This window comes from Micrasema longulum, unplaced genomic scaffold (genome assembly GCF_059751315.1).
Source record: "Micrasema longulum isolate JH-2025_06_02 unplaced genomic scaffold, ASM5975131v1 h1tg000534l, whole genome shotgun sequence".
Taxonomy (NCBI): domain Eukaryota; kingdom Metazoa; phylum Arthropoda; class Insecta; order Trichoptera; family Brachycentridae; genus Micrasema; species Micrasema longulum.
In genome coordinates, this window is record NW_028277730.1 from 479,822 (window position 1) to 749,261 (window position 269,440).

Consider the following 269,440-nt stretch of genomic DNA (forward strand, 5'->3'; position numbering starts at 1 on the left):
ACGGCCTTCCAGGAAGGCCTGTGGGAGCTTGCGAAAAAGAGGCAACTCGGGTTCGAGACTCTCCTGAGACTATTTAAATTTATTTCAACAGAGAGAAAAAACATTTTTAAGAAGGGAATATGGAAGTCTAGGCATTTACAGGGCTTATGACCTGTCATTGACTGGTTTAAGTGGCCACTTTACACACTGTGTAACATTCACCATTCTGCCCATGTTTGAACATCCCTATTTCCTCAACTCTTCCATCTGTTGACTTTTGTGAAGTAAAAGTGCTGAAACCTTAATCACGTGGGTAAGATTTATCCGTTTGAATCAAATCACCTACAAGGCAACGCCTGAAAACTATTTTCCAATTTTTATACTTCTTTTACCAGGTAGTAATTCAACAATGTTTGATTATGTCCAAATGCATACAGACTGGCTGGAAGCATTTGAACATAATCAAACATTGTTCTCTCCTGAGACGTTCGCAGCACGTTTTCAAGCCAGGTCAACCACCGAACCCTCAAAACGCTCGTTACTTATAATATAAAGGCTGCTGCGTCCGTTATCGGACTTTCGTTTTATTAATCGGTGGTTATTGAAGGATTGGTAGAGGATGGGAAAAGGGGAAGCTGAAAGTCTATTAGAATATTTTCAACGCCTTTTTTAAATATTTGAATCGATACTAATAACAATATAATGTAAACTCGAATAATTAAACATTTAACAAACTTTGTTCCTATGCCTGTAATTACTGCTGGTATAATTAAAAAGCAAAATATTTTGCTCATATGCTGGAAATTATCATTGGAGTCATTCCACCCCTATTTATAATTTCAGAAAGTTTCGTGTTCACCCTTAAACTTTAATTATTTACCCCTTTCCGACAATATTCCAAATCTCATAATTAAGTACTTATACGTTTAGACGATTTTGAACAAGACTTCAACAAAATAAATATCGTAATTCATCTTCGCACCTCTATCCGTACCCGGCGGTGCATAGAGCACTGTATTGGTTCACCAAATGCAATGGATCTTGATCATCTGCTACATAAAGGTAAGATAATCAATCTCGGGTTATTTTTATTCATATAAAATGCTAGTCGTCAAGTTTTTTGTTATATTTTCACTTTATGTTTGTTTATATACATAAGGTCGATTTAACAATTCTAACAATGTCCTTATCTCACAATTTAATAATGTTTACAAATACTTTTACTTTTACAATGCACACATATGCACACACCCTATCATTCCGTATTTGTTTATGTTTACTGTATATTGGTGGATATCTGTTTTTACTATTTTCATTTGCTGTATCACTGTTGATATTCGAAATAAATAAAACAAAAATCAAACAAATATTTGCAATCTACTATGGTGAAGGTGTGTGGTGGTATTTGCATGTTGGTGTAGTGTTGTTGTCCTGACGAAGAGACGGGTTACGTCTCAAAACCGGTAGACAGATAAGTCGGTGAGTGGTTTTATACAAATTTTATTAACATAATATTAAAATGTTGGACCACAAAGTTAATGCTTTGAATATTATTAACAAATATTTTTTTTTTTAATATTAACCATAAGGTGCGAGGTGCGATAATAAAATGATAATACATCACAAAATCGATACCTTGCAGTCTAAAAGAACCATCACTAATACCCTCTTCATTTACTAAATAGATAATAACAACAAAGATTACCCAAAACTTTTTTTTTATTTATTTAGTTCTATGATAAACATAGTCTTATATATATTTACAACACAATATTTACAACCATACTTCTTCTAACATTATTTATCACTATTGTACATTTACAATTACAATCCTAATTTATGATATCCTGGGTATACTGGCAAAAAGCTTTAACTCTCAAATCCCTGTTTTGAGAAATCAAGCATTTAAGTTTTGTTCCAATTTTACTCTTTTTATCTTATTTAAATGTTAAGTGCTCATTTAAGAACATGTTTTCAATTTTTCCGCTTCTTAGTTTTATATTAAGTAAATATTAAGTTATTTTAAGCTTTTATCCTGAATAAAATACCGGGTATACGACTTAACCTTAATAAAAATATAATTTCACATTTTTATAGTTTTCAAATTTCAATTATCATATTTTTACTAAAACTAAAATCCCACCAAGCCAATTTCTGTCATTTAATTTTATTTTATTTTATTTGGGAAACTTACAGTTCTACATACATATTTATAGTAAATTAACATACATAGTGTACTTAGAACCAATAACAAATTTCCACAAAGTATAGAAAGTTAGTAAAGAAAATATATTACATATTAAATGAGTACATATGAGTTTTTACAAATAAAACTGATATTTTAATGTACTCGTAAATATTTTTCAATAATCAAAGTTTTTTTTTTTTTTTCAACAGTAAGTTTTAAATTTATTTGTAGTTTTTATTTATTTTTAAAACAACAGATATATGAATTTTAATATGGCTTAGTTTATTTTACCAGTTTGTATAGCGTTAAAAACTTTACAAAACTGCATCATTAAGTCAAATCCGCATATTTTCGAGTAATCGTTTTTTGCCAGTATACCCGCGACATCAAAACTGTTTAATATTTACACTTAAATTAACATTTTACAACAGAGATGAAGAACATTTAAGAGCAGGTAATATAGAAGTCTTGGCATCTACAGGGCTTATGACCTGTCAATAGCTGGTTTAAGTGGCCACTTTACACACTGTGTAACATAAATTACCTGGTCCATGAAGAAGTATAGAAATTGAAAAGATAATATTTTCAGGCGTTGCCTAGTATGTAGGTGAAATAATTCAATTAGATGAATCTCACCCGCATAAATAAAGGTTTCAGCTCTTCAATTTCACAAACATCAACAGATGAAAGAATTGAAGGAATATAGATGTTAAAATATAGGCAGAATGGTGAGTGTTACACAGTGTGTAAAGTGGCCACTTAAACCAGCCATTGACAGGTCATAAGCCCTGTAGATGCCTAGACTTCTATATTACCATCTCTTAAATGTTCTTCATCTCTGTTGTAAAATGTTAATATGAACAGCTCCCCAGGGAGTTGAATCCAGTCATTGTCTACAAAAATTTGGACAAACTCAAAATATTGTTGATTTACACTTATATTAACCTATGTATATTCACTATTTATAACCTAGTTTTTTTTTTACATATTTACTAATTACATTTAATTTTTAATTTATTTACATTTTTCATGCTTTCTGGCATTTCCTCAAATAACAGTATTCCCTTGTACATAAGGCTGTTCTGGGACATTGCTTTTGATTTCATTTCTTGTCCTATATTTTTAGATCCTATTGTTGCATAGTTATGAAAGAACTCATTATTCTTTTAGTTTGTTGCGAAAATTTCTTGAAACTATTCTGTTAGTTTCATTAGCAACATTTAATTTGATTTTTTTATTAATTGTCGTAATATCTAGAGGTTGAATTATTTTCTAACTTATGTGCGTCTCCCACATCTTAATATTATCCTCATCGCTTTGTTTCGTATTATTTGGAGGTTCTTTAGATCTCTCTCATTACTTGAATATAAAATACTGTAGCAATAGTCAATGTGGGGAACGATAATACTTTTAAATATCAGCAAAGACGTTTTAAGGTCTAGTTTATTCCTTATCCTTCCTAATAGGGATACCTGATTTGCGATTTTCTTACTCGTGTAGTCTGCATTTTTTGTAAAAGATAAGTTAAAGGTAATCCAAACTCCTAGATATTTTATGCTTTCAACATTCTCAAGAATCTCGCCATCTAATTCGTGATCCAGCTGCTTAAGAAAATTAAAATTCGTATCTCTCAACGTACAACTTGGCTGCAACAATTGTTTCATGTTGGTATTTCAAGCACTTATAACAATAAGAATGTATCTTTTCCCAGAATTATAAATAATAAAACAAATATTTTTTCTGAAATCGATAGATTACACCTTAAGGACGAAAACGACTCAACTAAAAAATCAACTTTTTGTGAAATTGCAAAAGAAGAATGTAAATTGTGACACCATCGTATTCTTTCGTATTTTTCTAAGTAAACATCAAATTTTGAAAAAAAATATATACCGATATCTTTCATCTATGAAAAAAAGCGTAGTAAAAATAAATTAATATAAGTTTGAACAAGAAATTTATTTAATGATTCATTATTAGATTGAAAAAAAAAACAAATAAAAGCACTTTGGTAAATAAGATGGCATATTTTTTATTATGTCAGATCAGGTCACCGAACACATGATTTTATTTATTATTCACGAAATGACGTAACGTAAATAAGTCACTAAGATTGGATAATGTTCATTGAAGTCGTTTTATGATCTTAACTCATTTTAACTTTTTTTTAGTTGAATCGTATTCGTCTTAAAGGTGCGAAAAATTTCCTCACTCTATGCCACTATAAATAAAATGCTAGAACCTTAATTGCAAATATTAATTATAATTTAATTTAACTGTACTTAATTTTTTTGTATACCTATACTTTCAAATTATATTATGTTTATTTTCTCTTGTTTGCTAGAAGAAAGGAAGGAAGGCTAATCTGGGGTTACTCCGTGTGCATCCGCTGACGAAACGATTTTTTAAGACAAGAGTCAACAAAAAAAATATATAGTCGTATTTTTTTTTAGAAAAATAAATATTGGCGTTCTTATAATTTACCCAAATATTTCAATTTTAGTGACCATTTTCAACGAGTTGTAAATAACTCACTTAGAAAATGGAAATCAAGTTAGGGTAGAGTGGGCTTTGTACTTCGGACCTCTGATCCGTGAGTGCGCAACACTAGCCACGGAATCACAACCCGATTTTATTTTTTTTACAAACGAAATTATACTGAGTGGCATTTCACAGGTAGTTTTTTTCTTCTTTTTTTGCATTGTATTTACTTATATATATAAAACTATTATTGGCCTATAATTTTGGTTTATTTAAAAATATTGTTTTTTTGTTGCAATGGCTGTTGTTTTATCTTAATAAATAAAATAAAAATAAAACTAGGAATAATAACCTTTATAACCAGAAATTTTCCTTTTTTTAAATGGGTACACAAATAAATAGATAACTTGAATATTTGGCGTTTCACCCCTTTTCAAAATAAAAAGATATTTTTATTACACAAACAAAATAATTTCAACAATTTTGTTTTGTTTTGTTCCGCCTATTTGACCCAACAACATGACGCTTTCAACAAAAACAATTCCGTATTTATATTTAAACCTCAGGCATTTTGAATATCTGTTACGGTCCTTTCTTTTTAAAAAATTGAGCCTGTGATATTTTGCTTTGTTCCATTTTAAAACGTTTATATTCTGAAAACAAATTGATATCACGGCGGCCATTTTCTGTTAAAAGACCACACACGAGTGAATAGTTTCGAAACACACTGATGTTACCTTTCTGAAATTTGATTTAAGTCAAAGAAGATTATCAAGTTACAATACGATTGGTGTATTGATGCAGTGCCCTACACACACTATTAGATGCGGATGATGAATTGATGATAATGAAACAATTTGCAATTAAGTTTTTTGCCATAAAAGATACCGATCGGTTGTGAATTTTGTTTAGTGTTTCTACCTAAATACTTTCACTCGAAGATTAATATCTCATTAAAGATCTACTTTTAAGAAGGCATTTACATAGCTCATGGCCTCACTGGTTTAAATAATACTTTATACTCTATGCAAAATTTATCATTCAGCCTTTGTAGTATCAAGTCATAGCGATTTGTTCTCTGAAGTCCGAGAACAGGTCAACAAATATTCAACTGCGTCGAGGAATCTGAGTAACGTAATATGGTGAAATAAGGATATGCGTATTGATGAAGATGAGATGAAGAACATTTGAGAGAAGGGAATATAGAAGTCTAGGCATCCTAAGGGCTTATTACCTGTCATTGGCCGGTTTAAGTGGCCACTTTGCACACTGAGTAAATTTACCATTCTGCCTATATTTAACATTCACATTTCCTCAACTCTTCCATCAACTGACAGGTAAAAGAAGTATGAAAATTGGAAAATAGTTTTCAAGCGGTGAATTGGTTCCGCCGGATAAATTCCCACAGCAACAATAAATGTTTCAGCTCTTTAACTTTGCAAACGTCAACAGATGGAAGAATCGGAGGAATATATATGATATGAACTCATTTTTTATATGATTTATTTTGTTGCCCTTTAATTAATTATCATCTTTAATAATAAGGAATATTTTTGTGTTTTATTAAATATTTTTTATTTCTTTTTTTAATTACTATATAAAAAAAAATACCATATTATATTTTACAGAATATTCTATTTTTTCTTTCTTATGTTTTACAAAAATATTATAACTATCCATTATTTATTATAGGAGCGAAAATTAATTAACATTTTCTTGTATACCCACGAACAGGCCATGCCTTTGTGGGATTTTTTGTTTACTATTTTTCTATTAATATGTATTTCGTTGATATGTAATTATGCTTTATTTTTTTAAAACTCTGTTTTATTATTATGTTTATTGTAAAAAAACAAAATAAATAAAAATTTTAAAAAAATTAAAAATATATAGATGTTCAAATATAGGCAGAATGGTAAACGTTACACAGTTTGTTAAGTGGCCACTTTAACCAGCCAACATTAGGTCATAAGCCTTGTAAATGCCTTGACTTCAATTTTCTCTTCGCAAAAATGTTTTCCCTCTGTTGCAACAAATTTAGATCTGAATAACTTCCGAGGGAGGAAATCCACCCACTCTACAAACATTAACAAACAGAAGAGTTTATTAACAAATAAAAATAATAAAAAGACACTTAACTTCCTCGTGGAAACAAGGAACTAGAATCCCAATCGCCTATGTGCTCTATAGCCACAAGACGAGTTGGGATTTTTATTTATTTTAAAGCGCCCTTGAGGTGATTTTCATAAAAATGCCACTTTATACGAGTACATTATCCAACTATAAAAATAATAATAATAGTGAGTAAAGAAATTGATAATTTTAACATAATGAAAATCCCCACGGACACTAACGGCCTGTTGCAAATGTAATTATCACTCCTTTCTACATAGTAGAATAATAATTCTAAGTGGGTGGGTAAAGATAGGTTTAAAAGTGCGTGATTTTTAATTAATCTTCCACCTTCTACAGTCTAGGTCAATGTTTTTCAACCTGTGGGTCGTGACCCGCGGGAGGGTCGCAAAGCCTCACTTGGCGGGTCGCGGTCGCAAGTAAGGATAAAAAATAGAGCAAGGGTTTAGGTCCTACATTAAAAAAAATACAATTATTTAGTGAGAAAGCTGTGCGTGTTTATTTTTTAACAATTTGTTGTGTCGTGGCTCTATCTTTGAGATGCAAATAACCAACTATAGTTAACACAGATAGGATGTGGCGATTAACAGCTTGCCCACCACGTACCGCACACCGCATCTGAGGACATAAGTCTCCTTGGCGGTGCCCACATACACGGAAAATTTGCTCGTTGTCAAACGAGAAAAACTGCCTTAGCATCTTTGGGAAAGAAAGTAATACAGAAGTACATAATATGTACTTCATTGGATTGAGAAAAGAGGGTAGTGAATTCATTACTGACTGGGATTAAATTGATTGGACATGATCGATTCGCCGAAATGATTACAAAACTTTTTAAAAGCCTTGAAATTCTTTTTGGAAGCCACCAGATCTGTTTATCTGACAGGACCTATAATAGTGGCAAATAACACTAATATTTTATTTTATTTTATTCATACAAATACACACATATTACTTTTTTTTAAATAATAACGTATTCTAAACTCCATGAAGCCAAGGGCCCTTTGTTGAGTTGGGATACAACATAATGGAAAGTGGAAGCATTTACATAATTAAATAAAAGCAAAAATAAAAATAAAATATTAATGCATAAACTTACATACATTTCAAAGGGTATCTGGTCGACACGCTTAATAGTATATAAATCTATGCAATACCTCTCACCAGTCTCCTGCAATGGTCTCTTCCCTTAGACAACATCCAGACTTGTACACTCCTTCTGAAAATGGCTTTCGTTTTGGAGAACTTAATATATTTATCCAGGACATTGAACATTTTTGGAGCCACAAAAGAGAAGTTCCTCTGAGCAAACGTCGTACTTGTTTTTGGAATGAAATAATTCAAATTACAGGAACACCTCGTACGAGCATTCTGCTGGGATCTACTCTTGTAGCCACATGACCAGAAATATGTCAATAACTCTTTTTGAAAAAATGTTTTAAGTCCAGTACAATGTCTCAGATGGAAAAGTGGGAAAACATATCTTTGTACATTTATTAGGGGGTTCGTGATAGACGCAGTGCAACCTCCCCAGCCCACTATACCATAGATGGCACAGACTGAAAAAGGGCAAAATACACAGTTATAAAAGTTCCAATGTCCAAGAAGTTCCTAAATAAGCAGAATACATGATACAGCTTTCTTAATCTGGAAACCAGTTATTGATTTGATTTGATTGATTTTAAATTTAATTTAATTTTAAAACTACTTTTATTTATGTTTTTTACCTTAAAATATTATTGTAATATAAATAATTAACAATATTTTGAGTTTGTCCAAATTTTTGTAAACGCGCACTGAATTCAACTTCTTAAGGGGCTGTTAACATTAACATTTGAGATGAAGAACATTTTTAAGAAGGTAATATGTAGACTCTGTTGTTATATGTTAATGTTAACAACTCCCCAGGGAGTTGAAGCCAGTCCTTGTTTATAAAAATTTGGACAAACTCAAAATATTGTTAATTAATCCACCTAGTCCATGAAAAAGTATAGAAATTGAAAAAATATAATTTTCAGGCGTTGCCTAGTATGTAGGTGAAATAATTCAATTGGATGAATCCCACCCGCATAACTAAAGTTTTTAGCTCTTTAACTTCACAAACATCAACAGATGAACGAATTGAAGGAATATTGATGTTCAAATATGGGCAGAATGGTGAATGTTACACAGTGTGTAAAGTGGCCAATTTCTATACTTTTTCATGGACTAGGTAGATTTATCAACAATATTTTGAGTTTGTCCAAATTTTTGTAGACAAGGACTGGATTCAACTCCCTGGGGAGATTTTTATATTAACTTATTACAACAGAGATGAAGAACATTTAAGAGAATGGAGGAGTTGAATCCAGTCCTTGTCTACAAAAATTTGGACAAACTCAAATTGTTGTTGATAGACAAGAGTGGACTAAAGGAAATATTTTTTTTCTAATTATGATTTGTTTATTTCTGAGATTTCCAAGTTGTCTAATCCAGATTTATTATATTCAGGGACTTTAAACCATCAAACATTAAACTCGCATTCTACACAACTAATAATATATGAACACTGTTAAAAAATCACAAAGATAAAGAGAGATTTAATGTTTATGCACTGATATAAACGAAGATACTTGAGTTTGGAGCAAAAGGATGATGCGTGGTCATATTTATTAAGATTGAAAATAAAGCGGATGCTTTGGTTCTGCAAATACACCAGATAAATGAGTTCACTATTAGCGTCAAGATAACAAATATAAGCATATCACGGAGAAGGCAATATAACAATTATAATGAAGCGAGAGTACATTTTGAAATAAAGTCTTTGGATAATAGACGACAGATTGCTGGCTTAATGTTTCTATTTAAGCTTTTAAATGGCATTACTGACTGCCGCAATTTACTTAGTTTAATTAATTTTTATGTACCAATTAATTTTACCCGTCACATCAAATTATTTTACTGCACTGATGTAAAAACTAATGCATCAACAAATTAATGTATACATAGAATTTGCAACTTGTATAATAATATTATTGGACCCAATGCGAGTGATATATTAAACTTAAATAATAACAAATTCAAAAGGGAAATCAGCGACAGCATACAGGCATTGTCATCGTGGGTGAGTAGTGATTAGTAAATACCATATTGTTTTTTCATTTTATTTTAAATTTACAAATATGTTCGAACGTTTCATTTATGGTTCTCCAAATTTTATTCTTGTGTAATATAACATTATTTATGAGACATTGTGTCGACCTCGTGGTGTAATTGTCAGCTCGTTTTGCCCGCCATTCAAGAGGTCTCGGGTTCGATTCCCGACATGGTTGAAATGAAATATTTATTTAAAAAGGGTATTTTCATACAATAATATTTCATAGTCCTTGGACTGGTACCCGAAGCGTAAGACTGATCACCTTACCTTCATGTAACAAAATATATCAAGATATGCTGCGATTGGTGTACCAATTCAGTGCCCTATGCACCAAGAGAATAGTTATCAATATGATATGACACATCATTTATTTATTTATTTATTTAACACTTTATATACATATACAATATATATACATATAAGGGCGGGCACATTGCCTTAAGGCAATTTCTTCCTACCTACCCAAACCGATTAGTTTGAGAAAATTACAAATACATGGATATATTGAATCTTACAATTTTATACAAAAATTCAAAACAAAGATTAACAAAATAAAAATATGTAAAAATTTACTAATTTACTATACTACGAATAATAAAAATTAACACTTTACTATGAAGGGAGGAGAGGGGATGGGGTGGGAAGGAAAAAAGAAGGATAAACGAACAATTTTAATATTTAGATAGTGACATTTCAATCTTGACTTTAATGTAAATAAAGAAGGGGCGTCTCTAACATTAGTGGGTAGATTACGATTATTATTAGATTACGTATAAATATTGTTTATTATATGTTTGAAAACGTTTTTAGTCTAGTATAAGGTATCTTTTATGTAATTATAACCGTATCATTGTATATATGACTGTAGATTTCAATAAATAAATAAAATGACAGATTCGGAGAGATTTTTTTTTTTGCCATGGTTGGATAAAAATTCTAAAGTCTTTGTATTAGGTCTGAATATAAAGAAAATTGAATACGCTGTCGTCAAAATCTCCGGCATTCGAGTACTATAAAAAAAAAAGGTCCTGGCGACTCGCCAATTTTTTTCACTCGTAAAGGGGTCGCCTATTCAAAAAGGTTGAAAAACACTGATCTAGGTTATTACAATCACTCATAAGCATCATCCTATTAATCGTGCCTTAGAAAACATTAAAAAATTCCTCCCTCATTGAAAATTTAATAAAATGCGGAATTCAAGCGCGTGGAAGGAACCTCAACCTTCGCAACCTATAGGGGCGTAAATCACGCGACAAAGTTGGCGCGACTCCATGGGCGTAGTGGGCACTTAAATCGATAGCCCCAACCCATAAGGGGCCTTACTAATTGGTCGGGGAGGGTGTGACTAATGAACTCTGTCGCCACACGAACGCCACTGGATAATTTGTCAGGGAATCGAAGTTTGCCCCATTTTTTAGGGAACCTAGATGGAAAGGTTCCTGTTTGCTATTTGTCTTTTTTTACTGCTAAAAAAACGAAAGACTTAATTAAAGACCGCGCTATTTTGGCCGATTTATCTCTATAAAGAAAAAACCGCTAAATAATTAAAGGTGAAGTTAGTTTTTTATCTCTTTTCTAATGGTGTTTAAATCAATGGAAAGGAGTACTAAAGCTTTTTACAAAATAGTGAAGTTTTTATGCTTATTTACGTTAAATATAAACATTTATTAGCCGACGCGGATAGCGTCACCCAAATAGGGTATTTTCACAAATATAAAATAACATTCTTTTATGTTAATATATGTATTTGATTAATGTAAACAATTGAATTTAGTTGTAATATTGTATTTTTATTTGTTATTAATTTTAAAAAAATAAAAAGGATTTTTTTTTTATTAAAAAGTTGTCTTAACTTAATAAAGTTTTTAAAAAAATCATTCATTCTAGATTACGCTGATGTTTCCATGACTGATTTAAGCTGTGAGCAACTCGACAAACTTGAACGATTTCAGAATACATGCATATACATGAATACATCCCACTTAGGACGTTTATTATTTTTCATTCACATAAATGACATTGGCAAATTTATTAAATATTCTAATTTTCTCATGTTTGCTGACGATATTAAATTATTTTTAAAATTAAAGTTAGAAAATAATTGTTGGGAATTACAAAACGACCTAAATAAACTAGCGGATTACTGTTACCATAACCTGCTATTCTTACACACTGATAAATGTTTCGTTATTTCGTTCACTAGAAACATAAATAAAATTATCTTCAATTGTCTTGTCCGGAAAAACGAGCTGAGAGATTTAGGTGTGATTATGGATGAAAAACTCTTATTTGATTCTCATATTCAGACGTCTATAAATAGGGCTTACAGAAATCTGAGCTTTATTAAACGCACCACTCAACCATTCAAAACAACCGCATCCCTCAAAATCTTATTTAATGCATATGTTCGCAGCCATCTTAAGTTTGCATCTGTTGTTTGGAATCCTCCATATACAATTTATATATCACAACTATATAAAATACAGAATAGATTCCTTAAACTTCTGGATCGTAAATCTCTTACATATTTTGACTCTTCTTCCTTTCATAGTTTAACTTCCCTTACTAAACGTAGAAGCATTTCTGATCCGTCTTTCCTCTTCAAAATTTTCAACAATTTTATCGATAGTCCATATCTCTTGGAGCGTATTTCAATCAATTGTCCCGTAAAGTCGACACGACAAGTTTACTTTTTTTATAATTTATTGCCCAAAAAAAATTATGTTCAAAACTCGTTTATTTATCGTAGCTGCTCCAAATTTAGTTTACTTTGTCCCCATTTAGATATTTTTAATACAAAATTTTGTGACTTCGAAAAAAAACTTTTTGAAACACTGTAAAATAAAACATTTGTCAGTGTGTAATAAGTTTATGTTCCTTTAATTATGTTTATTTTATTATAATATCAAAATTTTGAATTGGTCAACTATATTATGAAAATCCCTCTCCTCCACTCCTCCACTCTATTTTCTCATCCCTTAACCTTCTTAAGAGCTCTTGTTTTTTCTCATGTCTTATATAATATATTATTTTTCTCTTTATTATGTAACATGTTCTCTCATTATATTTGTGAAAAACTTTAACTGGATGTATGTACTATTTTTTTATATTGTGTATTCTTATATAACAACTGTTTTTTTTCCTTAATAAATAAAAAATAATTAAAATAAAATAAATTAAATAAGGTACAATTTTGGTCTTAGGAAATATGACCACATTTCTGATAATCGTAGGCAATTGAAATGGCTCAAAATTTGACAGCGGAGAGACAATCACTCCCTCTCACTTTTGTTTAATGTACTTCATAGTCCTAACGCTCCTATATACCTGCGTGAAAAATTTCAACACTTATCAGTTCATGGTTTACCTCTTCATTCTAATTCTCAAGGTACTCTCTAATACCCATCCCCAATTCCTCCTTCTTCTCTAACTCATATAGTGTCCATGCGGCTCGACTGTGGAATCATCTCCCATCCACCATCAAATATGTTACTACATTATCTCTGTTTAAAACACGTCTAAAGAAACATCTCCTTTCTCTTCCTTAATCTCTCCTCCTTTCTTCTTTCCTCTTTTTTCCTTTTTCCCTTTGAGTAATAGTTTTGATTTAAAGTCATTTATAAACAAATACGTTTATTTATATTTTTATATACCTTTAGCTTTTTAATCTTTATTTTCCATTGAATATGTTCTGTAACTTGAATTATAAAAATATAACTATTATTTTATTGGTTGGTTGGACGAAATTGCCATTTGGCAATAAGCCCGCCCATGTACAAATAACTTCACTGGTCCATTAGAATTAAGTCTAATTGTGTAAAATATTAAACTTTGTAACTGTACTGTATGTTTCCTGAATAAAAGAAAATAAAAATAAAAAAATAATAATAATGTACAAAAAGTTAAATAAATAAAAAGATTGCAAAAGCATCAAAATTTTGGAACGGATTTTTTTATTCTAATTATATAACTATCAAATCATGAAAAACATGTTTTCATTTATAATTTCCAGGTTAAAAAACAAGCACATAAAAAAACGGCTTTCAGTTGGCGTAACGTCACTTTTACCTCACACATCGTGCTCCCCGAGTGTGCTTCTAACAAACATTGCTTACAAGTATGGCGCGATAACATAATACGCGCCATTTGTCCCAAATGACGCAAAACGTCTCGTTTTAATTTAATTAAAAAATATCGTATTCTAAACCATTGTAGAAAATTTGTCCGACGTCCCACGGATAAAATAATAATACTGTAACCATTGTAATTTTTGGTTAATAATAATCATGGTTTATTAGCAAAAATAACAATTACTTTATCTACTACATACACAGTTAGGTAATAGATTTCTCTGGATCATGTCTAGTCTGCCTAACTAGGTACAACCGGTTTTAAGGCAGACATTTTTATGCAAAATAAACAATAACATTACTACCTACAGGTTAATTAACTGTGTTTAAGAATGTTTTTGAGTAAATTTTCCAATTTTTCTCGACCCAGTAACCAATTTTTTTACAAATTTATTAAATTGAATCCGGGTCATGGTTCTGCAATGTTAAAGTTAACATGTTGAATATTTTGGGGCCCAGAAACCTGAAATTTCTTAGCCCGAATTCAAAGTTTGTGTTTGACCATGATCCATCCTCTAGTTTATCTTCTGGTAGTGTGGGAGTGTTCCTTTTGGAATTTGATAGAATAATTTGCTTTCACAAACATTATTATTCTAAAAATATATAATTGCCTTACATCTAAAATCTCAGATTTTTCCAATAACTTGACGCTGGGGTACCTGAAGGGCTTTTTAAAAATTATTTTAACCATTAATTTTTGAGCAGATTCGAGAAGTTTTAATATCGATTAAAAATTATAATGAAATAACGTGAAGACCCTACCCTATTTACAATACAGTTTTTTGCAAACATTAAATAAACAACTCCCTCGTAGGTGTTTTGATAGGGCACTATTTTTATGTTTATTTATTGACTTGGTGTTTATTTTGTAAAACTGCATATTATAATACTTTGGTAACATACCAGTATAACTGCATTTTGGTTCATTTTACGATTAAATGAGAAAATGTTTCTTGTGTATGCCTGCTTCAATGCTATTAACAATACACTTAAATAACTACTGAAGACATAAATAAACAGCTTATTTAATCAAAAGTCAATAAAATAAAATAAGTATGCGCATGTGTATTACATTTTCAGTGGCACAAATAGTACAATATTGTCTAAGTCTCTAAGTAATATAAGTAGACTCATTTCTAACATTCTTTGAGTGGTACAAATATATAGTATGAGTTAATATTACTATTTGACTCATTTCTGTTCCATCTTTAATGGTTCAAGTAGTACATCTGGAATATTTATGTTATTTTTACAAATTACACAGATAAAAAGATCTATAAATAACAAACCATTTCGAAAAATATGAGTTCTGTATCTTAATAATTGTGTTTATAATAACGTCTTTTCCTCTCCTGAAAAGTTACGCGTTTGCAATTATAATCTTATGTCAAAGAATTTAAATATTTAAATCAAACACTGGTTTGAATCTACTAATTTATCTTACTTTATTTTTTTATAAACAAATACAAAAATTAACGAATTTCAACAGGGATGGAGAACATTTGAGAGAAGGGAATATGGAAGTCTAGGAATATACAGAGCTTATGACATATTTTTTAATAACATTTTTTCCCTTTCTTGGTTCCTCTTCCTGTCTCCTTCCAAACTCATTACCTGCCCCCACATTCCTTATCCTAATGTGTACATTATTTATTTCTTTATTGACAGACTTATGCAGTTTTTATAATGAATACAAATACTAATCAAATAAAATACATCTAAATCATTTTAAAGCTAGGACAAAAAAAATGCTACCTCAAGACGAGATCCGATCTATCTTAGTAATTTTTTAAAGGTATAAAGACTTACACCAAAAAAGTCCAGATCTTGTCTCGAGTTTACAATACGACACAATCGGGACATTGGTGCGCGCACGCCATAGTTTGTGCTGTGATAATTTCATTGAGTTTATATGTGCCAGCTTTATCTTCCTATTAAAAAACAGCTGTTATTTTTAATTAAATAGGTTTATTCATGTAACGTATTATTTATCTTTTGATATTAATATTTTTAGTGCAAAATTTTGACCAACTCTCCTTTTGACGATTTTGTTTTTTAACTGGCTGGAAGATATTGCTTTTAGAAATAAGTCCACCAAAGTACTTATTCAATGCACTTAAAGATTTATTTAAAAAGATACAAATTACAAACGACGACAGTGTTGCTCCTAAATCAGCGCGTTGGGTTATGTTCCACCAAAACATCTATCAACGATTGCAGCTCCGGATAGCAACTAATTTCATCCATAACTTTGCCGCCAAATCTTAATTTTCATCGCAAGGGTGGAGATGCAGTTTTACCCGAGAGGTTAGCATCTTGAATTATGGGCTACCCGCTATGTACAGGGTCGCTAAACTGCACACAAATTCAATTCAGATATTCAAGCGAAACTGATATTAATTTTATTCAAACTTTACAAAATGCTAAATCTGTAACCTTTAGTTTTTCATTATTATATTGTTGTGATTAATTTATAGTTAATTACTTTAAGTTCCTTTAACGTACACTGAAGAACTGTTACTTATAAGCTGTGTACGCATAACATGACAACAAACCAAATAGCGCTAAAAATAAGCTAATTTACTCATTAAATGTATGCTTTTTTTTAAACTTTATAAATTATTTAACAATTATTTTAATGAACTCGTAAGGTTTAACAATTAAAACGTTTAATTTTGGTCGTTTTTAAGGTGTTTTTCAACTTATTTTACTCTCAAAAGACAGTGGTAAATAATCCCTTTGCGCGCGGTGATGTAACATCGTGGTACCAATAGTAAAAGATGGAATATTCTAGTTCGGAAGTTTGAAAAAAAAAACATGGAGAAATATTGTTTAATAATTCATGCAAATAAACATATCATTCAGCCGCATTATAGCAAAATAAATTGAAAATCATAAATACGCCGCTCATATTACGCGCGAGCATCCCCCATCACTGTCATCAACCGACTAAAGACTGAACCTGTTTTACACAAAACCCACCACAAAACAGCGTTTCTGTCTTCCTTGTTATGAGTTATATCTTCGTGCTCTCTTTTATACAATTGTGTTGCTGAATAGAATTAACTATGGTTTTGATTCTCCTATGCCCAGAATTCTTAGGTCTGCCAACAAACATACCAGTCTTGATTTCTTTGATAACAAGTTGTCTTCTTTCAAACGATCACTGAATCAAATTCAATTATAAACACCTCTCCCCCGCTTCCACTCCCTCAAAGTCTACTATATACCATTGAGTCTTTCTAATTTTTTGATAAAACTTCCTATGTATAAATATGTCCTCAAAAATGCCCGTTGGGCGTTTATATAAATAAATAAATTTAAAAATGTCAATATATTTCATATTAGTTGCCCTCGCATAATTGACTTAGATTCCATATTTCCATTTTTGTTTAAATATCTTTCAAATTGTGTTATTTATTTTATTAAATTTTGCAACATCTTGTATCAAGTACCCGCAACACAGAAGACGAGAGGAGGTGGGCAGCGTTACCATTTAGTCTGCAGCGCCTTACAAACATCCCTGTAACTGGTACAATCTACCGCCTACATTAGGAGCAGTTTGCCGCCCATATTAGTAGTATTAGGGGTACTTTACTGGGGCGAGACATCGTACGGGGAGGTTTACTAGTTTCCTGCATAGTCTGAAGACCTAATGTTAAATGCCACTCGGGCTAACTACAGCGCAGAACTTTAGTCTGTTATTCTGGACAAAATGCCATCAAATTAATTGAATATGTATGGTTTTTAATTGCGTTTTTAAAAGTGCTGGTATTTTCAATATTATTATGAAGTTTAGTATCCGTTAGGGTGTTTTGAGACATAAACGATTTTCATTTTTTTTGAATATTTATTTGGTCTTAATTGCATACATAAAATGTATTATTAATTGTAGCCTGATAAAAAAATGACGAAACCGATTGATTTCGCCATTTTGAAACGCGCCGGTCTTTCAAAATTACATCAAGTAAATATACATTAGAAAATAAGAATAACTTTTCAAAGTGTTTCTGATAAAATGTACCTATACTTAAATAAATTTTTTTTTTTCGACCGGCAGATTACGCCTCTTGAAATTTAAACAAAACTTAGGTACATTAGTAGATATTAATAAAAAGACAAAGTATTTATGTATGTAAAATTTGTTTTAGTGATTTAAAGACAGTGAATAAAGATATTTAGCCCTACGGGAATTGATTAAAAAAAATTCTTAAGCGCCGTGAAAATCAGAGCATTAAATTGTACGGCGAAATATCTTGAGAATCCATGAAAAAAGTTATGTAAATGATTTAAATGAAAACGAACAATTTTGAAAGACGTCACTTGTTCTTCCCAATCAACCAATGATAAGAAAATTGTGATATATTTCCGGTTTAAGATGAGTCAACCGACCAATCAGCAAAACTCACCGAGAAGAGGGGGAAAAGAACTTGAGACGTTACACGCGGAGGAATTTCAAAAATACAACACTTTATAAAATCATGGCGCTGATGATACGATAGACAATTTTTTTTTAATGGCTTAGTTTAATAGTATATTAACAAATAAAAAATAATAAATGACCCTTTACTTCTTTATTGAACCGGATAGTTATAAAATGATAAACCCGAATGTATTTTAAAAAGAAATAAATAATATAAACATTTTAGAATATGCTAATTTTGTGATAGGGATTTTTCATAAACTCTGGGATATTCAAAAATTATACTTCAATTGAAAATAAGAGCAAATAATAATTTGCAATACGATGATATTTGTGTATAATATTATTGATTTAAAAAAAAAACACATATTATTGGGAAAAAAAATTATCAAAGCCAACATGAACATGATCACAATTCCAGAGAAAAGATAAAAATCAGACTCCCATTTAGAAAAAGGCGATATCACAAATTTCAATTCGAGTAAAAAAATAAAAACATTTATTATCATTCCCTTTTCATTAACATTCCATTTAACATTCCCTTTCCAGTCTTCCTAAAGGTAGAATTTTTGTTTGCTGTAGTTTGTTTGGTCGAATGCTGTTCATTTCCGCATTTTCTATCTCCGCGCAACGCATCTTTTATTTCCCCGAAAAAATTATCACAGCGTTGATCTGTCTGATTCAGTCAAATAATATCCACAAAAAAAAAATAATATATTTTACCTCATATAATTTACCTAATATATTTTACCTCAAAGGTTCTAACCTTTTTTATGGACAATGTTTTGAGTTTGTCCAAATTTTTTAGACAAGGACTGGATTCAACCCCCTAAAAAGTTGTTAATATTAACATATTACAACAGAGATGATGATCTTTTTAAAGAAAGGAATATAGAAGTCTAGACATCCACAGGGCTTATGACCTGTCATTGGCTGGTTTAAGTGGCCACTTTACACCCTTGTAACATTCGCTATTCTGCCTGTATTTGAACATCTATATTCCTTCGATTCTTCCATCTGTTGACGTTTGAGAAGTTAACAATCGAAGGAGTATAGATGTTCAAATATAGGCAGAATAGTGAATGTCACACAGTGTGTAAATTGCCCACTCAAACCAGCCAATGACAGGTCATAAGCCCTGTGGATACCTAGACTTCTATATTCCCTTCTCTAAAAAGTTATTCATCTCTGTTGTAATATGTAATGTTTTTTAATGGAATTATAGAATAAAATTTTGTTTGTAATTATTGCTTGTTTTTTTACAGTGTGTTTTTAGATTTTTTTTAATTGCGTATCGGTTATTCGACCGCATTAAACTATCGCTGAAAACATGCTGAAAAAATTAATGATATTTACAACCAAAACATTCTTCTTAAAAATTACGAAAAACGTTATTCCTTAAATATTTACAACCAAAATAATTTTCTTAAACAGAAGAATAAAAACAAAATTCCAAATAAAAAGGCGTTTTTTAAACCTAAAATCGATTTCACTAAAATTACAAAGCTCCAAGCATTGAGACCAAATTCATGGCGTCTAGAAACAAGAAAGAAAGCATTATTCGCCCATGAAAGACTCGTTGAGCGAACTATAATCGAAATGTCTCGCTTTTGACTGATCTGAAACCATCGACGTTTTTCCCTGAAATAAAAAAAGATGTATTTAATAACTGCGTGATATAAACAAATAAGTAAAAATATTTTGAGTGGATTTTATATTATGCAAATCAACACCACCTGATCGAGGTATGGAAGTGAACTACCCCCTAAAGTTGTGCCACTTGGAGTATGCAGATGATGTAGTTCTTTTTTAAAAGTCTGTTGGTGATTTTCAGGAAATTGTTGACACACTGCAGGAAAACTCAACTCGTCTGGGTTTTAAATTGATACAAAAAAGACTCAGATTATGTGCATCAAATCATGTCCTGAACCTGAAAAACCTCTCAATAATAATGGGCAGAGGATTGAGAAAGTTGACAGCTTTAAATACTTTTGAGTTCACATAACTGAGGATGGAAGCATGCACAAAAAGCTCACAATCCGCCTAGAAATTGCTGGAGCAACTTTTAACATGGTGCGTGTTGTCTGGAACTCAAGTCTATACTCGGTCAAAACTAAATGCCGATTATTTAACTCTCGTATAATGCCGGTTCTCCTATATGGGTGCGAATCTTGTCACCTTACCAAAGCTCAAAACACCAAACTTCTGAGTTTTGAGAGTAAGTGCTTGAGATGAATATTAGGTATAAGATTGGTTGGTAGGAAGAAATGACCATTTGGCAATAAGCCTGCCAATGTACAAATAACATTATGTACAAAAAGTTAAATAAATAATTAAAATAAATAGATAACTTGTACCGTGAGATTCTAGACCCGTCGGTATAAACCGATGTATTTACCTCAAAACTTGATGGTGGGTGGGTTGTGTATTTTCGAAATCGCTCGGGATTATTTATCTCCAACTTTGACGTGAAATATGTGAACCGCGGCGTACTCTTCCTCTTTTTACATATCAATCTACCTACCCAAAACTTGAAGGGGGGAGGTCGGTAGTGTATCTTCAAAATTGCTTGTAAGAATTTATCTTCAGCTCTACCGTCATGGTGAAGGTATGACATCCTTAGCTTTCTATTATAATCGTAGCCCCGGTGCGGTGTTAAAAACACTCGTTGAGGATTTTGGTTCATTTCACACACAAAATTGTCCTCCGTACAGTAAATAGGAACTCGCTATAAAAAATATTTTTCAAGCTTGTCATCTCGCTGATGATTTATTCATATTTAATATACAAACAAAATATTTTGTTCAGCTGCTGTTTTAAAATACTTTTTGCATCAAATACGAGATTTCTTGCATCTATTAATTAACAATTTTTTGTCGATGTTTTCTAACGTGTTTTAGCTTGAATAAATAATATTGCCAGTAAATTTGCAGACTTACAACAAATATAACGTACGCAAATATGTATTATTTACCTACATTCAAAGTCACGTTCACATACCATAGTTACAGACTATATTTTGAATACCGCATTTTTTAAATCGTATTTTTGCATGTATTTAATTTTAGTGCTGCCCAGCATTGAAATTTCAAATTTATTTTTTAGTTATAATTCAAACAAATGACACTTAATTTTTTTTAAATTTATATACAAAAATTAGCGAAATCTAGATCACTCCAAATTATTAATAAATAAAAATTTATCTTTACGTTTCTAGTACAAATAAAAATAACAAAAAAATATTATGAAAATCAAATAAACGCTAAAATTAAACTTAAAGTACTCAAAATGTATAAATAATGTGAATTTGAAAATAGCAGAAATAAAGTTTAACGCATTTTTACACTTTAGAGTTTTAATTATTGACGAGAAAGCCGTTTAACTGTGTGCGTCTTTGCTTGAGATTCGTAAAATTTTTCAGTTCGGCAAGAAGCTTGTCAAATAGTATTGGTAAAATAAATTCTGTTGTTTTGCTTCCATAAAAGTTTTGTGGTTTATACTCTATCAGTTTTATATCTGAAATCGACTTTGTTCCATATTGGTGACTGAGTATATTTTTTCCCTTATCGAAATATGTACTTCATTACCAACTTATAGTGGTATAGTTGCTTTATTGGAAGAATCCCACAATGCTTAAATACGATTGTGTTATCTTCTTTGCTAATCTTTTGATTTCATAATTTACAATAATTATCATGAGGAGTCTTTTCTGATGAGTTGAGACAGCTTATTATTGATTATGTATATGTACCGACATAAGTTTAAAACATAATTCCGACTCGTCCTACACTAAAATATTATTATTGTATTTCGATAAAATATGTTTATATTTCAATTTACATAAACGTCCAAGGGTGCTTTACAAAAATACCTTAGATTAAAACATTTACAAACATAGTAGAGTTAAGTACTTTTTTAAAAGATGTATAGAAACCGAAAAAGGCAAGATGCATAAAACAAAAAATAAAACTTAGTATTATGAAATTAAAATAAACAAATTATTATTTGGATACAAAACATAATTTATTTATTCGACATATTTTTTTATTAAACAACAGTGTACTATGTAAAACGAAAAAAATATGGATTGAATTGCAATTTAAAAATTAAATTGTAAATAAAAATAGTACATTTATATAATTTACGTTTCATATTTTTTCAAAGTAATTTTTACTGTTTTTTGTTTCATTCTAACGTATGTTATTGAGTTTATTATGTATTACACTTTTTTATTCTTTCCTATATTTCTTATTTTTTTAAAATTGGACAAGAGGGGATTGACGCTCGAAAGCTCGATATATTACAACTCGCCCCGCAAATTGCTAAAAGTAGACAAGAAACCGTGTTAAACAACCATATAAAGAAACAGAGTGAACATAGTCGTAAATTAGTTTGACTTTGTCAAAGTCAGCTAACTTCATATTAGTCTTCTAAAATATATTGAGGAAATATATGATTTTGCAAAATATGTGGAATTTTATGCATATTTTCGTACAAATGTTTATATTCTACGTGTCATACGATGTGCATTGTATATAGTATTTCCCTATGCTAGTATCGATATTGTTGACAGTCCTATCCAGTGATGTAAAGGCTTAATTTTTATCATTGTTCTGTGTTTGACAACCCGACAAAATGACGGAGCCGACGCCAAAATCGGAAGAGACCCTAGCTCCAACTTCTAAAATTAATTCATCTCCACTCAAAAATAATAAAGAACAAGATGACCTGTTCACAAAATGGAAATATAATATGAAATGTGAGAATGAAGCCGCTAGCAGTGAAGCACCCCAAGGTTGTGTCATTTGCAACGCGAAGACAAATCGTTCATATTTTAATATATACACAACATACACAGGAAGCTCTCATTGTTTACTTTCAGACTTCATTACGAAAACTAGTAATATTATGTTTGAAAGGGACAAAGTGTGGTCGAATAACTTGTGTAATGTGTGTTTGAATCTTGTAAATACTTTAGACAGTGCCCAGGAGAAGTTTTTGACTTTAAAAAACGAATTTTTGGTTATTTTAAACAAAAACAATAATTTAACAGCTTTGTGCAAACGCTTGGCAGTGTGTGAGACTCAGACGGAAGATTTATTACCCAGCAAAATAGAGTTTTGCTGCACAAATGTTAAGCACGAGTTTCTCGATGTGTCGAGAGGTCCTTCGCCATTGCCTGTCTCAGATTCTGACGACGAACCGTTGGCGAAAAACAAGGAAAAAACAACAGAAAAAGTTCATGTTCCATTCCAAATTTTTCCACAAATTAAATCTGAGTTAGATGTTCCAGAAGTGGAAGTGTAAGTTCCTTTGTTTTATAAATACATCAAAACTCCTTTTTAGTGCTTTTGTTCACTGACATACGGTAAATAGACACGTTATAATAACTGAATATCATAATTACTAAATATATTGTTGTCCTCGTCAATTCGAAAAAAAGAACACGATACTCATCGTCGGTGGTACTGCAATACCGCGTAACTATAAATATATTTTTTGGCAGGGGAACCTGAAAAGCATTCTGTTAATATACTACTTTTGGTTTTAATGAACCAAATACAGCTGAGTATCGGAAAAACTCTCATTATATATAGTGAAAATAGCAATAATTTTAATCTAACAACTCTTAGTCCCTGTAATGAATTAACGCCTATATCTCGTGTACTGCTTTTTGTCTTAGTTCTTCTTCCTTTAAAAAAAAGCATCCAAATGGTTTTTTGAACTGATTGACCGAAATGGAATAGACAAATAGACTTAGGAATTTATTCCAGTCTGAAACTACCCTGCTGGAAAGGAAGTTTTTTTTGGGATTGAAGTGGAATTGGGGATGATAGAGCTTCCAGTTATGAACCCGTAAATTTGTGTTGGGATTTAATTGCTAGATATCATGCAGGGGTCAGTCATAGTAATTATTGATTATCTTATATTTGGACTATCAAAAATAACAAAAAATTTATGCGTAAGAAAATTTTTTAATTTGCACCAAACCTTGAAATGTGTACTATGAAGCATGATTTTTAAACATCTCACTCTCCTCCAAATAGTCGTTTTCGAATTTCGATGACTCCTTATCTTCCAAATTTATCTGCATCTAAGTTTGTCTAGATCGTTTCAGTTTTATAAAAATTGGTTGATGAAATTAGGTGATCACAACTGCTAGATACCGACACCGCTCCCTTTAATTTGACATCTCTGGCCACTGTTCAGACGACCATCTTGTTACGCCCGCTGTATCACGACACATGATGACCACTAGATAACCCCACCGCTTTCTTAGGAAACTTAAACTAATATTTGCTGTACGCCGCCATTAGTTGCACTGTGTTCAAACTAATTTTCCAGGTGAACGCACCAATCAATACACCCGAGGCCGCTTTTTTCCTATTGGATTCCCTTTTTCAGGATTTTTATACGAGGGTAGCCGTTGAGTTCAAAATACTGATTTGTTTTACATTTTTTCTTCATCCACCCGGACCCAGGAAAGAATCAATTCAATATCATCATCATTCTTTTTCATTAGGGCACTGCATTGGTACACCAATCGCAGCAAATCTTTATAAATTTTTTTGTTACACAAAGGTAAAATAATCAGTCTTACGCTTCAGGTACCAGTCCAGATTATGAAATATTCTGGTGTGAAAACACCCTTTTAAATAAATAAATCTTAACCATGTCAGGAATCTAACCCGAGACCTCTTGCATGGTAAGCAAACGCGCTGACCATTACACCACGAAGCCAACAATATATACTTAAACAACTATTTTCTTTGATTGTTTTCAGTAAAAGTGAATCGTTTATGTGTCGGTTGTGCAAATTGGAGTTCAAGACTAAAGCCTTAGGAGCCGTTCACGCTTTTACCGTACACAGAATAGACATCGCTAAAGACCCAGACATTCTACAATCAGTAGTTGTACCCGAAGCCACTAAGAGTACTAAGGAATCGAAGAAACGAAAATCAAAAAAAAAATCCAAAAGAAAATCTTACGCGTAAGTTAAAATTTTTTCTTCGTTATTCATAAAACAATTTTGGTAAGACTAAAAAACTTGTTCAATTTTTGGAAAATTGAACAATATTTACCTAGTTTATTTTTACACCTTGACAGGTACAATTATTAACTGAAACGACTAAGCATATTAAGTTTACTTTAGTGATCAATTAACACACTGTTTAACCTTCACTATTATTACAATATTTTATGTGTGTCCAAATGTTTGTAGACAAAAGTCGAAATACTGTAATATAACCAAATGTAGCTTTATCACAAATAGCTATCAACGTGCTAATAAGCGACGTGATAACAATTTCTCACCATGGTTGTTTATCGTATTCGCAATCAAAATAGAACATCCGTGAACACCTAATATTGAATGTCAAGTTTCGCGACGTATAATCCTGCTGCGCAATCACATATCGTATTTGAATTTCACCGGTGTAAACATGGAAAATATTCCAAAATTGATATTTTTTTTAATTTATTATTTATCATGCTATTTTTTGCATTTAGCCGGCGGTTGGCAAGCCAAATATCAAGAAAAGCAGTCGCCATAGTAATTGTAATGTAATTTTAACTTTTTTGTATAAGTTACTCCTTACTATTTTGCAAATGAAATATATTTTACTATTTTTTACAGTAAACGCCGATTTTTCGCCAATGAACTGTATTTATTTACGAGGAAAACAAAAAACAAATCGACACGAGCGTTGACTTAGAGATTACACACGCGTTGACTTATGACTGCGATAACTTAAGCATGTTCATTATTGTTCATTGAGATCGCTCTAACGCTTCTCATGTTTTTAAGCACGCCGAAAGTTATTTATGATTGGGCTACTGGTCCAAGAAGAAGTTTTAAAATTCATTCAAATTAATTTTTAGAATGAATAAAGTTTAAAAAAACAAATGGTTGCTAACTTCTGCAGGAGAGAAACGAGGAGGGGGGAGTCTGACACACCGGCCGCGCCCCCCTCGCGTCTCCCCTGCAGAAGTTAGCAACCATTTGTTCTTTTTAATATTTTATTTTTACAAATTTTCTTAATTCTAAATACTTTAAAAAATATGTCTTCTTGCCCATACTGATCATCGTGGTTTCGGGTGTGACAGGGAACACCCTGTATAGTTATAAACTAACTTGATTTATAAGCCAAAATATTTATTTTTATTATATTTAGATTAGTTTATTTTTACACCTTCCTTATTTTCATAAGGTACAGTGTTGTTCCGAAACCAGCTGGCATAGTATCTTTAATTGACCAATTTTACTTTACTGTGGATCACACATTTATCAAAATGTTCAGGAGTGTCAAATAACCTTGCGATTATATTTTTAAAAAATGATAAAAAATAAATTTAAATGCAGTTTTTTTTGTGTTGTTGATTTATATTATAAAAATTATTTTTATTATCGTATGCGTCTACACGAAGTCAATTGTATCAGTTACATATTATTACATTCACAGTATTGTCTTTACACAAATTGCGTATGTTTCATTTTTAATTTATTTTCTTTATTTATTTATTTAATCCATATAATACAAATACATAGTTTACAAAAGAAAATGTTTATACAATAGGTACATTCAATATAATTTCCTTTTTATTTATGGGTGTAGCCACTTCACTGGCCCACAGGCACATTTCGGAGTGTCAGTGTATTATTTATTTTATACGTAATACTGCATATTTTCTTATCAATTGTTGTGTAAAAATTCAAAAGAAATATGAAAAAAGATTCTTAAACACACCTACGTTAATAAAATGAGAAAGGGCTTTCAAGAAATTAAAATTGTATTCAGGTATATGAATCATATTCCTCAGCTACCTGTCTTTTTAGCAATCCATTTATGGACTAGAGTTTTGAAAACATTGTTTTTAATTTTGCTTACCGGTATGTCCATTTTTAAAAAGTTGTATAGCTTAGGGGCCAGAAAATTATAGTGCCTTTGTCCGTTATATGTTTTTTTCTTTGGGAGCAGAAGTATGGTTTTTTGTCTTTGCCTAGTGTCGTAAATTGGTTGCCCGTCATTATGTCTCTCTTCATCCGCTGATATTTTAAATTGCTCAAATATATTTTTTTTTCATATGTATTTTTGTTTTTAGTGAGCTCGATGTGTCTGATATTGAAATGGAAGGCGATGACAAAGACTGGACGATCGAAGCGGAAATTAAACCCCGAACTAGGGGTCGTCCCGCTGGTAAAGTTTTAAAAAAACCCATTCATATCAAATCTACCGAAGAAGAAGATGTCAAACCAACGAGCGAAGAATTACAAAAGAAACTTTCTTCACCCAGTCTGACAATAAAAAAAGTTGGGACTCATTTAATTAAGCCAATCAAAGTAAAGCATTTGGATGGCGGGAAGAAAAACAAAGATTCGGTATCAAATAGGTTCCGCTCAGTTAATATTAAGATAAAATCTGGTATCGATACGGAATTCAAAAGATTATCAAAGAAAAGTAAAGAGATGCTGCCTTGTACAGAGTGCAAAGCTACCTTCAGTACTAAAGGTAATTTTACTATCTGAATAAACAAATTAAATTTTCTGTATATTATTTACTCTAAAAACGCTAATTGATTAATGCTCCACAAAGATAATTTGCAGGAGAGTATTACCTCTCCTGCAATTTAATTATAAAGATTTTAAAATAAAAAACAAATCTAAAGGATGATTCGTTCATTCAATGGGTGTGAAGGTTTTCACGGTCACTATTTATTTATTTATTTACACATCAACGGTTCAAAGAACCTTTTACAAAAAAATAATAATTGACAGAAATAATCATAGCAGTGCACAATAATCATGTAGTTCATAGTATGAAATAATAGAACAATTGAAACTAAAAAATTAGTGAACATATATTACAAAAAACAAAAAAGTAAAAGAGAAACATAACATCTCTAAATAAAAAATAACAATCACCATGATAAAATCATATGTTCTAAATATAAATAAAACACAGTAAAGTTGAGAATAACTAGATATTAATAATATTTTTTTATAATCTTACTTTTTATATTTATATTTCTAATACCAGTGTTAATGCTGTATCTATCTAAGTATGATGTTTTGTACTAACTATCACCCAGAAACAAAACAGATGGTTTTTTTGCTCTGAAGTTAGTCACCAAAACGCCAAATGCCAAAAGGCATTTTGAAATTTCGGCGTTTTCAATTTGTGGCCCTTAACAAATTAGCCAATTAACGCTATCTTAACTGATACTCTGAAAACGATCACAGAGATAGAGACTGCTTTGTTAGCGCATAATTAGTACCCAAATTATCATACCAGCCCAGAAAACTTAATTTTTAAGCATTATCAGCTTATGGATTTGCTGTTAAGTCTTTTCTTTTTAATAAATTTTGATTTACTATGATTGTTTTTTATATTTTTTCAGCCCGTTTGGACTATCATATGTTAAAACATGCTGGATCTAATTCTCCCTTCATCTGTGAGATCTGTGGAGCCTCGTACAAACACAAGAAAGCTTGTGACATACATGTTGGCATGCACAAAGGTAAATATTGACTCCAATTATTAGGAAGACAAGTTTAAACAAACATTTATGCTAGGTATTTTATATAAAAATCAAAGAGGAGTGATACTTAAACCCATAAATTTGAAATAACCACTGACTGGTTTCTTCGCCTTCACGACATCTTCGAGACTGGTATCTTCATTATAAAATTAAATGTATTTATACAAAAACAGTAAAGATAAAGAATTCAAAATTTTACAATAGTAATTGAATTGAAAAGAAAAATAACAAAATCATAACATAAACTATACATTTGTGGAGCAGTTGATTCAATATTGGTTTGGACGAACAATATTCGATCACTGTTTTGCACACCTTTCCGTCAGCCATAGTCAGCAGAAGTTCATGTTCAGCAGTAATTTTAGAATCATCAAGGCTACAAAAAAGCATTAGATTTTGTCAATTCATCTGTTTTTTTAACAAAAAATATTTTGATTAGGCGGCGATGATTTTACAGCTCTATTTGGCGGAACTTAGGGACATTGGATTGACGTCTAAGGGGGGGGGATAGATAGCTAGCGATTGGGTCTGCTGTGCCTCAATTATGAACACTATCTATATATTGAGACGGTATACAAGCCAATGGAATGACCGGAAACAATTAGTCCGCGTTCCTTACGTCATTAACATTTAAAATAGTTCTCATTTTTATTTTAAATAGGCTCCGTAATAAAAAGTGCTCACTTCAAAGCGATTATAAACTCCAATAAATCCCAATTCAAGCAAAAAATGCTCGCTTAACCATGAATTTTGCATGACTTTTGGAAATCACCTAGATGGTACGCTAAACGATCGTCTGTATGTATCTACCGATCGACTACAAAGCCAGCTCCTATAACGTCTCGATACATACACTCGGAAAGATAGTAAAACAGATGGAATAAATATAATAACTAAATTATATTTTTAGAGTGGTAACTTTCTGACGCATATAATCTGTGTCTGACGCCTAAATACTCTTATTTGTTAATAGGAGAGAACCTAGCAACATTATTTTCACATCTAGGCGTTCGTTTTATTAAAGTAACAGTTATGTCGGAATTTAATTCGACTTCAAAACTTAATTATTTCTCTCTCATATTTTTAATAGGCTTTTAAGAAAAAAAGTGCCAACCTCAAAACAATTAAAATTTTAATAAATCATAATTAAAGGAAAAATTGCTCGGTGGAACAAAATTTTTGACACTTTTAGTGCGTAGATAAAAGTATCGAGGGGTTCTAGACCCGTCGGTATAAAATTATGTACTTACGTCAAAACTTGATGGTAGGGGTATCGGTACTTTACCTTTGTAGTCTGTCGGGAGACTTTTATTTTCAACTATGACGTCATACTGGAGATATGTCATTTTAGAGCGTAGATATGTGTACCGTGATGTATGCTTCCCCTTGATTCATATCGATGTACCTACCCAAAGCTTGAAGGTGGGGGGTCGGTAGTATATCTTTATAATCGCTAGAGAGAATTTATCTTCAGCTATATCGTCAAGGTGAAGGTATGACGTCTTTATCTTCCCATCATAATCGAGGCCCTGGTAGTGTCCGGTGATGTCTGAGAAGTTATAATTTTTGTTTTCAGCATATGTTTTTTAAACATTATATATATGTAAATGATAATAATATTTGTTTATAGGCATAAGTCCTTGGAAGTGTTCTGTGTGTGGAAAAATTTTCCCTTCCAAAGGAGCACTCTCACGACATGAAGCAATACACACTGGAACTCCTAACTACCAGGTAATGATTAGCAGTACAACATTAATATTTCTTCTGAGAGCCAAATTTCTTTTCATTCATTTTAAAATGTTTCCTCTCGATAGCCAACGAACCTTAGTATGCAGCTAAGGTATATGTATTTCAAGGTAAAAGTCTTTGAATTGGCGATGATAAAAAACTTCACCAAATCCATAACACGGAATATTTCTCCCAGAAATGTTTTCGCTCAAAGCGCTTCCTGGTGAACGATGCAATGATAAACATGTATCTCTAGTCAACAATGTTTCGAGTAAGTGCAAATTTTTGAAGACCGGCTGGATTACCTCCCTAGGGAGTTATTTAAATCTAAATTTGTTGCAACAGAGAGGGAAAACATTTTTGAGAAGGGATATGGAAGTCTAGGCATTTACAGGGCTTGTGACATAAAGCGTTGGCCCCTCCCTATTTTTTTATATTTTTTTATTGGGGATATCAACAGTAATACATGTAACAAAAATACAACAAATAAAATATGCAGAGAATAAAACCAATGACAGATATCCACAGAAATACATTAAATACACGTACAATACATACTAGTGTGTTTTTGTGAGTGTAAGTGAGTGAGAGGGTGGGTGTTATATTGGAATGAGGGTGGACATGTGTGTATCAATCCCGGCCGGTGGACATGTGTGTGCCAATCCCGGCCGATGCCCCTCCCACTAAGTGTATATGCACTTAGTAGGAGGGGCATCGGCCGGGATTGGCGGTGGTTTATGCCTTCCCCCCACTCCCGAACAGCCAAGCGCCCGGTTCAGATGCAGGTGGCGAGAGCCCGTTACGCGTCCTCTAAAACGTGTATATTTTTAAATAATAAATCAGTTCGCCTCGAGCCTCCACCCAAGTCAGATCGTTTTATTTCTTCACAACCGCCTCGACCTACCTCTCTACTACTGCAATACCCCCTTTGGACTTGACTATCGCTTCGCCCCAGGAATACAGACCAGTACCTTCTACGGACCTACGCAGTGACACCGGACTTTGAGATTCATAGGCATCCCCTCTTTATACTCTCTTCCTGCATCCCTGTCCTTATCCCGCTCTATTGACTACAAGCATATTTCTATTCATTTTTAAAAATTATTTTGTTGTATTCTTTTCTTTTATGTTAAAATTTTTAGATGCATAAAATCCATATGTATCTAAGAGTAATAATACCCCACTGGCTAATAGAGTTGCCAGTACGGACAAATGCCATTCTATAATTATCTACCACGAAGTCAGCTACAGTTTACAGCAATACAATGGGCCGTATGTGCTCAGATCAAAACCGTCCGTTACACGTTTGCTGTTAACCAAAAACCAAACCAAAAATTTGGAACGCTTTTGTTCTGGGCAATTGAGCTAAAGGGCTTCTCTAACAAATTATTACTCTGAGATATGTATTATATTTCTTTACTAACTTTTCACAATTTGTAGAAACCTGTTATTGTTTCTGAGTTTATGCAATATAATATCTGTTGTATACTATAAATATGTACATATGTTGAACGGTTGGTTTTCCAAATAAAATAAATAAAGAGAAAAGAAAGCAATGAAGGATACAATAAGTTATTTAATTTGATGGATTAATAAACGCGTGATATAGAAAGTTAATATTATTCTTGAACTTTGAAAAATTCCACAACCTCGTCTCTAGTGATGTCCGGCAGCAAGTGAGGCTGCCTCCGTGGTGTAGTGGTCAAGACGCTCGACTCACGCGCGGAAAGTTCCGGGTTCGATTCCCGGTGAGAACACAAAAATTTCAATTTGGTTTTTCTCAAGCCTGGGTGTTCTCTAATGTAATTCACCACTCTAATTAGGCCTCCCGACCTGTTGTGGTGCAAAAAAAAAAGAGTTATGCCAAAGTAATTCATTTGTAAGTTCGTTTGTGTTCATATTCACGTGTTTTTCATTCCCAGTGCGACCTTTGCGGCAAGTCCTTCATCCACACGTCCTCGTTCAAGATGCACAAGCTCAGCCACAGCGGGCTGAAGCCGCACTCGTGTGGCAAGTGCGGTCTGGCTCTCATGACGCGGTCTCACCTCAAGCGACACCAGCGCGTACACAGCGGGGAGAAGCGACACGAGTGCTCCACGTGCGGGAAGAAATTCTCCGAAAGGTATCTTGCGCATTACCAAATATAATTAATTAACCACCGGCAGATTGAGATACTGATAGATATTGTGAGATGGCGGAAATCGTTCCTCTAATAAAGTCTTTCAACATCGCCACTCCTTTCCACTCCCACTTAATACTCCGATCGTGTGGTATCTTGATCATTATTGTTACATGACGGTAATGTTGATTTTAAATAACCTTTAAAATCAACGTTTCACTTCCACCCTGCTAGGAGTCGAACCCGGAACCCGAAGAATAATTTATTTATTTATTTTAGAAATATTTGCGTTCTTATGATTTACCCAAATATTTAATTTTGAGGGCCATTTTCAACGAGTTGTAAATAACTCACTATTAGAAAATGGAATCAAGTTGGGGTAGAGTGGGATTCGAACCACGGACCTTTGGTTTGTGAGTCCGAGACACTAGCCACGGGACCACAACCCGATTTAAATCAAGATGATAAGGCAAATCCGTCAACCACTAGATAAAGCGGCGGACTTATCTCCACTCGATTTCCTTATTCAGGATTTTTACCTGGGAGCAGCCATCGAGTCGAAAACACTCTTCCAGGATTCTAGTTATATTGCACACACAGAACTGTATTCTTCAGTTGCCTGGATACTGCAATGAATTACTGATACAGGGTCTTCGCCGAATAGGTTTACTACTTTATTTTATGGGAAATTAATGAAAAATGGTTTAATGCTGATAAATGTTTTATTTAATTAGATAGCGGAGAGACTATCACTCCCTCTCACTTCTGTTCAATGCACCTTATTGTCCTAACGCTCCTATATACCTGCGTGAAAAATTTCAACGCTTATCAGTTCATGGTTTACATCTTCGTTCTAATTCTCAAGGCACTCTCTTAATACCCATCCACAATTCCTCTTTCTTCTCTAACTCATATAGTGTCCATGCGGCTCGACTGTGGAATCATCTCCCATCCACCATCAAAGATGTTACTACATTATCTCTGTTTAAATCGCGTCTGAAGAAACATCTCCTTTCTCTTCCTTAATCTCTCCTCCTTTCCTCTTTTTTCCTTTTTCCCATTGAGTAATAGTTTTGATTTAAGGTAATTTATAAACAAATATGTTTATAATAAAATAAATAAAACAACTTTGTTTTTAACCACTAATTTGTATTTTTCACAGACCGGTTTCAAAGCAAACAAGCTTCTTTGTCAAGGTTTACGTAACTTACGTAAACCTTGACAAAGAAGCTTGTTTGCTTTGAAACCGGTCGGTGAAAAATACAAATTAGTGGTTAAAAACAAAGTTGTTTTATTTATTTTATTATAATGAATAACCACAAAGTTAGTGCTTCAAATATAAACTTTATATTATAAATATGTTTATTTCTATTTTTATACATCTTTAGCTTTTTAATCTTTATTTTCTATTGAATATGTTCTGTAACTTGAATTATAAAAATATAACTATTATTTTATTGGTTGGTTGGAAGAAATTGCCATTTGGCAATAAACCTGCCAATGTACAAATAACATTATGTACAAAAAGTTAAATAAATTATGTCTGAACGACGATGTCAGCTAAATGTCCGCCTCTGTTAGCCTGACAAATGGTGGCTCTTTTTATAACATTTTTCATCACATTTTCATAAATTTCAACTAGTATTTCATTCACTTTGTAGTGTTTCTGGTTTGGTGACATAAATCCCGCTCTTAAGATATCTGCACTAGACCATACCTGTTAAAGCTGACGACCGTGGAGGCCAATCGACATCATGCTCAGTAATTCCATTGAAACATTGGATGTATGTGAATTTGCACAGACTTGTTGGAACCACCTGTTAATCCAGCCCAAAGCATTCAATTCTGGTGTCAAAAGAAAACTAGTAGATCTGGTATCGCCGTCTGTTACCTGATAGTTTAATAAATATTGGCAAGAACAAATATTGTTCCAGTTATTTTTGTGATTCACACGCGTTACTCTCGATGACCTTTCCAGATACAACCTGTACGCTCACCAGAAGTCCCACGATCCCTCCGGAAGCGCCGTGCCGCGCCAGATGAAGAACCACGACTGCACCTTGTGCGAGGCGACATTCAACCGGCGCTACATCCTGGACAAGCACATGGAGACGGCGCACCAGCGCATCGCCGACTCCGGGCCCAAGAGGCCGCGCAACACCATGACCAAGCTGCTGAAGCAGCAGGCCATGCAGCAGCCAACCAACTCCAGCCAGGATTCACAGAGTAAATTTTATTATTTTTTACTATCGGTGCACCTAACCGATTAATCGATTTATCCAAATAACATAACTTGTAGAGTTTCTCCCCTGACATATTTTTACATTTATTAACTCGGAAAAAATATACCTTAAAAGTATGTAGTTTGTTTTATTATTAAATTGATCAAAAAATATATTGCATCGTAGTTGAAACAAATTGACAGTGGACAAAATGGCGTTATTTGATTGTCTTTATCGATTATGTGCATAACTAAATATTAACACTGTCATATTGGGCAAACTATATTATTGGGCAAAAAAATAAGAAACTGCATCACAATTTTTACCATGTTCTTTGTATGTGTTGTTTTTAATTTGTACTAATTTTTTTTTTTTAATTTTTCAGCTAGCGTCATTGATATGATCGATGTGAAGATCATCGTCCCTCCCCCCGTCACTCCCCCCCTTGCTCACAATACTGACAGCACTTCAAGTACTCTAATAGGTATTGATGTTTTTTGTAGATATTTCTTGATAAAACTCCATGGTTAATAACTTTGATAAAATTATAAATAAAGTTATCAATAAAACATATTGGTTTAGTTTAACCTTTATTTCATTAGACCAAAGAGCGCTTTCGCCTAAGAAGGCATCTTCAGGACTGGTAAATTGTTTACAGCGTGTTTAGAAAGAATAAAGTCTTTACATCAATAAATTACGTTGCAGAAAGTTTAAAAATTTGGCAATAGAAATGTTATTTTATGTTATAAACATAATGTGAAAAGAAGATAGTTTAAATAGTTGAAATTCTGTGGTACCATACTAGAAAAAGTGAAACCATATAAATAAAATTTCCCAATATTTAGGGAAAAAAATGTTGCATGCATTTTATGCAAATTCATACTTTTACTTTTGTGTTTTTAAAGTTAAGTACCTAGATAAAATTATTAATGCATGTTTTTTTTTTAATTCAATAAAAAATAACACATTGCAGTTTTGTTTGAAAAAATAAAAAATGTTTTAGATTATATCATTGGTAAATATGAATAATAATCAATCGAATTGTCTCTTTTCAGGGGAATCGTCCTTCCAGCCCACCGGGGGTCCCAGCACCCCCGCCATGCCGCAGCCCCTGGTGACTAAGGAGGAAGCGGCGGACCCCCCGCCCCCATCCCTGGCCTGGCAGGGGCTGTACCAGCTCGCCAACGACTACCCCCTTCGCATGCACGGGGTGGACTACATGGGCTATCTCGGCAGACAATAAGGGAAGAGGGAAGATAATCCCCTAATCATGCACCGGATTCTGTTCTCACACTGTAAATACATTGCATAGAATGTTTAAAAAGCCCTTCAACAATTTAAACTCTGTTTTTGGTTTTATTTAGCAATAATAATATTGATGAATTATTTATTTACTAATTTATATTTTACCATTTTCAACAATCATTTGACTTTTCATAATAATGAACTATGTATGATCAAAATAGCAACATATTACGCATGTTGTAACAGAACTTCTGTATTACTTTTAAAAAGTAATATAAATGTGTGCGTAGATTTTCAGTCACTGTTATCAATATGTATCATGTTTTTTGGGTGATACCGTTTAAGTTAGATTCGTTTCGGCTACCGTTGCAGAAGCCATCTTCAGGGTAAACTATGTGTTTATATACTAGTAATAAGTAGCGTGTCGCAGTCAGCAATATGAACATTCAGTGTCTTTTTGTCATGTGTAGTGCCATGATTTGAAATACACAGACACCCAAAAACAAAGATGGTGGGCTTAAATTAAACCCAACTCATAAATTTTTCTACAAAACACATAGTTTACCCTGAAGGTAGCGGCTCCTGCAAAAGTAGCCGAAACATCGGAACATCGTTCCGAAAAAAGACAGTAAATATTAATATAGTAAAACCTCATTTTTACGTTCCTCAATTCTCAATCAAATATTCCCCCAATTAACGTTTTTTACGTTTATCATAACCTTTTACATTTTTTTAAAAATCGAAACTCATTCGATCTGTGAAAAGGTGCCAAGCCGCGTGCCGCCGCATTTGCCCAAAATGGTGAAGGTTAATAAATTGCTGTCTTAAACTAAATTCAAAGTAGGTGCAGTGTAATTGACCATTTTGTTTAAGTGTCTATTTTGACATTTTACTCGATGCAGTTGACGCATGTTTAGGGAGAATAGTCTTTACATCAATAAATTACGATGCAGAAAGTTAAAAAATTTGGCAATAGAAATATTTGAAGTTATAAACATAATATGGAAAGAAGATAGTTTAAACAGCTATCATAAAATTGTAAAACAGTTTTGCCGCGACCTTAATGACAGTTGAAATTCTGTGGTGCCATACTAAAAAAGTGATACCATATAAATAAAATTTCCCAATATTTTGGGAAAAAATTGTTTTATGCATTTTATGCAAATTCAAATGTTTTTTTTCATGTTTTTAAAATTAAGTACCTACATAAAATGATTTAAACATGTTTTGTTTAATTCAATGAAAAACACACATTATTGTATTGATTGAAAAAATACAAAATATTTTTTATAAAATCATAGGTAAATATTAAAAATCCTCGATTATGACAGCTTTTACAATTTTTATGCAGTATATTTAGTAACGTCTAGTACAATAATTATTTGTTTGTATAATTTCTTTTTTTCCATGCATTTTTCTTTTACTCACTTCAGCGTTTTGCTCAGCTATACACTTTTTTTGTTGCTCCCTAGAAAAACGTAAAACAGGGGTTTTACTGTATATATATTTTAAAAGTTATGCATGAAAACATTTCTCCACAATATGCATATTGATTTTGAAAATACAATTTAATTTTCTAAATCCATTTCACATATTTTTATCGGTATTCGTAGTATGTGATATTTCTTTTCTTCCAAATCTATTACATAGGCGAGAGCTTTTTTCATCATATTTTTATTTTATTAATGAACTTTTTTATCTGAATTGTATCTGGTAATTGTACGTTTTTATATTTTTTAATGTTTAAACATAGATGAAATATCTTAAAACCATAAAAAAATTCAATCAGAGTACTTTACGCAGGGCACGTCCGTATGAATTCATTTTATATACAATATAACCTGCTTCTGTATTTTTATTGCTTTTAAAATATAACATAATCTCTTACTGTCTTTCAATTTCTTCCATTCCAGCTACATAATTTTATTTGATGACAATAAATGAAAATTTATAGATTTGTCCAGTAATATGTACATATAATTATTTAATCCTTTCATGTTCCGCTAACTCTATCTCAAAATATAAATATCTTGACTTTTGACAAATAAATTAGTGGGTATATAATTAAGTTATGACTAAAAATATGACTGAATTTCTTATTAAACTGGCAAAAATTCATTTGACTATCGTAAATTTTCTTCTTTTTAAGTCTAATATAACAATATTGAGTAAAATATTACGTAATATTGTCAAGAGATGTAGCGTCCATTTTGTAAACAATGGCTAGAAGAGGCACTATACTGCGTGTTCATGCTAATATTTTCACCAAAAATATTTCATATATGTGTCTAAATCTTTTTAGAAAAGTGCTCGATGTGTATTCTACAGGGGAATTTATCAAAATTCATTAAGATAGAGAACTTATTTAAGAAAAAAATATGGACATTTAAGTTTTTAAACGTCATTTTTTTTATTGTACAGTAAAACTCCACTTATCCGGATTAATGATAGCCAGTTGTTATCCGGATATGCAGAAATCCGGATAATTGGTTTAAAATGAAGGCAATGTTTTGAAAGAAGGAGCAAAATTTACGCTAAGATCACTTGATTTTGAAACAATACAGCAAAATGGAATCTCATCAAAAACTTATAAACAAACGTGTTGAATGCCAGTGCCCTTTTTTATTTTTTATTATAACATCTTTATTTTTTATTTCCTGATAACTGATATTTGGCAAACCGGGTGACTGGAGTTTCGAATAAACGGAGTTCTGCTGTATAATAAAAGTATGTATTTTAATATTGGGGGCTGATCTCAGCGATTTGTAAATAAAATTTACTATTAAAAATGGGAATCAAGTTGTGGTAGAGTAGGGTCGCAACCTCAGATCTAACCGTGGAACCACAACCTGTAGCTCAATCACAAATAACTATCGACGTAATAAAAAATTCTCACCATGGTTGTTTATCGTATTCGCGACCACAATCGAACATTCGTGAACACCTAATATTAAATGTCAAAATATTTACGTTTTGCGACATTTCACCGGTGTCAATATGGAAAATATTCCAAAACTGCTATTTTTATTTATTTATTTATTATGCTATTTATTGCATTTAGCCGGCTCTTGGCAAGGCAAATGGTCAAGAAAAGCAGTCGCCATAGTAATTGTAATTTAATTTGAACTTTTTTGTATAGATACTCCTTACTATTTTGCAAATGCAAAATATTATTATTTTTTTATAGTAAACGCTCATATTTTGCCAGTGAACTGTATTTATTTACGAGGAAAACAAAAAACAAACCGACACGAGCGTTGACTTAGAGATTTGCGATAACTTAAGCATGTTCATTATTGTTAATTGTGACCGCTCAAATGCTTAGCATGTTTTTAATCACGTCGATAGTTATTTGTGATTGAGCTACTGGTTTAATTTATCACATTATACTGTGTGTAACCATCGCCAGACAGAATGGTGTATGTTATATAATGTGTTATTTTATTCACTTTATATCACTTTAACCCCTGTTAATGCCTAAACATCTGTATTATCTTCTCAAATGGGCTCTCCATCTCTGTTGAAATATCTATAAAATATTTTTACTTTATTTACTGTTGACATTATTTTTTTTTCTCTTGTGACATTTTGTGAAAAATACATTATTTTAGTAATATTTTTAAGTATTAATTAAATGTTTATGTGCAATATATATGGAATTAGTATTTATATTCTTTCTGTTTAATTTTAAGTTATGAAACAATGTATGTTTCACCTGTCATGCTTGTACATTATTTTTAAGTCCATTATTTTGTCTTGAAAATGGGTTGGTTACAAGCTGATGTAAATACTAAATTATTTAATGATAAATAATATCACATTTACCTTTCAACTCATTTTGACTAATTTCACTATTATGTATTGTCATTGCGCCAGCAATATCTGTTAAGTAACATCATAACAAAAAATTTAAGGATAATTCTTTATTAATGATAAAAGCGCGATCTATGAAACCAATTATTCATAGATGGTGCTTTTATAATTTTTTATTGAAAAATACAATTTTTACATTTATTTTCAATGGAAATTTTACAAAACTTGGTTTGCGAAAACTTTACACTATATTGATACAAATACCATAGCTAATGGAGGTCCTTTTCACAAAATGGTGTACAAAACAAAAAATAAGATAAGTTATGTGTAAAGTTTCCGCAAACCAAGTTTTGTAAAATGTCCATTGAAAATAAACGTTACAATGACATTTTTCAATAAAAAATGATAAAAACACCATTTATGAATAATTAGATTCATATTTTCGTTTAGAAACCCTTAAACAATGTACCTTTAGATGATTTTTTTTTACATATTTTTTTATTGATAACAAAAATGAAAAATATTTACTTTTATTTTAAAGTACATATATTTAGTTGAAACAAAATTATGTAATTTTGGTTAGATAGAAAGAAGTCGCCTTATAGAAGGCAATATCCGCCCGTATGCATATGTATATAAAGTGTTTAAACAAATAAACAATCTTAATGAGAAATTAAAAATACTTTTAAAAACAAAAATTCAATTAACAAATATTGCTGGCACAACAATGATACGTATACATATTTATTTTAATATTATTACTCTTTCACACCTAATGGTGCATAAGGCACTGCATTGGTACACCAACCGCAGCGTATTGTGTTCATTTTTGTAACATGAAGATAAGATGATCAGTCTTACGCCTTAGGTGCCAATCCAGGGACTATGAAATATTCTGATGTTTTTTAAATAAATATTTCATGTCAGAGATTTAACCCGAGACCTTCTGCATGGTAGAGGCAAACGCATTGACCATTTGACCACGAGGCGGATATATACATATTTAGACAATCAAAACAAACAAACCATCACTCTGTTTCGCCGTATGGGTAGGCAGAGAGTATGGTAAGCCATATCAATTTGTCTTTGCATATAGACCTCGCTTCCTCCACATTCATACATCTTCTCCTGTATGTTTTCAATTTGTTATATTGTAGTGGTTAAGAGGCTCGATTTAAAGAACCCAAAAAACACAAAAAAATCTGATTTTTTGACTGCCCGATCACACATTTTTGCGTGATGAGGGGATAGTGTGTGGGTATCGTACTGTACCGTATAGTGTACCGATCACACATTTACGAATGATAAAAGTTTGTTATTTCTGTTTCTCGATAATTGGTTTTAAAGAAAAAATATGTGCCTTATGATTTACCCAAATATTTCAACTTTTGGACTATTTTCTTTAGGTCGTAAATAACCGTGCTAGAAACTGGGAAACAAATTGTGTTTGAACCTCGGACCTCCCGATCTAAAACCTGCAAAACTAGCCACTTACCACAACCCGTGTCCGCCGGCAACCTTCATGGCGAGTTATGTATTGGCACTGCGCTTAAATATTATATCTGTTACAAAGTCGTGGTTATTGGTTTCACTTTGAAAAATAACTAATGAAATATGTTGTTTCCGATATTTCTTAATTCAACTGCATTTTAATTATAATAATAAAAATACTGTATTTAGTTTTATTACTCGTTTGACAACCCCTGCGTTCACTTGTATATAACATAAGAATTGGTTTAGTCTTCCACCAGTCTGACGATGTCGGCCATGGTGAAACCCGGTCTGGGTATTGACAAGGGGGCCCTCAAGACCTAAGAGGATAAAAATAACCTCAAATTATTTCCTCCTGATTAAAAATTCAGCAATATAAAAAAAAAATAAACATCATAAATATGGTCAATCTGTATGAATATGTTGACTGAACCAGATGGTCTCATACTAAAGTTTGGTGTACCTATACATACACAGGCAGTACAAACATTACGAACTTTTTAAATAAACAATATTTTGTTTTTGTATTTCTTTAGATATTCGTGTGTATTTTCAAATTTTATCACTATACTATAATAAACATTTTAATACAAAATAAATCATTGCGTATAGTGCGTTATTGGCACTGGGAATGAAACTCATCACTCAAGTAGAAATGCGTATTTTTTATTCTTCGTTTTCTGACGTATTTAAATATTTTAATCATACATTTTACTAAAAGCATAAACAAACGTCATAGAAGCAATTTTGCAGGGAAAAAAATCGGCGTTCCCCACTCGTCACTCTTGGAAGAGCGGCAATCAACCTGTTGATATTTGGGAGGTCAAGAAAAAACAACCAAATAATGTTTTTAAAAAAATTGACAGAAACTAAAAAATTATGTATTGGCACATTTGAACACTTTTCTTATAGGATTCACTCATATGAATGCATATCATAACTTTATCTTTTGGAAGATTTCATTTCCAATTGGACCGTAGTTAGTGGTTCGAAGTCAATACTATTGGACTATAATACTGGGACACTTATGTTGTCGACTGTTTTTTGTAGGGACCCAATATCTCTTCCTACAATATTATAATTACTTCATATGGCCGTCTTTTCACTACCAATGTCGTTTGGATTAAGGGCTATTGTAGTCATTTCCCAAATGAGAGTCATGATTTTGATGGCTATAATCGGGATAACCGCAAACGTGGTGATAATAGTTTCTTTTTCATCAGAGATGAATCTGTTAAGAATATTGAAGTCTCAGCATTTACAGAGCTTATGATCACTTTACACACTGTGTTGCATTCACCATTCTACCCATTGATAGTTGACTTCCTATTTACATATGACATTTTTCTATTCTCTATATATATTATAAATTGTTTTTAGTAAATTATATTTTGTTTATTTTAAAGTTTTGTCGAGCATTTCTTACTTTATTGTTTTTGTATTTTTGTAAATAAAGTAAATTATTACATCTAAAATTACTTGCTGTAAATAATAAATAATCACTAAAACTAATATAATAAATAATTAATATTATCCCTCATACCAACATACATTCATAGATGATTTACTAATGTGTAGGTAGAATTTTGAATTCCTTTTGAATCAAAAGTATTTTTGTAGTGATCAATCTTAATACTAAGTATGTATGTATGCATTTTTAATTGGTAAGTGTAATCTGTTTATTTTTAATAAATGTTTCCAAAAACATTTTTTAAATAAATTCAAAACTATTCTTCCTTTGTATAGTAAATATTTTGTAGTAATGACATAAAATATTATTCATCTAATAACTATGTTATCATTTGTTAATTTAAAAAATATTATTTTGACCTGAAATAATAAGAATTTTCTAAAACTAGTGTGTTTTTCTTTTATTTTTGTGTATACATTATTTAAAATATATTTATTAGTAAATGTCATGTAAATGTATTTAGGATCAGTGGATCGCTTTTTTTTCACACAAAGAAAAAGTTTGTAAGTCGTTTCCAGTTTTGTGGATTACCAAAAGCAGGTCCAAGGAAAAGCATCAAGAAATAAAGCAATATTAATACATGTATTAATATGCCAATGTATGTAAGTAACCATAAATAAATAAACATAAGTTTATTCATTTCCTTTTGTGTTCTATGAGGCAGGTAATTTAAAAAAAAAGGAAAACAATATTTTGTAAAAATTGAAGAAAAAAACACAAAGAAATATAAAAGTCCTTTGAAATCTTTCGAAGACGATGAATATTATTTTTTCTCGACTACATTACAGGAATCTGCTTTAAAATCAATTATTACTTTTAGTGATGGGAATAATCGAAATACTTAGATAATCGAAATACAAGCATTCGAGACATGCAAATAATCGAATGCAAAGATCGAATTAATCGATTATTTTTTTTAAGCGTGAAATGTCAGAAAACGGCCAAAAAAAAAAAAAAAAAAAAAAAAAAAAAAAAAAAAAAAAAAAAAACCTGCTGACATTTATTTGAAGCATTGAGAGGAGGAGGGATAAACATGTACACTTGTAATAACAAAGTATATCAAAATAATAATGAGAATTTCAGCCCTACAAGAAATTAAGTATAAAACATGTTTAGGAGCAATAAACTGTGCATTCAAATTTCATGAGAATATATTAAAAAATTGTTTTAATAAAAACGAATATTTAATTTTATTATTATTAATTATAGCGCTTTATAAAACTATTTATTTTTTTCAATTAAAAAGACTGAACTTCCTTATTAATTTGGTACGTTTTTACTTTGGTACGTATTTAATTTGGTACAGTTTTGTCATTTTTAAATTTCATTACTCCGCGTTATATTTCATCAAAATCTTTTTTTTTTCATACATTTGCAAGAAACTTCGCCTAACCTTACCGCGCATGGTAAAACTTTTTTTAATTCAATTTCCCGTAGCACCGTACTTCCTCATTATACAATACACAATATATTTTTATTTTAAACATTCCTCAATATAATAGCTAGGTAGCTAATGGAAACAAAATCCCCCACTTTAGACAGCTGACATCGGGGATTCCCAAAGCAATGGGAATTCCATAATACGTTACATTTTATCTGTACAATTTTACTTCTATTGTTAATTGTTATAATTCGTCTATTTGGTCTAGCTCATTCGAGTGGTTCAAGTCGGCTCGCAAAATATTTTTCCTAAATCAAAATGATGAGGTCAGGGAAAAAAAGGTCGGTCGTGTGGGAGTTTTTTAAGTTTTCTGATGATAAAAAACATTGTGTGTGTAATTTGTGTAAAACGTACATAAAGTATTTTGGTAATACAACTAATTTAAATGTGCACATAAAATGTAAACATCCTATTCAATTGAATAGGGCATTAGCAATAACGATTGAGCCGGAAAATATCAACGTCGAGGTTCAAGCCTCCACATCTCGAGCACAAGGGAATATAGATGTTCCATCTACGTCAGGAGCATCAGCATCAACGTGTGCTTCATCCGCGCCTTCACAGCCAAAACGCGTTCGACAAGTTAGGCTTATGGCACAGTACGAGTCAACGGAGTTACCACAATCGGAAATGGATGCAATAGACAAAGCCGTTGTCCAAATGATAGTAACGGACTACCAACCATTATCTATCGTTGAAGATGTTGGTTTTCGCAATCTTCTCAAAAAGCTAAATCCACGGTATACACTTCCGAGTAGGAAAATACTTTCAACAAAAATGTTGCCTGAAATGTACGATAACATTAAACAAATATTAAAAACTATGCTGAAAGACGTTGAACATATAGCAATAACTACAGATATGTGGACATCCGACAGTACCAAGGCATATATAACGGTTACATGTCATTTTATTTATCAAGACAAATTATTTGCTCCAGCCATTGCCACGAAAGAAGTGCGGGATCAGCACAGTGGAGAAAATATTGCGTCCATTATTTCTTGCATTTTGAAAGAATGGGACATATTTAATAAAGTTTTTGTTGTCGTTTCGGATAATGCAGCAAATATGAAAAATGCTGTAACAGTTCACTTAAAAAAAAGACATCATCCCTGCGTAGCTCACACCTTAAATTTAAGTGTAAAGGAAGCAATAGAGTCAGTGGTTCAAGTAACAGCTACTTTAAAAAAATGCAGGTCACTCGTTGGGTATTTTAAACATAGTGTGTTAGCATCAGAAAAATTGAGGGAAATTCAGGAGCAGATGAATTTACCTCAATTAAAAATAAAGCAAGACGTGTCCACGCGGTGGAATTCTACCTTATTTATGTTAGAGCGGCTTCTTCAGGTGAAACTTCCTCTTTCAGCAGCATTGTCTTCTCTTCCACAATCATCTAATTTAGATGCCGATGATTGGTTATTAATTTCTGATATAACGCCAATATTAAAGCCACTAGACAGCATCACGTCACAATTGTCAGGAGAAAAATATCCCACGATGTCGATGATTATACCACTAATTCGAGGACTTCAACTCACACTTAGAAATAGAAGCTCTACTACGGAGAGCGGGAAACTATTGCGGTTTAAATTAACTGAAATTATTTCAAGGCGAATCGGCAATTTAGAAAATGATAAAGTGGTAGCAAAATCAACATTCCTGGATCCCAGATTTAAGAAAACCGCTTTTGGATCAGAAGACAATGCCAATAATGCCCAGAGATGGGTCACAGAGGAATTGTCAACTCTGATCAATTCTTCCAGACATGCAATTGAAATAGATCCAGAGCCAGTAAGTGAGATAATGGATGTAGAATTAGATGATGTTTGGTCACACTTTGACGCAAAAATTTCCGAAAAACAATCAACGGTCACTCCCGTTTCTACGAGTACCAATATGATTAAACAGTTTATAGACTTGCCCCATTTACAGCGTTCAAATAACCCTTTACCATTTTGCCAGACCCACGCAAAATCTTTGATGGAAATATATAAATTGCAAAAAAAATATTTGTGCTTACCGGCAACATCTGTACCTTCTGAAAGAGTTTTTTCCAAAGCAGGACAACTTACAAATTTACGGCGAAATCGTTTATTGCCAAAAAATCTGGATTTCTTAATTTTTTTAAATAGTAACGATAATTTAATTGAGTAAAAATATTATGTATATGTGTATAAAAAAAACATTTTATGAATGACAAAAAAAAACATTGTCTACTTTAAAACAATATTATAATATTACGTACAATATTTTTAAGTGAATAAGTGATAATTTAAACAAAGGTGTCGTGTTAAAACCATGTTGGAACTTGTATTTTTTTAAATCAGCATTCAAACATTTGTATCAATTTTTGGAATCAATTAAAAGTTGTAAATGTTTACCTACATCCTTATCAGGTTAGTCCCTTTATATTATAAATATTAAATATGAACCCATAGCAACAATTTATTTAACATTACATATTTGAATTTTATTGAACATGAGTGATATTTTACACTTCCGAAAAATTATTAAAATTGATTACCATTGCTTTAGAAATGTCATGTCCAAATTTATATTTCGATTGTCTCGAAATGCCAAGTCCGAAATCATATTTCGATTGTCTCGAAATGTCAAGATCGAAATCATATTTCGATTGTCTCGAAATCTCAAGTCCGAAATCATATTTCGATTGTCTCGAAATGTCAAGATCGAAATCATATTTCGATTGTCTCGAAATCTCAAGTCCGAAATCATATTTCGATTGTCTCGAAATGTCAAGATCGAAATCATATTTCGATTGTCTCGAAATGTCAAGATCGAAATCATATTTCGATTGTCTCGAAATGTCAAGATCGAAATCATATCTCGATTGTCTCGAAATGTCAAGATCGAATGAATTCATTCGAGATATCTCGATTATTTTTCCGATTAGTACGAGTGAACTCGATTAGTTTTAAGCATTTCGAAATGTCTCGATCTTTTTAATAATCGAATATTTCGATTATTTTAATTCGATTCTTCCCACCATTAATTACTTTGTCTATTGCCCCGTAGATCGCGCTATCATAACGATAGGATATCTGTAGTCTGTGATGGCGATAAGTTAGAGATAAAGCAATAAATTGTTTTCAGAGCCACAAATCGCTTTTTTTATACTTGGAATTTCTATTCCAGTGGTAAAATAAATTATTTACCTATTATATTTTGTAACTTCGAAACAATACAATGGAATCAACCGTCAACATAAGACCAGCTTTACCTAAAGACATGAAGTACGTTATGACTATGATACAGGTTAGTTTTTACCAGTAAATCGAAATATTGTGTATCTTTACTATAATGTTACCTAACCTATCTATAATTTAACACGTGTATAATATGTATTGACATTCTAGGAGCTTGCAGATTATGAAGAGATGCCAAACGGTCCAAAGATTACTTCGCAAAGTACGTGAACGGAAATCTAATAGTGGCATTTTTAAAACTTATTCAATTATTATTTCAAATCTCATTGTTTCAGTTTTGATCAGAGACGCATTTGAAACAACACCTCCATTATTCCAATGTTACGTTGCCGAAGCTAGTAGTGAAACAAATCCCTGGTTAATCGGGTATGCCATATTTTTCAACACGTACTCAACATGGGAGGGAAAATCTTTAATGTTGGAAGACATTTATATTAAACCCGATTGCAGGATGATGGGAGCCGGAAAGAAAATGATCATAGCTTTGGCTAAGGTACTATAAACTCAGACACTTATATCAGGCACATATACATTAACCATCGGGTATCCTATTAAAATGTTTACTTATAATTTTGACAGTTGGCTTTGGAAACCGACTGTTGCCGCCTAGATTTTCACGTCCTGAAATGGAACACCGCGCGGAAGTTTTATGAACTAATTGGCGCTACCAACATTACCGACACAGAAGAATGGTTGTTTTATCGGCTAAGCAAATACGCTCTTAAAAAGCTAGGAGAAGAATAACATGAATATTATTATTTTTGTAAAATTATTAACGCAATAACTCGTAATGTATTTTCTGATTAAAAAACACTACTGATTTTTTGTTTGTTTTTTAAGACGGTCTGTAATGAATGCCTTTCTATTCTAAAATAATTTTGGAATTGAGCATTTAATTGACTGTTGTTGAAAATCGTTTGTAATTTGAACCCTACAACAAAAATATATTAACATATTACAACAGAGATGAAGAACATTTAAGAGAAGGTAAAACAGAAGTCTACGCATCTACAGGGCTTACGACCTGTCAATGGCTGGTTTAAGTGGCCACTTGACACACTGTAACATTCACCATTCTGCCCATATTTGAACATCTATATTCTTTCATATGTTGATGTTTGTGAAGTTAAAGAGCTGAATCCAGTCCTTGTCTACAAAAATTTGGACAAATTCAAAATATTGTACATAAATATATTTTTAAATAAAAAATATCTGTTAATGTATAATGTTAAGGAGTAAAACGTCTAATTATAATTTTACAATAATACTTATTGAAAGATGTATGCAGTAAAAACTTAAGATATTGTTATTTATTTATATATACCTATGTTATGTATCTGCTTTTCGCAACAAAATTTTATAATGAAAAATAGTTAGGTTAGGTTATTTCCATTCAAATTTTTACAAACTTTGCTCGTGTGTACGGGACAGAACATTTTCAAAAGTAATATTATCAACAATGTTCTGAGTATGTCCAAATGTTTGTAAACAGGCTGGATTTTCCTTTCTCCTTTTTCTTTCCTTCCCATCTCCTTTCCTCTCTTCATAGTATAGTGCATAAAATTAAGAATAGTCCAGAAACCGCATATGCACATCAAACAGAAGGCGACTAAACTACTCATAAATGAGTAGGTTTACGTTTTTACCCATTGGTTTCTTTTATAGACGTCGCTCAGTACGCAACTCCTGATCTGAGTTCAACTATGCCCTGCTGTTTCCTTTTAAAGTGTAAAAATACTACTAGGATCTTAAAGAAACAGGATGCAATCACATTTCATGAGTAATTGACAAATAAATGTGTATGTAGCAAATGCATAACTTAAAAATTGAATTATTTTTTCCATCTGTCAGATTGTCGAAGAAACAAAATGAACATTTTGTTAGTGTTGCCACGGTAGTAATTTTTTTTACCCAACTCCTTTAATGAGAGAACTAATAAATATTGGATCTCGGATTAAACAACTCTATCGTGGACATTTGACCGACATTATCTTTAAAACATCAAATATTATTTAACATCATATAAAAATATCCGTTTTATGAAAGATAAAATTTGTTTTATATTTTAACTTTAAAATTTATAATTTCAATTACTCTTATTAAATGACCCTTTACTTATCTACTCTGTTGTGTCAATCAATATTTCCGCGTGCACAATAAAATTTTAGAGATATTAACAGATTGCTTTTTTTTACCTTACATTTGTGTTCATTATGGTGTCTATTGGGTTTTATTAAACTGAATCCCACATTAATTTATAATACGTATATTTTTTGGTATTCCGTTTTTATTAAAATTTCAATGAATTTTGTTAAAAGATAACCGATGTCAGGGAAGAATCAAAACGAGAGAAGAATGGAAGAAATAAAATGTTAAGGTAAGGTTCTATTTGGTTTTATTAAATTGAATCCCACATGAATTCATAATATGTATATTTTTGGTCTTCCATTTTTATTAAAATTTCAATGAATTTTGTTAAAAGATCATATAAAATTATTGAATTATGTGTTAAAGGAGTTTTGGTGATTTTTTCAAGTTTGGATGACCACACAACCTAAAATACGCAATTTGCAGAAAACAGCCAGATCTAAAATTGAATGATACCTCATTTATTGATTGCGAAGCTGAGTGTCGATATTTTTTTTCAAGCAGAGTTTCCCTATCGCGTCGGTGGTCCGACAATTACACATAAAGCAGCCAGACCACAATTTAAAAAAAAACAGGTATTGGTGTTATCGGGTGCAGTAGGGTCAATTCTATGTTTTGCTAAAAACAGCCAGGGCCCCGATCACAATGGAAAGTTAACAGAGTTATCTTCGACTGTATATAAAGAAAAATCGATATGTATGTACGAAAATGAGTATATATTACCTAACCTATAATTGAACAAGTTTAAATAAAAAAAATATGCATATTCTGCATTTCATACAGAAAACTTAATTTTACTTTTTCGATAAAATTGGAGATATTTTTTAACTTCCCATTAAAATCGGGGCTCGGGTCGCTGTCATACAAAAAACTGTAATAATCACCTTCTGAAAATAGCGTTGATAAAAAAATCTTACAGTATAGATACTAATGGGAAGGTGGATAAATACAAAAGTATTTTAATTTGATAAATTCATTGAAAATAAAAAATATCCTTACAAATAAAATGTTTTGATACAGAATGCCACCGTATACATTTAACGTTTGAATGAGGTATCATTCAATATTAGATCTAGCTGTTTTTCTGCAAAATGCACACTTTAGGTTGTGTGGTCAGCCAACCCTGAAAAAATCACCAAAATTCTTTTAACGCATAATTACATCATTTTAAGATACTACACTGGCTCAGTATCAGGCATAGAAGAAACATTCACATTATATCACTTCTTCACTATATTTTAAATAATCCCACTTCGCCTGTTTATCTGAAAGAGCTCTTCCAACCTCTATCACAACACGGACTATCTCTTCGTTCTAGTAATGAGAGAACCCTTTTAATACCCTGTCATCGCTCTAATTTTCTTGCCTCCTCTTTCACAGTAGTAGCCGCTCGATTGTGGAATAATCTACCCACTAATGTTAGAGACGCCCCTTCTTTATTTACATTTAAGTCAAGATTGAAATGTCACTATCTAAATATTTAAACTATTCCTTTTCCTTCTCACTCCCCCTCCTCTCTTCATAGTATAGTGTTATTTTTTTTTAATTCGGAGTATAGTGTTATTTTTTTACATATTTTTATTTTGTTAATCTTTGTTTTTAATTTTTGTTTAAAATTGTAAAATTCAATATGTCCATGTATTTGTAATTTTCTCAGACTGAACGGTTTGGGTAGGTAGGAAGAAATTGCCTTAAGGCAATATGCCCGCCCTTATATGTATATAATTTATTGTATATGTATATAAAGTGTTAAATAAATAAATAAATGATATCATAAGAAATGAATTAAGTGATTCTTTATTTTTTCAATAAAAAATTTAAGTACAAAGAAAAGTACTTTGGCGAACTTATTGCTAAAAGCAATATCTTCCAGCCAACTAGAACACCATCATAATTATTCCCTTTCCGCACCTAATGGTGTATAGGGAACTGCTTTGGTACACCAATCGCAGCGTGACTTGATCATTTTTGTTACATGAAGGTAAAATGATCGGTCTTACGCTTCAGGTACCAGTCCAGGGACCATGAAGTATTCTAGTGTAAAAACACCCTTTTAAATAAATATTTCATATCAACCATGTCGGGAATCGAGCCCGAGACCTCTTGCATGGTAGGCAAACGCGCTGGCAAACGGTGTAATGACACCACGAGGCCGACAAACACAAAACTGACTTTTCAAAAGAAGAGTTGGTCGAAATTTTGTACTAAAAAACGATAAATATATAATATCAAAAGATACATACATAAAATAAAAGTAACCTAATTAATTAAAACTAACAGCTGTTTTTTTAATTGGTAGATAAGGCTTGCACATATTTTTTTCTAAATAACTCCTTAGGGAGGAAATCCAGCCAGTCTGCGAACATTTGGTTTTGAACAAAAATAATATTATGATGGGTGATAAAAATAAGATTTTACTTTAAATAAGAAATGAGTCAACTTGCATAATTTATGGCACGTAAAAATCTTAAAATTTATTTCGCTTTTAGTCAGACGAGTAAAAGAGGTTTTTATATCGTATAAATTATTTCACTTGCTATATTTAGCAATTATTATTGTGAACATTATCGTATTATTCCAGTAACCTTTTTTTCAATTTAAAATTAAATATATACTCACACTCAAGCCATGCCTTTGTAGGATTTTTTTTGTGTTAATTTAATAGTTTGTTTTGTATTTGTAACTTTTGTATACCTATTATAAAATGCAAAGAAAAAGTTAGTAAATAAAAATATTAACATATTACTACAGAGATGAAGAACATTTAAGAGAAGGAAATATAGAAGTCTAGACTCCTACAGGGCTTATGACCTGTCAATGACTGGTTTAAGTGGCCACTATACACACTGTGTAACATTCACCATTCTGCCCATATTTGAACATCTATATTCCTTCAATTTCTTTCATCTGTTAATGTTTGTGAAGTTAAGAAGTGACTTAAATGTTCTTCATCTCTGTTGTAATATGTTAATATAAACAGCTCCCCAGGGAGTTGAATCCAGTTCTTGTCTATAAAAAAATGGACAAACTCAAAATATTGTAAATAAAAATATGTATATCTTTATGCCTATAATTCCTCTGTACGTGTGATGTCACCGAACTTCTTCTAAACGGCTTAACCGATTTACGTGCGGCTTTCAGAGAAATACAGATCTTAGCACTGTGTGTGTTCGTAGATATTAAAATCTTCGATCCAATATGTAAAAAAAGAAGTATGGAGCATAAATATTTTATTTATCGATCTACTCGGGTTGCATTCGAGGAGAATGCATTTACAAAAAATAAAAAGATGTTGGTTTTTTTAATGTTTACAAACAGCATTTGTTTTTGTGGATCTCAACCAGATTCTTTCCATTATTTTTTTATAATTTCTACCCATTTATTTCTTTTTACTGGATTTTTGGTAATACTAAAATAAAATTTAATTTAATACATTTTTAAAAATCGTATTTCTATATAAGTACACCCCTCTGTTGGTTAGAAGACCGGAGTTTGACGTTTGCAAAAAGAATGCCATATTTGAAAAAATATTTATTCCATGTTTTGGAATTCAACCATAAGCCTAAGTACTCAATTTCAATATTTAAATATTTATAAGTTTTAGTTTTGAAATTTAATCACAAATAAGTACCTATGTACCTACTTATCAATGAAAAGTCTTTTGCCAACGTTCGGCAGGACAACGTCTGTCGGATCCGCCAGTATATATATATATATAAATATATAAAAACATCTAAATCAGTCAGATGAATCTCACCCACATCAATAAAGATTATTTTACTGCACTAAAATCAACTGATAGGAGAATTGTAGAAATGAGGGTAATATATGAAACCCGGCAAAATCCATATTTCTTTATTTTGAGCAAATCGTAATAAACTGATACATACTTAACTTAAACTTTTTTTTTATACTTTATATTTTATTATAAACAGTAAATATTTTACACGTAAGCAGTGATGACCTTAGCATGATTATGTCAAGAAACAGTAGTGAAATAATACATTTAAATTATACATTCCAACTTTACAATACTCAAGAGAGGTTGCCATGTTTGCAACAAACCCGACAATTTAAAAGTCAAGTTCTTACAAATAAAGCCGTATTTTTAACAGACAAATTTAAATGACAATAATTACTGTAAAAAAATGTAATCTGAATAAGTTTCAATTAATATCTCACTTTTTTTAGATTTTGAATTTTGCCGGGTTTGCAAGTAGTTCCCTCAAATATGGATGTTCAAACATAGGCAAAATGGTGAATAAAATGTAGTGGGTAAAGACAATGACAGATCTAAAGCCGTGCCTAAATGCCTAGATTTCCATATTCACGACTCTAAAACTCCATCTCTTTTGTTATAAAATGGAATTGCTCGATTTTGCGCGATAACCCTTAAGTTTATTATTAGCTTTTGTTTCTATTTGACTAGCCACGCCGATCAAAGTACTCCAGCACCATATTGCTCATTTCACAAGACAAAAATAATGTTATTCATTTTAAAGCGACCAATAGGCAGGAGACAATTGTCTTTCTCATAACAGCCACCGGAGACCGGACCTATGTACAATGTACATATGTGTATATTTGTGTAAAGTCTACACATATTTTGTATTTATTTACGTATATGTATTTGTATAATACTATAATAATATGTAGGTACGAGTAATTCATGTGTCGATGTGTGTGTGCAGTTGCGTTGTTGTAGTTGTGTATAGTATATTATTATTTTATAGTTTGTCCAAAGCAAAGCGTGTCAGTTATCCATGGCCGGCGCGTGGCAAAAACATTATTAATTTCAATTAATGTTAGTCAACATTTGTACGTAACTACTTCTTATTCTTATTTTGAATAATGGGGGTGAGTGCTTTATAAGCTCTTGACGTCACTGCGATCCCGTAGATGAGTTCTCGTCCTCTAAGCCCAGGGGTGATATTCCAAACGCTCTCCCAGCCGTAGAAAAAGTGTTGTCTACGGCCGCGAGAGTGGTTCAGAATAGCACCGCAGGTCTTTAAGAGCCTGACTACTGAGTGGAGTGTGAATGTTCTCATAATGCTTAATCTCCCACTCCAATCCCAGATCCTCAAAATATCGGATTATTAGGTAGGATGCGAGTGCTTTGACATCCTCAGGTTTAACCGCAGGTCCCGATGATGCGATTTCTTTAGTGATATAGTCACATTAACAAATAACGTTTATAAGTGTTTTATCATCTGCACTGCAGAACCTACGTCAAAAGGTTTCAGGAAAGTGCATTCTAGCAAGGTTTATTCACTCTGCAGTGCCCTGTAAAGGCTCTAGTGATAACCCTCACTTGGTTTTGGCCAAGCTTCATTTGGTAGAAAGCAAATCTTTGAGAGTCCTCTTTAATAGTTCCTTCGCATGGAGCTGACTTGGATGGATGCTTTTTGCAAGAGCATTATGCTCTGCTTCCAAGCTCACAACCAAAGATCATTGCTAGGAGCAAATTTGGGCAACCCACAGTAGAGCTTTTGGCCTATTGGGGCTGTCTCAGCTCCCAACCTCGTCAATTCATCAGTTGCTTCGTTAATGTTGATATTTGAGTGTCCAGGATTTTCGCAGATTTTGGGTTTGATAAAATCAGATAAACTAACAATCATGTCAGATACTCCAGCCGGCCGCCCCATAAAATACTCTTTTACATTTGCTGCAAATAGCCCAGTTTCCTTTATAGTTCCACATCCTGAACAACTAGATTTACCTTATTATCTTATTGGGATGGCCGCGAGCTTCCCGTTTATAGTGTACATTCACAACTTTAATAATTCCGCGGCCGCCATCCTCGCTCACCAAGACGCCAAACTTAAGGAGTTGACCAAAAAGCATGAACATTAGATATACCCGTGTCGTGTTTACTGTTACAATTCTTAGAAATGATGTAAATCGATACACAATTTGAAGTATTTCTTTAAATCTACATATTTGTTTAGCAGGTACCCAAATCAGTGTTATGCTGTTGCACTCGTCAAGACCATTACGTAAGCGCCTGTAGGCATTGCAATGTTAATTTAGACTTGATCGCTACCGAACTCAGAGCTTTTAGAACTGCCCGACTATCATAAAGAATAAAAATGCTTTTATTTTGATACTGTCTGCACAAATGTTCATGTGTGCAGGCAAATAAAGAAGACAGTGAGATAGAGCCCTATAAACACTTCCCGACTTTTTTATGTCTACCGGATTCGTTTGCACACACATAAAACCAATAGCAAAACCTCCACTATAGTTGTTGCACAAAAATATAAAACCAACACGACATGAATTTAATAAGCAACCTTTACATGCACTGATAGGTTATGAAAATACTTCGAGTTGCGGGAGAAATAGTTGAAAAAGAAGGGAGGGGATGAAAGGGAGGGGCGTGAGTTTAATACGTATAGGGTGACCATTACAATGGAGCATCGTTTAACGGGCTTTAATAAAAGGTTGTTTGATTATTAATCAAAGGAACATTATTTTTAAAGCTTTCCTAATGTTTTCCAAATTATTTACTGATTGTTAAAAACATTTTTTTAATAACATAATAGAAAATCATTTAGCGAGTCTAACTCTTGTCAACTTTTCTATATCTACCGGCTTTAAGACGTACCCCTCTCTTCGTCAAGGCACTTAATCGTTTTTAATGGTGCATAGGGAACCTAAAACATTAAGTCGCATTTGTCAGTTTTTACCCTCGGGTACCTAAATACTTAATTCACCTCAAAGTCAAATGGTCAGTGCGTTTGCCTACCATGCAAGGATGCAAGAGGTCTCGAGTTGGATTCCTGACATAGTTGACATAAAATATTGGAAAGGGTGTTTTTACGCTCGAATATTACGTAGTCCCTGGACTGGCACCTAAGGAGTAAGACTGATCGTCTTACCTTCATGAATACGATGCGCTGTGTTTGGTATATTAATGTGTCCAATGCATCATTCTTCTTATTCTTCTTCTTCAGCCTAATTCTCTCCACTGCTGGATAAAGGCCTCTTCCAAACGTCTCCATTCTTTCCTATCACCCGCTTTCATCATTCATGTTTTACCACAATAAGGGCGTTGTCATCAACCCATCTTTTCTGTGGCCTTCTAACACTTCTTTTGTTTGCCCATGGTCTCCACTTTATTAATTTGGGTGTCCACCTGCCATCATTTTGCCTCGCCGAGAGTCCTGCCTACTGCCATTTCCTTTTCGCTGCACGATCCATGATATCCACGTCTCCAGTTCGGCGCCTTATTTCTTCAATTCTTACTCTGTCTCTTAAACATACACCGAGGTGTCAATGCATCATTAGGTACCGGGGAAAATTACGATAAATACTTGAATTTACAAAAGGCCCAACGTAAATACTGTAATATATATAATGGATGATAAGATAAATATTCCAATGTCGCAGCGAAATGAAAAATACTGTTCCCCGAGAAGTTTTTTTACCAAAGCCTACTATCCCACTAAATCCTTATACAATAGAAGGAACATACATTTTGCAGTCAACATAGGTACATAACATTTGTACGTAATAAGCAAGGCAATAACAAGGTACAGGGTTCGATTCCGGTTCTACCACAACTTAATTCCCATTTTCTAGTAGTGAGTTATTTACGACTCATTCAAAATGGCTCCTAATTAAATATTTGGGTAAATCATAAAAACGCAAATACTTATTTTTTTCTTATTTTCTCTTCTTTATTACATTCGCTCCTAAGTGGAGCATCTGGACATCACCAATTGCCTCCAGGGGTGCTATGCTGAATCTTCTCTACCCCACTAGAGAGTGATTAATTTGAAGATTATTTTTTTTAATGTGACGACACTTAGCTACATATAATGGCCGCACTGATGATAAAACGTCAAATGGTGTATAAAACTGCTTCAAAGACGAAAATAAAACTAATAATGTTTTGTCGATTCACCCAAATTAAGTGTTTTGGGTAATGCTTAAGGTCGCAATAATGTTCTAATTGAAAATCATCATGTTTGATTTCCCGAGTTCATATTTTTTGACGTTTAGTCATAAGTGTGGCCATATACGAAGCAAAAATTAGTCGCATGAAAAAAAAATATATACCCTAATTAACCCTCCCTCCCCGTTGATGTGTAGCTAGTACACATTGCGTCTAATAACTATAATATATTTATAAATATAATAAATATTGGGTTTAGATTTTCAGTATTCCTCCATTACACATTAACGTATCGACTGAAATAATTTGTTCTTAAATAATAAGTAGGTACTTATTAGGCCCAAAAAAGCATTTTATCGGAAATCGGGGATAAATTATATTCACGAAAGGTAAAACATTCTCTAAGGGGTAGAAGAAGATTCATAATTGCTCCCCTGGAGGCCCTATTGCCGGCCATCACTCTCGCCTTCTCCCACGCCAATCCAGCGCCCCTTAGTTCCGCTGAATAAAGTCGAAAGATCGTCAGGTTTGAAGAAAAGGCAACTTGGGCTTATGTTTTCCTGAGGCATGCAGAGCACGTGTCCAAGTCAAGTCCACCGCCGCATCCTCAAGACGCTCGTTACAGAGGTACACTGCGTCGTACTTCTTTGACGTGGGTAATATTATTTTTTTGATGGTAAATTGAAGATACGAATATTGCCTATTAAAAGGCGTTATGTTTCAAATAATTATTATAAGTTGTATAATTCAAATAATTATTTTAAATAATTGAACAATTATTTTTAATAAATAACTCCCTAGGGAGGAAATCCAGCCATTCTGCAAGCATTTGGGCATACTCAAACATTGTTGAATTGACTACCTGGTAAAAGAAGAAGTATAAAAATTGGAAATTATTTTTTGGCGTTGCCTAGTAGGTTATTTGGTTCAGCCAGATGAATCTCACCCACATAATAAAGGTTAAACAGATGGAAGAGTTGAGGAAATGTGGATGTTTCAACATGGGCAGAATGGTGAATGTTACACAGTGTGTAAAGTGGCTAGTTAAACCAACCAATGACAGGTCATAAGCCCTGTAAATGCCTAAGCTTCCATATTCCCTTCTCAATAATGTTTTCCCTCTTTGTTGCAATTCATTTTAATATGAATAACTCCCCAGGGAGGAAATCCAGCCAGTCTGCAAGCATTTGGACATACTCAAACATTGTTGTATAATAAGTTGTAAAAAGTAATGTTTACTATTAATTACGATTGTATTTGCATATGACATAAGCATTATAAATCTTATTATTAAAGCGTATTGAGTAAGGATAAATATTTTTAAAAAATACATATTTATTTATTTTTTGTATTATTTCGTAGCTATTTTATTGACTCCATTGTGCAAACCTTTTGCGGCAATTTTCAAAATTTTATTTTACTTTTCTCGCTTTTCTCAGTTATTGGCAGTGAGCGGAAATGCACGATAGTTAAACGACTGGCGTATTTTCTAATTTTTTTTCCGATGACGAGCCTAAATTATATGACTGTTTTTATAAATTATGGAAAAGGAATTATTAAGCTATGTGTCTAGTATATATGTTATAGAATATTCCATCTTTTTCTCAAATAGATGTTACAGCACCACACCCAAAGGTTTTTTTAGCACGGCCTTTTAAGAGTTAAAAACAGACCATGCCATGTTTTTGAAATAATTGGTATTTACATCGTAATAGTATATCCCACAATATAATCAATCAATTTCTTTTCATGTTCCCAAACATGTCACCAGAAGTCAAAACCTGCTATTTATCAAATCTTCTAAGTGCAACTTTTGTTTTTATGCCCCAATGTTCAGTATGTGTAGATTAGTCAATTCATCACACAACCTGAAATTCTTTGGGATAGATCTTTTTATATGGATCAGCTATTCTGAACACGTCGCGTCGTTGTGATCGTAGGACAACGACGGATGTGCGTTGGCGTTCTTTTTTATACATTTACATGTTCCCAATATCTTTATATATATAATTCGTCTGTACGTATGATGTCACCGTACTCCTCCTAAACGGCTTAACTGATTTACGTGTGGTTTTCAGAGAAATATAGATCTTTACGCTGTGCGTGTTCGTAGATATTAAAATCTTCAATCGAATATGTAAAAAATAAGTTAGGAGCATAAATGTTTTATTCATCGATCTACCATTCGAGGAGAATGCATTTGCAAAAAAATGGAATGATGTTGTTTTTTTGTGTATAAAAAAGTTTGTTTTTGAATATTTACAAACAGCATTTGTTTTTTGTGGATCTCAATCAGATTCTTTTCTTAAATTCCTTTTAATTTCTACCTATTTATTTCTTTTTATTGGATTTTTGGTAACACTAAAATAATATTAAATTCAATATACTTTTAAAAATCGTATTCCTACATTAGTTAGTACACCCCTTTGTTGGTGAAACGACCGGAGTTTGACGTTTGCAAAAAGAATGCCATATTTGAAAAAATATTTATTTTATGTTTTGGAATTCAACTATAAACAAGTACCTAGGTACCTACGTGAATTCAAAATAAAAAAAAAATAGTTTTGGAATTCAATCACAAACAAGTACCTAGGTACCTACTTATCAATGAAAAGTATTTTGCTAACGTTCGGGCAGGACAACGTCTGTCGGGTCCGCTAGTATGAGTATATAATATTATATTCTCATCGAGCTGTGACGTAAGTCACAAAAAAAACCCGCTCTCTTGTAAAATTAAAGGAAATCACATGCGTCGATTTTTTGCGATTATGATGACGTGTTCATCTGAACATGTGACGTTTTAAATTAGTTTATTTTTAATATTTAAAGCATTGACTTTGTGGTCAAACATTTTACTAAACGTTATTAAATATGTTTATAAAACCAATTACCGAATTTTCTATGTCTACCGGTTTCGAGACGTACCAAATCTTACATACAAATAAATAAAGGGTTAAAAGTTAATAATATAGAAATATTTCGCATAAGAAAAGCTTTAAAAATAATGTTACTTTGATTAATAATCAAACAATCTTTTAATATAGTCCGTTATACGATGTTCCGCTGTAATGGTCACCCTAAACTTATTAAGCTCACCCCCTCCCTCCATCCCATCTACGTTTTGCAACTATTTCTCAAACAGCATATAATATTTTCATAATTTAATCAGTGCATTTGCTTATTAAAATGCGTGTCGTGTTGGATTTATATTTTTGTGCAACAACTATGGTGAAGGTGTATGGTGAGTTTTGCATGTTGGTTTAATTGGTGTCCTGACGAGAGGACAGGTACGTCTCAAAACCGGTAGACATAGAAAAGTCGATAAGTGGCTATGTAAAAATATTTAATTACATTTAGTTTTATTAAACCATGTTTTTTATCAATTTTTTCACACATTTTCGAGTAATTTCGCTGTAAAATTAAATGCTGTGATTTTTACCGCGGGTGAGGAAATATTTTGGTTATCCAATTTCCCGTAGCACTAAACTTCCTCATTGTAATGGACACCTACAATTACCTTCGTATGATTACAACGCGAATCCGATTTTCGCAATTGTGGAACTGTACTACAACTATAGGTACTTTATCGATAAATATCAATATGGTACAGTTTCTGTTAGATTTTTGTCGTTATTGAAGTATAAATTGTGAAATTAAATGTATCTGAATATACAGTTTGCATGTTTATGGACCGCCCTTGACGTAATGGCGATAAGAACGCTCGACCAGGCGGTTTCCAGTGTTGATAAGACCGTTGTTTTGTAGGCACCACGGACCATAGACTAGGAAAAGTCAAGCGAACTCACTTGTTTTCCGTTTTGACATTTGGCCGCCGCTCAAAATTCACAAAAACGTCACCTACCTACGACAACCCAGCGCCACGAATTCAAACAGAAACAAAAGAGTAGAGTATTATCCGTTTTTTTTTCACTTTCCCGCCTGACGCCATCTTGATTTTCGCGAACGACGAGCGTTCCCCGTGAGAGTCGCTCGAAGTATAGTCGTTACTCGTATCTACCAAGTGCAGCAGATAAAATTGATAAGCATTATCATCAAAGTTCATTGTGTTTGAAAAAAGTTAACGGGACATTATTCTGAAATTGCAACGCGCAAGATGGCGGGCTGATAACGATTTTGTAAATAACTACCGGATATTGTGTTTGCATCACGTAAATTATAACCACATGGCATAACAGCTTTGTTTCTTGTAATGTGTTTCTAATTGTCTTGAAACGGGACATCTCATATATTCTTTAAAGAAGGGTTTTAATCATTTCTAACATTTCAAAATTTCTTATTTTTTAACGTAATTGAATGGACTTTTATAATTTAAACAAGTGAACGTCAAGACATCTTGAAGAATATGGCAACTGTAAAACAAGACTACCACTACGGTAAGATGCTTATTGATTTTATTTTATAAAGCGAGTTTAATTGAATGTAATAGACTATATGTTTTGTAAAAGTTACCCATTCTAACATTATTACTAATTTTTAAGTATTACTTTGGACAAATTAGTTTTTTTAATTTATTTTAATATCATTCAAACAATAAACTTCGCGGTCAAATGAAAATATAATGTATATAGGGGCTAGATTGCTTACCTTCTATGGGCTTTGTAGCTGCAAGACGTGCTGGGATATTTGTTCGGTGTACTGCGCCCTTACATAAATTATCCAACTAAAATAATAATAACTGATATTTTTCATAGTTTTTCGGCGGAGGGTTTCTTTCCTCTTTTAACATATTTTTGTTGTTGATATGTTTGTGTACTTTTATTTAATTCGCTTTGTATTTTTATTGAATAAATTAAGATCATAGATATTATTTCAGTTATGTGTTAAAATTAGAAGTTTTAAATATATATATATTTTTTTTTGTATGAGTAATGTAGGTAGATTCTAAAAATTATCTTGGTATGGAATGCAGCGGATTTATATAGGTTATATACAAAACTATAACAGCAATGTAAATATTTCATAGTATTGCCTATTTATCAAATTACTTTTGCAATATACATAAGTAAAATCAATTATAATTTTGAATAGCAATTGACGTTAGAACGTTAAAAATTAACATTATTTTTTGAGAAACGGATAGATTTTATTTATTTGAATTTTTCGCCACTGCGGACCAGGATTTCCAATTATAGTGTACAACAAAGAACACCTAGGCTTGATAATAATCACGTTGAATTGTTGTGTTCTCACCGGGAATCGAACCCAGAACCCTCCACGCGTAAGTCAAGTATCTCAGCCATTACACCACGGAGGCCGCCTGAAATGACTTGATAAACTCCCTTGGGGTAAAATTCTTCGCAATACCTTTTAAAGAAAGGGCTCTTGACCTTGAAAAAATTGGATAATTATTGAAGTTATCACTTTATACACTGCGCAAAATTCGCTATTTTGCCTATACATTGATTTCTAAGATATTTAAATTGATTGTTTTTTTAAGGTGTAAAATAGATTAATAATATTATTTTATATTTTATATATTATAAGGTCGAAAAAAGCATGACTTGATAAATTTTAACACATTCAAGTGGACGCATGAATATTCAGGAAGATTTTATGCGTAAGGGTAAAGAGGCATGTTGTTTTTTCCTCTGTTACCAAAATGTGAGTATACATTAGGTATCATATAAATGAATTTTAATGATTTTGTTAAGCACAGGCAGTTTGGAAAGAGCCACTATAGAGTCAAAGATTATTTGCAGGATAAGACAGCTTGGCATTAGATATTTGTTTATTGATTTTCATTTATTGATTTAAGTTTGTTGATTTAAATTGTGTTCTTGGTTAAAAATTATTCGTTTGATAGGTTTTATTTACTAATTATTGACTTTTATTTTAAAGTTATAATTTTATTGACGATTATAAGAGATTCGATGAATCCTATGTAAATAATTATTTTTAGAATAATTGAAACCATTTATTCCCGCCGGAAGCTAAATATTGATTTAAAACGAGATATAAAAAGTATATTCTGATACTAGATTATATATATGTATAAGAAGCTTTTTGTGATGATAATATTTAAGTCTCGCCATTTACTGGGCTTATGGTCTGTCTTTGGCTGACTTAAGTAATTACATACCGACCATTTCACAATGCTCTCTCGATTATAATTTTCTCATACAGTTTACCGACAGAACGGAAAAAATGTTTTTTGAATAAAAAGAGCGGAGTTTTTCATTGAAAATTTCAGTTTACTCACATAGGATAAAGCAAGCAAAGAGTAGCACTTCACAAGCTTTTTATTTTAATATTTTTTACAACGGAAAAACTTACTCATAATTACTAGCATATGAAAATACAACATTTCCGAAAGCGAAATAAAATGTTTTCAATAAGTAAAGAATATTAAAAGCATAAAAAAATAAACATGAAAAAATAGCATTTTCTACGATTAAAGAGATAACATTGTAAGTCATTCAGTACCTTAACAATATGCTTATATTTTAATACAAGCAAAGAGTAGGCATACGTACTTTTTTCTTTTCAATTTTTATAAATCGTATTATCGGCGATACGATTTATTAAAGTTTTGTATTTTTGAAGTAACTCCACGTGTAACGTCAGAAATTATTTTCCGCTTACTCTCGATCAGTTCTTCCCATTGGTCCATCCACGGCAAGCAAACCGGAAATCTTCCATAACTCCCATATCATAGGTTGATTTATATGATTCACTCATGACGTCATTCAAAGTAGTTCGATTTTATTAAAATGTTTTTTATTATTTTTTTCGAGCATTTTCTGGAAACTTTGCAGTACAATTTAATGCTCCAATTTTTACCCCGCGCAAGAAAATATTTATTATTTCCAATTTCCTGTAGGCCTGAAGTACCTTACTATGGATGGGTATAATAAAATAAAGCTTTGAGATTGCAAACGAAAAGTTAAACCATGGTCTGATCAGCATTTAAAATTTTCAGTTGGGTAAAATGGAGCGTTGGGACCATGTTGTACAGTGAACAGAAGTGTGAGGATGTAATAACCTTTCCGCTGTCTAATGTTGAAGCATTTTTGATGCCTTTAATACAGCTACACCTATAAAAACTTATATTGATATGTTCATATGGCAAACTACTATTTTACAAAGGAACGTATATTTTGTTTAATGGAAATCGTGATTTTTGTATCATAAACTTATATTCCTTGTGCTATTTTTCAACTAGACGTATTGTCTAGTAGAAATTGTTTTTAGCTATTAAGTACGAAATTCATTAGTTTGCCGGAAAAATAAATATTGTACTCGTATTTCATTAAGGAATTTATTAAATCTTGTTTGGCTGCGGTGTAACAAAGATACAATACTTGATATATCTCTCTTATTTATTTATTTATTTTTATTTCACGTTTTACAAAACACTTTTTTTTTAAATGAATACCTCACTGGGCACAACCCGTGTCGAGGCATTTATTTATTTATTTATTTATTCACACTCTTTATCAAAATACAATTCCATGTTCACTTTGCCCAGCTAACAAGGGTACATACCCCGTTCCAAGCTAGGCAATTACATTTTAATATATTATAATAGTTAACGAATTAATATAGAGCACAGACAAACAAAATATTAACTTATTCGGATACACATTTTGATTCATATACATACAGACATACACATATATACACACATATATATAAATATACACATATATACACATGTACATACACACATACGTACATACACCCATGCGCATACACATACATACATTCATAAAAACATAGACAATTTATTTATGCGAAACTTCTTGGTTGTCATCAATAAATATTTTTTTTTTTTAATTATTCCTTATTTTTTATATTTTATTTTTGACATCCAGTAAGGTTCTCCAATCCGTGGCATGCATCAACTTTTCTGACTCCCTACGACCAATGTCATGAAAGAGCGAGGTCAACACCTTCCGTAACTTGACAACACTCCCGTCTTTCCACGATTCTGGCAAAAGGTTATGGACCTATGGCATATGGCATTCATTTACATGATTTAATATAAACTTATAGCGTCTAAAAAATATAAATAAAATAATGCATATTTATACTTCAATCCACACAGATATAAACAGGTGTTCTTTACACCCTGTTACATCCAAAACCATGATGATCAGTATGAGCAAGAAGACATATTGGCACATTAAAATATTTTTTTAGAACGAATAAAATTTACAAAAATAAAATATTAAAAAACAAAGGTTGCTTACTTCTGCAAGGGAGAAGCGAGGAGGGGGGAGGGGAGGTCTGATACACCGTCAACCTCATGGCCACGCCCCTCTCACTTCTCTCCTGCAGAAGTAAGCAACCATTTGTTTTTTTTAATAATTTTTTGTTTTAGATTTCTGCGTTCTAAATATTTTTTAAATATGCTAATATGTCTTCTTGCCCATACTGATCATCGTGGTTTCGGATGTGACAGGGTTTAAAAAACCACGTATACATAAATAATGGTAAGAGAAAAAAAAAAGAAAAGAAGAAAAAGAAAACAAAATTATATTATTAGTACAGCTCACATACTTAACTACTGTGCAGACACTAGGTCAAGTAACAAGCCACTGTCAGCTCCCGGTGGCATAAATGCCAAATATACGAGTATATGACATATATTCATTGAGACACTGTGTGGATACAAATATAAAACATTAAATGCAAAATTAATTTTATAAAAACAAGTCTACTGCTTTGGCGGGGTGACCATCTCGAGACAGCTCTCAGAACCCAAATCAACAAGCCATTTTTTTACAAATAATTCAAATTGCTCAAGATTTTTATCTCCTTTGGGGCAAATGGTATTTTGTTATATATTCTTGGAGCAAGGTATATTTGACTCCTTCGACCAAATTAATGATGTTGCCATTTTAGGTGCCATGTATAGCAGGCGCGTGCGGTAACTTTTATAAGTAGGGATGCTGACAAAAAATAATCATGTTATTATTTTTAGTAGGTATGATCGTAGAAATACACACACACTTATATCATAAACTTTACAAATCAATAATTTATGTTGTATGAGTTTATTTATGATTTTACAAAATTTTGATTTGAATAAATTCTCAGCGTGTGATGACAAAATAATTTGTTTTTATAAAAATTATTCCTTAAATTTTAAGTCAAATTAAATTCAGTATTGCATATAATCACGTTCGTAAGCGCGCTTGAGAAATTATGTAATACAGATATAGTGTATTATCTATTCAGTGGTAATATCCTATAAAAGTTATACACTACAATAATAATAATTATTCAATTGACGGAGCACAGGCACGTCTAGAGGTGTGAAGCTGTAGGTGTTCTTATTTTCTTTTTTATGTGGACATCACCAGACGCCTCCAAGAGGCCGTATTGTTAGCCAGCACTTTTGCCTCTTCAAACGTCAAGTCCACGTCCCTTAATTCCGCCGAATGAAGCTGAAAGATCACCATCGACGGTCTTCCAGGACGGTGCCCGTAGGTGTGAAAAGGAAATACACATTAAAACACCTAAAACATGACCCAAGACAGTCATTCTTAAATGTCAATAATACGCTACTTTTAACTTTATGCTAAACGTTATTAGAGTTGTGTTTTCTTTGCATTATACAAATTGGATGCTCTTATCTCCTCGAGTCTCGTTGGAGAAATCTAAAACGTAATGAAACTAAAGCGCATGCGCGAAAATTCGGACGATTGCATGGGGACTAGACGCAAGACGCAACCCAACAAGCAGCATTCCGCGTATACAACGAATACTATCAAGAACAAGATACCTAGATATTCAGTTCATATGTTGATATAGGAAATACGAATACGTGGCTAGTAGCTACGTATGTATATTTCAAATATTTGTTCAATCGCGTGCACCCGAACGTTCTCAGTGAGAATTTTAGGAATACATATTTGTTGATGTTATTTCGTCAATGTTTGAGTATGTCCAAATGCTTGCAGACTGGCTGGATTTCCTTCCTAGGGAGTTATTCATATTTAAACTTATTTCAAAAGAGAGGGAACACATTTTTGAGAGGGGAAGCATTTGGACATACTCAAACATTGTTGAATTACTACCTGGTAAAAGAAGAAGTATAAAAATTGGAAAATTGTTTTCAGACGTTGCCTAGTAGGTGATTTGGTTCAGCCGGATGAATCTCACCCACATAATTAAGGTTTCAGCTTTTTTACTTCACAAAAGTCAACAGATGGAAGAGTTGTGGAAATGTGGATGTTCAAACATGGGCAGAATGGTGAATGTTACACAGTGTGTAAAGAGGCCACTAAAACCAGCCAATGACAGGTCATAAGCCCTGTAAATGCCTAGACTTCCATATTCCCTTCTAAAAATTATTCTTCCATGTTCCCTCTCTGTTGAAATAAATTTAAATATGTTATTTCACATTTAAAATTTTTAATTTTTGTAAAATACATATTGTTTTCAAATTTTCAAGGGATGCGCCTCATCCACAGTATCTATGGACAGAACGCGCCTGATGTATAGCCGTTTTGTTTTAAGACGCATTTTATACATAGTATTGTAAATTTTATTTCCGCTATGTTTATGAGTATGGACGAGAAGTGCCTTAGCATACAGTTGCCTGACGTTCAGAACACCTATTCGTTCAAACACCTCAGTTGTAGGTGTCCTGATAGGGACCCCGAGTAGAGCCTTGAGAACCCACTTTTGTGCAATTTTGCAGTTACATTTTTTGTAACTTTCAAATAGACATTTTGACGATTTTCGATTTTCGAATTTACAAATTTCGATTTAAAATTGAGATTTACAATTGGATGCCTAATTTCAAAAAACGCCTAAGTCCAATTTTATCTGTTTTGAGTTGACAACACTGCCGTGTAGAGCATTTTGTGAACTATACATTTACCTAATTAATTTGTCAATAAAGAATGCCCATATCGAATATTGTATTTAAAAAATGATTTGAAAATTATGATTTTAATTTAAAAATATCTTAGTCCAACAGTTTTTCCCTTATTAAAAATCCATTAGTTCTTTAAGTACTTTTAAAAAATCTCTTAGTCCTGACGTTGGGCGAAAGTCCACTTTTTTACAAGCAATAATTTTGTAACTACATGCAACATTTTTTTATTTTTTACTTTACAATACGTATTTTCAATTTTCCGAAATTCTGTCATTTAACATTTCAGGAACAAAATAAACACTTAAACTGGAAATATCTCAGAATTACAAAAGTGGACTTGGGCATTTTTTTAAATTGGGCTTCTAATTCAGCAATTAAATAATCGTCAATAAAATTAATTTAAATCAAAATATCATATAATATAATAAAAAAAGATCAATGAAATTACGCTGATAATTAAGAGTGTAGCTGCAAGACGTGTTGGGATACTTATTGTACAGTGCCCTCGATTAGCGGCCTCCGTGGTGTAGTGGTCAAGACGCTTGACTCACGCACGGAATGTTCCGGGTTCGATTCCCGGTGAGAACACAAAAATTAAAATGTGATTTTTCTCAAGCCTGGTAATTCACCACTGTAATTGGGCCTCCTGGCCTGTTGTGGTGCAAAAAAATTAACGTAAATGTAAATTCAATATTCATTATTTTCATAAAAAGAGTGCTTCATACATTTATTTATTTATTCATTCAAATTTTTACTCGCTTAAATATATTTTTAACCTGTGCCCGTGTTAAGCCATAATAATTAACAATAAAAAATAAATAGTTAAATTTATTAGATTCAAATATAAAGACATGTGATGCAATATAATAAAAATCCAGAAAAACAAGGTTTTAGTAATAAATAATACAGTTTTCAAAAGATAATCAGACGTAAATATTAAAATGTAAATTATAAATTATACAAATTTACATTCATACATAATCAAATATACAAAATAACAGTAAGTATCATTGAAATCAATAGAAAAGGAAAATAAAAACATATTTGAAATGATAATTGAGATATTTATTTATTTATTTATTCATATTTTTCTCTTACAAACTATAATTAATAATAAATATAATGTGAATTTACAGGGTTACCTGTGCCGAGGGCACTTAACAATATACTTTTTTGAAATATTTTTACATTTGAGAATAAACAAATAAGACTAACTTAATAAACAGAAATAATTAACAAAATATTCAAAGTTTTAAAAACTAGGTATATATGTATATTTATATTATTTATATTACAAAACGCACAATGAAAATAACAAAAATCTAACATAAGCTATACACTTGTGGAGCGGTTGATTCAATATTGGTTTGGGCGAATGCGACAATCCATTTAACTTTTACCTAACTCCACTATCCATTTTTTAATAGCCTTTTTAAACATTTTTTCGTTACTAATTGTTTTAATAGATAGTGGAAGCAGGTTATAGATTTGAATTGAATAATACTCAAAATCCCTTGGTATATTCTGCACTGTAGTAAGAAATAAGAGTAATAAATAATTTGCCAAATAAGATTGAGTATTAAATTAAATAATACAAAAATACATAGTGAAAAAATAAGGAATGCAGATTTGTCAATTTTTGCTAATCTCAAAAATCATCCATGATTATCAAAACAAAGTAGGTTTGAATAGATGTCACCTTTCATTCTTTGAGTCCGGATTACCAATACTTAATAAATGTTTTTTTTATTTGTTGATTACGGCCCAACGTGGTGTCGAATGGTCGTGACGGTCAAAAGTGCGTCTCGCGGTGAACTTTTTACGTCCAGTGGCACCAGAACTTGATCTTTGAAGCTTTTTAATTGATTTGTTTGACCTAAGAGTGTATAGAGTTAGATAAAGTATCTAAACTTCAATCGTATAATATTAGTTTGTCCCAAATAACAGGAAGCATTGGAAGTAAATTATCGGTCTTCTTACCGGAGTTTGTCTCTATTGTATAAAAACAACAAAATATTCCCTGGTGACGCCGTATAAATATAATTTGTCTTAATTTTTGTTGCAACAGAGAGGGAAAACATTTTGAGAAAGGAATATGAAAGTTTAAGTATTTGCAGGGCATACGACCTGTTATTGGCTGGTTTCAGTTTCAGTGCTGCAGAGCAGCGTTTATTTTATAATAAAAAAAATACAAATAATAATTTGTTACCCACTAAGTCTAAAGACTTTTCGGTGGGACACATTTTTTTATAGCAGGTTTATATTTCACATATTTTATTTATATTTGACAAATTCATTTATAAACAGGCACTATAAAGTATCTAGAAGATATTTTTTCAGTTCTTTTCATTTGAAGATCTTTCATGTTAATGATGGTTTGTGGGAGATCATTGAACAATCTTGGAACAACGCAATTTAATGTTCGCTCTCCGAAGTAATTTGTAATTCAGGGAACAAACAGGGAGCCCTTAGTTTTTAATCTAGTTTTTAAATGGCCACTTTACACAGTGTGTAACATTCACTATTCTTCCCATGTTTGAACATCAAAATTTCCTTAACTCTTCCATCGGTTGATTTTTGCGAAGCATAAGAGCTGAAACCTTTATCATGTGGGTGAGATTTATCCGGCTGAACCAATTCTCCTACTAGGCAACGCCTGAAAACAATTTTCCTATTTTTATATTTCTTTTTTACCGGGTAGTTAATTCAACAATGTTTTGAGTATATCCAAATGCTTGCAGACTGGCTGGATTTCCTCACTAGGAAGTTGTTATTATCTAAATTTGTTGCAACAGATTTATCTTAGTCTATGCCATGAGTGTAAAAAAAGAGTAATCGTTGTCTTTGATGAAGCTTTTCTGGGTTATTATGCTGTGTATTGTTCGTCCTTCTAGCGTTCTAGCTAATGTTTCGAAAATCATTGTAGCGTCCATCATCTGGGCTGATGTGAACATCAGCCTCATATCTGAAAGGTGGCGAAAATCGAAGATTCATTGGTCTATTTCTTCATTTCGTCGTGAAAGTAGAACATCGACGAATGAGTAAAAAAAGCGACATTGATTTTCAAAGGGGGAAAAAATCACAAAATACGATTTACTCTTTTACAAGTATAAATGGTATCTTGAAGGAGTAAACAGTGGGTAGGTACTCACGTATATTGGAATTCTCATTGGAAACATTCTGCTTATCATCACCAGCGCGGGCGATAGTACCTATCGCTGAGGTATGATAGTGGATTTATCAACTGAGCAGCGATTAGCGACTCTATATAGCCAAGATAACAATACCGTGCCACACAATCAGCAGACCGATAGTGGAATCGGCAATTTCCGCACCAGTTTTGAAGGAGACTTCAGCTACACTGGTCGGCGGTTGTGCCAGCAATGGAAGACGATCCTAGAACATCCTCCCTAGTTCCTGTACCCCCGTGAACGAACTGCGCAAAAGCAACTAGGGTCGCGCTATTCGTGAAATGGTGGCAAGTGCAAGGAAACCCCTGTATTCAGAAGCTAGAAGTGCCAAGTCTTTCGCGAACACAGTGTTTTGCATCCGAGTTTATGTGACATAGTGCAAGCAATTCTGATACTACTCTGGAGTTTCTAATTTATGTAGTTCCTTAATCCCAATGAACTGATTGCGCAAAAGCAGCGATGAAAGTGTCGGTAATCTTGCAATGGTCCCAAGTGCATAGATTACCAGGATTCGAAGTCCAGAATTGTGAATTAAGTTCGTGACAAAACTCCTTGTGTAACGTAGTGTACAGTGTACGTATGAGTGAAATGATTACTCACTGTCATAGCTTGAATATCCAACAGCAATGATCTTGAACAACAAGTATCTCCATGTCATGGAATAAGGATGTGGCGAGTGATGAAGACCACAGACTTGTTGACTTTATCACTTTGGATTTGATGGTAACTAACAATAAGCACACTTTTCCAAACTACTTTGAAGTTGTCGTTTTTCAGACGAAAATAAAGTACATGATATGATAAATCCAAAAGAAAACAATCAATTCACCGAGAACCTATTTTTGAAAAGGGTATTCCACATTTTCCGGATTAGCTTATTTCATTTTTTTATTCGTACATGCGTTCTTTGTAGGTAAATATTCAAAACATGTAATCTGATTTTAAAACAATGCGTTTGATCAGTAAAATGACAAAACATTTTGTTTTGTCTGTAAACTTTCTTTAAAATTAAGCACTCATTTAAGAGGATAGGCGGTGTCTCGGAATCCAACTGCGCGTCAGATGTATTATGCCTAGCTAAAATCGACATTTTGCATACCCGTTTTTCGCACCCCAAAACTGAAGCGATTTGCTTGTTTTTTTTTAAAGAAAGACTGTCAAAATAAAATTTTCTGTGTCGGTATTTAATTAGTTTTTCAAAATGATTTATCATATGTGTTTTCCGTCCGCCCGAAGACGGCAGATAAAACTGGGCCCTTTTTTAAGGGTTTAGATGGTCTTAGCTCCCGTAAGAATCAGTTTATCAACAAAAAAAACAATAGAGACACGCCAATGGTAAATATCTATAGTGCGTAAAAAAATCATTGTTCTAATGCCATGATCCTGAGTAAATATACGTTAATACATTTGTATGAAGAAAAGTCAGACCGCCTTTCCTCTTAATTTTTTTCCCTAAAATAATATTCATGTTGGCAATGTCAAAGATATTACCCATGTTATGTCTACTAATATTGAGCAGTTATGATGATTTGAAAACATTTTATTTATACTATTTATCATAATCTCCATATGGAAAGATAACTTGCACATTATAATAAATGTTCACAAGTAGTACCTAAATCGATTACAAATATTGTGCAACTCGATACAGAAATGCATCAAAGTGAGTTGTTTATAAACTACAACTCACTTCAATGCATTTGTGTATTTGTGTCAAAGATCATTGCGCGCATTTAGCTATGTAGTGGAGTAAGGAAGTAAAGGCACAGGGTTCAAGACTCTTTTCACTTTAAAAAAAATAATCGTAAGGATTAAAATCCAGCCCTTTTGATTTAGACGTATTTAAAAGACACAAAAAACAAAAGCAAAATGACTTTTAGTTTACTTTTATTTCTTGATTACTAATTTTCATTTTTTACACATGAAATGAATATACTAAAGTAAGCTTAATCCTTATAGCGCCAAACCAATAATTAACAAACGTTTGCCGAAGGGTTTCTTATAAATAAAATAAAACTATAAATAATAAAATAAACAAAAAATTAAACAACAGTACCAATTTACAAACAATAAGTACAACGATTTTTTAAGAGCAATAATATTTGTATACATTTGTTCACTTTGAAGTCTTGTTTTTCGATGACGAAGTCTTTTCACCGTCTGTTTCTTTGCTCCAGACTGGTCGGGCCCTTTACCTCCGCGGGAAGCTTGTTAAAAAGCCTTGGTACAAGAAGATTAATGGTGTTGCTTCTATGAAAATTGACCTAGTTTTATGTTGGCGATTGGCAGGGTTTTTCTTCATCACAGTTCTTTATCAACAAATGGTACAGTTGCTTGACCCGAAGTACCCTACAAAGCTTAATTATGATTGTGTTATCTTCTTTGCTAATTTTCTCAAATTCGCCATTTTCAATAATAATCTTCGAGAGTCTTTTCTGGAGATTGTAAATTCTATCCGTTTGATAATATTGATTCTGCGGGACTTGTAATTGAAAGGGTAATATTTTAATTTGTTGCAACAGACATAGACAGGGAAAACATTTTTGAGAAGGGAATATGGAAGCCTGGGTATTTACAGGGTGTATGACCTATCGCCACTTAAACCAGCCAGTGACAGGTCATAAGCTTTGTAAATGCTTAGACTTCCATGTTCCCTTCACAATTGTTTCCCTCTCTGTTGTAACAAATTTAGATCTTAATCACTCCCTTGAGAAGAAATCTAGCCTATCTACAAACATTTAGACAAACTCAAAACATTTTTAAAGATACCAGTCTCGAAGATGTCGCGAAAGCGATGAAACCGGTCACTGGATATTCCAAATTTGTGGATTAAAGTATCACTCGTGTTTTATTTATATAATAAATTACAATGAACTTCCATCAAGAATTTTCACTTACAAACTTAAATGTGTTATGATCAATTTTGATGACGAATTGGATTACTTTTGTATTTAATTTATGCCATTTACATTACACATTATTGATAGTGTTTATAAATTAAAAATATAATTTCGGATATTAATACATACGCATACATGTATATAAACATAAACCAACATATTTGAGTATGTCCAAATGCTTGCAGACTGGCTAAATTTTCTCCCTAGGGAGTTGTTCATATCTAAATTTACTTCAACAGAGGGGGAAAACGTTTTTGAGAAGGGAATATGGAAGTCTAGGCATTTACAGGGCTTGTGACCTGTCATTGGCTGGTTTGAGTGGCCACTTATTTATTTATTTATTTATTTATTTACGGACAAAGTCCATTATAAACATTACAATTAAAAGAAATTTTTACAAAGGAATAAAAAAATATAAGGAACAGAAATAAGCAGCAAAGACAGATGATAGATTTTTTAGATTAAGTAAAAAGCATAGGCTAACTATACAGATTCTTTAGCTGATTTGTAAAGAAAGACATCCTTACACCATAATAATCAAGATCTTGATGATCGTTCACCCGCCTGATCATTCTGGGCAAAGGCGACTGTGCACCATAATTGGTCCTGTAGTGACCGAGGAAAAGCATTTCATTATTTCTTAGTCTACGGGTGGGAACGTTAAAAAGAATCTTTTGCAAAATTTCAGGGGCATCAATGAGACAGTTCATAATTTTATACATGCAGATTATATCTGCAATGCATCTGCGTTTTTCAAGACTTGATATGCTTAAAAACCTCTCCATATCAGAATATGAATAGTCTCCTCTTTCCAATCCCATCTTCCATGCAATTTTTCTTATAAAACGATGTTGAACTGATTCAAGGCGCTTGATATGAACAGCATAATGAGGGGACCAGATTACAGATGCATATTCAAGAATAGGGCGAACTAAAGAGCAATAAAGTGTTTTAAGTGTAAGCATACTTTGGAAATCAGACGTAGTTCTATTAATAAAGCCTAAAATTTTTAAGGATCTGTTTACTATATTATCAAAGTGTTCCAGAAAAGTTAGTTTATTATCTAGGATCACTCCAAGATCTCTTATAGAGGTGACAATCGAAAGAACTTGGCCATTAAGTTTATAATCAAAAATAAAAGGATGTTTACATTTATGGTATGAAATAATTTTGCATTTATCGATGTTAAGTTCCATGTTATTAGTTTTGCACCAAGTATGAAATGCATTTATGTCTTCTTGGAGTCTGACACAGTCATCAATATTTTTAATTAGCTTAAGTATCTTGTTATCGTCAGCAAAAAGCCAGAATTTTGTAAAAGAAAAAACATTAGCAGCATCATTAACAAACAGATTAAATAGAAGAGGGGCCAAGTGGGCACCCTGTGGTACACCAGAAGTTACTAGGAAGCTATTTGATATGAAGTTATTGATTTTTACATTTTACACACTGTGTAACATTCACCATTCTGCCCATGTTTGAACATCCACATTTCCTCAACTCTTCCATCTGTTGACTTTTGTGAAGTAAAGGAGCTGAAACCTTTATGATGTTGGTGAGATTCATCCGGCTGAACCAAATCACCTACTAGGCAACGCCTGAAAATAATTTTCCAATTTCCATATTCCCTTCTCAAAAACGTTTTCCCTCTCTGTTGAAGTAAATTTAGATATTTATTTATTTATTTATATATTTATATACGGCATTTCTGCCATTTACATATATGTGGTATAAAGAGTGCTTAGAAATAAAAATATTAAAAAAAAAAAAATCGAGTATGACCAACATACTTTATACTTAGCGGTTTAAGACATAATCATCGCCAATAAAATAACTAATTGTAGTTAATGTGTAATGACACATATAATACCAATTCTAACGCGATCTATTGAAGCTGATTTCCTCTTTTTGCCAAAAACATATTAGTAACTTTATTTTTGTAGCTGGGCAATGATAAATTAAATATGAGAGTAGGCTGAAAAGTAAAGCACACATGCTTCTATAACAAGATAAAAAAACAAATACCACCATCGGGCAAAAAGTACATGAGAGTTCTTAAGCATCACCGTTAAGCCTAACACGTTTCCCCCAACGTGTAACAAGCTATTACATTCCGTCACTGAATTTTTTTTCCGACCTTTCTCGAATCCAACACTTCATAGTTGCCTTCACCTTGTCGTCCGAAGTGTAATGATTACCCTTGAGGTCTCTCTTGAGTAGAGTAAAAGCATAAAAACCGCAAGGCGCGAGATTGTTGGGAGTAAAGGTGTGTCCCGGTAGCGCTGCAAAAATTCCCGGTACCCCAATTGTTCAATAATGAAGCCGACACGTTTCTTGGTCATTTCAATATGGTTTGCGATACGCTTTTGAGTGATTCGCCTGTCATTTTGAACCAAATTGAAGACGAATTTGGGATGTGTATCGTCGGCAGTGATCGGACGTCCGCTGCGTGTTTCATCAACGATTATGCCTTTTCTTGGCTAACCACGAAATTTTGAAACCCAACAATTTCCAGCAGATCTACTTACAGCGTGAAAGCGTCACTATAAACAGCCTTTAAACTACGATGAATTTCAGCAAGAGTAACTTTTTCAGCAGGTAAAAATTTGACAGCAGAACGCTATTTAATTCGCGTAAACAAAGCCCTAAAACACGTCTCCATACTTTCACTTCTCAAAATAAACAGTACAGTACAATACAGTGTACCTAAAATATTTAACATCTTACCAAACAATATTAAAAATACTGAGTTAAATATGGGAGTGAGACGTTTGCTCAAATTATGGTTAAAAGAAAAAAGTTGTTTGTATTAGTGATAGTTCTTGATTTTTATAATGTAATATGTAATGTTTTTCAAGTAAAATTATTGTTATTGTAGGTTAAGTGTAAAAAATCGATGCAATTTATAAGAACCTGCTGACGAGTTGTATGTATGCAACTCAGCAGTACTTTAATTTAAGACTATTTTGTAAATATTTTTGAAAAATAAATATAAAAATTTTAAAAAACTGTATGAAGATGAACGCAACGCCTTCAAATCTGCGTATGCGTAAAAAGGGAGAACGTTACTTCTACATGCCGGCGCGCTTCTGAAGGCCATTTCGTTCGCATTCTACAAGCTTGTGTGTCTTAATTTTCAGCCTACCCTCCTTTATCCGTAATTGAGACATATTCATTGCCAGTGTTTGGTACTTTATTAAAAGGTGAATTATTTCGAGCTACCGTTTAAAAATTTTGACAGTCAAATACGGTAGATGTTTTGCTCAAACTAGGCGGTACATCGAAATAAATGTTTTATAATATAAAACAAAATAATTGTTTTTCACATTATAAGAATATGTTATTCCATAATAGCAAGAATAATATAGCAAACGCTATTAAAATAACAATAATACATTTCTAAGTTCAACAAAATCGCGAAACGAATTATAATTGGATTTCCTTTATATGCGCTTTATTATGTAAAGTGCAATTTTATCGCAATCTCAGGTACGTTATTCAAGAAATTGTTTATATTTATTAATTTATTTATTCCACTGTTTGCAATGTACAAGGGTTCAATGTTTAAGGTCTTGACTAGGTAGCAGGGGCGAATCATTCATATAATTAATTATGCGCAGCTTAGCATTATATTTTCCTATCTATATAATAGTAGTCCACCCGTCTTAGTTAGTGACGCTCCGCTCGGTGTTTCGTCGATTTTTGGCATTATTCATTTTTAGAAGGAAACGAGCCCAGTATATACTTTATTACTTATATGTATATATGTACATGGAAGTACAAATTATGAAAAAGTATATAGCTTACCTGTAAAAAAGACACTGTTCGCCACTGCTAGCCAGGAGTTTCCTGTGTTAAGGCAGGACTTTTTTGTATCATTTGTGTTCTTTCATGGAATGATATAATTCATACAATTGAAATAAAAACTAAACAGTTGCAATTAAATTCAATACTTATAACGATAAAAATTGAAACATTTATATAAAAATATAAATTGCAAAATATAGGTAAAAAAATAAGAAAAACCTTTAGGTTATTGTATACTTTTTTGCACCTTAGTGGCCAGAAAGTCTTATTTCAATAGTGAATTTAATCAGAAAAAGCACTAAAAATATAATTTCTGTGTTCACGTCGGGTATCGAACCCGGAACCACGGAAACCATCATTTTCAAAGATAGTTCAAGCATCGTAGGGAACGCGCCAACCTTTCCACTACAAGGTGGACTTTTCTCCACTCAGTTTTTTTTTCAGGATTGTTTCCTGTGAGCAGCCATCGAGTCAAAAACAGTTTTCCAGGATTCTGGTTCTATTTCACAAACACAACTGTATTCTTTATCCGCCCGGACACAAGAGAGTTTTGTTACATATAGGTAATCTAATCAGTATTAGGCTGTTAATATCTGAAATCTAAATAACAGAAATTGAATCGATTTTTACGTATAATATTTTATATATTTGTTTTTAATAATTTAATTCTTCTTTTTAATTTTTTTCTCCATTTTCGCACCTAATGGCGCATAGGGCACTAAATTGGTACACCAATCGCTGCCCATCTTGATTAATTTTGTTATAAGTGTAAAAAGGAAAGATGATCAGTCTTGCGCTTCATTAATTTATTTAGTAGCAAGTAAACACACCAGTACACCATTAGGCCAACTAATCTTTTATCGATTTTCTTTTGCGATTTTTTACCAGCGAGTGGAAATTAAATAAATAAACGAAAAAAGAAAATGATAAATAAGTATCCACCTACCTTAATTTTATTGTGCCGGTGAATTTGGACTTTTTTTAATATTTTTTTATATGGGAGTTGCTTTATTATTTACCTTGCTTATATAATATACTAGGTTTATATTTCAAAAAGTGGATTTTTCTGCAATCAAATATTTTTTAATTTATCTAAACTATTGGGATCAGGAGGGATATATTGATGTGGGCTAATCAGGAACTTCTCAGCATTTGCTCACGTGGAGAAGCCGGCCCGTTGGGAGTGAATTTGGACTGAAATGGGTCATACGAGTACATTATATGTATGGGTATATCATCATCACCATTCCCTTTTTGCACCTAACGGTGCATAGTTTGCTTGAATTTAATTCTAAATATGGTCTTCTAATTATAGTATTCATATAACGCGGATTGAATCGGTGCAACGTAAATTTTTAAAATCGTTTTTATTTAGAATCGGATCTAATACTTTCATAATCAACTATTATGATCGTCTAGAGTACTTTCATATCTTTAGTTTAGAATTCAGAAGGATTTTGGCTGGTTTGATATTCTCGCACAAATTAATATCTAACTGTATAGATGCCCATGAAATCGTTGCTCAGATAAACCTTAATGTACCTCGCCGTAACTTGCGTACCAATCCTGTATTTGTGGGAAATTATAAAACTAATATCGGATTCTTTTCCCCTCTGCCAAGGATTCTCAGAACAGTGAACGAAATCTCACAAAACGGTACTGTCGATGTGTTCCTACAGCAAGGGCAGGCATTTAAGAAGCAAGCGGTGTTGTCTCTCCTGACTCGCGATGTCACACTTGCCATTTCCCTCTAGATTATGCTATATACACACATACCTTTTGTTAATTATACACTTTGTTAATTTAAGTAGAATTCAAGAATATTTAAATTAAGTATTACTCATATATGCCAATTTATTAGGGCATTAGGGTTCAGTTGAGTCTGTTGATTGGCTTATTTTTTATTTTTTTTAATAGGGCACTGCAGTCATTATGGAGGAGGAGGGATGTTCATTTGGGTGTTCACTTTTTCCAGGTGATTGGTAGTCGCATACATAACTCAGAAATTCTGATGGATATAGGTCTGTTCGTACCTGATAACTATCTTCGACAAAGACAGCATCGATTGTTTTACCTTCCGCGATGCAGAACCAACCTGCCAATGGTTATGCCGGTTGCTAGAGCAATCTTGCTACTTAATCGCATCGCCTCGGATGTCGACATATTTCACGACAGTGGGCCTTCCCTTAGGAAAGCACTTTCTAACTTTTAATTTTTATTTTAAATTTTGTTATATTATTTTAACAACATGACTATCTATTATAACTTGAGATTTATTATTGTATTTAGAATGAATAGGGTTTTCTTTCTGTAATTTACTAAAAATCTGAATAAATAAATAAAATAAATGAAATAGGTACACCAATCGGAGCGCATCTTGATCATTTTTGTTAGATAAAAGTAAGATGATCAGTCTTACGCTTCAGGTGCCAGTCCAGGGACTATGAAATATTCTAGTGTGAAAACACCCTTTTAAATAAATATTTCATATCAACCATGTCGGAAATCGTACCCGAGACCTCTTGCATGGCAGGCAAACGCTCTGACCATTACACCACGAGGTCAACATATAGCCAACGTATAGGTATATATATATTTATTATTATTATTATTATTATTAAGAAACAATGACACAATTGGACACAAACATACAGTATTCTGTTATGTCAATATTACTTGACTCGTCATAATGAACACACCCCACCCCACCTCAACCAATGTGTTTAATAAATATAAATGTAATTAACAATAATTCAATAAAAAAAGAATAAGTACAAAAACGAATACTTTAAAAATAATAATAAATGAAAATAGTTTATTTACACATTGCCATTGTTAAAACATGTTATATTTCAATTTACTAATGTTATTGTATTTGAAAAGCACGTTTTGGCAATTCAAAATAACTTTTGCGGTTTTATTTACAATAACCGTCGCTAACTTTGCCACAATTTTAAGTATAAATTCTACCATTTTTTTTCCATTTCGCGGTCAGTAAAAATGAGTAAATAATATTATTAAGATCGTTTTAATCAAAATTATAAATTATTATTATTATTTCTGCATTAAATAAATTGAGTTTGCGGCTAAATAACATACATAATACATTTCGTATTTACGAACATTCATCTACACACTACAGAATATTATTATTTTATTTTATTTTATTTTATATTTTTATTTTTGCACCACAACAGGCCAGGATGCCCAATTACAGCGGTGAATTACATCACAGAACACCCAGGCTTGAGAAAAATCACATTTAATTTTTGTGTTCTCACCGGGAATCGAACCCGGAACCTTCCGTCTGTGAGTCAAGCGTCTTGACCACTACACCACGGAGGTCGCCATTATGTAAAAATACATTTTAAATAATATTTTTTTTAGCACCACAATAGGTCAGGAAGTCCAGTAACATACTGGTGGATTACAAAACAGAACACCCAAGCTTGAAAAAATTCACATTTAATTTTACTGTTCTCTATAGGGATCGAGCCCGGAACCTTCTGGATATGGGTCAAGTATCTTAGCCATTCCACCTTTTAAAATATCCACCTCGTAGTCAGCGCATTTCGTCTCTGGTTCGATTCCCGACACGGTAAAGTCCCGAGACTGGCACCCTGGGGGAATTTTGAATCGGGTTGTGGTCCCGTGGCTAGTGTTGCGGACTCGCGGATTAGAAGTCCGAGGCTCGACTCCTAATTTAATCCAACTTGATTTTCATTTTCTAAAAGTAAGTTATTTACCACTTGTTGAAAATGGCCACAAATATATTAGTATTTGGGTAAATTATAAAAACGCCAATATTTATTTTTCTAGAAAAAAAGTACAATTGGAAGTCAACAGAATTACCTTGATGAATATATTACAAACATTTTATTTAGAATTTTGAAAAGAGATTTGAATCATACGAGCTTGTAAATGTAATAAAAATTAACGGAAGATATCAAAGAATAAATCATTTTGGTGAAAAATCTATAAGAATAATAAAATAGATAATAAATAAATAATAAAAAGACATCGGAAACCAACATTTTATAACTTGTTCAGCAAACTTTTGCGAAATTATGAAAAGAAAAATTAAATCATTTGTGTAAGATTTCAAAGAATGATTATTATGGAGAAAAATCTAGGCTAGAATGAAAAGAATAATCAAATACAATACTGCTTTTATGTAAACAAAACGCCTAATAAACCGTTGATCGATTCGCTGAAGTGATCTGGCTTCTATGTACTAAATATCACAACCAGATAAGAATTAATTAGGTATTGTTTATTGAACTTCGATCAAAGACATTCCATCATACCAGTCTTTCTCAAAGTGGGCGATAACGCCCCCCTGTGGGCGTTAAAGGCAATAAGGGGGGCGGTAGAAGACCCAGAGAAAATTGGGGGGCATTGAGGTCGTCTAGAGGGGCGATAGCTGATTTTTAAGAAAGGCGAAAAATTGTGCATTCCTAATATTTCAGACTTAAATTGATTTCGATTTTATTCCTACCGCGTTTTTGTTTTATTTGTCACGGCTTTCTTAGCTTGTGTGCCGTGTTTGTGACAGTAAATTTCGGATTAGTTTTTGTTACAATCTCGAAAAAATGCAGTGCATTAATTTTCTCGGTCACTGTTATCAATAGTAAATATCTTTTTTATGTATCCCGTGTGAGTTGGATTTGTTCCGACGTTTCGGCTACCATTGTAGGAGCTATCTTCAGGATAAACTGTGTGTTTAATATAAAAAAGCATATCTTTATATACTAGTAATTTGTACCGTGTCGCAGACAGTAGGCAGATATCGTGTCATTTTTGTGGTCTAACGTCTAAGTCAACCATGTTGCGTTTAATTTCAGCCCGTCATCTCTGTTTGAGTGTTTATGTATTTCAATTGCCTCTGTATTATTCGTGCACTGTAAATTATAGATTTATGCAAAATCTTTAGTTTGAAGGTGAAAAGATTATTATTATTAGTATGGTTGGATAATTTATCTAGCCCCATTTTTGTGAAAATCACCTCAAGGACGCTGTCCAGTAAATAAATATCCCAGCACGTCCTGCAGCTACAGAGCGCATGGACGATTCGGTTTCTAGTAACTTGTTTCCAATTATTACTATTTACATTATAACCAATAGGAACTAGATTGCAGCACGTCTTGCAGCTACAGAGTGCATGAACGGTAAGAAATCTAGGTAACATTTACATTGTTTCAATTTGACAATGAAGTTTAGCATTTGAATGAAATTAAAATAAATATAAAAAAAATCTTTTTTAAAAATAGGAGTTAGATTATTAAGTCTTATGGCTACTGAGAGCATGGATGGTTGAAATTCTAGACCCAATTTACCAAATTAAGATATTCGATAGTTGATGAAATTTACACATTGAAGCTAGATTAACAATCTTATTGCAGCTACAAAACTCATGGACTAGTGTAATTCTCGCAACTTAAAATTATGTATTTTTCTATAAACATTTCGCAGAAAGCCTTAAAAAGATGTCCTGTGTCTATAAAGTGTTTTACTATGGGAGATTTTTCAGGGTGCCCAAGTTTACACGCTACAAAAAAGACACATTCCGTGTCATTTTTGTACCACACTACCTACACCCGGCACTGCACACTGACACGGAATGTGCCTAATGCCGACTGCGACACGGTACAAATTACCAGTAGATTTAAAAAACGTTTATAAAATTTAAAAAAACACTATTTACCCTGAAGATGGCTCCTGCAAAGATAGCCGAAACGTCGGAACGAATTCCCTAAAAATTCATTTATTAACTGGGTCAAAAATATAACTGTCAATATTTTCTTCTCCAGATAAACTTTTAATTTATTTCGTATTTTTTCCCTAATTTAATTATCAAGTTTAATTTAATAATTTTTTGCTCTACATATTCTTTTTTCTTTTCTGTTTCATAATCTCTACTTACTTGTGTTTGAAAAAAAAAACAACCTGAATGTAACTTACAATTTTTATTTTATATGTTTTTTATATATTATTTATGTATCTACTCCTTAGATTTCATAATGTATTCTAGATTTAGTATACCCACACACAGGCTATGCCTATGCGGGTTTTTTTGTTTGACTGAAAAAGTGATATACTGTGTAATAAAAAATGTACCAAATTGTAACAAAAAAAAAAATTTAAAAAAAACCATTTACACGGGCTCACCAAAAAAAAACATAATATTGTTTTGCATCAGATTCATATTTCACATTAGATACTTTTTTGAATGCTTTATTTGAATTTGAATTAAAATGCTTCCTAAATACGATAAAATATTCATATTACTCGCTTTATTAGAAAAGCTCCTTCAAAATGTCAGATTGACTTGGAAATGGGATATAGCACATTAAAAAATAATACCTGCAATAGCTGTTTTTATGATATGCAATTGAACGTAGTTATGCAAAAAGCAGCCAGCCATTCAAAAGTGAAACTGAGATAATAGCACCTTTGTGAAATGAGTGAATAAACAAATTTACACAACAGTTAGAATGTTTTAGACTTTAAAAAATGATAAACAATGAATACATTTGTTTTTTTTATATTAAAAAAAATCTAATTATGTGTTTGACTAGTTTTAATCATTTTTAAAATTCGTTAAGATTTTTCTAGTGTTGTGGGTGTTTTCTGCAAATTGAGAAATGCCGTTTTTGTGATGGACACCATTTTCAAAAGGTGATTAAAACATTTTTTTGTTTAAAAGCGGTCTTGCTGTTTTTAGCAGGACATAGAATCGACCTTACTGCTCCCGATAACATCAATAACTCATTTTTTTTAAATTGTGGACTGGCTGCTTTCTGCATAACTACATTTAATTGATGGTAGGTTTAAATATTTTAGTGGTTTAAAAAAAAAAATCATCCTCAAAAGGGGCGTTGGGTGAAATAAGTTTGAGAATCAACGAATTTCACAATGACAAGTGAGTCTGTTATCCAAATAACAAATTATTTTTGTAATTTATTGATCACTATTCAAGTCAAAAATAAAATAACTGTCCATGTTGAGGCAATTAGAATTTGCAATCAAAGGACTGTTGTTCATCTAAGAACAGATGAGGTCCCAATTTTAAAAAAATCGGTGTTGGTCATAATATAAATTTATCTCTACGAAACATAATTTGGTCCAAGATTTATTTTATTCAAGTACAATCCATTACGTTTGGCTTATAAATATGCCAAAATTTTTAAAAACAGTGAAATTTGGAAAAGTCGTCACAAAAAACATTGAAACACCTTGATAGGAAAATATCACATACTACGAATACGGATAAAAATACATTTTATTTTTATTTATTTATTTATACTTTTACATTGTTTGTATTCTTTTTTATACAGAATGATGTTCTCTCACTGGGGTTTCCTGTGCCGAGGGAAATTTTACAAAATGTGAAACATGCCTAAGATTAGCTATTTAACAAAGTAACAAAATAATAACAATAAAAAAACGTAATTAATCCAATTAACTAAACTATCATTAACATAATAAACAATAAAAAACTGTTCTAAAAAACGATTTAGAAAAATGAGTTGTGAATATGGATATTGAGGAAAAATTTTTTAATACATAACTTTCAAAAATTTGTCCCTATATGTTTGTGACATTTTTGGCCTAAATAATTGTGACGTCAAGATTCGTGACGGTGTTCTATTTAAATTTAAACGGTCACAAACAAAGTTAAAAAAATAAATTAATCATGACGTATTAGGGGCGTGGTCAATACAATAACCGTTTTCGCGAAAATTAAAAAGTATATATGTATTTTTTATGCTACTAATAACTAATAAGTAGCATAATTTACTTTTATTACTCGACAGTATTTCATAGACCCTTATTAATTAAAAATTGTAAAAAAAGTGATATTATTACTAACCTATATTATACTAATTGTAAGTATATCATTCATTTATGTTCGTTCGTTTAAATTAGACGTTCAAATATGGGCAGAATGGTGAATGTTACACAGTGTGTAAAGTGGCCACTTAAACCAGCCATTGACAGGTCATAAGCCCTGTAGATGCCTAGACTTTTATATTACCTTCTCTTAAATGTTCTTCATCTCTGTTGTAATATGTTAATATAAACAGTTCCCCAGTGAGTTGAATTCAGTCCTTATCTACTAAATTTGGACAAACTCAAAATATTGTTGGACAAGGACTATAGAAGGAATATAGATGTTCAAATATGGGCAGAATGGTGAATGTTACACAGTGTGTAAAGTGGCTACTTAAACCAGCCAGTGACAGGTCATATGCCCTGTAGATGCCTAAACTTCTATATTACCTTCTCTTAAATGTTCTTCATCTCTGTTGTAATATTTTAATATAAACAGCTCCCCAGGGAGTTGAATCCAGTCCATGTCTTCAAAATTTGAACAAACTCAAAATATTGTTGGAAAATTAGTTATTGATGCCAAAATAAACTACAGATAAAAACCAACCTACTTAAATAATAGCGTAATTCAAAACCGTCTCTAAATGTTGCAGAAGCAGATTTATATTATGCTACTTGACACCGCAAACTTAGCATTCTCCATTTAGTTTGTGAACCATAATTAGAAATTTCACAATTATTATTTCAAAGTTTTTCCCAAATACCTCAGCAACTCCTGCAATGAAGATTTGTAAGTTTGCTTCTTATCTTCTCAAATGTTCCATTAAATTTTGTTGTTTATTCATATAACCTACTTGATCCAAAGTCCACGATAAATAAAATGAAGGAATAGTGGAACGCCATTCTATAACAAAGAATTATTTTATGTTCATATCGTTTTCGGCCTCTTGTAACAATTATAAAAGAATGCCCCAGCTTTGTTTTTAATCTCTTAACATTTAAATCTAATATCTGATACGGCTTTACCATTTAACATCAGATCTGTTATTACTAGTGTTTTCATTCCTTTGACGGAATCTCAACCATTATTTTTTGATACCCGATACTCAAAATACGAATGATCCATCTCCATAAAAAAAAAAAACTTTTTTTCTGTCTCTGTTTGACTACCTTCTTCTTAACACTGTCCCTTCACTGTCGGCTTTACACCCTGAACGACTTATATCTCTCTGCTTTATTTCTCTAATTTTCTTGTCTCTCTGATGCTGTACGAAAAAGAGAAATGAATTTCGGCCTATGCCTAAATAAATCGACGTTTCGTGGTCCCGTCTTCCTCGCCTAAAAATTAAATCGATTTTGTTTTTTTTTTTTAGAAAAAGTATCAGAATGTAATTTTATGTATTTTATTTGTTTACCTTACGTCTGAAGATGGCAGATGAAATTCGGCACTTTTGAGGGTGTTTGGTTGATTTCAGAACCCATATTAAACAATTTTTCAAAAAGCACAACTAAATGAACGCGCCAATAAAATTTGATTTATCATCCCTATATCGAGACTTATAGTGCATAGGGTACTGATGATCAATGGCAGCGTATCTAGATCATTTAATTACAAGAAGGTAAGTTGAAAAGTCTCACACTTCAAGTAACAGTGTTAGGACTTTAAAACATTCTGGTGTAAAAACACGTTTTCAAATAAATATTTTTTGTCAATCGAGCCAGGATTCAAACCCGAGACCTCTTGCATGGTAGGCAAATGCCTTTTAACTATAGGATCACAAGGAAGGAAAATAAAAGTAAAATTCAGACTAATATTTTTTAAATCTGTATTACATATCCATAAAAAGTAAAAACTGGAATTTGGGTTCAAACTACATAATGGTATGTACTGATTTTGGGTGTTTTTATAAGTTTCCATAAAGCAAACATTTGTTGAATTAAGTTTATTATAATTGTGTTCGAAAGAAAGATAACATAATTTATTTTCTTTTTGCACAATATCCTTCAATTGTCTTTTTGACTCTCAGTTCCGTAATGAATTTTATCTGTCCAACTGTCGGACACTTTTTTTTATCAAATTCAGTGTTATTTCTGGAATGGTGCCTTATATATTGGCTTCCAATGCTTTAAGAACTTTGATTTGTTTCTGTACACCATGAACTTAACGTTGGAGACCAATTAATTAACAGAATTGTTTCTGAAAACTGTCGATTCCCCTACGTGCTGCTGCGGATATCCTAATCAATATTTTTAACAATTTGTGTGATCTTGTCTCTTTCTTCTTCTCTATAATTACCTAATGGAGCTTCTCGCTACTATCCATGGCCCTGTTATAGGTTCTGTCGGATGTTCCAAAAATGATTTCAAGGCTTTTAAAAAGTTCGACTCAGCGAATTGATCACGTCCAATCAATTAAATATCAGTCAATTAAAAAAGAATTCAATCATATACAAGTACCAAAGTTCCTACTTATCAATGAAAAGTTATACTATCTTTTTCCTTGACAACAAAAGGTCGGTTTTGTCTATTTTAGTTAGGCGCAAAAGCTTATCCGCTTTTACCACATATCCTCATAATTTATATAATCCGAAACACAAAAATAACCATGTTTATCTACATATCTAATTTGAACTAAGAACAATGTATTTTTTTTGTTTTCACTTAATTCTTTGAGTTCCAAGCTTGTTTCTCAGCATGCGTCTCTATCTGAATACAGAAATTAATTGGAGCATGTATATAATACTCGGTTTACAAGTGTAGATGGACTAGCTCTCCCTTAATTCAATAATAAATACGGGAAAAGAACACTAGAGTACAATATACCATAAAATTATAATATGCTTACATTAAATATTTAAAAAAAAAAAACTTATCTGGCTCAAGAGAAAGACGTCTGCTGAGAATCTGGTTTTTAGAACGTGGTTTTTTATATTAAGATTTTTTTGGTGTTTTTCTTTTTTATTTGGACAATTTTTTATTTTCGATTTACATATTTTTCTTTTTTCCAAAATTATTTTTTTTAAGACGAATATTTTTTTTTTTTTTTAAATATCAAAAAAAGCAAATGGTTGCTTACTTCTGCAGGGGAGAAACAAGGAGGGGAAGGGGAGAGTCTGATACTGCGCCACATTCCCCCCACTTCTCCCCTGCAGAAGTAAGCAACCATTTGTTTTTTTTAATATATATTTTTTTAAATTTTCTTGGCTCTAAATATTTTTTTAAATATGCTAATCTGTCTTCTTGCCAATACTGATCATTGTGGTTTCGGATGTGATAGGGCTTAAAGAACACCCTGTTAACGAGTATGTACTCAAATCTAGCAATAGCAAAGCATTGCCGGGTTTAGCTCGTATTTTATAAATGATGCTTATTAAATTTCTTTTTGACCACGTAAAAAAGATTTGTAAAATAAACAAATAATTTTGACCAAACGCTTTTAGTGGATTTAGACCATTGTTTATTACATGTGACATATTTGATATAAGATGTGTGTTCACAAAATACTCGCAGACCGCATGTCTGCTCATGAATGTAACTGCTAACCTCGAGTAGTTTTAAAATTTGAAACCCGAACGTAATTATTTGGCGGGATCATGTGTCATATGACGTATTTTATTTATCCGCAGGAACAATGGCGAATTCTTTTGTTTTCTTTTAGATGTTGGACCGCAAAGAAAACAAGAGCGTGTTGTTCTTTCAAATGATCGGCGATTTGCCATTATTTTGGTTATTGCCTCGTTAGGAGAACAAATAATGTATGTCAACTGAACGCAGGTGTTCCTATAAAGTGTGTGTTAGAATGATTATGGAGTGGAGTGAGATTTTTTCTCAGACATGACGGCATCATGATTTTTTGCCAGTGAATCATCATAAGTTTATCTGAAAAAACACAGCTAGGGTTTCCAACTCAACAAACTGTTAATCAGGGCTGGTAAAATAAGGAAAATCGAAATAAAATATTTATTTATTACCAGGCGCGCGCGGTAAATATTATCAATAGAGGTGCTTACAAAAGTCATGTCTTTACTTTTAGGCATGATAGTCCATAGGTATCAGTGGCAAATGGTGATTTTATTTACAGGTAAGCTATAAAAAATATCACATATTTGTACCTACATAGGAGGTACATAATGTAATGTAAGTAATATATATTATAAATTGATATTTTTCCGTAGTTCTGTGTGATACAACTATCATCCATGAAATCAACTAAAACAATGTAACTTCGTGATATATTATATTATAAATATATATTATCCATTACTTAAATATATAATTCATTAAAAAATACCACTATGAATTCAGTCGATATTAGGTATTCAATTGAAATTTCAACTGGCTGCATTGTTCTCGTTATTACTAGTGCTAAAAACGGCCGCGTGGAGTGCTATATGTCATGCAATATGACGCATGAAAGCAATTATAGTCTTATGCCAAAAGTACCATCTCAAAGAAAAATAGTCCTTAAGAAACAATGTTTGAAATACTGTTTGCCAAATCAAGAATCTTCATATAATTTGTGTAATCTGCAAGTTTAATCTAGGAGAAAAAACCCGCACTGAGGTTAATACATTCAAAATATAGTATACTTATTTGCATGAAAAAATAAGCTGGAATAATCCGCTAGTTTTTTAGCTCAAAGCAGGCGCTGGGTGCGCTTTATTAAAATTTATATTTATATTAGGATAAAAATACAGACGGTGGAAATGATTTAAAATAAATGTTAATTATTTATTTGTTTTTCTGTAAATAAAGTTACAATAAAACATTATTATGGTTAGTCAAATATAATGGTAAGCTGTGCATAATCGCTTCTATACACGGTTCGCCCCTGCACCCTACCCTATAAGATTACAGCGCTGACCATTAGGCCACGAGACGGAAGTGACCTATTTTTATCTTAGATTTTAGTAGGTACGGATTATTGAATTTTACGTTAAGTTTCTTGCTACACTTTGGTAGTTTTCTCCGAAGTTGCCTCTTTGTTTACGCCGATTTAAACCGTAGTTGGGTCAACTAACCATTCAAGAGTCACGGGTTCAATTCCTTAAGGCTGTTACGTTTATGGTTCTGTTTGTTGAACAGTATTGTGCCTCCACTTCCGTATTGCAAAGTTAATGGCTTTCTATGCAACTGTGATTATTGCCCTGGTACAATAAATATCGGAACAGCAGTAAATAATTAAAAAAATAAACATCAACTATACAGGTTCTTCAAGTTTATTAGTTCAATAAACTTTTTTCGTTAATAAAAAAAAAAAAAAAAACTAATATCACAACTAAATATTTTTATATGCAAATTTATTTTAACGTTTCCAATTACGTAAAATAAATAAACAATTCTTGTGTACAATTTTTGAGTTTGTCCAAATATTCGTAGACAAAAGACTGGATTTCACCACCTCGGGAGTCATTGAGATTAACTAATTACAACAGGGATGGAGAATACCTTAAATAAGGAAATATGGAAGTCTAGGCATTTACAGGCCTTATGAACTGTCATTGGCTGATTTAAGTGGCCACTTTACACACTGTGTAACATTCACTATTTTGCCTGTGTTTGAACATCCACATTTCTTCGATTCTTCCATTTGTTGATTTTGGTGAAGTAAAAGAGCTGGAACCTTTATTGTTGTGAAGAGATTCATCTGACTGAATTAAATAGTTTTCAGGCGTAGCCTAGTATGTTTGAAATAATTCAGTCAGATGAATCTCTTCACAACAATAAATGTTTCAGCTCTTTAACTTCACTGAAATCAACAAATGGAAGAATTAAAGAAATATGGATGTTCAAACATAGGCAAAATGGTGAATGTTACACATTGCGTAAACTGGCCACTTAAACCAGCCAATGACAGATCATAAGCCCTGTAAATGCCTACACTTCCATATTCTCTTATTTAAGGTATTCTCCATCCCTGTTGTAATTAGTTAATTCTAGTGTACATGTAATAGGGATTGACGTCTTAAAATAATGTTTTTTTTTGTTTTTGATTAGTAAATACTTTCAGTATAAAATATGAATTACAAAAAAATTTACTGTCTTTTCAATCAGTGCCATACAAAAAAGAATTATGAATTTACTTTTTGACTTCTTTCTTAAATGCATATAAAATAATACCCATACACAAAAAAATGGCAGCCTCCGTGGTGTAGTGGTTAAGACACTTGACTCACACGCGAAAGGTTCTGGGTTTTATTCCCGGTGAGAACAAAAAAAATAAATCAAATTTTTCTCAAGCCAGTGTGTACTGTGCAGTAATTCACCACTGTAATTAGGCCTTAAGCCTGTTGTGATGCAAATAAAATAAAAAATAAAAAAATGTGAAAAATAAAAAAATTGAAAAATAAAAAAAAATTGAAAAATAAAAAAGGTTTTAAGTTAAGTTTCGTCATTTTTTTTTTATTTCAAAAACGAGCACAAAAAGCAAAACTAAATATTCGAAAGGAAATTTTCTGGTCTACAAGATATTGTGTTCACTTTTACGTTACAAATATTATATTATTTGATTTTAAGCCATAGAATATCAGTCAGACGAATGTGAGTATTTACGACACCCCCTTCTTTTCGCGTCCAATCGAGGGAATTAATCTACTAAAGCCGCTCGCGATTTTCACGCAGTGTACGGTTCAGATGCTTTGAAATAATGACTAATTTATTATGTTTTTTTTATGATATCTTTTTTAACATTTTTTGGTTCGTGTACCTGCACACAAATCTGGATTTTCTCCCAAGACGGGAGTAGGTATATATTTTTATTTATATCCCTACAGAGATGAGGTAGAATTTTTTCAAATTCAAGATTCATGATTATGGATATTTGAGCGTTTACAGGGCTTATGACCTGTCATTGGCTGGGTTAAGTGGCCACTTTATGTAGGTACTACAACATTCCCCATTAAAATAAAGTAATCTGCTAATTAAATACTTAACTTCAATATCAATGCATAGATGGCGCTTCCAACTCGCTTGTGGATGGGTTCTTGATTCGTAGCATATATACAAAAACCAAAAATACAAAAACCAAAAAAAGAGGCTAAATTAGCAGTTCATAATGGAGTTCTGGTACCAACCCTAATGTATGGAAGCGAAGCATGGAGTTGGAAAAAAAGGGACGAAAGTAGACTGAATGCTGTTGAAATGCGATCCCTCAGGCGAATGTGCGGAAAAACAATGTATGATAGGTGCCCTAATGTCGAAATTAGAGCAGAATGCAAGGCTGAGTTAAGCATTATCGACAAAATTAAGAAAGGTCTTTTGCGATGGTTCGGTCATGTGGAGCGAATGAATGATGAAAGAACGGCTAAAAAGATTTATGATGCGAATGTGTCTGGTTGTAGAAGTCGAGGAAGGCCGAGAAAGACATGGCATGATCAAGTACAACAAATTCTTGAAAGTGGTCATGTGAAAAGTCGGAATAATCGACGTGCGTGCATGAGAAGATGTATGAATGTGAAGGAAGCAAAGGAAGTGTGCCAGGACAGAGTGGTGTGGCGTTCTATCCTCTCTGCCTACCCCTCTGGGGAAATGGCGTGATGGTTAGTTAGTTAGTTAGTCAAAAATGTTACCTGGTGTGGATATTCGCTAAATAAGCGTAATGGGGAATGTTGTAGTACCTACATAAAGTGGCTACTTAACCCAGCCAATGACAGGTCATAAACCCTGTAAACGCTCGAATATCCATAATCATGAATCTTGAATTTGAAAAAATTCTACCTCATCTCTGTAGGGATATAAATAAAAAAAAAATTATGATATCTTCTTTTGGACCTTTCGATTTTAGCTCTTTGAAGACGGCAACTCTGTGCACACGGCACTGTATTAATAAAATACCCAAGTGCAGCGTATCAAAATAAATGGTTTTTGAACGTCGAAACTTCTGGATACAAATACCGTTTTGCTGACGGAGTGTGAAGCATTGAGTAGTGCCTTAAGTGACCTTAGTCAGTAATGTAACCAAACAAACAAACTAGCTGTTACCGTAGTAAGGACACGGTCTAGTTTTCTGGTGCGTTATGTAAGGCAGGGCGTACTATTACCGTCGCATAAATTAATTTGTTCTTATGGGCCTGCCACACACTCGACGAGTGGCATGGGAAGTAGCGAGGAAAGGAGGCAGAGACGTAGTGTGGCAACATTACTCGCCATGCTCCTCGTCGTGCCCACCGCTCCCTATTTTGTCAGTTTTTGTGCGCGAGTCAAAGGACCGGCAATATGAGCGCGAGTGGCTGGCCACATAATCGCGAGGCCGCAGAATACATTGAGCGCTCACACGAGACGCACGCGTCATCTTGAATGATGTATATATCTTTGTATGACATTGATATAATTAACTATACTAACAATGGATAGCGCGCAGGCCGCCACAGTTTTTTTTTTTGTTTTTTAAAGAGATATTTGCGTTCTTATGATTTACCCAAATATTTAATTTTGAGGGCCATTTCCAACAAGTTGTATTAATAACTCACTATTAGAAAATGGGAATCAAGTTGGGGTGGAGTGAGATTCGAACCACAGACCTTTGGTCCGTGAGTCCGAGACACTAGCCTCAGGACCACAACCCGAGTCGGTTTTATCGTCCATCGTCGCGATTAATTGCGCCAGTAGAGCAGTGTGTGGGAAGAGAGGGCAACATCGGGCGAGAGGGCGACAGCGCGAGGAGCGAAGTGATGAGCAGCGCAAGGAGCGTAGTGTGGCGGGGCTATTAAAGACGAAGCGTCGCGTCCGTTGTCTATAAAAATCGTATTTTAAATAAAGGTTCAGAGGGAAAAAAGACTACGTAATTAATAGAGACTTTTTCGCTACCAAATAAATAAATATGCTCAAAGTGGGTACCAACTGAATATACCTCTAATAGATTTTAAATATTGAACTAATAATCTGTGATTAAACTAGATACATTTTTTATTAATATGTGCGTTTTTTTTCATGATTTGGTATTTGGTATTCGGTATTCGGCCGAATAGCATACAGTATTAGGTCGAATACCAAGTATTTAAAAAAGTAGCCAAATATGCCGAATACCGAATAGTAGCCAAATATTCGTGGCATCTCTTATTTAAAAAATGGAACCACAATTTATAATTTCATGAGAGAGAAGCAATATCCCACGCAACTACCTGGCTCAGTATCTGTCATAGAAGTAACATTCACATTCTGTCACTTCTTCACAATATTTTTAATAATCCCACTTCGCCTGTTTATCAGAGAGAGCTCTTCTAACCTTTATCACAGCATTGGCTATCTGTGTGTATTAGTAACGGGAGAACTCTTACAAAACACATTCACCGCTCTAAATTTTTGCCTCCTCTTCCACAGCATTAGCTTGTCGATTGTGGAATAATCTACCCAATTATGTCGAACATACTATATACGAGCATACACGTTAATAATATATTATAATGATAATGATAATAATATATTTTAATGAAAATGAAGACATTACAAAAACAGAATTTTTCAAAAAAAAGTAAAAAAAAAAAAAACAAAGAGAAAAAGTAAAGAACAAACTTATAAATAAAATAAACAAAAATTAACAAATAATTTTCCAAAATAGGCTACAAACAGTCAAGTAAACAAAATTACAGATTATAAAAAAAAAGAATAAAAATATTTTTTAAATGAAACAAATGAGAGAAAAAACATTGATGACTTCTTCAGATTCTGAGCAGCCACTCCTTTACTTTAATTTATTTTTGGAAGAATTAGTAAATTCTTGAGGTAGCTTATTATAGCATTGAGGTCCTATAAAACTCGAGTGTCTTTGGGCAAAAATTGTCTTCATTTAAGGAACCGCAAGACCACGTTTAGTTATGGCTCTAGTTCCTTTGGAGTATATTTTAGCTAGTTAAGGTTTCTTATCATGGACACTTAAATCTATTTCTGAAAATGATTCCTATAATTGCTTTTCTGACTTTAATTAACGGGTCTAGTATGAAAAGAGGCTCCACTCCAGCCCACTATACCACTTATTATGCTTTGGCAAACTACAACATATACGTTTCGTAGAAGTGCATGTTGATATCCTCGAGTTTAATACCTGGCATACGAAGGTAACTATTTTTAATCAATGTCTGGTATTTGTTTACAATCATTTTGACGTCCTTACGATATTGTTGGATACTTATTAGATTTTTTCAAAATTCTAGCAGCAAGGTTTTTCCAACTTCGATAGAAGGTTTTTTTACCACATGTAATAATAATGTATCGCTTTCCAATACAACAGAAGTCTTACTTTTGATTGGTCACACATACACACACACACGTACGTATACAAATGTTATGTATTTTACTGATAAGAAAACCACGTTACAATTATACTGAGGTTTTAAGAGTATTTTTAAAATTAAAATTCTATTTAATCATGCTTCTAAATTTTTTGCACTGGTGACGTAGCAAAGTGGACATATATATTTTTCCTAAAAATTACGAAGTGTTTTATGTAACAAATTTTACAACTATGTAATTAATATGAGAACGTATCTATTATTAACAATATTTTGAGTTTATCCAAATTTTTGTTGATAAGAACTGGATTCAACCCCTTTGGAGTTATTTATTCATTTAATCATATTCATATAAAGATACAGATTGAAAAAACAAAACGTATCACTAACTCTATGAGGCCAAAAGCCCTGTATTGAGTTGGGATACAACAAAATAGAAAGTAAAAGCATACATATTATTAAAGAATACTACAAATAAAAATTATCACAAAAACATAAATTTCAATAAATATCTGGACAACACGCATAAAATCACTATATAAATCTATGCACTGTCTCGCCGCAGTCTCCTGCAATGGTCTCTTCCCTCAGACAAAATTCAAACGTTTACACCTCTCCTGAAAATGGTTTTTGTTTTGGAGATCTTTATATGTTCGTCCATCACGTTGAACGCTCTTGAAGCCACAAAAGAGAGATTTCTCTGAGTGAAAGTCGTAAGTGTTTTTGGTATTTAATAATTCAAATTAACATTAATATATTACAACATAAATTATTAACATTTTAAAGAAGGAAATATGAAAGTCTAGATATTGACAGGTTTGAGTGGCCACTTTACACACTGTGTGACATTCATCATTCATTACATTAACTCGTCTATTTCCAGGTATGTGTATGGAGTGCAATATTTAATTTAGGGTAAGCAAGGCTGTAGGTGGATTGGATGTTGAAATTGTGACTATAATCGTCATTGCATACCTAATTTATATATGCGCAACTAAATGCGGTTCCCTATGCACCATAATATGCGGATAAGGGTAAAGCGATGATGATGACTTGCTGGGTGCCTTAACCTCAAAATATTCCAAATAATTTGTTGTAACAGAGAGGGAAAACATTTTAAGAAGGGAATATAGAATTCCAGGCATTTTAGGGACTTATCACTTGTTATTTGCTGGTTTATGTGGCCACATTACACACTGTGTAACATTCACCGTTCCGCCTATGTTTAAACATCTACATTTTCTCAACTCTTGCTACCTAGGTAGGTTCATGCTCATTCGGTTGTACATAGGAAGTGCGTACTACTGATTTTGCAACAATAACCGATGAACTGTTTGTTTCTGTATTAAACCCATATAAAGGTTAAGGAGAAGGTAATATAGAAGTCTAGGCATCTACAGGGCTTATGACCTGTCAATGGCTGGTTTAAGTGGCCACTTTACACACTGTGTAACATTCACCATTCTGCCCATATTTGAACATCTATATTCCTTCAATTCTTTCATCTGTTGATGTTTGTGAAGTTAAAGAGCTGAAACCTTTATTTATGCGGGTGAGATTCCTCTAATTGAATTATTTCACCTACATACTAGGCAACGCCTGAAAATATTATTTTTTCAATTTCTATACTTCTTCATGGACCAGGTAATTTATCAACAATATTTTGAGTTTGTCCAAATTTTTGTAGACAAGGACTGGATTCAACTCCCTAGTATGTAGGTGAAATAATTCAATTAGCGGAATCTCACCCGCATAAATTAAAGGTTTCAGATCTTTAACTTCACAAACATCAACAGATAAAAGAATTGAAGGAATATAGATGTTTAAATATGGGCAGAATGGTGAATGTTACACAGTGTGTAAAGTGGCCACTTAAACCAGCCATTGACAGATCATAAGCCCTGTAGATGCCTAGACTTCTATATTACCTTCTCCTTAATGTTCTTCATCTCTGTTGTAATATGTTAATATGAACAGCTCCCCAGGGAGTTGAATCCAGTCCTTGTCTACAAAAATTTGGACAAACTCAAAATATTGTAGATATAAAGGTTAATAATTATGATAGAATTATAAATAAACTTATCAATGAAACTTCTTGGTTTAGTTTTATTTTTTATTATTTTGACCAACGAGTGCTTTTGCCTAAGTAGGCATCTTCAAGACTGATCTTTAAGATGCTTAATTAAACTAAACCATGAAGTTTCATTGATAAGTTTATTTATAATTTTATCATAATCATTAACTATGGAGTTTTATCAAGAAATATCAACAAAAAACATCCATATAAAGGTCGTTTAATTTTTATTTTTGCTTAATTTGTGTACCTAATAATTTGTTCCTATGTAAGATTTACAAACCTAAAATGTTTCTCTTATTTACTAATTTTCTTCTATACTTTATTCACTGTTTATAAATCATTTATTTATTTTTTACTTTACGTTACTTTTATTAAGATCAACCTTAACAATAAACTGTGTTTTCTTTCTATTACATAACTTTGTATTTCATTTCAATTTTGTACAAATTGGCTACGGCCGTTTGTTATAATAATAACTAATAAATAAATAAAAAATAAAATCTTCCATCTATTGACTTTTGTGAAACACTTAAACCAGCCAATGATTGGTCAAAAACTTCTCCCTTCTTAAAGTGTTTTCTTAAATTACTCCCTTGGGAAGAAATCCAGCCTGTCTGCAAACATTTGTACTAACTCAAAACATTGTTGAATTAACTAACTGGTATAGACGAAGTAAAAAAAATGGAGAATTGTTTTCAGGCGTTGCCTAGTAGGCGAATTGGTTCAGTCGGACGAATATCACCCGCGTGATAAAGGTTTCAGCTCTTTTACTTCACAAAAGTCAACTGATGGAAGAGTTGAGGCAATGTGGATTTTTAAACATAGGCAGAACTGCGAATGTTACATAGTTGTGTAAAGTGGCCACTCACTAAAAACACGCACTATCCGGGATTCAAACTGAAGATATTAACTCTTTTTTTCTATGATATATTTTGTTGTCCTCTAATAAGGAGTATTTTTATGTTTTTTTTATATTTTTAAATTCCTTTTTTAATTACTTTTAAATAAAAAAGTACCTTATAATTTTTTACAGAATATTTTCTTTTTGCTTTTTTATATTACACAAAAATATTATACCTCTCTATTTATTATAGGAGCGAAAATTCATAAACATTTCTTGTATACCCACGAACAGGCCATGCCTTTGTGGGATTTTTTGTTTACTATTTTTACTGTTAATATGTATTTCATTAGTATTTTGTTAATCATTGCTATGAAATTATGCTTTATTTTTTGAATACTCTGTTTTACATCGTATGCATATTCTAAAAAATAAAAAAAAACTAGCCAAGGAGAGGTCATAAGCCCAGTAAATGGCTAGACTTCCATATTCGGTTCTCAAAACGTGTTTTCTCTGTTGTAACAAATTAAGACTAAATAACTCTCTAAGAAGGAAATCCAGTATGTCTACAAACATTTGGAAACACTCAAAACATTATTAAAAATAACACTACGTCCGTGTTCGTGATGGGATATTTTTTTAAACAAAAAATGTGAAATGATAACAATGCACGCTTTACATTCCTGTAGTCAAGATAATGGGAACATGGTTAGTCAGTGAACTACATACATAGGTAGTCTTATCAACCCAAGGGTTGTTAGTTTGCTTCCTGTCAATGGTTTTTTCCGTTCCAAATCACCATTATGACGTTGAAGAAGTTCTATATTTCAATAATGTTAATAAATATTATTTGTACCTACACACGCTGTTTCTGGGCCAGACCGCGAAACTTCAGATGAACATCCTATGAATTGTTTTCCAAAATGTTATTTTTTATATAAAAATAAATAAAAACAACTTTTTTTTTTTTTTATCAATATTCCTACAGAGATGAGGTAGAATTTTTTCAAATTCAGGATTATCGATATTCGAGCGTTTACAGGGCTTATGACCTGTCATTGGCTGGGTTGAGTGGCCACTTTACGTTTTTTAACAACATTCCCCATTCCGCTTATTAGCGAATATCGATACTGGTATCATTTTGATTCTTGTATATATCTTATTAAATGAGAAAGCATTCACTAGCGTGTTGGAGCACCATCTATGTATTGATATTGAAGTTAAGTATTTTTAATTAGCATATTACTTTATTTTATGTATTTAAGACTATTCCGAGTTAAATTAAGTACTAGTAATTGCCTGCAGAAGATTCTGCAATTTATTTATACTTATATTTTGACCAGATCTTATTACACAACATTATTTTTTTGGTATGTGTATTTTTGTACATACACAAATCTGGATTTCTCCCGAGGGGGAGTAGGTATATATATATATATTTTTTTTTTTTTTTTTTTTTCATTTTTTAAAAAAAAAAAAAAAAAATATATATACCTACTCCCCCTCGGGAGAAATCCAGATTTGTGTATGTACAAAAATACACATACCAAAAAAATAATGTTGTGAAAAACAACTTTATTCAAAATAAATATAAACATTTTACTAAATGTTATTAAATATTTGTATATAACCACTTACCGACTTTTCTATGTCTACTGGTTTCAAAACGAACCCGTCTCTTTGTCAGGACACTTTGAAGAACATCAAGAAATTTTGATATACGTGTTTAAGAACATATGAGGTGTCTTCAAAATAATAATTTCTCCGAATTTACAAATCACCTAATCAATTTAAATCATGACTAATAAAAATACAGGAGTTAAAATCCTACACCCAAATATTAAAGAGTTAATAGTAAATAATATGGAAATATTTCACGTTAGGAAAGCCTTAAAAAATAATTTTCCTTTGATAAATAATCAAACAACCTTTCTATAAAGTCTTTTATACGATGTTCCGCTGTAATGGTCACTCTAAACCTATTAAACTTACCCCCTCCCTCCACCCCCTCTACCAACTTTGCAACAACTAAGGTGAAGGTGTATAGTGGGTTTTGCATGTTGGTTTAATTTGTATCCTGACGAAAAGACGGGTAAAAAAAGTCGGTAAGTGGTTAAATACTTATGTCTACCAACAATAGTTAAATTATTTGACCACAAAGTAGATGCTTTGAACACAAATAATTGAGTTCTTATTTATTTTTTCCTAATTATTACAGACTTTGCACTGGTTATATATAATATTATATAGCTGGTTGAGTATTGCGCTACCGACGCAATCAAGCTGGATTTTTTCTTATTTTAAAAAAATATATATTTGGACCCCTGTATTTAGTAGCCTTACGTGTCGTGAACAAGGCTAAGGTACTCGGAAAAAATCGGTTTTGTTTGTCTTGTAAATGGGATGTTCGGTCACTGATTTTTGTATATTTCCTTTATGAGTCCAATCACCATTGTTGCAAAGTTCAAGCACAATGGCGCGTGATAACTACTTTTAACTACAGTGTGGATATCTGTTAAGGATATTCCATCTTTCCTGCATTCTGCTTCAAGATTATGGCGTTGTAAACTGAAAAATGGGCACTGAAATAACATATGTTCGATACTCTGTAAAGAAATATCATCGCATGGACAAAAGTCATAATTCCTTAATTTAAACCCATAAAGATAAATTCTCATAGCTCCGTCATCATCAAGCTGTATTAATATTATTACGTTTAAAAAAATACCAATCATATCTTTAAATACGTATTATTTGTATATATTCACTAACGTGGAACATAGGTGTAAAGGGGTTTATGTTTAAAAATATTAAAACTCGTTCAAAAGTAATAGTCCATTGTTTTAACACGCTGGCAACTATTACCGTGTACATTTAAGTACGCAACAATAGTACAGTACACTATGGTCGTAAAATTTCTAAACGTGGAAATAATTTATGGAACCTTTATACTGGGACCTAGGATTGATTATGTAATTTATAATGTTCAATCGCGGGCGGTGTGATTACAATTCAAAATATTTTATTTAATAATGTGATAAACGTGTACAAACGTTTGCATACGAGTAAAAACCATTTTAAATAATTGTAAAAAAATTATTCTAACCTGCGTTTTAAATCGTTTCGTTTTGGATTTTTTGAGTCATTTTGAGTTGTTTGTAAAAAACCGACTTACAAAAATAGGAAACAAGTTGAGGTAGAGCAGAGTTCGAACCTCCGATTGTTACAGCAGAGATAGATAATATTTTTGAGTAGGTAATAAGAACGACTGTTTATTTACAAGGCTTTTGACCTGTCGTATCACTGGTTAACTTTTCAGTTTTGTGCCACATGTAAATTGTAAATAGTTACGACATATAAATATGTTTCACACGTATTTAAAAAAGAATCTTTGAGGTTAAGTAAAAAATTAAGTTAACTCTTGTGTGGCTGTGATGTCACACTAGTCGACATATGATACAAGACTTGATATATATTTCTTTTTTTTTTAATGATGAGGTTCTATTTTTCACAATCTTCAAATGGACATTTTCACACCAGATTTGAAAAGTAACATTTGTATAACTATGGTGGATTTAATTACAAAAAATATTTAACCTTGCTACCCGAAGAATGATGTCCGCAAATACAGCAATACATCTGTATTGGAGAGAGCGCGAAGATAGAAGACATAACAAGGAAGACAGAGACGATGTTCTGTTGCCGCCGTAGCCGGTTTTGTGTGAAACAAATTCAGTCGGTTGCTTACAGTGACGGGGGTCGCACGCATGAATTATAAGCGGCGAATTTATGATTTTTTTTTGTTGCTATAACAGTGCTAAATGATATATTTAATTTTAAAAATTTTAGAAAAGGAATTATTAAACAGTATGTCTCCGTGTTTTTTTTTTCAATGTCTGAGCTTTTGAATATTCCGTCTTTTGCTTGTGGTAACGATGTTACATCACCGTGCGCAAAGTGATTATTTACCACAGTCTTTTAAGAGTTAAACTAGCTAATAACGGAATTTTCATTTCTCATTTCCAATTTCCATTCGACAGGCGTCGTGGCGCAGTTGGTGAGACTAAGTAACTGTGAAACTAGCGTCGCGGGTTCGATTCCCGTCAGTTGCAAGAAAAAATTCCGAGAAAGATTTTTTCTCAATTGGTCTGGGTGTTGCAGTATTTTTTAAATAACTTCCTTCCATATCCTATTTCCTACGCATTTTTGAGGACAACGCCATATTTTCTAAAACCGAGTTGCATTTAGTTAGGAAATACATGCCTTTTTATTATGCTTGATAATTAACGCCTTTTACCCCGATATTTTATAATTTTTAAACCAATAAAAAAAATAAAGTTTTGCTGACGTATGCAAAAAATTATTCATTAAAATTCGAACTTAGCTGACATAACATATTATATTTCCTAATTCTAAAATTAAAGGTTTGATAAATTAAAAAAGTGAGACCTGACCTGACTGGGACTGTCGATGATTCTCAATGGGGAAACATATTTTTTTTGACAATAATTATAAATTAATAAGGATCAATGAAATACTATGGAGAAAAAAAAAATTTGTACCCAACACATTAGTAGCATAAAAAATGTTCTTCAATTTATCATTTTTAATTCCGCGAAAACGGTTAATTGCATTGATAACGCCCATAATACATCACGATTCGGTTAAATCTTTTATTACCTTTGTTTGTGACCGTTTAAATTTAAATATAACGTCGTCAAGAATCTCAACGTCACGGTTGAATGTAGTTATGCAGAAAGAAGCCAACCATAGAAAAGTGAAACTGAGATAATAGCACCTTTTTGACAAGAGTGAATAATCAAATCTACACAACAGTTGGAATGTTTTAGACTTTGACAAATGATAAACAATGAATACATTAGTTTTTGTTATATTACAAACCAGAATCTAAATATGTATTTGACTAGTTTTAATTATGTATTAATTGCCGTCAGATTTGCCTAGTGCTGTGGGTGTTTTTTTGCAAATTAAGAAATGGCGTTTTTGTGATCACATTTTGTGACACTATTTTTATAAGGTGATTATTACAGTTTTTTGTGTGAAAGCGGTCTGGCTGTTTTTAGCAGAACATAAAATCGACCTTATTGCATCCGATTACACTAAAATAGATTTTTTCAAAATTGTGAACGCATAACTACGTTCAGTTGTCAAGGCCAAACATATTGCGTTTTTCTTTATATCTATTTTAGTTTTAAAAATACATTTTTTTTTCTCTAAACCCATTTCACGTGTTTTTATCTATATTCGAGGTATGTGATATTTTCCTATTGTGAATGCAATAATTGGTTCCAAGCAGAGGGGCCGGCAACGGCAAAAGCACAATCCCCGCACCTAGTTAGTTGTTGGGCAGTACAGTTTTGCTCTGCCTAAATCAAATGCTATCTTAACAGTAGATTTTCTTTAACATGTATTTTCCCTAATACAGAGGTTCCATTGGCATCTATACATTTTAGTTCTGTAAGTCGGGTTGTGGTCCTGTGGTTAGTGTCTCGGACAAACAGATCAGAGGTCCGTGGTTCGAATCCCACTCTACCCCAACTTAATTTCCATTTTCTAATAGAGTTATTTACAACTCGATGAAAATGGCCCCAAGATGAAATATTTGGGTAAATCATAATAACGCAAAAATTAATTTTAATAATTAAAAATCTTGGAGACATTTCACCAAGGGATTTGAATACTGTCCAGCAAAGCTTATAATTTTTTCTCTCTAGGCTTTTTAACAGTGCAAATCTCAAAGATGTTGTGAGAGGTGATAATATTTTTTTTACTCCCGTAAAAAGCTTTGCTGCCGCATTGAAAACAGATCGATGTTTGAGCTGGCATCCAAAACTTGATTGGTCACCTTTTTTAAATAATAGAGACATTGCAGCTAGTAAAAAAATGCAGTGCCGAAATACACAAATAAGGCCCTTTTTTATCTCTTATAACTGGCTGTAACTTTTTTTCACAAATCAATAAATCACTCATTAATATGATAAATGAACCGTTTATTGCCCATATGACAAGTTTAAGAGCTTTATTTACATCCCATTTTATCTGCGTAACAATAAAATCTTGGCCATAAATTCACCGTTCACACGACCCCATAAACAAGGGATGTTTTAATATTCCATATATCCATCTTTAGAACGTCTAAATAGATCAACACCCCCTTAAAAATGATTGATTACAAATATCTATACACAATTCGGCCATTTTTGCTTTGATTTCAAACCACGTGGTAGTTTTATGGACATTAAGCGCCATTTAAGTGCCACTTCGTAAAATGCTGATAAAGGCATTTCTAAAATATCTGTATCTTTAATCTTAATTCAATTTCAACAATATTTTGAGTTTGTCAACTTTTTTCCGAAACGACTGGATTCAATCCTCCGGGGAGTTATTAATATTTAAATTTAAATATTACAAAAAAGATAAAGAACACTTTGTGTTTGAACATCTATATTCCTTCAATTCTTCATTCTGTTGATCTTTGTGACGTTAAAGACTTGAACCTTTGTTGATTATTATTATTATGGATAACTTATATAGCGCCATTTTCGTAATATAATACCTCAAGGTCGCTTAACAAAGTAATTCTATATATAAATAAATTAAGTGAAAACTTTTAAATTTGTAATTTAATTAAAACAATTTATTTTGCTATCACATGCTACGGATTTCGGTGAGAGACGGTGCTAAAACGGACAAAAGCTATCTGTTTAACATTTACCATTCTGCTTATGTTTGAACAATCATATTTCTTAAACCTTAGCCTTCGAGTTCATTAAATATACGCAAATTTCAAGACTCATTTACTTATTTCCCTACTCTGTCTATTCTGCGTCCGGTGGATAAAGAATACAGTTATGTTTGTAAAATGGAACTAAAACCCTGATCGAGTGATTTAGACTCGATGGATACGAGGTGAAAATTCCGAAAAAATAAATCGAGTGGAGATAAGTCCACCTCGTTGAGTAGTTGTCGTGTTCGCTTACCATTTTTTAAAACCTGGGTTCAATTTCTGGCAGAATAGTGGATGTTACACATTATAAAAAGTGGCCATTTAAACAAGCCAATAACAGGTCATAAGTATAAAGGGTACAGGATAAAAAATATGTATGTCATAAAAGGACGTTTCCAGATCGACCATTTAAAAGTTTCAAACCTTTAGAACTTGTAACTAAATATAAAATAAAATGGTTTTTATAATATTATATTATCACTTTATTTCCAGGATTAACTAACATCCACAATCCACTCTATGCTTTTTTTTCTTGTTCAATTATGTTGGAAAGTACAGCCTTTATGTCAATTTTCAACAGAAATATAGATTATGTGAACTGCCGTTATAACGGGAGATTAACATTTATCTTTATTTATTTATTTGACACTTTATATACATATACAATATATACATATGAGGGCGGGCATATTGCCTTAAGGCAATTTCTCCTTACCTACCCAAACCGTTCAGTTTGAGAAAATTATAAATACATGGACATATTGAATCTTACAATTTTATACAAAAATTAAAAACAAAGATTAACAAAATAAAAATACACAAAAAAAAATAACACTATACTATTAAGAGAGGAGAGGGGATGGAAAGAAAAAAAAAGGATAAAGGAACAATTTAAATATTTAGATAGTGACATTTCAATCTTGACTTAAATGTAAATAAAGAAAGGGCGTCCCTAATATTAGTGGGTAGATTATTCCACAATCGAGCGGCTGCTACTGTGAAAGAGGAGGCAAGAAAATTAGAGCGATGACAGGGTATTAAAAGGGTTCTCTCGTTACTAAAACGAGGATATAGCCCGTGTTGTGATAGAGGTTGGAAGATCTCTCTCATATAAACAGACGAAGTGGGATTATTTAAAATATTTTGAAGAAGTGATAGAATGTGAATGCTTCTTCTATGCCTGATACTGGGCCAGTGTAGTTACGTGCGATACTCGGTTATGTGGTCAAATTTGCGAAGATCAAAGATATAACGAATACAAACATTCTGCAACCGTTCTAACTAATCAAGTAATTCAGAGTTAGCATCTGGATAACATACATCCGCATAATCAAGGAGTGGAAGAAGTAAGCTCTGGACTAATGTTTGCTTAACATTAATTGACAAGAAATTCTGTAATACTTTAAGTGACTGTAAACTGCCATAAAGTTTACGACTAACTTCGTTAACCTGATCATGCCACCCTAAATGCTTATGAATGATAATAGATAAGTAGCCATGAATGGAATTTCTGTACCATCTATTTTGAAAAGAAGAAGTGTGGAAAAATTCACTTTTGAATACATTTGTTTGATACCAACAAGTACAATTTGGGTTTTCGTTGGATTTATGAGAAGTCCATGATTTTTTGTCCATGAAGATATATGTTCGAGTGCAAGTGACATTACTCCATGTGTTTCAACAATGTCGACGGGTTCGAAATGATAAAAACCGATATAGTGCGTACACAAATACGGTTTTTCTTTATAGACAGTCGACACTGTTAACTTCCCATTGTAATCGGGGCCCAAATGCCTTTATAAACTGTTAAGAAACGCTTTGAAATTGACACCTATCCTTTATATCCGTACTCTTTATTTGCCTTTTTTAAAAATGTTTTCCCTTTCAGTTGCAAAAAACGTTGTTAGTACGCGTTACTTATTACCACAACGCACGTGGTCTGAGGTATGACAGTTGTTCATACATTGTGTGGCGACTTGTATCAGCCATCAGTTTAATGTTAGTATCGCTGTACTTCTGATTGTGTTATCTTCTATCATGTTGTTATGTAGATATGTGTTATCTTCCCTGAACGCACATGGCCGTTGGCCACAACAATTTACTGAGTTATGCTTGAACCCTTACATTTCTGCGCTCCGGGTACTGGAATAGTAATAATAAAAAAATATTGTAGAAAAGCAAACATAGACTCGATTTCGACCATTTAAAAAAAAAAAAGGGTATGTATTTATGTATGTACGTACGAGTACATCATATGTTCAATTTTTTTTTAATGCGTTTTTTTCCAGACCAGATTCTCTGTGAAATTTCCTTAATTTGTTTTAGTGAGAAAAATGCAAATAAATAAGTTATTTAATTTTCTGCAACAGAGAGAGAAAACGCCCTCGAGATGATTTTTCACAAAAATGGCGCTATATAAATCAGCCAAATTCGTTTTTACTATAAAACCTTTTTTAAAAGGGAATATGGAAGTCTAGGCATTTACAGAGCTCATGAACTATCATTGGCTGGTTTAAGTGGCCACTTTACACACTTTGTATCGTTCACCATTCTTGCCTATGTTTAACATCCACATTTCCTCAACTCTTCCATCGTTAAACTACTGGGAGTTTTACTCAATTCTGACCTTTCTCTTGACGCTCAAATTAGTAGAACGATAAGTTCATGCTTCTACCAGCTGAGACAAATCAAATGCATACGCAAAATTTGCCGGTTGACGTCGCCCGTCAATTAATAATTAATAAATGCGTTTGTAGTATCTATTTTTTATTTATTTATTAAATCATACAAATTTTTTTTTTGTACTCCCAGGAGTTACAACAAACTCATTTTGGGACAGAAAAATATTTACACATAGGTATGTTAACAACAATAATATAGCAACAAATAGTAATAAAGTAACAAGTAATAATATGTACATAAAAACTGAAATAAGATAGCAAGCAAATATAAGATACAAATCATACATCCGCTTGCCATCCTTTAAACAATCCATAATAAAAATTAAAAATAAAATTGATATATTTACATATTGCAAGAAAGAAATATTTAAGGGAAAAAATAACTTAAAAACTAAATTTCACCCTCAACGTACCTCCTAAAGTAGTAATTTTTTAAATGAATACAGTTATTTATTGACGTTCTATATGACTCCGGTAGCCTGTTGTACTCGCTACAAGCAAGGTATAGCAGAGACCTTAGACCATACCTTGTCGTGCGTGATCCAGGTACGTGAATATTTTGACGCTGTCGCGTATTATACTGATGGACGTCACGATTAAAGTTATAGCCAATATTAGTCAGAGAGTCTTTATTCACACCTTGAAGCACCGTTTTTGTAATCTCATAATAGAGTCAATTATTGTAATGGTATCTATGCAGGTCTACCAATGAACAAAATGACTCGCCTACAATCTGTATTGAATTCCGCAGCGAGACTGATTTTTGAAATCTCTAAGTTCCGCTCCACTACTTCGGGAATTACACTGGCTACGTATAAGTTAAGCTTATGTACTAGTCACTGCACAACTCTGCTCCAGAATATCTAAGGGAACTCTGCATTCCAGATGATATAGCTGAAAGACGTCTTATGCTTAGATCAGCTACATCTACGTCAAAAGGAATAGTTATTATACCTCTACGCAAACAGCGTACTAAATTCGGCGAACGCGCATTTGCGGTCGAAAGCCCTACCCCATGAAATGCTCTCCCAGCAGAGGTGCGAAACTGTAAGAGTGAAGTGATGTTTCGGAAAAAACTTAAAACCCACTTGTTCTCTAAATCATTTAGATAAAAACATAGCATGTGATATATATAGTTGGATAATTTATATAGCGCCATTTTTGTGAAAATCACCTCAAGGGCGCTGTACAATTAATAAATATCCGAGTACGTCTTGTACAGAGCGACATTATAATAATAAATATGTACATCTCTACTCCCCTCCTTATCCTCTCTTCAAGCATTTTTGTCCTTATCCCGCCCAACTTACAGTAACTTAATGTTCTTAAAATTAATATTTAAAAAATCTTTGATTATTGAGTACATGAAAATAACATTTTTATATGTATAAATTGTATGTATTTATTTGATATGTAATACATTTTCTTTACTAACTTTGTATACTATGTGGAAATCTGTTATTAGTTCTGAGTTTATACACTATATTTGTTTGTTTGCTATAAATATGTATGTAGAACTGTTGATTTCCCTAATAAAATAAAATAAAATAAAATAAAATAAAATAAAATAAAATATTACAATATATAACATCAGGATTTTAAAAATCAATATTCTGTACATTAAAAATGTTTTTGTGTAAGTTTTGTGATAGCGTTCATTACATAATCGACCTATTCATGATATAAACCAGTGTTTTTAATCCATAACTTAATACTCGTACATATTATTATATTTTTAATATTAAGAATAGCAGCTTAATTCAGACGAACGCTAAAGCATCCTGTGTATATTGTATTACCATATCACCATATCATTAGCAACTAATAAAGCAATAGTTGTATATGTCACGCTCATAAGCGCGAGTGAGCGCGAGAGAGACAGAGATTATTTTCATAATGCGTATGCCGTGCGATGTCATACTATGGGCTTCTTCATGGATACTACACAATGCGTATGTGTAAGTATAGCGCACGCGCCAGCTTATAAAAATCCACCCGTACGTTCCTAGGGGTGCTTTGAAAAGGTAGTGATAATGTTAACACTCTACACTCAATACAATCCACATTTAAATATTAAAATAAAATAACACTGTTTTTGCGCACGACACAACTAGAAATTGAAGAATAAATTTTCTACTTCAATGTTTTTTTTATTTTGTTTACATTTTGATGTACCCACCACTCGATGCTGTTTGGTAGCAATGCGTAAATATTTATTACAAAGATTAAATTATTATATTTCTTTAGTGGTAAGGCCCGATTCACACTTCGTTCTGTGTGGACTAGAGGACTGTCAGCGAGTAAAGTTGTTTCTCACTTAACTCGCTAAAAATGCAGTGCCCAGTGCACCACCGGAAACTAGTAAATAAATTATGATGATGAAAACGCATACGCATTGTTTTTAAGTGTACTGCTTTTTACAATTTATTCTAATGATTTATTCAACATAAGTGATTAAATTATAAATAAATTAATTCATGATGGAATATTTTATACTAAATGTGGACATAAATATCGTAAGATTTATGTTTGACCTCCAAGTCTGACCTCATCAAGTGATCTTGGGGTCACATTTTTTTTAATAAAGTATTTTCAAAAACCTTATCTATCGCATTCGCCGTTTAACCAAAGAAAACGTTTTCATATAATTTCAAACTTAATTCTGAAATAAAATATGTTCTGTAATAAATTGTAGATTATTATTTATTTGTAATGGCTTTTGTTTGATTTAAAAAGAAACTCAATTTATTTCGGGGCTTTTAAAAGCGGGGTATTTCCTTATCATGAAATATTATTTAAACTTATTTTTTAAAAAACATTTATCCTTTCTTCTTCTTTGCAGTCTCAATCCTGGGGATTGGTTTGCAGCAAAGTCCTGCATCTCGTCCTCCATTAGTCTCTATTTTCTGCAGCCCTCTTCAGCTCGACATAAGAGGCGAAGTTAAAATCTTCGCACACTTGCTCTAAATATTCCCGTCGGGGGCGCCCTCTATAATTTGTCCCCTCAGCCATTCCCTCTATGATGTCGTGCAGGAGACCCTCATGGCGCATAATGTGGCCGATCCATCGGGCTCGCCTCTCTGAGATGTTTTTGATTAGGTGCCTACCTTCTTCGATTCTATTGAGAACCTCGTCATTAGTGATGTGGTCTCTCCAGCAAATTCCTAATATTTTTCTGTAGCACCACACCTCGAAGGCTTCTTGTCTTTTTTTTATTTCTTTCGGTAAGGCACCATGTCCAATATGCTCCATACATATGTCTTGGCAAGTTGCTTGCGGAGTTTTAGTTTGTACTTTATAAAGGAACGGGCAACGCTTTTTTAGTCAGAGCCAGATTGCCAATTTTCTTTTGAGTTAGGGGTCGCAATATTAAACATATATTATATGTATGTTCTAATAGTCAGCGAATACCGTATAAAAATATATCACCTTAATTAAATACATACTAAGACCATTTTCAGACAAATGGATTTTGAGTATTAAAAGCTATTAAAATCTATAACCTACTTCCACTGTCTAAAAATGGACAGACTAAATCATGATCTTAATAGTGTATCACTGTGGCTAAAAATTAATAAATTAAAATTAAATGTTAACAAAACTAAATATATGAATATAGGAAACAAAAGAATAGAAATTACACCATCAATTGTAATAGAAAATGAAAAACTTAATGAAGTCACTGAAATTAAATATTTAGGTGTAATGTTGGATTCAAAACTTACATTTCACCAAAACGCTAAGATGGTAATAAATAAGATTGCAAAAAAAATATCAATTTTGGGAAGGATCAGAAGATTTATTGATAAGGACTCCTGCAAAACTATTTACAAAGCAATTATTGAACCACACGTTAACTACTGTAGTAGCATTTTATTTTTATCAAACAAAGAAAACATAGATAAACTAACTGTATTACAAAATAAAGCCTTTAGAATCATTTTGAAAAAAAACAGATATACGAGGGTAAAGTCGATGGTAAATGAAATGAAATTATTAACATATAAACAAAGAATATTTTACAATACAATGATATTTGTTCATAAAATTATAAACTCTAATAAAAAAACAGAATTTTGGAAAAAAATTGATCGGAACCAGCATGAACACAATCACAATACTAGAGAAAAGAACAAAATTAGACTTCCATTTAGGAAAAAGGCAAAGTAGCAAAATTCAATTTTATTTAAAGCAATTAAAAAGTATTACGAAATGGAAAAAAATATTAATGAAGAAAAAAACATATCAAAATTTAAAATAATGGTCAAGACATATGTGATAAACAATTTATAAATTAAATATATTTGCAATGTTATTATTAGAACACACATAACAGTATGTATGATATGTGTGCCCTATTTTAAGATTTAAATAAAAAAAAACAGCAAGGAATGAGAAAATGTTTAAAAAGGCCATAAAACGTGTATAGGGGAGCCGGGTAAAAGTAAAATGGATTGTCTCATTCGCCCGAACCAATATTGAATAAACTGCTCCACAAATATATATTTTATGTTATATTTTTGTTATTTTAAAATATAGGTGTACATTAATAAATATAAACTTAAATACGTAGTGTTTAAAATTTTCTGAAAATTCTGTTAAATATCTCTGTATATTAAGTCTTCGTTGTTTATTCTCACATGTAAAAATATTTTTAAAGAAGTATATTGTTAGGTGTCCTCGGCACGGGTGAGGTTACATTATTTTATTATTAATCTTTGTTTACAATGGAAAACAAATGTATAAATAAATAAATCAAAATTAAAAAGACATATGTTGCACTCTGGATTCAAATGATTTTCATGATAAATAACTGCAGTCGTAGTCCGATAAAATCCTATTAATTTAACATTACACATGCTGACGCGTTCTGGATTGAAATTATTATAATGCTCTGAGTGCATTTATTTATTTCCTGTAATATCGGTCTTACGGCTTCACATAATGACGCATTCTGGATTGAAAAAAACAAGTTTTCGAAAATCCTTTTTAATAAGACACACTGATGCATTTTATTAACTGTTAAGTTCTAAGTGTTAATTTAGAATCAGTTTTTCTTGCACATCGGCACTATTTGTAATGCACATTAAAAATATACCATAAAATTAGAAATGTTACGCCCTACACGTTGACGAATTAAAAAAAAAAAATATTTATTGAACATATCACAACCGAGATAAAAAACATTTTAGAGAAGGGAATATAGAAGTCTAAGCATTCACAGGGCTTATGACCTGTCATTGTCGGGTTTAAGGTTGGCCACTTTACACACTGTGTAACATTCACCATTCTGCCAATATTTGAACATCTATATTCCTTCGATTCTTCCATCTGGTGACATTTGTGAAGCTAAAGAGCTAAAACCTTTCTTGTTACGGGTCAGATTCATATGATTAAATGATTTCACTTACACACTAGGCAACGCCTGAAAATATTTTCATTTTTTATAGTTCTTCTTAGACTACGTGGATTTATTAACAATGTTTTGAGTTTGTCCAAATGATTGTAGACAAGTACTGGATTCAACGTCCTAGGGAGCTGTTAATATTAACATATTACAATAGAGATTAAGAGAATTTTAGAGAAGGGAATATAGAAGTCTTTTTTTACGATTGACAGTGCCTTAAACTTATTATTGTGCATGGCCAACATTTTTTTTGTTTCTTTCACTTTATTAGTCAAATTTGATAATTTTAGGCTGAAAAAAACGAATATGACAAATAATAAAAAAAACTCTTGTTTCTGTGATATGCAATAGATGGAAGCGTTGTATTTTAACGAATTAAAAGAAAACGATTCATGTTTATCTAAATTTGTTTGCACGACAGCTACATTAGAAGAGTTCTAAATTGATGAAAAAATACTTGACAGCTGGTTGAGTTTGAAGAGAATCGTTTGGTGGGGCTTCATGAGATTCTTGTCTTTCGGTTTGCCCGCTGTAAGTTCCGGAGAATTCTTACACACAGACCAAGCATTGCTTCAATCCAATGGCTCTGACGTCTTTTCAATCGAATCTTTCTTCGTGTTCATGACTGACAGGTCAACAAATAGGAAGGAAAAGGTCTTGCCACGAATGGTAAAAATGGCAAAAGTGGGTACTGTCAAATATTCGGAATATGAATGCAGGCACCTCTCTTTACACACACCTAGAGTGTTCAATATTTTGGAAGACCGTGTTAAGCTCTCAAGGACATAATCTATTTTCAAAAAAGACGATCAGGGATTTTCACAAAGGGGAGGGATTTAAGTAAGAAACTCCTTGATGATTTTTCAATTATTTTAGTTGGCCGTTTAATGATTCTGGACTAGAGTCCAAAACACTCATAGAGGGTTCTGTACTCTTTTGCAACTGTATTCGTCATCCGCCTGGATACAGACAGAATACATTACCATTGAAAGTATGCAGTACCATGAAATAAACTCTCTTAAAAATCGAAGAATAATATTGGACCAGTTATTTTTATTCAAATTAATAAATAATAAAATTGATTCTCCTAACCTACTAGAAAGACTTCCATTCCGTGTGCCATCTAGACCGACAAGACAAAATCTTTTGTTTTACACTGAAAACGCGTCAACAAACTATTTTAAACAATCTACAATACCTAGAATATGCGACCAATATAACAATATATTTACCGAGGCTGATATTTTTTGTGACAATGAATGTAAATTTAGGTCAAAAATTATTGAAATTTTGAGAGAAGCAGACATTTAACATTATTATTATATAAACATTTTTTCATTTCGTTTCTTTTACATTTATTATATTGAACATAATTTAAATTATTGTATTAAGTGTAAACAATTTTTTTGGTGTGTGCATGAGTTTCTTACTCTAATATACAAAGAAATTGGCAATATATGTGTACATACTGTTTGTTTACCAAATAAAATAAATAAAATAAAATAAATTTCGAATAAAAAATAAATACCTAGTTCTGCCTAAACTATTCCCGTTTGAGATTATCGTAAAAATCCTCTCAGCACTTTTTCGCACTCTCGCGTATATAATATACACGGGGTAAGAATATTACATAAAATTGTGTACCTTCCAAGAAGTCATAATGGACCACACATGGTTATGGTTATGTTGACGATTGAAATGTAAACGGTTCTCTTAAACTTTGTTATAATATGTCGTGTAAGACTAAGTATGGAGGTATATATGATTGTAAAAATAATATCATAACATCGTAAGAAACTGATAACGATTATTATTTTCAGCTTTAGTTTCACCGCAATAATGAAACTCCGTTCATTGCCAAAATGGAATATTTCTTTAGCTTTTAAGTGTCAAAAAATATGGATTAGTTGATTCCCAAACAAAATAAAATAACATAAATAAAATAATTTATATAAAATAAAGTAAAGTAAAAAAAAATTATTTTTTTTAAACAATATAAATAAAATAAAGTTTAATAAATTAAAATGACATGGTATGGATTAAAATAAATAAAAAATAATTGAAATTAAATTAAATCAAATTGAATTAAATTAAACCAAACAAAAAAATTATAATAGTAATAATAATCCTAATAAATTGAAATAAATTATATTATGTTATATTCAATTATATTACATTAAATTATATGAAATTCAATCAAATTAAATTGTATTGTATTATATTAAATTAAATTAGCTGAAATAAAATAAAATTAAAAAATTAAATATATGTTTTTTTTCAAATACATAAAAAAAAAACTAAAAAAAGTAAAATAATATGAAATGACAAGATATAGATTAAAACATAATAAAATTAATAAAGATAGAATCGTTTTAAATTAAACTGTTAAAAAAATTATAATGGTACCAAAAATACTAATAAATTAAATCAAATTGTACTATGTTATATTCAAATATATTACTTTAAATTATATTAAATAAAAACAATTTAACTTGTATTGTGTTATAATATATTATATTAAATTAAATAAGATGAAATAAAATAAAACAAAATAAAATTAAATAAAATCTAAAAAAAAAGTTTTTTTTAAATAATAAAAAAAAATAAGTAAAATAATATCAAATGACAAGATATAGATTAAAGTATAAAAAAATTAATGGGTATAAAATAAAATTAAATCGCATTTCATTAAACTAATAAAAAAATGATAATAGTATCTACTAATAATACTAATAAATTAAATTAAATTGTTCTATGTTACACAACATTATTTTTTGGTATGTGTATTTTTGTACATACACAAATCTGGATTTCTCCCGAGGGGGAGTAGGTATATATTTTTTATTAATATCCCTACAGAGATGAGGTAGAATTTTTTCAAATTCAGGATTATCGATATTCGAGCGTTTACAGGGCTTATGACCTGTCATTTAATAAGATATATACAAAAATCAAAATGTTACCTGTGTCGATATTTGCTAATAAGCGGAATGGGGAATGTTGTAAAACGTAAAGTGGCCACTTAACCCAGCCAATGACAGGTCATAAGCCCTGTAAACGCTCGAATATCGATAATCCAAAAGTTCTATGTTATATTCAAGTATATTACATTAAATTATATTAAATAAAAACAATTTGAATTGTATTGTATTCTATTATATTATATTAAATTAAATAAGATGAAATAAAATAAAACAAAATGACGTATAATAAAATGAAAGAAATTGACATGAAATGAAATTTAAAAAAAAAACATTTTCTAAAAAAATAATTGAAATGCAACAAATTACATCAGGTTGTACTTTTTTAAACTTAATGACTCCCGAGGGGCTGAAATCTAATCTTTTGTCGACAAACATTTAGACAAACTCAGATATAGTAATAAATTGCATGTAATTTTAAACATTTTCGAGAAGAGAACATCAAAATCTAGGCATTTACACGGCGTATGTCTTGTCATTGACTGGTTAAAATATTTACGTTCTTATGATTTACCAATTTGGTCTACGAGTCCGCGACACCATTCCATGAGAACGGGACACATCCCGGCTCGTTTCTCCAAGAATTGTTTTTCACCACGACAGGCCAGGATTACAGTGGTGAATGACTCCACACCCCAGCTTGAAAAAAATCACATCTAATTTGACCTCACCAAGAATCGAACCCAAAATCCCGTTTTGAAACCCAGAACCCAAGCGTTTTATATCATGGAGGCCGCCAAATTTATTCTCACACAGCTTAGTATGTACGGTTTTTAAAAGTTTGATATATGATCGTAGTTTTACAAAAACATTTTCTAATGTTTTAACACCTTTCAAAATGTTTTTCTTAAAGATAAATACTTGTCAATATTCTTATTCTTTTAAACACTTGAACAAAACAACCCTTAATTTTACGAGAAGGAAAAATAAACATTGATGTTGAAAAGGGACTCAGCGGGTTTTTATTTTTGAAATAACAAGTGATCCTTGAGATTTTTTTCTGTAATTAGGTACTACTACAAACCTCTGTAGAAAAGCATCGGATTTAACCCTCGGGGGAACTTTTCAAGACAGATGCCTTAAAAACATTTTTTTTAATATGTATTTATGTTTTTATAATTTATTAACTTGAATTTTTTTTTAAAGCATCAATAATTTGGGTCCTCAACAATATTACGGGCCAGAACCCGCTTCAAAAAAATATTTGGCTATTTATGTAAATGTATAGTGTCCGGGTGAATGAAGAATACAGTTATGTGTATGAAATAAAACCAGAATCACGGACGAGTGTCATTGACTAGATCACAGCTCTGGAAAAGGTTATCGGGTGGAGACAAATCCTCCTCGCAGTGTAGTGGTTGGCACGATTGCCTACAACGCTTGAGGTCCGGGGTTCGATTCCTGGGAGGCTTGACATGTTTATAATCGTGGTTTTACACTGAAGTATTTCACTGTCCCTGGACTGGCACTGAAGCGTAAGACTAATCCACTTGCCTTCGTGTAACAAATGATCGAGACACGCTACATTTGAGTTAACAAGGCAGTGCCCTATGCACCGGTCGGGTGTTGATTAGGGTTTGATGATGACTTATTTTAAATTTGAAATTTACTACACATTTTCTGAAACTATTTTACATTTTTGTGCAACTACTATGAGATGATGAGATTAGCATATTAGTTTAATTATTGGCGTCCTGACGAAACTAGTTGACATAGTCGGTAAGTCATTTTACACAAACATTCACCATCATCATTCTTTTTCCGCACCTGTGGGTGCATCGGCAACGCATTGTCATACCAATTGCATCGGAATGATGATGATGATGATGTAGAAATATCATGTTTACCTTGATACTCAGAGTAAAAATACGCCATCCGCTTAAAGAGTCGCCCATACGGAAAAAAACCATTCTTTGATTATCAATCACGAGGTTTGCTACAGTTTACAACAATATAACGGGCCTTAGGTACTCTGGTCGAGAATCGCAAGCGCAAACCAGAACTCTCCATTAAACGTTTGTTGTTCAACTAAAAATGAAACCGAAAATATCCAACGCTCTGCTGCTAAGCCAAAAAGTCGTAACTACTAAAAATGTAAATATTTCGTTTTGTGCTTTTTTTGCTTTTGTAATAGATATTCGATAGTCCCACATATTTACCAAGCTTACAAGTCATTTTTGCTTCTCAAATATGAGATAATCATGTAAAAAAAAGCATTTAACTGAAAAAAAATACAAATTAAAAAAGCAAAAACCGTAATCTGCTGTAAAATTTGCAACTCAACAAATACGACTTTTTGTAAGTGATAGCGAATTATTACCCCTTAATTATTTTTATTTCTAACGGGGAGAAATCCATTACTTTGTCTACCAAAATTTAGGTAAACTCAAAATATGATTAAATGATTATTTTACGAATTCTGTTTATTTCATTAGAATGATACTTAACACCTATCATATACATACTTCTGATTCATTTAATTTCTGTAGGTCATTCATTACCAGATTTAAAGCGCACACAGTGTTTTAATTTTGATAAGAAGCGTTGTGCTTTTCTAATCATCAGTCATTTTAATTATATCCACCACTATCTATCTGGACTCGAATTACAAATAGACGATTAAGGATTTACCGAAATTTATCGATACGTCGACCCATGTCGGCCATGTCATTTCTGTGACCTGTTGCTATGTTTGTATTCATCTTTCACTACTATTCGGTGGATTTAGTTATTTATTTATTTAACACTTCGTGTACATTTACATTTTATATACAGTCGAACCTGGATATGAGAGTCCGAGGGACCGGGCCATTTTTCTGTTATGAAGAGGTCACACTTATAACTATGCTTTCTTTTACAGAGGTCTACATACATAACCAGACTTCCAATTCCTTTTATGTATGTACTACTATGTACATAAATACAGAAGGTACATAAAAAACGAAAGTACTTGGCATATGTAAGTATTAGGTAAAGAGTTTGTAACTTCTCCATTCCAAATAATTTTATAAAATGTCGATTCCTTTACATTTCAATATCGGCTCGCAGTTTCCCGCGTTCATGGGCAGTCAAAATCTACAATTTTTCACTTAACGCTAATTTACTTACGATTAATTTCGGTACTCAAGATAAAGGACAACGATTTATTGATCACTTCCAAAAAAAAAGCAGAGACAAATTCGAATGCATGTACATAACAACCTGTCAGAACTTGTCAACACATGCACAAGCAGTGACGCTGCTGCTTCATCTGCAAATCAAACGCTCTTTTATCGAGGTCGCAGTTTCGGTTCTCTCTTATATAGAGGTCAGTTCAGATAGAATGACTCTCTTATGCGGAGTTTTTTTTTTAAAGATACAGTCAGTTCTTTTTTAAAGAGGTTTCTCTTATGTTCAGACCTCTTATATTCAGGTTCGACTGTACATATGAGGGCGGTCACATTCTCTTAAAGCATTTTTTTCCAACCTACCCAAACTGTTAAGTTTGAAAAAATCTGAAGCATAAAGACATATTCTAGGTATATTAATATAGATTATAAATAATTATGTTATAAAATAAAACCTATAGCTGTAATTTAGAGGACAAAACAAGGGATCACACATTTTGCCGTTTTGCAATCGCAATAAGCAATTTTATACGTAAATTAAGCACCGGGCCAGAAAAATAAAAAACTGGAGTCCACTTTGCTTGTCTCATATCCAATTATTATTATTAAAATAATTTTTACATTGAAAGTTCTCAAACAATAAAATCACTAGATCCTCAACACAACGACAACTAAAACAAATACAAACTAATACCTCTTTCGAACAAAGGAATTTTTAGAATGATTTAACTAAAATCTATTACATCCACTATCTATTAAAACAATTAGTGTCGAGAAAATGTTCAAAAAGGCTGTAAAAAAATGGATAGTGGAGCTAGGTAGAAGTAAAAATGGATTGTATCATTCGCCCAAACCAATATTGAATCAACTTATTCACTATGTACAGCTTATGTTATATTTTTGTTCTTTCATTGTGCGTTTTGTAATACAAATAATATAGATGTACATAAATTAATTATTAACATAAATATCTAGTGTTTAAAACTGTCCGAACATTTTGTTAATTATCTCTGTTTGTTCAGTCTTCTTTGTTTATTCTCAAATGCAAAAATATTTTTAAAAAAAAGTATATTGTTAAGTGTCCTCGGCACGGGTAACCCCAGTGAGGTAACATTATTTTTATTATTAATCGTAGTTTACAATGGAAAAAAATATGAATAAAAAAAAAAAAAATACGTTTATTTAAATTATCTCATTTAGTTCAAAAGTTCATCATGTTTTGGAAATCGCACAATCACATAATCATATTTGCTGAACATTTCGTTCAATTCAACATGTCATGTTCCAGAGTCATTGACACATTTTATTGCGGTTACAAGAGGAGATCTCACCAGAATCTCAACAAGGTTTTCCTGCAATTTGAATTATTTAATACTAAAAACACTCACTACTTTTGCTAAGAGAAATTCATCTTTTGCGGCCCCAAGAGTCTTCAATGTCCTGGATTAACATATTTAGTTCGCAAAAACGATAGCCTTAGGAGAAATGTACAAGTTTGGATTTTGTCTAAGGGAAGAGACCGTTGTAGGAGACTGCTGCGAGATAATGTATAGATTCAGATTTATCGAAATACGTAGATAAACTTTTCACCGTTTTTTCGTAATTGAAAGCCAGGGATGTTATTATGACTGGAAATACAGTAAGTACAAAGATAAAGCTTTATCACGCGAGGATGCAGAGACTCAGAGTCTCCAAATTGTAGATAAATCTTATCTACATACCCTGCAGATAAGAAGGAGATAAACTATTTGTAAGATAAGCTTAACAGTTATGCTGATAAGGGTACGCCCTTTTTATGTCGTCACGACCGCGATTAAGAATTTATTATCACTGTATCGTCATTCATAGTTCACGTCATTCAATATTATTCATAAAATAAATTAATGGACTTTTTAAATATTCTGTAATTTGCAAAAAAATACACACTTATCGAAACTATGTAATATTACTACTACCATCACACCATTTCCCCGTAGAAGTAGGCAGAGAGGATGGACCGCCACACACATCTATCCAGACATTCCTAGCTTCTTCAACATTTATACATCTTGTCATACATGCCCTTCGGTTGCGTCTGCTTTTGATATAACCAGACTTCGAATTTTTATTTAACTGATCCTGCCACGTCTTTCTTGGTCGTCCACCTCCTAGCCAGACATATATGTTTTACCATTTTTTCATCATTCATTTGTTATACATGACCAAACCATCTTAGTGACCCTTTCTTAATCTTATCAATTACACCTATCTTAGATTTGCACTCTCGCCTAATTTCACCATTTGTAACCCTGTCATACATTGATTTCCTGCACATTCGTCTAAGCGACCGCATTCGTTTTGCTTACATTCTTCCAACTTCCTTCACTTCCGAACATGAGTGTTGGAACTAAAACCCAGTAGTGCACTGCTAGTCTAGTTTCGATTGACAAATTTTATTAGCAATTTCTGTGCTTAGTGCGTAGTAGATTTCTTCTATATCTCTCCAAAAAAAACTCCATAGCGGGTGAAATTCTGTTCTATTCTACAATAAATTCATCGTCCTTCCATATCCGCTCCTTCGTATCCAAAATGCTCAAGCAAATTTTATTTCATTTATTAAAAGAAAACAACAGCCATTACAACAAAAAAATAATATTTACAAATAAACAAAAATTATTGGCCAATTATAGTTTTCTGTACATTACTAAATTCAATGTCAAAAAAAGAAGAAAAAAACATAGCTTTAAAAACTCCGCATCATTCCATACGTAAAAAATAAATAAAATATTCAATAATAAAGATATAATAAAAAAAACAAAGAAAAAGTTTTTTTTATCAATATTCCTACAGAGATGAGGTAGAATTTTTTCAAATTCAGGATTATCGATATTCGAGCGTTTACAGGGCTTATGACCTGTCATTGGCTGGGTTGAGTGGCCACTTTACGTTTTTAACAACATTCCCCATTCCGCTTATTAGCGAATATCGACATTGGTATCATTTTGATTCTTGTATATATCTTATTAAATGAGAAAGCATTCACTAGCGTGTTGGAGCACCATCTATGTATTGATATTAAAGTTAAGTATTTTTTTTAATTAGCATATTACTTTATTTTATGTATTTAAGACTCTTCCGAGTTAAATTAAGTACTAGTAATCGCCTGCAGATGATTCTGCAATTTATTTATACTTATATTTTGTTTTATACAAAAAGTTTTTTGTTTACTCGGACTTAAAGATCCTTTCGCCGGCGGATCCATACGGAGTAATAATAATAATAATAATTATGGATAACTTATATAGCGCCATTTTCGTAATATAATACCTCAAGGGCGCTTTACAAAGTGATTATATAAAGATATAAATTTAATTTAAACTTTTTAATTTAAGAAAAATAATGTACTTTTTCATATTACTAACTTTTTATGTTACTATGAGTAATCCCAGATCAGCCCTCCCTCCTTTCTTCTTTCAAACAAATGAATTGATTACAATACTAAAGAGTACAAAAAAATAAAACATTAGATAGGTACAAGTAGATTAAATTATAATTATTATTTTCAATTAGGGTTCTGGCATTTTTTTTAAAATTTGTTCAAAGTGAGGAAATTTCAGTAAAAAGGTGTTACAATTATTTAGAATTCTGGGAAAAGATGCATTCTTTTTATTATTCGTGCTTGAAATATCAACATGAAACAATTGTTTCAGCCAAGTTGTACGTTGAGGGATACGAATTTTAATTTTCTCAAGCAGTTGAGGGCAATCTAAGTTGTTATTGCATATTTTGTAAAGGATGACGGTATCATTGATGATTCTTCTAGATTGTAAGGTATCGATTTTGTGATGTAACGCAGCTTCTTCGTGGTTATTGAAATGTAAATATTGACGATAGTTTAGGTGATTCAAAAATTATTTTTGGATTCTTTTAATTCTTGAAATATATTTGGAATATTGAGGAGACCAGACAGTGGAGCAATATTCGAGGATACTGCGTACGGTGCAAAATATAATGTAATACGGTGTCCACAAAGAGCCTCCAGGCATCTCTGTTAGCTTACAATATTTGAGTTTGTCCAAATGTTCATAGAAAAAAGACTGGATTTCACCCCCTCGGGGGTCATTAAGATTAACAAATTACAACAGGGATGGAGAATACCTTAAATAAGGTAATATGGAAGTCAAGGCATTTACAGGGCTTATGAGCTGTCATTGGTTGGTTTAAGTGGCCACTTTACACACTGTGTAACATTCACCATTTTGCCTATGTTTGAACATCCATATTTCTTCAATTCTTCCATCTGTTGATTTTAGTGAAGTCAAAGAGCTGAAACCTTTATTGTTGTGAAGAGATTCATCTGACTGAATTATTTCACATACTAGGCAATGCCTGAAAACAGTTTTTCAATTTTTAAACTTCTTCTTGGACCAGTTGGTTTCATTACAATATTTGAGTTTGTCCAAATGTTCATAGACAAAAGACTGAATTTCACCCCCTCGGGGGTCATTAAGGCCACTTAAACCAGCCAATGACAGGTCATAAGCCCTGTAAATGCCTCGACTTCCATTTTCCCTTTTTAAGGTATTCTCCATCCCTGTTTTAATTTGTTAATCTCTGTTAGCTGCCAGCTCCTGCGTATCTTTCCAAGTCAGGTTCTCATTCCGTAGTTCTGACTTGAACTGCCGACTATCAGTCAGTTACAATAATTTAGACAAACACAAAATATTCCTGATTTATTTTGTAGTTTTAAGTACTTTTTATTATTTTCGGCTTCTGAAACTAATTTTACTGCGGTTATTTACGATAGTTTTCGTATGATATTCATAATACCGCCCCTTTTCTCACGACAAGTAGAGTTAAATTGAGTTAAACTAATCGCAACTGCCTTACCTAATCCCCTGATGTCGAATAGTTAACACTAACTCATAAAAAGGATTCGGGAGTTTCAGAACGAGAGTAACCGGTGGTAAAATATTACTGTCACAGTGTTACTAGTTACAATATTCCAATTCATTTATAGAACCAAAATAACATTACAAATAAAACATGATAAAAAACTTATAATTAGAAATCAAACACTGATTTGAGTCTACTGAACACTTTATTTTATTTTTACAAATATAAACGTATAAAAAAAAAAACTTCGTTTTAGTCCCAACACGTATGTATGGAAGTGAAACATAGAACTAGCCTTGGAAGGATGAAAGCCGAGTGAACGCGGTTGAAATGCGATCTCTTAAACGAATTTGTGGGAAAAACAATGTATGACAGGGTTACGAATGATGAAATCAGGCGAGAGTGTAAATCTGAGTTAATTATAACTAATAAGATTAAGAAAGGGGTCTCTGAGATGAATTGGTCATGGCGAACGAATGGACGACGAAAGAATGGTAAAACAAGTATATATAGCGAAAATGAACGGTAACGTGAGACGAGGACGACCAAGGAAGACGTGGCATGATCAGATAAACCAAAATCTTAAGTCTGATCATGTCAAAAGCAGACAGAACTGAAGGGCATGTATTAATGTGGAAGAAGCTAGGAATATATGCCAGGATAGACGTGTGTGGCGGTCCATTCTCTCTGCCTACCCGTACGGGGAAATGGCGTGATGGTAGTAGTCGTAGTAGTAGTAATCATTATTTTAACTTAAATTTTATCCAACAATGTTTTGAGTATATCCAAATGTTTGCGAACAGGCTGGATTTTCTCCCTAGAAAGGTCTTTACATCTAAATTTGTTGCAACAAATTGCGACTCAAGTTAGCCCAATAGTGTCGTTGTTTCATTTGAAAATAAATAATAAAGTAATTAAAATACTAAAAACCTACATAAAAAATAAGAAATATTATTAAAAAATTCAAATAGTTACCAACTAGAGCCCTTAGAGAGCATTGCAGATTGAACAAACACCTTGCTGGAATGAACCTTTCCGAAACTTCTAAATGTAGGTTCTGCAGCGCAGATGAGGAAACACCTATACGCTTTTCATCATGAAAGAAGTCGCATCCTCGGGGGACCACTGGTTAAGACAGAGGTAATTAAAGAGTTCGCCCCTACCTAATAGCCCGGTACTTTACGGATCGGTGCTTGGAGGGAAGATTTAGCAAAATGAGAACTCTCGCCCTCCACACAATGGCCAGGTTCTTTAAATACCGGTTGGAGAGCGAGAGTTATTCTCGGGGACCCGTCACAATAGATCATCACAGGTCACAGTGACGTCAGGGGCTCGTATAGCACTGACCCCCACCTTTAAGAATGAGAATAAGAATACAAATAATGTATGTAGGAATTATATAAAGATAAACGTTATATATTTTCATGGATAGTCTGAGTAATGTTTTTATTAGTACTTTTATAATATTATGTAATGGTTTTTTGGTTATAATATAATCCAAATTGAATAATTATTTTTAATCAACGCAATTTATTGAAATGAGAGACATGTTTCTAAATGATGCGATACCGCGTAGCTTTCAATTAATTTTTTTGGCAGGGGATCCTAAAAAGCATTTTGTTTATAAATGACTTACGATTTTAATCATTCTAAAATACCGCTGGAGTGTGCGAAAAACAATCGTTATTTAAAGTAAAAATAGCATTTATTAAAAACTAACAGGGGTTTGAACTATCGGTAGGGTCGCAGTGAGTCTCATCTTGCTGGTGTGATTCTATAAAATGCTGCGAACGCCCAGTTGCATTTCATGACAACACTACTGCCTAGTTCAACTCGTTAGCGTTCACGTCGCAAACCTTTTGCAACGGGATAACCCTCATAACGGTGTGATTACAGCAGATAACGAGAGGACGAAAGGCGAGTTTTTGGCGCCTCAAAACCAAAACCAACGAGCTAAGAGAAGGTAACCCCGATAGAAAAGTCCACCAGAGAGGGCAACGGAAAAACTACTCTGGTCATATTTTCCCAGGAATCACTATGGCGAGTACATAGAATAAGTAGTTGTCCTGGCTGCGGATATAAGAGCCGTTCAGGACTGAGATGTTTTTGCTGTAGTGATTGCCAACGTCGGGAGGACCTGACAAGGCACCGCAAGAAGATGAAGAAAAACTAGCAGCTCTTAATCCCTACAATTCATTTATTTCAGTAAAATTTATTCGTAAAGAAAAAAACAGATAAGTTGCGCGGTATTGCGGTATCGCCAAAGATATTCTTATTTCATTTTTCTTCTTTTTCTTCCTTGCTGTAGACCTATGCAGTCTTTCCAGAGGTTAGACTGATTACGTAGCACAATATAAGGACGTCTGGTGTTCATTCTTTGGACATGACCGTACCAGTCCCTCTTACGCTGTTCTACTCCATCTTACGATGTCCTCAGCTGGTGTTCCTTTTCAACCTCTTAGAGTTTTTCCTACTATCATCATCAGTGTCTTAATTTCGAAAATCCTCAGTACTTGTTTAGTCCTGACTATCTGCCCTTGCTTCAACACCAAATGCTATTGTTGGTCTTACGCATTGTTTATTTAATAATCAGATCTTTTTTTTCCATATTGTGGATTTTAGAACACCAGAGATAGCAGCTACCCTTTGACTTGGGCTTGTGTTTTCTCACACAGATCAGCTCTTCCAACCAGGAATATGCCTAAATATCTGAAAGTGCTGACCTGATCTATGGGTTTTTTTTATTTTTCATATGGGAGTTGCTTTATTATTTACCTTGCTTATAATATACAAAGTTTATATATAAAAAGGTAGATTTTTCTGCAATTAAATTTCTTTAAATTTATCTTAAGTGTTAGGATCAGGAGGGATATACTTATGTGGACCAATCGGGAACTTCTCAGCATTTGCTCATGTGGAGAGGAAACCTCTTAAAACTCTTCAGGAGAAGCCGGCCTGTTAGCAGTAGTCAACAGGCCTTCCGTTTCACCAGAGGAGTGATCGGCATTTTCTTCCCTACTTTGGTTTATTTTACCAATTTCCTGCACTATATTGACCATGTATGATACTACCTCTCGTGTGAGTTCTTTATTACCTATGATCTATGGGTTTGTTCTCCACAGTCAGGTGACATGTTTTGGGTACATTTTGCCTTTTCGATGGAAATTATTATGTTACATTTTTGCATTGCAAGCATTGTATGGTCTGTCTAGCAATATTTTCAAGATATTAAAAATATCTGTATTAATTATGGCTACGTTCTTTTCATATTTCAAGAATAAATTTTATTGAGTGCTCATTATGTGCTCATATGTTAGAAAAACAAGTTTCATGCATTGTGATGTTAGTTAGTAGAGACCTTTGACTTCTTATCATTTCTTATCTTCCGTCACTGTATTATATATAGAAGTGGAAATATTACAATATGTACGTACACACTTCGTGTTTATATATACATGATGTGTAATTGCCAGGAGTGGATCGGATGAAATTGAACAAAATTTTAACAATTGATGAAAAAACAATTTCCACATCTGAATTTACAAATAATCATTAACTAAATACATTTACATATTTCAACAGAAATGAAGAACATTTTAGAGAAGGTAATATAGAAGTCAAGGCATCTACAGGGCTTATGACCTGTCATTGGCTGGTTTAAGTGGCCACTTTATACACTGATGAATTTTACCCGCATAAATAAAGGTTTCAGCTCTTTAACTTCACAAACATCAACAGATGAAAGAATTGAAGTAATATAGATATTGAAATATGGGAAAAATGGTGAATGTTACACAGTGTATAAAGTGGCCACTTAAACCAGCCAATGACAGGTCATAAGCCCTGTAGATGCCTTGACTTCTATATTACCTTCTTTAAAATGTTCTTCATCTCTGTTGTAATATGTTAATGTAAACAGCTCCCCAGGGAGTTGAATCCAGTCCTTGTCTACAAAAATTTGGACAAACTCAAAATATTGTTGCTAAATACATTTGTCTATGAGATTGAAAAGAAGCTGATTAAAATATGCGTGTTTCCTAAACAGCTCTACAATTATTTTTTTTGGTCTTAAAGTTGTACAAATATTTTAAAATATGAATGCTCTAATGTTAACTGAAATCTAATTATTATTAGACTATAAGAAAAATTGATGCATTCCATGGATTGGAGATTCTTACTGCATGTCAAAAATAAAATATAAAAATAAGGAATAATTTTTAAAAATATATTTATAAATGGCAACCAAGAAGTTTCGCATAAATAACTTGTCTATGTTTTTATAATTGTATGTATGTGTATGCGCATGGATTTATGTATGTGTGCGTGTGTATACATGTATATGTATGTGTATATATGTGTATGTGCGTATGTATATGTATCAAAATGTGTATACGAATAAGTTTATATTTTATTTGTCTGTGCTCTCTATAATACATTAAAATGTGATTGCCTAGCTTAGAACGGGGTATATGTACCCTTGTTAGCTAGGCAAAGTGAACGTTAAATTGTATTTTGATAAAGAGTGTAAATAAATAAATAAATGTATTAACTAACAAAATGTTTAAACTATCATAATTCCCTTTCCGCATCGAATGGTGCATAAGTCACGGTATTGGTATACCAATCGTAGAGCATCTTAATCATTTTTATTATGTAATAGTAAGATGATCAGAGAGATACTCATGAAATATTTTAGTGTAAAAACACATGTTGAAATAAATTTTTCATGTCAACCATGTCGGGAATCGAACCCGAGACCTCTTGCGTAATAGGCCAACGCGCTGACCACTACACCACGAGGCCGATAATTTATTTTTCTCTACTAAGCACACCTGAAACTCACATTTCATCAAAACACTATGACAGCAACGAAAAAGATCTCAAAGAAGAAAATAATTGTCAATAAAGATAACCAGGTGTTTCTAAAAAATGCCTTATTTCTTTATTGCTTATTCTGTCTCTTAGACATATACCGAGCATCTGTCTTTTTAACACAGAAAAGTAGTTTCTCGCTACTTTTCTGTGTTACATACATGGTTTCTAGTCCTAATGTCGTCACCGGCAATATACCGGCAACAATTTTTAGACTTGTCTTTTCAAGCATAGACTTGTATATTTTTAAAAATAAAAATAAATTATTCAGGCTCAACATATATTTCATCAATACAATAGTAAACAAAGATGAATAAGCCACTTATACACATTATGATACTTAGTTAGAGAGGAAGAGTCTAAAACTGGTAATCCCAGCATGGAAAAGACCCACGATATGAATGAAATCAGTATTTCAGTACAAATATTTTTTTAACAAAAGTCATCCACAAGTAATGTTTTAAAAAAAAATCAGATTGCCGTTTGGGCGTAAAAGCTATTACTGATAATCGGTCGGAAAATCCATTCATCGTAGATATTCATAGTAAAATTAAGCATCTTAAAATCAGAGGGGTGATTATTCAAATATGCTGGATCGCTGACATGCGGACATGCGGACATGCTGGTATTTTTTTTTATTTTTTTTTTTTTATTTTATTTAGAAAACATACAGTCATACAAAATCAGTATTAAAAACAACAATTTTTTAACATAAAAAGACCAATTAAGTTTTCATAAATTAAAAAGATATAAACATTAAATGTGACAAAAAATAAAAAATAAATAAGAATTTTAAGTGAAAAAAAGATAATTGTTGACATTTGCGTTTTCCATGGAGGTAATAAATTAAAATAAATAAAAATACCGAATGTACACTCCGAGCCATCCATGCACACACATGAACGCACATATAAAACATACACAAACATATACATTACATGCGGCACATATGCATAGCATAAACCACTCAAGATGTACATTCAGCAACTATCCCAAATAATCGACCCCATGAAGAAATTTTCTGTACAAATGCAACGTGCAGTTAAAAATGTCTACATCAATACTGAGTCCGTTATAATTTCTACAGGTGCGTCTAATGAATGAATTCGAGGTATAATTGTTTTTACAAGTTGGTACATAAAAAAGGGAATTTAATCTAGTATAGCGAAGAGGACAACGGAAACCAATATTTTGTAAAAGATACGGCGAATCAACTATGTTATTGAGAATTTTGAAAAGAAAAATTAAATCATATCTAAGGCGCCTTTTTTGTAGTGATTCTATATTAAAATTGATCAAAGATGCGCCGTAATCATTTTCAATGTTACCAAAACGATATTCCAGGCTCCTTATAAATTTCTTTTGAATGTTTTCAATTTGATTAATATATACATTATATTGAGGGGACCATACTAATGAAGCGAATTCGAGTTGACTTCGCACATAAGTATAGTAAAGAAGTTTTAATGTATTTGGTGATGAGAATGGCTTGGAGATTCGTAAGATAAACCCTAGAAGTCTGTACGCCTTATCTACTATTGTATTTATGTGATCTCTAAATAAAAGCTTATCATCCATCAGTACACCCAAATCTCTCGCTTTCATTGAACGATTGACAATTTTCCCAGATAGTTTGTAGTCAAATAGTATACTTTTTTTCTTTCGAGTAAATGACATGACAAGACATTTATCAGAATTCAATAATAGCTGATTGTCCTTGCAATAGCAACAGATTCTATCTAAGTCAGCTTGAAGAACTTCGCAATCATTTATTGAAGACACAATTTTAAATACTTTATTGTCATCAGCGTATAGCAAAAAATTTGAGTTTTGAATGCATAAACTTATATCATTGATATAAATAATAAAAAATAAGGGTCCAAGATGCGAACCTTGAGGGACACCTGATGGGATTGGTTTAAATGATGAATTAAATCCCTTGAGTGAGACCGATTGACTGCGGTTACTAATGTAGGAACATATCCAACGATACAGATTCCCTCGTATACCAATGTTCCAAAGCTTGCGAAGTAAGACCGAATGACTTATTTTATCGAAAGCCTTTGAATAATCCGTATATAAAACGTCTACCTGAAAACCTGCATCCATTGCATTCAAAACAATATCGGTAAATTCACAAAGATTTGATTCAACTGACCGTTTCTTATAGAATCCATGTTGATTGGGATTAATATGTGGTTTTATAACATCGAAGAGCTGATCGGTTACTATATTTTCAAGGATTTTACTAAAAATGGGAAGAAGAGAAATGGGTCGATAATTTACTACAAGACTCTTATTTCCTTTTTTATGCACAGGTGTAATATTTGCCTTTTTCCATATTTCAGGAAACGTGCCTTCCTTTATTGATAATTGAAAAAGATAAGTAAGAGGACGCGCAAGCTGTTTAATACATTTAGAAATAAAAAAAGGGTGTATGCCATCAAAGCCAGCACCCTTGCTGACTTTAAGTTTTTTGAGATATTTTGTTACCAATGACTCATTTATTTCTATAGCATTAAGATCAATTACACTATTTTCTTCGGCAGGAACACTACAACTAGATGCATTAGTTTCCAAAAATTCAGAATGGAAATATTCCGCAAAAGCATTACAAATATTCTGACCGCCAATTACCAAATTATCTTTGTAGGACATTTGAAGAGGCACATCACATCCAGCTCGCTTGGACTTGACAAAAGACCAGAAAAGTTTAGGTTCTCGGTTAATGTTATATTCAGCAGTTGTGATAAAATGTAGGTAACATTCCTTATTCATGCGTTTTTGTCTTTCCCTCAGCAAAGAAAAAGTATGATAATCAGACGCTTGAGAGTACTTTTTCCATTTTTTGTGAAATTTTTTTTTTTCTGAAATTAACTTAATTAGCGGTCGAGTGTACCATGGAGGATATCGGCAATTATTATTTGTGAGACGCTTGGGAACAAAATTGTTTATAACTCCATTTAGAACAACGTAAAATTGCTGGGTTGCGTCTTCCATGTTCAGATTAGACAAAGTATCGAACCAATTAATATCATCTAAATGGGCACAAACATCATCGTAGTTTGCCTTATGAAATAAACGAACAAATCTTTGATTATCGGGAAGAATTTTGAATTGTAAATTGAGAAAAATTACAAGAGTCTTATGATGGGCGTCTTCCAGTGTTAATGGGGATACACATTCGGTGACTACGCAGTCAAAGTTGGAGATAACTAGATCTAGAATACGGCCACGAGTATTGGCATGCGAATTGAACTGGTAGAAGTTATTGGTATCGTAGGAAATGAGAGAGCAAATGAACGAGCAAGAGCCGCAACTTGTAAAAGAACATCACCTTTCTTTTCAGTATTCCCCCTTAGCTTTGGCAAGCGTTGTATAAAACAAAACACGCGGCAGCGTTGGAAGGATCATTACCGCGCTTCTTCTACTGGTAAAATCACCAAAATATTTTTCCCAACGCTGGCTGATGCAGCAAACTTCCGTCGTCATCACCAAAGTACTTTCGAAACGACTCAAATCTTTACCGGACACGGAGCTATGAGAAGTTACCCATGTAGGTTTAAATTAAGGAATGATGACTATTGTCCATGCGATAATAGTCCTTCACGGAGTATCGAACATCTGTTATTTCAGTGCCCATTTTTCAGTTGACAACGCCATAATCTTGAAGCGTAATTCAAAAAAGATGGAGTATCCTTAACAGATATTCACGTTGTCGTAAAAAAATAGATTTATCACGCGCCATTGTTCTTAGACTTTGCAACAATGGGGATTGAACTCATAAAGGTAATAAACCAAAATCAGTGATCAAACAAGGACAATAAGTAAGTTCTCAAAATATAAAATCGCTATTAAGAAATGGATAGTGGAGGTGGGTTGCGCACGGATCGATGAGTGGATCAAGTCAAATATGTAAAATGTGTGCACTGTTTATGAATTTTATCAATTAGTCTATACAAATTGGTTATGTTTTTTATGAATATTTTTGTTTTTTATTTTGTTTACTTTGTTAATTTTAATTAGGTTAAATGGTTTAATTACATTCTTTTATTGTTCTTATTTTGTTAATTTTTTTAACTTTGTTAAATATATTTCATAACTTTGTTAAATATTATTATCTTAGGCATGTTTCACATTTTTGTAAAATGTTACCCTCGGCACGGGACACTCCAGTGAGGGAACATTATTCTGTATAAAAAAGAATACAAACAATGTAAAAGTATAAATAAATAATTAAGATATACATTAACGAATTTTTCCAAGTACCTTAGCCTTGTACATGACACGTAAGGCTACTAAATACAGGGGTCCAAAAATATATGAAAAAAATAATTTTAAAAATCAGCAAATTACTAATACATTCCTGTTTTGTAATTAATAGTTAGTACTCACCGAGCTTGTTGTTTACACATATGAATCCGTACATAATTACATTTAAAATGAGCGTATGTATTAAGTGAACATAAATGTACCATCGTTTTTCTTGCTTGTACCTATATTTGAGTACATGAATACTACTCATGAAAACAAAACTGAGTTGTACTATTGCAAAACCTGCTTCGGAAAAATTAAAAAATAATGTTTGAACAAATCTACGAAATATAACAACAATGGGTCACAGTAGAGCGAAAGCGACCGACCAAAGTTTCGGGATCATATATAAATATTATCACAGTTAGAGATATTGGATTGTTGTCCATTCAAATAATTAATTACTGTATTGCCATTCTCTAACATAAAAAAATTAAAACTGCACTGATTTTATAATTTTTATTTCTTTATTTGTTATTTTACGCTTTATGTATGACTTTTTTTACATTAACGATAGTGTTCCCTCACTAGGGTGCCCCGTGTCGAAGGAGACATATTTTACAGTTTTGAAACAAACCGTATTAAACATAATTAAATCTTAATCTCAAATACATATAAAAACACGTAAAACTCACAAATATAAACCCTTAACATAAAACAATAGACATGAAGAACATTTTACAGAAGGGAATATAGAAGTCTAGGCATCCACAGGGCTTCTGACCTGTCTTTGGCTGGTTTAAGTGGCCACTTTCCATTCTTCACCATTCTGCCTATATTTGAACATTTGTATTCCTTCTACTCTTCCAACGTTGACCGTTTGAAGTTACTCATCTTGAACTCAACACATTGTTGAATATAAACACTATAAATTGAAACAGGTTTGTACCAATTTGGCCTGATCAACTCTGATTTTAAAAAGTTTACAATAAAAAAAAACACTAAAATAATACATCGAGCAAAGAACTAGTAAGTATGGCAATTAAGTGAACATGTAACAGCACAAAAAGTAAACAATAAAAAACTCAACAAAGATAGCATTCCTTTGCCACATTTACCATTCTGCCTATGTTGTACATTTAACTAACTAGTGTAAGGAGATGTATCGAAATTAAAAAGTATTAGAAAATTAAGTTGCCCAGTAGGTGTAATAATTCAGTCAGATGAATCTACCTGCATCAGAAAAGTTTTCAGCTATTTCACATCACATAAGTGAACAAAAGAGTTAAGGAAATGTAGATGTCTAAACATGTTCACAGAATGGTGGATGTTACCTTCTCAAAAATGTTTTGAACGAATGAATTATTTACTTCATAACCTCCCCTTTCTGGCACGTGGTTTCAATAAATATATAACATTTAATCCCTCGAGTATGATTTAGGAAATAAATTTTACAAATGGGGATGACTGCCAATAAACGTTAAAATATATATCGCATTGACATCATCTATGGTGATATTATGACAGTGGTGTTTAACATAAATACCCATTATTAGGTTAGGGGCGTTTGGTAACCTAACACCCCTAAAAAAACTACCCTTAAGAATATGTGGTTCCAATTTCAGTGTTATTTAAAACCATAAACGTATTACATTAATAAGATCTATATATAATAATAGAATGTTATTTCTAATAGTGTTCTTAAACTATCGTTTCAATAATAAAACGCAGTAATGCCGCGAAGTTTCGGTATAAAAACTCTATACCATCGAGTTTTTACGTATTTTATCCGTATTTTTATTTAACTAATGTTAGTAAATATAAGTATATAACCACATACCGACTTTTTTAGTCTACCGGTTTCGAAACGTACTCGTCTCTTCGTCGGGACACTCACTACACCAACATGCAAATACTAAAATACACTTCCACCTTCACCATCGCCATAGTAAATATCTTCATCGATAACCTGCAATTTAAAATGATTAAAATGGCTTCTTCTAGTACTACTACCATCACGCCAGTTCTCCGTAGGGGTAGGCAGAAAGAATGGACCGCCACACACGTCTATCCTGACATATATTCCTAGCTTCTTCCACATTCATACATGCCCTTCGGTTCTGACTGCTTTTGACACGACCAGACTTAAGATTTTGGTTTATCTGATCATGCCACGTCTTACTTGATCGTTCTCGTCTCACGTTACCGTTCATTTTGTCATATATCCTTGTTTTGCCATTCTTTCGTCGTCCATTCGTTCTAGATGACCAAAGCATCTCAGAGACCCTTTCTTAATTTTATCAATAATACTTTACTCATATTTATACTCACGCCTGATTTTGTCATTCGTAACCCTATCATACATTGATTTCCCACACATTCGGCTTTCATCCTTCCTCTGCCAGTTCCACGTTTCACTTCCATACATAAGTGTTGGAATTAAAACTCCGTTGTGCACTGCCAGTTTAGTTTCAATTGACATATTTTTTTTAGCAATTACTATATTTAGTGCGCCGCTCATTTTGTTGCCCGCATTCACTCTCCTTTCAACATCTTTTTCTACTCTTCCATCTCTTGAAAACATGCTTCAATGGCTAGTTAACAATTATCTTCAATTTCGTCTATAAAGTAAAATTAGGTTTCCTGTACAAAAAATAGAACACGCATGCAATTTTTACTTCCAAACATGTTCAATTACAGGTTACCGACGAAGATACTATAAATTTTTAAATATACGGATTTTTTAACATAATATTTCAAATTTACTTTGGACTTGATTTTCCTCAGTGGGAGGCATTTGGATGGGAAACTCCTTGATAATTTTGCGTTATGAGTTTCCTGCTTACTGTGTCATATATTTATTTTTTTAAATTATTATTATTTTTCTGATTCAATATAATATTTGTGGTGATATTCTCGTATGTCTGTGTCAACTAATCACTCGTCCCAAGTCCCAACTCAACACAGAACTTGTAGTCCCATGAAGTTGGGACTTTTGTCCGAATATACAGTCGAAGATAACTCTGTTAACCATCACATTGTAATTGGAGCCCTGGTTTTCATACAAATATTCGCATTTTCATTTGAAAAAATAGATTATGCTCTATGGACAATTGACGATAAATTGATGTTAACTTCCCATCGTAATCGGGGCCCTGAGACTATTTAATATTTGAATGTGAACACATTAAAAAGACTCGGTGTATGGCAGGCAAACAACAAAAAGGGCTATCTATATGTTGAACAATATCACTTTGGACGTTGACATTTTTCACTTCTCTGAGGGAGTTTTTCGTTACAAGATTCTCTTACTTTTTTAACATATTATTCTCTGGATATTATGTATACTTATGTGTTTTTTTATATATACATAATTTTCCCTAATTATTTTAATTATTTCTATATGTATGAATTTAGATATTCTTCTTTGTAATGTACATATATATGAATAAATAAAATTGAAATTGAAATTGAAAATCACAACACCACGAGGGGAACAAATTGACATAAGAAAAATATATTCATGTTTTCCATACAAAGGATTATACATGGATTTTCAGATCCAGACCCCGAAACTTCAGAGCATTCCTCATGGTGAGCTTTAGAAAAAAAATTATGATCTCAAAATGGAGTCCAAATTTTTTTTTTAATGAATTTATAAAAAAAAAATTAAGATTATTTTTTTAAGCTTACCATGACGAATGTACCTTCAAAGCTTCGCGGTCTGGCCCTGAAAACCCGTGTATAGAACATGTCAACCTACATATTAATATTTATTTATCTCTTTAGTTTTAACGCCTATTTCATGGTGGCGTGAAATTATCCTCCCTAAAGCTACGCCCCATAGATTCTGACAGGATTTTGGGTGGAAAAATAAACGGTAAATAATATGGCAGGCTGATAACAGTGATAATCGGTTCACATTCGAAATGAGATAAATTAAGCATTTAGGGGTTAATTTGATTTTTTAATGTTTTATAAACAAATGCATTTTTTTTATATAATTTTATTAACTATCAAGCAATGTACCGTGCACCTTTGGTCTGCATGTGTCAGGATTATAACGCATACTGCCGAAATAGAAAAATCGACATATTTGCTATCTTTTCCCAACTTTTGTGAATAGGGCTCTTAGGGCCAGTTGCATGAAAAAAGTTAAGTTAAATCATTGAGTTGAGTTGTGATACAAGAAAATCGAAAGTGAAAGCATGCGTATTATTAAATAATACTACAGCTAAAAATTGTCACGCAAACATAAATGTCAATAAACACCTGGACACGCTTAATAGTAGATACTATGTTTGGATAATTTATATAGCGCCATTTTCGTGAAAATCACCTCAAAGGCGCTATACAATAAATAGATATCCCAGCACGTCTTGCAGCTACAGAGTGCATGGACGGTTGGGATTCTAGTTCCTCGTCTCCAATTATGATATAAAACAATTATGATAAATAGGAGCTAGATGACAGCACGTCTTGCAGATACAGAGTGCATGGACTGTAAGAAATCTATCCTCTATTTACATTTTTTTTATATTTTTTTTATTTTACAGTGAAGTTTAAAGTTTAAGTAATATTTTAAAAATGAAATAAAAAGCAAATTTATAAAAATAGAAGTAAGATAACTACAAGTCTTGCAGCCACTGAGCGCATGGACGGTTGAAATCCGAGACCCCACTTACTAAATTTAGATATTTGATGGTTGATAACATTTACAAAATATGATAAATTTAATATGATAGCTAACATCACGAAAAGTCTTGTAGCTTCAAAAGGCTTCTGTAGGCCTCCGTGGTGTAGTGGTCAAGACGCTTGACTCACGCACGGAAGGTTCCGGGTTCGATTCCCGGTGAGAACACAAAAATTAAAATGTGATTTTTCTCAAGCCTGGGTACTTTGTGATGTAATTCACCACTGTAATTAGGCCTCCTGGCCTGTTGTGGTGCAAAAAAAAAAATGTAAATGTAAAAAAAAACGCATTGGCAAGTGGAATTTTAACAACATATAAATAATTTTAAAAAGTTAACAATAAAAATATTTTTTTAAAAACACAATAATAATACATCGAACAAAAAACAAGTAAACATGGCAATTAAGTGAACATGTAACAGCGCAAAAAATAAACTATAGATGTAGAAATGTATGTTCTTGAAAATGTTTTGTCAAGGTTCTATATTTTTTAAAAAATTTTTTTTTTATTATATTGAAAACATATTATACATAATTATATACAATATTCCCAAGGAGTTTTTTTTTAAAAAACTCATTTAGGGACATACAGATAATAATTTTTTTAGAGACGTTTTTAAATTTTAAACTATAATATTATTTACAAAAGCAGAAAAATTAAAATTATAATCAATTCAAAATAATGTTTACATTATGCAATCTGATATTATATGCAATATTATATGAAGTAGAATATTTCATGGTATAATCCATGAACAGATCTATTTTTTGAACATATCAGTTTAGCAGCTATCTGCTTTCTAACCATTAACTTCTAATTTATATAATACACTCTGCTTAACGTAATGTGTTTAGCAACCCGCAAAGTTATGCAGACTCCAATTTGTCAAATAAATAAAGTAACCATAGTCTCTCAGTATACGTTTACAACTTGTTTTGTACAAGAAAACATATTTTTTTTTTTAAACCTTTATTTTAGCATAAATAAACAATACATTCAGTAGAAAAATAGAACACTTAAGGTTGAACTTGCCAAAAAAGAGTCTAGCTCTTGTGTTTGGCAAGTTTACAAAATAATATAAAAATAAAACATAAATGCAAAACAAAATAATAAAATAAATAAAAAATTAAACAATTTCAAATATTGAGAAAATATAACACTAAAAAAATATTAAATAAAAACACAAAATTTGTAAAAAAGGGGCACATATTAAACATACATATCTTTTTTTTAAAATACAGTTAATGTTAATTATGTCAAGAAGCTTTTCTTTAATTTATCCTTAAATTTTCCGTAATTTATTTCGAAAAGCTTCCGTCCTATGTAAGTATAATGATGTTTGGCCGTGGTAGTTTTAATTCTCGGTAGAGCGAGGCATCCTGTTCTCAACCTTCCCGTAATACGGGCCGATGGGAGGCTCTCCTTATGCACCTGGAGCATACAGCACTTTCCGTAGATATCCTCCACTCTTAAAACATTAAATTCTGTGAACAGTTCGGTAGTTGAGAACAAGGATGGTTTATAAAGTATTATTTTAATGATTTTTTTTGTATAATTTTTAAGGGTCTAAGATGAGCGTTAATAGCCCCTCCCCATCCAACTATTGCATATTGAATGGTTGACTGTACTAGAGCATAATAAACTGTCTTGAATTGATCCGTCGATAAAATACCTCTAAGCTTTAAAAATATGTGGAATAATTTTCTTAGTCTTTTGCACATTGAATCTATTTGTTCTTTCCATTGAATATTTTGGTCGATTATTATTCCCAGATATTTCATCTTAGATTTTTCGGTCAGGGTAACACATTGAGAATTTTTTTTTAAAGAAATGTAAAAAAAACATGACATTGTTTATGTGTATTTTAGAAATTCTGTATTTATTTATTTATTCGGGGAAAAAATTCTGGTGTCTGGGCTCCAAAATTCAATATGTTACCCAAACATTGCAAAACCATGATCTGGATTCAATTTAATAAATTAGTAAAAAATTGGTTACTGGGTTTAGGTCGAGAAAAAGCGGAAATTTTACTCAAAAATATTCTTACATAATAAATGGTATAAATTAATATTGTATAACTCTATAGTTAATTAACTAGTAGGTTGTAATATTATTATAATGAAATAAATAAAACAAATTTGTTTTTAACCACAAATTTTTTGTTTATTTTTTTTTTCTACTGACCGGTTTCAAAGCAAACAAGCTTCTTCGTCAAGGTTTACGTAACTAATAAATTGATTCCTAAACTACTTGATTTATTGGGTCCACGTGAAGTATTTAGTAAACACGATAAAAATAAAATAGGATTTTTTTATTTTAGTATAATGAATAACCAGAAAGTTAGTTCTTTAAATATAAACTTTATATAAGTAATATTATTGTTTATTTTGCATAAAAATGTCTGCCTTAAAACAGATTGTACATAGTTAGGCAGACTAGACATGATTCAGCGAAATCTTTTACCTTACTGTGTACGCAATAGATGAAGAAAATATTATTTTTGTTAATAACCCGTTATTATTACTATTATTATTAAAGATATAATTATGCACCGGTTGTAGTGACGTCAAGACCTTGTATAGCACTGAACCCCAGCTTAAAGAATAATGCATGTAAACATTTATCGACGAATGTCTCCAAAATGTATATATTTTTAGTATGTTGGTATCTTTTTTAATTATCTCATTTAAAAAATATCCCCTTTCCGAACCTAATGGTGCATATGGCACTGCGGGGGTACACTGACTTGATCATTTTTGCTACTCAAAAATAAGACGAATATGTTTCTTACGCTCTATGTGCCAATCTAGGGACTATTCCAGTGTAAATTCATGTTTTTAAATAAACATTTATGTGCATTTTGGTAATCGAACCCGAAACCTCTTGCGTGCATGGTAGGCAAACGCGCTGATCATTATACTACGAGGAGAAGATTTAAAAAGACCAAACAAATATCACACCGAAAAATAGGCAACCTTTGAAATGCCATATTTTTTGCGCTATTCTTAATTAAAATTAATCATACTTTTGGGAGCCATTTTTTTTTTTTTAATATTCTGAGCATTGACATATTATTACACATAGATATGTCCTGAGCCCTCAAAAATGAAACTCTCAGTCATGTCCAACGCGTATTTAGTCATGCATCAACCGCCAGCAAGTAACGTTTATTATCGAAACCTAAATGTCTGCTTGTGTCATGAAAGCGTGTAAAAACCTTTTGGATAAACATCGTAAAAGGTTTGTGTAACTTTTCATTGGTAAATATTTGTTGATGAGTGATTAACAAAGCTTAAAACAATTAGTACCTATTCTACTTATTATATCAAAATAAATTAAAAATTACAATTGCGCTGCTCATGTTACGCGCGTGCATTCCCCATCACTGTCATCAACCAACTGAAGACTGATCTGTTTTAGACAAAATCCGCCGCAGAACAGCGTCTCTGTCTTCTTTATTATGACTTCTATCTTCGTGCTCTCTCTTGTATAAGGTATCTGTATAAATGTGTCGCTGAATTAGCGGACATTCATTCTTCGCGTAGCTAGGATAAATATTTTTTGTATTGACATTTGGCATAGTTATACAAATTTACTTTCCAAATCGGGTGTGAAAATGTACATTTGAAGATTACAAAAATAAGAATTGATAATTTAAAAACATAAAAGAGATACATCAAGTCTTGTGTCCTATGTCGAATAGAGTGACATCACAGCCACACAAGAGTGAATAGCGTCAAAAGGATTTTTCTACTACTACTACTACTACCATCACGCCATTTCCCCGTACGGGTAGGCAGAGAGAATGGACCGCCACACACGTCTATCCTGGCATACACTCCTAGCCTCTTCCACATTCATACATCTTGTCATACATGCCCTTCGGTTCTGTCTGCTTTTGACATGACCAGAATTAAGATTTTGGTTTATCTGATCATGCCACGTCTTCCTTGGTCGTCCTCGTCTAACGTTGCCGTTCATTTTCACCATATATACTTGTTTTACCATTCTTTCATCGTCCATTCGTTGTACGTGACCAAACCATCTCAGAGACCCTTTCTTAATCTTATCAATTATAATTGTCTCAGATTTACACTCTCGCCTGATTTCATCATTCGTAACCCTGTCATCCATTGCTTTCCCACACATTCGTTTAAGAGATCGCATTTCAACCGAGTTCACTCGGCTTTCATCCTTCCTCTGCCAGTTCCATGTTTCACTTCCGTACATAGGTGTTGGGACTAAAACTCCGTTGTGCACTGCCAGTTTAGCTTCGATTGACATATTTTTATTAGAAATTACTGTGCTCCGTTCATTTTGTTGCCCGCATTCACTCTTCTTTCAACATCTTTTTCTACTCTTCCATCTCTTGAAAACATGCTTCCCAGATACACAAATTCTTCTACTTGGATTTATCTTTCTTAATAAAGAAAATCTATATTAAAGCTTTGCAAAAATAATGTATTCATGTTTTAATCACTCAATTCGTGGTTGAGTTAAACCAGATAAAAGTACTCGAGGTGGTTAGAAAAGAAGTTATGAATGAAAGAGTCGATACGGCTATCTCCTGACCACGTGGTTGTATTAATATGCTAGTATTTTAATCATTTTACTATGCTTAGTTTTCATGATAGGGCTATCAATTAAACCTTAGCGAAGTACACATATACCTATCACCTCACGTGTGATAAGAAAAGCGTAGATAAATTAATGTACTAGTCAGAATTAGTTATATATGGTTGGTATAGTCTCTTTAATCCGAACAATCAAAACCAAGCCTGTTCGGATTACCTAATTTTCAGATAACCGGAATCTTAAACTTTTCAACAATATTTTGAGTTTGTCCAAATTTTCGTAGACAAGGACTGGATTCAACTCCCTGGGGAGCTGTTTATATTAACATATTACAACAGAGAAAAAGAACATTTAAGAGAAGGTAATATAGAAGTCTAGGCATCTACAGGGCTTATGACCTGTCAATGACTGGTTTAAGTGGCCACTTTACACACTGTGTAACATTCACCATTCTGCCTATATTTGACCATCTATATTCCTTCAATTCTTTCATCTGTTGATGTTTGTGAAGTTAATTACCAGTAGATGCCTAGACTTCTATATTACCTTCTCTTAAATGTTCTTTATCTCTGTTGTAATATGTTAATATAAACAGCTCCCCAGGAAATTGAATCCAGTCCTTGTCTACGAAAATTTGGACAAACTCAAAATATTGTTGATAAATTACCTGGTCCATGAAGAAGTATACAAATTGAAAAAATAACATTTTCAGGCGTTGCCTAGTATGTAGGTGAAATAATTCAATTAGATGAATCTCACCTGCATAAATAAAAGTTTCAGCTCTTAAACTTCACAAACATCAACAGATGAAAGAATTGAAGGAATATAGATGGTCAAATATAGGCAGAATGGTGAATGTTACACAGTGTGTAAAGTGGCCACTTAAACCAGCCATTGACAGGTCATAAGCCCTGTAGATGCCTAGACTTCTATATTACCTTCTCTTAAATGTTCTTTATCTCTGTTGTAATATGTTAATCTTAAACTTTTGTTTGGCTGTGATGTCACACTAGTCGACATATGATACACGAGATATATTTCTTTTAATTTTTTAAATATTGAACTCGTATTTTTTGTAATCTTCAAACAAACATTTTCACTCCGGATTTGGAAAGTAAAAATTGTATAACTATGCTGGATGTTAATACAAAAAAAAAATGTCGAGATCCGTGAAGTGTGTAAGGCTGAGACATGCATTATTGACAGAATCAAGAAAGGGGTGCTGCGTTGGTTTGGACATGTAGAGCGAATGGACAGCGAAAGAACGGCTAAAAGGATCTACGATGCAAATGTTGATGGATGCAGAAAACGAGGAAGACCGAGAAAGACGTGGCACGATCAAGTCCATCAAATACTTGAAGATGGACATGTCAAAAGTAGGAATAATCGGCGTGCGTGCATGAGAAGATGTATGAATGTAGAGGAAGCGAGGTCTGTATGCCAAGATAGAGTGTTATGGCGTTCTATCCTCTCTGCCTACCCCTACGGGGAAATGGCGTGATGGTTTGTTGTTGTTGTTGTTGTTATTTATCCTTGCTACGCAAAGAATGAATGTCCGCTAATTCAGCAAAACATCTGTATGAGCACGAAAACAGAACTCATAACAAGGAAGACAGAGACGCTGTTCTGTGGCAGGTATTGGGTAAAACAGATTAATTCTTCAGTCAGTTGATGAAATTGACGGGGAATGCACGCGCGTAATATGAGCGGCGTATTTATGATTATTAATTTATTTTGCGAAAACATATCTAAATTATAGGTTTATTTGCATAAATTATGGAAACGGAATTATAAAACTGTATAACTTTATGTTTTTTTTTTTTCAAATGTCTGAACTTTAGAATATTCCGTCATTTACTAGTGGTAACACGATGTGACATCATCGCGCGTAAAGGCATTATTTACCACAGTCTTTTAAGAGCTAAAAATTTTTAAAAACTTTTTGGTTACTGTACGTACATACATGAATATTTTTTTAATTTAACATTCATATACTTATTTTATTTTATTTTATTTATTTCGAATACAAACAGATGTACAGGTTAAATGAATATTTAAAAAAAAATATATATATAAAATGTATACATGGTAGGGCCTGCCATCCAATTATATGTATTCATTAAATAATACTGTAATAAAGCGACGACGGCTTGAAGTTTAAACTATATAAATAATAAATATACTATATATTAAAATAAGATAAATATGGACAAAACAAGGAGATAGTGGAAAGGAAAAGAAGGAAATTGATAACGAGTGGTAAAGGATGATTGAAGGAAAGTGAGAGTGGAATATACACATGTTATAAGGCATAGTAGGCAAATTATACGTGTTTATTATATATTTCATAATAAAAAATCTGGATTTTTATTCTTACTAGCATCTTCTGCATAATTCTGGTATGCTTTGTCGCGCAATAGGGAAATATCGCGTACTGCAAATACCGGTAAAAATATATGAAATGGATTTAAAATAATCAATTGCATTTTCGAAATCAATATGGATATTGAGGAGAAATGTTATGATATATAACTTTCAATTGGAAAATATCAAAAAAAATGTCACTAGAAAAACGCGACATATTTGGCATTGATAGTTGTGACGTCAAGATTCATGACGACGTTCTATAAAAATTTGAATGGTTTGGAACAAAGTTGAAAATGAAAAATGAACATCGTGACGTATTAGGGGCGTAGCCAATGCAATGACCGTTTCAGCGGGAATTCAAAATTACAAAATTAAAAATATTTTTTATGCTACCAATAAGTGTTAAGTAAGATTATCGGCTCTCGGGTCGACACAAACAAACAAACAAACCATCACGCCGTTTCCCCGTAGGGGTAGGCAGAGAGGAAAGAACGCCATAACACTCTATCTTGGCATACAGACCTCGCTTCCTCTACATTCATACATCTTCTCATGCACGCACTTCGATTATTCCTACTTTTGACATCTTCAAGTATTTGATGGACTTGATCGTGCCATGTCTTTCTCGGTCTTCCTCGTTTTCTGCATCCATCAACATTTGCATCGTAGATCCTTTTAGCCGTTCTTCCGCTGTCCATTCGCTCTACATGTCCAAACCAACGCAGCACCCCTTTCTTGATTCTGTCAATAATGCATGTCTTAGCCTTACACACTTCACGGATCTCGACATTTTTTTTCGAATGAATTCAAAGTGGTATTTTTTATTAATTTTTAATGAATTATATATTAAAGTATTGGATAATATATCTATATAATATAATATATCACAAAGTTACATCGTTTGAGTTGATTTCATGGATGAGAGTTGTTGTATCAAACAGAATCACAGAAAAATATCAATTTATAGTATATATTGCTTACATTATATTATGTACCTCCTATGTAGGTACAAATATATATTTTTTTATAGCTTACCTGTAAATAAAATCCCCATTCGCCACTGATGCCTACACCTTGGGTCAGTTTTTACTATTCAGCTTATAAATAGTCAGTTTCGAGATAGAGCACTTATTGTGCATCCGATCGGCGCGGTGTTGAAAATCTAAGAAGTTAAATAATTTCAATTTGTCTATCATCAGCGAGCATTATCGAGGAGCATTATTGTGTAACAATAAGGCTTTTGCGGGCAGCTTTTGTTCTTTAATTCCCTAACCCTTCACGTGATCCTATTGTTCTAATAGCGATATATGACTTTTTTTACATTTTAAAGTAATAAAGGTTTATGAAATACTGTCAAGTTAAAAAAGTCCTAATTATTAGTAGCATAAAAAATATTTAAAATTTGTAATTTTGAATTCCCGCATAAACGGCCATTCTATTGGCCACGCCCTTAGTACGTCATGATTCATGTTTACTTGTTCCTGCCCATTCAAATTTGTTTAGAACATTATCACGAATCTTGACGTCACAACTGCCAAGGCCAAACGTGTTGCGTTTTTTCTAGCAAGTATTTTTATTAAATTTTATTTTTACATTTACGTATGAAAAAATTTCTCCACAACATCCATATTGATTTTGAAAATACAATGAATTATTTTAAGTCCATTTCATATGTTTTTGTCGGTATTCGTAGAGTGCTTCGTTTTTAGCTTTCATCATCATCATTCCCTTTCAGCACCTAATGGTGCATAGGGCACTACATTGATGCACCAGTCGCAGCGTATCTTGATCATTTTTTTTTCATGAAGGCAAGTTAACCAGTCTTACGCTTCAGGTACCGGTCCAGATACTACGAAATATTCTAGTGGGAAAACACACTTTTAAATACATATTTCATATCAACCATGCATTTATTTTTAGCTTAAATGAACAGTGTTTTTTGTTGTTAAATTATTTGATCACAAAAGATTCGCGTTTTTTTAAGAATTTGCATTTACTGCTTTTAATGCCCGTATTGCCGTCACAGCAACCTAAATATGTATGGTCAATTTGTCTGTCACCTTTAATCTTATTTTCCCAATTCTGATAGGGTATGTTAGTTCATTGTAGTTAGCGGCCTCCGTGGTGTAGTGGTCATGACGCTTGACTCACACACGAAAGGTTCCGGGTTCGATTCCCAGTGAGAACACAAAAATTAAAATGTGATTTTTCTCAAGCCTGGGTGTTCTGTGATGTAATTCACCACTGTAATTGGGCCTCCTGGCCTGTTGTGGTGCAAAAGCAAATAAATAAATTAGCTTGTTAGTAAACCGGAAGAAAAAAGTCCGAACGCATATTCGTAAATACCCGAAGAGTTGAGAAAATGTAGATATTTACACATATGCAGAATATTAAATGCTACAGAGTGTGTAAAGTGGTCACTTGAACCAGCTAATGACAGGTCATAATCCCTGTAAATGCATTGTTGTATAATTTTAAAAAATAACGATAATTATGTAATGAGCAAAATAATTAAAAACATTCGATATTCTTCCATAGTGATGATTATATTTTTATAAAATTATTTTTTAAGAAATCAGATTTTTCAAGCGATGTTATTTATTGTTTTGCTGCGCTAATGTAGAGTTAATTAGATATTAATAAATTAATACGTTAGATAACATTTTTAGCCGTATTGTTGTTAAGAAATAATAATATTATAATTATAAACGCTAAGTCATAAATTTATAATTATCAGCCCCCAGCAACACAATATTTAAGTTTAAATATTTGATCGATAGATGTCACTGAAGTGACAATAAAAAAAGGTACATTCGGAGATACATTAATATCGGATGTTTTAAATTGAACTAAAATAAGCATAAATATTTACTGTAATGAATTTCTTTTTATTGTGTTCAAAATACGGATTATACACTTTTATTTATTTTAAAATTATATCGACCAGCAATTACATAACATGTTTTAAGTATCCATTTTCGGGCAGTTTTTCCAGTAAATCTGGCGTTATTTACGAAATGGTGCGTGTTATATTATTATATATGCTGATATGCTTAAATCTATTTACTGAAAGTTAGTGGTTGGCGCTCTTAAACTTCCTTAAACACACACTTTTTTCTACAAAACGCTCAGTTAACCCTGTAGATGGCTCCTGCAATGGTTGCCGAAACGTCGGAACAAATCCAACTCACACGGTATCACCAAAAAAAGAAATATATTGAAATTCTCGTATTTTCTTCCTATATTATGGCACTATTACAATAGTTTTTATACACACTATAGATTATGTTCATCGGCGTGTCTCTATTGTTTTGCTTTCTTTATGAATTATTTTTGATAGTAACTAGGACCACCCAAAAACCAAAAAAAGCGCCTAGTTTTATTTACCATTTTTGGACGTGCGGTATAAAAATATGATAAATAATTATTAAAAACGGAAAACGTACCAACACAAAAAATTTCATTCTGACTCTGTTTTAAAAAAATAACCAAATCGTTCATGTTTTGGGGTGCAAAAAACGGAGCTGCGAATCGCCGGTTTTGAAGGTTTTAGTTTTTTTATTATATTTCCTTTTTTTATTTACATTTAAATCAAGATTAAATTGTCACTATCTAAATATTTGAGCTTTTATTCTTATTATGGATAACTTATATAGCGCCATTTTCGTAATAAAAATACCTCAAGGGCGCTTTACATAGTGATTCTATTTTTAAATAAATTTAATTGCAGCTTTTAAATTTGTAATTTAATTAAAACAATTTATTTTGCTGTCACATGCTACGGATTTATTCAAATGATTTAGAAAACAAGTGGGTTTTAAGTTTTTTCCGAAACATCACTTCACTTTCACAGCCTCGCACCTCTGCTGGGAGAGCATTCCATGCCATAGGGCCTGCGACCGCAAATGCGCGTTCACTAAATTTAGTGCGCTGTTTGCGTAGAGGTATAATAACTTTTCCTCTCGCCGTAGACGTAGCTGATCTAAGCGTGAGACGCCTGCCAGCTAGTTCATCTGGAATGCATAGTTCCCTTAGATATTCCGGAGCAGAGTTGAGCATAGTTGTTCCTTTCTTGTTCCCTTTTCCTTCTTATTACCTCTCCTCTCCTCTCTTCATAGTATTGTGTATATTTTGTTAATTTTTGTCTTAAATTTATTAAAATCATAAGATAACTTAATTAATTTTATGTACTTTATATTTATATGATATTTATTATTAGTTTCTTACATTTGATTAGCTATGCATTTATAATTAAGTAGTTTAAGATTTATTTTTAGTCTTATAGAAAAATAAGGATGAAACCAGGCTGCATGCTGTCGAAATGCGATCTCTCACACGAATAAAATTCTGAGATCCACGCATCATGTAAGTCTGAGACAAGCATAATGGACGAAAGGAGTGCTGCGTTGGTTTGGAAATGTAGAGCGAATGGACAGCGAAGAAGGCCTAAAAGGATTTACGATGCAAATGTTCATGGATGCAGCAAACCAGAATAACTGAGAAAGACATTTTAATTTATTTTATTTTATTTGGGAAATCAACAGTTCTACATACATATTTATAGTAAACAAACAGATATAGTGTATAAACTCAGAACTAATAAAAGATTTCCACATAGTATACAAAGTTAGTAGAGAAAATATATTACATATCAAATAAATACATATAATTTATGCATATAAAAATCTTATTTTCATGTACTCAATAATCAAAGAATTTTTTTATATTTATTTTAAGAACATTAAGTTACTGTTAATTGGGCGGGATTAGGACAAGAATGCTTGAAGAGAGGATAAGGAGGGAAAGGGAGATGTACATATTTATTATTATATTTTCTACCAAGTTACATAATGCATTTTTAGTATAAATTTTAAATCTGACAGAGTGATGTTTGTGTAATCTATATTTGTAAATTTTGTATTGTACACTGAAAAAGTCCTACGAAAAAAAGCATTTTTAACATACGATGTTTTACTTATTGGTACATGAAACAGGTGGTACCGTCTACAAATTCTGGCTGGCACATGTATTGTTATAAAACTAAGCAGCTCTGTACAGTCAACCATTCCTGTCATAATTTTGTAAAGCAGTAGTTGGTCCGCACACACTCTGCGGTATTGTAGAGAAATGATTCCATGGAAGGTGGAGGCAGTGAGAGTAGATACATAAGAAATACCGGTTTTGTATTTAAAGTACTTTATAAATTTGTTTTGAATATTTTCTATTCTACTTATATATATGGCATACTGGGGATTCCATATCTGAATTCCATATCAAAATAAACTAATACTTGAAAATGGACATTTCAAAAGTTGAGAAAATCATCGGGCGTGCAAAGGAAGATGTAAAGAAGTGTGAATGTAGATGGTGCGAGGTCTGTATATGCAAATAAAAAGTGATATCCGCTCTGCCTACCACCACCACAGAGAAACGACGTGATGGTTTATTTTTATTGCTGTTATTACTATAAATACATTTATTATACCTATCGTTTTTTTTCTTTTTTAGAGGATGAATACCATTACAATGGACGCTCCCCAGAAGAGGGAGCGCCTCCCACCAGACCCTGGTCTCCATCGGAGTCTCCAACCCTCACTCCGCTCTATCCGCCTCATGCACTCTCCCTGGCCTTGGACTATCATCAGACCCCACCGAACCAGTGTCCATCGCCAGAAGACAGGTAATATACCTATTGTAATTCTGTTATCCCCGGTCCCGTGGACACCTTCATCTCTGCTATACCATAGGTAGAAAATTCAGTTACGATATCCAGTAAATTGTTGAACGCATTTCGGGCATCATTAGCATAATTAAAACAAAGTGTGGTGCATTGATTAAGACGTGTAGAGCGGAATGGACAGCGAAAGAACGACTAAAAACATTTACGATGCGAATGTTGATGGATGTAAAAAAGGAGAAAACCTGAGAAAGACTTGGTATGACGACCATATATACTCGTATAGACATACTCTATGAAAAATTGAAAAACATACAACAAATACTCGCGTGCGTGCATGAGAAGATGTTTTACAGTAGAGAAAGCTAATTGTTTTAAGCAGACAAAGGCAACCACTCCTGGCTCATGCTAGAGCATAATGTAAGACATGCATGGATCTAACGGGCTAGTCCTCTTTGGACCTGGAGGTCCAGCAATAATTTATGAATTTCAACTTCAAAATAAAGCGTTCCTTTGTGATTGCTGGCGTCCGTCTAAACCCAACTGAAGAAATGTCTTAATCAGATATTTAAAAAAATGTCATTGAATGCTATTCTTGACGCTTGGTAATTGCGATGGGAATCTTAATTGAAACTAAACTAATCCATAAATGCTTAAAGTCTCCTTGAATTATCTCTAATCACTGGACAACCCAGGTCATGGTAAATTAAATGAATAATGATTTGTTTTTGTGGATATCTCAATCAATTTTCTGTTCACATCCAGTGGTCTCGTCTCTCGTCCCTTTTTCTTTCTAAATTAATACCGAAAGAATTTCTCACTACTATTCGTAGCTCTTTTATAGGTTTTGTCAGATATACCCACATATCAGGCGACTTCTTAAGACTTTTAGATTTTTTTAATATAATTTAGGCGAATTGATCGTGTCCTATCAATTGAATCTTTGTCAGTGAAGAATTGAATTTCCCATTTTCCTCAATCTAATGAAGTACATGTCATGTGATTCTGGAATACCTTCTTCAGACGCAAAGATGCCTTTTTTTCTTTGTTCTAGGCACCGCCTGTCTTATTAGACATACACAGGTTCTCTGATGCGATTTGTGTGGTGGGCAAGTTGTGCAATGCTTTCTGCTGTCGGGTAACTAGCCCTTATAATACGTTCGATGGCATTACGCGACATTATATTTACAAGAGTATTATGAGCAGTTTTTTTTTATTGTGTCGATACTTCTTAAGTATGAGGGTAATAAAACAGCATAATTGATCACTTGGTTTATTAATAAAAATATTTTAAACAAAATAATGTAAATAAAAAAAATATATACCCACATATACCTATTTTGAAAATTACTGTAAATGTTGTCGACTTTTTGGACTACCGAAAGTCCGGGAATGGAGTTTTTCATTGCATGTTTTTGGGATATTTTATTATTACTTTATTATTATTTATTATAGTTTTATATTTAATTATTATTATGGATCAAGTACTCAAAAAGTTATTATATTGTTTTTGAGGAACACATGAATCACTCCAAGCTGTTAGCTCGGTGATTTTATTATCCACAATCACACATTTCAAAATTCACCGCATTGAACACCAATCGCAGCGTATCTTGATCATTTTTGTTACATTAAGGTAAGATGATCAGTCTTACGCTTCAGATACCAGTCCAGGGACGATGAAATATTCAAGTAATGAATCGGGTTGTGGTTCTGTGGCTAGTGTCTCGGACTCACGGACCAAAGGTGCGTGGTTCGAATCCTACTCTACCGCAACTTGATTCCCATTTTTTAATAGTGAGTTATTTAAATCTCGTCGAAAATGGCTCTCAAAATTAAATATTTTGGTAAATCATAAGAACGCGAATATTTCTTTGTTCTTTTAAAAAAAAACACCATCTTAAATAAATATTTCGTGTCAACCGTGTCGGGAATCAAACCCAAGACCTCTTGCATTTGCATGATAAGCACACGCGCTGACCAATACATATACATATATGCATTGAATATTTGTCTGAGGACTTCTTCATTTCTGTTAAAATATCTGTTTTACAAGTATTGTAAAATATAAATTAATGAAAAACAGAGCTTTCGCAATATTTTTATAAAGAAATTCCAAAGTATTTCAATTTTGGGGCAATTTTCAAATAGTCGTAGAGCAGGGTTCGAGCCTCGGACTTCTGATCCGTGATTCCGCGACACTACTATAGGACCACATTCCGGTTGGACAGTATTTTTTTTGTTGTTTTTTTTTACAATATGCATAAGAGGTAAAACAGAGTATTAAAAAAAAAAGGATAATTACATAGCTATGAAATACATATTAACAGTAAAAATAGTAAACAAAAAATCCCACAAAGGCATGGCCTGTTCGTGGGTATACAAGAAAATGCCAATGAATTTTTGCTCCTATAATAAATAGACAGTTATAATATTTTTGCGTAACACAAGAAAGAAAAAATAATATATTGTACTTATAAACTACTACTAGTCTTATAATTAATATTAAATGTTGCGATGCTTAATGACAATAAACGGATTCTATGTTTGTTGAAGGTCATGTACGAGTATTGGATTTTTATAAAATTATTGCAAACCGAAAATTTATCACGAAAATGCATAATGTTTGTCAACTTACGTGTGAATTTATTAATAATATTTTATATTTTAATTAAAAATCGCTTATCACGGATTTATATTATTAATGAGCAATCACGCACTGCAGCGTAAAGTCTATCACGTTTAAAAACAAAAAATAAACAAACACGAACTATTTTTATTCCCAATTTAATTGGCTTTTTGTCATTGTGGCATTTGATCTGTATTCAATTTAATTCCGAATAATGTTGTTGTTATTTTTTATGGATTATTTTTAATTAATAATGATAGTAGATTGCTAATTATACAAATAAATATATAAAGATATTTGAATGTATGCATAATTATATTTCAAAATTTCACTCTACAAAGTTTGATAAAAAGTATTTTGAGAATGTTTCCCGAGCCGCATTCGATAAACTGCCCAGTACTATTTATAAAATAATATGTCCTTTTCCTAATTTGTTGCAACAGAGAGGGAAAATACACCAAACTAAGATAATCTAGATGTCTAGGCATTTACAGGGCTTATGACCTGTCATTGGATCGTTTTTTTAGTTTTCAGTGCCGCAGAGCAGCGTTTACTTTATAATTAATAAATACATATAAGAATTTGTTACCCACTAAGTCTAAAGACTTTTTGGTGAGACTCATTTTTTTTTTATGACAGATATTACATTTATTTTTGTTATATATTACAAATTTATTTATAAACAGGCACTATAAAGTATGTTAGAAGATATTTCTTCAGTTCTTTTTATTTCATTTGAAGATCTTTCGTGTTAATGATGGTTTGTGGAAGATCCAATGATCCAATGAGATCCAATGTTCAATAACAATCTTTGAACAACCCAATTTAATGTTCGCTCTCCGAAGTAATTTGTAATTCGGGGAATAAACAGGGAGCCCTAAGTTTTCAATCTAGTGTCGTGAGTGTGGCAAACTCTTTTTTTATATTCCGGATCAACAAAGTGATCTAAAATCAATTTGTAGTCATAAAGTTGCTTTACCGGCAGGACATTACAGAATTCAAAAATATACACCTTCGCCCATATGTTTCACCTCACGGATTATGCTATCAGGTTTAAGTGGCCACTTTACACACTGTGTAACATTCACCGCTCTGCCTATGTTTCCACATTCACAATTCCTCAACTCTTCCATCTGTTGACTTTTCGTGAAGTAAAAGTTCTGAAACCTTTATCGTGTGGATGAGATTCTTCCGGCTGAACCAATTCACCTACTAGGCAACGCCTGAAAACAATTTTCCAATTTGTATACTTCTTCTTTTACCAGTTAGTTGTTTCCGGAGCTGGGACAAGACTAATACAACTACTACTACTACCATCGTGCCATTTCCCCGTAGGGGTAGGCAGAGAGAATGGACCGCCACACACGTCTATCCTGGCATACAATCCTAGCCTCTTCCACATTCATACATCTTGTCATACATGCCCTTCGGTTCTGTCTGCTTTTGACATGACCAGAGATTTTGAGATTTTTAAGATTTTGGTTTATCTGATCATGCCACGTCTTCCTTGGTCGTCCTCGTCTCACGTTCATTTTCGCCATATATGCTTGTTTTACCATTCTTTCGTCCATTCGTTCTACGTGACCAAACCATCTCTTTCTTAATCTTATCAATTATACTTTACTCAGATTTACACTCTCGCCTGATTTCATCATTAGTAACCCTGTTATACATTGATTTCCCACACATTCGTCTAAGAGATCGCATTTCAACCGCGTTCACTCGGCTTTCATCCTTCCTTTGCCAGTTCCATGTTTCACTTCCGTACATAAGTGTTGGGACTAAAACTCCGTTGTGCACTGCCAGTTTAGTTTTGATAGACATATTTTTATTAGAAATTACTGAGATTAGTGCTCCGTTCAACATCTTTTTCTACTCTTCCATCTCTTGAAAGCATGCTTCCCAGATACACAAATTCTTCTAATTGTTCGAGACATTCGTTATTTACATTTATTACGCAGTTAGTAACCTCACTCCCCTTTCAAATACCATCACTTTTGACTTACTTTCGTTCGTCGCCAATTCGCTCTCCAGGCATACATCATACATTCTAGAGACTATTTTTTTGCAAATCATCCTTGCTGCTTGCTAACAGAACTGCATCATCAGCATACAACAAGGGACAAGACAATACTGTCATATCCATTTTATTGTCTATACTATTTATTTATTTAATCCAACATTTAAAACAAATGAAAATGTATATACAATAGGTACATTTAATAGATTATTTCCTTTTTATTTATGGATGTAGCCACTCCACTGGCCCACAGGCACGTTCCGGAGTGTCAGTGATATATGTAAACGATACATTAATTATAAATCAATTGAATATTGTTTTCTAAAGAATACGTCTGTGCCGCAAAAATGTTTTTAAGTTCCATATTATACTAAAACACGTGTTTTGTTCTGCTAAAAAAAACACGTTTGGATTTTTATTCCCATGCGTAGAGAGGTTGCTAGGTTACGTTAGATCTTGCACCCCATGGCGCCTGTCCATGTCAAAATTTTAAAATGGTCAAATGTCAGGGGAAAAAAATGACGTTTTGACATGCGCGCCAAACTGTCTATCGGTATCACCGATTCTGGGTTTTGTCAGCTAAACGTCAAACGCAAATGACAGAAACATTGTCATTTTGTTTTTCTTAATTTTCAGTTGAATGCCGAAGGGAGGACGTTTTGAATTTGAGTGACAGTGGTTTGCATTACTAATATTTTGTTGATTTTATGTAAATATTTAAAGACATTGATAGATTTAGTTAGTTCTTGGATTTCCATGCTGCGCCGCCCAGAAAAATCTGCAGGGCTTTTTTCCGTCAATTTTTATTTTAACTTTGTATATACTCGTAACATAAAGTCATTATATTATATGTTATTTTATATGAATGTTTGATGTCTCTGAACTCATCCTAAACGGCTTAATCGATTTACGTTCGGTTTCCATAGAAATGTAGATATCTGCGCTGTGCGTGTTCGTAGATATTAAAATCTTCAATCTAATATATAAAAAAGAAGTAAGGAGCATAAATGTTGTATTCATCGATCTACTAGGGTTGCATCCGAGGAGAATGCGTTTACAAAAAAAAATAAAAGATGTGGTTTTTTCATGTATAAAAAAAATGTTTTTGAATGTTTATTAACAACATTTGTGTTTTGTGGATCTCAATCAGATTCTTTTCTTAAATTCTTTATACTTAATATTTGAATATTTGTATTCGTTATATCTTTAATCTTCGCAAATTTGACCACATAACCGAGTATCGCACGTAACTACACTGGCCCAGTATCAGGCATAGAAGAAGCATTCACATTCTATCACTTCTTCACAATATTTTTAATAATCCCACTTCGCCTGTTTATCTGAGAGAGCTCATCCAAATTCTTTCACAACACGGACTATCTCTTCGTTCTAGTAACGAGAGAACCCTTAATACCCTGTCATTGCTCTAATTTTCTTGCCTCCTCTTTCACAGTAGTAGCCGCTCGATTGTGGAATAATCTAAAGTAAAGATCTAGAATATAATATAAAACAAAAAATCTAAAATAAAGAAGGCGCTTCTTTATTTACATTTAAGTCAAGATTGAAATGTCACCATCTAAATATTTCAATTGTTCCTTTATCCTTTTTCTTTCCTTCCCATCTCCTCTCCTCTCTTCATAGTATAGCGTTAATTTTTTTTTATATATTTTTATTTTTGTTAATCTTTGCTTTTAATTTTTGTATAAAATTGTAAGATTCAATATGTCCATGTATTGATAATTTTCTCAAACTGAACGGTTTGGGTATGTAGGAAGAAATTGCCTTAAGGCAATATGCCCGCCGTTATATGTATATATATTGTATATGTATATAAAGTGTCAAATAAATAAATACTTTATACCTATTAATTTCTTTTTACTGGATTTTTAGTAATACTAAAATAATATTTAATTCAATTCACTTTAAAAATCGTATCTCTACATAAGTTCAACCCTTTGTTGGTGAGCAGACCGGAGTTTGACGTTTGCAAAAAAAACGCCATATTTGAAAAAATATTTATTTTATGTTTTGGAATTTAACCATAAACAAGTACCCGGTACCTACTTAAATTCAATATTTGAATATCAACAATTTTTGGTTTTGAATTTAATCACAAACAAGTACCTAGGTACCTACTTATCAATGATAAGTCTTTTGCCAACGTTCGGGCAGGACAACGTCTGTCTGTTCCGATAGTTTAAAATAAAGACCAGATGCCGTTCTTTGGTATGTGTATAAGTGCGGTGCATAGCCGAGTAAAAACATTCAGAAATTAATTTGTAATTAATAGTACAGATATGTTATATAAAGAAACTGGGATTCATTGCAATATTATATTCAATACGCCAAAAAATTCAGCGAGATCGACTTTAGCGGACGATTTTCTCATTTCGTCCACGCATGCACAATCGTCACCGTGCATATTCTATTTTGCGCAATCTTTCTGAATCTGTATGAAAAAGATAATATCTAATAAAACCGTGATTTGAGCGAGATAGACTACGCTTCATACCGGTGAATCGTGTGTGAGAGGGAGAAGACAATATACAACTTCCGGGCATGGCCAACGCATGCGCAGATTTGAAGCATGAAGTTCGTTTGGAACTTCATTGTGAACATGCGTAATGAGGTAATATTATAAGGAATTTATTTGGTTTAGTTACGTATAACGTGCGTATAATATTACTGCCTATAGTACGCAAAAAAAACAATGGCGGATTTAGCGTTCCTGGTTCCAATTAGCGGGCTGTCATATTATTATCGCTCGTTTACCATTTCAGACTTGTCATTTTGTTATAATATTATTGAATTTAACGTACAAGTTCACACAATGTAAAAAAAAAGCACAGCCAAAGTTTTAGTCAGGAGCCGCCTGTGATAAAGACATGTATTTTTAATTTAATATGTGATGATTGCTGGTTGAATAAACTAAAATTTTCTTTCATTTCTAACTCTTGTGTGTCCGTGATGTCACACTAGTCTACATACGATAAAAAACTTTTTAAATGATGGAATGAAAGGATAATTGGATTTGGAAAGTAAAATTTGTATAAATGTGCAGGATTTTAATACAAAAAAATATTTATACTTATCACGCGAAGAATGAATGTGACGCAGTAATAAATCTGTGTGATAGAGGGCACGAAAACAGAGGCGCTGTTTTGTGGCCAGTGTTTGTGTGAAAGAGATTCAGTCGGTTATTGGCAGTGAGCGGGGATGCACGCATGTAAAAAGACCTGCGTATTTATGGTTTTTGATTTATTTTGCTATAACAGGGCTAAATCATGTTTTTATTTTTATAAATATTGGAAAAGAAATTATAATAGCATGTCTCTATTTTTTTTTTCAAATGTACGAACGTAAGAATATTAAATTTTTTGCTTGGAGTAACACGATCTTAAAGTCAACAGTCAACATTTGTTTTTGGTGTATCCCAATCAGATTCTTTACTTAAACTCCTTATAATTTCGACCCATTTATTTAATTCCTCCGGATAGCCTTTTTGAACCGTTTCTCGTAACATATTTTTTTAATGGACAGTGGAAGCAGTTTATAGATTTTAACTATATAATACTCTAAATCCCTTTGTCCATTGTGTTGAGGATCTAGTGGTTTTATTAGTTCTATGTGTTATATTATTGGGGTTATGTCTTTCGTTTGAGTAAGAATTGCTTTGGTCTTCAAAGCTGTGACTTGTGGAATATTCCTTCAGTTGATGTCTGCATCGAGACGCTTGAGTACTATTTTAATTACGGATTTTTTGCAAACAAATACACTATTTCAAACATTGTCAATCGCACCACCCCACCCGATTACACCGTACTTCAAAATTGATTGGAATATGTATTGTGTTATTGTTTAAAAAACTTAAAACGTTACATCGTTTTTCTTACTGAAATATTTTTTTTTAACTGCTCATTGCTATAATCAATTGCTTAAAAATTTTTAGTAGATCATAACCTCATATTTAACTAATTTTGTGATTTTTTTCAAATAATTGCCTTTTTGCTTATGACGACAGTTTACACTTCTGGTTCGAGGATTTTGCCTCCATACTCTTATCTTTCATTCACAACTGATATTATAAAACATTAAGTACATAATGGTTATTCAAGCATATACAGGTGGACTCCGTGATATTACTCGTATGTACATACATAATATTTTGTCATATATTTAGGTTAGATTTAAGAATTATTCAATGCAACGGATGTTATGTTACATAAAGCCTTTCATGTAAAATGAGATTGCACTCGTGAAATTGTAACATATTTACACCTACGCCATTTTCTGCGAAATAAATAAGAATTCCCACCTATGTGCATATAGAAAGAAAATGCGTGCTGTCTGGAACTCTTGTGTCTGTACTCAGACAAAATTAAATGCCGATTATGCATCTTGTATTATCACATATTGGGAACCGTATTGCAGAGGCGAATCATCAGAATAAGCGATTATGCACAGCTCACCATTATATGTATGTAAAATGTTATTAATAAATAAAATAAATAATAATATAATTAACCGTCCCCGTTTATATCTTCCTACAAAAAAATATTTATTAAATGTCCCCAACGCCCAGCCCGTTCTCAGTGAACGATAAAAATAGCCGATTTCCTCAGCTTATTTCTCCATACAAAAAGTACACTATATTTTACATCTTTAACCTAAGTTTTCTTTTTTAGCTTGCAGATTACAAATATTATTTGAAGAGGTACAAAGGTTTTCACGGCCATTGTTTTCAATGTGTTTTTTTTATGATACCGTGTGTGTTGGATTGACAAATCTGCAATAGCGGAAAACTTTATAGACATCGGACATTTTATCGCCTTCGAACCGATAATTTTACAGAAACCCAGTAATTACAGTGCACGAATAATAAAAGAGGCAATTGAAATACACAGACACCCAAATAACATAAACAAAGACGACGGGCTCAAATTAAACTCAGCATAGTTTCTAGCACTACATACTACAAAAACTAATAAAAATGTGCCTACTGCCGACTGCGACACGGTACAAATTCCTAGTGCTTCAACAAATACTTTTTCCTACAAAACACTTAGATTACTTATTAAAAAAATTATGTTTCATTATAAAAGTAATATATATATATTTTTACATTATAATTTAAAATTGTTTCTATTCACTAATATCAAATACACACTTACCCTGTCCTTAAACCTACCCTCACACCCATATACAATCACACACATATTCACATACCTACCAAAACCACACTCCACTTTTTTACACACGCATCCTCACACAAAAAAAAACTCGCACACTTGCACTTCTATGAATTATATTTAACTGAACTGGATTTTTATAATTGTATTTATGTTGAAAACTGATTTGGCTTTATTTTATGTTTTTTTCTATAATGTTGTTTATATTTTTTTGTTTTGCTGTTGTTTTTCTTAATAAACAAAATTTAAAAAATAAAAAATAAATTACCCTAATTTTTTTTTTCTTTATTTCTTCTGACTATGTAACGTGTTTATGTACATATACGTACGTAGGTACTTATTTTCATAATCTTTTTTTATGTCTTTTATTCTCAACTAAAGGCTTAGGTAATGAAATCACTCAATTCAATCAGAGGATTTTGTAATTTTATAATACTGTTTTTTCAAAATCTCGTCATTCAAAAAAATAATTTAGTACGCAATTATCTTCATCATTCCCTTTCTACACAAATTGGTGCATAGACCAATCGCAGCGTATCCTGATCATTTTAGCTACATGGAGGTAAGATGATCAGTCATACACTTTGGGTGCCAGTCCAGGGACCACGAAATATTCTAGTGTGAAAGCACCTTTTAATATAAATATTTCGTGTCAACTATGTCGGCAATCGACCCCGTAACCTATGTCCTTTGTCGGCTTCGTGGTGTTGTGGTCAGCGCGTTTGCCCACCTATTATTATTATGGATAACTTATATAGCGCCATTTTCGTAATATAATACCTCAAGGGCACTTTACAAAGTGATTATATAAAGATATAGATTTAATTTTAACTTTTTAATTTAAGAAAAATAATGTCTTTTGAGTAATGTAGAGAAAGGTAAAAATAAAGAAAGATTTTTTTTAAAGAAAAGAAAAGAGAAATTTAAAACAAATAAGATATAATAAAATAGACTAAAATTAATTTATATACACAAAAATCAGGATGAGGCATTTGATTTAAGATACATAGTAATGTTTTTTTTATAACCATTTGCTCTATCATGATAAATGTCAATGTTAACTTTTTTTTCCATTTTGTTATAGAGTCTAAACATACTTGCAAGAGAGTTAAAATGTGCCATATTGTTTGTAAAAATTGGAAGGTAAAATGTATTAGGTGATCTAAGGCGCCTACGGGGAACGTACAATGACACACTTTGAACACAAAACACTGAATCAACATTATTGTGAATTATATTATAAAAGTACATCATATCTATAATTTGTCTCCTAGTTTCTAACTTTTCAATTTTAAAATACTCCAAGCGCTCTTCATAACATTGAAGTATTCTGCCCATGTTACACTTAAACGACAAAGAACGAAGAATTTTTTTCTGTACAGTTTCAATTATATTTTTATAAATCACATAATGAGGTGACCAAACAATACTTCCGAATTCCAACGTGCTACGTACAAGAGAATTATACAAACAAATTATTGATGCTGCATTTTTAAATGGCTTGGATATTCTGTGTATGAAGCCCAGCATTTGTAAAGATTTATCTTTAACAATATTGAAATGATTGGAAAAAGTTAAACGTGAGTCAAATGTGATTCCAAGATCTCGGATTGTGCTTACTGAGTTGAGGTCAATATTATTAATGCTATAAGTAAAACAGTTTTGAGCTATTTTTCGATAGATGTAGCGTAGATGTAGCTTATCGTAGATGTAGCTTATATTTGTGCTGTGCTGAGCCTTAGCCCAAATTGAGCCTTTTTAGAGTTAAGTATTTACTCTTAATGCTTAGATGTTTGGTGCTTTGAATTTGCAATATATGCCCTAACAAATTGGCTTTTATAAGTATGTATATAATAACACTTCAATTTTAAAATCTATTTGAATTTACAAAAAGTATAATTATGGCATAATCTAGGCGGACATGGCAAGTGTGTCATTGCGAGTCAGAAGTGCAACACCGCTTGCTTCTTGAATGCTTGCCTTTGCTGTAGGAACACATCGACAGTATCGTTTAATGAGATTTCGTTCACTGTTCTGAGGATCCTTGGCACAGAGGAAAAGAATCCGATGCTGGTTTTATAATTTCCCACGGCGAAGACAGCATTGGTACGCAAGTTACGGTGAGGTACATTAAGGTTATCATGGGCGTCTATACAGTTAAATAGTTATTTGTGCAAGAATATCAAACCAGCCAAAATCCTTCTATATCGCCCACGCAAACTTCATGAACTAAAATAACAATAAACTTGATACTTAATACACATATTTACCTATGCGTAAACATAATAATATGAATTGCTTTTCGAATGGGTCATATTTCACTCGAGGCCTTTAGTTTCGATTGTTTCTCTTCATTCATCATCAGGGTCTCGACTTAATAAAAAATAAACAAAGCGAAGACCACCTGCAAGCATGATGACGTCATTCAAATGTCGCGCGACTCAAATTGGCTACACACAAATGAATGTTAATATCTATAACTACGTCCAGAAGAAATTTCTTTGGGATTAACATAAATTTCAACCGTTTTCTAACCAACTATTTTTTGTTGATAAATAACATTGTACATACATTTATTTAAAACTGAGACACAGTTTATAGTGACACAATCAGGAACGACCCATGCCTGTAAACCAGGGTCGAACCGTGTATAAAATCGATTATGCGCAGCTTACCATTATATTTGACAATCCATATCCAATCCAGTCGGGGCACTTGTAATGCATTCATAAACATACATAAACACATCTATACAAATCCAGGGTGTTCTTTAAACCCTGTCACATCTGAAACCACGATGATCAGTATGGGCAAGAAAACATATTATCATATTTTAAAAATATTTATAACAAAGAAAAAATTAAATATTAAAACAAAAAATGGTTGCTTACTTCTGCAGAGGAAACGTGAGAGGAGCGCGGCGCAGTATCAGACTCTCCCCTTCTTGTTTCACCGCTGCAGAAGTAAACAACCATTTGCTTTTTTTAATATATATTTAAAAATAAAAAAAATTCGTTCTAAAAAATATTTTAATGTGCTAATATGTCTCCTTGCTCATACTGATCATCGTGGTTTCGGATGTGACATGGTTTAATGAACGCCTGTATATTCGCAGGGACATATTTATATTATATTTAATACATACATTAACATATTACAACAGACATAAAGAACATTTGAGATTTTATAATTATACATTTTTACAATTTAAAAAAAAAAAATTCACTTGTTATATTTTTACTAAAACTAAAATCCCATTTGCTTTTTTTAATATATATTTAAAAATAAAAAAAATTCGTTCTAAAAAATATTTTAATGTGCTAATATGTCTCCTTGCTCATACTGATCATCGTGGTTTCGGATGTGACATGGTTTAATGAACGCCTGTATATTCGCAGGGACATATTTATATTATATTTAATACATACATTAACATATTACAACAGACATAAAGAACATTTGAGATTTTATAATTATACATTTTTACAATTTAAAAAAAAAAAAATTGACTTGTTATATTTTTACTAAAACTAAAATCCCACCAAGCCACTTTTTGTAGAGGGGAATATAGAAGTCTAGGCATCTACAGGGCTTATGACCTGTCATTGGCTGGTTTAAGTGGCCACTTTACACACTGTGTAACATTCACCATCCTGCCTATATTTGAACGTGTATATTCCTTCGACTCTTCCATCTGTTGACGTTTTTGAAGTTTTGTAGTTATATTCCTAATTTTTGTTTACACCACCCAATTTAAATTGTTTTTCTTCTTATTTTTACAATCAAAAGTGTAACTCGAACCTCTTTAGTGCGGAACAACAGTTTGGTATTTGAGTAGGATAGTTTTTGTTTAAACTTTCGACCGAATATCATATCCTTTGACAAATATTTGTTTAGGCAAAACAGACAAATTTATGACATATTTGCGAACAAATGGACCCTAATTCTTCCACATTTTTATTCTCACATCGTTTGAAATTCGAAAGGAATGGAGAATTGATAGATTTCACAACAGAAAAGGAGAACTATCTCTAAAAAAATTTATTTAAAGCTCAATAACTTTGTGAATATGTAAAACTATCAGTTCATCGTAGAGTTTTGATGCGGACTCTAAAGGGGGCGAAGTATGGAATTGGAAAAACAATACAAAACAAACAAACAAACAAACAAACAACAAACAAACCATCACGCCGTTTCCCCGTAAGGGTAGGCAGAGAGTATAGAACGCCACAACACTCTATCTTTGCATACAGATCTCGCTTCCTCTACATTCATACATCTTCTCGTGCACGCGCGCCGATTATTCCGACTTTTGACATGTCCATCTTTAAGTATTTGTTGGATTTGGTCATGCCATGTCTTTCTCGGTCTTCCTCTATTTCTGCATCCATCAACATTCGCATTGTAAATATTCTTAGCCGTTCTCTCGCTGTCCATTCGTTCTACATGTCCGAACCAGCGCAGAGCTCCTTTCTTGATTTTGTCGATAATGCTTGTCTCAGCCTTACATAATGTACGGATCTCAACATTTGTGCATCTATCGTACATAGTTTTACCACACATTCGCCTGAGAGATCGCATTTCGACAGCATTCAGCCTACTTTCATCCCTGTTTTTCCAAGTCCATACTTCGCTCCCATACATCAGGGATGGGACCAGGACTCCGTTGTGAACTGCCAATTTTGCCTCTTGTGACAAGCATTTATTTGCCAAGGTCGATTTAAGTGCACCGTTCACTCTGTTCCCAGCACTCACCCTCCTTTCAATATCTTTCTCAGTCATTCCATCCCTAGTGAACATACTTCCCAGATACACAAATTCCTCTACTTGTTTTAGTATAACTCCATTCACAGTGATTTCACATTTAGTCATACTTTCATTTCTTTCAAAAACCATCACATTCGATTTATGGACATTCATCAGCAAATCGCTTCTCTTGCATACATCGTAGACCTTTGTTACCAAGAATTGCAGTTCCTCTTTGTTATTAGCAAGGAGTACAGCATCGTCAGCAAACAAAAGACAATTGACTTTTAAATCACCCATTTTCGCTCCCATTCTTAAGCCTTTCAGTTCTTTCGTCCAGATATCGATATACACGCACGATATACAAACAATAATGCAAGTAGGCTTAATGCTGTCTAAACGCGATATCTCAGGCGAATGTGTGGTAAAACGATGTATGAAAGGTGCAAAGTGCAAAAATGACGAGATTCGTGCGTCCACGTTTTTAAGCTTGTTTTATCCATAATACGTAATTTTTAATGCTCATTTGATTTGAATTTTTAAAACTCTTTTGTAATATGTGTTTTTTTTTATCACTGTGAATGGGTATACTAAAACAAGTAGAGGAATTTTTGTATCTGGAAATTGTGTTTACTAGGGATGGAATGATTGAGAAAGATATTAAAAGGAGAGTGAGTGCCGGGAACAGAGTGAACGGTGAACTCAAATCAACCTTGGTAAATAAATGTTTGTCGCAAGATGCAAAATTAGCAGTTTACAATGGAGTCCTGGTCCAATATATGGACTTACACTGAAAGTAGGCAGAATGCTGTCGAAATGCGATCTCTCAGGCGGACGTGTGGTAAAACTATGTATATATTCGTACATTATGTAAGGCTGAGATAAGCATTATCGACAAAATCAAGAAAGAAACTCTGCGTTGGTTTGGACATGTAGAGCGAATGGACCGCGAAAGAACGGCTAACAATATTTACAATGTGAATTTTGATAGATGCAGAAATAGAGGAAGACCGCGAAAGACATGGCATGACCAAATCCTATAAATACTTAAAGATGGACACGCTTAAAGTCGAAATAATCGGCACACGTGCATGAGAATATGTATTAATGTACAGGAAGCGAGATTTGCATGCAAATACAGAGTGATGTGGCGTTCTATCCTCTCTGCCTACTCTTACGGGGAAACGGTGTGATAGTTTGTTTAAACAAACTTCTATTATATAAATGTTTATATAATAGAAGTTTGTTATTAATATAAATGTTTATATAATAGAAGTTTGTTTATATAATAAATAAAAAAAGAAACAATAAATATTTTTTAAAGTAGTTATGTTGTAGACTTTACAAAAAACAGACCGTTCCTGACCATCTAGTCTACGCATGCGCAATCGTCACCGAGCATATTCTGTTTTGCACAATATTTTTCTCTGAATTTATATTTAACACACCATATCGGCTAAAACTGTGATTTGAGAAAGATAGACTACGCTTCATACCGGCGAATCGTGGGCTAGAAGGAGAAGACAATATACATACTTCGGGCATTGCCAACGCATGCGCCGATGAAGTTCGATTAAAGTTTAAAAAAAAAACAAATAAACATGAATAGTGACGTTTTAGAGGCGTAACCAATGGAATGACCGTTTTTGCAGGAATGGAATATGTATTTTGTGGAGAAATGTTTTCATACATACATTTAAAAAAATATATTTTGAAAAAGAACGTCACTTGAAAAACGCGGCATGTTTGGCCTTGATAGTTGTGACATCAAGATTTGTGATAATGTTCTAAACAAATTTAAGTGGTCAGAAATAAATAAACATGAGTCGTGACGTATTAGGGGCGTGGCCAATGGAATGGCCGTTTTGCGGGAATTCAATATTACAAATAAAAAAATATTTTTTATACTACTAATAGGTATAACAAAAAAACATATTTTTGACAGGATAGTTTTTCATAGACCTTTATAACATAAAAAAAAAAGAAAAGTGTATTAATTTTTTTGTCATTTATGTATATATTTTGTTTTTATTTATAAATCATATAACACAAAGTATTTTACAAGTATAATACGTTGAATTACATTCCCAGGAGTTACAGCAACTCAATTCGGGACATAAATAATATCAACATTTAAAAAATAACACATATTGAGAACAGCAAACAAACAAAGCAAGTTTAGCACCTTTAAAACTAAATATAGCACAACAACATATACGCCAAAAACCATTTCTTACACAAGCAGAATAAATACATAAAAAAACGCTTTTAAGAATAAAAAAAGTAGTGAAATGAATAATAAGGTCATTTACATCACATGCCATGCAGGTGATGCTGCCATAGTGATAATGAGAACATATCCATCTCAGTTAGTAAACATTTGGATGCCTAAGAAATGTCGTATAGTCAGACCGATCATGGTGTATTTGATATTGTGAATTTGAATTTAAGCGGTGGGCAGTGGACCATGGAGACAAATGTCTCGCGATTCCCCCTATGGCAACATTTTAACATTAGCCAAAGACAAATAATGGAATTTATTATGGTCGGTAATAATAACAGCGGAAGAAGGTATGGTGGCGGAAATGTACGAAGCGCGTGCGCCAGGACGAAATTTCTTGTTATTTTTTTCTATTGTTTAGTTCAAACATTCGAATGACGGATTTGGGAACTCTAGCTGAGGTGTTGACCATAGATTGTCAAATATTGGCGCTATTCCGATTTCCGATCCAGTCAACATTTTTCCTGGTTTACAAAACTATAAAAGTTTTTTTTTTTTTTTAAAACTGTATAATACATCTAACATATTAAAATATTACAACGGAGATGAAGAACATTTAAGAGAAGGTAATATAGAAGTTAAGGCAGGGCTTACAAACAGTCGTTGAGAGTACCTTAAAAAAGGGAATATGGAAGTCTAGGCGTTTACAGGAGTTACGACCTGTCATTGGCCACTTTACACAATGTGTAACATTCACAATTCTGCCCATGTTTAAACATCTATATTTATTTTTTGATTTACATACATAAGTTTGAGTTTTTCTACTGACATTTCTTGGTGAAACTGCATTTTAATTATAATAGTAAAAATTCTGTATAGTTTTATTCCACTTTTATTTTTAATTATTTTATAATTTTTTTACCAGTGACCGGGTTTCGTCGTGACCGACATCGTCAGACTGGTGGGAGACTAAACAAATTTCTATGTTCATATATACAAACATCTTCAAATACTGATCACCGACGAAAACACTTGAAATTTTTATACGAATATACGCATTTTCGAATATAAATTTCAATTTTACTTTATAGGCAGTCGAAGATAACTTTGCATCAGTGATTTGAGTGTGTCCAAATGTTTGTAGGCAGGCTGGTTTTCCTCACTTGGGAGTTATTTACATCTAAATTTGTTGCAATAGAGGGAAAACTTATTAAACTATTTATTTGCGTATTTATTTATGTTAATTGTTGTGCATACAGTGCCATATTGGTATAATACAATGATATTATCACAAAAAATCATAAATCCAAAACAGCACTTAATTTGAATGAAACATTGTAAATGAATTTACTGTCATTTCCAAAAAAAGAAAACCTGATTTTACAAAAAAAAATAATGAATATAAGGTTTTTTGACTTGCGTATATATGTAATTGGAATTTTTTATGGGAACCATGATAGACTCGTACTTATAAAAATAACAAAACTAAAAAAAAAAAAAACAATTTCAACCTTAATAAAAATATCGTCGTCCTGATTATTCCAAAAACTTTTAATCGGAATCGAAAAATGTTCCAAAAATATTCAAAGAAAATAAATTCTGAAAGTTCTCGAAAATTATCTTTACGATCTACTGTATTTTATATATTTCAACACGTATTATATTTGTTTTATTTATTTATTATATTTTAATTTTTTTACTCCTACTGTTTTGTGTACTAATTTTTCCATATAAGGTGAACGCGCATTTACGATCGAAGGTCCGATAGCATAGAATGCTCTCTCAGCAAAGCGAGACATTGAGGGCAATGATGTTTCGGAAAAAAACATAAAACCCACCTTTTTTCTAAATAATATAATAGCATATGGTTACAAAATAAATTAAATTAAAAAAAGACAAAATTAAAATCAATAATCATGGTCACTTTGTAAAGCGCCTTGGAGGTATATATATCTATTACGTAAATGGCGCTATGTAAGTTATTAATATATTTTTTTTTTTTCATATTTTCTCGAAAAGGTAAATAAAAACAAAGCGACAAATTATAATATTTTGAAAACTGATACACAAATAAAACATTTTTTTTTTTTTTTTTTAATATTTAGACACCTTATATATTTTGATATTTATACAGGACGGGAATACCTAGATTTATGTACTCGTGTTCTTCTTAATGCAGTTCCCTTTACATCATCAAATATAGATATTGGAAGTGAGTAAGTAATCAATCGTCATTAGAATTAAATAAAAATTGAAACAGGGAAAGCAGAGCTTATTAGTTGAAGGATCTTTGGACCATTGGCGGGATTACGAGTTTTTCGTATATTTCTCAGTTTGTTGATCAAATATCCTAAGTTGGTTCTAATAGCTCTACAAATATAATGCCTTCACATCCGACACACCGGGGTTCGGTTCCCGACCGGGCCCCGTGAACCGTCGTGATTTACAGCATCCCTATTGACACTCATCATAAACACGTTTCAATTTTTGATAACTGCAAATAAGGTCATATTTTAGGAATTATTTGATCGTGAAAAAAAACTACCCTTTATGTCCCCTATAAGACAAAATAGCTTGTTTTACGGTGAAATTCGATGCAGTTCAAAGAATACACGTTTCGAGATTTTATTGATTTTTCACCGAACTATCGAACTATATGATTGCTTTTACTCTCTTACTGAATTGATAAAGTAGTTTTACACCAAACCGACATACACGTTTTACATCAAATTATCAAATTGAAAGCATGATTTTACAACCAAACTTTGGAACTGTAAGACCGATACAATGAGAAGTTAAAAGAATTATTTTCAATTAATGGTCTTTAAAGAAAAATGGATTTGTTTGTGTGTATTTGTATGAATATTTCAAGATTCTTTGGTAACCTACATATAATTGAACAACATATATGAGTCGGGTTGTGGTCCCGTGGCTAGCGTTGCGGACTCACGGACCTAAACTATACAACCTGATACCGTCATTTTGGAAATCTGATAAACCATCAGTACTGAAAAAAAAAAAAAAATTTGGTTGACAGACATTGGAAGTAAGGAATCTGAGAATTTATTGAGGATAGTAGTCTAAATATTATGCTATCCCATTGAATCATATATAAATTTATTGTATTTTCGCATGTACATATATATTGTGTATGTATGTGTGTATATATATGTATATGTATGTATATGTGTGTATATATGTATGTATGTGTATATGTATGTATGTAATTTTTTTTTTCTTTTCTTCTCTTTTGAGCTATAACTGTTTTTCTTTTTCTTCAATATTATTTTTATTTATAGGAAACATATTCGAAAACCATATTTTTCCGCAACAAATCGGTTTCTTAGAACAGGCATTTGCCCATATAGGAACCGATTGCAACATTAGGCATACTTATATTTCTGGCTTGCCGACCCTTCATATATTGAGCCTACTCCTAGTACAAGCAGAGGTCCGAGATTCGAGCCCCACTCTACCCCAACTTGATTTCCATTTTCTAATAGTGAGTTATTTACAACTCGTTGAAAATGGCCACCGAAATTGAAAAATTTGGGCAAATTATGAGAGCGCTAATGTTTATTTTTATTAAAAAAAAAATATATATATATAAAAAGGATGAAGAATATTTTATAGAAGGTAATAAATAAGTCTAAGCATCTACAGGGCTTATGACCTGTCATTGGCTGGTTTAAGAGACCACTTTACACACTGTGTAACCATCCACCATTCTGCCCATATTTGAACATCTATATTCCTTCAATTCTTTCACGATGTTTGTGAAGTTTGTGCGTGTAAAGTGGCCACTTAAACCAGCAAACAATAGATCATAAGCCCTGTAGATGCCTAGACTTCTATATTACCTTCTCTAAAATGCTTTTCTTATCTGTAGTAATGTGTTAATATTAACAACTCCCTAGGGAGTTGAATCCAATCCTTGTCTACAAAAATTTGGACAAACTCAAAATATTGTTGATAAATCCACCTGGTCCATCTTCATGGCTTCTTCAAGTATAGAATTTGAAAAAAAAGTTGTTAGGGTACAAAAATATATAAAAATGATCGTGGAAAAAAAATACAATCTTTTGTCCCGTTTATTTCTTCTCGAAATTATATTTATCAGATGAAATTTGATATTTAATTAATTTTATTATTATGTGCATATTTTTCATTTCTTATTTTTTACATCAGTTATAATCAACATAATTTAAATTATTGTCTGAAGTGTAAACATTTTTTTTGTGTGTGCATGATTGCCTACACTCATTATACAAAAAAAAAAACGTAAATATTACTGTACAAACTGTTTGTTTACCCAATAAAATAATTAAATGAAATACAGTTCCTGACCGCCAAAATAATGTCTGAAAAACGTTTGGTAACCTTACAGTACAACCCTAATCATAAGGCGGCCTCCATGGTGTAGTGGTCAAGACGCTTGACTCACGCACGGAAGGTTCCGGGTTCGATTCCCGGTGAGAACACAAAAATGATGGAATTTTTCTCAAGCCTGGGTGTTCTGTGGTGTAATTCACCACTGTCATTGGGCCTCCTGGCTTGTTGTGGTGCAAAAATAAATAAAATAAGAGATTTTTTTCACCATAAGAGATTTAAAGCGACTTAGGTGTATTTTAGACTTTGTACTCACTTCTTATGCAGGTAAATACTTGTTTTTCTTTCTCTGCAAAATACATTTAATTCACGATAATAGCAAATATTATCAACTGGCTCTAAGGAATAGTAAAATTGTTTTTGTTAATTTCCAAGAAAAAATCTGGTTATCCCTCTTGCAATAACAACTTTAATCCTTTAATTGCCTGATGCATTTGCATCCCTTAAAACTTCCCTTTGTCATTTTTATTATTACCTACCTTTTTGATATTATTTTTACCTTGCAAAATTTGAGAAAAACAAAATAATTAAAATGTCATTAGTATGTTGTAAATTGGTCCATTTACTATGCCTTCCGATATAATGTCGAACTTGAATTCTAAGAAATTAAAGTATCAACCACAACAACAACATACGTCACGCATTTTTCTTCTAGGGGTATGGAAAGAGGATAGAACCCCATTCAACAATGACTTTACAAGCACACCTCGCTTTTTCTACGTCACTCATGCTTTTCACGAACATTCTCATCTTGTGTGTATATTAATAATCCTCTTGTTAACAGCATTTCGATATATTTGTAATTACGTATTTTGATCACATATTCGCTTCAGAAATCGCATGACAGCGATCGACATGAACTGAGGTGAATAATTTATTTGATATATAAACAAGACATATTACATAATATTTGTCATTTATTTATTAACGGACATTTTTCATTTATAGAATTCATATTGTTTTGGGACGTTGAGACAATATCTGGACTATTTATTTAGTGCTCGTTAAAATCGTTATAAACTTAAACCAAAAAAATCCAGATTTTGTCTTGAGTTAACAATACGACAAAGACGGGTAATAAGAGAATTAAGGCCATAGCTATGCTGATCGATGAACAGTACTTCATTGTTTCTCGAATTTCACTTGTCCCAGTAATGATGGCACATCGATTATTCCATTTAGTGTGCCAAACATATTATATATGGTGTCAATATTGGTTCTACGTTTTTGTAGACTAGAAATATTTAACATTGACTTTATATTGTCTATATCAGCATAAAAATAATTACCTTGCTCTAGTCTAAGAATCCACGCTACTTTTCGAAGCAACCAATGTTGGACTGATTTAATGTGATTTATGCGATTTACAAAGAATGGAGACCAGACCAAGGAGGCATATTCTAAAAGAAGGCAAACAGTTGAACAATATTTTTTTTTGATAGTACAGACATAAGTAACATTTGAGGATATTTTGTTAATGAAGCCAAGTAATTTCATTGATTTATTTACTATATTATCTTTTTTTTTTTTTTTTTATTTTATATTTATTCATTTATTTATTTATTCGTATTTTTTTCTCTTAGAAACTATAATTAATAATAAAAATAATGTGACCTCACTGAGGACACTTAACAATATACTATTTTTTGAAAAATATTTTTACATCTGACAATAAACAAAGAAAACTAACTTGATAAACAGAGATAATTAACAACATATTCAGACAGTTTTAAACACAACGTATTTATGTAAGCAATTAATTTATGTACATTTATATTATTTATATTAAAACTTTGCTCGTTGTAGTCAGTTTTTAGTCCAAAACAACTTTTTAATATCTGATGGGTCATAAGGAATGCTTGCATTCCGTTTTATGAGATGGACCCTTATATATTGCGCCCTCTGTGGAGTGCAAGACGCTTGCTTCGCTCTAGAAGGAGATTCACAAAATGGTTTTTTTTTCTCAACCTGGGTATTCTTAACTGTAATTCAGCACTGTAATTAGGCCTCCTGGCCAACCTGTAAGTTGTATTTATAAAAAAAAAACGATTTTGAATGTAGATGAAAATTCGTTTACCAATAAACCGAAAGCGAGTTCAAGATACAAAACAAAAGTACTCATGAGTCATCTTAATTTCATTCAAATTGGTTAAGACTATGCATATTACTAATAATTTGGTCTGCTCCGTTTTGTCGAGTTCAATGAAAGTAGCTAAAGTTTGAATCTATGTATGAATGAAACAGCTGATCAAGGTAAATACCCTCATTCATTCATAATACTATTTTTTGGTTAACTATTAGTAACATTATCTAATATGATAAGTCATCCTTTAATGAGTCAGGTTTAAGTACGTCATACAGATATAGTTTTTGCATGTTAAGTAATAATTTTCAGACAATGAGTCGCCAGTCAGATTTTGACTTACACAACTGTTTTTAGGCTTTGAATAATTTAATTTGTTATGGATTTAATAAAATACGGTGTATCAAGATGGATTGAAAATACTGTTGTAAAACCAGAATCTTGGACGAGCGTTTTGAAAAGAGTTCGCGTCTTATGTAAGGGTTGGCTTATTTTCCTAGCATCCTTGCGGTCTCGATTCTTGATATGGTCAAATTGAAATATTTATTTTAGAGGTGAATTTATGGAATACTTCATTGTCTCTGGACTGATAACTGAAGCGTAAGACTGGTCACCTGACCTTTATACAACAGATTATCGAAATACACTCCATTTAGTGTACCGATGCAGTGCACTATGCACCATTGAGCGTGGATAAGAGTTTGATGGTGATCAAATAAAGCCCCAATTTTTTTTAGTTTTTACAAATGTTTGTAGACAAGGTTGGGTTAACCTGCCAGTTAATCTATTATCATTAACTGGATTGACCCGGCTGTTCCCGTGATATACCCGGCTAGGTGTGACGTTGGAAGTTGCAATTTAATTATTTATATCTCATCTTATGATGATAAGATAATCAGTCTTACGCTTCAGGTACCAGTCCAGGGACTATGAAATATTCTGGAGAGAAAACACCATATTAAATAAACATTTTATAAAATATTTATTTAATATGGTTGAAATGTCAACCATGTCGGGAATCGAATCCGAGAACTCTTGCTTTGTAGGCAAACGCGCTGACCATTACACCAAGAGGCCGACAAAACATAAGAAAAAAACACTACACCACGCATAAGAAGCAAAATCTATTACATAGGTACTCGGGTATATTACATAAATTTTGAGAAAATATTTTGTTATGATTATACATTTAGTTTTTTTTTTAATGATTTAAACATAGTAGAATTCGATCCACGGACATTTGATCCGTGAGTCCGAGACAATAGCTAAGGACCACAACCCGATTCAGAATAATTCTGAATCATAATATTTTTGAACCCTGATTTATTGTGAAATACGAACTACTTACAATTATTACATATTTTTGCAATACGTGATTAGTTAGCGAATCAAAATAAGAATGACGTCATGCTCATTCAACGTTCGTAGCAAGCAATAAACATTTTGACCTGACTCAACTCATTCTTATGACGTTTAAGCAAAATGCAAGGTAGCTCACTAGTTCGTGATTTTTCTCTTTTACCAATTACTACCGTGATCTAATCCTGACGCGTTTATTTTCAATCTGGGTCAAGTTTTAGCGCCTTTTGCACCACCGTGTCATTGTTTAGGGCCGCGTTGTGTGGACCGTACGCTCAAACGTGAGGTTTGGATGAATATCGCACAGTGGCACAGATTCCAAGGTTAAGGGGAAATAAACAGCTGAACTATTATTTTAAATATCATATAGGTAGTAGCCACATATTACATGTCATGTATAAAACAAACCACATATTTCAATTTTCAATATCAACACAGACGAAAAATCGGTTTTAAAATTTTTATAAATCAACAATATTTTTAGTGTGTCTAAATGTTTATAGACATGACCGGATTTCAATTCCTTGGCATTTACAGAGCTTATGATATATAATTTCTCATCATTATTTTAATTAAATTTACCTTAATCGGTAAAGGTTTCAGGTCTTTTTTTTTACAGAAGTCAACAGGTGGAAAAGTAGATGTTTAAACACAGGTAGAATGGTGAATGTTAAGTGACCAATGGCAGTCCAAAATCCCTAAAAATGCCGAGACTACCCTTTTTAAAAATATTTTCCATCTTTGTTGGTAAATCATCCAATGACAGATCAAAAGCCCTATAGGTTTACAAATCCAAAGACGTTTATATTTCCTTTTTCAAGCATGGTTACCTCCCTATAGGAACCTACTACTTGTCTACAAATATTTTGATATACTGTAGAAATAATGTTTTGACGACAATAGTTATTACAGCAATTAATATAATTGCAGTTTATAAAGTGAAATTATAAAAATGAACTGTGAGCGAAACCGATGGGAAGACCCTTGGTCTTTAACACGGTATTTGGGTATGTAGCGGGAGCACTTTTACTCTTGATTTTTGTGACAAAAGAGAGATAAAACTTTTATTCATGTTCCGAAATTATAATTCAGATGTTTGCCTTATAACACTATTACCTTTCATGATTCAAATAATTTTATGAATCAAATACTTACTTTGAAATTGTCGATTCGGTAATATTTCAATTTTATGATTGGCCAGCATTGAATCATATTGTATAACATTGACGAAGGAGTAATTGGACTTCACTGTCACGGTCAGAATTGAGTTCAATGGTATTCGATTGTGAATCATTAATTGATCTAATTTTTAATTTTGCGTTTTGATTAATTTCATCTGCAGAAAAGACAAATAAAGTTGAAATGATAAAGTAAATCTTCTTTCTTCTTCCGGTGTCTTGTCAGGTCCCCCCGACGTTGCCGATCACTACAGCGAAAGCATCTTGGTCCTGCGCTACTCTTGTATTCCGCAGCCAGGATAACTGCTTATTGGATGTACTCGCCATAGTGATTCCCGGGAAAAGATGACCAGAGTGGTTTTCCATTGCCTTTTCTGGTGGATTTTTCTTTCGGGGATGCCTTCCGTTAGCTAGTTGGTTTTTGTTAGGAGGCGCCAGAAACTCGCCTTTCGTCCTCTCGTTATCCGCTGTGATCACGCCGTTATAAGTATGATCCCATTGCCCAGGGTTCGCGACGTGGATGCTAACGAGTTGGACGAGTCAGTAGTCTTGCCGGTGGAATGCAACTGGGCGTTCGCAGTATTTTATCGAATCACACTCTCCAGCAAGACTTGCCTCACTGCGATCTTACTGACAGTTTACCCCAGTGAACCTGGACAGAGACAATTAAAAATATTTCAATTTCTTTTATTTATTCGGGTACTCATTAAACAGCTTCAATCCCTATAACATGCATATTTTTTTTTAAGAATATTTTCTTAATTTTTTTTTAAAGAATCTTTGCTGGTCTATCTTTAAACCTTATACTTATTGTGTGATTTAATCATTGTTAACTGTATGTTTCTGTAAAAAAAATAAGAAATAAATAATAAATAAAACTATTTACGATAAGTGAACATATTTTGAAATCCGTAATCAGAATAGGGTATTATCACCCGGGAGGAATATCGGATTTAACATATTGTACATATAAAGGATTTCTCAAAGACTCCTTTAGTGTTTATAAAAGCTCTAATAATCAATAATTTCATTCATAAATTTCGTTTACTATTTTCAACATCTCTGAAAAGCGTTTTTATTCGGTTGGTAATAAATTCGATCATCCAAACCCACCCAACAGTACACCACGAATCGTGCATTTGTTTGAAATGTTGAATGATTGAAACGACGCGTATTATTGTCTATGATTTTTTCCCTCTCTCAAGCCAACCTTGAAATAAATGGCGACCGTAAAATGGGGCGACATTTAAATCGTAAGGCGACTTTGATCAGCGGATATATTGTTTATATTTATCTCTATAACTACTGATCATTAATAAATTTCGGACAATTTTTACTGTTTTTTTAATGGTAATACGGAATACGATTCAAATGAAATTGTCAAATAACTTTATTTCAAGTAAGATTTCAAGAAGTTTGAAGTGGAATCGTGAAGATATTTTTTAATTTTTAAAATTTAGCAGTAGATTTTTTTTAATGATACAAGTAATTTCGTAATTTGCATTGTCTTGACATTACTGGTACTTATATCACTGAGTGTACATTATTATGATTGTTTTAATATTTTAATTTTTATTTAACGAATAATAAGAAATTTTCTAAAATGAGCTGAAATTGATCATTTTATATACATCTTTTTTTTGAGAGCGACATGATTCGAACTTATGAATAAAAGTTTTGAGACAGGGCCTACAAAAAAATATTCTCATTCTGTTTCGATAATAATGTCAGTCAATGAACAAATTCCCATACACAATAATACATTCATTAACTGATAATTTTATTTCATCAAAAAGCAAGGTATATTATGTTATCTTTATCAATTATTTAAAATATTTCATAAATACATTTTTTTAAATCACCATAATATTTTTCAATTTTGATATTGATTTATATAAAAATTCTATTTTTTGGTTTACAATAATTAGAAAAATAATTTTTGTTTTATGTGGAATTAAAGTATATTATTTTTAATTATTTCATGAGATTCGACTTAAACGCTTATTAAATACACGCCTAATCATAATTTGCTGATACCTGAGTGTTTTTTTTGCAAGTAATTTACTATCGGAGGATGGATAATATAATTAAAAAAGAAGTGAAAAGTTATATTTATAATTCTTTTTTGTGTAGCATTGACTTAAAACACCGTTTTTTATAATTTATTTGCTATACTAAAAATATTTACCGATTAAAAATAAAATAAACAAATTATTGTAAAACGTCACTCCCCATTTTATACACAAGAATCGTTTTTTTTTTACGTAAAGCGAAACGTTAATGTAAATATATGTATTAAATTAATATAAAATTGTATTTAGTAGTAATGTTGTATACGTTGTATACTTATATTTTTAATCTAATTAAAGTAAAAAATAAAATGAAATGTTCAAAACAAACGCATAAAATCATGATGTATCAAAGCGACCCCACTCCGAAGGGTTGACTTTGATCACAAAGTTTTTATTATTTTCTCGCTCACACAACATAATATTTTCTCATTTAAAAAATAAGAATTTTAATTTTTCTTTTACGAAGGTTTGAAGTTCGAAACTGAACAAAGTCACCCCATCCCACTTACTCTACTCGAATCATAATTTTTTACGTAAAAACTATCCTCGCATACGATGACGTCAAACTTGGTGACGTCATGAATTGTCTGTTTTTATTTATATTCAAATGACTAGACCTTAATCCTTTATATCTCCCTTATTTCTTAACGGATTTTAATAAGATTAGTACCGATTGTCTTGTGATTTTTCAAATTAATTTATTAGCTAATAAAAAAATCCATGATAATAGCCTATTATAAAAAAAATGAACAGGTAAAAATATTTACGATGCGAATGTTGATGTATGTAGAAAACGAGGAAGATCAAGAAAGACATGAAAGTCAATAGACGGAATAATCGGCGGACAGCGATGTCTGTATGGAAAGACAGAGTGAATGGCGTTATATTCTCTGTACCTACCTCTACGGAGAAACGGCGTATTTGTTTGTTGGTCCTTTTTTTAAACTACTTACCTTCTTAGAAAGAAAAAAAATATACCTTATCAATAAAAAAAGTACGATTAACAATTGAAAGAATATGTAACCAAAAACAAAAATTCGTTAAGTGCTGTTGTAGACTAAACAAAAAAAAACAAATTAATCTTATACCTACTAAATAAAATACTTCGATAAAATTTATTCAAAATATTTTATCTTATTTATTTTTATTTAATTATTTAATTGACGGACTTATGCATTCCATTCTAACGATGGTAAATAAAATTTATTATAGTAAATACAGGTACTGATCAAATCAAATACAACTAAATAAAATTAAAGCTAGGGCAAAAAAATAAATTACTACCTCAAGACAAGATCTATCGGTCGATCTTAGTGATTTTTAAATCTATAAAGACTTACACTAAGTCCAGATCTTGTCTCGAGTTTACAATACGACACAATCGGGACATTGGTGCATACAAGCCATAGTTTGTGCTGTGTTGATCAAGGAACAGCATATTATATTTTTAAAATTATCTTACCTTATTTAAACTATTTGCTATTTGCAATCTATTGTAAGACCATATATAAGTCCTCCATTGGATCTTTTTCTTACCTAATTCCTTAACTAACACCCTCAACTTTTAAATAATAGCTGTTTGTTTGACTAACACAGTGGTTATCATTTGGACTTTAAGCTTCTGGATTTCGGGCCCTAAATGTAATCTGCAACTAGTAAAAGTCATTACAAAATAGAAAGTTTGTAATAAATTTTACAACCCTATTATGTATATTTTAATAAAGTGAGTAAATAATTGAGCAAAACTTGAAAGAGTTTGTATTATCAATAAACATTTTAATCTCGGCGTGTTGTGCTGTGATGCGAAGATAAAAGCTTAAGAATTATCGTGACACTGCCTGTATAATGATCCTCTCCTTCATGAAATATATTGACGGGGTCTACGTTAATGGCGCACAAAATGAATACGGTAGTGTTGTGACTAAAGATGTAATGCCGGTATATATTAGTAGTTTATTGTAAGAAACGTACTTTACTGTATACTACGGTAGAATACGGTAGTTTTTCCGTAGTTTTGGTAGAAAACGTTTTTCTTAATAAAATGGCTGTATTATCAATTTTTCCGTGTGCGTCGGCACCGCCAAGGAGACTTATATCCTCAGATGCGGTCTGCGGTATGTGCTGGGAAAGTGTCTTTGCTTACGGTTGACACTTCCTCTAAATTCATACATCTGCTCATGCACACTCGCCGATTATTCCAACATTCGACATGCCATCTTCAAGTATTTGTTGTATTTAGTCATGCCTGTCTCGTTCGTCTTCCTCGTTTTCTGCACCCATCAACATCGCATCGTAAATCTTTTTGGCCGTTCTTCCATCATCCAAAGTGTCCAAACCGACGCAGAACTCCTATCTTTATTTTGTCGGTAAAGCTTGTCCCAGCTTTACAGAATGTGCGGATCTCGACATTTATGCACCTATTGTACATAGTTTTACCAAACATTCGCCTGAGAAATCGCATTTCGTCAGCATTCCAATTGTTTTTCAGTTCCATACTAAGCTCTACACCAGGACTTCATCAAACGGCTAATTTCGTCTCCTGCCACAAACATACTGTATATAATATTGTCGGCGGAGTTTTAAAAATCGAAAATCAATAGCAGAGTATCTTACGATTAGAAGGGAGTTCAAACCTGATTTGCCTTTAACGATTCATTGGGATGGCAAGTTAATTGAAGATATAACTGGTCCTAAAACTGTCGATCGTCTGCTAATTTTGGTATCAGGACTTGGAGTTGATCAGCTTCTAGCAGTTCCAAAATTGGATCGTGGAACAGGCGATTCACGAAACAATCAATTCATTGGTCTTGAGCGATAAAATAAAAAGCTGTAAACACTGGTTTGAGAAATGGAGTTTGTCTTCTTTTGAAGCAGAAAAAGAAAAAAGATTTGCTTTTTCTGGCTTGGCTTGTCGCCATCATATTTTCTTTGATTATTGAGAAATATATATATAAGTACATGACAATAACATTTTTATATGTAAAAGCTTATATTATTTATTTACGTTTATATGTATATATTTTTTTTTGTTCAAATTCTTTACAAGTTATTTACAATTTGCTTTTTAATTCAATCACTTTTCTTATATCCATATTTTTTTCTTTTTTACCATGTAAAGTTCACTTTTTATTTTGCATAGCAGAATGATTTTTATTTTTTCTACATGTATACAAAAAACCGTTGTTCTACTACTACTACTACTACCATCACGCCATTTCCCTGTAGGGGTAGGCAGAGAGAATGGACCGCCACACACGTCTATCCTGGCATACAATCCTAGCCTCTTCCACATTCATACATCTTGTCATACATGCCCTTCGGTTCTGTCTGCTTTTGACATGACCAGACTTAAGATTTTGGTTTATCTGATCATGCCACGTCTTCCTTGGTCGTCCTCGTCTAACGTTGCCGTTCATTTTTGCCATATATACTTGTTTTACCATTCTCTCGTCGTCCATTCGTTCTACGTGACCAAACCATCTCAGAGACCCTTTCTTAATCTTATCAATTATGCTTGTCTCAGATTTACACTCTCGCCTGATTTCATCATTCGTAACCCTGTCATACATTGATTTCCCACACATTCGTCTAATAGATCGCATTTCAACCGCGTTCACTCGGCTTTCATCCTTCCTCTGCCAGTTCCATGTTTCACTTCCATACATAAGTGTTGGGACTAAAACTCCATTGTGCACTGCCAGTTTAGCTTCGATTGACATATTTTTTTTATTTTTTTTAATTATTACTTACTATGTTTGTACTTACCTGTATATTTTTTGTAAGCGTCCCTCGGGCGTATTGTAAAATTTAATAAATAATATGTAATATATTTTCTTTACTAACTTTGTATACTTTGAGGAAATTTGTTATTAGTTCTGAGTTTACACACTATATCTGTTTGTTTACGGTAAATATGTATGTAGAACTGTAGGTTTCCCAAATAAAATAAAATAAATAAGTAAATATAATGGAAATTATGTTAGAAGCTGCCGTGATTCAATCGCTCGGTCCGTCTAGTTGTCCTGATATCCAATCCAAAAAATGAATTAAACAATGAGATGAACTGTTCGTTTACCTGCCTATCTTATCATAAAGGTGTTATTCTTGGTTTTAAAGTTATTTACCTGGATAATAATTGGACTTTCACCCCTAAACAAGTTTCGACAAATCAGGGCCAAACAAATGCCATAGAATGTTTGTAAAATTATATGCGACTTGAATGAATGGACCACTTAGTTGCTAATGACTTTTTAATTATTTTGTTTTTCTCGACGTCAGTAATAATAAGACAGGGTAGAAAAAATATAATCAAGGGATGCAAGTGTACCGTAAATCAATGGATTAATGTTGTTGTTGTTGTTGTAGTCGGGAAAGTCCCATATTATTTTTCTAGGAATCTTACAATAATAAATTCGGTACATGCGCTTTAATTATGAATGAATAGTATTTTGTATTTTATTTTACTACTAATTGCGAATTTTAATTCGCTGTAGGTACCTACCTACCAATATCTAGGAAGATAGATGATACAAATTACTTATAATGAAAAAAATGTTTATTACTACAATATTCAACTGTCATCGTATGCACAAAAACGAATTACAATTAGTGAATCTTTGTTTTTTAAAACCCACTAAAGGATTTATACTATTTTATGGATTAAAATATCAATTCGTTTCGATTAAAATATCAAAATATTCATTTAATTTAAAGCAAATTTACTTTCAAACCACCGAAACATAAGTATGCTAAATTACTTACGACATACAAAATATATTCGTTATCTCTTTCTTACACATAACGAGTGCGTATATTGTCACCTCCCTTAGACTGTCGTAAGTCAAATTGATGTGTTTTAAAGAATACTAGCCCTTATGAAAAATTATTGAAAGACTAAATTGCATTAATGAAAGCTGCAAGATTTTACTGTAATCGCAAGTGTAATTTTTCGAACGAGATTCTAAAGTTTTAGGTTAAAGACGTATTTGAATTAGTGATTTTAAAGGGAACAGAGTAATCTCGTGTAATCCAGTAGTAATAATTTTGGCCAATAGAGGCGCAACGAATAAATATGATATAAATTTAATAACCAAAGAAAAGTAATAAATTTTTTTGGTGATGTGTTTTTTCCTAATAATACTACAGTATTATAAAACATTACTTACGATGTCAAAAACACATGGTAAGCTGCATGTAATCGATTATAAGGAGCATTCGCCCCTGATAGATAAAATATATAAAGTAAGAAATAAAATAAAGCCTTTGATACATTCAAATACATATTCCTATATATAACTAGTCGAATATAAAGATGATATGATATGCATAAATATTGTAAAACATTTACATTAATCAATATACCCAGTAAGAAAAACTAAAAATAAAGTGTTGCTATACTCATACACAATTGTATGCGGGTAGTAAAGAAAATGATTCGCAAATTATTTATTGTTATATATTATTATATATCTCATATTATTATTTTATTTATATTGTGGAGAAATATTTTCATACGTAAATTTAAAAAAGAAAAAAATAGCTTATTACTCAATTGTACAATTTTTGTTACAATATGGTATTGTAGGGTGGGGTGGTGCATACGCCAATATATTAAACCCTCTTAAAATAGTACAAAGATTAATCATTAAAGTCATTTGAAAGAAACCCTCAACATTCAAAACGGAAAGTCTATATAAAATATTTAAGGTTAATATCGTAGACACTCTTTATAAAATAAATTCTAAAATGCAAATTTATAAAAAATAAAAAAATAAAAGAATTTGAGAAGAATAGGTGTCTCAGATTCCAACATAATATTAAAATTCCTAAATTCCACACAAGTCATGGTCAAAATAGCTTTATCTTCAAAGGTGTAAAAAATTATAATAATTGTCCCAATGAACTAAAAACTATTAAAAATTATATATCAATAAATAAATTTAAAGTAAACCAAAGAAATTTTTTGAACACGTGTAAAAACTACATTAAATTTTAATTAGTATGAATGTATTATTGTTTTATGATTTTTCTTTATATATCCTATATTTTTTTTTCTCATGTACTCGTAATTAAAATTATATTAACTCTTATAAATAAACAAATACAACAGTGTAAGTCACTCTCCAAGCACAAGAGTTAGTCTCTTTTTTTTGAGAGTTACAGTGATAACATTTACTAGATGTGTAAAAGTAGATATGTATAGAATATAAAAAAAACATTTACCTTTTATGAAATTTATTAATAAAAAATAAATTATGAAAAAAATTTCTTCTAGAAAAACGCGACATGTTTGGCATTAATAATTGTGACGTTAAGATTCGTGACGATGTTCTGAAAAAACTTGAGCGGTTTGGAACAAAGCTAAAAATAAACATGAATCGTGACGTACAAGGGGCGTGGCCAATGCAATGACTGTTTTTGTGGGAAATCAAAATTACAAATTAAAAAATATTTTTTAATCTACCAAGAAGTAGCAAAAAAAATAAATTGTACGGGGCAGTATTTCATAGACAATTTTTACTTTAAAACTTTAAAAAAATGGAAATACCCTATTTTACCGAGCCGTTTAAATTAAGGTGATATGTGTAAAGTAAGAAGAAAGGGAAGATGTATGAATGTAGAGGAAGCGAGATTTGTATGCAAAGATACAGTGATCTGGCGTTCTATCCTCTCTGCCTACCCTTACGGGGAAACGGCGTGATGGTTTGTTGTTGTTGTTGTGGGAAAAATACTATTCTCCGTCGGATATCACGCGACTGGTTTGCTTATTTGGAAATTCTTGTAATTATGAACAGACTTTACGTAATAATATGTTGCTGTTGTTAGACCGACGCCGACGGTGTAATGTTTCTAATATCTGACCCTTAACAACCCTTACACATTGTGTGTGTAAGTAGCTACTTGCGTACACGGGTAATCTATAGTAATGGACAATAAGTGCCCACGTGCGCGCGCAGTGTTGCGCAACTCACACGTGCGTACAACTAAATTCAATAATTGACAATTTTATTTCATTTCATTAGCAAGAAAAATTGTGTTCGCTTAGCGTGTGAAGTTTTGTAGCTATTTAGCATCGGTATTAAATAATTCTATACCTAAAATAAATTACAACAAACAATATTATAACAGAGATGAAGAACATTTCACAGAAGGTAATATAGATGTCTAGGCATCTACAGGGCTTATGATCTGTCATTGGCTGGTTTAAGTGGCCACTTTACATTAATTTATTGAACACTATAAACATATACAATATATATACATGCGCTCAGTAGCTGCAAGACTTGTTGTTATCTTACTTCTATTATTATATATTTGCTTTTTATTTCGTTTTTTAAATATCACTTAAACTTTAAACTTCACTGTTAAATGCAAATAAATAAAAGCTGTAGCTGTAAGACGTGCTGTTATCTGGCTCCTATATATCATAATTGGAGACGAGGAACTAGAATCCCAACCGTCCATGCGCTCTGTCGCTGCAAGACGTGCTGGGATATTTATTTATTGTACAGCGCCCTTGAGGTAATTTTTACAAAAATGGCGCTATATAAATTATCCAAACAACTATATATATATATATATATAAAAGGGCGGGCATATTGTCTTAAGGCAATTTCTTCCTACCTACCCAAACTGTTCAGTTTAAGAAAATTACAAATACATGGACTTATTGAATCTTACAATTTCATACAAAAACTAAAAACAAAGATTAACAAAATAAAAATATATTAAAAAATAAACACCATACTATGAAGAGAGGAGAGGGGATAGGAAGGAAAGAAGAAGGATAAAAGAACAATTTAAATATTTAAATAGTGACATTTCAATCTTGACTTAAATATAAATAAAGAAGAGGCGTCTCTAAAATTAGTGGGTAGATTATTCCACAATCGAGCGGCTACTCTGTGAAAGAAAATTACCATGAAAATCCGTGTTGTGTCGGGGCACTTGTAATGCATTCATAAACATGCATTCACACATATATATTCGCATGTACATATTTATTTTATATTTTATACATGCATTAACATATTACAACAGACATGAAGAACATTTGAGAGAAGGGAATATAGAAGTCTAAGCATTTACAGGGCTTATGACCTGTCATTGGCTGGTTTAATTGGCCACTTTAAATTTACCATTACCATTCCATTTACCATTTTGCCCATATTTGAACATCTATATTCCTTCAATTCTTTCATCTGTTGATGTTACATACAGATGCATGGAGGCTCTTTGTAGATACCGCATACTCTAATTAGGTAGCAGACGTGGAATGATGATAAATAATGTGGCCATATATGTAACAAAGTGTAACCGCACGCAAAAAATAAAAATCCTTGAGTAGAGCTTAGAGCTTCTCTTCCCCAACTCGAAATTCGTTATAGTACCCCTCAGGCTTGTGAAAAATCACTTTTTTTGTATTCCCAACGGGAATTGAATCCAGAACCTTTTGCATGGTAGGCAAATGCGCTGACCATTACACCACGAGGCCGACATTTACTATGCTATTATATCTATGTAGGTACGTTTACATTTTTCAATTCATTAAGGACTTAAAATGCTAATGCTTTTATTTATGCAGTACCTACCTAGCTAAAATAAATTCCTACCCCGTTTGTAAAATTATATCATCTGTGACGTTTTTTCACGCTTTCTGCCATCTTAAAACACTTTTCTTGTCAATTTTTGAATTCAAATTTGGATTCGAACGCGTCTGCGGGTCGCTTATACTTTTAAATAATTAATGCAAGGGGTAGTTAGTACCTATGAGTGTGTTGTAAAAACGAATTGGATATGAAATAATGTATATTTAATGACCGTGTATCTCATCTCGGGCATTAATTGCGCGCACGTACACAAGATGATCAGACTTTTGCTTCATATACCATATTATGTTCATTAAATTACATATTCTACCATATAGATGTGGCGGCCTCCGTGGTGTAGTTGTCAAGACGCTTGACTCACGCTCGGAAGGTTCCGGGTTCGATTCCCGGTGAGAACACAAAAATCAAAATGAATTTTTCTCAAGCCTGGGTGTTCTGTGATGTAATTCACCACTGTAATTGGGCCTACTGGCCTGTAGTGGTGCAAAAATAAATGAAAAAAAAAATGAAAAAAAAAAATGAAAAAAACTATTGTTACTTTATTGTATGATTTTGTATTAATTTTTTATATCAATAATTTAACAAATTGAATTATAGCATTAGGGGAAGGGTGTACAAAATGACATAGATTTTTTTGTAAAATGAAAAAAAAATTAATTGGTAACATATTTAGTAACTCTTTGGTTCAACATGTACACTATTTTTTAACATGTTAGCACTGTTTTTGTAGGAAGAAATACAAATCTATCAAATAAAAATACAAAAATATAAACATACTGCCAAAGACCGTTTTGCCCCACCGAGTGTACAAAATGACATACGATATAAACTTGGATGGGATGATTATTCAAAACATTTTAAAATCAGAATTGATAAGTTTTTTTATGAATATTAAAGAATTAAAATATTAAATGCTCACTTCACAAACAAAAATCTTGTTTTTTTTTATTTAAACCAGCACATTCTGCATGAGCCCAGTTTCCACATTTCATGCATTTTAACCATGTTTCACCTGACTTTGATCTCGTATATAACTTATTACAATAAATGCATGAGCAGTCATCTTCATCGTCTGTCAGTAGAAAGCATTCAGTGTCTGAATCAATATTTTTTTTTTTTACATATACCTTGTTTACACTTTTCCAGGATATGTTTTTTGGATCCTTTAGCTTTAGCCACTGATATATTTGGAGTTGTATTCAAATGTCATGTTTTACGCACATAATTGCGAAGCATTATTATTTTTCTAAAGAAAAAAAGTATAAATTGGGGAAAAATGACATAGTTTGTCATTTTACCCTACCGGTACATATGTCGTTTTGCCCCCCTACGTGAGTTTTTAAAAACATTAAAAAATACCACATTGCTCTTTGTAAATTTTAACAAAATTATAGTTTTTCATGAAGAATAACAATGACACAACATATCCTTTCAGTTTGTGTTGTAGAATAATACAAATAAAATAATGATAATACCTTCAGTGTCTGCGCAACAAAAATATTGTTTTATTTCACAAAGTAACCCGTCCTCCTCGGGCGGTCGCCATAAGCGTCCTAAATATTGGTAAGTATTTATGTGTCGTACCAGTGCTCATTATTGTGCAGGTTCAAACATCACCAAGAGTTTGGTTTCTGAGATATGATTACTATGTCATTTTACCCGCCTATGTCATTTTGTACACCCTTCCCCTACTGTAAATTGTTAATTACATATTGCCTTGTATTAATTATTAAGAAAACTTTTCAGCATTCCAATTCTTGACATGTATAAATTTTTACTATTTATATTTTTTATTATCAATTTGTATATTGTTTTGATTATTTTGTACATTGTTTAAATGTTTTTGATTTTTATATAGAAGAGTCCCGACTTAACAGGGAATTTTCTAACAAGTCGGGACATAAAAAAAATATATTTGCGCTATGATAAAATTGTGTATTTTTAGTATTAAATAAATAAATAAAATACCATTCCAAGGTGGCATTCTGAACCTTTTGCGAGCGTTGAGCGCTCTGTAACTGCAAGACTTTTTGTAATCTAAATCCTATTTTTAATATAGAGCTTCTTTAAAATATTTATATTTATTTCGTTCGAACGCTAAACTTCATTGTCAAATTAAATCGTTAAGCAAATGGGGGCTAGATTACTTACCGTCCATACGCTTTGTAGCTACAAGACGTGCTGGGATATTTATTTATTGAACAGCGCCTTTATTTATTGAACAGAGGTGGTTTTCACTAAAATGGAGCTAAATAAATAATAATAAACGGAAACCGGAAATCTATCACAAATCACAACACTATAATTAAGAAGTCATTGCTACGAGAAATTAGATATAAAATAATATTTCTTGCGCGCGGTAAAAATTAGTACATTAAGTTGTGGAGCCAAGTTTCTTAAAAATGTTTGAAAAAATTAATAAAAATGATTTTATAAAAATAAAAAACTTTGTAAAACGTCACTAGTGAGTGTTGTGATAGATTTCCGGCTGACGAGAAACCAATCCACTAATTGATTTCTTTATTTATTTATCATATATACGGCCTAAGCCAATTACAACAGTTGCATAAGGAAACGTACACAAGAAACTGAACAAAAAAAACATGAAACTATGTAGCAAAGACAAACAAGGGTAATATAAAAAGGAATAAGTATCTACCATATATTCATAAATACGATATAAGACTACAAACTAAACCATGCCAATCCATATTCATCGCACGAGGTTTTCCCTGGGGATGAAGTATGTTAAACCCAAAACCTAGACGACTTTTGTATAGAGTCACCTCTCCTTTTTCGCACCGAGAGTGTTTAATATTTTGGAAAAGCGTGTTAAGCTCTCACGGACAAAATCTATTCCCCGTAAGGGTAGGCAGAGAGGATAGAACGCTACGTCACTCTATCTTTGCAAAAAGATCTCGCTTCCTCTACGTTCATACATCTTCTCATGCACGTGCGCCGATTATTCCGACTTGTAACATGTCCATCTTTAAGTATTTGTTCGGTTTGGTCATGCTATGTCTTTCTCGGTCTTTCTCTATTTCTGCATCCATCAACATTCGCATCGTAAATAGTTTTAGCCGTTCTTTCGCTGTCCATTCGCTCTACATGTCCAAACCAGTTTTATACCAACCTTGGTTCCATGGAGTTGCGACTCGATAAATGTTAAATGAAGATGTTGTGAATAAATAAAAGTAAATAAATAAATAAACGGTTTTAGTGGCGAAGAGATGTCCTAATCAACACATATCAACGAAGAGATTTTGTGACGTCACACGGGAAGTTATTTCAAAACTACAAAAACATCATTCACTAGAACTTGTGACGTTTTAAAGTTGTTTATTTTGATTATTTTTTTCATACATTTTTGAAAAACTTTGCGGTAAAATTAAATGCTTCAATTTTGACAGCGAATAAGAAAAAATTTTTAACGTCCTCTCGCTTCTCTTCGGATTAGGCCGTTAATCTAATAAAATAAATAAATAAAATAATAAAACTGGAATTCATTCGTTATTTAAGAAAAGATATTTAAAAAACGCCTTACCACCTACCTACTATTCAATTCAAAAAGAGAATATTAAAACATCTGGGCGTTCCAGCGACCCTAACCCTTTTTTGATTGGTTAGATATCCCGCTCAAAGTAGGAGGGACGTACGATCAAAACATCTTCAGCAGTTTAGAAACCAAGATAACACCCTACGCACAAAAGAACCGATGAATCATTGTTGCAAGAACGAGTTAACATTAATACATTGTATCTTTTTATTCGTGCGCATACTTTGTTAGCGCTTCGTGAGGGTGGGGAGTGGGGAGCGCTCGCGCAGCCGACAGCCGCCAGAAACTAGTCAGCTGAAGAAAAATCAGTCGATCAGTGACAGCGTTGTTGAGCGGTAGTGTCAAATTCTGTTATCTCAGTTGAGTTTGACATATTGTGCCGTGTTGTTTAATTTTATTTCGTAATTTTGTTGAATCTCGCCGCGTGTGGTTATTAAGAGTTGAAATAATACAACAGTTTGCAGATTTCGTCCGATGTATTTACCAGACGAGTTTATTTACCATCGCCCGGAAGACAGGTTAGAATTTTGAAATGTTTACATACTGTTTTTTTTGTTTGACATTCACTTCTGCTTTGTGGGTTTAAATATTTATAACATAATTCATTAACTTTTTAACGCAACAAATACTCTAACGCTTAAATAATATGTATATTTAAAAAAAAGTTTTACTATATTTTTGGTGAAAATCTAAAACGAGTCGAGTAGGTATTATTAAATATTATATTATACAATATGTTTCGTTTTGTTTTTTTTATGTATTTTAATCGGTTTTATTCACTTAATAGTTTTTAGTTGCAAATTAAAAAAAAAAAATTACTCTATTTTTATTTTTGATACGTAAATTAAAAAGAAACACTTGGAAAAGTGATTTTGTCAGAAAAAAATGCTGAAATTAATTCAAATGAACAACACTTTGAGTATGTCCAAATGTTTGTAAACAAGCATGGATTCCACTTCCTAGGGAGTTATCACGATTGAAATTTATTAAAACAGCGAGGGAAAACATTTTTGAGACGGGAAAGTGCTTACAACATGTTATTGGCTGGTTTAAGTAACCACTTTAAAACACTGTCTAACATTTACTATTCTGCCTACGTTTGAACATCCACATTTCCTCAACTCTTCCACCCGTTTACATTTGTTAAACAAAAGAGCCGAAACCTATATTGATGTAGGCGAGATTTTTCTTGGCTGGACTATTCCACCCTCTAAGCAATGCCTAAAAGTACTTTTTGTATTTATTTTTATACAACACGTCTTGCAGCTATTAAGTGCATGAACGGTTAGAAATCTAGCTCTTGTTTACAGATAGGAGCCAGATTACAACGCGTCCTGCAGCTACAGAGCGCATAGATGATTAGGATTCTAGGGCCCAAATTACAATAAGAAGTTAACATTTATCGTCAATTTTATCTACAAAGTAAAATTAAGTTTTATGTATGAAAAATGCAATATGTATAAAAAAAATCCTTACATGTTCAATGACAGGTTATCCATGAAGATACTTTAAATTTTAATGCACAAATACACATTTTCGTACATAAATATCGATTTTACTTTATACCGTCTCGATATGTAATGATGAAGATTGAAGATAGCGTTTATAATCGCGGCCTAGATACAGTTAAAATACGTTCGAAGTAAATGTTATTTACTTACATTTCGAAGCTGGCTTTACTATAATTTGCGTTTATTTTATTATGAGTGTGTTTTTCGCACTGAACGGCTTTATGTTATTTTTGTTAATATATCTACTATCAAACTAAGCCCAAAAAAAAAATTAATTTTTCTGTATCGTATTTTCAAAAACCTTTTCTTACACAAGCAGAATAAATTTGTTAAAAAAACGCTTTTAAGAATAAAATAAAGTAATGAATCTACTAAGGGAGATAAGGTCATTAACATCACATGCCATGCAGGTAATGCAGCCATTGTGATGATGAGAACATATCCATCTCAGTTAAGTAGTAAACATCTGGACGCCTACGAAATGTCGTATAGTACAATGAACACATGATCATATAATTCGGATGCACAAAACGTATGTCAGATCGATCATGGTGTATACTCGTACAATAGAGGCGAGGATAGATAGAGAGAAAAAAAAATACGAAAAACCAGGTAGAAAAACTAAATAGAAAAACCAAATAACTGCTCAGAACGTCAGAGATGAAAGTACTAAAGGCAATCGCAGGGAAACCCCAAAAGAGGCAGAATCCAGAGTCAAGAAGTTAGACGGAATTGCGATACCCAGTGCATAGTATATAGATTATGGAGAGATTACGTCAATAATTCCATTAATGGACAGCTCCAAAATCCCCTATACCATTGCCCACGAAATCCCGGCCGTTTGCCGTTTGCCCGGAAGACCATTAAGGAGAGGGAAGAACAGCTGAAACTCAGGAGTTAGCTTTGAGCTGATACCAAATTAATCGATCTTAACCGAGATTATTATTTTTTTCATACATTTTCAAGAAACTTCGCCGTGCAAATCAATGCTGTATTTTTTACCGCTTGTAAATAAACATTTTTTACATCCAATTTCCCGAAGCACTGAACTTCCTCATATACATCAAAAACATAAAGCTACTTATATATTAAAAAAGAACGTTTGTTTTTCAAATGAAACTTATACTTTTTTCAAGCGATAAATACCTAACCGTTTTTTCGTGTGGGGTGGGGAAATCGAGTGGGAATAGGTCCGACTCGTGTTGTATTTAGTGGTTGGCAAATTCGCCTACCGAGGTCCCGGGTTCGATTCCTGGGAGGGTAAACATATAATTTTGAATTATAAAGGTGGTTTTACATCGCAATATTTTAATTGTCTTAGTATGGCACCTGAAGAGGAAGATTAATTACCTTACCTCAATTGAACGGATGATCAACATACGGTGCATTTAGTGTATGAATCTAGTGCCTTATGCACCGACTGGTGCCGATAGGGAAATGACGATGATGAATGCTTATACATGTCATTAACACCTTATCTCTATCCACTGGTCCATAGGGCACTGAATTAATTAGGGAAATATAACTTTTTTTAAAACATTATGTAATAAAGGTCTCAGCGATACGGTCCAGTAAAAAAAATTTGTTACTTATTAGTAGCATAAAAATATTTTCTAATTATAAATTTTGAATTCCCGCAAAAACGGTCACTCCATTGGCCACGCCCCTAATACGTCACGATTCATGTTTATTTGTTCCTGACCATTAAAATTTGTTTAGAACATTGTCACAAATCTTAACGTCACAACTATCAAGGCCAAGCATGTCGCGTTTTACTAGTGACGTAATTAAAAAAAATATATTTTTTAAAATTCATATATGAAAACATTTCTCCACAATATCAATTTTAATTTCAAAAATACTACTAATTTTTTTAAACCCATTTCATATATTTTAATCGGTATTCGTAGTATGTGATATTTCTTTATTGCAGTGTTTCTCGATCATATTTGTTGCATTGAAGGTAAGGTGATCAGTCTCACAATTCAGGTAACAGTCCAGGAACAATGAAATATTGCAGTTCTCAAAAATATATATTTTATGTCAACCCTGCTAGGAAAAGAACCTAGCACCTCAAACACTTTTTTTCACTCACAGAATTGTATTCTTCCTCCGCCCGGACACACAACTGCATAGGTAGAGCATTTAATTGGTCAAAAATGACAAAGTCGTAACATTACACACTTATTACGCTATTGACTATGGCCTACTAATTGAATTTGTAATTAGGAGTTTGTCGAACTCAAAACAGACACAAGAATCTTATATCATTAATTTAATACTTTTGACATAATTAATCACTCACTATTTTAATAACCTCATAAACCACATGTGTATCTAAACTCAAAATCCGAGCATTTTCACTTGTATTTACTCAATATACAAACAAACCGTGACGCGTTTCCCCGTATGGGTAGGCAGAGATGATAGAATGTCAGATTACTCTGTCTTTGCATACAGACTCGCTTCCTCTCCATGCATTCCTCCTCTTATGCACGCACGCCGATTATTCCTACGCTTAACACGTCCATCTTTTTTTAATTTTTTAAAATTTATTTATTTATGACAAAATTCAAGGTTTTTAAACTTTACATATTACATTTTATTACATATTTTATTTGTACGAAATATTCCCAATCAGCAAAAGTCCTGGTATGAGGGGATATTATAAATAATAACACAATAGTTTAAATAAAAAATCAATAAAATAACATCACATATCACTCGTCACACGGGCTGTAAGAACTGTTTTATTTAGGTGTTTTTTTAAGTACGCACATGTTTTGTATATTTTTTAGATCATTAGAAAGTGAATTGTAAAAATTTATTGCTGTATACAAAAAACTGTTTCTTTTTCTGTTGGTCCTAGGTTGTTGGCAAGTTAAATTATTTGATGCTCTTGTATTTATTTTATGTATGTTGTAGTTAAAATTAAATTTAATATTTGTCTTTATTTTATTATTTTTCATCTTAAATATCATTTTTATTTTTTCTGTGTAGATCAATTCCTATAGATTGAGAATTTTTGTGATTCTATATAAATCCGTGGTTCTAGTATATTTATTAAAATTAAATGTTACTTTAAGTGCTTTTTTCATTGTTCTTTCTTCAACTAATCTATTGGATTCGGTCGCGCCATGTCTTTCTCGGTCTTCCTCATTTTCTGCATCCATCAACATTCGCATCGCAAATCTTTAAGCCGTCCTTTCGCTGTCCATCGCTCTATATGTCCTTACCAACGTGGCGCCCCTTTTTTGTCAATAATGCTTGTCTCAGCCTTACACAGTGCACGGATTTCGACATTTTTTGTTCACCATACATCGTTTTAAGACACGTTCGCCAGAGAGATCGCATTTCGACAGCATTCGGCCTACTTATTCCATACTTACTCCCATACCGTAGGGTCAGCACCTAAACTCCATTGTGAACTGAACTGATTTGCCTCCCGAGACAAACATTTATTTGCCAAGGTAGATTTCAATGCACCGTCACTCACCCTCCTTTTAATATATTTCTCAGTCTTTCCATCCCCAGTAAACATACTTCCCAGATACACAAATTCTTCAAACTAATTCAGAATATCTCCTTTCACACTGATTTCACATTTAGCTATACTTTCATCCCTTTCAAGAATCGTTACTTTCGATATGCGTTCATTGTCGTTCTTGCGTACCTTTATCGTATGTTGTTATTTGTTTATTTATGTTATTGACTCTTGTGTGGCTGTGGTGTAACATGAGTCTACATAGGATACAATACTCGATGTGTCTCTATAAATTATTTAAATGATGAAGTTGTGTTTTTTCTTGATTTGGAAAGTAAAATTTATATAACTACCTTAAATTTTAAAACAAAAAAATATTTGTACTTGCTATGCGAAGAATGTGAAGAACGTGTGAAAGTGATGCTACCACAATAAATCTGTATTAAAGAGACCACGAAAATATAACTTAAACCAAGAAAAACAGAGACGCTGTTCTCTGGCCTGTGTTTGTGTGAATGAGACAAAAACAAAAGAAGTAATTCGTTCAATCAGCCGGTTATTGGCAGTGAGCGGAAGTGCACGTTGGACCGGCGTATTGATATATTTTGTATTTATTTATTTTTCTTTCATGCCTACATTATATTATATTTTTTATAAATTATGGAAGAGGAATTATTTAACTGTATGTTGCTATGTTTTTTTTCAAATTTCGATGTCACATCGAACCTCGAACCTTTGATCCGCGAGTCCATGACACTAGCCACGGGACCACAAGCCGATACTAAATACGATAATAAATTAAATACAAGTCATACTTACAGGTAATGAAAGTTTACGAAAAATAAACGTATTTGCACCCGAAGATGCAAAGGGCACTTCATTGGAACACGAAATGCAGCGAATCGGGATCTTTTTTTCCCACGTGGAGGGTAAAGTGATCAGTCTTACGCTTCAGGTACCAGTTTCGTAAAAATAAAATATTGCTATGTAGAACCACCGATAAAACCGATATTTTTTGACGTCAAATTAATATGGAAAATAAACCATTTTACATATTTTTTATAAAAATATTTATATTTATTTAATTTCTTTCTTTCCCTGACACCACTCTTTACCGCTTATTCTAGATGGACGCGAAATATTTTATTTATAATTGGCACACTGCAGTATTTCATTGATTTTGGAATGGCACCCAAAACGTGATACTAAAGACCACACCCAGCTGCAATAAAAAATATCCAGATGCCCTGCAATCGGAGTAGGTACCAATGCCCTATGCACCACCGGGTGCGAACAGGGAGATGATGATGATTGAGGTATTATTTGGTTGATTGTAACTATTATACCTCGTCATCATTTCTTGTTCACCTATAGCCAAAAGCAATTTGAAATGAGTTGGAAACTAATATTGTTGTAGGCAAACTTAAAGTTAATGATGTTTTAATTACCTCACTAAATTCTATTTAGGTAACGTCGAAGGCACGTATTGTTATTACCTGTACGTAGGTACTAAGCATCTAAATGCTCTGAATATGTTTTAAATTAAATATTTGTGGTTTTTTTTATTCATCACAAATAGAATAACCCGTTAAACCGCGAGGGCGGCTTGGGCAGCTTATTTGCGAATTTTAATTAAAATTTGTTGCAACAGAGAGGGAAAACATTTTTGAGTTGGGAATATGGCAGTCTAGGCATTTACAGGGCTTATGACCTGTCATTGGCTGTTTTTAAAAAATATTTATTTTATTTAATTTATTTATTTATTTTTATTTATTTATTTATTAATGTTTTACCCTTACAAACTATAAACAATAATAAAAATAATGGGCCCTCACTGGGGTTACCCGTGCCGAGAACACTTAACAATATACTTTTTTAAATATTTTTACATTTAAGAATAAACAAAGAGGACTAACTTAATAAATAAAGATAATCAACAAAATATTCAGACTGTTTTAAAAATTTGGTATATTTACATCTTTATGATTTATATTACAAAAACCCACAATGAAAATAACAAAAACCGAACATAAGCTATACACTTGTGGAGCAGTAGTTTAAGTGGCCACTTTACACACTGTGTAACATTCACCATTCTGCCTATGTTTGAACATCCACATTTCCTCGACTCTTCCATCTGTTGACTTTTGGAAGTAAAAGAGCTGAGACCTTTATCATGTAGTTGAGATTCATCCGTCTGAACCAACACCTACTAGGCAACGCCTGAAAACAATTTTCCAATTTTTTATACCTCTTCTTTTACCAGGTAGTTAATTCTACAATGTTTTGAGTATGTCCAAACGCTTGCAGACTTGCTGGATTTTCTCCCCAGGGAGTTGTTCATATTTAAATTAGTTGCAACAGATAGGGAAAACATTTTTGAGTTGGCCAGCCAGTCTGCAAGCATTTGGACATACTCAAAACATTGTTGAATTTTGATTTTTTCAGAGATAGATGTAAAAACCATTTAAACAAATTTAGAAATCAACGTGCTATTACAAAAAACTAGATAAAATCAACAATGATTTAAAACATTAAAGTTTGTAAGTGAAAATTATTGATGGACGTTTATTGTAATTTATTATAGAAATAAAATACAAGTGATACTTTAATACATAAATTTGAAATATCCAGTGACGTGTTAATGATAAGTAATTTAATTGACTCTCATATGATTTTGAATTCTCTATCCTTACCTCTGTTTTGTTTAAATACATTGAATATCTTAATAAGGATGCCAGTCTCGAAGAAGTCGCGAAAGCGATGAAACCGGTCGCATGATATTCTAAATTTGTGGATTAAAGTAGCACTCGTCTTTTATTTCTATAATAAATAATAATGATTTGAATCCGAAATTTTTGTAGACATATACTCCTGGATTACACCTCCTAAAGCCCTGAAGGGTTATCAAAATTAACGATTTGCGACAGAGATTTAAATCATTTTAGAGAAGGGAATATGGAAGTTAAGGCTTATGACCCGTCATTGGCTGGTTTAACTGGCCACATTCAACATGCCTATATTTAATTTATAATACAGTTAGGTACAAACATAGTAAGTAATAATTAAAAAAATAAACAAAACGTTTTTTTGTGTATGCATGTAGAAATAGAAAAAGCATGCTACAATGCAAAATCATAAGTAAAAAAAGAGAAAAATATGGATATAAGAAAAATTTTAGAATTAAAAAGCAAATTGTAAATAATTTCAATTTGCTGAAGATTATTAAGTTAAACACCCGAAACCTTGGTTAATGCGGCTGACATAATATATCACTTAAGTTTAGTAAGAATGTAAGTTTAGATATACTATTGTAAAGCGCCCTTGGGGTGATTTTTTACAAAAATGGCGCTATATAAATCAGCCAAATATTATTGATATTATTATTATGAGATTTACACTGAACAGTAATTCAGCCATGTTATCCTTTTTGTAACATTGAGTTTTACGTTGAATTTGCATTTATTATCATATTTTTTTTATTTACTACCCTTTTTTTGTTTTGTTTAATTTTTTTCAATAATTTTTGTCGTTTTTTTTTAGTGACCATTTACTTTGTACTTGTAAATTTGTACTTATTTATGTTATTTTTTGTAAATTCCCGTTGCACACATGTGTGAAAATAAATAATTACTTCTTCTGGGTTGAGTTCGTATGTTGTTTCCTTCTTCTCTGTTGAGATAGCGGTGTACCTAGATAAAATCTAAAGATGATTACATTCGATTTGATTAAATGATAAGATCGATTAGACGCATCGCATTATAAGATGCACCTCAAAATGTATCTATTGATTTTTAGGGAAAAAAAATGTCTTGGACGATAAGACGCATCGGACCACAAGACCCTAATTTTTGGTAGAATTTTCAGAGTGAAATAGTGTGTTTTATGGTTCGAAAAAAAAAGGTACTCAAAATAAGAACATTTAATGTTTTCATTATTTTTAACCCCGCTCTCCATCAGCGATCTACCGATTTTTCTGCAGATCTACCGAATTTCACATGAAACAGAGTTTGGCAACGCTGCTTAATGGCAGTTGTATATAGTTAAATAATATGAAGATAGGCACAGCACAAAGGGGAGTAATGTATGCAATTTTCACGAAATAACATTGCATTTCCCCCGCCAGTCAAAGTAATGCGGGCACTCTCTGATAAGACCATAAAACTATGTTTTACGTACTAATTTATGCATTTAGGCCAGAGGTTCCCTAACTTTATGCACCGTAGACCACTTCTTGTCAATCAGTTATTCACGTACATCTATTTATGTCATTTATGTAGTGGAGCGCACTCAATGTATCGCACCCCGGGAATAACAATGGCACAAATAAATAAACTTTTTTTTACAGGAAAGCACTTGCACACACACCCGCGCTATCAGTAAATTCGCAAACTCAAAATTCACTTATTTCTAGCTTGTTTGAAATGTTTTTTCAGAAAAAAACAATGGATAATGATCATTGTGCCAATATTATTTTAAAAATTGAAGTATGAAATATGGAAGTAATATATGTACTGTCGTCATAAGCTATTGCTTATGTCTTATTAGACTGTTTTTCTGTTAAAATCACAAAATGAGTTAAATATGAGGTAATGTTCTATGAAAAATTTCGAACATTTTGATTTATGGCGAAAAACGATATTTATTTATTGATTTATTTTACAGGAACAAAATGTCGACAATGATATAATAACATAAAAAAGATACGGTTTAAAGACAGACCAGCGAAGTTTCTAAATAAAAATCATCCATATTAAATTGTGGTAAAGCAAAAGGGTGTGTTTATGTGTATTTGTATGAGAGTAAGTGTATAGGTGTGTTTATTATAAAATAATGTTTTCAAAGAAATAACAAAATATCTAGAGATCCATAAGCAAAAATTCAGTAAGGATATGACACACACAGGTTTTATGCTTAAGAAACATTCGACATACTCTGTTTTTACTTATTTACATTTTTTTTTTAAATTTGCATCAAAATGGTAAATACTAAAAAGTGTCATATCTCATCATATGACTTTTGCAAATAACTGCCTTTTTTGCTCATGACTGCAGTATTCTAACACAGACATTTTTTTCTTTTACCACCACATAAATATAAAAAATACATAAATATTTTAAAGAAATATGTAAATATGTATTTCATTTGACACAATTTATCATTATTTTCACGTCCCGACTTGCTAGATAAAGCTGTGTAAGTTGGAACTGTAAATTCAAGTAATATACATATATATTTATGTAATTTTATACTGTATGTGCACATAAAATACAAGAAAATATAAAATAAATATGAGTAAATTGGAAATAACAATGTTTTGAGTGTGTCCAAATTTTTGAAGATAGGCTGGATTTCCTCTCTAGGGAGTTGTTTAAATCAACATTTGTTGCAAAATATGGGGAAAACATTTTGGGAAGGGAATATGAAAGTCTAGGCATTTACAGGGCTTATGACCTGTCATATTCCTATCTCAAAATGTTTTCCCTCTTTGTTGCAAAAAAAATTGATTCACGTAAATTAAAACGAATTAATGCAAATTGCAAATATACCTAGCGCCAGATATAAATGAATTAAAATGCTAAATAAATTTCAAAAGATAAATTACACTACACAAACATTGTGTTATGTATCTATCAGGTATATTAATGTATTTATTTTATTTATTACTACATATATTATTAATGTTTTAGTGATAATAATTACTGAATGTACTCTTTGTTTAAGTTGATAAATTCCTGCACTTTGATTTTTTCAACATGGCGCCCATGTCTACTTCGTACGGTTTTTTGTTGTTCTCAAATTGTCTTTCACAGACAGGACAATGAACAGTTATCAATGGACCTCATTATCGCATTCTTCAATCTGCCCCTAATTTATTTTGGAAAACAATCAGAGAAAGAAAGAATATTAATTTACCTGGTTTAAAAACATGTAGTATTTTAGTGATTGTAAATAAAGTCTTAGCCTCCTTTCATTCTAGAATTTCTTTATGAATGAAGCGTAGTTTAGAGAATTTTCGTTTTAAAATGACAATAGGTTTTTGTCTACTTATGCATACCAATACTTTTACACTGCAGGTTAATACTACAAGGTAATTTAATATCAGTGACTGACTTTCGACAAGATGTTTCGGTTTTGGCCAGTTTTGGCCGCAGTTTAGGATTTGGTCAACAATTGGTCGAAACTTCCGCTCAGCCGAAACCTGCGGTCGGGATGTGTCTGATAACGTTGGGCTGTGTTCGGGTCCATCGTATAGCTCGCGACTCTGAGTTCTAAGACCTTTCACACTTGTTATTCCTTAATGTCAACAAATTAAAGTTCCTTTAGCGTACATTGAAGAACTGCTACAAATAAGTTACATGTATAACATGTCGGCCTCATGGTGCCTCATTTGCCTACAATGCAAGAGGCCTCGGGTTTAATTCCCGACATGGTTAACATGAAATATGTATATTAAAAAAAAAATGTTTTAACATTATAATATTTCATAGTCCCTGAACTGGCATCTGAAGCTAAAGGCTGATTACTTACCTTCATATTAAAAATAATCAAGGTACGGTGTGATTTGTGTACCAATGCAGTGTCATATGCACCATTAGGTACGGAAAGGGAATTATGATGATGATAAAATAACAACGAGCCAAAAAGCGCAAAAAAAAACAGATTAACTCATAAAATTTATGCCTTCTATTTCAGTGTGCAGTTTATTTAACACTTATTTTAATGAATTCGTACGGTTTAACAATAAAACTGCCTGATTTTGAGCGTTTGAAAGTGACTTAACTTATTTAAATAAGTTTTTGTTTAGAGCAGAAGCCGAAATTCGGTTTTAGTTTCAGTATAAAATCTTTTTTCGTTCGGTCACTATTAAGAATACAACAAGTTGGAACCCATCATCAGGTGTGAAAATAAACACCCTAACACATCAGCGAATATTTACACACCTGGTAATAGGTAATTCTGAATACCCGAAACTTTTAACCCACTATTAGAAAATGGGAATCAAGTTAGGGTAGAGTGGGATTCGAGCCATGGGACCACAACCCGATTCGTTATGATCTAGCTAATTTTATACTTATGTGCAGTTTTAAATAACAAAGTGTTTTATTTATAATATGTTGCGCATGCGTACGTACGTACACCGTAGACATTACGTAATATATGTACTGTGAATAACGGGATACACAAAAAATTTAACTCTCAGGGAATTTTTATGAAAACAATAAGCATCATTGTCGTTATTTTTTCATTCCCTTTTGATAGTGCATAGGCCACTGAATTGGTACACCAATCGCAGCTTATCTTGATCATTTTTGTTATATGAAATAAAGACGATCAGTCGTACTGTTCAGGTACCAGTCCAGAAACTATGAAAATATTCTAGTGTACAAACACCTTTTTAAATAAATATTTCACATCAACCATGTTAATAAGCATCACTTGGTGGTTATTTTTTTATTCTCTTACCGCACCTAATGGTGCATAGGGCACTGCATTGGCACACCAATCGCGGCATATCTCAGCTCTCTTTACCCCCTGTTCTCTTCATAGTATAGTGTAGATATTTAGTCAAAAAAAAAACGTATGTGTTTATTAACATTTTGATTTAAAATGAAAATAGTAAAATATACCAACAATATGTTCATATACCACTAATTTTCTCAAATTGAACGATTTAGGTATGTAGGAAAAAATTGCTCGCCCTTATGGATGTTGCTGCCCTTATGGTATGTTAACTGTATATGCATAAAAAAGTGTTTAAATAAAATAAAAATCTTGATTTTTTTGTTACATGAATGTAAGATGATCAGTTCTACGCTCTATTATTATTATTATTTATTCTTTATTTAGGATTCATCGAATTTCTTATAATCGTCAATAAAATTCTAACTTAAACATGTAAATCAATATATTTTATTTTTTATTTTATTATTTTTTATATAAAATATAAATCAATAATTTGTAGATTAAACCAAAAAAACAAATAAATTTAAATCAAAATCAATAAACACGAATCTAATGCCAAGCTGTCGTCCTGATAATCTTCAACTCTATACTAGCTCTTTCCAAACAGCCTGTGCTTGACAAAATCTTTTTTTTTTATGGCAAAGCCTGAATTTCAAGAGGTACCTTATTATAGAATCAAATGCAGTTTGAGTCAAAAGAATCATTAATTTTTTGCAGTCTAGTGGTGGGCACAACTAGCATATTTTTATTTCTAGTGTTGAACCTATGGAAATGTCTGTTTCTTCTAAAATCAACAATATTTTTATGCTCGTACATTAAATTTTCATAGATATATTGACAAGTGACCGTCAATATATTGATTTTTTAAAACATATCTCTAAGCAATTCTATGGGATTCATATTGTAAATTGCTCGAACAGCTCTCTTCTGCAGCACATAATCAGAATCAACATCTGTAGCAATTCTCCACAGCAGTATACTGTAAGACAATGTCGAAGTAACTGAAATAGGCCATAACTGTTTCTACATTAGTAAGATGTCGAATATTTTTAACAGCGTAGACTGCAGAACTAAGTCTGTTCGATAAATGTGGACCACATTGAAGCTTAGAATCTTATTTTATACTAAAAAATACGGTGGTATCCACAAGATCCAGTTCTGTTTCTTTAAGTTTTATATTAAACATAGTTTGTTTGACATTATGTGTCACAAATATAATACATTTAGTATTTTTTTCGTTCAATTATAAATTGTTGGAATTAAACCAATTCAACACCATAAAGAGAGCATTATTCATGTCGTCAATTAGCTTCAGATGTCAGTCCAGGGAACTATGAAATATTTCAGTGTATAAACACCATTTTAGAATAAATATTTTATCTCAATTATGTTGGGAATCGAACCCGAAACCTCTTGCGTGGTAGGCAAACGCGCTGACCACTAAACCACAAGGCCGACATTAAATACTGTTTTTCATCGTAGTCGTAGCAGGTTCACATACACAAAACTATGCAATTCATATAAATTTGTAAATACATTGAATTTGGAGGTGGTTACGAATTGAGTTTATTTTTGTTATTTTCCTTTTTTTCAGTCCGCAGTCCGCTTACGGAAGATCTGGCGGAAGCGGATCTGGAAGTGGGTATCCTGCCGGAAGTGGAGTACAGATGCAGTACTTCGGTGGAAGTCCAGTCCCCTCGGATATAGGCCAGCCCATTTGGACAGCAACAGGTTAACTAAACGTTTTAATACTACAGCTATTCGTCGACCTACGACCGCGATCGGTTCCGACAAATAGGTCGTAAGTCGATCTGGTCGTAAGTTGGCTCATGCAATAATTTCCTTACCCATACGTTCATACAATTATGTATGCACATACAATTATGTATGTATGTACGCTGCATGATGATATTATTGTGAATTAAAAAAAATGAATTAAATAGCGTTTCACTGTCATTTATCGGGTTTCTCTACGTTTTTATTATTTTTATTTCTTTATTATAAAAAACATGTTATACATATTGTACTCCCAGGAGTTATTAAAAAAAACTCATTTCGGACCGTACATATTAAGAGAACATTTTTGTGACAATACATAGTTAATACATTCGAAATATTAAGAAAAAATTGAAAAAGAAACATAAAACATAGTACATTACACCATCTATATAAATTACCTTAATAACTATCACTATCAAAAAGATTTAACTAATATTTTTTAATTGCGACACTTGGATTTCCTATTCGACTTTTCGTATTTTAGCTCATCGGGCAGTTTATCAAATTCGGAATGGCCAATATTTTCCAGAGACCTTCTGCCGAACTTCGTTGAGCGAAACTTAAGACACATGAAGATTCCCCGAGTAACGCGTATTGTAATTGTGAATATCATGAGCAAATGTAAATTTTAAATTTGTGTGAGCAGAAAAGTTTATGATATTCAAAATAGTATTAGTTATGTCATGCAGTGGCATCAGCTTGAAAGGAAGTATTTTTGTCTGTCGGTAGATATCCTTGACATGGGAATCCCATTTCAGTCCAAGAATGTTTCTCAGAGCTCTGTTCCGAAGAACTTGTATTTCCGAGATCCGATTTTTGCTGGCGAAACCCCATATACAGTAGCGAGCACTGAAATCTTTCCAGACTGAAACTTTTTTTGTGATTTCTTGATAGCTTTTCATTCTAAATTATTAAGCATCCCTGTTTAAAGATGATATACAAAAAAGGGCCTATTTAATGACCAAATATTATTTTTTCATAGTTTTATAGTTAATTTGTAGATTTTCGATTTTTTCGCATAAAAATGAATAATGCTCATATAATTTTAACTTTTTCTATGATGTTTTTAAGGTTTTCCTTTAACGGAGGCTTCAGTTTATTTATTTCGATTGCCATTTTATGCTACAAGTTTTCGATAGGGTTTAGATCATGACTATTTCCGGGCCAATCCAGTGTTGGAATTTCATAACTTTTTTAATATTTTTTTACCTAAAAATGATTTTAATGGTGTTTAATTTTTTAAATATTTTTTTTTTAACGTTATAAATCACGCTTTTGTTCACAGGAATATAGCTCAGGGGCTTTTCTAGTAAATTATTACATTGAGGTTTTTTTTAATATTCCAGCGCGCCGTTTATGCAAAATGATATACATCTTACGCATAAGAGATTTTAGTATCAACACTAAAAAATGTTGTAGATTTAACATGTTAACAAACACTTATTTTTTTATTTATTTGACAGCTGGAAGCATGGCCACTTTGTCCGAAGAATACGCCAGCGGAAGGCCTTCTCCCCAGGGCTCTAGTGGAGGAGGGACTCTACCCGCCTTCTCACAGAGGTTTGGGAATCCCTTCACAGCCCACTCTCGCCCCGCGCCCCCGTACACACCCCAACCAACATACCCTCCACAGGTAAGGAGAAATTCATTTATTTACTTTATTTCATTTTATGAGTTAATTCAACAAAGATACGAGTACATACTAAAAAACATACAATTTGTAGGTATTAGTCGATACAATTTTACATGCATTTCTACTACTACTACTACCATCACGCCATTTCCCCGTAGGGGTAGGCAGAGAGAATGGACCGCCACACACGTCTATCCTGGCATACACTCCTAGCCTCTTCCACATTCATACATCTTGTCATACATGCCCTTCGGTTCTGTCTGCTTTTGACATGACCAGACTTAAGATTTTGGTTTATCTGATCATGCCACGTCTTCCTTGGTCGTCCTCGTCTAACGTTGCCGTTCATTTTTGCCATATATACTTGTTTTACCATTCTCTCATCGTCCATTCGTTCTACGTGACCAAACCATCTCAGAGACCCTTTTTTAATCTTATCAATTATACTTGTCTCAGATTTACACTCTCTCCTGATTTCATCATTCGTAACCCTGTCATACATTGATTTCCAACACATTCGTCTAAGAGATCGCATTTCAACCGCGTTCACTCGGCTTTCATCCTTCCTCTGCCAGTTCCATGTTTCACTTCCATACATAAGTGTTGGGACTAAAACTCCGTTGTGCACTGCCAGTTTAGCTTCGATTGACATATTTTATTAGAAATTACTGTGCTTAGTGCTCCGTTCATTTTGTTGCCCGCATTCACTCTTCTTTCAACATCTTTTTCTACTCTTCCATCTCTTGAAAACATGCATTTCAATTATGTAATTATTTGAAATAGATGGATGGATTTGATGTCGTCTTTAATGACAAAAATAACAAAAAATAACGGTCGTTTTATTTTATTCTGTATCCAGACGGATAAAAAACATAGTTCTGAGTTAAAAAAGGAACCAGAACCCTAGACGAGCGTTTTTGACTCGTCAGTTAAAAATCCTGAAAAAGAAAATCGAGTGGAGATAATTTCACTTTGTTATAAAGTGATTCGCCTACCACTCTTAAAATCCTGGGTTTGTTCCTGACAGGGACTTGAAGAAAATGGTTTTAAATGTGGTTCTACACAATATTTTTGATTTACTGGACTGACACCTGAAACGAAAGACTGATCACCTTACCTTCCATGGTAGCATAAATGATCTAGATAATCTACCATTAGAGCCCCATGGACCACTAGATGCTGATTGGGAAATGATAATCTTGTAAAAGAGAGGATTTTTGAAGTATCTTCGTCGGTAACATGTAATTAAACATGTTTTACATAAAATATCCTAAAAATATACACATTTTGGGATAGAAAATTTGTTTTTACTTGTATATAGCTGAAGATAACTTAAACAATGTTTGATTATGTCCAAATGCTTGCAGACTGGCTGGATTTCCTCCCTAGGGAGTTGTTCATATTTAAATTTATTTCAACAGAAAGGGAAAAAGTTTGCCGGATGAATCTCACCCACGTGATAAAGGTTTCAGCTCTTTCACTTCACAAAAGTCAACAGATGGAAGAGTTGAGGAAATGTAGATGTTCAAACATGGGCAGAATGGTGAATGTTACACAGTGTGTAAAGTGGCCACTTAAACCAGCCAATGACAGGTCATAAGCCCTGTAAATGCCTAGACTTCCTAATTTCTTCTCGAAAACTTTTTCCCTCTCTGTTGAAATAAATTTAAATATGAACAACTCCCTAGGGAGGAAATCCAGCCAGTCTGCAAGCATTTGGACATAATCAAACATTGTTGAATTACTACCTGGTAAAAGAAGAAGTATAAAAATTGGAAAATTGTTTCCAGGCGTTGCCTAGTAGGTGATTTGGTTCAGCCGGATGAATCTCACCCACGTGATAAAGGTTTCAGCTCTTTCACTTCACAAAAGTCAACAGATGGAAGAGTTGAGGAAATGTGGATGTTCAAACATGGGCAGAATGGTGAATGTTACACAGTGTGTAAAGTGGCCACTTAAACCAGCCAATGACAGGTCATAAGCCCTGTAAATGCCTAGACTTCCTAATTTCTTCTCGAAATTTTTTTTCCTCTCTGTTGAAATAAATTTAAATTGAAGATAACTTAATTTACTTCTTATTGTAATCGGGAACCTACTGCCAGCTAGTGTCGTATCTATGGTAACGAGTTACACAAGTAAATATATTAATATGAGATATGAATAGAAACCAGAGGCTATATCTTAATCAAGTCAGTTCAGATGCTTGTCTACGCGGACGATATTGACATCATCGGAAGATCTCTCTAAGCCACCCGTGAAGAATTCATAGCGCTTAAACTAAGCACTGGGAAAATGGGACTCATAACTTATTTTATGTATTTATTTTATTTATACTTCCCCGTGTCCTGTAGAAGATGAAGGGGTTTTTAGAGTGACAGGGAAAGGGACATTGAAAGTTGAAAATTTAAATATTTATTCGCGGCTTTTCTTACTGAATTTGGTTAGTAGAGGAAGAAATATAATCAATTCGTAATGCCAAAAAAATCTGAATCCGAAGACATTTAGTCTTTAAAACGGATTCGGGTTTGTGGATTGTGGATGCTTTCAATGTTGACATGCGAGAAGTAAAAGAGCTGAAACCTTTATTGATGTGTCTCATCCACATCAATAAAGGTTTTAGCTCTCTCAAAAGTGTTTTCTCTCTCTATTGCAATAAATTTAATGAAATTACAATTAAAATATTATGTCGATTGATTTCCAAATATCATGGTGAGGTAACCATTTTTTCCAGGCCGAACTTTGGAACTACGCAGACCCCGGCCTGTCGTATGACGCTAGCAGAAACCAGTCCAACGTTAACCAGACCCCTTCTCCGACGAATGGTAACAGGTCCAGGAACACAACGGGACTATCTGCAGCAGCTTCACTATCAGCCAGTAAGTGCCTTACTTTCCTAGTTTACGTTTTATATCGTCAAATATTTTTTAAAGTAACGAACCTGCCAATTTAGGAAAAACTGGATGTTTGTAAAAAAAATAATATACATTTCAACTCCGGAATACAACTAGGGGATTACAATACAATTTATTTATTTATTATCATAACAAAATTATGATTTATACAAAGTTTCTTTGACTGCCTAACTAAGGGTCACATACCCCGTTCTAAGACAGTAAAAAAAAATTATAAAAAACAGTAATCAATACATAGAAACACTTATAAAGATAGAGGACAAAGTGAGAAACAAAGATAAAAATGGAGTAAAAACATGGTAAAAAATGTAGTAAAAACATAGTAAAAATGTAGTAAAAACACTAAGCAAAAACATAGTCAAAACAAAGTAATAAATGTAGTGAAAACATAGTAAAAAACATTCAAAATATATGAATATGTATATATAAATATTTTAAAACTCATTAAAATGCGAAATAAAATCAGAATACATAGTTAGAAACTTATTTAAAGTCGTAGTATAAAAATGAATGAATGTGTATAGCAAAAAGCATATTTAAAAAAACATGGTAAAATACCCAATGCTTCTATAAATATTTTTAGTACGACATATTATATTATAAGTCGACGTGCCCATCGTAGAGTGCTATATCTGTAAATCTATTTCATACTTTGCAGGAGAGAGTTTTTAAAGTTTTTGTATCATATTTTTTTTTACAATAAATATTAACAAATAACAAATTTTAAATTCATAGTCAGTAGTTGTTGGAACAGCAATGAAGAGTTAGTGTGTGCATAATTTTTTTTCTAATTTGTCATATTTAAAAAAAAAGATTTTTATTCAAATTTCTTTCAAACAGTTTCTACCTTTTTGAAGTTTTTTTACATATTTGTTTTTTTACATAATTTGTATATTTTTAATTTCCCCTTCAGTACAAAAAAAAAGAATGGAAAAACAGTAATTTATGTGTGGACAAACGATTGTTTTAAATATATGAATACTACTCTTTATATATAAAACATTTTTTAATCTTCCCTTGAATTAATTTTTTTTTAATTGTTGCATATTAAGAATCTGTTACGTACTTTAAAAAAAATATTTTTACTTTTTCCACAGAATTTTGGTGTCAATTTTGGTAACACTGGTTTAACGAGCTATAAATATTCGTAAATCAATATCATTAATTTGAGTACCTACTGTGATTAGTATTCTCATGGGGTCTGTTACGCTAAGAGAAATATTTAGCATAGTAACAGAATCCTTATTTTTTTGGCAACGCCCATATTTCTTTCAGCACCAATGCCCCGCATCTGTTTTTCTTCAAAATTATAATAAAATACCACCCTTGATTAAAAAAATGTAACAAATTGAATTTGAATTTCGAAACATCAAATCGATATTTATTTTTATTATTTTTATTTTTTATTTAACAAAACTTTTAGTTTTATTTTTTCAATAATATAACGAATAAAGTCGTGTTAAACGCAAGCCGTGCATTCGATCATAATATTCTCCAATAAAAATAGAGTTTTTTTAAATTAATTTATTTAATGTATATACGGCCTAAACCAATAATTAAAACAGTTATATGAAAAAAAACATATGTACAAGAAACCGAACAGAAATAATAAATAACATAAATCTATGTAGCAAAGACAAACAAGGGCCATAAAATAATAGTATTCAATATGATGTAATAACTTATATTTACATATAAGTTATTAATTTGAAAATACTTGGTACGATCAGCATTTTATAAGACTTCGAGCTAACCCATGCCAATCCATCTTCATCCCACACCTGTGTTAATGGCGAAGAGATATACAAAAAGCCGGAAAATCTATCCCTTAGAATTCCAAGTTGTGTGACGAATTAACTAATCTACACATTCTGGACATTGGGACACAAAAGCAAAAGTTGCTCTTAGAAGATTTGATAAATAGCAAATTTCGACTTCTAGTTACACGGTTGCGAACATGAATAGAAAGTAATTGCAACAGAGATGGGACATCACTTGTAGCAAAAAGAAAAAATAAACACCATTTGGGTTCTTATGATACAATTTTGAAAATGGGAATTAAGCAGGTAGAGCGAGGTGTGAACCTTGGATCTTTGATCTGTGAGGCCACGACACTAGCCACGGGACCACAACCCGATAATTTATACTAAATTGTATTTTTTAAATAAAAACAAATTAGAACAAATAAATCGATCTTTAACTCGGGAGTTAACGGAAAGTCTGATCCACTTGTGAAATCCTTTTTTTATTTATTTTTTTAAAGTACCGTCAATGTTATGTCATGTTTTTAGTTGACACGACCGCTCTCCGTGATATTTGAGACAGACGGACAGTTGTCATTAGATCAACAACCGATAGGCGGTATCCTCCAGGGACAATCATCGAGTCTAATTTCAATCTCAAATTAACGCTGGTGGTCACAAATATTAGAGTATATGAGGCCGTCCGTATCAAAGATGGCCAAACGCTAAAAATAGTATCAAAATCGGCCAACTGCATATTCAATACTTGGAAAAATATCGTTTCTTGATATGTCAACCTTTAGATTAATTGTTTAAAGTGTTAATGGCACTAAATATTATCAAACACGTTTTTTTTTTGTAAATATTTAAATTAAAAAGTGCTTTTACAGATTTTCGAATTTTTCTCGGAATTAAGTATAGGGTCGTTTGGCCATTTTTGATACTAAGAGCCTCATATAATCTTTTTTTTTCGACTAGTGGTTAAAATTATCAGAGTCAATAATAGGTTTTTCTTTCCTTTTTCTTACCCTGTGTTTAAAAACTATGTATGAGGGTAGATATACATATATTTTGGTTTTGGTTTTGACTGCGTATTTTGTGTAAAATAAATAAATGAATTTAATACGGCTATTTGAGAACACTTAACTTAAAATCCACCCGCTCTTTAAATCATTTGAATGAATTTGTTGCTTGTGACGTCAAAGTAATTAATAAAAAGTTTTACTTAAATTTTAAATCAAAGTAAAATCAATATTCATAGAATCATTTTGTAATTCGCCATTGAGGTTGAAATGAAATTTTTTAAGCCTTGAAAATGGCAAACAGTATAATTCACCGTGCCTTTGTTTCGTAAAGTCGTTCGCGTTACATATCTATCAGTCTTACATACTTCGCTGTCGTTTCCGCTACGTACGAACGAACGCTCGGAGACTCCTGTACTAACTACTCAGCTCGGTCTACTGACTTCTTAACTATTAAAAAAAATGAAAAGTTAACGTTTAAAATATTTTGTCCTAATTGACATTGTATTCAGAGGTCGTTATTATTTGGCGCCCAGAGGTCATTTTACGAAACACAAATCCATTATTCGTTATCTCCTCTGGGGTCAAAATGGTTTCATAAATCGTTAACTCAATATATTTTTTGAATTACTTTTATCATTTTTGTCTTGGATCTTTTGATCCCCTTCTAGTTGAAAATAATAAATCTTAACTATGTTTCTTTCCATGACGAAGCGATGCGCGATAGTTGAAAATAAAATGTGATAGTACAGAGCTGCTTGGTTTAATAACAATACATGTGCCAGCCAGGATTTGTAGACGGTACCGCCTGTTTCATGTACCAATAAGTAAAACATCGTATGTTAAAAATGCTTTTTTTCGTAGGACTTTTTCAATGTACAATACAAAATTTAAAAATATAGATTACACAAACATCACTCTGTCAGATTTAAAATTTACACTAAAAATGTATTATGTAACTTAGTAGACATTATAATAATAAATATGTACATCTCCCCTTCCCTCCTTATCCTCTCTTCAAGCATTTTTGTCCTTATCCCGCCCAATTTACAGTAACTTCCTCGTTTTCTGCATCCATCAACATTTGCATTGTAAATATTTTAAGCCGTTCGTTCTTTCGCCGTCCATTCACTCTATATGCATGTCCAAACTAACGCAGAACTCCTATCTTGATTTGTCGATAGTGCTTATCTCAGCCTCGGGCGCAGTACGCGGCGCTTTGCCGTGCCTGCGCGATCACCATAGACACTACACTACTCGACACCATATGTTTGCGTTCACCGCACCCGCGCCACTACGGCCAAGCGCCTATGAGTATATTTCCCGTTTTCGATATTTGTGAACCTGTTGTACATAGTTTTACCACGCATCCTTAGAGATCGCATTGACAGCATTGAACCTGCTTCCAGTCTTGTTTTTCAAATTCTATACGAAATAGTCGGCACCAGAACTCCATTGTGTGCCTAAAATTTCGCCTCCTGCGGCAAACATTTATTTGCCATCGATTTTAGTGCACCGTTCACCCTATCTCGGCACTCATCAACTATTCAATATCTTTCCCGGTTTCTGATCATGCAACAGATGATTGAAATACGCTGCATAATTGGTATACCAGTGCATTGCCCTATGCGCCACTAAGTGTGGATAAGGAAATGACGAGTAAACATACTTCCCCGATACACATATTCCTCAATCAGTTTCAGAATAGCTTTTTATAAAAAATTAAATATTAATAAATTTCATAAAAGGTACATGTTTAAAAAAAATTCTAAACAAATCTACTTTTATACATCTAAATAGTAAATGTTATCACTTTAACTCTCCAAAAAAAGAGACTAACTCTTGTGCTTGGACACTTACACTGTTGTAGTTGTTTATTTATAAGAGTTTATATAATTTTGAATATGTGAAAAAAAAAACATATAAGGAAAAAAATATAAAATAATAATACATTCATACTAATTATGCGGTTTTTACACGTGTTCAAAAAATTTCTTTAGATTTACTTTAAATTTATTTATTTATTTATTATTTTTAATTGTTTTTAGTTCATTGGGGAGATTATTATAATTTTTTACACCACTAAAGACAAAGCTATTTTGACCATGACTTGTGTGGAATTTAGGAATTTTAATATTATTTTGGTATCTGAGTGACTCATTCATCTCAAATTCTTTTATTTTTTCTTCTTTATAAATTTGTCTAATGGAATTTATTTTATAAAGGAAGCTTCATGATATTTTAAATAAAATAATAGCAATAATTCCCATGCATAAATATACCGCTGTAAATGTTTTTAAAAAAAACCTTTTTTTTTAACAAACATTAAAAAATATTTGCAGATTTTTATAATCCGTAATAAATCCTTTTTACGCCCACTTAAATAGTCCTTTCTGCCCCTTTTTTCCACTTAGCTGTCAAGCCATTAAGACACGTGTTCCTTTGACAGCTATCGATATATCTTCGTAATTTAGAAGGCAGTTTTTTTTGACGCGCTAATGTCGCCCTTATAGATGAATTCCTGCTCTATGACGTGTTTAACTCGTGGTCAGATGGATTTTTTAAAAAAGGACTTTTTTAATATTTTTTTTACGGCATTTTATCGTGACTAACCTAGTTTAAAAAATATATTTGATATACCAACGTTTTAATTTATTAATTTCACGGCTTTTGCCTTTAACAAGGTAGGAAAAATATTCATAAACGTATTTATTGAATTAAAAAAACTTGTAAGTATATATGTGGCTTGGGTCTAAAAGGGCCAATGTCGTAAATCACAACATTATGGCAGAGTAATTTTACAGCTATTTTGTTATGTAAAGATAAACTGTTTGAAATGTTTGAAACTATGTTAAATAAAAGAACACTATCACATATGTTTGTGTACATAATTGTTTTATATGTATGTATATTTTTTGATTGGCATTAACCCTCTACAAAATGTTGGAAAATAAAAAAATAATAATCTGGTGGCTGGCGCATTCGTCTACTGTTCTTAAGATCCCGGTTTGGATTCCTGACAAGGTCAACATGAAATATTTATTTAAAAGATGGTTTAAAAATGCAGTACAGTAGAACTCAAATTTTTCGAACCCCGACTATCCGAATTGCTTTCAGACTTTCAGAAAAAAGTCATGATATGGAAACGTACATTCGCAAAATAACGACTTGGCTGCCCGAAAACAGATGATGACAGTCAAACAGCTTACTTTGACTGAGATGTTCAGCAAGCAATTGCTATCATTTACAGTACGGTACGTTCATACTGTACTAATGTACTGCGCTTGTAACTACGCTTAACATGTAAAAGTGTTGCCTTTTAATTTAATTAATAAAATGGTCAGTTTTCATTTTCAATCATTCATTTTACTTTTTAACAAGCAATACAGTAATGAATTAAAATATACATTTTTTTCGAAAAAAAATAATTATCCGAATTTTTATTTTGATCTGAATCGGGTCCGGTGCCAATTGATTCGGACAATTGGAGTTCTACTGTGTTTCACTGTTCTTAGACTGGCACACAAAGTGTCAGACCTTTTATTATTATTATGGATAGGATGATGATGATAATGATTTTTTGGAAGTTTTATTCCTCCTGACACATTTTTGCATTCAATGGTGCATAGGCCACTGCCCTAGTTTGTACCTCACGTATAATAATAATTATAATCATGGTCAATAACAAAAATTACAATTTCTTTATCTACTACATACAAAATAAGGTAATAGATTTCTATAGATTATGTCTAGTCTGCCTGACTAGGTACAACCTGTTTTAAGGCAGACATTTTTGTGCAAAAACGAAGAATAACATGACTACCTACTAGCTGATTTATTATAAAGTTATTAAATATTGTAATTTACCATTTATTATTTAAGATTGTTTTTAAGTAAGTTTTTCGTTTTTTTTCTATTTAAATCCAGTAACCGTTTAATAACAAATTTATTTAATTGAATTCGGGTCATGGTTTTGTGATTTTCGGGTAGCATATTGAATATTTTTAAGCCCAGAAACCTGAAATTTCTTTGCCCGAATTCAGAGTTTGTGGTCGACCCCATTACCCATCGTTTTGTTTGACTTCTGCCAGTGTGGCAGTGTTACTAAGTATGAATATAATATTTATATAACTTTTTTGCTCTACATTTTGAAGACTACTTTTTAAATTACTAACGTCAACAATAAACATCTTAATCTTTGAATAAAACAAATTCCTTAGCTGTCGACTTATTTGTTTGAAAATAATTATCCCAGGTGAAGAATTGTGTCAGCTGGCCGTAAAATTTGTCAAAAGTGACAGCGTTTCAAATTAGGAACAGACGACAGGTACCTTTACCTCTATGGTTCACCTCGTCTATGGTCTATGGTGTAATGTGCATTGTATGATGGCGCCATGCCATTGCGTTTATTGGTCGGTCTGTGTAGCTTCATCTACCTACATAATGAACGAAACTACTGCCTTCTAGGTGACAGGGTGACAGGGGTATTCAATTTTATAGAGGTTAACTAGAGTCTATTTTGTTTTATAAAAAAGGGTAATAGAGTAAAGTATACAGTTGTCGGCACTTTAAGAGATGATATTTATTTATTTATTTATTATATAAATGGCCTAAGGCAATTAAAACAGTTACATGAAGAAACATAAATGCAAGAAACTGAACAAAAATAACATAAAACTATTTAGCAAAGACAAACAAGGGCAAAACAATAATTGTATACAATATATTCATAAAAACGAAAGACCTAAGACTTCGAGCTAAACCATGCTAATCCAACTTCATCCCACACTGTTAAGTCACGAAGAGATCTACGAAAAGCCGGAAGATCTATCCCAAAGAATTCCAGGTCGTGTGATGAATTGACTAATCTACACATTCTGGACATTGGGGCATAAAAACCAAAGTTGCTCTTAGAAGATTTTATAAATAGAAGATTTTGACTTCTGGTGATATGGTTGAGAACACGAAAAGAAATTGATTGCAACAGAGATGGGACATCACTTATAGCATGAAGTATTTTTAATTTGCATATAAGGTCCATTTCAGTTCTACGTCTCTCCAATGAAGACATATTAAAAGATTGCTCTATTTCAAAATAGGAATAATTACCCCTTTGTAATCCGAGTAACCATGCCACTTTTCTTAGAAAACGGTGTTGGACAGACTCAATATGAGTCCTGTAGAATGGAGACCAAATAGGAGAAGTGTATTCTAGATGGGGTCGAACTAGTGAGCAATAAAGAGTTTTGATGGTATTAATATTTTCCCCGTCCGCCGTCACGCTATTGATAAAACCGAGAAGTTTGAGAGATTTGTTTACAATAGTATCAATGCGTTCACGATAGGAGAGTTTACTATCTAAAGTAATGCCAAGATCCTTTATTGAAGAAACCATTGAAGTGAAAGTATTTTTTAGTTTGTGGTTGAATTGTATTGGTTTTTTTCGTCGCGAGATGAAAAAAAATAAAATTGTAAAAATGATTTAGTGTACGGGTGAAAATTACCCAGATACTCTGGAATCGGAGTACCAATGCAGTGGATGCAAATTTGAAAATTATGATAATGATGACTGTACCATTTTTTTGTATTTATGTTAAAATATTTACTTCCCCTGTCTTTTCTACGCCTGGAATTCCAGGAATTCGCCCTTTTTGTAAGGTTTTTCGACGATTTGTTCGACGCAATAAATTGTATCGATCTTACGCCATGTTCGGTAAAAGATCACGTTAACGTTAAAACTTCTTCCTTATCCGCATACGATAGTGCATAGGGTACATACGCTACTTTTTTTTTATTTGCTTAACTTTTTGTACCTGATATTACGAGTAATTATAAATGCACACAAATTACACAGCAGAGAGATTAAAACTCCCTCTTACCTCTGTCCACTGTACATCATAGTCCTAACGCTCCTATATACCTGAAAAATGTCAACGCTTATCATTTCATGGTTTACCCTTTCGTTCTAACTGTCACAGCACCCTCTTAACAAGTATTAATACCCATCCACAATTCCTCTTTCTTCAACCAATGATGTTTCTTCAGTATCTAAAGAAACATCTCCATTCTGTTCCTTAACTTTTATTGAAATTGAAATGTAAATAAAAAAAGTCAAAGCCATTATTGCATCAATTTTTTGTGATTCGCTCAAAATAAAGGATGGATTTTGCCAGGTTTGCGAATACGAGGTCATCCACAAAACGAGGTTACAAAGGCTCCTTAGGCCGGGGGAATTTTACGTTCCAAAGTTGGCGAACCTGACGTGTAGGGGGGATCTTAACGTTTAGTTATTTGGTCGCGCGAGTTTGTCGGCCATTTTTTTTAGTCGCGGTAAATTTTTCCACGCGTAAATTTTTGGATCGTTTTACACAGGAAGAAGCTTTTCTGGACTCTATCGTTACGGAAGAAGACGTGGGTGTGTGTGTAACTACGCTCCAGAATCCAAAAAACGATCATTTAAGTGGCGTCATACATCTTCCCCATCCACCAAGAAGTTCAAAACGACCCATTCAGCCAAAAAAAATATTGCATCAGTTTTCTGGGACCGTTAGGGGGTCCTTTTGGTTGATTTTATGACTAAAAGGAATACCACTAATGGAGCAACTTACTACGAAAAAAAACCCAGAACAGCCATATAGAACCCCAAAAGGGGAATTCTGACCCGGGGAGAATGCCTCCTGCATGACAACGCCGGGCACCACACCGCGCGAGTTACACAGGAGCTGTTGGCATCGTTTGGATATTATTATTGTCACTCACTCCCTCTATTCTCTTGACTTGGCGCCTTTGGACTATGACATTTTCACTAAACTTAAAGAGTTTTTAGGTGGAAAACGTTTTTCCAACGATCTGGAGGTTAAAGAAGCAGTGAAAAAGCAACCAAAACAACTGGTGGCGGATTTATATGACCCTGGCATACAAAAACTGGTGCCTCGACTCTGCAGTCTGCGTCGATCTCGACGGCGATTACGTTGAAAAATGGTTTAATGTGTTTGTGAATTTCAATTGAATACGAGCGTTTGTGAGCTTATTTCGTGAATGACCCTCGTAGTACCCTCAATCAATATTGATTTCTCATTTTCATGCTCTCACTCAGAGACAAAACTCAAGGAGAGAAAAGTTCATTCTAATTTTATTTGCAGATAGCAACTTGATAGTGAAAACAAAAGTAAATACTTTTTTCACCATATTGTCTCTGTACGGGCAGGAGAGGTCATAATATAAAGTGCCACTAAGAAAAACAAAATGTCACCATTTAAAAGCAGGACCTTTTTTACAGCGTTTCTTTATCTTGTGAGAACGCTTTTAATGCTACCATTACATCGCATCGGCGTTATCAGCTGCGTGTGTAGCTTACTGTTTTTTTTATTATTATTCATTTGTTTTTAAATTAACCGTTTTAGCGAAGGAAAATGCGATCGTTCTAAATTTAAACGTTGCTGACAGGAAGAGACTTGCGCAGTAAACATGTTTCCTTATCAGTTATCCATGCCGCGCACACTTCCTTTTCACTGTACAAATGGAATAAGTAATTACAAATTAGTGACTTACCTAACTTCCAAACGATATAATAACACATTGTTAAAAAATACCCACATTTTAAAATATGAATAAATATTTAGGCGGAAAAACCCCACCAAAAATGATGATTGTCATCAGCAATTTGTCCAAATACTATTTTTACTGATTTATTTGACCAATTAACACTTTCATCCTCTAACGTGTATCTTCAGACTGATAAAAATAATATAATTATTATTTATATAAACAAAATATAATTTTAAGGTTAATTTTTTTAATTTTGTTAATTTAATATCAAGTGCGTTTAAATTTGTAAGCGATGCAGGATTATTTTGGTTTCTTTTGAGAAACACAAATTTATAGGATACGACACGTGTTAACTGTAATTTTTAATCAATAAGTAAAACCAGCTTTAACCATGGTTTTAATTTAATTTTGAGGTTTGTTCGTTATTTTTTTATTTATTTTTTTATTTTGTATCTATAATTTCTTACTTTATAAACCATATCTCGATATCATTTCAATGATGTTTTTTTGCATTATTTTCTATTCATTTCAATGTTTATGTTATTTTGTATATTTGATTATGTATGTATCTAAATTAGTAAAATTTATATTTTAATATTTATGTCGGTTTTTTCATGTTATCTTCTTTATGTTTGAAATGTTATTATTTTTTGTTTGAATTTTTATTATTTATAATTTATTTTTCTGGATTTTTATTCTATTGCATCACATATTATTTTAATTTAATTTATTTTACTGTGTATTTTTCACTCTTGTTCATTATTATGGCTTAACACGGGCACAGCCTAAAAAACCTTAATAGGTTAATGAATCTAGGAACTAGTGTAATTTTGAATAAATAAACAAACATGTAGGTACAGTCCATATAACGCTTTAATAAAACTTGTGTTATGTGTGCTAAACAATCAGTTTTCAAACAAACGAAACATCAGGCCGTTTTGTCGTAGGAGTAGGTAAAGAGAATAGAACGCCATATCCCTGTCTTAGCATACAGACCTGACTTTCTCTACATTCATTTACCTTCTTATACTCGCACATCGATTATTCCGACTTTTAACATGTCCGCCTTCAAGTATTTGTTGAATTTGGTCATGCCATATCTTTTTCGGTATTCCCCGCTTTCTGCATCCATCAACATTCACACCGTTAATCGTTTTAGCCGTTCTTTCGCCGTCCATTCGCTCTACATGCCCAAGCCAACGCAGCACTCCTTTCTTGATTTTGCCGATAATAATGCACGAATATAGACATTTTCTCAATAAGTTTTCATTTGAATTATAATGTGCGTCCCTACACACGCAAAAATTGCATGTTTACTTGGTTCACCGACAGGCACTTACACATTTTAAAGGCTTATCAAACATTTGAACGCACCATTCCTACTGTTTGAAATATATTTTTTAAATTAATTACATTACAATAATTATTATAATACAATAACTAATCCATAGGAATGCTTGTATTTTTTTATTCCACAATGAGAGCAATCCTCTTATCAACAAAGAAAATTAAACACAATTATGTCCAAATGCTTGCAGACTAGCTGGATTTCCTCCCTAGGGAGTTATTCATATTTAAATTTGTTGCAACAGAGAGGGAAAACGTTTTTGGGAAGGGAATATTTAAGTCTAGGTAAAATAAGAAGTATGAAATTGGAAAATGGTTTTCAGGCGTTGCCTAGTAGGCGAATTGATTCAGCCGGATGAATCTCACCCACATGATAAAGGTTTCAGCTCTTTTAATTCATAAAAGTCAACAGATGGAAGAGTTGAGAAATGTGGATGTTTAAACATAGGCAGAATTGTGAATGTTATACAGTGTGTAAAGTGGCCACTTAAACTCATTGAATCCATTATATCTTACGGAGTGCGTGTCTGGGTCTCACCTTCCGTTCTCATCTGGGTAAAATTTATGATACTCAGGTAATACTGTTCAGGGAGATTGTACCGGATAGCATAATCCGTGAGGCGAAACATATGGGCGAAGGTGTATATTTTAAATTCTGTAATGTCCTGCCGGTAAAACAACTTTGTGACTACAAATTGATTGTAGATCACTTTGTTGATCCGGAATATAAAAAAAGAGTTTCCCGCACTCACAACACTAGATTAAAATCTAAGGGCTCCCTGTCTGTTCCCCGAATTACAAATTACTTCGGAGAGCGAACATTAAATTGCGTTGTTCCAAGATTGTTCAATGATCTCCCTCAAACCATCATTAACATGAAAGATCTTCAAATGAAAAGAACTGACGAAATATCTTCTAGATACTTTATAGTGCCTGTTGTGATGAATGAATTTGTAAAATATAAATAAAATAAATGTAATATAAACCTGTCATAAAAAAAAAATGTGTCCCACCGAAAAGTCATTAGACTTAAAGGGGAACAAATTATTATATGTATTTTTTAATTATAAAATAAACGCTGCTCTGCAGCACTGAAAAACCAGTCAATGACAGGTCATAAGTCATAAGCCCTGTAAATACCTAGACTTCCATATTCCCTTCTCAAAAATGTTTTCCCTCTCTGTTGCAACAAATTTAAACCAAACAATTACTTTATAATCCTCTTTCCCTTCGTTTGTCTGCAATGTTTTTTTTAAATGTCTTAATATTTTAAACCGGAAGGACGACGAAAGAGGCGCCTTGTTTTTACCGCTCAAACATAGCGCCACTTACGGACCCTTTTGAGATGTGATCTCTTGTTGTTTATGGCACCTTTTGTCGCCGAAGTTTACCTGTCTGGACGCTGGACCCATTCATAAAATAGTTTCATTCATAGTTTTTTTAAATTCCACTAGGTACCTATTACCTCCTTACAGAATCAAATCTAAACCATGAGAAAAGTCAATGTAAACAATGCTGTATTTATGCTGATTTTATTTATTTACGGACTCATTCAGCCCGTTTAGTGACAGTCAAATGCATTTGTGTATTTTATGTACAGGTACGATTAAAATAAAATACAACCAAAGAAAATAAGAGCTAGGACCAAATCCGGTATATTCAAATAATTGCTTAAATCCTGAAATCTTGAAAGACTTGCACCAAAATAGTCCAGATCCTGAGTTGAGTTGATTTTAGACACGATCGTGACGTTTGTGCATGTAAGTATGTAAGCCATAGTTTATGCGGCGCTAATTGAGAAACAGCATTATTTATCAACCGGCAGATCAAAACATTGAATGCCACATTTTCCAGTAATTTTATTGTTAATTGATTTAAGCCATTTAGTAAACTAAACATGAGTATGCGGTCAATGTTATTTCTACCTTGTTTAAGACAAGAGATTATGTAGTCTCTTTTCTTAGCAGACGATTTTGCACCGATGTCATTTACATTTTGTCCATATTTCTCAATTTTTCAGTAAATCCTCCTCATGAGATGAGAGTCTCGGCCATTTTAAAATTCATTTTTTAAATATTCAAATTGGCATCCATAAAACACAACAAAAAACTACAATAAAGACATCACAAGTTTGACAAAATTTGTTTAAAAAATGTGTTAATAATTACGTTTTTGCTTTTGGATTGGAGGATTCGCTGTGATGTTGAATCTGTTTTTCCATTTAGGGATTAATTGTGAACCTGTGCAAATATGCTTGTCTCTGCAGTCGAGGTGGCGGAGTACTTCAGCGAGGGGCGCGAGTGCGTGAACTGCGGCGCCATCCACACTCCGCTGTGGAGGAGGGATGGCACGGGCCACTACCTGTGCAACGCCTGCGGCCTCTACCACAAGATGAACGGCATGAACCGGCCCCTGGTCAAGCAGCCTCGCCGGCTGGTACGTGTGAGGCACCCGGCGGCCCGCGCGCCACAACCCGCAGATGTACGCGGCCACACTCTTAGCCCAACTCAAACCCGCGCGATTGCTGGCACTATTCTGTCATACCACGCACCAATGTCCCCTCATCTTTTCCACCGTCTAATCTTCCTCTTCCATTATCATCCTCAGCTTAAACATCTACCATTGATACCTCAACCCATAAAATAAAAACCCGGGAAATATTTGGGACTGTTCTCTCACACCACACACCGACACCCCCTCATCTTCCCATTTATCCTTAGCTTAAAAACACATTATTAATATCCCGACTAAGGCCCAGGTGGTTGGTTGCAGATTGCAGACACTAGTCTGTCATACGAAGCACCAACTACCCCTTATCTTTATTCATTGTCCCCAATGAAAGCCCGGCAATTTCTAGTAAATTCTAGCATACCACACACCAAAAGCCCTTCATCTTCTCTGGTGCTTAGTCTTCCTTATATATTACCTTTCTTCGGCCAAAGCCGAATATACCCATGCAATAACTATTGATATCCAAATTCAAGTCCAAAAATTGCTACCACCATCACTCTTCCTTCATCTTTCCTGTAGCTTTTCAAAATCTTCTTCATTCACTATCATCCTTAAAACCATGCCTCCAGAACTATTTCCTTAATATTTACTTCATTTAATCCAATATGTATAACATCTCATTTCTTCCTTCCCCTCCTTTCCAATTATTAAACATTTTCTGGTTTTCTCTAAACCCTGAGCATCTCGAGTCATTAAATCATTCGCATCCCCATCATGCTTCTCATTATGTCTTGGCTTGGCTTGATACAGGGAGCTTTCAGAAGACCAGAAAATGTGACGGTCTGTAGTTTTCCATGCTTTTTATGTTGAATGTTTTTGTTGTAGGGGGTGACATATGTACATTCGGAAAGCGGAGTTCTTCTCCAGAGATCATGGGACTGAGGGAGGCACTTTAACTCGGTGGGGTTCACTTAACAACGCCATCAGCGACTGTTAAACCGTAAACTTTTCATCGGATCAAAGTTTCCTCGTTCCCGAATGACTATATTTAATTTATGTTCATTTCAGGTGAAACTTCTCAGTAGCCTCGTAATAGTAACTTTCGCGTCAACTACGATATCTTCGCTAGAATGTACATACGTCACCTCCGCTCAAAACACTGGAAAACCACAGTAGTCTTGTAGAAATCCTTCACCCATTCCTGGTGACCCAGAATGTTGTCAGTATATCGTGCCGGTTGCCCACGCCACATAGTAAATGATCCCTCTGACGGGGCAGGGTTTAAACTCCCGGTGTAACGTCTCGTGGTTAGAAATGCCGAATGCCTCACGCGCGTCCTTTGACCATAACTACTTTGTCCCTCGTCTCTTCTTTCTCTCTGCCTGTCTCTTTTGCCTATCTCACGAATGGGTGTGTTTACAGTGGCGGCCGAGCAGGGGGTCACGGGTGGGACGGATTTCTACAAAAGCTACTATGCCTATAACGGTGTGTCGTCGGCGCGGCCAGATATAACCTCACTCTCTTCTTCCGGCATGAACGTGGAAGAGACCAAATCCAGTAAACGATCGGTAGGTGACACCCTTTACTATACTCAAACTTATAAGTGTCTGAACTAAGACTGCACAAAGATGGCTAATATCATCATTCAAATCTTATCGCCAATAACGTACTATACAGACAGGTACAAAGAATTGCTATTCACCATCATCTGATATTTTTGTCTTAATAACTTGTAATGGATCTTTCGTGAAATGTGTCCTACAAGCTTTAGCTTCTTCAAAAAAAATATTCATTAGTTCAGTTTTCAAAATATTAAGCTCACTCAACAGTCCATTTTTTTCAATAATTAATTCTCACTATCGTTTCACGCAACCAAGGATGCAGCAGTTAATCCAGGTAACAGAAAAATATTTTTCAGCATTTTTCCTTCCATATTATTTGAAAATATCCCATTTATGTTGATCGCAAAAATACGTCAATTTTAATGATACCGATCAATACCTCATTCATTTCCAACCCACTTAAAATTTAAATTTTTCTTCTCGGCTTAATATTCATATTTTATTCCACGCCTAATGTATTTTCCTTTCTTAGCATGCATCTCGCAAGGCGGGTCAGAACTGCATCAACTGCTGCACCGGCATCACTTCTCTGTGGAGACGCAACTCCAGTGGTGAATCTGTGTGCAACGCTTGCGGACTCTACTTCAAGCTGCACGGTGTCAATAGACCTCCGGCGATGAAGAAAGATTCCATCCAGGTAATTGGTGCAACTATTTAGTTAGACTATTATAAACCGTTTCCTATAGTAATTTGAAACTCATCTTAGTACAGGAAGCTATTTTTTTTTGTTTTACACTATGTTTAAGAGGTAAAACAGAGTATTAAAAAAAAAAAATTAAATAAAAAATATTGTGGTACAAAAAAAAAAAAGAAATATGGTAAATTAAAAAAAACAACAACAACAACAACAAACCATCACGCCGTTTCCCCGTAGGGGTAGGCAGAGAGGATAGAACGCCATAACACTCTATCTTGTCATACAGACCTCGCTTCCTCTACATTGATACATCTTCTTATGCACGCACGCCGATTATTCCTACTTTTGACATGTCCATCTTCAAGTATTTGATGGACTTGATCGTGCCATGTCTTTTTCGGTCTTCCTCGTTTTCTGCATCCATCAACATTTGCATCGTAGATCCTTTTGGCCGTTCTTTCGCTGTCCATTCGCTCTACATGTCCAAACCAACGCAGCACCCCTTTCTTGATTCTGTCAACAATGCAAAAAAAAATGGAACTACAATTTCAGCAGAAACTCAAGAAATTTATTTTTTTCTTGTTATTTACAGACGAGGAAAAGGAAACCCAAAGGAAGCTCCAAGGCCGAAAGCAGCAGAACGTCCTCCTCCATCCAGGGGAATAATGCTACCATTGCCATCAAAACAGAAGCTACAGGTTGGTTGTTTTTAGTTTTTAACCCTCCCTCGCGGTGATCTGTAGTTAGTACATATTGCGTCTAATAACTATAATATCTTTATAAATATAATAAAAATTGGGTTTAAATTTTCAGTATTCCTTCATTATACATTTAATAATATTGTTATGTAACAATATTATTAAATGTATAATGACTGTATAGCGACTGTAATAATTTGTTATTAAATAATAAGTACTTACTAGGCACGAAAAATCATTTTATCGGAAATCGGGGATAAACTATACTCACAGTTCACAGTATACCAATGTTTCGCATTGTTGCGTATGAAGAAAATAGTAAAGAACTTACGCCCGTCGCAGTCAGTCACGTAGTCCAGTACTAGCTACTTAGTAGCTCTCGAGAAGTTGGCGCGGGAGCACGTTTCACCCGAGTCGTTAGCGATACCCAATGGCTTTTTCATGTTTTCAGCAGTTAGATTTGAAATATTATCATCATTGAATTAAATTATGGTTATTAAATTATAGTGATAATTATTAATGTAGTTTATATAAGACGGTGTTTTATGTTTCTTATACAATTATGTTTTCTTTTTATTTCGGATGCATTAATTTGTATGATATTATGTATTGTCAAAAAAATGTTTTTTCTTATGTACGGTCCCAAATGAGTTTCTAATAACTCCTGGGAGTATAATATGTAATTTTTGTATTATATGTTTTATTAATAATAAAAATAAATAAAAATAAAATTATTTTATTGTGTTTCAGTGGCTGATGCATACAACGAGCAACGCCGCATGCAATCTCACATCGAGAGCTCCTATCCGCTGTACAGCTCCTCGACTCGCGCCTACTCCATCTCGCCCCCTCGCACCATGCAGTACTACGAGCTCCCGGCCGAGCACGACAGGGAAGCCCACCAAGACCAGACGCCCTCGCCGCCGCACCACGGCCACCAGAACTGCCACAGCGTGTCGCCGCAGGACACCCCGAGCCACCTGGACCTCTCCCACGCGGGGGCGCCGATAGAGGGCACCCCCCACATCGTGCAGATCTCCCAGCTCCTGTCCAACAGGCAGCACTTGCAGAGCCCGAGCCATCTCAACCTGACGAGCCTGCACCCCGACCATCACGTCATCCTGAACAACAACGTGATAACCAAGGAAGACCTGCACGGGATCAGCGATCTGCATCACCATCATCATCAGGTGCTCGTGATGAATAACAACCACCATCAGCTGCATGATGAAGTGGAGCACCACAATCTCCTCGGCGCGGAAGGACTCGGCGATGAAATCGATGACCAACGCAGGGAAGATCATCACCATTTGATTCATCATCATTCTTCTAACAGTTCTCCGGGTGACGTAGGCATGGAGAGACCTACTGTTGTGTCTCTGAGCAGTTAATTTGATACAAAGAGTGAAACCAAAGTTGTTACCTATATTATATTCACTTTTAAATTACGTTTTTTATACTCACGGATTGTTAATTAATTTTTGTAAGATGGGAGGTAAGGTGATTAGCCTTACGCTTCAGCTGTCATTTCAAGATCATTGAAATACTGCACTGCAGAACCACCTTTAAAACCAATAGTTCACGTCCACGTAATCGAATACAGGTCCTCAAGAATGGAAGACTAACGCGCTAACCAGCACGCAATGACGTGAAATTATCTCTACTCGATATCCTTTTTCATGATGTTTACCCGAGAGTAGCCTTCGAGTCAAAACCGCTCGATCAAGGTTCTGGTTCTATTTCACTCATCAGACACAGGTATAGAGTACTACTGTTACCACTAGCATCTCGCCTTTTCTCCGTTAGGGCAGGCAGAGAGAATGGACCGCCACGCACGTCTGTCCTAGCATACATTCTTAGCTTCTTCTACGTTCATACATATTGTCACACATGCCCTTCGGTTCTGCCTGCTTTTGACATGACCAGACTTAAGATTTTGGTTTATCTGATCGTGCCACGTCTTCCTTGGTCATCCTCGTCCCACGATACCGTTGATTCTCGTCATTAATACCTGTTTTACCATTCGTTCTACATGACCAAACCACCTTCGATACCCTTACGTAATCTTATCAAATATACCTGACTCAGATTTACACTCTCGTCTGATTTCCCACACATTCGTCTAAGATCGCATTATGTCAGCGTTCACTCTGCTTATATCCTTCCTCTGCCAGTTTCATGTTTCACTTCCATACATAAGTGTTGGTACTGAAACTTCGTTGTGCACTGCCAGTTTAGCTTCGATATACGTATTTTACTAGCAATTACTTTAAAAATGAATATTTATACAAAATGTTTTTTTTTTAACTATTATGAAAATCAAACTTTTTTATTAGTATTACACAATTTGTATTATTTTACAAGAACACTACTACAGTTTCGGGAGAGCACTCCTCCCATCGACGGGTGATTTAAAACCAATTTACTAAACACATAATATTTTTCACAATGTCATAGAATTTAAACAAAAAATAAACAAATTAATCAGTGAAAATTAGAGCAGAGGGGTTTTACATTGTGAACAATATTCTGTGTTTACAATATTAGTTTTATATCACCCGTCGATGGGAGGAATGCTCTCCCGAAACTGTAGTATTGTTCTTGTAAAATAATAAAAAATGTGTAACACTAATAACAAAGTTTTATTTTCATAATAATTTATAATGAAGTGTTACGTAGTATATGCCGATCCATTTTTTTAAAAGGTTTTTTTTTTACTTAATAAAACATAATGTGAACAAATTCAACTAAATTTCGTATCATTGTAAAACTGCAATGATTTTTCTCAAAAAAATTAATAGACATTTGTCTAGTTTTCTCAAAAATTAATCTCATTAATTTAAATCTTATTTTCTGAAAAACAGAAAAAAATATTTATTCCCACCTGAAACGTGTCAATAAAAAATATTATTGAACCTAGCTATGTAAATATTTTTATTTAGGTAATGATTTTACTAAAACTAAAATTCACTAATATTTTGTTCTTCGAATAATACGAGATTCTTATACCCAAATTATGTAAGATAACTCGATTTTACAAATAGGTTTCTGCTCAAATCCAGCAAATTACCTTCTATTTTGTGTTGTTATTAATTAAAATTAAGCAAAGTTAATTATAAGATTGTACAAATTTAAGTACATAATACAAATACAATATTTTAATTATGTTAACTATTTATTAACAATAAGAATATCATAGAAAGTAACAAATATTGTAAAAACTATTTTTCACTTGAATAATCTCACTAAAATAAATTCAATTTAAGAATGGAAATATTGAATATCCTTTTATTTTAGAGTATTTATTTTTTAAGATACCAAATTATCTATTACCAAAAATGTAAATATGTATCGTACACTTTTAGACTGACAGCAAATTTATGCCAAAATTCACTAAATATGATAATTTTAAAATAAAAATTCCTAAAAAAACTAAAGATTTTAAACAATATTTCCGCAAAATATATTACTATGCTTTTTAAACATAAGTAGTTGTTTAATTTTTTTAATATTATTATTTTTTTTTTTTTCTGAAATGACAATACAAATGTGAGATCTTTAAATTTAAGGATTAAATAATATTTTTTTTTAGAAATGTAAATAATATGACTTTTTAAATTTAAAATTATCTGCTCAGGGGTCTTTAACCTTTCACATCCTCATAAATTCTTATTTTGAATTTTTTAACTATTTTAAACTTTTTTGAAATCCTTGATTTCAATTATGAGACATTTTCATTTTTTAAAATTTTGAACTCCATTTCGATAGTCTGCATTCGATAGCGTGGGTTTTGCAGAACCTAGGTTAAAGAACCTTAAATTTCGTATTTTTTATAATTATTATTCTTTAATGTTGTAATTATTTTTAAGTGGCGCGCGGCTAGACACCAAAAATAATTAAATTTTTCTTGTCCTATTTTTTCAAAGCATTTTAAAATTGCCAAATAGGAACGCATTGAATTATTTTTTATATTATATCGGCTTTCTGGCACAAGTTGGCAACTACAAATTTTCGAAAAATGAGATCTCTTCATAAATGGAATAAAATTATTTTCGTTTAAAAACTAATTAAAAATATTGTGTATTTTATGAATACGAAAAAGAATATTACCATTTGAATATTCAATTCGCAGTTTTATTTGAACTGTTGATTTACGATGATCTTTTAATTTTAAAAGTACAAGTACACAAGTAAAATATAGTTACCGAATTGTGTCAGAAAACCAACAATATTATCATTTAAAAATAAGATTTTTACTCAAAAGTTCACCCAGGAACTTAGTTGTCAATACTGTCGTCATTCGTTCCCTTTAATTGATAGTCAAGTGTTTAGAGACATCTTTGTTATGTATTGAAATTATTGATTTTCAAATGTATTACATATCTTGCGGTGTCTTAAGCTCGGTTATTGAGCTTAGTAAAAAAAACAAATTTCCATTAGTTTTTGATTGATAATGCGAAATTGCGAATGTCCGGCACAAATTAATTAATAATTAGTTGCTTTTCCTAAATTATTGTTGTAAAAAAACATAAAATATCTGTTCGAGCACATATTTTTTTTTAACTCTCCGTCTAAGGCGATTTGAATAAAGAAGAACTCTTACAGAGATTCTTCATATCTCATGAAATATTTATCATTCTCAAAGAAAAAACAGTCACGGAACTGAAAATTTTAAACATTAAAATGCCTTTATTTATTTTTTCACAAATAAATGAAAAAACTTTATTTTACTAAATAATATTAAATTGCACACTATTATTTTTGTAAATATTTTTTTTGCACAAAATATTTTTATTTTGAGTGTGAAATCTAATCAAGCCTAGTTTTTTATTTAAATTTAAAACATCAATATTTTTTTAACCACTTATTGATTTTTGTCTAATGATTTACAAACTACTGAACTAACGATTTTTTAAATTATTATTTTTGTTTGAATTCATAACCTTTTTACACCTTTTTTGTGGATAAAAATCTCACTTGTTTAATTTTTTTAGGCTTTTATACGAAATGTTAAAAAGTACTTGCTTGCAAGATTCTTCCCCGTTTTTAGAATATAAAAAATCATGTTGTTTTAAACTTTAATACTGTTTTATTATATTTCAAAATAATTCACATTATTTTATGTAGATAACATAGGAAAAAATATTTAAGTGCTGCAAATTTTACAAATATGTAATAAATAACACCACTAATATAAAAATATGTATATTCATATTATGTTACTTTCCAAAAATTACACTTCATCAATTCGCACAAGTACCTACATTCATTCCTTGTCAGGTTTCTAGTTAGAGCATATGGCGTCCACATATTATTATTATTCATAAATTCTTACATAACCATGTGCTATTGTTGAATAATTTTAATATCTATGATTTTCATTATTTGCTTTTATTAAATAATTTTTACATTCAGAATTAAGACAAAAGACCTTTGATTTATATGTTAATTATTTTTATATTGGATGTTGCAGTTATTAATGCTAAGGATATAATTATTTAGTAATTTAAAAAATAAACCATTGTACAAAAGAACACTTTGCAAAGTTGAAAAATGGCAGGTAGTAAATATGATTTCAATTTGTAAAAAACATTAACCAAAGTACCCTTATATTTTACTTAAAAAATTAAAAGAAAATGTTTTTATTAATACAGGGTGTTCTTTAAACCCTGTCACATCTGAAACCACGATGATCAGTTTGAGCAAGAAAACATATTAGCATATTTAAAAAAAATACAACATTTTTTTTTTTTAAATAAATAATTTTTTAGAACGAATAAAATTTAAAAAAATGAAAGATAAAAAAAACAAATGGTTTCTTACTCCTGCAGGGGAGAAGTGAGGGGGGCGTGGCGCAGTATCAGATTCCCCCCTCCCCCTCCTCGTTTCTCCCCTGCATTTTGAAGCATTTGCACACAGAAGCATTTGCTTTTTTTATCTTTCATTTTTTAAAATTTTATTCGTTCTAAAAAAATATTTTAATGTGCCAATATGTCTTCTTGCTCATACTGATCATCGTGGTTTCGGATGTGACAAGGTTTAATGAACAACCTGTATATTTTTTCGTAAATTTTAATATAAGATTTTTTGTTTTGTTTCTTCAGGTCTGTAATAAAAATGACACAATTTAAACATATGTTCGTTTTTTCAATTTGGTTAAATCTGTTCATCATTATTATCAACAAACTCATATCCTTACCCGATGCATAGGGCATTGCAATTTAAAATCAAATTCGGTGTATCTCGATCATTTGTTACGGGAAGGTAATGTGATCAGTATTACCCTTCAGCTGCCAGTTCGGGACAATGAAAATACTTCACTGTGAAACCACCTTTGAAAACAAATGCTAAATGTTAAACCTCCCGGGACCTCAACCGTGGTAGGCAAACTTTCCAACCACTACATTAATCTGTTAGCTACCTAATTAATTAATTAATAAAGATTTAAACTCTTTGCGATAGCTTAAAGCAATAGTGAAAATAATATCGAAATATCCACATATTCTGAGATAATATTTTTTTATTTGCTGTCATACATAATAATTAATAGCAAAAATTGTCATAAAAATTATCTGCACCAAGAATTAAAATTTCTGATTTATCTCACTGTTGCTTTGGGCTCCCAATCATTTATTAAATAATGTCTAGTTTTTCATTTTTGGCATTAATTCATGCATCTAAAATTGTTTTACAACTATAGGGGTTTATAAAATATCTATTTATTGATTTGTAATTGTGACGTTTTTATATCAGATTAGTTTTTTTCATATAATTTATACAATTTTGATGTCTATTAAAATGCCTTAAAATGTGTGCTTCAGCGATTCATGACAAATAGTTTTGCTCTTCCACTATCTTGTTCATTTTATATAAAATTTATAAATAAAATGATTAATATTTTTTTATGTTATGACACTCTTTATTTGCGTTACGAATCAATTTCTTTATTTTAAGTTAGAAAATTAAAAGGATAATATCAAATAATATAGAAAATGTTTTTAAATTTATTTTGAATTATGTACAAAATAAACCATTGCCATTTTTACTTTTAGGAATAGCGTTTCGTTAGAATTAAGAAACATTATTATTATAAATCTTTTATTATAATTATTGTTATTTTTCACTCCATTACTTGTTCATACATTCCAGTGTAAATAATAATATAAAGACTTTTTGTTATTTCTCATGTGTTTATTATAGTTTTTGTGTATTGTAATAAAAATATTAAAAAATATAATTGTTTCTTATTTGCATATTAAGGTATGAAATACTTCAAAATGATAACTACACTAACCAGACGAGGCATACATGGACTTGACCTTGTAATACGTTTATATTACCCTAACGGTTATGTTATAATTACAAATAAATAAAAATAAAAAGCTAATACAATAGGTCGCGCTAATCCGGACCCCACTTATCCGGTGGTCGCAAAAATCCGGACAGATGGGGCGGGCCGCGGGAGATATTTCACCTGCGTCGAGCGCCGCGCTTTTATTTTCATGTCTGTTTTTTTAGCTTGATTTCAAACGCGCAGCCTTCCTGCATGCATATGCGGCTTCCGTGGTTAGTGGTCAAGGCGCTTGACTCACACACGGAAGGTTCCGGGTTCGATTTCCGATGAGAACACAAAAATTAAATGACATTTTTCTCAAGACTGGGTGTTCTGTGCTGTAATCAGCACTCTGTAATTGGCCTCCTGGCCTGTTGTGGTGAAAAACAATAAAAAATTGATTTTTCATATTTGTCGAGGTTGTTATTTGATAATGGAAGAAATTTTAAATTACAACAAATATGTTTTATTACCATTAAAGCATTGCAGACCACAATCCGGGCACCTTGGTAATCCGCCAAGGACTTGTTTTTTTAGCCTGTCCGGACTGTCGAGGCCCTACTGTACCAGCATCGTTTCTATCCCGAATTTCTCATTATCTGTGGAATGCGTTGTCTTTTCGACCAAATCCAGCAAATATAATATTTTTAATAAACAATGATTGGCGTTGGGCAGTTGGTTAAAAGGCCCACTGTGAAAGCAACGGGCGTTCGATTCCCACCAGTTTCAAGAGATTGCAACAAGTGGTGCATTTTTCATATTTTTTCTGTGTCACCTTCCCACCTGCTGACAAGTCTCTAAAATAGAGGCTTAGCGGGTTTTCCTTTCAAAAAATATATATTGTGTATTAGTCTAAACCATAATATATATCAATCAGCCGCTTAATTGGGCGGCTAACCTGTTCATCAAATGTCGGCATTTAGTTAAATAGATCGGCTTTTCGTTGAATAAAATTATGTGAGCTCGACGTTCAAGATTTTAGCTGCTTAAAAGCTAGCGCTTTGGAAAAATCCAAACCAAAATCCGCTGGTGATGATTTTTAAGATTAGCAATTAGCAAAAATTGATAAATCTGCTTTCCTTCCATACTTTCACTTTCATTTGCTTTTTATAAATCTTGAAATTTTCATATTTTTCACTATGTGTTTTTGTATTATTTTATTTAATACTCAATCTTATTTTGCAAATTATTTATTATTCATATTTCTTACTACAGTACAGAGTAAGTTTTTAAAACCCATATACCAAGGGATTTTTAGTATTATTCCATTAAAATCTATAACCTACTTCCACTATTTATTAAAACGTAACGAGTAACGAGAAAATGTTAAAAAATACTATAAAAAAATGGATAGTGGAGCTAGGTAGAACTAAAATGGATAGTCTCATTCGCCCAAACCAATATTTAATCAACTGCTCCACAAATGTTATTATGTTATATTTTTGTTTTTTCACTGTGCGTTATGTAATATAAATAATATAAATGTACATAAAATAATTTTATACATAAATCAAATAAGTTTAAAACTGTCTCAACATTTTGTTAATTATCCCTGTTTAATAAAATAATTTCTTTGTTTATTCTCAAATGTAAATTTATATTTTTAAAAATATATTGTTAAGTGTACTCGGCACGTATAACCCCAGTGAGATCACATTATTTGTACTATTAATTATAGTTTTTAAAAGAAAAAATATGAAAAAATAAATAAATAATAAACATCCTAGCCGCCCAATTGAGTGGCTGATTGAACTGTTGGCCGAAGATATATAGCTTGAGTAATACACCAAATTTCTGGGTTTTGAGAATTCAAGATTGATGAGAATATTAGGTATAAGGTCATTTGATTTCATTACCAACATTGAAGTCCGCGAACGGACCCAGCAGCCTCCATTAAAGAGCGTTTTGAAAGTGTGGCGTCGGACCTGGCTTGGGTGTCCAACATGTGTATGCTGTGGGTGCCTCAGAGCCGAACCGAAGTTGCCTCTTCTTCACGCCTGTGGGCTTCTCTGGAGGCATCTGGTGATGCCCACACGCTTCATTTAAGAGCTGATGTGGAAAAAAATAAATTTGAATTATGTACAAATATTTGTTGACAGTCGGCCTCGTGGTGTAATGGTCAGCGCGTTTGCCTAACGTGCAAGAGGCCTCGGGTTTCGGGTAGTGAGTTATTTACAACTCGTAAAAAATGCACCCTAAAATTGAAATATTTAAGTACATATATCATAAGAACCCAAATGGTGTTTTTTTTCTTTTGGCTACAAGTGATGTCCCATCATTGTTGCAATCAATTTCAACTCATGTTCCCAACTATGTCACCAGAAGTCGAAATCTGCATTTTTCAAATCTTCTAAGAGCCACTTTTGTTTTTATGTCCCCAATGTCTAGAATGCGTAGATGAGTTAATTGAATTGGCATGGGTTAGCTCGAAGTCTTGTACAATGTTGATCGTGTTTTTAAACATATTAAATACTATTCTGAAGATGCCCATTGGGGGGTGAGAGCGCTAATTGGTCAAACAAATAAGTGGAAGTGTACCAAGTATTTTAAAATAATTACTCATAAGAAAATATAAGTCGTCGTTTGTCGGCCTCATGGGGTAATGGTCAGCGCGTTTGCCTACCACGCAAGAGGTATCGGGTTCGATTCCCGACATGGTTGATATGAAATATTATTTAAAATATCGTTTTTCCATTAGAATATTTCATAGTCCCTGGATTGGTACCTGAAGCGTAAGACTGATCCCCTTGCCTACATGTAACAAAAATGATCAAGATACGCTGCGATTGGTATACCAATACAGTGATCTATGCATCATTATGTTCGAAAAGAGAATGATGTAAAAACGTTTGTAGACATGGACTAGATTACACCCCTGAAAAAGTTATTTAAAATCTTATATTACAAGAAAGTTGGAGAAATAATTGAGAAGAAAATGTGAAAGCGGAAGCATTTACAGGGGCTATGACCTGTTATTGGCTGAGTAAAGTGACCACTTTACGCACTGCGGTACGTGTTAGTCAAGCTACACTGTGTAAGATTCATAATTTTGCCTATATTTAAACATCCACTTTTCTTCAATTATTTGACCTTGTGAATAAAAAAAGCTGAAACCATTATTGAAGAATTGAAGAAATATGGATGTTTAAACGTAGGCTGTATTGTGAGTTTTGTTTTTAATGGAATGACCCGCTAAGCCTCTATTTTAGAGGCTCGTCAGTAGGAAGGAATAGAGGATATGGAAGGAAGTTATGATAAATACACCACAACACTCATACTAATTGATAATAAAATCTTTCTTGGATTTTTGTGATGATGATGTGTGTGATGATGATGATACACAATGTGTAAAGTGGCCACTATAAGAAAAGAATATTATTAATGCAAAATAACATCGTGTCAAGTGATTGTCATATGCTCTGTAAATGCTAATTCTTCCATGATCCTTCAAAGTTGACTTTTTTTTTATTTCCTTTTTAAATAACAGTAGTCGTTTAGCTAAAATAATGATGAGTCATTTCATACTTCGGATTGTCTTCAATTGCATAATACAAACACATATTGAAAAATTGAATTATGAATGCTGGGACAATCTCACCTCTGATTGGTAGTTGGTAATTTGATACCACCAATGAGATAACTGCACGGTTTATAATGGCTGCCGCGCACGCGTACACGATAAATAGATAGTCATCATCTGCGCGTGTGTTGTGTATGTATGATGGATTAATCTCCGCATGTATGGGAAAGCTTATTGTATCGTATCTTGTGTGCACTAGTCGTGTGTGCCGGTGTGAATAAAGGGGAATGACGGATTATTGGGCGTTGTAAAAAATATATACCATACACATAACTTGTTTGATATTAAACCTTAAGTTGGTTAATACACATTACGTGTTAACATTAAGTTGCTTATATTTAAAAAAGATCACCTAAAATAAAATAAAATGGTATGGGTTGTACTTCATTCAGTCTCGTGGTGAATATTTATTTATTTATTTACATTTATTTATTTATTTATTCACACTCTCTATCAAAATACAATTCCATGTTCACTTTGCCCAGCTAACAAGGGTACATACCCCGTTCCAAGCTAGGCAATTACATTTTAATATATTATAATAGTTAACAAATTAATATAGAGCACAGACAAACAAAATATAAACTTATTCGGAGATACATTTTGATTCATATACATACAGACATACACATATGTACACATGTACATACACACACACGTACATACACCCATGCGCATACACATACATACATTCATAAAAACATAGACAATTTATTTATGCGAAACTTCATGGTTATCATCTATAAATATATATTTTTTTAATTATTCCTTATTTTTTTTTTTTCCTTATTTTTTATATACATAAGTTTATTGTACATTATTTGAGACATAAGTCCTAACTCCATGGGACCAAAAGTCTTGTTTTGAGATGGGACGAGCAATTAGTTGACACAGACACATGAGTATATCACCACAAATATAGGATCAGAAACAATTTTTTTTTTAAATATAATATATATGGCACATCAATATGGTAAACATTAAACTCAAACATTCATAAAATCATCAAGGAGTTTCTCAATCAAATCCCTCCCACTAAGGAAAATCCAGATCTTAACTACTTTCTTGAAAAGAGTTTTTGTCCTTGAGAGCTTAATACGTTCTTCTAAAATATTGAACACTCTCGGTGCGATAAATGAGAGATGTTTCTGAGCAAAAGTCGTACGGGCTTTGGGTATGACATAATTCATGCTCTGGGAAAACCTCGTACGGACATTTTGCTGAGACCTCTCCGTATTGTTCGACCAGAAGTGTGTAAGTGCTTCTTTTAGGTACCTACAGTTGTCTCATATTCAGCACCGTCATGTATTGGAACAGCTATTCTGACGGATACGTTGGGCGCATAATATTTGTTTAAACCTTTATAGGGCAATGGCCGAAATTGGTCAATATATTTACGGTTCATCTGGTAGAAGTATAAAAATGAAAAATGTTTTCAGGCGTTGCCTTATATGTGAATGAAGTAATTCAATCAGATGAATCTCAAACACATCAATAAAGGTTTCAGCTCTTCGACTTCACAAACATCAACGGATCGAATAATTTAAGTAATGTAGATGTTCAAATATCGGCAAAATGGTAAATTTTCATCGTCATCATTCCCTTTCCGCGCCTAATAGTGCATAGGGCACTGTATTGGAAACCAACTAATCGCAGCGTATCTTAATATTTTTTGTTGCATGAAAGTAAGATCAGTCTAACGCTTCAAGTACCAGTGGACTGGTCCCGTGAGGGACTATGAAATATTCTTGTGTGAAAACACTCTTTTAAATAAATTTTTCATATCAACCATGTCGGCAATCGAACCCGAGACCTCTTGCATGTTGGCAAATACGCTGACCATTACACAGTGCTGACAATGGTAAATATAACACAGTGTATAAAGAGGCCATTCAAACCAGTCAATGCCCGGTTATAAGCCCTGTAGATGCCAAGACTTCTTTATTCCCTTCTATAAAATGTTCTCCATCTCTGTTGTAATATGTTATTATTAAATATAACAATGTAAAATAAAATTGGGTATTGCAAATATTTTTATGAACCGCGATCATTTGTTTAAGGTTTACCCTTTGGTCGTGTAAGTGTGAACTGTGAACACACAATTTTAATTCAAATACAGTATAACGTGTAACAGTTCGTATACATATACTAAAGCATACAATTTATAGTACGACATAAAAACATCTGCTCTAGTATATGTAAAAACTTAATCCCTCCCATAAAGAACAGTTTTTGGAATGGCAAACATGAATTTTTCCATGAAATCGCTGTGAATGAGGTTGTACCAGTAGAGGAATTTGTGTATCTGGGAAGTATGTTAACTAGGGATGGAATGACAGAGATGTTGAAAGGCGGGCGTTCCCGTGCACTTAAATCAATCTTGGCAAATAAGTGTTTGTCGCAAGAGGCAAAATTGAACGTAGTTATGCAGAAATCAGCCAGCCATAGAAAAGTGAAACTGAGATAATAGCTCCTTTGTGAAAATAGTGAATAAACAAATTTACACTACAGTTGGAATGTTTTTTACTTTAACAAATGATAAACAATGAACATATCAGTTTATTTTAAATATTACGAACAAGAATTTAATTTTGTATTTTACCAGATTTAATCAGTTTTAAAATTCGTAAAAACTTTTCTAGTGCTATGAATGTTTTCTGCAAATTGAGAAATGCCATTTTTGTGATGGACACCATTTTCAGAACAATTTTTTGTATGAAAGCGGTCTGGCTGTTTTTATCAGGACATAGAATTGACCTTATTGCACCCGATAATATCAATATCATTTTTTTTCAAAATTGTGGACTGGCTGTTTTCTGCATAACTACGTTCAATTGATCTGCTTTCAGCTTTCATCTAAAAAACTACAATAATCACCGTAAGAAAATTTCATGATGACAAAATGTCATAAAAATGAATGTCACCTCATAAATTCAAAGTTTGTATGAGGTTTCATTCAATATTTGATCTGACTGTCATTAAACTCATTATATGTGGTCATATACACGATCTAATTATTTTTTGTATGATAATAAAACGTATACATGCATCATTTATCATTTTCCAAAGTCAAAAACATTCTAACTGTTGTGTAGATTTGATTATTCGCTCTTTTCACAAAAGTGCTATTATCTCAGTTTCACTTTTCTACGGCTGGCTTTTTTCTGCATAACTACGTTCAATTAGCAGTTCATAACGGAGTCCTGATCCCGACCCTGATGTATGGGAGCGATGTTTAGACTTGGAAAAATAGCGATGAAAGTAGGCTGAAAGCTGTCGAAATGCGATATCTCAGGCGAATGTGTGATAAAACTATCTACGATAGATGCACAAGTGTCGAGATCCGTACCTTCATTCTGTAAGGCTGAGATAAGCATCATCGACACAAAATCAAGAAAGGAGCTCTGCGTTGGTTTTGACTTGTAGAGCGAATGGACAGCGAAAGAACGGCTAAAAATATTTACAATGCGAATGGTTAAAAGTTGGAATAATCGGCGCGCGTGCATGAGAAGATGAATATATAGAGGACGCGAGATCTGTATGCAAAGATAGGGTGATGTGGCGTTTTATCCTCTCTGCCTACCCTTACGGGGAAACGGGGTGATGGTTTGTTTTTGTTGTTCGTTTGAAAAGCGTTGCGTACTTTTCGGGTATTTGAATTTTCGTACTCCAAAATTTATTTTATAACTTCATTTTCATTGTCCATTCCTTTACCTACCCGCATCAAATAGTGCATAGAACACTACATTCTATCGGCACTCCAGTAATTTCAGTCAGAACAAGCTACCTCGGTATATATAAACTAATCTTATTGTTAAAAAATATCCGGATTAACGAGTCACAGATTTTATTGCATTTGAAATAATACAGTGGATCGGAATCACGTTAAAATCATATCTACTAAATTATATCCTCGTCGGCCTCGTGGTGTAATGGTCAGCGCGTTTGCCTACCATTCAAGAGGTCTCGGGTTTGATTGTGATTATTTTTAGACGACACATTTTCTTTACAAAAATATAGATTTAAGCTTGTTGGCACTTGAAAAACACACTATTTCTCGAAACACTACGAATCTGAGTCACTTTTGTCATAAAGAACGCGTAATACTTTTAAACATTATATCCGGATATTTTACGTCTGAAGTTCAAGCTGCAACTGGCTTTTTCAAATCTCTTACTACAATATCATTATTTTATCATATTTTGGATTTCCACGGGGTATCTTTATAAATTAGATATGATAAAATATATACCCCGTATCAAATAGTGTTTCGTGTAGTATTTTTAGATAAAACCATGTGATCCTACAGAAAACGAGATAATAATATTTATGTTTGCGTTCTACAGATTAAATGGTATGTTTTAAGTAAACAATAGTCTCGTAAATTTAATCCATGGAGGAAAACATACACACATTTCTCAAATTTTAACATCAAAATATTTTTTTTGTACGAGACACTCGACACAAATTTGAAACAATCAGATGATGATTAAATTGGTTTAATTCCAACAATTTATAATTAAATGAAAAAAGACTATGTTTATAAGATTTTGTGGATACCACAGTATTTTGGGCATAAAATTAGACTGTAAGTTTCCATGAGGTCCATATTTAGCTGATTTATCGAACAGATTTCGTTCCGCAGCCTACGCTGTTAAAAAATTCTACATCTTACTGATGTAGAAACAGCTACTCGTATATTAGTCAATTTCAGCTACTACAGCGTTGTGTCTTACGGTATACTGCTGTGGAGTGCAGCAGATGTTCATTCGGTTTATGTGCTGCAGAAAAGAGCTGCATGAGCAATTTACGATATGAGTCCCCAAAAATCGCTTAGAGATAAGTTATAAAAAACAATAAATTGTCAGTCGCATGTCAATATATTTATGAAAACTTGATGCTGTAACGACTATATTTCATCCTGCCCCTTTTAAGTGGTGCGTGATTAAGCTTGAGTCGCAATGATATTTTTGCTACGTTAAGATTCAAGCATGGCAATACCACGTCAGACTGTCCATTTCTAGAAAAAGCAAAAAGATCGCCCGTGACAAGAAGAGAAACGTGTAACGTGACGAAATCAAAGATGTAGTCCTTTTATATCTAGGAAGCATGGCCTTACGGCATGTAAGTACTATATACTTGAATTTGTAATCGTATTGTAGTTTCAACTTACGAGAACACGGAATCTTATGATGTATTTTTGTCCATAATTATAGGCCTTCTAAACAACATATTTTATTTTTTAACATATTAAAAATATATAGTATATTACCATCTTTGATTTTGTCACGTTACACGTTTCTCCGCTTGTCACGGGCGATCTTTTTATTTGTCTTGAAATGCACAGGCTAACGTGGTATTGCCATGCCTGAATCTTAACGTAGCAAACATGTAATTTAGACTCGTGCTTAATCACGCGCTACTTAAATGGGGCAGGATGAAATATAGTCGTTACAATGTATGTACATGAAAATATTGTTAGTTTTAGGATAAACAGAGGTTTCCATAGGTTCAACACAAAAAAAAAGATATGCTAGTTGTGCCCACTACTAGACCCCTGATATTCAGGTTTTGCCAACAATTTTTTTCAATGATTTTGTCAAGCACGGGATGTTTGGAAAGAGCTACTATAGAGTGTAAAAATATTTGCAGGACACGGGCAGCTTGGCATTAGATTCGTCTTTATTGATTTTTATTTGTTGATTTAAATTAATTCGTCTGCTAGGTTTAATTTACTTATTGTTGAATAATAACTGACATTTATAAGTGATTCAATGAATCCTATGTAAAGAATTATATACATACTAATACTAAACAAATACTAATTTTTATATTAATTGGGCATTCTGAAACAAGAACAATCAACAATTCGGTGTTTAAATTCACACCACAAAACATTATAGTAATAAACTTTTTTTTATGTTTTTTTTTTTTTTTTTGCACAACAACAGACCAGGAGCCCCAATAACAGTTGTAAATTATTATTTATATCACTAAAGAGATGGGTAGAATTTTTTGTTTCAAGATTATGGATATTCGAGCGTTTACAGGGCTTATGACCTGTCATAGGTTGGGTTCAAGTGGCCACTTTTATGTAGAATTCTACAACATTCCCCATTCCGCTTATTAGCGAATATCCATATCGGTGACATTTTTTGGTTTTTGTAGAATTCTACATAAAAGTGGCCACTTGAACCCAACCTATGACAGGTCATAAGCCCTGTAAACGCTCGAATATCCATAATCTTGAAACAAAAAATTCTACCCATCTCTGTAGTGATATAAATAATAATATACCTACTTCCCCTTGGGATAAAACCCAGAATTGTGTGTGTATAAATATGTAAATATATATACACATACCAAAAATAATATTGTGTAAGTTGTAAATTACATCACAAAACACCCAGGCTTGAGAAAAATCACATTAATTTTTTTGTGTTCTCACCGGGAATCGAACCCGGAACCTTCCGTGTGTGAGTCAAGCCTCTTGACCACTACACCACGGAGGCCGCCAATAATTAATTAATTAATAATTAAAAGAGGATAGTTGAAACAAGCTGTTTCAACTCTCCTAGGCCCAAAAAATCAGGCCTTGTTTTGAATAATGGTTTTTAACCTCTAAAATAAAGGCCTCCTAAAAAAAAACCTCTAAAAAAAAATAAAATTATTTCTTCAATCATTCCGTTTGTTGATTTTTGTAAAGCTGAAAAATATCTGCCTTTGTTTGAACATCAATATTTCTATAGATATTCTTTTGAATGACCTACCATTTAACAAATTACAACAGGGATGGGGAATACCTTAAAAAGGGGAATATGGAAGTCTATTCATTTACAGGAGTTATGACCTGTCATTGGCTGGTTTAAGTGGCCACTTTGCACACTGTGTAACATTCAACATTTGTGCCTATGTTTGAACATCCACATTTCTTCGATTTGTTGATTTTAGTGAAGTTAAAGAGCTGAAACCTTTATTGTTGTGAAAAAAATCATCTGACTGAATTATTTCACGTACTAGGCATTTTTCTTATTTTTAAAGTTCTTATTGGGCCAGTTGGTTTTATTACAATATTGGAGTCTGTCCAAATATTTGTAGACAAAAGACTGGATTTCACCCCTTAAGGAATCATTAAGATTAACAATTTACAACAGGGATTATTTTAAGGTATTCTGCTCCCTACAATTTTCAAGCCTATTATTTCAGGAGAATGCAGAAAACTGTCTACGAGCTCACCCAGATTCTCACGGGTCATGGTGGATTCACGATTCATGAGCTACCTGCATCGCTTCAAGCTCTCCGAGATCGACAGCTGCCCATGCGAAGATGAAACTCCTCAAGATGTCCGTCACCTGTTGATGCATTGCCCCCTTTTCAGCTTTCAAAGACAACAGCTGGAGGCGGGATGCAGAATCCTAGGTGAATATCTTTGCGACATCCCATCGGTGATAGGTAATAAAGAACTCACAGAGAGGTAGTATCATACATGAGTGCAGGCAATTGGTAAGATAAACCAAAGTAGGGAACAAAATGCCGAAAACTCTTCTAGTGGGACGGAAGGCCTGTTGACTACTGTCTTCTCTGGCTTCTCCTGAAGAGTTTTAAGTAGTTTCCTCTCCACATGAGCAAATGCTGAGAAGTACCTGATTGGCCCATATTATAATATCCTTCCTGATACCAACAGTTAAGCTAAAATAAAGTAATATAATAGCATAAAGATCCTTTTTAAAAAATCTAAACCTAGTATATTATAAGCAAGGTAAAAAATAATGCAACTCCGATATAAAAATAAAAAAAATAAATGTATTCTCCATCCCTGTTGTAATTTGTTAATCTTAATGACTCTCGAGGGGGTGAAATCCAGTCTTTTGTCTATGAACATTTGGACAAACTCCAATATTGTAACCTACCATTTAGTTTAACTTTTTGTGCTCAATTTTAATTGTGGACACTTAACAATGTACTTATTATTTTTGACAGACAATACACATATTACGCAGATAGAAATTAACAAAATTGGTTTAATTTACAAACGGTGTAAATGTTTTGAAAAATAAAATAAAATTATACCACCCGCTCGCTGATGAGTAGTACGTCTGAGGAAACTGCCAGGCTATCATAAGTAAATAGTGGGTCTGCTGATAACCAAGGCAAATATGGAATACTGGGGGGCTGTGTGCGCTTGCGTCAGGTAACCAACGAGCACCAAATATGTGTGTTTATATTTTATAAGGGAATCGAGTGTACCTACTTTATAAGGACCTCCTTAACGTTATGAAATATCATGTGAAGGTAGATACTCTGAGAGATTATAGCTGGGGATTAATGCTAAAAGTGTCTATATTGGAATAAATAGTATAACAGAGTTTCATTTAAATTATTTATTGACAATTCTTGATGGAATTCCATTGTAATGATGTAATAACTTATATTTACATATAAGTTATTAATTTAAAAAATACTTGGTACACTTCCACTTATTTATTTTGACCAATTAGCGCTTTCACCCTCTAATGGGCATCTTCAGACTGGTAAATTAATAAGTGGAAGTGTACCAAGTATTTTTTAAATTAATAACTTATATGTAAATATAAGTTATTACATCAGTATAACAGAGAATGAAGAAATTTTGAGAAGGTAATATGGAAGTCTAGGCATCCACAAGGCTTATGACTTGTCATTGGCTGGTTCATGTGGCCACTTTATACACCGAAACAGCGACACAGCCCTCTGGGTTCTATTTAATCGGCCCTCGGCGCCTCCTTTAATCGGCCCTTCGGGTCTCGGTTAGTTGAAATTTTAGACACTTTTTAATTTTCTACACAAGCTTTTTTTGTTACACGAACGACTTATTTCAAAACCGAAAAACGTGATGATATTTTTGACCAATGAGCTATTATTTCATAGGCACAACTTAGCAATAACACTAATACTGAAGATTTACTACAACAAACACTATAAGATATGCAGTATTTTTAGTAAAAAAGTCTCATATTCATACCGGCCATATAACAGTATTAATATTTTTTTAAAGCATACTGGCGCAATGACAAACCTGCAAAAAAAATTCTTAAAAAAATATGACAAACGTTTAATCTATATATGTAAAAGGCAATGTTTGAATGGTTCTCCTCGATGGACTCGATAACTACCGGACCGATTTACGTGCGGTTTTCAGATAACTGTACATCTTTGCCACGAAAAGGTTTATAGCTCATTAAATCTTCAATTTATTAAGTACTAAAAGGTTAGGAGGGTTTTTTTATCCATCACCAGAATTGCGCTAGCCGAGAATGCTGATCCAAAAAAAATGGATGGAGGTTATTTTTTGGTGGAAAAAAAAGTTTGTTTTTTAATGCTTACAAACAACATTCGTTTTTTTATGGATCCCAATCAGATTATTTCATTTGATTCCTTATAATTTCTACCCATATATTTCTTTTAACTGGATTTTTGGTTATACTAAAATAATATCAACTAATATTCTATACATTTAAAAAAAATCGCATTCCTGACTAGAGTGCATCCCTGAGCAGAGTTTGACATTTGCTAAAAGAATTCATTATTTGAAAATAATAGACTATTTTATGTTTTGGAATTCAAACATAAACACGTACTTAGGTACGTACTTAATTTCAATATTTAAACATCTATTACTTTAAGATTTGGAATTCAATCATAAACAAGTACCTACTTACCAATGAAAAGTTACATCTTTTTTACGTTTATCTGGACGGTTTTTACTAAAGATTTTTCAGTTAATTTATTTAAGTATTTTCAATTATGTTTAATCTTGCTGGAAACGCGGTCTGACTTTTCTGCATACAAACGTATTCACGTATTTTCTTTCTGAATTATGGCACTAGAGAAATGGTTTTTTTACAATAACAACAACAAGAACAAACTATCACGCCGCTTCTCCGTAAAAGTAGGCAGAGAGGATAGAACGCCACATCACTTTAACTTTGCATTCAGATCTCGCTTCCTCTACATTCATAGATTTTCTCATGCACGCGCGCCGATTATTCCGACTTTAACCATGTCCTTTTTCATTTATTTATTGGATTTGGTCATGCCATGTCTTTCACGGTCTTCCTCTATTTTTGCATCCATGAACATTTGCATTGTATATATTTTTAGCAGTTCTTTCGTTGTCCATTCGCTCTACAAGTCCAAACCAGCGCAGAGCTCTTTTTTACACATTATAGATATTTACAATTGGCGTGTCCCTAAATTGTTTCGTTTTTAAAAAAATGCGCACACCTATTTATCAAAATTCTCTGTCCTCACAATATATCTAAACCGAAACACAAAAATAATAATGAATACATACATATCTAATTCGGACTAATTACAATAATTGATATCAAATTTTCGATTGTGTTCGTTTAATCTATTTAGCAAGAACTCAAATCTAGTTCTAGTCTGTTTTATAAAAAAGGGTAATTGAGTAAAGTATACAGTTGTCAGCACTTTAAGAGATGATATTTATTTTTTTATTTATTTTATATACGGCCTAAGCCAATTACAACAGTTACATGAAGAAACATAAATGCAAGAAACTGAACAAAAAGAACATAAAACTATTTAGCAAAGACAAACAAGGGCAACAAAATTATTGTATCCAATATTTTCAAAAAAACGAAAGACCAAAAACTTAGAGCTAAACCATGCCAATCCAACTTCATCCCACACTGTTTAGTCGCGAAGAGATCTACGAAAAGCCGGAAGATCTATCCCAAAAAATTCCAAGTCGTGTGATGAATTGACTAATCTACACATTCTGGACATTGGGGCATAAAAACCAAAGTTGCTCTTAGAAGATTTTATAAATAGCAAATTTTGACTTCTGGTGACACGGTTGGGAACATGAAAAGAAATTGATTGCAACAGAGATGGGACATCACTTAAAGCGTTAAGTATTTTGAAAATGCATATAAGGTTCTCAGTTCTACGTCTCTCCAATGAAGACAGATTAATAGATTGCTCTGTTTCATTTATTTAATTTTTTATTTTCATATTGTAGAAATAATAATGGACTCTGTATTGATGTAGACATTTTTAACTGCACGTTGCATTCGTACAGAAAATTTCTTCATGAAGTCGATTATTTGGGATAGTTGCTGAATGTGCATCTTGAGTGGTTTATGCTATGTATATGTGCAGCATGTAATGTATTATTCCGTTACAAATACAAGAGTTACTAGATACTCCACCCTGATGCTTCAAAAAAATAAAAAAATAAATACAACCTTCGGTCAAAGAGGATTGACCTACTACTCGGTTAAAGTGTACAATATACTTCCATTATCCATAAGGACAATTAGTAAGTTTTCACAATATAAAATTGCTTTTAAGAAATGGATAGTGGAGGTGGGTTGCGCACGGATCGATGAGTGGATGCATGTAATGTATTATTCCGTTACAAATACAAGAGTTACTAGATACTCCACCCTGATGCTTCAAAAAAATAAAAAAATAAATACAACCTTCGGTCAAAGAGGATTGACCTACTACTCGGTTAAAGTGTACAATATACTTCCATTATCCATAAGGACAATTAGTAAGTTTTCACAATATAAAATTGCTTTTAAGAAATGGATAGTGGAGGTGGGTTGCGCACGGATCGATGAGTGGATCAAGCCAAATAGGTAAAATGTCACCGTTTATGAATTTTTTTGATTGGTCTGTAAAAATTGGTTATGTTTTTTATAAATATTTTTGTTTTTTATTGTTAATTATGTTAATTATAATTAGGTTAATTGGATTAATTAGGTTTTTTTTTATTTTTATTATTATGTTTACTTTGTTAAATAGCTAATCTTAGGCATGTTTCACATTTTGTAAAATGTTTCCCTCGGCACGGGACACCCCAGTGAGGGAACATTATTCTGTATAAAAAAAAGAATACAAAGAATGTAAAAGTATAAATAAATAAATAATAAAATTAAAATGTTTGTGTATGTTTTATATGTGCGTTCATGTGTGTGCGTGGATTGCTCGGAGTGTACATTCGGTATTTTTATTTATTACCTCCATGGAAAACGCAACTGTCAACAATTATTATTTTCTCACTTGAAATTCTTTTTTTTGTCACATTTAATGTTTATATCTTTTGCATTATTTTTGAAAAAATATTTTGTCTTTTATGTTAAAAAATTGTTGTTTTTAATACTTATTATGTATGACTGTACGTTTTCTGAATAAAATAAAATAAATAAATATTATGCGAGTATTTGCGATTTTACAAGTATTTTGTGTGTATTATTTCTGGAGAAAAGGACTATAAATATTGTAGCGTGCCCAGAGATGCACAACGTCAAAATCCTTCGTAAAAACCACGCGACGATAAAGCTAGGGTTTCCTAGGACAGCGGTGCCCGTATTTTAACGGCCGTAGTGAAAAGTGATGCGGTTGACAGCCGTCGTAACGGTGATTAGAAAGTGGTTTCCTATAAAAATGGTGTTGATAACACCGTTAAAAAATAAAACCACTCTCTATTCACCACTACGACGGCTGCTTACCGCATCACCGTTCACCACGGCCGTTAAGATACGGGCACCGCTGTCCTAGGAAACCCTAGCTTTACGGCCCGGCCCATACAAATAGTAAGCGGAAATCCCAAACATTGTAGATAAAACAGAATCTTGACGTCACGAGTGATACGATTTATAATGTCGCGTTTTCTTGTTATTATTGTTATTTTTATTTGAACAATTATAAATGAAATCGATTTTCCATAATATCCATATTGATTTTTAAAACAATTTTTTTTTTCTAATCCATTTCACATATTTTTATCGAAATTCGTAGTATGTGATATTTTCATATTTTAGGATGATTACCTTATTGACAATTCCTTATTAAATTATTTGCCATCGCCGAATGACTGATAAAATTAATTTATCAAATAATGTTTTGTGATTATAATGTGATAAACTGCATTAAAAATATACCTGTTCATAATTAAGCGGGCACACGGAAGGTTTTATCAAATTTTTCCATGATTGTTAATGTATGGATGTAACAATCAGTCGATTAATCAATTTTATTAGCCAAAATAAAACTTGATACAGCAACATTGGCATAAAATTAATCTGATGATTTATCGAAAGAAGGCAAATTAAAGATGATCAAAGCTGATAATAACTTTTAAAAAGCATAATTAATTAAAAACGTATTTTGTTGTTTTTTTTTTTAATGTAGAATATTTGATTGATGAAAATGTATTTGAACATTGTTTATTTTGTCATTCTCTTAAAAATGCCTCACGATACTGTGCGAAAGAGACAACTGAATGTCGGACTGATATATCTAACTAAAATCGACAAAATTGAGGTCTCGTATTCCTGATTTCCGTACCCCAAAACTGAAGCGCTTTTGAATTTATTTTTAAAAATTTTGAACACGATAGATAAAACTGGGAGCTTTTAATGGCTCCCTTAAAAAAAAAACTTTAAGGACATGCCAATGGTAAATATTTATAATGTTTAAAAGAATCATCGCTCTAGCGCCATCCAGCGAGGAAATACGGGAATACGTTTGTCTGAAGACAAGGCAGACCGCGTTTCCTATTAATCTTGTGCAACTATGATTATTTAACTTTTAAAAGGCTGCGCTACAAAATTATTTTACACGCGGTAATGGAACATTATGTTATCATAAGCAAAAAACAGAATATTCTGAAATCGAGACATTTGAAAAAAAAACATAGAGACATACTGTTAAACCTGTTACCTTTTCCATTATTTATAAAAATTATTATATAATTTAGGCATACAAAATCCTAATAAACGCAAGTCTTGTAACTAGCGTGCACTCCCGCTAACTGCCAATAACAGACTGATTGAACGGATTTGTTTCTTTTGTTTTTGTCATTTGTTCACATAAACACCGGCCACATAAAAGCGTCTCTGTCTTCCTTGTAATCATTTCAATTCTCGTGCTCTTTCTTGTACTATAAAACAGATACATACAACTACTTATTTATTTATAAAATAAATAAACTACACTGTCTCAGTATCCGGCATAGAAGAAACATTCACATTCTATCACTTCTTCACAATATTTTAAATAATCCCACTTCGCTTGTTTATCTGAGAGAGCTCATCCAACCTCTTTCGCAACATGGAGTATCTCTTCGTTCTAGTAACGAGAGAACCCTTTTAATACCCTGTCATCGCTCTAGTTTTCTTGCCTCCTCTTTCACAGTAGTAGCCGCTCGATTGTGGAATAATCTACCCAGTAATGTTAGAGACGCCCCTTATTTATTTACATTTAAGTCAAGATTGAAATGTCACTATCTAAATATTTAAAATGTTCCTTTTCCTTCTCATTCCCATTCCTCTCTTCATAGTATAGTGTTATTTTTTTTAATTCGTAGTATAGTGTTATTTTTTTACATATTTTTATTTGGTTTATCTTTGTTTTTAATTTTTGTTAAAAATTGTAAAATTCAATATGTCCGTGTATTTATAATTTTCTCAAACTGAACGGTTTGGGTAGGTAGGAAGAAATTGCCTTAAGGCAATATGCCCGCCCTTACATGTATATATGTATATTGTATATGTATATAAAGTGTCAAATAAATACATATATTGTGGTATTGGCATAACTTTCATTCGTTTCATTATTTTTCGCATGGCAAGGATAAATGTTTTTTGTATTAAAATCCAGCATATTCATGCAAATGTTACTTTCCAAATTCGAAGTTAAAATGTCCATTTGTAGATCACAAAAAGTACAACTTAATTATTTAAATAAATAAGAGAGATATATCAAGTATTGTGTCCAATGTAGACTCGTGTCACATTATACGAGTAGTCACAGAAGAGTTTAAATATTGTACCATTTTTAATAAATATTTTTATCGATTTGTAAGGTAACATTCAGCATGAAGTAATTCCTTCGTATTCTTCGCGTTTTTGTATTAAAAATAAGAGAGACATAAATATATTATATTAAGTCTTGTATCGTAAGTATACTAGTGTGTCATCACGGCCACACAAGAGTTAAACTAACCCGAAAACATATTTTTAAAATTTTAAATTATCAGCGCTCTGAAGTTTTGTATTTTTAAAATTATTTCACGTGTTACGTCTCAGGTTCTCTACCCTTTCTTATTTCTTATTCATTATTCGGATAACCGACAGCTACATTTTTATACAAAAAGAAAAAAAATGTGCTTCTTCTCGATAAGTTCTGCCGATTCGTCAGTTGACTTACCGTAAACCGGAAATCTGTAACAACTTTCTTATCATTGGTTGATTCCGAAAAACTAGTGACGTCATGCAAAGTAGTTCGTTTTTTTAAAAATCGTTTTATTATTATTTCATACATTTTTAAAAAGCTTTGTACATACCATTTAATGATCTAATTTTTTCCACGTGTGAGAATACATTTTCCATATGGAATTCCCCGTAGGGCCTAACCTCCTCATACAGTTACAAAAATGACACTGGTTTAAATAATCACATTTTTTGTATGTCCAAATGCTTGCAGACGTTCATACAGAGGCAGAATGGTTTATGGTACACGGTGTGTAAAGTGGCAACTTAAACCAGCTAATGACAAGTCATAAGCCATATAAATACCTGGAATTCCATATTCCCTTCTCAAAAATGTTTTCCTTTTTGTTGCAACCAATTTAAATTTCATTTTTTAATATTGTTAAATAAATATTTAACAATCACCCTTTCATTTACTAGAGGTGCAAAAATAATTAATATTTCTTGATGTGACACGGACGACTCGGTACACGGGTCACGCTAGTTTTTTCTGAATTTTGACACGCCCAGCTAAAGGGGTTAGGTACCCATCATTGTCCTAAATGGTAGCAAAACACGAAGACATACAAATAAGATAATCTCTAGATCCTGAGCACAAAGACAACTTAAACAAATACAAACTAATACTTCTTTCGGACTAAGGGATTTTGAGTATTATGCAATTAAAATCATTAATCTGCTTCTACCCTCAATTAAAATCATCAGTAACGAGAAAATGTTCAAAACGGCTATAAAAAATGGATAGTGGAGGTAGGTAGAAGTAAAATGGATTGTCTCATTCGCCCAAACCAATATTGAATCACCTAATCCACAAACGTTTAAAAATTATAATAAATTTCGTCGTTTTTTTTATAGCGCCGTTTTCGTGAGTAATCACTTCAAGGGCGCTGTACATTATACTCAATTTTAAAAAATCAAATAAGGAATATCTACAGGCTAACTCTTAATTACTATTTACTAACAGACCATTTTTTTCTGAAAGGGGATTCTTTTGCACAATTTCGAGCTTCTGAAGGTAGAGCATTCCACGCCAAACGTCCGGCTATTGCAAAAGCCCTATCGCCTAATTTGGAACCCTGGTTGCGTGAATGAGGTTAAATCACTTTCCCTACAGCAGAATAGGAGGCGGAGCGGAGAGTGAGGCGCCTATCTGCCAGCTCGTATGGAACGCAGAGTTCCTTAAAATATTGAGGAGCCGTGCTTTGCATTGCCATGTAAATTAACCAACACAGCTTGTACTCGACCCTTTTTGTAAAAAGGGGCTAGTGAAGACTTTGAAGCAACGGTGTAATGTGATCGTACTTTGATACACCAAAGATTAACCTGGCAGATGCATTCAGAATGAACTGCAATCGCTCCATTTTATATTTAGGTAAGCCAGCATATATTTCATTGCAATAATCGACTCTTGATATCACAAATGCGTTCATTAAAAGACGGCCCACCTCATTAGGTAAAGTTTATGCTTTTTTTTATAATATAAGTAATATAGGCATACAGAAATGAAATATAAACATAAATACGTAGTGTTTTAACCGTCATAACATTTTGTTATTTTTCTCTGTTTATTAAGTCTTCTTTATATATTTTCGCACTTCAAAAATGTAAAAAAGTATATTGTTAAGTGTCCTCGGCACAGGTAACCCCAGTGAGTTCACATTAATTTTATTATTAATTATTGTTTAGAATTTGAAAAAATGGATAGATAAAAGTCTGTTTAAACATAAATATTTTCAGTATGCCCTAATGTTTGTCAACAAATGTTGAATTCCACCCCCAGTAGGGTTATCAACATTGATACGTAATTCAGTAGAGAGGAAGAACCTAGAAAAGCTGCCTGATCGAGATCCCTATGATCTGATAGCCATGGCATCTTGGATTGAGGAAAAGAGGGATGTGATTTCTTCACTAACTTCTCGCAAAAGTCAAAAGATTGAAGAACTGTGTAAAGTTAATCTATAAACAAGGTCACAAGCTGTGTAAATGCTTGGACTTCATTATTCTTTTATCAAAAATGTTTTTCGTCTCTGGCGTAATATGTAAAATGGCATTACAAATTGGTGCTCAAAAATAAAAATAAAAGGTAAGTACGTATTCTAATCCTAGCTACTTGTTAGAGGTACTGTTTTTCCTATTTTATCATTTAGATTACGATAAATGAAAAAGATAAGCGAGCACCCAACGATATTGGATCAAAGATAAGATTAACCTGGCAACGTTGCAAAAGCTTCGAGTGCGTAAATTAGATCAATAATTCAGTATGAGACCATCAATTTTTAAGGAGTGGCATCTGAGAACCTGATGAGTTACTTCATATGATTCACTTCCTATGTTCTTGAAAAGGAACTGGGAACGGATGTGCACACAATTATAAGACACTTTAGAGATCAAACACATTGCGTACAAATTCACTATTATTTCACCGAGAAGCTAAAATTCCATGTGTCAGAATTTGAAAACTTGTTTAGAAATTTCGTGCTAATGCATGAAACTACAGTTTTCTGTATTTGACCAAATTCTTTTCACTGGTACACTATTCTATCACATTTTGCACTCGAATATGAGTTCCTGTAAGATAATCTTTTGAACCACTTTTTCGTAGGCGTCTGAGTGTTTTTGATCAGGTCGATTCTGTGCATTTCAGAAACGATTGAAAAAATCTGAAGAAGCACCAAATAACTCGGAGACAGACTATGAAGTGGGTTTTGTATATCAGAAGAGTAGTATTATCTTAATTTATCTTAACAGTTAACACTGTTTGTCGACCAGATACTGGTATCTCAATTTGCATTAGATATTGTTGACAATAAACTAGTAGATATGTGAAGAAAAACTTGCACAACTTGCAATCAGGCCTGGAATTCCGAACATCCTACATGCTGCGCCCTTATCGCATCCTTACAGATTAGGATATGAGGAAGGTCAAAAGGAAAGATAAATCTCAGGATAACTGTATCAGAAAGGTTGTTTCGTATCAGTGGGGTTCCAAAATACTACGCCACTATCAGCTTCTAATCATTCAGTCAACCATGCAATGAATTTTAATCTAATTAAATACGATATGGAAAACGTACGGGTATCTATTACAGGTGTATGATAGAATATCTTAAAAAGGTTAACACGTGGTTGATAAAAGAAATCATAATGCCATAGAGTTACTAAATGATCCAGGGTCTACAGTACTCTATAGTTAAGAGAATTGTACCAGCATAGATTAACAGACAAAGAAGTGATAATGTTCTCCTGTACAAAGTACTTAAAGCTCTACCTGTTCGAGGATTACTGTGGCTTTGCATCATTTTAGAACAATTTAAAAGTAATACTTTGGAAACTCCTGTCAAACATAACCATAATACACGCTTCACTTCTAATGATGGTTTTGTAGTATCAAAAGTATGTAATAAGTATGGTAATAGAACTCTCAAATATTTAGTACCTAGCATTTTCAATTTATTGCCGACAGAACTTGAATTTAACACACAATGTAATAAAAACAAAATAAAAGAGTGGCTACTTGATCAAAAGTTTATATGTGAGTAGTAGCTTATGTGTAAATATTTTAATGTTTAAAAAAAAAGAAAAATATATTATTATTATTATTTGTGTAAACATGTTTATTCTGATCCGGCTGTTAATTATATCTGTTAATTCACTGTTTTTATAAATGTAGAGAATATTGTATAAGTTAGTATAAATATAAATCTCCACCAACAAGCTCCAGAAAGTGGCTTGGTGGGTTTTTAGTTTTAGTCAAAATATAAAAATTGAAACGTTTTAACTGTAAAAATGTATAATTATATTAGTAAAAAAAATATTTTAAAAAAATGAAAAAAAAAATTCAAGTTGAAAATATAACGAATAACTGAAAATTGTTCTTAATGTTTAGAAAGAGACCGCTCCGTTTTTAGGTAGCGTGTCCCCCTATCCTCGAGCACAGCTTCGGCACGCCGAAATGTTCCGTTTTCAGAAAAAGTTCAACGATGACGACATATCTATCGCGGAATATTTGTTGAAAAAATAAATAAATACGTAATTTATGAAATAATTGTGCATCTAGAGTTGCATTATTTTATCGCAATGACAATTTCTCCGAGCGAACACTTATTTAGACTTACTGTAATCTGCCAAAATTAAGAGGCGATTTAAATAATTTTACTCGGTGTTATCTCTTACAACAATTGTTTATTTTATGTGTACAATAAGAAAATATACAAAAAAAACGAATGCACATTCGTTTTATTATATACCCATTATTTACTAAAAAAAAAACAGATATCACGTTCAGAGGGAAAAAATAAATGATCGCAATATACTTGACAAAAGAATGTGTGTAAGAAATTTGATTAAAAGGATTCACTAGAAAAAAACACTTCTTGACTTTGAGATACCAATGTCATCATAGATTATTTATTTATTTATTTTAGAAACAAACAGTCGACATTAAATAACAACATAAAAAAGATACGGTTTAAAGATAGACCAGCGAAGTTTTAAATAAAAAGTAAACATTTAAATTTATTTCAACAGAGAGGGAAAACATTTTCCTCCTCAAAAATGTTTTCCCTCTCTGTTGAAATAAATTTGAATATGAACAACTCCCTAGGGAGGAAATTCAGCCAGTCTGCAAGCATTTGGACATAATTAAACATTGTTGAAAAAGTAAACATATTAAATTGTGGTACAATAAAAGGGTGTGTTTATGTTCCAGATTCATAATTTCGTATATTATAATATATAAACTTATAAAAAATCTGAAATAAAAAAATTAATAAAAAAGAGTCTTTCGAAATGTGGCTGCACCGGAGAATGCTGAGAATTCCGTGGACAGATTAAGTGACCAACGTGCAGGTGCTGAGACGAGCCTGTGCCGAAAAAGAGCTACTGTTTTCAATAAAATATAGAAAACTCGCACATCTGGGCCACATCATGCGCGGAAGCAAATATGCGCTTCTACAGCTGATCATGATTGAGGAATCGAGGGAAAGCGTGGAGTTGGAAGGCGAAAGATGCCCGGCTGAGAAACATCCGCGACTGGATGGGAGTGCGGGGGTTGAGGGCAGTTGAGGCTGTTCCAGTTGGCACCGGGCCGGAATGCCTACTCTTGAGTGATCGCCAAAGTAAAGGGGACCTGATCAAAAAGAAGAATCGTGTTGTCCAGATGATGATCAAACTATTTATGTAATAATTGTTATTTTTGTATTCTTGAATGACATATTTGTTTTCACTTTTTACTATATTGTATTCTAACTCAGCCCAGGATTTGATCTCATGGAGTAAAAGGCACGTTCTGATATAAACATTTAGTAATATAAATAAATAAAGCTACCTAGGTACTTTCATTAATGGTTACAAACAAAATCAAGAAACAAATAAAAACTGTTTTTTAGATTTTTTTAAACTATTTTAATATAACACTGCATTATTTGTATGTACGTATGTGGTTTATAATAAAAACCATCATGAAATAATAAAAAAAAAATTTTGTTCTGCGTAGCCAAAATTTTATTTCAGTAAAATTTAAATTGAAAAAAAATGTCGATTCTATTCACTGTTTCGTTTACATCAAAATCAAGTTTTATTTCCATTGAATTTAAATACATCACTCATTTTTTCGTACGGCCTCCTGTTGTAGTGGTCAGCGCTTTTGCTTGCCAAGCAAGAGGTCTCGGGTTTGATACCCGACATGGTTGATGTGAAATATTTATATAAATTTTACTGGAATATTTCATAATACCTGGTCTGACAACTGAAGCGTAAGACTGATCATATTTCCTTTATGTAACAAAATGTGATCAAGATACGCTGCGATTGGTGTTCGAATGCAGTGCCCTATTTACCATTAGATGCGGAAAAAGAATGAAGAAAAATACTCATTTTTTATACGTCCTCTCCTAAGTGGAGCATGTGAACATCACCAGACGCCTCCGGAAGACCCTACCGCCAACCAGCACTCTCGCCTCCACCCACGCCAATCCCGCGTCCCTTAGTTGCGCCAAAAGACGGTCATCGACGGCCTTCCAGGGTGCCGAGAGCCTGCAGGTGTGAAGAATGAGGGGAACTTTGCATTCCAGATGAACTAGCTGACAGGCGTCTCACGCTTAGATCAGCTACGTCTACGGCGAGAGGAAAAGTTATTATACCCCTACGCAAACAGCGCACTAAATTTAGTGAACGCGCATTTGCGGTCGCAGGCCCTATGGCATGGAATGCTCTCCCAGCAGATGAGCGAGGCTGTGAAAGTGAAGTGATGTTTCAGCAAAACTTAAAACCCACTTGTTCTCTAAATCATTTGACTAAATCCGTAGCATGTGGCAACAAAATAAATTGTTTCAATTAAATTACAAATTTCAAAGTTTCAATTAAATTTATTTAAGTATAGAATCACTATGTAAAGCGCCCTTGAGGTATTAAATTATGAAAATGGCGCTATATAAGTTATCCATAATAATAATAATAATAATATAAGTAAAGGCTCTTTTGCGGTATCAGCAGCACGTTTCCAAGCCAGGTCCGCAGCCAAATTCATTATTTAGCACCTATAATACTTAATTTAAATAATAATCACAATGGTTTCTTCCCAGTATTAGATTTGGCAATCAGCACCATCATTAATCATTATTGATGCTACATTGAAAACTTATCATCTTTATTTCGGTGGTGATTCAGCCTCATACACGTGTTGCAATATACGATATTAATTTTATCAAGGTGTTTGTGATCGAGGTAACTATACACGTAAACACAACTACATACATTTACAGCAGCCTTATTATACCGTTATCAGGTAAAGTGCTCAGCACTTATCACGTAGTTCATGACACATTCTGAAGCAATGGACAAACAAGGGTTTGGCCAAAACTCCAATCATTATTAAACTAATGGATGTCTTCAGAATACAATACACGACTTCAGAATACATGCATAAGGTACATTTTTGGTCTTGGGAAATATAACCACATTTCTGATTATAGTAGGCAACTGAAATGGCTCAAAATTAGACAGCGGAGAGACTATCACTCCCTCTCACTTCTGTTCAATGTACTTCATACTCCTAACGCTCCTTTATACCTGCGTGAAAAATTTCAACGCTTATCAGTTCATGATTTACCTCTTGGTTCTAACTCTCAAGGCACTTTCTTAATACCCATCCACAATTCCTCTTTCTTCTCTAACTCATATAGTGTCCATGCGGCTCGGCTTTGGAATCATCTCCTATCCACCATCAAAGATGTTACTACATTATCTCTGTTTTAATCACATCTGAAGAAATGTCTCCTTTCTCTTCCTTAATCTATCCTCCTTTCCGTTTTCCTCATTTTTCCCTTTTCCCGTTGAGTAATAGTTTTGATTTAATGTAATTTATAAACAAATACGTTTATAATAAAATAAATAAAACAACTTTGATTTTAACCACTAATTTTTATTAACAAATTACAACAGGGATGGAAAATACCTTAAATAAGGGAATATGGAAGTCAAGGCATTTACAGGGCTTATGACCTGTCATTGGCTGGTTTAAGTGGCCACTTTACACACTGTGCAACATTCACCATTTTCCCTACGTTTGAACATCCATATTTCTTCAATTGTTCCATTTGTTGATTTTAGTGAATTTAAAGAGCTGAAACCTTTATTGTTGTGAAGAGATTCATCTGACTGAATAATTTCATGTGCTAGGCAACGCCTAAAAACGATTTTTCTATTTTTAAACTTCTTCTTGGACCAGTTGCTTTCATTACAATATTTGAGTATGTCCAAATGTTCTAAGACAAAAGACTGGATTTCACCCCCTCGGGAGGGCTTGAGTAAAAGAGCTAAAACCTTTATCATGTTTGTGAAGTTCAGCTAGTTTCGAAATTTAGATATAAATAACGTATGTCTACAAACATTTGAACACAGTCAAAACATTTTTGATTAAACTAACGGGTATAAAAAGAGGTATGAAAATTGGAAATTATTTTCAGGCGTTGCCTAGAAGGTGAATTGGTTCAACAGGATGAACCTCACCCATAAGACTATTCTACAAAAATCAAACTGACGCATTTACTAGCAAAGACATAAGCGATGACCTAAATAGACAAATACAAACTTTAATTTATTTCAACAAAGAGGGAAACGTTTTTGAGAAGGGAATATGGAAGTCTAGGCATTCACAGGGCTTATGACCTGTCATTGGCTGGTTTAAGTGGCCATTTTACACACTGTTTAACATTCACCATTCTGCCCATGTTTGAACATCCACATTTCCTCAACTTTTCCATCTATTGGCTTTTGTGAAGTAAAAGAGCTGAAACCTTCACGTGGGTGAGATTCATCCGGCTGAACCAAATCACCTACTAGGCAACGCCAGAAAACAATGCCTCGACGTGTAAATGCCTAGACTTCCATATTCCCTTCTGAAAAACGTTTTCCATCTCTGTTGAAATACAAACTTACTTACACTTAATTTTTAAAAATGTAAAACTATAAATTTTGAATCTAGAAAAAAATTATACAAAATAGATGCTTACATAAACGAAGAACGACTAATTGAAATGGAACATGTTTAATATTTAGGATTAACAAAAGACTGACAATTGACATGGACAGCTCACATCAATAATTCAATTAGCAAAATAGCAACACTATCGAGTTTTTTTTTCAAAAATTAAAACTTTGTTCTGAAATGAAGCCTATGTCAAATCTAAAATATGTTATATGCAACAGCTATGGGAAACAGAAAACCAAAATGACATAACAGACTACAACGACTTCAAAATAAAATATTGAAGCAAGTGTATGACCTCCCTTATCTAATAATAATAATAATAATATTATTATTATTATGGATAACTTATACAGCGCCATTTTCGTAATATAATACCTCAAGGGCGCTTTACAAAGTGATTATATAAAGATATTAATTTAATTTCAACTTTTTAATTGAAGAAAAATAATTTACTTGGTCGCCACGTGCTATGAATTTATTCAAATGATTTAGAGAACAAGTTAGTTTCAAGTTTCTTCCGAAACATCAATTCACTCTCACAGTTCCGGAACTCTGCTGTGAGAGCATTCCATGCCGTAGGGCCTGCGGCCGCAAATGCGCGTTCGCCAAATTTAGTGCGCTGTTTGCGTAGAGGTAAAATAACTTTTAATTTCGACGTTGACGTAGCTGATCTAAGCGTAAGACGTATGTCAGCTAGTTCATCTGGAATGCAGAGTTCCCTTAGATATTCTGGAGCAGAGTTGTGCAGTGACTTATACATAAGCCAACAGAGTTTACATTCCACCCTCTGTGGAAAACGTAGCCAGTGTAATTCCCGAAGTAGTGGAGTGATATGACTGAACTTAGAGATTCCAAAAACAAGTCTCGCTGCGGCACTAGAATTTCAACTAGAATGTTTAATATTTATTCATAAGTTAGCCACTGATATCATTGTAGACAAAGAACTCAAAATTGAAATATTTTTTTTTTACATTATTTTTTTTGCACCACAACAGGCCGGAGGCCTAATTACAGTGGTGATTTACATCACAGAGCACCCAGGCTTGAGAAAAATCACATTTTATTTTTTGTGTTCTCACCGGGAATCGAACCCGGAACCATTCGTGCGTGAGTCAAGCGTCTTGACCACTACACCACGGAGGCCGCCAATTGTAATGAACATGGACATAATACAAGAATATCAGTACAATATCACATACAACATACCAAAACAAGACAAGGACAATCGAGACTAATAAATCAGGGACTGAAATTATACAACAAACTACCAGACAGAACTAAACAAAAGACTCAGACAAACTTTTCAAAAGGCGTAAAAAATATAATTATAAACAACAGAGTAAAAATGAAAAACTATACATTATTTTTGTAAAATGAATGTTATAATCCGTAAGGATTAACAAATAAATTTCAAAAAAAAAAAAAAAATGGTAGCTATTTTTCTTCACAAAAGTCAACAGATGGAAGAGTTGAGAAAATGTGCATGTTTAAACATGGGCAGAATGGTGACTGTTACTCAGTGTATAAAGTGGCCACTTAACGACTTTATTATTATTATTATATTTTTTTTGTTATATTTTATTTTTTGCACCACAACCGGCCAGGAGGCCCAATTACAGTGGTGAATTACATCACAGAACACCCAGGCTTGCGAAAAATCACATTTTATTTTTTGTCTTCTCACCGGGAATCGAACCCGGAACCTTCCGTGCGTGAGTCAAGCGTCTTGACCACTACACCACGGAGGCCGCCGCAGCCGACGACAGTTCATAAGCCTTGTAAATGCCTAGACTTCCATATTCCCTTCGCAAAATGTTTTCCCTCTCCGCTGTAACAAATTAATATCTAAATTACTCCCTAGAGAGGAGTTCCAGCCTGCTTACAAACATTTGGACACACTCAAATCATGCTTAAATTTTATTTACCCACTCAGAAATAAATATTTCAGAAAACCAACAAACTGTATACAATTTATCATCGCGTACACTTGTATAAAAATATATTATTTTCTCCGTTCATCCATATCACGAGACGTTTAAACCCTTATCAGTTTGGTTTTAATCTGCCTAATCGATAAGACATCAATCATTTGATAAAACACGACAATTCTCATTTTGACACTTGCTCAAGATTCACACAAACTTTGCAAATAAAATAAAATTCAATCTACATAATATCGCAGATCCGATAAAATTGGGTCGTAACTCAAAAAAATCTTGACTTCTAGTTAAATGTACAGAACAGGGTACAAAAAACCTTCGTATGCCTTACGTATAGCTGAATGACTGTATAATACACAAAGGCCATTTATACGTAGACTATATTGAGGCTTTACTGACAGAATGCATTAAGTCATTAAAACAAGGTCCGGGATAATCGCATTTTTTAAATATTTTTTTTTATTATATTGAAAACATATTATACATAATTATATACAATATTCCCAAGGAGTTTTTAAAAAAAAAACTCATTTAGGGACATACAGATAATAATTTTTTTAGAGACGTTTTTAAATTTTAAACTATAATATTATTTAACAAAAGCAGAAAAATTAAAATTATGATATACTACAAATTAAAAAGGGTATGAAAAATACTTGAAAATAACAGAATAAACAGAATACTAGGCATGGAAATAAATTCAAAATAATGTTTACATTATGCAATCTGGGAAAGAAAATTGAAAAAGTTTAAAAATTACATGGATGTATATATACATACTGAACTAGTACAAAATAAAATCATTTTTTTTATTAACAAAATATGCGCACACCCAATACAGGTTAATTTTTTTTATCAAAAACGTTGAAAAAATTGAAATTATGTATACAAGCCAAAAAAAGTATATAAAAAGAAAAAAACACAAATAACATTTAAATAGTATTAAAAATTACATATACAAGCAAAAAACGGTGAAATATTAAAAGGTATATGTTCAAGATGCGCATTCTCTATAAACTAACATTATTTATTCAAAGTACTTCTGGAAAAAATAATTCTTCAATTCGCACGTCCTGTTTCTATATTTTGAAATAGGTACTTTAAATTTTTGTGGCAATTTATTAAATTCCTTGAAACCTATGTATTGTAAAGATCTAGTACCAAACTTCGTAGACTATTTAAAGCGTTTTTATTCTTTCTTCCCTTAAAGCTTTGAAAGAGTAATCTTTATTGAAATCAATATCTTACACCTATATTAAAAAATATTAGAAATACATGAATACTGTTGACTTAATGCATTGTGTCAGTATAGCCTCGATATAATACTATTTTGTCACAGGACTCAACATGTAAACAGGAATTTATAGTGCATACTCGCCAATAAGGAGAATTCATGCGTTTGCCATTTTTTTATTTTTTAGTTCAAAATACAAAAATGTACAATACATAATTGTATTCTCATGAGTTAGCAACTTCATTTTGTATTTCAATCACAAATAACTATCGACGTGCTTATGAGCGACGTGATAACAATTTCTCATCACGGTTGTTTATCGTATTCGCGATCACTTTGCAACATCCGTGAACACCTAACATTAAATGTCAAAGTATTTACATTTCGCGACGTATAATCCTGCTGCGCAATCACATATTTGAATTTCACCGGTGTAAATATGGAAAATATTCCAAAACTGCTATTTAAAAAAAAAAATATTCATTATTTATCATGCTATTCATTGCGTTTAGCCGGCGGTTAGCAAGCCAAATGTCAAGAAAAGCAGTCGCCATAGTAATTGTAATTTAATTTTCACCTTTTTGTATTAGATACTCCTTACTATTTTGCAAATGCAATATATTGTATTATTTTTTATACTAAACGCCGATTTTTTGCCAGTGAACTATATTTATTTACGAGGAAAATAAAAAACAAACCGACACGAGCGTTGACTTAGAGAATACACACGCATTGACTAATGACTGCGATAACTTAAGCATGTTCGGGAAGAACACTGGCTACGTTTTCCACAGAGAGTGGAATACAAACTCTGTTGGCTTATGTATAAGTCACTGCACAACTCTGCTCCAGAATATCTAAGGGAACTATGCATTCCAGATGAACTAGCTGACAGACGTCTTGCGCTTAGATCAGCTACATCTACGTCGAAAGGAAAAGTTATTATACCTCCTCGCAAAGAGCGCACTAAATTCGGCGAACGCGCATTTGCGGTCGCAGGCCCTACGGTATGGAATGCTCTCCCAGCAGAGGTCCGAAACTGTGAGAGTGAAGTGATGTTACGGAAGGAACTAAAAACCTACTTGTCCTTTAAATCATTTGAATAAATCCTTAGCATGTGGTGACAAAGTACATTGTTTTTCTTAAATTAAAAAAAATAAAATTAAAATTACGTGATCACTTTGTAAAGCGCCCTTGAGGTATTATATTACGAAAATAGCGCTCTATAAGTTATCCATTATTATAAAAATAAAAGTTCATTATTGTTTATTGTGATCGCTCAAATGCTTAGCACCTTTTTAAGCACGTCGATAGTTATTTGTGATTGAGCTACTGGGATAGGTACAGTTAAAGATTTTCAGATAAAAATATATTGAGTTAAACATAATTAAAACAAAAATGGACAAATCTCGGAAACCTTTTTAAAAACAAATTATAATATATTATTTAACACTAACTTATATAAGTCAAGGGTTATCGATAAATAATTTTAGGAAATGATTTTTGAGTGAAATTGGACTATTATTCGTAGACTGATAAGAAATTGATTTAAGGTGAATAGGCAGAAGGTTAAATTGGGTAGAGGCAATGTAAAGGAGAGACCTCAATCCGAATTTAAAGGAGTGTACTAGGGGTAAATGATTAAAATGGGGTAAAAGATTATGTGATCGTGTACGATGGGTATGTATATTTCTGTTGAATTGAAGCCTTTAATTTGAGTTTTATTTATGTTGCAATATTTGTATAAAAAGTTTAAGTTATTTCATATAAAGGTAAAATAGTAATGGAATTATATTTGTATCAGAATATATTTATTTTACGTTTTTATCTCTTGGAAAACGAAATACATTTCTTATTGCTCTATTTTGTAAACACAAGTAAGATAGGATAGATGAGAGTGAACATGGCAAAATATACGGCCCGAAGAAGTGATGTTGGAAGCATGTTCTGAAGTCTATTCCAGCAATTGGCTCAATTCACATTCCAGGTTAGTTTAGAATCTATGATGAAGTCTTAATATTTAGTATCATGTTTTTTTCCCGTCGATCTGAACCGATTTCAATATTCAAGTTTTTATAAAGTTTGTTTCCAAATATTAAATAGTGGGATTTTTTGCATCTATTGTTATTTTATTGATTCCTTACCATGCCGTAAGCTAAATGAATACGCAAATGATATATATATATTTTTAATGAAATAGACAACACATGACTTGAGTTCGGTTCTGCATTGCCGCCAGAAAATCACTCTATTTAAAATTCCGTTAGAGCTAAAAAAATGGATATAAAAGGCACCACAAGAAGATAGAGATTTAGTATTTTTTATCTTGATTTTGTATATTAATTTTTTTCGCGTGTAAGCGTAAAATTGGCAACAATTCACGGACAGTGTATACTTGTTATGCCGTATTAAATAGACTTTATGAACTCGGCAACAGTTATTCCCACGTATCTGATATATTTAGTGTAGGGTATTGTTCCTATGGAACAAACCTTTTGAACTTTTTCAAAGATGGTGAATGGTAATTTTATTGATTTATTCATGCATTTCACAATATATATATATATATATATACAGTTTTTTGTTAACTTTGCCTAGATGTGTGAAACAGTACTTATGATTTTCATGTTGTATTACTGTAGAATGTTTTATTATTTAAACTGTCTACTGAATATGCTGTATAATTTTTAGGTTTATTTTTTTTTATAAATCTTAAGTATAAGGAAATTCATGTTTGTAAAAAAAATAAAACATTTAGCCAAACATGTTAGTATATAAATGTTTGTAAAAAGCAGATTTGCCGTTTATGTTAATAAAATAAAATAAATAAATAAAATGAACGCCGCCGTTTAAACAGTGTCATATTTTAACTTTTTTTATACCTATTATCTTCGATACATTCTTAAAAAAGTATTACATTACTTTTTAAGACAAATCTAAATATACATATATAAACAATATTTTGAGTTTGTCCAAATTTTTGTAGACACGGACTGGACTCAACTCCCTGGGGAGCTGTTAATATTAACATATTACAACAGAGATGAAGAAAATTTCAAAAAGGTAATATAGAAGTATGAGCATCTACAGGGCTTATGATCTGTCATTGGCTAGTTTAAGTGGGCAATTTACACACTGTGTAACATTCACCTTTCGGCCAAAATCTAGATTTTGCCTAGTATGTAGGTGGAAAAAACAAATAAATAAATCTTACCCGCATAAATAAAGGCTTCAGCTCTTTTGCTTTACATACATTAACAGATGAAAGAATTGAAGGAATATAGATGTTCAAATATAGGCAGAATGGTGAATGTTGCAAAGTGTGTAAAGTGGCCACTTAAACCAGCCAATGACAAGTTATAAGTTCTGTAAATGCCCAGACTTCTTTATTACCTTCTCTAAAATGTTCTCCATCTATGTTCTTAATATATATGACACATCTACAATGTTTTAAAACATACATGGTTTAAGGATAACGTGATTATTTTGTTTTTAGGGTCCTTGGAAATTCTGTTTTTTTAAGTTATGACTCCATTTTATTTAACGAACGATATTTTTTAATATTATGCATATTTGCAAATAGTTTACATTTATATCTGATCGTATCGGGAAACTCAAAGATCAATTGAAAACATTTGTGCCCAAGAAAATTAATTTATTCAAGAGAAATAAAATTCGATCATCATTATGCCACTTCCCGCACCAATGGCTCAAATAGCACTGCATTAGTACACCAAATGTATCGTACAAGGATCATCCGTTACGTGAAGGTAAGGTAATCAGCCTTACGCTTTAGATGGCGGTCAAGGAATATGAAATAATTCAATGTTCCCACCCGTAGACTAAGAAATAATGAAATGCTTTTCCTCGGTCACTACAGGACCAATTATGGTGCA

At 32.6% G+C, this 269,440-nt stretch overlaps 3 protein-coding genes and 1 long non-coding RNA gene across 9 annotated transcripts; 3 read left to right on the forward strand and 1 right to left on the reverse strand.

The window, feature by feature from the left end:
• The first annotated feature begins 22,848 nt into the window (after positions 1–22,848).
• Positions 22,849–36,420, forward strand: LOC148280803 (uncharacterized). 2 transcript variants are annotated; one of them, XM_088227763.1, is made up of 9 exons: positions 22,849–23,773; positions 25,255–25,461; positions 27,573–27,979; positions 28,869–28,988; positions 30,640–30,740; positions 32,660–32,859; positions 34,835–35,082; positions 35,464–35,562; positions 36,134–36,420. In XM_088227763.1, exons 1-9 carry the CDS (start codon positions 23,106–23,108, stop codon positions 36,319–36,321), a joined length of 2,238 nt encoding a protein of 745 aa, XP_088083889.1. In that variant the 5' UTR covers positions 22,849–23,105; the 3' UTR covers positions 36,322–36,420. The 2 variants fall into 2 exon arrangements, with proteins under 2 accessions (XP_088083889.1, XP_088083891.1); XM_088227765.1 differs by having other exon boundaries at positions 22,888–23,265.
• A 4,950-nt stretch (positions 36,421–41,370) lies between these two features.
• Positions 41,371–61,798, reverse strand: LOC148280804 (uncharacterized). Of its 2 annotated transcripts, none has more exons than XR_015822505.1 (2): positions 61,677–61,798; positions 41,371–41,947 (listed from the first exon to the last, which is right to left on the reverse strand). It is a non-coding gene; the product is annotated as an uncharacterized LOC148280804 (long non-coding RNA). The 2 variants fall into 2 exon arrangements; XR_015822506.1 differs by lacking the exon at positions 61,677–61,798 and adding an exon at positions 43,630–43,747.
• On the forward strand, positions 47,563–48,589 carry LOC148280805 (thialysine N-epsilon-acetyltransferase). The gene is made up of 4 exons (XM_088227762.1): positions 47,563–47,815; positions 47,917–47,968; positions 48,042–48,259; positions 48,346–48,589. Exons 1-4 carry the CDS (start codon positions 47,747–47,749, stop codon positions 48,508–48,510), a joined length of 504 nt encoding a protein of 167 aa, XP_088083888.1. The 5' UTR covers positions 47,563–47,746; the 3' UTR covers positions 48,511–48,589.
• On the forward strand, positions 61,553–233,448 carry LOC148280806 (uncharacterized). Of its 4 annotated transcripts, none has more exons than XM_088227766.1 (9): positions 61,553–62,208; positions 151,610–151,781; positions 205,886–206,022; positions 207,534–207,703; positions 210,435–210,579; positions 224,541–224,755; positions 226,820–226,984; positions 227,577–227,682; positions 228,433–233,448. In XM_088227766.1, exons 1-9 carry the CDS (start codon positions 62,178–62,180, stop codon positions 229,071–229,073), a joined length of 1,782 nt encoding a protein of 593 aa, XP_088083892.1. In that variant the 5' UTR covers positions 61,553–62,177; the 3' UTR covers positions 229,074–233,448. The 4 variants fall into 4 exon arrangements, with proteins under 4 accessions (XP_088083892.1, XP_088083893.1, XP_088083894.1 ...); XM_088227767.1 differs by having other exon boundaries at positions 224,541–224,710; XM_088227768.1 differs by lacking the exon at positions 224,541–224,755 and adding an exon at positions 226,148–226,293.
• Positions 233,449–269,440: the final 35,992 nt, after the last annotated feature.

Excerpts from the sequence above, each read along its gene's own strand:
- LOC148280803 (XM_088227763.1), top strand. The coding sequence starts at position 23,106 with ATGACGGAGCCGACGCCAAAATCGGAAGAGACCCTAGCTCCAACTTCT. Across the intron at positions 28,989-30,639 it reads ACATGTTGGCATGCACAAAG|GCATAAGTCCTTGGAAGTGT; the intron begins GTAAATATTGAC and ends ATTTGTTTATAG. Across the intron at positions 35,563-36,133 it reads CACTTCAAGTACTCTAATAG|GGGAATCGTCCTTCCAGCCC; the intron begins GTATTGATGTTT and ends GTCTCTTTTCAG.
- LOC148280805 (XM_088227762.1), top strand. The coding sequence starts at position 47,747 with ATGGAATCAACCGTCAACATAAGACCAGCTTTACCTAAAGACATGAAG. Across the intron at positions 47,969-48,041 it reads TCCAAAGATTACTTCGCAAA|TTTTGATCAGAGACGCATTT; the intron begins GTACGTGAACGG and ends TCATTGTTTCAG. Across the intron at positions 48,260-48,345 it reads TGATCATAGCTTTGGCTAAG|TTGGCTTTGGAAACCGACTG; the intron begins GTACTATAAACT and ends TAATTTTGACAG.
- LOC148280806 (XM_088227766.1), top strand. The coding sequence starts at position 62,178 with ATGGCAACTGTAAAACAAGACTACCACTACG. Across the intron at positions 62,209-151,609 it reads AAAACAAGACTACCACTACG|AGGATGAATACCATTACAAT; the intron begins GTAAGATGCTTA and ends TTTCTTTTTTAG. Across the intron at positions 210,580-224,540 it reads AGCAGCTTCACTATCAGCCA|TCGAGGTGGCGGAGTACTTC; the intron begins GTAAGTGCCTTA and ends TTGTCTCTGCAG.